This window comes from Zootoca vivipara, chromosome 7 (genome assembly GCF_963506605.1).
Source record: "Zootoca vivipara chromosome 7, rZooViv1.1, whole genome shotgun sequence".
NCBI classification, from domain to species: domain Eukaryota; kingdom Metazoa; phylum Chordata; class Lepidosauria; order Squamata; family Lacertidae; genus Zootoca; species Zootoca vivipara.
Window position 1 is genome coordinate 78,437,476 of NC_083282.1, and position 251,841 is coordinate 78,689,316.

Here is a 251,841-nt window from a genome sequence, read left to right on the forward strand (position 1 = left end):
ACATAAACAAATAGGATTTGGAAATGGGAAGTCAAAATTACAAGAAATTTTAATCGAAAATAATGTGAAACCATTATCAAAAATATATAAGTTCCTCCTAGAATGGGAATTAAAGGATGAAGAGATAAAAGGGGTGATGACGAAATGGGCCCAAGATTTGGGGAGACCAATTGATAAAGTACAATGGGAAAATCTGTGGAAAGTATCAATGAGATTCACGGCTAGCATGGGAATAAAAGAGAACATGTTGAAACTTGTTTATAGGTGGCATTTGACCCCTGATAAATTAGCAAAAATATATAAGAAAGAATCAGATAATTGTTGGAAATGCGATGATAAAGGAGGGAATTATTTTCATTGTTGGTGGGGTTGTAGGAAAGTATACAAATTCTGGGGAGAGATATATGAAGAAATGGAAAAAGATGCTGAGGGTTACTTTTGGGGGAAAACCGGAATATCTTTTACTAAGTATAATCCCAGATAATATGCCAGACAATAGAAAGAATATCTTCCTGTATGCGTGCGCAGCAGCAAGACTGTTGATAGCCCAGAAACGGAGAAAAGAGGAATTACCCCCAATCCAGGATTGGCAACTAAAATTAATAGAATTTATGAACCTGGAGAGAATGACGGCAGCAATTAGAAACATCTCAAAACAAAAATCCAAAATGGAATGGGGGTTGGTGGGAGAGTATTTTAAGAAAAAGGATATAAAAACTGAACGGATGGTCTGTTTAAACTAGGCAGTCATGGGGGGGAAATGGAGAAAAGAGGGGGAAATCAAGTATAAAGTGTATCAGAGTTGTTTTATAATTGGAAAAAAGTAACACAAGTCAAAGAGAATGGGAAAGTTAAGCGATGTGTTGTGATTTGGAAGTTAATTTTTTTTAATGGTATATGAATTAGTTGTATACAATTTATTATCTATTTAGGTGATTTATTTCTTCTGTATTGAATTTTAACAAATTAAATAAAGATTTGTTATTAAAAAGAGAGAGAGAGAGAGACTCATCAGCTACCCTACTAATAGTCAAAGCCATTCCCGGGGTGTCACATGCTGACATCTAGGAGCCACAAGTGAGAGCTGAGTGCAGGGTGGGACCAAAGGTGGACAAGCTATCCCAGAAGGAGCCTGATGTGTCCCCCACCAGAGGGACTACTCTCTCCCCTAATACGCCACACACCCTGTAAAAAAAGAACAGGTGGACACCCACACCCACACAGGTGGGAACCATTTTGCACATGTTCAATTGGCACACAACTGCCCACGTGTGTGCCATTTTTTGCCCTAGAAGGGGGCAGAATGGGGTGGTGTGGGCTTATGCACACTCCACTGACACGGGTGATGACCCAGAATGCAACCCCTGAACAACCGGGGAGTTGTATGTACTGCAAACAAACTTTCTCCAGTCACACCCTTCTCGTTGCCAGCTGCCTTAAAATGCTTGCATAGAGAAATCTGCCTTGCTGCGGGAAGATCTTCAGGCTTTAAGGAAGTTCAAGGGGGAGAGAACTATGGAGCCGAGAACAGCCACCAGTAAAGAAAACATGTCTTGCTAAAAACTATGAAATGCCCTTTTCAGTGTCAATCGTTTAGTTCTCTATTTTTCAGTCCTAGATACTAAAAGCTGCATACATGCCTGATGTGAAGTTTGATTTGGTTTTATCTTCATGTACATCTTTCAACCTCACTGTTATGTACTGAGCTGAATCCTAGAACAATAGGATTCAGAATCAGCGGGAGCTACCCAATCCAACTCCAGGTGGAAGTGAATCCGCAACCTGATTGGCCTGCTGGAGCAGCCAATCAGGCGGCTGGCAGAAGTGAATCTGCTACCTGATTGGCCTGTAGGAGCAGCCAATCAGGCTGCAGGCAGAAGTCAATCCACAATATAATTGGCCCACAGGTGTAGCCCTGAAGTAGCCAATCACGCAAGGCCCATTGTGTAAATAATGTATATAAGCAGATGGTTTTGGGAAAAGAGCCATTCTTCTTCTCCTCTTCTCCTTGATGACTATGAGCTGAATAAAGAGCATGAAATTCACTCTCGACTCCGAGTACATTTCACTCACCCAGATTTCTAAGAGTTGTTTTTGATCCTTTATTTTAGAGGGTTGAGCAGCATATATATATTTAAATCACTAGGTCAGTGCTGATTTAAGCTTACCCAATCAATGTTTAATGGATTCCTTTCACTCATATTGTATTGCATGCCCGTACAGTGAATGGAAGGTGAGGGGACCAGTCTACATTGGCATTCAGATGTGGTATTATTATTAATAATAGTGCTTTCATTCAAAATAAAAAAAATTCCTTCAGTAGCACCTTAAAGACCAACTAAGTTTTTATTTTGGTATGAGCTTTCATGTGCATGCACACTTCATCAGATACAGTGCTTTCATTCATTACACACACACACACCCAGGGCAGGTTACAACAACTTAAAAGACAACGTTAAAAACAATGAAAAGCAACTTACAATTGCAATTGGTGCATCTCAGGTGTCAAAGGCCTGGGTAAAGAGAGGTGCATATTCAGTATTCACTGAAAAATGTATAATAAAGATGCTAGACGCACATCTGTGGGGTGGAGAATACCACAACTTGGTGGTTGTCACAGAGAATTCCCTCTATTGGGCCACACACACACCCAAACTTTCTGTGGGCAGCAGAACTACCAGGAAGGCCCCCTCTGCTGACCTTAACTCCCAAGAGGGTCTGTAGGGGAGGAGCTGATCTTTCAGATATTTGAGGCCTAAATCTCTAACATGAATACCAACCACGAGAACTACTGAGCGTCTGACAGCGATGACAACAACTCCTGCAAAGATGTGGCCTTGAAGTCAAGAAGACAGCAGTTGCCACCCCTGCTGTTATGTTTGTGAACAAACTAGCAACTGATCCATCTGTTTTAAAACAGGGATAATATGAGAGCTAAATGGAACCCAAGCCAGTAATCTGGCTGCTGCCTTTTGGACCAATGGAAGTTTCCAGGTCTTCTTCAAGGGTGCCCCCTGTTGAAGATTCATTCCCCGTGTCTGCTGTCATGGGATTGTTGTTTATCATATGATGGTGTATGTTTTCATTCCACAGTGGGAAGTGACAAAGACAGGATGATTGTGTTACTGAGTTTCCTGAAGTGGGACTATTGTCCTTTGTTCTTTTTCTTTGTTGCCTGATGCGAGAGAGGGAGAGAGAGGGAGCCATGTTGCAGTGTTCCATGTGTGTTTATATGTAAATAAAAGTAGATTAGCCAAAATGCTGAGTTCTGTTACGCAACTGCTCAAACTCTGTGGCTCCGTAAGTGTGCTGATGTTTCTGGGCATCAGTCGTTGTGATGTTCGGGCTGAAGAAAGCTTTTGAAGCTCCCAAATGATCAACCAGGAGGGAGGGAACATTGCAATAATCTAATCAGGATGTTAGCAGAGCATGGAATACTATGGCCAAGTCATTTATAGCCAAAAGGGGTCATAGCTGGCAAACCAGCCAGAGCTGGAAAAGGGCATTCCTAGCCACCAAGAGCACTTGAGCTTTGCACCCATAGACTGTGGGCGAGCTCAAGCCAGAACAGGCAATCTCCCCATCTCCTATACTTGAGAACTCAGGACATGTTAACACCTCTTGTCTTTTCAGGATTCCAGGCCATCACCGCCTCCAAGAAACTGATTTACTGTAGTATCACCACCTCTTCCAATTCAGATGGAACAGAGAGATAGAGCTGGGTGTTGTCCACTTCATGTTGCTTGATGACAGCTTCCAGCAGCTTCATATAGATGTTAAAGATGGGAAATGAGATGGAACCTTGTAGAGCACTGCAGGACAGTGCCAAACAGTTGCCTTCCATAACTACTTTCTGGAAGCAGCTCTGGAGACATTGTGTAATCAGGCCCTGATACTGTCTTCTCCTCCACCACCACCACCCCATCCTCCCTTCTTCCTTCCTACAGGGCAGGTGGTGTCCACTACGGAACCTACCACCCGTTCCCTTTCCCCAGTCATCAATAACCAACCTGCCTTGAAATATAATGGCAGCCATAACAGCAACAGAAGCAGCAATTAATATTCTGCGTTGCATTCCGAGTGTTTGCCTCAGATCCTGCAAATGATAAAAACGATAGAACAGATTCACTGTTGTTGTCGTTATGGGTTATTATGTTCGGCGGCAGTTCAGCGCTCAGCAGAATTCATAGTCATTTCGCTTTTGTAATGTGTTGCTATCCAGTAGCAGTTACATTCGTAAGGTGAATACCAAGTGTTACTCACCCATGCCAAGCATTATCTGTAACCGAGAGTTTACCCCTACGCTGGCTTGCTCACTTCCATGGAATGGAAGGTGGCAGGATCCCCAAGGACATGCTCTATGGAGATTGGCTTCAAAGATGTCTGCAAATGATGCACGAAGGCTGGTGGTGTTAACCCCATTCTGTGGGAATCCATTGCAGACAACCTGGAGACAGACAGACAGGTTGTACATCTATAGCAGTAACCAGACACACAGAGAGAAGAAATGCCATGGTGTATCTCCACCAGCAATACCACACACCTCTAAACAGGGCCGGATTTAGGTTTGATGATGCCCTAAGCTACTAAAGGTTGTTGTTGTTTAGTCGTTTGGTCGTGTCCGACTCTTCATGACACCATGGACCAGAGCACACCAGGCACTTCTGTCTTCCACTGCCTCCCGCAGTTTGGTCAGACTCATGTTGGTAGCTTCGAGAACACTGTCCAACCATCTCATCCTCTGTCCCCCTTCTCCTTGTGCCCTCCATCTTTCCCAACATCAGGGTCTTTTCCAGGGAGTCTTCTCTTCTCATGAGGTGGCCAAAGTATTGGAGCCTCAGCTTCATGATCTGTCCTTCCAGTGAGCACTCAGGGCTGATTTCCTTCAGAATGGATAGGTTTGATCTTCTTGCAGTCCATGGGACTCTCAAGAGTCTCCTCCAACACCATAATTGAAAAGCATCAATTCTTCGGCGATCAGCCTTCTTTATGGCCCAGCTCTCACTTCCATACGTCACCACTGTGAAAACCCATAGCTTTAACTATACGGACCTTTGTCGGCAAGGTGATGTCTCTGCTTTTTAAGATGCTGTCTAGGTTTGTCATTGCTTTTCTCCCAAGAAGCAGGCGTCTTTTAATTTCGTGACTGCTGTCACCATCTGCAGTGATCAAGGAGCCCAAGAAAGTAAAATCTCTCACTGCCTCCCTTTCTTCCCCTTCTATTTGCCAGGAGGTGATGGGACCAGTGGCCATGATCTTGGTTTTTTTGATATTGAGCTTCAGACCATATTTTGCGCTCTCCTCTTTCACCCTCATTAAAAGGTTCTTTAATTCCTTCTCACTTTCTGCCATCAAGGTTGTGTCATCAGCATATCTGAGGTTGTTGATATTTCTTCCGGCAATCTTAATTATGGCTTGGGATTCATCCAATCCAGCCTTTCACATGATGAATTCTGCATATAATTTAAGTAAGCAGGGAGACAATATACAGACTTGTTGTACTCCTTTCCCAATTTTGAACCAATCAGTTGTTCCATATCCAGTTCTAACTGTAGCTTCTTGTCCCACATAGAGATTTCTCAGGAGACAGATGAGGTGATCAGGCACTCCCATTTCTTTAAGAACTTGCCATAGTTTGCTGTGGTCGACACAGTCAAATGCTTTTGCATAGTCAATGAAGCAGAAGTAGATGTGGACCGAGAACTCACAGAAGTGCAAGCCAGATTTCGAAGGGCCAGAGGAACCAGAGACCAAATTGCAAACATGCACTGGATTATGGAGAAAGCTAGAAAGTTCCAGAAAAACATCAAAAAACATCTACTAAAGGTAGCTGTCCTTTATATGTCCAGCTGTCCTTTGTTAACAACAAATTGTTGCTGTTTTGTGTGTTGAATATATGCTCATACCCTGAGTGTATGCTGCCTGATCATCAGTCTACAAGCAGTCTTTAATATTAGATAACAGGTACAACAGCTTGATGGGACACAGGTGGCGCAGTGGGTTAAACCACAGAGCCTAGGGCTTGCCAATCAGAAGGTCGGCAGTTCAAATCCCCACAACGGGGTGAGCTCCCATTATTCGGTCCCTGCTCCTGCCAACCTAGCAGTTCGAAAGCACATCAAAAGTGCAAGTAGATAAATAGGTACCGCTCCTGCAGGAAGGTAAACGGCTTTTCCGTGTGCTGCTCTGGTTCACCAGAAGTGGCTTAGTCATGCTGTCCACATGACTCGGAAGCTGTACGCTGGCTCCCTTGGCTAGTAAAGCAAGATGAGTGCCGCAACCCCAGAGTCGTCCACGACTGGACCTAATGGTCAGGGGTCCCTTTACCTTTACAACAGCTTGACCTACATTCAATTGTGCTGCACTGCAACCAGTCCATGCAGAATGTAGGCATCCTATATATGGAAATGAGCAAACCAGTGATATTTTAGGGAGCAGGCTAGCAGGCGGGGCCCATTACTTACATCATAGGAGCCTATGCAACACAAAACACTGTTGCTGCATGTAGGTTTTATTTTATTTGTTTTTTATCTTATATTTTGGAAATGTACATCCAGGTTTCTTTTCTTTAACTTTTTGGCAGGCCCCAAGAGAGTGGGGCCCTAAGTTATAGCCTGTTTAGCTCATACGTAAATCCAGCACTGCCTCCAACTGCCCTAGCTGCAATGAAACATGTCTCTTCCATATCCAGTCTCTACAACCACAGCAGGCGCTGTAACTCTCCAATAGTATGACTTCGCCCTCAAAGGCACACTTCTCCATTGTCTCCTTCGACAGATGGGTGCCAACCAACACCTCAGTAAACTAGTGTGATTGCACTGGGGACAATACAACTATATCACATTGACTAACAGGTCACAAGTGTGTATCACTAAGAACATACAGTATTTATTAACACAAACAGGTTAACACATTGAACTGAAGAACTTCCAGAGAAAAAGGAAAGCTTGCTCTATAGGTACCTGGAGCGATGAGATTGCATGCCACAGCCTAGGTTACATATTAATGCCTTTAGATGCTTGTCACTACCGTGATGTCTGAAGCAAGTACTCTTGTCATAATCTCATTCATGGGTGAAAGTTGCATATGTTATTGGAAAGAGTCTAGGAAGAGCCACAAGGTGGCAGTAATTGTCCTTTAAAGGGACAATGCATGAAGCATACCTAGGAAATGTCAGGGCGGGGTTTTCTACCTTGGCCAGGTGCACTGAACACACTCTCAAGTTCCATATTAAAGGGGTAGAGACTGAAATACATCCATAACGCCATTTGGACAAACTGTTATCTCACCTGAGCAAAGGCTACTTGTGTAAATAAGGGCCCACATGCTAACTAGGGGGTGAGGATTATTGGTTTTGGTTTTTACTATGTTATGTACTTTTGTGTTTTCATATTGTAAGCTGCCCTGTGATCCTAGGATGAAGGGAGGTATAGAAATTTAATAAATAATAATGATTTTATCCATCCTGCACCCCTGCACAGCACTCCAATTGGAATTAACTGTCTCAGAATTTTGTCAGGAATTTTGTTAGGAATGCATATCTTCAGCAATCCAAGCAGGCTAAACTTCCTTCTGCTCTTTCTTTCTTTCTTTCTTTCTTTCTCACCCCTTCCATGCTCTCTTTCCTCCTTTCCCTCTTTCTGGTCTTGTAATTTATCCCCAGCTGCACACACGCCATACATTTAAAGTACATGCTAAAGAAATCCTGGGGACTGGGAACTTGTTCGGGGTGCTGAGAATAGCAGCTCAGTTCCCATGGTTCTTGGGAAGGGCAAGAGCAGGGGAAAGGCATCTCAAATGTAGGGTGCACATACAGACTCGCACTCCTATACTGTAATACCTTTATACTAGAGCCAGCTCTGATTTTATCACACAAGTCCTAGTTTGTTTGTTTTTTAAGTGTTGGGGATCCATTTTTGGGGATACCTTAAGAGAAAGAGAAGGTGCTGGTTTTGATCTTTATGGCCTAGGACCCTCGTACTTATGGGACCGTCTCTCCCGGTATGCCCCGCGGAGGACACCTTAAGGTCCATAAACAGTAATACCTTAGAGGTCCCGGGCCCAAAGGAAATCAGATTAGCCTCTACTAGAACCAGGGCCTTCTCAACACTGGCCCCGACCTGGTGGAACGCTCTGTCTCCTGAGACCAGGGCCCTGCGGAACCTGATTTCTTTCCGCAGGGCCTGGCATTTGGCCTGGAACCAACCTGATTCCCTCCCCCATTTTCCCTTCCTTTCCCCCTTTTACATGAGGCTGCATTTTTAATTTTTAATTTAATTTTGATGTATGTAGTCTTGTTGTTGAGTTGTATTTTAATCAGTTGTTTTATATTTGGTGTTAGCCGCTCTGAGCCCGGCTTTGGCTGGGGAGGGCGGGGTATAAATGAAAAATTTATTATTATTATTATTATTATTATTATTATTATTATTATTATTATTAAATATTTTAACGAGAGTGTTTCAAACCTTCAGATTTTGGCTGCCGGAAGTTAAATATCTGAATTGGGATGGATGCCTTGGGTCTCCTACACACCCATAATACACTTGCCTGCTTTCCTCTTCCCTTTTCCTGTATCTTTTTTTGTTGTTGTTGTTTTAGATTGTCTGCAAGTAGGGATGGTCATGTTTTGATTGCATGTAAGCTGCTCTGGAGGCCTTTTTGGCTGAGGAGCAGAGAATCATAGAATTGTCGCAGTCAGAATGGACCCTGGGGATCACCCAGTCCAAGTGAATATGCAGCTGTCTCACATGAGGATCGAACCTGCAACCTTGTTGTTATCAGCACCAGCGCTCTTAGCGATTGAGCTATCTAGGCTGACACAAATGCTCTAAGCAAAGGAGATAAACAGCACTGCCGTCCCTGAAAGACACAATGAATCCCCAGGTGGCCAATAATAGCCTCTCCACCCAAGATGGAGAGAGGTGCTGGATCCAATGGCAAAGAAGCCCGTGGTGTGAAACGAGAACACTTTGTGAGGTAGAAACCCCTTGGAAACCTCTGTCTCCTGTCTGTGTGATATCACAGATGACACGGTCTGAACTTTGCACAGATCATGCGTCCAAGTCTGGCCTTGTGAGGGAGTTAAGGGACGCAAGCAGATAAGGCCATATCTTTCATTAGACGGACTTCTGTGCGTGTCAGGACACAGAGACTGCAGGCTTTCAAGTTGCAGAGAGCTCATCGATTAGGCACGTCAAATGCCATACAGCATGCCACAACAACCGTCTCTGGGGGAAAAAAACATATCTGAAACTGTTTTTTTAAATGTGTGTGTGTGTACACCACAACCAAGAGGTAAGTGCTATTATTAACTGGAAAATTATGTTCTGCCTCAACCTGTCCAATCACTTTTGGTGACATAATAACAAAACATCCCAGGACCTTGATCACTATGAGTGAGAGGGTGATTTGGCTTCTGCTACAGATCCCTATCGGTGAGGGCTTAGGATGGGCATATCCATCGATTTTAGCAGTTTCCAAACTTTTACAGACTACACATTTCCATATCAGTGTACACACAAACACAAACACAGAGAGAGAGGGGGGGAGGGGGAGGGAGGGAGGGAGGGGGGTAATTCACTGGCAAATTTAGTGTAATTTTCTCCTAATAAACACATTTTTAATGTGATTTTTAACGCCCAATATACATACATACTGGATGTTTGTGTGTTATTTTCACCACTGGATGCATCCCAATGCATGTTTTAGCCCAATATATGCATTTTTGTACATATTACGCAGCTGAAGAACCGCATTGCACAATTCAGATAAGTGCGAATCATGAAGGTCGTCTGGATTTCGGTTTAGAATCATTGACTTGTAGAATTGTAGTGTTGGAAAGGACCCTGAGAATCATCTAATCCAACCCTTTCAATGCAGGAAAATGCAACCTTGACATTATCAGCACCATGCTCTAACCATGGTTGGTTTGTTCACTTGTTTGTTTTTGGAGAGTGTGAATTAAGCAGGATCACCTGTAAATGCAAGATAAATGGATTTTCTCCCCCATCCCTACCCACGCCATCAACTGCTTGGGGCTAAGTTGAGGTTGCCCTGAGCAAGGTACACAGGATGCAGCAGGTGCAAGGTAGGTTGGGCTAAGAGATGGTGACTGGCCCAAGTTCACCCAGTCAGTGCCATGAGCCAGGGCCGTGAGCCATGAGCCAGCAACCAGAGCCAGGGCCTTTTCAATACTGGCTCCCACCTGGTGGAACGCTCTGCCTCATGAGACCAGGGCCCTGCAGGATCTGATTTCTTTCCACAGGGCCTGTAAGACAGAGTTGTTCCGCCTGGCCTTCAGCCTGGAATCAACTTGATCCCCTCCCCCTCTTTCCTTTTTCCTTCTGTGACGGAACTCATATTTGGGGACTTCCCTGACTTTTTTGTGGCCCATGTAGGACCAGTCTGGATGGTTGCCCTAGTGAAGAGTTGGCATTTTCTTCCCCAAACAGTTTTTGATTTGAGTTTCTATTGAAATGAGGCTGCATTTTAATGTTGTACTTAATCTTGTTTTTAAGCTGTATTTTAATCAATTGTTTTATATCCGGTGTTAGCCGCCCTTGGCTGGGGAGGGCGGGGTATAAATAATAATAATAATACTGTAACAATAATTCTGGCAGAGTGGGGATTCGAACTCTGCTCTCCCCTGGCCATAGCTCATCACGCTAACCAAGTACACCACACTGTCTCTCTTCAAGATGAAGCTGTTGACAAAATCCACCCTACCCACTTCCTCCCCTCCACCAAATATTGTGTGTGTGTGTGTTGACTGCGTGAAAAGGTGATTCAACTCCATGCGTTCATGCCCAGATATACAGACTCTGCCCTCTCCACGAGTTGCACTGATGGATAGGCTATTGAGGAGGCTGGTGAGGCAACATCTGATTCACAACTCTCTTTCTGACATGCAACTGATGATATCAGCTGCTGGAGGGCTCGCCTCTCTGGACCCCGAAGCATTTTTGCCATTTGGCCTGAACTTCCCTCACTTCTAATGTCGCCACACCAACCAGTTACATCATCAGCCAATGGCTCTGTTGCTGCTTGCAAGCCTAGGCAGAGCAAAAGGACATTGTCCTCCTACCACACACTCAACCTCTCGCTAGTAGCATGTCCTCCTCCTACCCACAATCCTCCATGCTCTTCCTCTGAAATTAATTGTTTTGCTTTCAAGGCCCTGGGCAGAATTTAGGTTGGCTTCTTCTTTCATGGTGACCTCAGGATAAAGTCACTACATTAAAATTAAAAAACAACAACACAAAAGTGACTAGTAACAATTGCCGCAGTCTTCTGACCATCTCACCAGCAGTACTCTTCCCTCTATTACAGGAATCCCCAACTTTCAGCCCTCCAGATTTTTGGACTACAATTCCCATCATGCCTGACCACCGGTCCTGTTAGCTAGGGATCATGGGAGTTGCAGGCCAAAACATCTGGAGGGCCGCAGGTCGGGGATGCCTGGTCTATTACATGTTGCGGGAAGTGTACAATACAACAGGGTTTTCCAAACTTGGGTCTCAGCCTGTTGGCAGGACAAGCAGGGCCCTCCCTGCTGGTCTCGGGGCCCAAGTCATCCTATAGTGGCAGAAGGACTCCATCAAACAAAACGGAAAGAGATGGATGTCGAAGAAAGAGAAGAACAAAGCACCTCCATCGATAAGATTTCATAGTCTGTTGGTGGAATGGAGCCAACATCTGGTAGCAATGGATGCATAGGTGGGATGCAAAAGTTGCACTGGGTTTAAATCTCTCTGTTCCCCAAAGCAAGCTGGAGCATGCCCGTACATAACAGGTAGACCCTTAATCCATATTCCATAGCTAAGAATATGGACTAGGATGGCAGCAAGGATCGTTATTCAGAATCCCCAGATTTTGAAGCATGGGAAGTCAATTTTTTAATGATTTGGCATAATATTTGGTTTAATTGATATGTATTTGTATAATTTGGAATGATTGATACGATTATGATTGGTTTGTAATTGGAAAATTTAATAAAAATTGTTTTTTTTAAAAAAGAATATGCTGGGGTGGCACTTATGTTAGAATGAAATATTTTGTATCTGCAAAATCAGGTGTTAAGACACACACACACACACACACACACACACACACACACACATCCCTGCTCATCCTCTAATTTTTCTTCAACTATTTCCAGCATCCTACTGACAGCACAAGTTGCACCAGGGATTACCCCCCCCCCCCAAAAAAATGTGCCATTATCTCAGGTTACCTAGAATTCAAATGGTGTAGGAGAGCAAAAGCCTTTAACGTGAGCTGAATAATACAGCGGTTACATGGACTGCAGTGACACCTATTGGCAAAGTGTTGTTTCACAGCTCTCCTGCTTCCCATAAATTCCGAACTATCAGCTACAGTTAGACAAGGATGCATCCTGCACAATCCATTTCCAGAAAAAAAATAAAAATAAAAATCAGAGTTACCATTTAGGGAGGGCAGAGGGAACAGACACCCTTCCCTGTTGTGCAGACCACATGCGTTACTTTTAAGAGTTACCCATATTTAAAAACCCCTAACACCAAATTGCTTAGAGACTTATAGTGTGATGTCTAGCAACAATCTTGAGTTTTGTAGTAATATTTATCTTTCCTCCAGGGCTGGGAAAATCATTATCTGTTCCTACCCCAACAGGTCAACTGGTTAAGGACCAAACTACGCATGTCTTTTACCCCACCCCTTTGCACTGCCATAAAATAGATATTCGATTGGTTCCACTGGGCTCTTTTTCCCTAAAGCTAATAGCAACGTTGCAAATCGGAGGGTGGATGTGATTTTCATGAGAATTGTGGTTGACAAGGGAGGAGTTAAACTTCCTATTCCCATGTACAGGAACCTTATGAAAATCAGAGGAGACCCTTATGTGTATTTTTTATTAAAAACTCTAACTTTAGGCTGAAAGCTGCCCTGATCCTAGAAGAGCAAAGCTGGCAGATGGAATAATCTGGGACCCAGGAAAAGAAAAGAGGCGTTTTTGTTTACAAAGCCTTCCCCTGAACTGTGACCCCGTCATTTTACGGAATACTATTTGCACAACTGTAGTAACTGTTTTATTGCTTCTTAGAATGGCATGTTTTGTATTTCTTGTCTCATTCTGTCTTGTTGCACATGGCTTTGATTGTGTTGGCTACGAAGCGGTTCACATATCTGCTTGATAAAAGAAGTAATCAATCAATCAATCAAGTAAAAGAAGAAATCAATGTAATTGAAAGATATGGCAGTACAATGGACAGCCACAACAGTACATAAGAAAATATGCAGTCTCGTGGTGTAACATTTAGTGAAACAGATTCGCATTGGAGCCAAAAAAACCAAATAAACTGAAAATGTAAAATTCCCTGTGAAGCTGAACCTACGCAGAATGTATTGCAGCATTGCTGCTGATGAGATCTCTGGACTGTATCTCACTTCATTGCTTCATTAAAATCAACTTGGATAGTTCTCATGGTTGGCAGCTGAAAATAGCCTTCTAGCCTCTTATGCATCTCTCTCTCTCTCTCTCTCTCTCTTTTAAAAGAATGATCTGATGTAAATAATCCAAAGTAATGTAACCAGTTTCCCCAAATAGGGGTTTATTGTTCCCAGATTGCTTCAATACTAGAATCAATTCCCAAAATTAGGAAGTGGCAAACAGCTGTTGCCATTGATTACTCCTTATATTGTTTGCATATCCCATTGGCTTTGTCTGTGGGTTTTGTGCAATTTAGGGACCCCCTCCTCTGTGTTTGTGTACAATTGTTTGAAGGCGAGTGGAAGCAATGCGGGAAAGGAGGGTTGGAAGCAAGAATGATCCAAAACGAAGCAATACTGCTTTTACGGCTTCAATGTGCCGAAAACAAACCCCTGTGTTGCAATGAGAACCAACCACAGAAATAGAGACACAACACGTAGGCTAATAACTGTTAGAGCAACAACCAATGAATGATAACAGAATTGAGCTACCCGAATACACATTGTATAATAAAACAGAATATACAAAACAAAGTGTATAAAGAAAGGTATGTACCCAATATTTTTCACAAGAATATGTGAGATTCATGCTACAGATCAGTCCTCACTAGTAGTGTAGCTGCTGATACTTGCAACTCAATTGTGTAGGATATATCAAGTAAGCCACAGGTGCGTCTAATGGCGATATGCTTAAAGAGACAGTATAGCATATGAATACAAAGTAGACCCATAAGAAGCAGTTACACGGGACAAATATATACGGTGGTACCTTGACTTATGAAGGCGATCCGTTCCGTGGCGCTCTTCGTAAGTCGAATTCTTCGGTTGTCAAAGTGCCTGTTTTTTTTGTTTTTTAATTGATTTTTATTTTAAAAAAATTAATTGATTTTTATTATTTTTTGCATATTAACAAAACAAAAACACATACACAATTAAGTACATAATTTCCATCTTCTTCTAACCCACCCTCCACGAGGCACCTCCTGCCACAAGGTATTCCCATGAACAGTGCGCAGTCGAAGATGGTGCATTTTGTAATTGGGCTTATCTCCACCCCTCCCTCCTCCCCCCGGGAACCCCCCCTGCCACCGAGGGGTCCCAGGGTAGTGAGAAGAGAATAGGTGAGTGTCCACCCAACCGTTTAAACTTTGCCAAAAATCCTCAAAAAGAAAAAGAAAAAAGAAAAACACAAGAAAAAGAAAAAGCGACAAAAAAAGATGAAAAAATAATAATAGAATAAATCTTTTTTCCAAAACATTGTATTATGGGCTTCCCCTACCTCCCCCTTTTCTGATTTTCATTTTCAACACCATTTGAGCAGTTTTCTTGTCATATTCCCCATTCTATTTTCAAAATTCTCCAATCAATACCATCCTTATTTTCTATTAAATTTTCTTCTAGCATCATTTCTCATTCTCTCCCCCCCATCCCCCCAGCACTCCCTCTGCCACAGAGAGTTTCTAGGGGGAAGAAGGGGGGAGACAATGGTTCTTTTTCCAATTGAGTCTTCCCTCCCTCCCCGCCCTTCCCGCCCCAGGAGCCCCCCCTGCCACCAAGAGCTCCCTGCGCGCAGAGGGCCGACAGGAGGAATGGAACCCCCAATCGTCCCCTGGATTATTCCTCAATCTCTTATGTGATACTTCTAAATAACTCCTAAATCTTGTTTCTATCTCATCATCATATTTTTTCTTCCCATGCCCCAATTTCCCCCCAAAAAACTTCCATATTCTTAACACCTTTTTACATTTCCAATTCTAAATTTTCTCCTTATCCCCAATTCTTCCCCCCCTCCCCTGATCTCGACCTTCCCCTTTCAGTCCAGCAAGTACCAAAGTCCATAATCCAGTTTTCAGTCCTTATTTTGTCCATCCTGTTAAACAAAATACTTTCCTCCTTCATCCCACCCCCTTCCTGACAAATTTTTCAGTCCAGGCTTCTCTGATCTCCTCCCCCCAGAAGTCCCTTGTTCTTTGCAGAGTGCTTTTCTTGTGGATTTTCTGTCTCATCAAAAATTCTTGCTTCTCCCCCTCGAAAGGAGGGGTTTTCCAACTCTCGGCTATTTCTTTGCTCTTTGGCGGATCCTGTGTCCCATCCCCATTTTCTTCGGTTCTGTTGTAGTTCGAATCATCAGTCTTTTTATCCTCTTGCACCATTTCTTGAGAAGTCTCGCCTTTCTGTACATCTTGGTTTATTCCTTCAAATTGTTGTTGAGTCTTATGCATGCTAATTTTTATTTCCCACAAGAGTCTGAAGACTTTCTCCTGGAAGCCAGGTGTGTAATCTCTTGTTGACATTTTTCTAGCTTTCAAGGTCAGAGCAAAACTTGGGAAACAGGAAGTGGTTACAAGTTATAATTATTCCATATAGTCCAAACTGGATTCATTATATTCCATATATTTTATCTTCAACTTTTTAATTATTTCCAAAAGGCCCTCAAATATCCAAACAAAAGTCTTTAAAAATCAGTTCCTTCCTTTCCCTCACCCCATTATTTTCCACTCGCTGTTCTGTTCGGGGTGCCGATTTCCAGGGTATGGAGAGGGTCTATTCTTCAATTACATATACGTGCAGGGTTCTTACAGTCTAAAACCTTTCTCCCCCTTTACCCTGCCTCCGGGGGAGAATCTTAAATCCGCTTTTGGGTATATTCAAGCGGAGAAATTCTATGCCCCGGCACCGGGAGTCTTCCTTAAGCTGCTTCCTCTTTAAATCAGTAGGGGGGAGATCGGCTTCCGTTTTTTAAATCTCACCCCCGTTCCGAATTTCAAGTTTTTAAATCTTTTTTCTTTCTTTCTTTACTCACGGTCTCTCGATTTGCCAAATCCTTCTTTGGAAAAATCCAGCGCTCTCCGCCTCCGGCACGGAGCTTCTCCCTGCAAGGGTAGCGATGGCGCTCCAAAATGGCCCCCGCGACTTCGACCCTTCTCGCTCCGGAGCTCTTATTAGAGCCTACCAGAGAGTTGGGGAGTCGGGATTGGGGCGCTACTGGGCTAATTCTGCCCCCAAAACGCTTGATTTGGGGTTCTATGGGGTGCAGCGGCGCTCCCGCTGCTCCCCCCCTTGCTCGAGACGAACCCCGCCAGACGGCGCTGGCGCTGAACCGGAAGCCCCCAAAGTGCCTGTTTTGCGCATGCATGAAGTGCTATTTTGCACTTCTGCGCAGGCGCCGACCGCGCACACCACTTCTGCGAGGGCGCAGAACGCACACGCGGCAAAAAGACTTCCGGGTTTGCCAACTTGGTAAGTCTAAACCTTCGGAAGTCGAGTCATTCGGATGTCGAGGTACTACTGTAACAAGAATGCGTACAGCAATATTTAAGCAAAGCAATTAAAATCAAGTTCAGAATTTACCCCCCCCCCCGGATGAATAGATTTAAACAGAAAAATGAAATGGGTTTCTTGTTGACATAACCACCATTCAAAATCTTGCCTAATGCCAAATTTCTTTTGATTTACCCATAATACAGTACTGTAAATAATAAATCTGTGTCCAAATTTCATTGGTTGTATGCTTTGTATTGTATTTTCAGCTGATGAAGTCTATTATGAAACAGTAGTATCATTCCAGAAACACTGTCCTTGAGACTTTTGGGACGTCTTCCATTGAAACTTTTGAAAAACTATTGAGAAAACTTTTACTTTTTAGACTTTTGAGAAGTCTTCTGTTGAAACCTTTGAATAACCATTGTGAGACTGAATTTTGACCCCTATCTTGAACACATGGCTTGACGCTCTGTGCCACTAGTCTGTTACATTGTATATATGAACTCTAATAGATTTATTTCTACTTTTTGAATGATAAAGGGTAAAGGGCCCCTGACCATCAGGTCCAGTCGTGTCCGACTCTGGGGTTGCGACGCTCATCTCGCTCTATTGGCCGAGGGAGCCAGCGTTTGTCCGCAGACAGCTTTCGGGTCATGTGGCCAGCATGACAACACTGCTTCTGGCGAACCAGAGCAGTGCACAGAAACGCCGTTTACCTTCCTACCGGAGTGGTCCCTATTTATCTACTTGCACTTTGATGTGCTTTCGAACTGCTAGGTGGGCAGGAGCTGGGACCGAGCAACGGGAGCTCACCCCGTTGCAGGGATTCGAACCGACCTTCTGATCAGCAAGCCCTAGACTCTGTGCTTTAACCCACAGCGCCACCTGGGTCCCTTTTGAATATCATTATTCTATTATATATGCTCTACTGCTTCAATGGCTTTCAAAGACTGACATCAAGGGAATGTCTCCAGTTTTGCCCTGTTTTTACCCTGCACCATCCAGTTGCATTTATCTGTTACAAATGTTTCTCCCCTTTAATGCCAAGTTAAATTGCCAGGTTCTGAAAAGTGGTTGAAATAGTACCATAATTTAGGGAAAGCCAGGAAGCAGTTATAGACGATCAAATTTAATATCCATTTTTTTAAAAAAAAATCCTAAGCACTGAGAGTCATTTTGTGGGATCCCAAAGCTGTGCTTCCAACCCCCAAATGTTCACTAGGTGCTGAAATGATCCATGGACACGAACAACGCAATGTAACCACAGAAGCATCAGCTAAACCAAAATTACGTGGCAGGAGCGATGGAATTCCAGATCCGTAACTGTGGGTGCCGACTAAAGCAATTTGCTTACCCTTTCAGTTCGCAGGACTAGACCAGGACTTTTGAATGGCATTTGGCCTGCTTAGTGGCTCATACAAGCCAAATCATCGTGGAAACAGTTGCTACTTTATCCTTTCTGCTGCAAAGAACCACAAAGGGGTTTTGTTAATTTGATTCTTTCTTGGTTTGCTGTTCTCCGTACTTTATGTAAGTACTATGCACAGTATGTTGGAAATTTATGGTTTTATTGTTTTAAGAACTTTCCCCCACCCTCCTCCCCAGTTTCCCATCATTGCCTACTATCTTTTCTGCATCTTTATATCTTTATCTAATTTACTCATCTCCCTTGTTTCAAAATTTACCCTAATTATATCACTGTCTAGGTTTGTCATTGAGAAAAGCAATGACAAACCTAGGCAGCATCTTAAAAAGCAGAGACATCACCTTGCCAACAAAGGTCCGTATAGTTAAAGCTATGGTTTTCCCAGTAGTGATGTATGGAAGTGAGAGCTGGACCATAAAGAAGGCTGATCGCCGAAGAATTGATGCTTTTGAATTATGGTGCTGGAGGAGACTCACAAGAGTTCCATGGACTGCAAGAAGATCACACCTATCCATTCTGAAGGAAATCAGCTCTGAGTGCTCACTGGAAGGACAGATCGTGAAGCTGAGGCTCCAATACTTTGGCCACCTCATGAGAAGAGAAGACTCCCTGGAAAAGACCCTGGTGTTGGGAAAGATTGAGGGCACTAGGAGAAGGGGATGACAGAGGATGAGATGGTTGTTCTCGAAGCCACCAATATGAGTCTGACCAAAGTGCAGGAGGCAGTGGAAGACAGGAGTGCCTGGCGTGCTCTGGTCCATGGGGTCATGAAGAGTCGGACACGACTAAACGACTAAACAACAACAACAACAACAACAACAACAACAACAACATATCACTGTTGCTATTCTAAGCCTCCTAATGTTTTTAAGTGTTTGCAGTGCTCCTTCAGGTATTCCACCAAATTAATCCATTCTTTTTAAAATCTTTTGTCTTCTTGGTGTCTGATCTTCCCTTTCATTTTCTCCATTTCAGCATAGTCCATCAGTTTCTTCTTTCATTGGGGTTCTTTCTTCCTTCCATCCCTGGCCATATAACATTCTTGCTGCTTTTGTCGCATACATGAATAGGGCCTTTTTCTCTTTTGTGATTTCTTCTCCTATTATAACTAATTAAAAAGCCTCTCTCTCTTTTTAAACTAAAAGCCATTTTAAACATTTTCCTTAATTCATTATATATCATTTACCAATATGCTTTTGCTAATTTATAGGTCCACCACATATGGAGAAATGTACCCTCATTATATTTGCATTTCCAACACATATTTGACTTTTTTGGGGTACATTTTTGCAAGTTTTACCGGCGTTAAATACCATCTATACATCATTTTCATGTGCTTTTCCTTTAACACACAGCATGCTGTAAACCTTAGATCAGGCATCCCCAAACTTCGGCCCTCCAGATGTTTTGGACTACAATTCCCATCATCCCTGACCACTGGTCCTGTTAGCTAGGGATCATGGGAGTTGTAGGCCAAAACATCTGGAGGGCCGCAGTTTGTGGATGCCTGCCTTAGATCAACCTTCCATAGCTTTCCCCATGTCTCAGATTTTTCTTCAAGGTTCACTCCTGAAGCCTTTTTCATGAATTGGTATAGCTGCCAGGTTTGTTGTTTGGTTTGTTCTGCAATGCACTCCTTGTTTGCCTGACTCCTACTCCATCCATAACCATGTCTCGTGACTGTGGTCCATTTCACACTTGCCTCCTGTCCAGGGGCTAACTCTTGTTGGGCAACTTGTTGAAGGCCCCTCCTCTCCCTTCTTAAGGTTTATTACCAGATTTGAGTCATATACTTTATTACCAGATTTGAGTCACACCCCCCCCCTATTAAAACAAAAAAAACAGGGGCCTGTTTCAGAATACTGTCCTCCAGCAAATGTTGGTGACTGATGACAGCTATTAAATAATTTGGATTGAAGTGATAGTGATCTGAGTATACGGCTGCCTTCTGATTTTTTTAATGAATTGTTGTGTTAATTTTCTCCTCTCTCCCCCCACCCCCCAACTTTGCCAGCCATGCTTGCATTGGTTTCCAGGAATTTGGTGGAACCAGGCAAAACAGGATGATGATGAGTGCCTCTTTCCAACCAATGAACGTAGAATGGCTGCATTTTTGCCGAGTTCCGTTGATGGTTGTTTGCAGATTCATTGTTTGCTTTCTGTGTGCAGAGATATGTGCGTGTATATGTGTGTGTGTGAGTTTATTTTAGAGTTCTGCCCACTTCCTGGCATTTGTCTGTTTATCTTTCTTTAGTTCGGGAAGAGCAAGGACAACAGAAAATTTGGACAAGGGAGGAACTAGGAATTTTTCTACAGCACTCATGCGATGACTGAGTTTCTAATGTGAATATATACAAGTCTGTTTATAGTAATGGTTTGGAATAAGTTGAGTTAGCAAAGTATTTTTTTTTAAAAAAATCAAGTATTAAACTAAACCAATATATCAATACTCATTAAAGTAAACCAATATTTCTTCTGCTAAACATAAAATAAAACCATGATTTTATGCAACTGATGTGCTACAATGAGATATGAAGTCCCAGAAGGCCTGATGAGATGGTCTGATGTCAGTTCCCCTTACTGGAGAGCAGGAAAATCAAAGCTGGAGCTCAAAGGAGGAGATGGATAGTGGGGAAATCCAATTCAGTTTGCATTTAAAACGTGAGTCTATTCAATTCGCACTTCAGTAATAGCCACTGGTACTGGAATTATAAAAGTGGAAGAAATTTTTTTTTCTGTATGCCATGCGTAATTTTATACACTTCTGTCATGTTGCCTCTTAATTGGCTTTTCTCTAAACTAAAAAAAAAAGGCCCAAATGCTGCAATCTTTCCTCATAGTGGAGTTCCTCCAACTTGGGCTGCTCTCCGGAAACAGGATCCACAGTGGTGCTGGAGGTCTTTGTGAAATCCTAGTCCACTTCCTTGGATGAGGCCCACCCCTGGGCTCCATCTGCCTGATACATTTAAAGCAGTATCAGGCACACCAAAATCCTTGGGGTGGAGGTGCCTTCTCTCCCCTCAAAATCTGCTGGCCCTCTCCATCTTGAGGGGGCGGAAGTGGCTGAGCATGGAGCAGTTCGGTGGCTGGCTCCTCCTGAGCGTGAGAGGGGAAGCCATGCCACACTGGGCTCCATCACACGTGTGACATCACACACGTGTCATGTGCATGACATTGCACGTGTGTGGTGTGTGACAGGCACATGATGTCACACATGTGCAACATGCAGCACACACCAGACGTCACACTCATGTGGCATGCACTGCCCGCCTCCCACCCTGGGTTCAAGACGGAGCCCCATACCACTTTAAACAGTCATTGCCATAGCTGCTAAGTCTCCCGTATTCCCTGGGAAACCCCCATTTTTCCAGCTGTTCCCAGCTGAAAAAAATGGATTTTTTTTGTTTTTCCCCAGTTTATTCTGGCGCGACGGCCATTTTGGAACTGGGCAAAGCAGCATCAAAAGTCGCTTCTGAGCATGCTCCGCCCAGTTCCAAAATGGCGACAGCGCTACTTCCGGTCTGCTACTTCCCGTCCAATCCCTTATTTCTCAGACAGGAACTTGGCAGGTATGGTCATTGCTTCCCCCAAAAATCCTGGGAACTGTCGTTTGTAAAGGGTGCTGAGTTGCTAGGAGACCCCCCCCCTAGCCCTCTCACAGAGCTACAATTCCCAGAATCCCCTGGGAAGACAGATTGATGGTTAAACCACACTGAGGTTCCAACTCCTACTGGCCCCAGCCAACATGACCCGGAACACCTGAAAGACTATTGGCTTCTCATCCAGTGAGAAAGAAACCCACCACTACCCAAACATCCTGTTTTACTGGAAGGTGAAACCATTTTTTATCCTGCACAGCCCTTCGAACAGAGGACCGTCTGGGGTAACTGACTCTTCCAGAAACATGATGGGGTGAGGGGAGCTCCTAAATCAGGCATCCCCAAACTTCGGCCCTCCAGATGTTTGGGACTACAATTCCCATCACCTCTGACCACTGGTCCTGTTAGCTAGGGATCATGGGAGTTGTAGGCCAAAACATCTGGAGGGCCGAAGTTTGGGGATGCCTGTCCTAAATTTTCTGCAATAGAAGCGTGCAGTATGCTCATTCTTCCCATTTTAATCCATATGTAGTGCACCTCAGCTATGAGAAGTTTGGGAATTACTAAGATGGCCCTTGCTTATTGTAACACATTGGCTACAAAAGCTTTTCTTGGAAATTATAGTGTTGCTGAATGAATGACTGAATCATGTTGGCTCCCGATACAAAACATTCTGAAAACTTAAATTACCATCAACAGCAAGAAAGGAAATAAGGAACATACTTGCGGCTCTCAATACCCAAAAGGCATTTCAACAGCTGCCAGAAAGTATCAGCCTTGTTTAATACAAGACCATCTTCCTGTTAAATAAAACAGAGATGTTAATGTGGAATAATGGAGCAATTATGTAGAATCTGATCGCAAGAGGCGAGCTGAATGGGAATGACAACTAACCTCCCCATTTGTAAATGGAGAACCAGTCTACTGGAACTGCTGCTTGTTAGCCAAACACAATTACAGAGTTGTATTCACAATGCCAGAGTGCAGGGACACTGCGGATCTCATTTACAGATAGATCTGACAAGAACTGAGCAGGGAAATGATGTCACTGTAGCTCATCTTCAAATCCGGAATACACTGATCACAGGTGAAATGCTTTGGCTTAGCAGAAAAATGAACCTCAGAGCCCCATTCCACAGGTTTCAAAATTGGTAGATCTGTAGGGTCCTTCTATTGTACAGTTTGCAAATGTGTGTTGCGCACCATAAAGGTAAAGGGACCCCTGACCATTAGGTCCAGTCGTGACCGACTCTGGGGTTGCACGCTCATCTCGCATTATTGGCCGAGGGAGCCGGCGTACAGCTTCCAGGTCATGTGGCCAGCATGGCAAAGCCACTTCTGGCGAACCAGAGCAGCACACAGAAACACCGTTTACCTTCCCGCTGTAGCGGTTCCTATTTATCTACTTGCATTTTGACGTGCTTTCGAACTGCTAGGTTGGCATGAGCTGGGACCGAAAAACGGGAGCTCACCCCATCGCAGGGATTCGAACCGCTGACCTTCTGATCAGCAAGCCCTAGGCTCAGTGGTTTAACCCACAGCGCCACCTGGGTCCCAGGTTGCGCACCATAGTCTATATAATAATTGCAAATGTGAGTTTTTAATGACTGCTTCATAATTTGCACATGGTTTTTTTAAAAAAACAAAACAAAAACAAACAGCTAAGCCTTAAAAATTTATAATGACATTTTTTCAGGAAATTAATACTCATAATCCCTACTTAAATTTATAACTATATGCTGGATAAGACATAAGCAGAATAATCCTGTATTCATATCACGGCAGGAGTAGAGGTAGCTCTACTTGGCCCTGGCACATCTGTACCAACTAAGAGGAGCATTACATACTGGACCAATAACCTGAGTCAACAAACTCTTTTGCCCCTCCTCTCTTCCCTGCAACCCATGTGACACCCTTTATGTTGCTTGATAGGTCAAGCCGGCCAAGTACAATCCTAGCAGGACTCGATGCCCTCTCCAGTCATCAGGGGTGACCTTGGTAATATGTGTGTGTGTGAGACCAACATTTGACGCCCTCCCCACAGGCGCTGGCTTAAGCCAGACTCTGGGAAGGCGCATGATTAATATTAAAATGTATCGGGGGGATTACTGGTTTGTTTTCCTTCTGTTTTTATTTTACTACGTGTTTTGATTTTGTATTTTTGTGTTGTGAACCATACTGCGATCTTCAGATGAAGGGTGATATACAAATTTAATAAAGAATAATAAGGACAATCCCAATCTTCCATTCCCCAGCAACACAGAAACAGTAGATGATTGATCGGCATCCAAGAGAGAGTGGGTCTTGAACAGGAAAGATACAGCAAAGATACGTTTTATTTGTGTGTGTGCGCACACACACGTGTGCTTTACTGTAACATATTATAGATAACCAGTGCTTTTTTCTTAAAAAATGTTTAGGGGTACTCTCATTTTCCTACTCATTGAAATACTGCTCCTCAATGAGGCCAAAACTTAGATTCACCAAATGTTTAGGGGTATGCGTCCCCCCAGAAGAAAAAGCACTGTGCTTGTTTAAATGTCCACCGCCTTACGAGTAAATTTGCAAAAGGCAAGGAATTCATTTATAAAATAAAAACAAAGTAAACTCGAATCTAATATAAAAAGGGTCTCGTATGGGGTTGACCATCAGTCACTCCAGTAAAGCTCTTGAGAGTGGCTTGACAGACAGCAGAATAGCAGGTGCAGGGTTGTTTATGACACACGCTCCATGCTACAGACACCTCCACCTGTTGCACAACTGTCTGTCATGGAACTTGCACCTGGAGCAAGCAGCTTAACAGCCCCGCCCCCAGAGGAGCAGCTGCTTTTAGCAGCATCACTGTTACTGTTTATGGGGCAAGACCTACTCATGGTTTGCATGTAACAGGATGTAGGGTGGATGCCGTCCTAGTGGGAAAGCAACCCGTGGAGAGCAAAGGGAGCCATTGGCCTGGTTCACACCTAACACGAAGCCATAGTTAATGTTAATGATAGTTAATATACTTAATAGTTAAGTACATTAAGTATATTAAGTAATATACTTAATAGTTGTCTTTGTCCATGGAGTTTTCTTGGCAGGGATACTGGAGTGGCTTGCCAGTTCCTTCTCCAGGTGGATCACGTTTAGTCAAAACTCTCCACTATGACCTGTCCATCTTGGGTGGCCCTGCATGGCATAGCTCATAGCTTCTCTGAGTTATTCAAGCCCCTTCGCCACGACAAGGCATTGATCCATGAAGGGGCATATATATTGTCTCCCTGCTTATTTAACTTATATGCAGAATTCATCATGCGAAAGGCTGGACTAGATGAATCCCAAGCCGGAATTAAGATTGCCGGAAGAAATATCAACAACCTCAGATATGCAGATGACACAACCTTGATGGCAGAAAGCGAGGAGGAATTAAAGAACCTTTTAATGAGGGTGAAAGAGGAGAGCGCAAAATATGGTCTGAAGCTCAACATCAAAAAAACCAAGATCATGGCCACTGGTCCCATCACCTCCTGGCAAATAGAAGGGGAAGAAATGGAGGCAGTGAGAGATTTTACTTTCTTGGGCTCCTTGATCACTGCAGATGGTGACAGCAGTCACGAAATTAAAAGACGCCTGCTTCTTGGGAGAAAAGCAATGACAAACCTAGACAGCATCTTAAAAAGCAGAGACATCACCTTGCCGACAAAGGTCCGTATAGTTAAAGCTATGGTTTTCCCAGTAGTGATGTATGGAAGTGAGAGCTGGACCATAAAGAAGGCTGATCGCCGAAGAATTGATGCTTTTGAATTATGGTGCTGGAGGAGACTCTTGAGAGTCCCATGGACTGCAAGAAGATCAAACCTATCCATTCTTAAGGAAATCAGCCCTGAGTGCTCCCTGGAAGGACAGATCGTGAAGCTGAGGCTCCAATACTTTGGCCACCTCATGAGAAGAGAAGAATCCTTGGAAAAGACCCTGATGTTGGGAAAGATGGAGGGCACAAGGAGAAGGGGACGACAGAGGACGAGATGGTTGGACAGTGTTCTCGAAGCTACGAACATGAGTTTGACCAAACTGCGGGAGGCAGTGCAAGACAGGAGTGCCTGGCGTGCTATGGTCCATGGGGTCACGAAGAGTCGGACACGACTAAACGACCAAACAACAACAACATACTTAATAGTTAAGTATAGTTGAAGCTGTGGTGCCTGGCAGATGGCTACCTAAACCTTATGCCACAAAGCAGCCAAGCCTAGAATGCTGTTGGAATTTTTTTTGCTACTCTTCACTCATGGCTCCATCAGTGGTGGAGGAAGAGGAGTGCAGGGGGAGCACACCGCCCCTGGCAGTGCGATCCCGATGGGGTGTCATTACAGCTGTCCCCCTGCCCGCGCTGGGTGTCACGCCCCTGCAGGCGGCGTGCCACGCCCCCAGGACTGTGTGTCACGCCCCCAGGACACGCACCAGCCCCCCAGTGCCAGGGCACGAAGCTCCGCCACTGGGCTCCATAGCTTTTGGTCAGGGATGGCTCATCAATCATGATTAAGGAGGAGGTTTGGGTTTGCACATAATGCTAAGCTATGGTTAACGTTCAAGGAGGTTTCTACACCAAACCTTGGTTAATGAGAGAACTTTAACCATAGTTAATAAGCCATAGTCCAGTTGCCCATCTGGGTTCATCCATAAACCATGGTTTAATAAACCATAGTATAATAATAAAGCATTGGACCTTGCAATCATAATCCGAGGCCCCTTTTCCCCTTTTTCATGTGGTCCCTCCCCTCCACAAGAGGCCGCCGTGGGGGCGGGGACGGGTAGCAACACAGGCATTTTTCTGCTGTGGCTCCCCTCTCGTGGATTGCTCTCCTTAGAGAGCGTGCCATTTTTATAGATATTTAGGCACCAGGCAAAAAACATTCTTCTATAACCAGGGCTTTGACCTTAAACTATCTGGTTTTTTAGAAGTGGGTCAGATGTTTCTAATGTATTTTTTCCCCCACCTTGGATTTATGTATTTCTTTTTTCCCACCTTGGATTTAATGTATATCAATGTGGGTAGTCAATCTATTTGCTTGGTTGTAAATTGCTTGGGGTTGCCTGGACAAGAAAAAGCGATTGATAAATTCAAATAATAGTAAGTTTCTGAACCAGGCCAGAGAGAGTGATGAGTTGCATACAGCAGTCCCTGAGCATGGATGCAACATAGGCGTGTTAGTGTGTGAATGGTCCGGGTTAATGTAATCATCACTTTTTGTATTTTCTACACTTTGTCTCTTTGTGACCCGACTATTTACAATTCCCTTCTCCCCAGTTATATGTATATGCACCTCCAAGGTAGGGCAAAGTGGGAAGTAGGCCCATGAAAGCTTATGCCTTACTAAATTGGTTGTTCTTTAAGGTTCACAAGACTCTTTCGTAATTGTTATTGCAGCAGATTAACATGCCCATCCCGCTAGAAACCATACTGTAAAAGAAATAGGTTTTAATATGGCGTTCATCTGACGAAGTGGTCTCTCGTCTACCCGGTACCCAACGTGGAGAACCCTTAAAAAAAAGTTGGGACTACAACTTCCATAAATGCCCGAGCATTATGGCTATACCTACTGGCTGGGGCTGATGGGAGCTGTAGTCCACAATATTGGATGGCACCACATTGGCTACGCCGCGGCTTATGAAGTCGCGATGGTGCCACAAAACCCACGAATGATGTCTTTTTTTTCTTCTAAGATCTAGATTCTAGATCCTCTGCTTTCCCAGAACGGGAGCAGCGAGCTCATGCCCGGGAGCGCCGGCAGTAAAGGGGTCGCGGGCGGGGGGAAACCTGCGAAAATAAACGCAACGCAACAAAAATCGCCCACCTCTTAGAATAAAAGGAGCGGGCGGTGTGGAGGCGGGGGAGCCCTTTGCAATTCTACGTCTTTTCTTTCTTTTTTCCCTTATCTTTTGCAAGGAGGAGCCTGGATAAGCACGGGAATCTCTTGCACTGGGGCCCAACCCTTTTCCAAAACGAGAAACGCCGCAGAGCTCAAGCGCAACATGCACTGGCTAGCCTACGCCTCCGTCTTGCGCAACTTCCCCCTCCCCAGCCATTCCAGGAAGCGAGCTATTGGAGGGTGCTCTGCACACGCTCAGAGGCTCTCTTGGCTTCTTTCCCCCGCCCCTTTGCCCTGGGTGGCCCAGCTCACCAGAGCTCTTTGCTCCACCCCGGGCAGAGGAGCCTTTCGCCGCGGACTCCTTCCTGCGCGCCCTGCCCTCTCCCCTCCTCGCTCGGAGGCCGGCCTTGCGTCCTCCTTCCTCGGCCTCGCCTCTTGGGGAGGCGGGGAGCGGCGAGGAGGCCGTCCCGGAAGGCTCGGGGGCCGGGCCGCTTGCGTCGCTTCCCGTGGGCTGGCGAAGGGAAGGGGAGAAGCGGAGGGAAGGGAAGGGGAGGCGCTGCCCATGCAGAGCAGGCAGCAAGAGCCGCCGCGGCGCTCCGGGGAGCAGCCGGAGCTGGAGCAGCCCAGGGCATCGGGAGGCGCCGTGGAGGAGCCGGAGGAGGAAGAGGCGGAGGAGCCCGGCCGGGCCCGGGCCCCCTACGCCATGGAGATCGAGAAGGAGTTCCGCCGGCTCGACCAGGCCGACAGCTGGGCCGCCATCTACCAGGTGAGCCGGGGCCGGGCGCGGAGAAGAAGCCAGGCGGGGAGCGCCGGCGCCCGGGAGCGCGACCGAGCCAGCTCGGGCTCCTCCGTCCTCCTCTGCCGCCGCCCCATTGTCCGCCCTTCCCCACCTCTCCACCCCAACTCCTTTTTTTGCTGCCCTAGAGACTCGCCCTTTGCCTCGGGCTCCTTGCCCCAGCTCCTTCCTCTCGCTCATAATAAGAGTTTTGTGTTACTTTTTAAAGAAACTGCATTTCTCCTCAGCCTTAATTTTGGGTCGTGTGTGTGTGTGTGGTGAGCCCCCTCCCCTCCTCCTGCCCCACTTTCTGACCCCCTTTCCCTTGTTGCTTGGCTAGCATGGAAGACATAGAAGGGAGCGCATTGTGTGCGCTCTCCGGTTTTGGTCAGCTTCCCTTTTGAGGCATCTCCCTGTCATGTTCTGTCGAGCCCTTTAGAGATCGTGCCGCTAAAATTGTGGGACTCGTTGATGTATTATTTTTATCTCATTTGTAACACATATGCTTGAGAGAGGCTCCGTTGTTTTTATCCTTGTTCTACCCCTCTAAGCAATGCTCTTTCTTTCCAAACCCCTCCAGCGTCTCTGCCCCCTTGTACAAGGTTCCTTGGGGGCTGGGGAGCTGACTCTTGGCATGCCCTTCCAGACATGTCTGTGCGCAATCTGCTTAGGGTAACTCTTTCTCCGTTCGTTATTCCCTAATTAACAGCTTTCTACAACAGGAATAGTCGAGCCCATCGTTCTGCCCTGCCAAGAAATAATTCTAGTAATCCCTTTTCCCCTTGTGAAGAAGTGTGTTACTCTACTTGTCTTCCAGTAGTCTAGGTTTAGAGTTAAATAACCTCTTTTACATCCTTCCCCGGCTAAGGACATTAAGAATTGTTTGCCTCTGAACATCTCAATCCCACAAGCATATTTTGCTTTATCGTCCTATATATCCTTGTACTAATAAGGGTAGCCTACCTGGAACCTGAATAACCTTAATATCTTCTTGTGTGTGGATATTTTGTGATACGTGCATATATATTACCTTGAAAATGATTTTTTTTAATCCCTTTTTTGTCAGTCTTTATAATACTGACTTTAATTTTGAAAATGTTCCCTAACGCTATTGCATAACAGTGGTCTGAAGCTTGGAGTCATGCTCATATATTTAACAAGTTTTTTGGAACAATTCTCTCCTCGAGTAAGTTGCATTAGGATGGAAGTAACAGGCAAGAATAGCCACTGAAATCAGTTGCCATTATTATAAAAAATGATTGTATATATTTTAATAACCGTGCACAAATACTTGTACAAATATTTTGCCGCCTCTGGGTTTTTGGTGAATCAACGGTGTTGTTGAGAGGAGGGCTTTCTCCCCAGTTCTTTAATGAGCATCTGTTTTGGCATGGCGTTTTGTAAGATGTGTTTTAATGGATATTGATGGGGTTTTAGTTCATACGCTGCCAGGCTAAATCAATATGCGAGATTGGGCTTTGCTACGACTCCCTTTGCAGGGGAGGTGAATGTATTTATACCTTGCCCCGGGGCTTTTGGAGAATGGAAAGGTTGCAAAATCAATTCCTTTCCTTCCGGTTGTGTTATGAAGGATTGAGGGAAATATTTTGCATAACTTGGAAGGTGAGCAATGATGTTTGCACCACTGAACTAGAAATCAAGGCTGCAGGCCTATGCAGAGTTAGGCCCATACATTTCAGCTGGTTTCAACACACCTAGCTGCAAGTAGGATTGGGGTGCACAATTGATTTAGGTTTGGGTAAGGGGTTGCTCTCTTTCCTGCATTGTAGGGGGTTGGACTAGATGACCCCTGGGGGGTCCCTTTCAATGCTACAATTCTGTGATTCTTGTGGCATTTATGTTCTTCAGTGTGTTATGAAAGTGAGAATAATTTATTTTGTTACCCCCTCCCCCCGCCGCCCAAATGTCCTTGGAACAGACAATACTGTACCGTGAAGGCACAACACTCAGAAAGGACTTTGCAAAATGCATTAGACTAGTGTAGCTGTTACTCTTGCTTTAATCTAATTTTGTCCTTTCCTCGTAGCTTTGTTGTATAGTATCACTCGGATGGTAAATTATGTCAGCCAAAGTAAGGAAATTAGGTCAAGGTGGCTGCTCCTCTCTCTCTCTACTCTTACACCATGTGCTTTGCATAAAATCACTCCTTAATGTGGTAGCAGCACTTCTCCGCTAAAAGCACAGTAGGCACATTTAAGAGATTACTGCAGAACTTACTGCTAATTCTTAGAAAAAATGTCTATACTTGTTCCAGGATCGCAGCTTCAAGTTCAGTTCAGGTCAGAAATGAACACTGGCGTCTTTTGGCCTTGGAGAAACACGTCTAAATGTTTTCTCTAGTGCACTTGTCACTGAAGAACACTTAAATTCTCACCTGTGCTGGGATCAGTAGAGCTGTCAGGTATTGAATAGACCATGGAGCTGAATTGCCTAACCTCCCCCCCACCCCACCCCCGCTTCAGCCTTACATTGAGTCATCCAGTTCCTGAATAAACCAGCAAACTTCACAGCAGTTTGAAATATTTAGGTTCACCAAGTCCTTCAGTTGACATGTGGGCGGGTTGCTCAGTTTTGACACAAAGGTACATGCTGCATGTGGGATCATTGCCACGTTCTTTTATCAAGCCAGCTTGCTTTTGCAGTAAATTGTTCTCAAAAGAATGCTTCGTTTTCAAAGACTTTCCTCAGTCGCCTGTTCCGCACCCGAAAAGCAACCTTTGCCGCAGCGGTCTTCCCTTGGCTATTTCTTATTTAGCCAAATCCATTCGCTTCATCTCTGTGGTGCTGGCCTTTGGGGGCTTCTAGGTGGGCTTCCAAGTGTGTAACACCCATAAAACAAACAGACCTGTGACCTGTGGTATATAGTCCATGTGGCAGAAGGAAGTTATGAATTGGTGGGGATGGCATCTTGCCCCACGTTAGCTGTGCTCCTTTCTCTCCGCTTCTGGTTTAACAATAAGGTTTGCAGCTAACCCTGGGAAAAGATGCTTGTTGGAATAATAATAATGATAATAATTTATTATTTGTACCCCGCCCATCTGCCTGGGTTTCCCCAGCCACCCTGGGCGGCTTCCAGCAAAAACTTAAAATACATTAAAATGTCACACATTAAAAACTTCCCTGAACAGGGCTGCCTTCAGATGTCTTCTAAATGTCAGGTAGTTATTTATCTCTTTGACATACAATGGGAGGGTGTTCCACAGGGTGGGTGCCACTACCGAGAAGGCCCTCTGCCTGGTTCCCTGTATCATAACTCCACCTCTTCATATACACCTGACAGATGGGCTTAGAAAATGTAGAATGAGCCATGATATGGTGAATAATAATAATAATAATAATAATAATATATCATTTAATAATAATAATATATCATTAATATATCATTTTCTCCTTCCAGAGGTTTACGTAAGGGAGGAAGAGTAACCTAATTCTCCACTGAGGGTGATGTGGCCCTGGGCTATGGTCCTCAAGTAGCGAGAGAAACAAGCCATTGTCTTATATTGTCTCCGATTGCTGATGTGATGCATCAAATGTGTCGTGTCAGAAACATAAAGAACTATAATAATAATAATAATAATAATAATAATAATAATAATTTATTATTTATACCCGCCCATCTGGCTGGGTTTCCCCAGCCACTCTGGGCGGCTTCCAACCGAATGTTAAAAACAATACAGCATCAAACATTAAAAACTTCCCTAAACAGGGCCGCCTTCAGATGTCTTTTAAAAGTAAAATAGTTACTTATTGCCTTGACATCTGCTGGGAGGGCGTTCCACAGGGTGGGTGCCACTACTGAGAAGGCCCTCTGTCTGGTTCCCTGTAACCTCACTTCTCGCAGTGAGGGAACCGCCAGAAGGCCCTTGGCGCTGGACCTCAGTGTCTGGGCAGAATGTTGGGGGGGGGGTGGAGACGCTCCTTCAGGTATACTGGGCCGAGGCCGTTTAGGGCTTTAAAGGTCAACAGCAACACTTTGAGTTGTGCTCGGAAACGTACTGGGAGCCAATGTAGGTCTTTCAGGACCGGTGTTATATAGTCTCGGCGGCCGCCCCCAGTCACCAGTCTAGCTGCCACATTCTGGATTAGTTGTAGTTTCCAGGTCACCAATAAGATACTGTTCAACCTAGAAGGCAGGAATGAAGCACTTGTGTCCCTCCACATGTTGCTAGATCAAGCCAATGGCCCGTTCATTCTAGCATCCCTATCTGAGCATGAGCGCAGTAGCAGTCTTCCCACTTACGGCTCCCAGCAGCTGGTATTCAGAGACATACTGCCTCCAGTGGTGGAGGCAGAGCATAGCCATCAACTCCCACCATCCCTGACGTTTGGCCATTCTGGTTGGCACAGGAACTGGAATCCAAAACACATTTGGAGAGGCGCAGGTCCTTTGTTTGAGAAACAGCTTCATCAGTTGCTTTTGGGTTTAGAATCCAGTTTAGTCCAGTGTTAGAAACTAGGATAGATAAGCTAGGAGCCAAATGGTTTCTGGGACCTGGGTTGTGGGCGCCAAAACAGAAATCTAGTCGCGGTTTTTTGGGGGGTGGGGGGCAACACTTTTTATTTATTATTTTGATCAGCATGAACTAATACGCAATTTGCATAAGTCACGCAGTGTAATATCACATTTTTAGCAGAAATTGTAAATACATTTTTAATTTGGTGTTTACAATAAAAATATTGGTACCATGCTTCAGTTTTCAAAACCCTCAACACTTTATTGTGAAACATATCGTCTATCTTTAACATACGGTATACCGTATTGGCCTGAATATAAGCCTCACTTTTCCCCCAATTCCAACCGTGAAAAGTTAAAGCTCAAGTTATATTCGTGACCTTACAGTATGCAGTCAGGAGCACAGGGCAAACAGCGCCAGGAGCATGGCAAAGCGGCGACTGCCCTGCACGTAGTCCCCCGTCCTCACTTCGGGAGGCGCTCGCAAATGGAGATCTTTAGGCATAAAATGTGCCTGGCACCCTGCTCATTTCGAGCCCAGGCTGGCACTAAATAAATATTAATGATGTGGTACAGGCAACTCCCAATTTACCCAGGAGTTACCTTTCACGGCACTGCGCTTTTAAGTGAAATTGTATATTTTTGAAACACTGTTGAAAATCCCTGCAAATGCCCCACCCACCCCGCCCCACTGCCCCGTTCCCCATATCAGATGCGCCTAAATTGGTCCCTACCTGCAGTAAACTCATTTTCCAATATTTGTGTGGGGTTCAAGAGGTCTAGGGTTGTTACGTCTTTCCTTACCTTGGTCATAAGACTGGAATAAAACAATATGCCTTCAATATTATAGTTTTATAGGCAGTTTTATAGGCGCTTGCCTTTAGAGTGCTTTTAGAGGCCTTTGGTCAGGGCTCAGCCTGATTCCCCTTCCCTTTTTGTATAAGAACTAGTACGAAATAGGCCTCTCAGCATTCTCACAGGGCCATATAAGATCAGCTTACACAGTTGGGCCTGATGAGCATTTACTGTTCCCAACCCAAATCCTGCGGAAAGCCATCTAATTCAAATTTTAATTCTATCCTGATTTGTTTTTAAGAGGTGATTTAATTATTTTTTGATTTTATATCAATGTTTATATTTGATGTTAGCCGCCCTGAGCCCAGTCTCGGCCGGGGAGGACGGGATACAAATAAAAGTTTATTACAGTCATACCTCGGGTTGCGCCCACTGCGGGTTGCGTTCTTTCAGGATACGGACGCACAGAAGCATTTTGCGTGCTTCGCGCATGCGCAGAAGCATTCTGCGCACATGTGCAGAAGTGCTGTATCGCACTTCTGCGCATGCGTGGACGCGCAGCTTGGGTTGTGGACTTTTCAGGGTATGAATGGCACCCCGGAACGGATCGGGTCTGCAACCCGAGGTACCACTGTATTATTTATTATCATTATACATGGACTTTTAATAAAAGAGTATGCTGTCTTTAGAACTTTGTAGTATGCATGCAGCTCCAGGCTATATGTTGAGTGTTACATTTCCCGATTATCCTTTTGCTCTCCTCCATTGGAAATAACTGTAATCACTGCAACTGGTTCCCGAGGTCTAGGAAGAATTAAAATAATTGTTAAACCTCCGCCTATGGTGAAGTTCTGCCTTGACTGGAGTTGTGCAGTGGAATGGTGGTCTATGTCCACCACATCTGTGGCTTTACATAAAAGTAAACGTGTGCTGAACACTGCAAGTAAGTCCACAGACATTTCAAGCTTACTCAGATGTTTACTTCCCACACATACCTGTGTGAAAACAATTTCTTGCACCCAGATAAATTGCAGCACAATCTGTTCTTCTTCCAGAAGCTTTTCTGCCTGGTGGTTGTGCTGATTTGCCAAAAGTTACTAGCTGAGCAACTATTTTCATGCCAGCACTAAAGGCCAGCTGTAATAATCTATGGAAGTGTCTGTCTATATATACCGGTATATATATATATTGTATGTATAGCTTGGGTGGCACTGGAAGAGTCTGGGGTGTTTAGTAGGGGCTTCAACAGGAGGGAGAAACCAGGAAAAATCAGTAGTCGGCAGCTTCTGTGATTTATTGAATGTGCTTTATTGATTTTTCCTCCCTAATCAAATATTTCAGTTCAACTACTTTTGGCTAATGAGGAAAAAACCCTTTTGATGGATTTATGTTGCATGAAAAATTAACACAACATACTTGTTTAGTGGACTAATACCAATCGGAGCCTAATCGCTATTTAGGGCACTGGGGGGGGGGAATCCATTTTTTTGTTTTTTTAATTAAAAAAATGGACATCACTGCCAGTTACCACCCCTGAATTTAAAGAGCTTGGTGGGTTTTTCTGGGAAGCCATTGCATAATAAAACTGAAAAGCCATGTACTTACCTGTCACACTTTTTGTTTGGGGGAAACTCAAAGCAACACTTAATGCTTAAGCAGAACGCATAGAAGGAGCTGGTCCTTAAAACACGTTGGGGATTATCAATCTCTGACATGTAACTCCAGCCTAGAGGTGAGCCTTCTGGCAGAAATGAGAATGTTTCATACAGTATCATATAATAATACCTATACTTTTATTAACTTGGCTGTTTTTATACCCCCCCCATGTGATTACTGGCATCACTTATAATTTCTGAGGTTTTATCTTCTCCCTGTTCCCATGGGGTGAACTACATTTGACCAATAGCAGTGATAATCCAAATGAAACAATGAAATGTGAGCATTTTGAGAAAGAACTGAAAGAAAGAAAGAAAGAAAGAAAGAAAGAAAGAAAGAAAGAAAGAAAGAAAGAAAGAAAGAAAGAAAGAAAGAAAGCCAAAGGGGGGGGGGGAAGACATTTCTTTCTGAAAAAGAATAAAATATCAGTTTCCTGTTCATATATTACACAATCTGACATGAATGAATATGGCACAGGGTTCTCACTGAAAGTACTTTGGCATTTCTGCGCCAGATGGTCTGCCACAAATTCTTCAGGGCATAAGAGTTTGGGAAGGATGCCCAGGACAAAGGCAAAGAATCCAATCTGTTTTCCAGCCTGTACCAATGTCTCAGAAAATACTCAAAATAGCTCGCCACTTTTCTTGAAGCAACAGTGGTCTAGTTCTCAGAAGCAGCTGATGAGGCAGCAAACTTGCATCTTAGTTGTATCCCTTCATAGTGCAGGTGAGCATTTCGCCACCTTTGGGGAAAGGAAATTCTACGCATAAAGAGAATGATGTGTAGAGAGGATGATGCTAAAACCCACCCTCCTTGACATCCAGTTTTCTATGTTTGAGAATTCCTATGGAGGGGAATTCCATCATATGAAAAACAAACCCATCTCATTCTGCTGTGTGCACAGACCAGACCTGATATGGTCGAACGGACTTCAGGTGTACTTTGGACTTTAGGCCAGGGATTGATGAATTTGCCAAATTCCACATGTGGTGGGACGACTGTGTTTAGCAACCATGATCATTGGGCTCAGGTTATCCATCTCTGTTTCATATGTTGAAACGCACTTTAATTGAATGCTCTCTTACGTTGGGACTGAAGTATCTGTGATGTTAATTAGTTGAATGCTAGAAATGTGCATGTTTAAAGCAAAACGTAAATAGGAGCCTGTGCAGCACCATGAGTGCAGAGGATGGTGCTAAGGAGATGCCCTTGGGAGGAAAAGTGGGATTTAAATTTTTAAATAAATAAATAAGAGTTTAACCTTACCGTTTCCTGTGGCCCCAACAAAATGTGCCTCTAAATGGGGGTGGGGTGTTGTTGGGTTGTTGTTTTTATTGTGATTATGTATATTTTGATTTTATCTTGAGACCTCCGGATTTAGGACGGTGTATAAATTCAATCAGTCGTTGGCTCCTATTTACACCAGGGCGGAAGCCTGCATTGGCACCAAGGGAGGTTTCTCTCTCCTTATGCAGAGAGGAGCTTTGTGGGAAAAGGGTTTCAACTCTTCTCTCCCAGCCTCTGTGATCTGGATGTGTCTGAAGATGTGTAGCAAAACAACATGCAGGTTAATTGCATCCATGCAATTATTGCCACATCAGCTTTGGTCTTGAGTCTCCTCCTTAAGTGGCGCAGTCTAGACGCATATTTATCACCTGATGAGAAAACTAGACTAGATATGGGTGATGTTGACATGGAGAATGAGACCATTAATGGCTACTAGCCACAACTGAGGCTATTGTGCTGCCTTCACAGTGGGAGGCAGTAAGGTTCCTGAATACCAGCTGCTGAAAACTGCAAGGCGGGGAGGCACAATTCCTTTTTCTCTTACATCTTGGTTGTTGGTTTCCCCCAGGCCTCTGGTTGGCTACTGTGAGAACAGGTTACTGGACGAGGTGGACCATTGGCCTGATTCAGCAAGGTGTCTTTGCGTTCATATAAATGTGGCATAAGTAGCTCGCAAGCTGAAAGAAACAGCCAGCTGCAATGCTAAACCAATCTATAAGCCCGTTGAAAGCTCTGGGACTTGCATGCAAACAAGCATGCCTAGGCTTACACTGTGTGTCAAAGAAAGGACAGGGGTGGCCAGCTAGATGTTGTTGCACTACAACTGGCATCATCCCTGGCCATTGACAATGCCACCTGATCCTGGCGGGAGTTGTAGTCCAATAACATCCGGTGAGCAGCATGGTGGCCAGGCCCAACTTGGTGTCAATGGCAAGTGCCAGATTAAAGGAGACTTCTAAGCAGTGTACGAAACTCCCGTTGTTTTAGGCGCATTTTGCGACAGGGGGTTTCATTAGTGCGAGCAGTTTCTGAGCTCGGCTCAGTACTGCGGCTAAGATTTCAGATTAAAACCGCAGAGTGGAAGGAAAGGAGGACTCCTTTCTGCCTCTCCACTACTCTCTCCAGCTACTTCTTAAGAATATTAGGGGAGGACTAGACCATGTGAAAAATGAACATAAGATTTTAGCTGCAGTTAATTCACTTTCAGCACTGTATTCTTATTTAAAAAGTGTGCCTAGACATTCCGTTGTGCCTATAATCTAGGTTTAAGGTGCCATTCAGGTCCTAGTTTTAATATCTCAGTGTCTAACACTGCTTCAAAGTAGGTGGTAGTCTTTCAGACAAAGCTAATGGTGTGCCTTTCAGAACATGTCATTTAGTACACTGATATCTCTGGCATATTTACTCTCAATGTGAAGGATATTGAGCAATAGCTGGCAGCCAAGGGAAGCAAGTTTTGGCAATTTCTTTATGAGCAAGAGGGTGGTATCTGAGGAGAATTTCCTGTTAAAGTAGCAATTAATATTACTGAAGTTCCTAAGAGTTGAAAATAGATGGATGCAAGGGAGCAGCTTGTGATCTACATTCAACCTGCAATACTCTCTTGTAGAGTCTGGTCTCTTAAAATCTTGAGCACCGGAGTAACATTTTTGCCCTCTGGGTTCCAAGGCCTCGTGCCTTCAAGGCAATGCTGAATTAAAACAGCATTTTCTTTTATTTAAAATGCCATGAGGTTTTCAGTTAAGTAATATTGCTCTCTGGTATAATCAAATCCTAAACAGTTTTGTAAAAAATAAATAAATCCAAAACTCTGATAGTGAACTCCACTTCAACATCAGGGAGCATTACGTGACTTCTGTGGATATAGTTTGGGCAGACCGTCCCAATCTACATGAGTTATTCAGGCACAGAAAGTTCTGTAATGGTAGAAATTGGCCTTTTTGAAAATAAGGTTGTATTCAGCAGAAGATTAAAGGCCTACAAATTGTACTACTGTAATCTTCTTTCTCGTGGTCATAATTTTCTACTTGCCTAGAGCGCTGGGTACTGGGGTGGATATATTTTTCAACTGGAAGCCAGCATTTTACAGACCATGTTCTTTGGAAACTTGCGTCTCGAAATCTTTGTGAAAATCTAGTGAAGGAGGAGGAGGAGGTGGTGGTGGTGGTGGTGGTTTGGGACCTATTAATTTTGAAAGCCAACCCTCTAATCTGTCTGCAACTTTTCCAGTGTGTTAATTTTAATGGGTTCTTACTTTTAAAATGAACTCATCATTTTCAAAGCTCGGGTGACTCATCCTCTCCGGACTAAAATGCCACATGCAAATTTGTTCCTAAATATTACAAAATGTGGAAAACTGAAATTAACCCAGTACCTCAGTCAGTTCTTTTGGGATGACAAAAGTTACTCTGTTTTTTAAGAAAATGAGTGACAGCTTAGAACAGACACTTCAGGGTAGGGGTCTCAACCTATGGCCCTGGTAGATGATGGACTACAAGTCCCACCATTAACCATGTTTGTTGCAAAGTACCAGATTGGGGAGAGGGTGTTTCACAGTATCGTTTATGCATGTGTATTGATTTTATCCGAGGCTCACTGTATTAGCACTGGATAAGCTGGAAGTTGCTGGCTTTTGTCACCTTGATTTAGTGCCTGGTTTGATATGCACAGAGACTTGTTTTGTTGTTGTCCCACCGAAGATACGGCAGGAAGAATGACCGGAGGCCTTCCTTTTACTATTCCTTGGACTGGACCGAGGCGAAGTTTTTGTTCTTACAGCCTATTAATTCTTTTGACTTACTGCTCAATTGGCAAAACTCATCTCATTCACGGAACTGTCACCCTTTTTTGCGATCAGTCGGTTGATATCCTGTTTTCTTCAGTAGGCCTGAAAGTCAAGAGAAACTACCCTATAACGAAAACTGCTAGGTTGCTGTGCTCCTGAACCCAGGAATATCCCCAAGCTATGCATAACCAATACTTCCGTTAGCATATTGCCAGCGGAGGTAACTTCTTATAGAAGCAAAACTTTCATGTATCTGTGTACCATCTATGTAAACAGGTTACCCCTTCGTATGGCATTAATAGCTGCCTGTGGTTAGATTGTACGCTGTGAATGGAATGAGGTTCATTCACATGACTAAATGTTGTTGGTGATAATCTGTTGCTATCTTGCGCAGTATTAGGTTGCTTAGAGTTGTCACAAAGGGCTGTGATGGACACAACACCTGTAGGCTGAAATGTTTTGAGATTTCAAAACCAACTTTAGTTTTTAGGTGTTCCAAGTAAGATACAATTGGGACAATAATTTAAGTGCTAACCTGAAAGTGACTACTTTCAGAGCTGTATGTGTTCTCTGTGTTTGCCAGCGAGCACAGAATCACGTGAGGACAAAACTTGGCATCCTGAAATTATTTATTGGATGTCTGACTTGCAGAGTATATATGTGGACATAGAGGTAACCTGTGATTTGATGGTAGTTTTAAGGGGGTGCCCTTGTTAAAAAAAGTTAATGAAATTTGACTATCTGTAACAATCCATGCCTGAGATGCAAACTTTTGTTCTATGGCTGCACTAAAGAGAACTGAATCTTTGCAGTCAATATAGATAGAGGTGGTGTGTGATTTTATGGTTCTTTTGTTGGGGAAGGGTGAATTATACAATTTCCAAAGGAGCCATTTTATGAAATCTGATATGTAAGCACATCTTTTCCATTTTCCTTCCACTGGGCTCCCAGATAATAATAATAATAAAATAAATAATTACCCCGCCCATCTGGCTGGGTTTCCCCAGCCACTCTGGGCAGCTTCCAACCATATATTAAAAACAATATAGCATCAAACACTAAAAACTTCCCTAAACAGGGCCACCTTCAGTTGTCTTTTAAAAGTAAAATAGTTGCTTATTGCCTTGACACCTGCTACCTCTTGCCCATTCAACTGCTTTACTTTCTGTTCAGCTGCTTAGGTACAATCTGAAAAGCATATAGAGATGAAAGAGGAAGTGAGATAGAGTATACCTCTTCCAACTTCCCCTTCAACTCTGTATGCTTTGCAGAGGGGATCATTGTAACTACCTTTGCCACCTCATGACAAAGAGGCAGTGATTGGGCCTTGGTAGATCCAGGCCAGGGGCTTTGTAGGCACCATGGGAGTTCCTCAGGAGTGCCACTGTGCCCATGGCACTGTAATCCCTGGCTCAGTTTAGAGCTACATGGATGGCCCTGGGCGAAGCTTTGTCCTCATGTCCTCCCTTGTCCCACTGGAGGAAGACTTAAACAAGCCAGTTTTATAAGCCATGGGTTGATCTTGGCTTGTACCGCGACTGTTGTTTTAAACCAGGACTCCTGTTTTCCACGTAATGTCAAGCCAAGGTTCTTTGAAACCGAATGCAAACTCCGCAGATGTCCTCTTCCTTCTGGCCAAGCAGGGAGGGCGAGTGCTTGGGACTAGTCCATGTGGCACTACACTGTGGTTTACTGTTGCATGTGAACCAGCCAATTAGCTTAAAAGGAGAACGGCATGAACATAGCACAAAAAGGGCAAGTACTCTGCTTAAAGCCTTCTTGAATAGCCAGCTTTGCTTCGCACATCTAAAAGCAGGCAATGCTTGAAGGATCTTGCCTGCCAGGCATCTCCCCGTAGTGGGTTCTTCACTTTGCAGCCAACAACCAAAGAATCTAGAGCAAGGCTTCGTGTACTGAATGGAGCATGCAGGGTAAGGAACATAATGGCCCGAAAGAGTGCCAATCAGTTTAGAAATCTCCGGTTTTATTTATTTGTTTTCAAAAGTAAAAGATCTGAAGGCTTCCGAGATGGGTCTGCATGTATGTGGGTAATATCTAAAAACATCTCAGACAGCAGCAGTCTGTCTGAACAGGCTGCCCTTGTCTATGATCAGCAGCCAGGGTAACACTGTGCACAGAATACATTGGACTTGGAGCAGGAATAAGTCTGTTCAAATCCCCTTGCACCTTTGACGCCCTTGGGGTCATCGTCTTTTTTGGTGATCACTCGTAGCCAAGTAAGATTGTCTTCCATAAACATGGTTTTAACAGCGAGTCCGTAAGTGATTGTGGAGGCCAATTCTGGATCCACACGTCCTTCCACAGTGGGGACATTGGTTTCCAGGTGGAAGTTGATCACGGTGAGGGTTTGCCAAGCATGCCTTCCTCTTAGCACATTTCTCCGTTGCGTCCTGAGTTTGAGTGTCTTCAAAGCCCATGACACCTTTGGTAAAGTCTGTTCCCCAACTGAAGCGCTCGCAGGCCAGTGTTTCCCAGTTGTCAGTGCTTATACTACATTTTTTTTGAATTTGCCTTGAGACAGTCTTTAAACCTCTTTTCTTGATCAGCATTACGCTTTCCATTTTTAAGTTGGGAATAGTGTAGTTGCTTTGGAAGACGATAATCAGGCATCCGCACAACATGACCAGTCCAACGAAGTTGATGTTGAAAACACTGGTGATCTTTCCTTCTTTCAATACACTGATATTTGTTTGCCTCTCTTCCCAAGTGATGCGTAAAAAATTTCTGAGACACCGTTCATAAGTGTTCATAAGTGGTCCATGTTTCACAAGCATATGCTGTAGTAAGTTTGGTAGTGCAATAGCTTTGTAACAAAGCTACAAAGCACTTGGGGTAAGACTGGACCAGTCACACACTCTCGGACTAGGCCATATTGTTGTTCTGAGATCAAACGGGTGTATAAATTATAACGCCTATTATAGAATACAGTATGATACCCCACAGGATCTGGTATTTTTTCTGTTGAATTTTATAGATGGCTCAGTTAAATGTGTAGCATAAAGAATTGGTTTCATGTGTGGTCATAACAGCAAGCGTTTTGCTGGCCCCAAAAAAGGGTGGGGGAGATTAAACCATTGCCATTTGTAAAACGGTGGATAGGAGAAAATGTGAAAATTTGCCAATTAGAATAAGAGAGGGAGAGAGATAGTGAGAGAGAGGAGATGACAGGTTAAGTTTATAATAAAGTGGATCTTCTTTACCGAACGTGGTAAAAACCTGTTCCTTCTTGATTATTATTATTATTTTTAATACCGTATATTGATTTCAGATCTCAGGTATATGTTAGGTATTTTGCAACTGTTCTAGTTGTGTTGCTGTTTTTGTTGTTATATGGTCAGTTTTGTACCCACCCTTACAGCAATTTAAAAATGCAGTATTAAGAACAGTTTAAAAGAAATTATAGTCCTAGGACTCTGCTTCTGCTCCTATTGTTTTAATATATGCATTAGAGGTGAATCATACTGATTTATAATGCTTACTTTATAGGAGAAATTATATATTAGGGAAGAAAATGCTGCAAGAGTATTCAACCTCCTGTTGACCGATTTATCTGTTTATTAATCTCTATTCTTTCCTCTCTCTTTTTAAAATAAATAAAACATTACACCAATGTATTTTTATTCTGTTAATTTTTTGCTTAATATATGTAGACTCTCTTAATGTGCATGGTCTGTACATCTTGGCATGATTCTTCTCTGGGCATATGTGGGGTGCCAACACAGAATTTTGATCCCCTCCTCTGCCCAGCACTCTGTATAAGCAGCCATGGCTATGTAAAGCCCTTCGGTTCTCTTGAGCTAGGCTTTGTCTCACCAGCCCTTCTGCTTCAAAACAGTTGTCCAGCATTTGTGGCCGTGATTAAAATACACGAGGATTTAGAGGTAGGATATACACAACAGGTGCACTCTAATGCGCATAAAAATAAGGAAAACTGATCCCGGCTCCTACCCCTATTTAAAGATGCACAAAGCTGTATATATTGCTGTAAATGGTTTGAAAAGCTGGTAAAGGAGTATTGAGAGCTTGCAGGTAATAGTCTGGTTTGGTTTTCTATGCTTTTTCCTCTCTGCTCTGGTTCACCTTTCGCTGTGAACCGCAATCAAGCATGTTGTTCAGTCGTGTCCGACTCTTCGTGACCCCATGGACCATAGCGCGCCAGACACTCCTGTCTTCCACTGCCTGCCACAGTTTGGTCAGATTCACGTTGGTAGCTTCGAGAACACTGTCCAACCATCTTGTGCTCTGTTGTCCCCTTCTCCTGTGCCCTCCATCTTTCCCAACATCAGGGTCTTTTCCAGGGAGTCTTCTCTTCTCATGAGGTGGTCAAAATATTGGAGCCTCAGCTTCACGATCTGACCTTCCAGTGAGCACTCAGGGCTGATTTCCTTAAGAATGGATAGGTTTGATCTTCTAGCAGTCCATGGGACTCTCAAGAGTCTCCTCCAGCACCATAATTCAAAAGCATCAATTCTTTGGCGATCAGCCTTCTTTATGGTCCAGCTCTCACTTCCATACATCACTACTGGGGAAACCATAGCTTTAACTATACGGATCTTTGTCGGCAAGGTGATATCTCTGCTTTTTAAGATGCTGTCTAGGTTTGTCATCGCTTTTCTCCCAAGAAAAGCATAGCTTTATTTTAAAACATAGCTTTGTTTTAAAGCTATAGCTTTATTTTAAAACATAGCTTTGTTTTAAAGGTGGATGTGCAGTGTTGCTAGTGCACAGGACTAAAATCTTGTTCCTCGCCTGCTGCAGCACCGCCGAGAGCCAAGCCATGGTTTGCCTTGGCCATTTCATCTGAATATGATGTAATGCATTGCAGGGGATTGAACTAGATCAGGCTTCCTCAACCTCGGCCCTCCAGATGTTTTGAGACTACAATTCCCATCATCCCTGACCACTGGTCCTGCTAGCTAGGGATCATGCGAGTTGCAGACCAAAAACACCTGGAGGGCCGAGGTTGAGGAAGCCTGAACTAGATGACCCTCCAGGTCCCTTCCAACTCTATAATTCTTAGAGGTCATTGTTTGGTTTCCCATGAGCAAATGACAAGTGGTAATCCAACATCAAAGCTTGGTTACAACTTATGCTTTGTTTGGAGAGCAAGACCATAATTTAGCAGGAGTGGGCTGTTCTTTTAGCCTTATGTACCACCATACTGTGTGTTCACCTTTAAACCATACTTAAATTTAACTGCGGTTTAAAATGGGATGTGAACCTGATCGCTGTTTAGCTTAGTAGTCTTGCAATTAATATTTCCTACTCATTTGTGCTTCTTAATTTGCCCCTGATCTATTTGTTTTTGGTGGAAGGGTTCCCCGCTTATGGAATGCTCTCCTGGTGCCTTTGCTACATATTGTTAGACGCCAGGCAAAAACATTCCTCTTCTCCCAGGCCTTTAGCTAATTAAATAATCTGTGGACTTTTAAACGGTGAGGAGAGAGGAGGAAGGTATTGCTTCTGTTTGTTATTATGTTAGGTATTTTTGTGTTTTTATATAGTAAACTGTGATCTTCGGGTGAAGGGTGATATGGAATAATGTTATTGTTTAGTCGTTTAGTCGTGTCTGACTCTTCGTGACCCCATGGACCATAGCACGCCAGACACTCCTGTCTTCCACTTCCTCCCGCAGTTTGGTCAGACTCATGTTGGTAGCTTCGGGAACACTGTCCAACCATCTTGTGCTCTGTTGTCCCCTTCTCCTTGTGCCCTCAATCTTTCCCAGCATCAGGGTTTTTTCCAGAGAGTCTTCTCTTCTCATGAGGTGGCCAAAGTATTGGAGCCTCAGCTTCAGGGTCTGTCCTTCCAGTGAGCACTCTGGGCTGATATCCTTAAGAATGGATAGGTTTGATCTTGCAGTTCATGGGACTCTCAAGAGTCTCCTCCAGCACCATAATTCAAAAGCATCAATTCTTCCGCGATCAGCCTTCTTTATGGTCCAGCTCTCACTTCCATACATCACTACTGGGAAAACCATAGCTTTAACTATACGGACCTTTGTCGGCAAGGTGATGTCTCTGCTTTTTAAGATGCTGTCTAGGTTTGTCATTGCTTTTCTCCCAAGAATCAGGCGTCTTTTAATTTCGTGACTGCTGTCACCATCTGCAGTGATCATGGAACCCAAGAAAGGAAAATCTCTCACTGCCTCCCTTTCTTCCCCTTCTATTTGCCAGGAGGTGACGGGACCAGTGGCCATGATATTGGTGTTTTTTTATGTTGAGCTTCAGACCATATTTTGCGCTCCCCTCTTTCACCCTCATTAAAAGGTTATTTAATTCCTCCTCACTTTCTCCCATCAAGGTTGTGTCATCAGTATATCTGAGGTTGTTGATATTTGTCTTAATTCCGGCTTGGGATTCATCCAGCCCAGCCTTTCACATGATGAATTCTGCATATAAGTTAAATAAGCAGGGAGACAATATACAGCCTTGTCATACTCCTTTCCCAATTTTGAACCAATCAGTTGTTCCATATCCAGTTCTAATTGTAGCTTCTTGTCCCACATAGAGATTTCTCAGGAGAGAAGTGAGGTGATCAGGCACTCCCATTTCTTTAAGAACTTGCCATAGTTTGCTGTGGTCGACACAGTCAAAGGCTTTTGCATAGTCAATGAAGCAGAAGTAGACGTTTTTCTGGAACTCTCTAGCTTTCTCCATAATCCAGCGCATGTTTGCAATTTGGTCTCTGGTTCCTCTGCCCCTTTGAAATCCAGCTTGCACTTCTGGGAGTTCTTGGTCCACATACTGCTTAAGCCTGCCTTGTAGAATTTTAAGCATAACCTTGCTAGCGTGTGAAATGAGTGCAATTGTGCGGTAGTTGGAGCATTCCATGGAGTCTTTTTGGGTGAAATACTGGAGTGGTTTGCCAGTTTCTTCTCCAGGTGGATCACATTTAGTCTAAACTCTCAGCTTTGACCTGTCCATCTTGGGTGGCCCTGCACGGCATAGCTCATAGCTTCTCTGGGTTATTCAAGCCCCTTCGCCACGACAAGGCAGTGAAGAAGATTGAATAATAATAACAACTAAAAATTATTATTAATAATAAATAAACGTAACTGGATTATAGGCAGAAAGTAGTTCATGTGGCTTACTTCTTGTTTTAGAGTAGACTTGGGGAAGTTTAGGGAATTGGTGGCCTTACCATCTAATTCTCATACATCTGAAATGGACATTATAACCAGTAATTACTTTATGGAGATTATAACATAAATTACGATGCAGAAGCTTAGTGGTGCTTAATCTCTTGCATGGGGAAAGAATTAAAGTCATATTTTTCTAGTCTTAGTCATCTTTTTCTAGTCTTGCAGGAAAAAATACATTAATGATTGCATCTAATGTATTTCCCCTGCAAGTCTAGCAAAGTACAGTATTACTGCATCATCACGGCTAGTGAACTTTACTACGGCTTTTCAGCAATCTGAAAACAAGCAATACATAAAGCACTTATGAGTAATGTTAATGAAGCCAAATATTGCACTGAACTTGTAGTAGCACCATATTAAGCACTCGTCCCCCTTTGCTCTGGGGACTTGGAACTGGCTTTGCAAAAGAACTTTCAGCGAACCGTGCATATAAAGGTGGCATAATAACTATTATGTTGGAGGTAAAAGTATGGGAACACACTTGCCGTGGAGCTTGAAATTGATAAGTACTTCAGTGCAAATCATATATAATTATATATATCCTTTTGTGATGTACTACACAAGGTACAGCTGTGCAGTCTTTGTGTGTGTGTGTGTGTGTGTGTGTGTGTGTGTGTGTGTGTGTTTTCTGCATTGCTCACTATGGTTAGACTGCTCTCATGACAGGGAAAGGGAATGAACTTGCACACAGCTATCCAGCGATTTCATGACTCCTCGTGAGCAAACGAAGCAAATAACATTTGGTCTGCAAATCCATTTTCTGCCCAATGTCGTTCATGCTAAAACATTTTTTTACGTTAAAATATTCATTTGGTGCATTTCAGTCACTGAGAAGCGGGCCATGCCCATCGGCTGCTTTAAAAACCTCCAGGCACCTCCTCCTTCATGCTGGTTCTGAAAAAAAAAACATTCTGCTTTACTTGATTGTATAAAAGAAAAGAAAAAACTTGATTATTTTTCAAATACTTTGCACCCACTCTTCATATAAATGATGAGAAGTGCAGTATAATGTCATCCATCACTTACAGGAATGCCGAGTAATTAGCCTAAACGTTTGCAAGGAGGGGGTGGAAATCACTTACCGAGATTAGAAGATGAAACCAGTGCTGAATAAATCTGTGCTTGCCTGGGGTGGGGGTGGGGAATGTAGTGGCCAGTTGCCTTGTTGGCAAGCGCAGTTCATGCTAGGTGAAGTGAAAATGCAAAGAGCTCAATGGTTGAGCACATCATTTGTTTGCAGAAGACCATAGGTTTGACCCCCGCATCTCCATGCAGAGCTGGGAATGTCCCCTCCTTGAAATCATGGAGAGCTGATGCCAGACCTCATGGACAATGCTGAGTATGCTGGACCCAATGATCTCTGTCCCTGCCTCTGAATCAGGGCTGTGCTTCCCTTATCTTTCAAAGTGAGGCTAACAGTGTGCCATCTTGGCAACTAACAATTTCCAGAGGGGTTGCCATGTTGGTTTGTTGCAGCAGACACAGCGACTAGTCTTGTGTGGCACCTTGCAGAATTTTAATATATACAATTGATTGGTGTTCAGGATGCCCCAAGTCACCTTATTGTGTTTGCTGCAAGTGGCTTACATGTGAGATAAGTCACTGTTCTTCTTACTTTTAAGGACTGTAAAACAGTATTTAGAAGTGAGAGATTGACCAAGAGCAAAAAGATTGCACGCACCCTGTCCCTTTCTCAGTTAAGGCCATCCATCAGGGTGAACATGGTCAATGCAGTCCTCACTGCTTTGTGGTAGGCATGCCTGTGTGCTCTTTGTTTCATCATCTTCACAGTAAGTTCTGTGTCATTTGAGCTCCGGCCATTGCCCAACTAATTTCAATCTCCACAATGCTGAGGAGCAATGCAGTATGCTGGAGAGGGCACTTGGGACTGATCTGTTGATGATCAGCTTCATCTGGCCCTTGTGTCATGAGACAGGGACCTAAACAGAATTATCAGGTGCCCCCCAGACCTTGAACTAAATCTTGCATCGATTCCAGCTAGCATGGCCAATGGTCAGGGTGGATGAGAGTTGTTCCCCCGCCCCAAGGTGGTTGGCCTAAACTCCCATCAGCAGTGTTCATTGTCCATGCTTGCCTGGGTTCATGGGAGTTGTAGTCCACAGCCTTCAGAGGTAACCTTAGTTACTCCTGTACTAGGTAATGTTGCCCCATATTTGGGGTTCATTTTCCAAGCCTTGGTGCCAAGTGAGTTCTTTATTTGACACGGGCTTTCGGAATGTTACCTGGTCTCAGCAACACATCTTACTGGCATTACTAGATTTTTGTTTGGAAAGCTTTAATCTTTTGTGCTGTGTTGATGATTCTGTGTAAATGCTCTTTAGGTGTTGGCGTGCTATCCATCGAGAAATGCAAGTCTGGGGCAGTGCAGCACTAGGAGCTAAAGCTATATTTCTCTTGGCCTAGGACTGGAGCTTGGCAGGCATATTGGAACAGAAAGCAACAAGAAGCACCTGGTTAGCAACTGATTATTTCAGCTGAGGAGGAGATGAAGGGTCACTGCTGACCATCTAACTCTGCCTTTCTCCAATGATCTCTGCTTGGGCATCAGTTTATGGTGTCTTGGCTTAAGGATTGGAGCTATTAGCTGCTGCAACTAAAAGGAGAGGCTGCTGCTGTCCACATTGAGGAGTGGGGCTCAGCCTTTTCCCTATTTCTTAGAGCTTACAGAGTACTCTGCAGAAGTTTCTGTTGCTGTTCATCCCGGAGACTATTTGGCAGTCCTTTGCTTGTGTATTGGCCAGTGTTAGAAACTGAGATATGAAAGCTAGGGGCGAAATGGCACCTTAAACCTAGGTCATGGAGCATCTAGGGATGCTTTTTTAATAGCAAAAATACAAAGCTGAAAATGAATGAACTATAGCTAAAATCTTATGTTCATTTTTCACATGGTTTAGTGCTCATCTGAAGACTGCTAAAAAACAAAGCCGTACTTCCCCTGCCCGCCCCCCCCCCAATATTCTTAAGACGGTACCTTCTCTAGTCTTCAGAGAGTAGCTAGAAGTGGGGAGGCAGAAAAAGGTCCTCTTTTCCTTCTACTCTGAAATCTTAGGCGCAGTACAGCACCCAGAGCTCAGAAACTGCTCGCATTAATGAAATTCCCTGTTGCAAAATGCGCCTAGAACAATGTGAGTTTCGGACGCTGGTACAGTGGTACCTCTACTTACAAATAACTCTACTTACAAATTTTTCTACTTGCAAATGGAGCTCCGTCCGCCATCTTGGATGCAGTTTAGATAGGATTTTTTCTACATACGAATTTTAAGATAGGGTTGCTTCAACTTAGGAATTTTTTCTCCCAATGCATTCCTATGGGATTCGACTTACAATTTTTTCGACTTACAAATGTGTGTTCGGAACGCATTAAATTTGTAAGTAGAGGTACCACTGTATTGGAATACAGTTGAGCATAATGTGGTTTGGATTGGGGAGTTCACACTAAGAACCAGATTGGCAAATCATGGCCAAGGGGCTTAATATCTCAACAATATGTGCACAAGCATGGATTTTCCTCTTTCAGCTGGCTAGACTGGCAAACGTGTGTGCCTGTTGGCACTGGAATGAGTAAAAACTTCCAAATTGATTCATCAGCTTATTTCCGTATTAATCACTCCAGTCTAAAAGCCCCATATATCTGTTTAATGTAATTAGATTGCTCAGACCATAGCATTAGCTGGCCCTGAATAGGTATTTAATCCATTTCTTTTGTATTGTGTTGCGTTGGTCACATAAACAGAAAATGCATATATTAATGCAAGCTTGTCATCATTCATTAAGGTCTCTCCTTTCAGAAGCATCAGGGGGAAAATTATTTGGCTTTTAAAAATTATTTGCAAACCTTCCTGTTTGCAATTCTAAAGAAAAGCTAGCATGGTGCAATACAATGACAGTTCCACATGGAATGTCACAAGATGTCAATATATATTTTTTAAACCACGTGAGAGGTTTGTGGAGCAGGGCAAGCTTAGGGTGCTTTAAAAAAAAAAGAGTTTATTCCAGGGTTTCAAATTTGTTTATTAGCATATACTTACAGTACGTGACATTCCTGTTTCTTATGCAAGCGGACAGGAAATGCATGTAAGCAGTCTCTTTGTGAACTATTTCAGGTTTATTTCTGAAAGTCCCCTTTTCATTTTTCAGGACGAGAGGGGAGAGAAGTGGGGGAGGGGGGTTGAAAGGAAGCGAAGATATGCAGATGTTGAGAAGTTTGCCTGCTCTTCTTTCGAGTGAAGCATAGTTCAGAAGTTTGTTGTCACCAGCCAGATAACTTTTCAAACCGTGGCTGTTGAGATACCGGAGTGAAAAAAACCAAGCAAATGTCATTTGGCTTGTGTCTTCAGACCAGTCCGAACTGATGTAAATTTTGCTGCTGACTTTTATTGGCAGCCTGGATGCTAGTCACATCCATGTATCCTCATATACACAGGCTGTGTTCCTCCTTCTATGCTAGTCAGCATTTCCTAGCAGGCCTTACCTCGACCGTTCACAGTTTGCTTCCTTCTTTACATGTGATTGAGTCTTTTCTGACCCACCATTTTGAAGGTTTGTTGCTGTTGCCCCACCTCCTCCTCCATACGTCAGCATCTCTTCTTGAAGAACTTTTTTTAATAAAGCGGGTGACTAGCCAGTAAGCTCCTCTGATCCACTGAGCTGGAAAAAAGCATGCCGTGTGCAGCAGCTGTTCCGCCCCTTTCATCTGTAACATGGGTGTTGTGCTGCTGTTTCCGGTCTTGTTTCTGTATCAGCTGAGTCAGCTCCTGCTGTGGGCTTTGCAGCCACTATGAGACAGAAGGAGAGACATTTTGATCCCGAGGTGCTCAAATAGCCGTGGAGATTAAAGGTTTCTCCTTCCAGAGGTTTACGTAAGGGAGGAAGAGTAACCTAATTCTCCACTGAGGGTGATGTGGCCCTGGGCTATGGTCCTCAAGTAGCGAGAGAAACAAGCCATTGTCTTATATTGGCTCCGATTGCTGATGTGATGCATCAAATGTGTCGTGTCAGAAACATAAAGAATAATAATAATAATAATAATAATAATAATAATAATAATAATAATAATAATATAATTTATTATTTATACTCGCCCATCTGGCTGGGTTTCCCCAGCCACTCTGGGCGGCTTCCAACAGAAAAAATAAAACACATTAATCTATTAAACGTTAAAAGCCTCCCTGAACAGGGCTGCCTTCAGATGTCTTCTAAAAGTCTGGTAGTTGTTTTCCTCCTTGACATCTGTTGGGAAGGCGTTCCACAGGGCAGGCGCCACCACCGAGAAGGCCCTATGCCTAGTTCCCTGCAACTTGGCATCTCGCAACAAGGGAACCGCCAGAAGGCCCTCGGTGCTGGACCTCAGTGTCCGGGCAGAATGATGGAGGTGGAGACGCTCGTTCAGGTATACTATGGATTCAAAAGTCAGAAGGAAAACCAAAACGGCAAGTGTGATCTATGCCGTTGTTTGGGAGTGGAGGGATTCAACAGTTGCCAACAAACATGCTGAATATTAACTTATCTAAATATTAGCAGTTCTTTGGTTTTGCATGTGCATTGTAGTCTGAATTTTTGTTTTGTGAGCTGCCCATGTTCTGTTTGGGGCAGCAATAGAAATAATAGTAATAATAATAATGTGGGCTATCTATTATATAGATGATGATGATTTATTTATACCCCACCCATCTGGCTGGGTTTCCCCAGCCACTCTGGGCGGCTTCCAACAGACATTAAAATACAATAATCTATTAAACATTAAAAGCTTTCCTAAACAGGGCTGCCTTCAGATGTCTCCTAACTATGCAACAAGATGAAACCACATTCAAACAGAAAGAAGCACATGGAATTTGGGAGGCAAGGTCTTGCAAGATGCACCAGGAATAATAGGGGGTCTCTCAGCTAATGGACATGCCATACTTTAAGCAGGAGCGGCAAAGCTGAAGAGATGTGGTCAAGACATACGTTTACAGCCTAATTACACTATATGTGAGAAACATTCTTCAACCCCCACCTCCCTGACTGTACTTCATGGTAGAGTTCCATAGCCGCAGGCCAAGGCATCAAAAGCAGCATGACCTTTTTGAGGGCAGAGGTAGAAGATGAGCAATCTATTTTAGAAACAAATCTTTGAAGAAGAGACTTTTGGCTTCCTGTTTTCTGTCAAAGGAACAGGCGTCGCTGCTGAAAGACCTCTATTCCACTGTATTTGTGACATGTGTGTGTACACACACACACACGGGTTCTACCCAGTGCAAGTCCTACTCAGAGTAGACCCATTGAAGTTAATGGACACGACTAACTGAAGTTTATGGATTTCAGTGGGTCCTACTCTGAGTAGAATTCAGCTGGCTGCAACCTCCTGGCTTTACAGCTTCAGAGCAGGAGGTGACCACAGAAGACATATAAATAAAGAAGTGGAGTGGGAGAAAAGCAGTGTTTGTGAGGAGGGATGAGTATATATGGTTGGGGTTTCTCGGGGTTTGATTTTATTCCCCGTGCTGGTTAACCTCTACATGAAACCGCTGAGTGGGGTCATCTGGCACATTGGAGTACATTGTCAGCAATATGCTGGTGACACACAGCCCTGCTTCTCCTTGACATTTGCAGGTGAGGCAATGGATGTGCTGGCCTTGCCTCAGTAGTGGACTGGATGAGAACCGACAAGTTGAAGCTAAATCCAGATAAGACGGAGGTGTTACTTGTGAATAGTTCCTCGACTGGATGGAAGAGAGATGGCCTGCTCTTGATGGGGTTGCACACTCTCCGAAGGAGTGGGGACGCAGCTTGGGGGGGGGGTTCTTCTAGATCAGGCATCCCCAAACTGCGGCCCTCCAGATGTTTTGGCCTACAGCTCCCATGATCCCTAGCCAACAGGACCAGTGGTTGGGGAAGATGGGAATTGTAGTCCAAAACATCTGGAGGGCCGAAGTTTGGGGGTGCCTGTTCTAGATCCATGGCTGTTGCTTGAGGCTCAGGTGGCATCGCTGGCATGGAGCACCTTCCATCAGCTTTGGAAGAGTGCAGCACACACTCGCCCTGGTGAGAACACATGAGTATCTACACCTATATGGTGGGAGGCCATGATATTTTCATGGGGTTAAAAGGTAAAGGGACCCCTGACCTTTAGGTCCAGTCACGGCCGACTCTGGGGTTGCGCCGCTCATCTCGCTTTACTGGCCGAGGGAGCCGGCGTACAGCTTCCAGGTCATGTGGCCAGCATGACAAAGCCACTTCTGGTGAACCAGAGCAGCACACGGAAACGCCGTTTACCTTCCTGCTGGAGCGGTACCTATTTATCTACTTGCACTTTGACGTGCTTTCAAACTGCTAGGTTGCCAGGTTACGTGGTCACATATCAACTTGCTTTTTAAATTGGGTTTGGGTCACCTATAGATGCCAGGTTTTTTGTATTTAGCTGGTTGAACAGACCTAGGGATGTCTACCAAAACAGTAGTATCTTTACCCTTCCCTTAAAACTATGAAAACTGTATATTCTACAAGATCAAAAAAGAGTCCTGTTTATTATATGAATATATGTACCATTCGTTTTCCTCTTACCTTGGCAAGTGGTTTCTCCGGCATGCTTTTCAAGTATAAATTGATGTAAATTATGTTTCTGTTTGCTTTTATACTATCCTCCTAGGCTTTTAGACTTGCTTCCTTCTACTAGACTAACAATTTTGCCGCTGGAAAGGTGGACGGTTCACTTTATCCACCCGGGTTATTAAATCTTCAGGCTGGTGGTTAGATGTGTTCTCGAGTTTCAGGGCCAACAGGGATTTGAGGTAATCTCTCAATCATTCTTTGGGATTTAGTAAGTGATAATGGTACATGCAGATGAAAAGTGAATTACGACGAGGGAACAAGCTTAGTTGCAGCGTACAGTGGTAAAGGTGTGTCGACATGGTCTGGAGGGTGAAATCTGCAGGGAGGAATTTCATGGGAGATGTGTGAGCTTCCAAAGAGGATTCTTCTATATTTAGAGATGCAAGTCCTTGCTAGTTGCTTGTACTTGGCTCTGCAAACAGGGTTGGAGTTCTGCAAACAAACACACTCTCATTTCACAAGCCTACCAACTGCGGGCTGTCTAACTTGTTTTGCCCACGAGTCTTAATTTTCTTGGTATGGGAAAAAAGAGGTGGGGAACTCTCTGCATTTCGGTCCAGTTTGTCTTAACGTTCTTGAGCCTTTAACACGTTGGTGTAAATCAAGGTTTCCCAAACTTGGGTCTCCAGCAGCTGTTTTTGGACTACAATTCCTATCATCCCTGACCGCTGGTCCTGCTAGCTAGGGATGATGGGAGTTGTAGTCCAAAAAACAGCTGGAGACCCAAGTTTGGGAAACCCTGGTGTAAATGATACAGCAGCAGTGCGGCAGGCATTACTGCAAGACACACCAAGGCCACCAGTGAAGGCATGGCTTTTCTTGGTCACTAAACTGAAAAGGTTCTCACTGCCTTGGGTTATCGCTGTGCCTGCTCTTCTGCCGCTTGTGGTGCAGCGAAGGTAAAGGGCATAAATGATAGGAAACTGCTTTCTATCATTGTTCTGGCTAGCTGAGTATTGTCTGCACTGACTCGCCGTGGCTCTCCAGGATTTCAGATTTGTGCTTTTGCAGCACAAATTTTCACTCTGTAAGTCAGTATGCAGCAGCATGTTAGGCGAATCCATGGGAAAAAAATAAGAATGCTTGACGGTTTAACAGTAGGTGGCCTTGTCTGAATTAGCCCTTGGAAAACCTTCAGTCTGGCAAAGCATGCTTCTTGAGAGGTGAATTTTGGACCCAGTAACAAATTCCTTATTTCTCATGGCATGCCAATGCTGCTTAAGCTGTCTTTCTAACCTTAAACTGAAAAGGCTTGGAATTGCAGGCAATGCTTCTTACTACCTCTAAAAATGTGATTATCTTCCTCCTTCTTGAAGAAGATATATTCAGTCCTCATTATTCGTTAATCATATCTGACTACTTCTTGGTGCCATTTGCTACCTGGGATTCTCAAACTGGTTTTGAAGATTTAAAAAATGAGCACTCCATTGTGTGGCTTTTGTTCCTTTCCAAAGAAAAGAAGTTGATTTTTTTTTCTTAGAACCATTTTCTTAGAACCATTTAGATCTATTCTGATAACTCATTTGAGAAAAGTACAGTGTGTGATTGTGCAGATTGCAATGTGCATCGGAGAGAACAGGCTAGAATAGCACTATGCTTCTGTGAAGCAAGGAGCAAGCTTAATAAAAACATACATGGTGTGTGTCTGAATCATCTGGGTAAGAAATCTGCAACCGAGATCCAGAATAAATAGCACCTTTAAGTAAGCACTCATGCTTATCTGAGTTGGACATTGTGTTCATGTGCATATAAGGCATTTTTTCATCAAATTTGTCTCTAGCCCTCATTGAATCTTTCAGGTCTTGGGTAACTTGCAACGTAACTGTCACGGGTCCTTTACCTTTAAGCCCGGTCTCAGACGACTCTGGGATTGCGGCGCTCATCTCGCTAGTAAAGCGAGATGAGCACTGCAACACCAGAGCCATTCGCAACTGGACTTAACTGTCAGGGGTCCCTTTACCTTTACAGGTTACTGTTTGGGAACTCAAGGGGGGAAGCAGCATGGCCAGGATAGGTGCGTTCACAGTTTACTGTGAGATGCAAAGTCAATGTATTTTAGAAAGACTGCTGCAGAATACAGTCAGTAGAAAACGTTATGTTTTTAATGTACAAATAAATGTGTGTGCTTTGTAACCTCTCCCTCAAAGTGAGACTTGAAACATTGACCTAGCTTTGAAAAATGAAATTTAGATCACAGCTCCGTTCTTGGAAGTTCCTGCAACTTTCTGACTTGTAGATTTTGGTACTTCCTCTGTTAGAGCATAACTTCATATGAAAGGAAGAGGGATATGTACTTTGGACTACTGCTGTGGCAAAGCAATCGAGAGAACCTGTACAAATGTGGAAGGTGCTAATGTTTTTCCACCATTTCAGAATGCACGGGGGTGAAATTATTGATTTAAATGTTTTTCCGTGTCTTTGGTTCTTTACGAATCGGAGAGTTAAGCTTTCTATATGGAAAAAGAACCTCTTAGACAATGAGGGCACTAGCTCTTAATTGCATGAAGCTTCAAGTGATTTATACAAAATGTGAAATATAGTTTGGTTTCTTAAAAGAATAATAATGATGATGATGATGAGAGAAACATCATGTTGTAAACTGAGATGCACTTTGAACATTGTGTCCCAGTCCAAGTTTTCACGGCACGAACACTGACTGTCCTCAGCAGGCCACCAAAGGAGACTTACTCTCTGACAAGGGAACAATGAAATATGTGCCAATGGCTCAGTCCCTACCCTTTTCCCATTTTGTGTCACTCTGGTTTTATTTTTGGATTATTCAAATTAGTGTGCTACAGGAATCTCTGCTACAGTATAAAAGTACCAAAATACATAATGGCTTTAGCAAAACAATAACCCCACCACCACTCCACACTCAGTTTAAAAGGCCATAGATTCTTTAATTGGCCAAAGGCCTGGGATTAATGTTTTTGCCTAGCCCCTAAGGAGATTTAACAAAGGCCTCAGGTGAGCCTCCCTGGGGAGAGCATTCCACAAACAGGGAGCCACCACTGAAAAGGCCCATTCTTGTGTTGCCACCCTCCGGACCTCTCGTGGAAGGGGCACACAAAAAAGGACCTCAGGTGATGATCACAGGGTCTAGGTTAGTTCATATGGGGAGAGGCGGTCCTTGAGGTATTGTGGTCCTGAGCCACTTAGACCTTTTCCAGTTCAAAACAAGTTAGGCTATCCTTGCACAGATAGGGCTGCAACTAAACCACCAGCCAAAACTAATGGAAGACCACCAGCCAAAACTGGTGGAAGTCACCACTGAGACCACTTGAGCCTCAAGTGAGAGTAAAGTTTCCCAGCTGTTTCCTTCAGAGGGCAATCCCCATCAAGAGCAGGTCACTTCCCATCCATTCTTATCCATCCAAATGAGGGGCTTGTGTCTCCATTTGGTTTTGCTGTACAGTGGTGCCTCGCTAGACGAATTTAATTCGTTCCACAGGTCTTTTCTTATAACGAAAAATTCGTCTAGCGAATCCCATAGGAATGCATTGAATCTTTTTTGAATTTTTTTTTTGCCCATAGGAACGCATTAATTGAATTTCAATGCATTTCTATGGGAAACCGCGATTCACTAGACAAATTTTTCGTAAAACGCATTCGTCTAGCGAGGCAACCTCCGCTAGAAAAAACCTTTCGTTAAGCGAAAATTTCGTTAAGCAGGGCATTCGTTAAGCGAGGCACCACTGTATTCCTACCCGCTACGGAAAAATAGTATGGGAGCAGCCCATGCCTTAGAAATTGCCTAAGACTTAGGTAGTCAGGCCATTGTTCCATCTTGATCTGTGTTGTGTACCTTGACTAGCAGCAGCTCTCCCAGTTTTCAGCCAGGGTCTAGTGTAGCCTTACCTGGAGATGCCAGAGATTGAACCTGGGACCTTCTGCATGCAAAGCAGATGTTCTACCACTGAACTAAGTCTCTTACCATTTCTTTGTGTTCGTCAGTAACCCATTTACACATTTACAAGGTGGGCAAAATTTTCTTCAACATGTTTCCAGGAATACACTTCCTCATTCTCCTTATCATTGCCAACAGTCATGTGAAACAGATCCCCGTCTATTTGTCAAAGGTCAAGTAAATCGTTAGTAGCCAGATCCAAGTCCAGGCCTCATTGAATTTCTCAAACTAAAAATCCAAGTTCTGTTTTCTGCAGAACACTTATGAGAAATGTTCTAGCTTTGCAAAAACGAGAATGCTTCTCCCTCTTTCATTAACCCAAGCTTATTTTCAGTTGCAAAACATTAAAAAAACAAAACAGAGTTTACAGTAGATGCAAAACTTATTTTAAAATCTTAGGATAAATATTTAAAATATAAGGTGAATATTTCATTGTGTCTTTTCTTTGAAAGAGAAATATAATCTGGAGATAAGTATTCATATTTCAAATGAATTTCATGTTAAGAGGTTGAAAGTATAGCTAAGATTACATCTACAAGAGGTTACACTTAGGTGTAATTAATATTGGATGCTTGGGTAATTAGAAATGATTACATTACACTATGCCATGTTACATTATATGTATTCTGCATGAAGACATCCTTAATGTATGAACTAAAAGCTTTAAAAATAAACTTTTGTTGTTGTTTTAAAAGTATTCCTGTATCTTCTTTTTTAATGTGCCGCCCATAGTTTATTGGTCAGAAAGGCACGATCACAGCAAACCATTAACAGTGGTTTACTGTGTCATTCAAACAAGGCCTGTATGTGCAAACCAAGAATCCTTATTTGAAACAGACTTGTTGAATTATGATGCTAGTTTGTTTAACCAATGAGTTAATTTCAAACCACAGTTCCTGATTCATCTGCAACAAGTCAGAAATTGGGGGAAGTAAAACCGAACCGTGGTTTGTTACTCTTGACAGGAGTAGTACTGAAACTCAAGACTTTGCTTGGACTCACAGAGACTAATGCACTTGATGATATATCTTGGTTTAACATTATGGTACGGACCAGGGCAGTGTGCATTCAGATTATTTCCACTACATTTTAAATATCTGTACCTTCATTCAAAGTAATATTGACGCCCCAGAGCAGAAACAGGATTGCTCCCTCTAGGCTTAGAATAGAAACTTTGGATCCTGATATAAGGTCAGTAAAGACCACTCTTTACTGGAACGATAGATCATTTTTAGGTTCTTCTTCTTGCCAAAAAGAGAACTTAAAAGGAAATGCAGTACTTCCCATTTCTGATTCCCAGACATCCTTTTATTTGTTGATCTGGAGTGAAGCCACAATGTCAAATAATCCTGTTTAACTTTTAATGGTCAGGAAAATGTGAATGTAAGCATACAGCTTTCTTACACGATTTTCCCGAAAAGACTGATGAAAATTTATTTCTCATACCCCGCCCATCTGACTGGGTTGCCCCAGCCACTCTGGGCAGCTACTGAAGACAAAATAAATTTGGGGGTGACACAAAGTGTTTTGTAACTGTTCCGCTCAGTTGAAGGACACAACCATTTAACCACTCGACAGCAATAATAAACTGGCAGCAATAATTAACACAACTAACTTATTTTTTGCAATCCAGCTCTGTGCTGGTGTAGTGATAGTAATGTCCTCAAATGTCCCAATATAAAAGGTACTATTTCATTGCACAATCTGTGAGACTATCTTTTGGAATGATGGATATGCCCAGTGTCTTTTCCTTAGCAGGATTATACCTAGATAAATATTAGGAAGCTCATGCCTTTCCCGGTCATTGTGGAGAGATGGAACATGTGAATCCAAGGCTCACTACAGATCTCCAAGGGGTATTGTCCAGGAGAGGGGGAAATATTGGCAAAAAGAAACATTGAGTTTAATGTGGCAGAGGCTGCAGAACGGTGCTTTAAAAAAATAATCTCGAGACATTTAAGAGTGCAGTCCAATCGTAGTCTTGCAGTCTGTCTTTGGTTAAGGAAAATATGGTAAATTGTGCTGTCAGTAAACGGTGCCATGATGATGGTGATGATGATAAAATAAAGGAATATGCTATATGTGCATTGCTATTATTTTATTATTAATTTAGCTATACAGTTTAGTTTCTTAGTTTTAAGTCTATGTATTGATATACAGAACATCTTCTCTTGGCATGAAAAGGACAACGAAGTGCACACAACAGAAATGGTCCCATCTAGATACAGTTTTAGTCAGACAAGTTTAAGCCTGCGGTTCTCCTGAATAACATTTTTGTCGAATGAAGCAGTGAACTTCGGAAGTCAACATTGTCTGAAAGCACTAGTATAGATAAACACATTTCTGGGACCTGCATAATGAAACACGCCTGGCTTCCATTAGCTGATACCAAGGCATGAACATTTTACACATTTTCTTCTTTATGAGCCATTTCTTCTGGCTAAAATTACATTGAAATAAATAAGCACTCTGCCTCTCCCTTTCGAAAATTAAAATCTTTATCCTTTTTGTTTATACCTTTAAGAGCAGACTTTTCTCTCGGCATCCTGAAAGTGGATTGCAAAACTGGAAATTAAAAATATGACAGCATCATAAAATAGTAAGGTGCAATGAACACGGGGCTTTGGGTATACAATAGTTTAAAGCCAAAGAGCTATCGTTCTACGTAAATCAGCAACCAGCTATTAAAACGCCTGAATAAAAAGAGCATAAGTGCTGGCTTGCGGATCTCAGTTATTGTGTTGGTCATCACCACCCTGTCTTCTGACAATATTGCACAAGGCAGACTCCTTTGAGTAGGATTTCCCTGTTGTTCTTCCTATATACATAAGAAATACCAGTCCATTATGCTGACAGCACCTATCGCTGGAGGAAGCCATGCACCGATAGTACACTGCAAAAGTAAGGGGTACGAGGAAGGCCAGGTGGAGGTAGGAGCTTGTTGAGGCAGAAGTGAGAGTTTACTTGGTTATCCATTGGCTAGTTGCACTTCCAGTGCAATATCTTTGCAGAAGAGCATATGCAAGTTCAGATGCTTCCATCAAGTAAATATAGTGCCCATAACAACTGCTCCCATTGACATGCATGGAGCCAAGGGGTTGCATCCAACTAAGTCATGGCCTCCTCTGAGCAAATTTGGGGAGAGTAGAGGGAAGGGAGGTCCCATTGCACAAGTAAAAATAATTCTACTCCATTCAGTGACACAACACCAGAGCTTGCCACCCTTGGTCTAGGAATTCGGATTGCATGTGACAAGTTGTGCGACACAAGGCCATATCCCTTTGTTCCCATGCCTAGAGAACGCACAGATGGTGCTGGAGACAGTGCAGAAGCAGCGTTTAGTTGTTTGTGTACCCAGCAGCCAGGGAGACGGAAGAACGAGTGAGTAATGTTATCTTCTCAGAACCCTTACAGATACCTTGCCTTGGGGCAGATGCCAACCAGAACCTCATCTCCATGATTGAAACTGGGTCTGCAAGGACAAGGCATGCACAAAGGGTAAGCAAACAGAGATGGGGGGGCATGCTTCAAAGAAGGCCACCTGTCTTTACTCCTAGGTCACAAAGGGTCTCCCCCCCTCCCCCCCCGCAAGACCCCATGTAGTTTGGGGTAATGGCATGAGCTGGCATAATGGTGGGTGGGATTGTTTATGAATGGGTGTGTACACTATACAGAGAGAGAGTCTCTTGGGCTCCTAAACCCCCAAATGTATGCACGATCTTGCGATACACCAGTGTAGGCATAACCACCTTTGTTGGGAGAATAATTCAGGACTTGTTTTTCTTTTCAGGTTATGAGCTGAAGCACATGGAACAGGGCAAGTGTTAAGTTGCATGCAGAGTTCCAGTGCAGTACTCTGTGTTGGATAGGTGGGTATTGTTATGATGACTACATTATCTCCCCATAGTGAACCCCCAGGCATAGATGTCAGGGGCTAATGATTTGCACTTGGAACTAGTCAACTGGCAGTGGAATAGCACCTGAATAATAACACACTTTCTCACCAATCCAGAATAAACATTTGATCATCTTATTTGCTGCAGCTGTTGCTCATTATATCCCCATATCTGTCTCATCTCCCCTCAGGCAACCATTTAACATGCATCAAGGCAAAGTGTTTTCCTACCATCCCATTCCACACGACATGCAGAGTCCTACTGCAACAGCAGAATTTAGCAGGAGGGAAGCAAGCTATTATTTGGGATTGCTACCTTTTCCATCAAGCAGGGCTCCTGTGCCTTTCCCAGGATACTGGACAGACAGCGTGATGTGGTGGATAATGGAAACAGCTGTCCCCTGCTGATTTTCTGTGGGTTTCGAAGGCACAGCAGGTCTGCATAAACCAAAGAGTGGGCAACCCCGCTCATCTGAGTTGACTTCAGAACTCCTTCGGCAACTGATGCTGCTCAATAAAAGTTGTGACTATTTCATCTGTGTGTCTGTTCTCGTGGTGGCTTGCAGATAGGAAATCAAAACTACTCTTAGTTATTCATCCTGGATGGCTTCATGATAAGGCAGTGGGTTTTCTACCAACAAACCCCACCAGGGTTGACAGTCTCCATCACCTTGTCCTTGGTCCACGGTCCATGTTACTCATCGTGGATGGCTTCATGATGGACCAGTGGATTTTCTACCATCGTACCCCATCAATACTGAGAATCTGCATGTTCCCCATGACCTTGCCGCTGGCTACCACGCTCTATGGGTCTGTCTTTCCAGCCCTTTTTTCTGGCAATCTACCCAGATTGAACCTGGGATGTCACATAGTCTAAGCCTGTGCTTTTTCACTGAGATACAGTGTTCCATACGGTCTCTAGGGTCCCTGGATATGATGTTTGGGATAGAGGGGGGAGGGAAGGGTGTGTGTTGGCTCTTGGGAGACTACAGAGTTCCCATTATAGGTCTTGCATGTCTTTTATTTGCTTCTGTGACTATATGGTTAGGCTGTTGCCCTGTGACGTGGAAGGCCAGCCTATCCACAATTATTGCCGTAGAATGTAAGCATTGCCACATTGCATGCCCCAAAGGTGGGAACTCGAAACACACATCCCTTGCATTTCTTTTGTGTTGCCTTGTATCTGGCAGCTCGTGGGTGCTGCTCCTGGTGAGTTAAACGTCAGTTCTTCCTCATGTGGTTCCCTACCCCATGGGGAAGTAAAACTTTAGTTTCCCCTTCCACAGCCACCCATAGATGTGTACAGTATTCCTAGCTTAGAGTGTGCAGAATCGTTTCGGCGGGTGGGACTTGTAATCCTTTTCCTCAGTATCCTCAGAATTCGAAACACGTGCTTCCTGAATGCTGTTGTGACGATCAGTCTCTGATGGGGAAGGTGCTGTTGTCCATTCCTGCAGGTGTGCCTGAGTGGGTGATACAATGCACTGAATAGGGAAATATCATTGTGGTGTTTCTACTCTCTCTGCATTTGTCGATTGCTGTCGTTCCTGCTTGGTACCATGGGGGTGGGTTTTTTAAGTGCACTGTGGTTTCTGGTGACACTGTGGGGGTGCTGGTTGGTGTTGGCAGGTTAGCTGTTGTATTGGTAGCTGTTCCCTTTTGACTCTGCTCTTAGTTTCCAGGGGTGCAAACATTTTCCAGCAATGTTTTAAGTCCTTGTGGAGCAGCAGGCAGCATAACGGGGACTTAGGATTTTGACCTGGAGACAAGCTCTCAATTTCCCCTAAACGGTGCTCCTTGATTTAGAATGATGTTACTTATTGCCTGTCGTTGACTCTGCTAGCCAGGGTTTGAATCGTCGTCTGTGTCCTGATGTTTCACCCTTGATACCACCTGAGATTGATCTCCATTGTTCTGGAAGGATATTAATTTCCTAATTGGCTCCATCTCTTCCCTTGCCTCTCTGCGTAAAGGTAAAGGGACCCCTGACCATTAGGTCCAGTCGTGACCGACTCTGAGGTTGCGGCGCTCATCTCGCGTTATTGGCCGAGGGAGCCAGCATACAGCTTCCAGGTCATGTGGCCAGCATGACAAAGCCGCTTCTGGCGAACCAGAGCAGCACACGGAAACGCCGTTTACCTTCCCGCTGTAGCGGTACCTATTTATCTACTTGCACTTTGACATGCTTTCGAACTGCTAGGTGGGCAGGAGCTGGGACCGAGCAACGGGAGCTCACCCCGTCGCGGGGATTCGAACCCCCGACCTTCTGATCGGCAAGCCCTAGGCTCTGTGGTTTAACCCACAGCGCCACCCGCGTCCCATTGCCTCTCTGCATACTGGTACCTAAAACCTGGCAAGCTACCTCTTCACTCTTCCCCACTTCTGTCTTTCCATTATCACCCAATTACAACAGTTTTCAAACTTCCTCAATGAATCCCTCCCAAGAATGAAGGAGACAGGGGAGGGATGGGTTTTGGTTTGCAAAAATTTGCTCTTTCCCAGGCAGTGCTCTGGCAGTTGATCAAACGAGGTAGGGCTTGCTCACACCTCTGCAGGGACACTTGGCTCATTCTTCCAAATCCCTGTTCCTAAATCATTCACAAATTGTTTATGTGCTTCCTGTGTTTCCACTAGCTCCAGCCCACTCACTGCATTCCTCAGGTTTTGACCTTGTATCTTGTTCTCACGACTTCTAACCGGGGCTGATGCTATATGCTTAAAACCGGATTTCCAAACTACAGAAGCCTCATTGTCGCTCGCATTGTAATGCACTTGTGTCAGTGAAACCTGGGCAGGAACAGCATCGTTCTTGACGGGGGTGGAGTAAGGAGACAGCACACGGTCTGGGAGGAAGGTGGGGGCGTGTGGATCCGGGTGGGGGAAGGTGTCCATTGGGGCCCTGAGATTAAAAACAGATTCCTGGATGGAGCCCTGGCACAGTGTAGCCCTGATTTTGGAAGCAAAGAATGGAGAATTGTCCTGGGGTGGCGATGGCAAAGAATTGGAGTGGGTGGCTGAGGTAAGGTTGGGAGGAAAATCTAGAGTATATTTTTGCGATCCCAGGCCTCAGTTCTCTGTGCTTTGTGCTGACAAATAGGTAGGGTCATTTTTTAATTTCTAAAAAGAGGGATCTGCTGGGGTAGCCATGCTTGACAGTCATCATTATTTATTACATTTGTATACCATCCTTCATCCTGCTTGACATGTTGCAACTGGTCTCCTCGTTGTTACTGAAAAGAGATCTCAGTCCCGTCCCCCCCAGTAAACCACAGCATAAATGAAGACCTATGCAGGGCACCATTTTGTCTATGGTCCTGGCAGGTGGCTGTTGCTGCTACTGCTGTTAGTGATGAACCCCATGTGCATGAATGCCATTTTTCCTTGGAGAAAACAAAGGGAAATATCTCTTGGGGGGGGAGGAACACCAGCAGCAACAAGGTTTGATGGCCATGGAGGGAAGGGAGGTTGAAGGAAAATGTTTTGCATAGCCTTGGGCTAGGGAGGGCAAAGAAATTGCCTGGGGCGTGGATGTGGCAGTTGAATGTTTGCGCATGGATTGGAATTTAGCCAAAAACATTTGCCTGTCATGCAGTCTCCGTCAAAGTTGCTATCAGCATTTCCTTCTCCTTGTAATTCCCTTCTCCTTCCTCACCTTCCAGCCCAATATTTATACATATACTGTAGAATTGTACCTGGGAGAATAATGCAATTAGACAAAGCTCTCTTGTTTTTGGTTTGAAAGGTTTCTGCAGTGATTTCAATACCAAATGGGTTTGCATTTATGTGGTGCCGTTCCAACTCAAAACTCTGAATGTTCCCTTACTGAATGCAAGCTGTCCAAACACTAGAGATCTGCTTTTTGCTTTGGTTTTATAAAGGTCTGGAAGTACTTTTTTGAAGGTTGATGTATTTATTGTGTAGGTTGTGCTTGAGTGAAATATCTTCAAATTTTGGCTGTTACGTGGTGTTGCTACTTGTTGTTTAAAAGCCAAATGTACTTTATAGGCCATAGGTGGAAGATCACACATCCCACAAACAAATTTCATTTGCTGTTCTCTGAACTCAAAGCAAATGCTCCAGTGTAAAAGTGTGAGCTATTTGCTGTTTGCCTTGGAAAAGCAGTGAAACAGTGCAATTATCTAATTCTAAGTTTACATGCTTTCAAAGAGCACACTTTTCAGGGCAGAAGAACATAGGACTCCTGTGGACTTGACACATCTGAGTGCCTTTGGACACTTCAATTTTGGCTTCTCCTCTTTGCATGATATTCGAAGGTCCATGTTACATCTGCCACTTGTTAAAAGAGCATTGAAGCTGTCAGTTTCCTTCAAAGCCCTGGTGAATGTGTTTGATGGAAATATTCATCCATGGAAACTCTCTATACTTGGCATACGACTTGCAGTTACAAACTAAGGAAAGAACATGCCTGTTCAATTGGGACGCTTTTGAACATCTATATAGAGCCATTCTGCCACATCCAAATTTGATGGGGGAAGTGAAATGATGCTCCTGGCAATTTTGCTTTGGCCCAAGACCGAGCTCTCTCTTTTCCAGCCTGGTTTTGGCAGTCTCTAGTGTGCCTGGATCTCAAGAGTCTTCAGCTGTTTTTAAAACCTTTTTTTGGGGGGGGGGGGTGTATTTTTAATCCTGGCAACTAACAACTTCTGAAGAGCTTCAGCAGGTTCCTCAGGCCCACTTTAGAACCAGAAGTCGCCCTATATATCCTGTTAATGCTTTGTCTTGGGGTATTAACATGCATTTGTTTATGCAGATGGGGTGGACAACGTATGTTCCCTGAAACTCTTTCATTCGTACAGCGAAAACTCTTTTTAAAAATGAGGTTAGGGAGGAGTTTCTGTTCCTCATGGTTACAGAGGGATGGGATGACAAAAATGCGTGAAGATTTGAAACAGGGAAGCTGCCTCATCTTGTATTATTTTTGTGCCTCATCTTGTATTATTTCCCCTGGCTTGCTTTAACTTTAAGCAGCTGTAAATTGCAATTTCAAAAGGAGAAAAGGCTAAGCAGGCCAAGTTGAATATGTAGGCCAGCTTGAAATTTACTGGTTATGCAAAGAGCACATAACCCAAAACTACAACTGTGGCACCTTGATGCTAAACAAAGTGAGTCTGGTTATAGTAAAGGCAAATAGTATATGAGAAGCTCCTAAATGCAGCCAGCATTTTTAAAACTTCCTTGAAACTATCAAGTGAAAATCTGCAACAAGAGCACCTTGTGGGGTTAATACAATGATGGCTAAAATTCAGCCTGCAGGCATGACCAGCTCGTCCAATCCTTCAGGTACCATCCAATTCCTTGCCCAGTTTTGTGTTGCTCTTGTTCTTCACATAGTGAAAAGAGCCTGCCACAGGAGCTCTGGTAGTATCAAGAGCAAATGTACAAAATTAGCCGCATGCTGTTTCTGACTAGTTGCCTCCCCCCCTTCATAAATGCCCTAGAGAATTCTAATAAGGCTGTCACTCTGTATGGGACACCTGTCAGAAATTCATTTTCATTTATTTAAAATAATTGGAGCCTGCCCTTTATCCTAAGATTTTAGGGCGCATAATATTAAAAGTATATATACCGTAATGCATAACCCATTTGCAAAAGAAACAGATGGCATTGATGTAAAATTGAAACAATCAAAAACTTCATAATATCTAAAGGCTTAAGCTTGAGAAATCAGGTTTTTAGCTGGGTACCAGTAGAGAGTTCCCTAATTGGGGTGCCACTACAGAGAAGGCCCTGCTATATATCACTGTGGAAAACCCTGGTGGGACACTGAGAAGAGCCTCAACATCAGATAGTAGCATATGTGCAGGGCTCTGTAGGGAGAGGCACTCCCAAAGTGTTTAGGTCACATGACTTTGATGGCTTTGTAAGTCATTCACAATAACTAGAAACAAGCTGGCAGCCAGTACAAGCCCCCGAGAACTGTTGAAATATGGTTTCAACTGGATGATCTACTCCAGTAATTGAGAAGTCACGTTTTGGACTATCTCAAGTTCCCATTCAGTCCTCAAGAGCAGCCCTAAATAGAACGCATTACTGTAACCCAAGCTTCATGCCCTGGATTTTTTGACCAGGCTCTGCAGAATTGCACCATGACCCAAAAGCATGTCCTTAGTCCGTCTGTGGAAAGGCTGTAGCTCAGTGGTAGAGATCTGCTTTGCATGTAGAAGGTTTCAAGATCAGCCCCCAATATATCCAGGTACGGCAAGGAGAGTACGTTGCTTGAGCCACTGCCAGTCAGTGTAGACATTACTGAGCTAGCTCGACTAATGGCCTGTGTTCTGTGCCCTTCCTTCTTGCTGACAACACCCATGTTTCTAAGTTGTACAGCGATACAGATCTTCTATGAAGAGCTCACCTCTTCTAATAAGCTGGACATTACTGGATTAATGGGACCATTTCCATCATTTGGGAAAGTCGTCATTTAAAGATCTTCAAAGATATTTTTTGAACACAAAGCTGGAGAGCTAGTTCTATTAACTTTCCAGAAAGAACAGAATGTTGTACCGTAAATAAGTTCATAGCTTTGAAAGGAAGAACGAAGCCGGAGGAGTGCAGTAAGGTTTCAGAACATTTCTGAATGATCAGCAGCTGTGCACTCCCATCACAGTATGTTGCTATAAAAGGGAAATAAAGAACACACTAATTGAACCTTCACGAACTGAGCTACCCCCAAATGCCTAATCTCTACAGGGGAGGTGGGAAATGTAACGATATCAAGAGAAATGAAAAATCTTCAAATCGGTGACTAACGAAGCGCTCCACTTTTTTGCTCTACCTTAGATGCCCTACATCACATACGAAATGGTGCAAGCGCTGTAACCCCCTCATATCAGTGGGAGGAAAGGCACATCTTCTCAGCCACCACCAGCATTGCTCACAGAGAGAAGATCTTTGCACCTCTCCTACGTGCAGATCAGAAAAGAGGATTGGTGTCCACTCCTAGCGTCCAAGTAAATGTGGGCATGTCTTAGGGTGTGTGTTCAATGCAAAAGAGGCCAAGCCATTGCAAATAGGAACTGAGCAGAGCAACAGACTCTGGGGCCTTGTGAGTGTTTGAGGGTATGTTTACTGATACCTCTCATGGGCATCGTAGGTGGTACTTCCAAGGCATACTGGGACCGGTGGGTGCCATGTTAAAGGTAAAGGTAAATGTACCCCTAACAATTAAGTCCAGTCACGAACGACTGGGGTTGCGGTGCTCATCTCGCTCTACAGGCCGAGGGAGCCAGCGTTTGTCCGCTTCCACAGACAGTTTTTCCAGGTCATGTGGCCAGCATGACCAAGCCGCTTCTGGTGAAGCCAGAGCAGCGCAAGGAAACACTGTTTCCCTTCCCGCCAGAGCGGTACCTATTTATCTACTTGCACTTTGATGTGCTTTTGAACTGCTAGGTTGCCAGGAGCTGGGACCGAGCAACGGGAGCTCACCCCGTCGCGGGGATTCGAACTGCCGATCTTCTGATCAGCAAGTCCAAGCGGCACAGTGGTTTAAACCACAGCGCCACCCGCGTCCCTACAGGGTGCCATATTAGCAACCCCTGAATGTGTAAAACTGTTTATGAAGGGGGAAAGAATGACTGAAAAACTGTTTCTCTTGACCGTGCAATCCGGAAGTGCGCCGTATGTTTGTGTTAGTTTATGCTCTTTCGCAACAAAAGTCTTGTGACACCTTAGATGTAGTTTTTGTGGACTCAAATCTACTCATCAGTTACGTCTGAACAAATGGCTTCTACTCCTCAGAGGTTTATGCTACAAAATATCTGCTAAATCCTCAATGTGTCACAAGACAGTGTGTTGTGTTTGCTGTGGCAAATGCAGGTGCCCTCTGCAAGCTGCTGTGATGGACAGCTTACGGTAGTCCTGTGCAAGTTTAATCAGAAGTAAGCCCCATTGATCTCAGGTAAGCACACATACACAATTGGAGCCTGAACTTGCCATCTGTCACTCTATTCTGAGGTTTCCAGATTTATTTACAAGAACAACGTGATTCAGTGCATCTTATTCTATTGTTTTTCTGCTGGAAATCAATTATGAAGGTCAGACTTAATTTATTTTGTGAATCTTGATTCTTTTAAACGATGAACCTTGCAGCTTTTAACAATGCCACCAGATTTGCACTTTTTTATTTTGTTTTTGAACAGTCAGTGGCAAGGCTTTATCAAGCACCTGCTTTTTCTCCTCCTTCTCTTCACAACTTGTTAAACTGTGGATTGGTACAGTCGTGAATAACTTTAAGTACATTGATTTCAGTGCCTCAAATGCCACCCGTAGTAATCATTAAAACATGAACAAAGAAAAATCGTTCATGCTGCTTATGTAGAGAGGGAAAGAGGTTTGGGGATCAATGGGATTCTAATTTTTACAGAATGCAAACATGTACTCAGCACTCAGCTCGCTACAGACTGCTTGCATCTGCCATGTGGAGGTGATACTGATCTACTGTTGAGGGTTACTGCAAGGCTTATAACAAGATAATTTATGTGAAATGCTTTGAATACTCTTAAGTGTTGTTGATAGCAATGAGTACCCACAGTGTTGATATAATATGAATGTTATTTATGAACACAGACAAACCTGCAGACCTATAAGAGGTTTGAACATAACGTTATGAACACAACAGGCGAACAACAACATCTTGCTAGTCATTATCGTGGTTTGTTTCTGCCACAAATGTGCTGTGTAAACAAGATGCTTTCCCCCCAATCTTGCATCCAAATAACAGTGGAAGTTCTCTGCAGCATGAGCTTTTGTGCAGATGTTTTGTGGGTTAAATTCCCCCTGATTGTCCCTGATGGGCTATTCCGGTTAGAATAAATCAATGGAGAGAAATCTGCGTTTTGTCACTTGGGAATGTGTGGGTTGCAGTTACAGTTCATATTGCAAACCCATAATGGTAGCCAAAGGGGTGGGGGTGGGGCAGGACTGGATCTGGCAAGCCAGATCAGGATTTGGCCCACCTTCTGCAGATCATGTCTGACAAGCGTTTAGGGCTTCCCACAGTAATCTAATATCAGATTATTTTCTTACTTTGCCCACCCTGTGACTGTGAAGGCAGGGATTGAAGAAGAGTTTGGATTTGACATCCCGCATTATCACTACACAGACCACAGCCGCTGAGGCATAAAGGTTTATGGTGAAAATCTGCAAAAGGAAATTTAATTCTTCTCAGAGGCTGGAGAAGAAAAGGGGCATGTTCTACTGAACTGAAGGGAGCTTGCTTCCAAGGGCATGCTGTCTGAGAGGAGGTCGTACTCCATTGAATAATAAGTGCATTAATCTCTTGCAGCCATGGAAGCTCTTTTCTCCTTGTTCCTGTTAAGGGTTTTCTGCCAGCTGATTAGGGCTTTCTTGGTGCTGCTCTTGCTCTGGAATGGCTTCTGAAGGAAAACTGATTGGATTGCCACTCCACTACTTGGCGCCTTACTTGTGCACCTTACAGTGCTTTTATTTACTTGGGTAAAATTAGAATTAGCCCAATAGGTGACATGAGGGTTGCACCTCCTCCAGCTGCCTCTTTTATTTTGCTTTTGCAATTGTTATGCACTGCCTGGAGTGTTTTCGTTGCAGAAATGTGATTTAGTGAACTTTAATTTTCATTTGATCTCTATATATTTCAACTGTGCAGCGATAAGTATGAAATGCGTCAGCTGTTCTTGGTGCGAAACAGGCAGCATTCCTCGTGCTCGGATACTCTTCGTTGCAGAAGCTTATACTGGCGGACGGAAGAATATGATCTGTGAAAGACACAATTGTCCTGCTCTCATCTTAACAGTTTCACAGACTCCTTTGTTAATAGACAGTTGCAGTCCAGCTGCCTTCGCTTCTACAGACATACATTAATCTCCCTTTGACGTGCCCCGCATTTCATGATGCTGCTCGGTGTATTTGTCTGAAAAACTTTAGCAGTGCTTTAAATGAATCCATCTCTAAGGTACAAGCTAAATGAAGTTTAGAATTGCCTACAGTGATTGGCAGGTTTCAGAGAGGAGTTTCCCCCAGCCCTACCTAGCAATGCCAAGGGTTAAAGCTTTGTTCTTCTGCAGACAAAGCATGAGCTCTACCCCTGAGCTGTGAACTTAATGGTGATTGTGGAAAAAGCTGCATTGAGCTAAAGTACTACTGTTACATTCTGCTTCTATGCATGTCAAGAAGCATGTTTAATGTCTTGTGCCACACAGGCATGGTGTATGTGTGCCCCCCCCCCTTGCTCCCTGCCAATCCTGATAATGGTTTTGACTGTTTTGGCTCTTCCTCTTATGAAGCTGTTTCCATCCGTACGGTGAGTTTGTAATTTTAACAATTGGTTCATGAGTTTCCTATTTGCCTCATCCCTCCTCCTCCTCCTTTTTTCATTTTGTGCTGTCTCTCTTAGATGGCAAGTCTGGAAGGCACTCTGGAAGGCTTCTCAGCTTAGGAATGGAGTTACAAATACAATTATGTGGCCAAATTATACCTGACCACACAAGACCTATATTAATCGTCATGTAATGGAAACCAGAAGTTCTGTTGAAACATGCCTAGCTGTTCTTTGCTATTGATGCCTTACCAAAATGTCAACTTCATTGGGATACAATGGGAAGCTTTTATTGTTATTTTTTTATTTTAAAAAATAGTTTATTTTCTTCAGTGTTCTGCCGCAGTTGTTCGCTGAAACTGTTGCATTTGGCTTTGCATTGGAAGGGTTTTTAGCACCGTGCAAGAGTACATACAGTGTGTGTCACAAGAGAATGATTATTTGTAGGTACGCAATTCTAAAATGGCTATAGATCTCTGCATCCAGAAATTTTAATAGCTTTTATGGCACAAATTGCATAAATAAAATGTTGAAGCAATTCCTTGTTATCCCTCTCTTTTATTACCCCTCCCACTCCCCTGTCAAATGCTGTGTTCTTTCTTGGACAGCAGTTTTATACATTTCTAAAAATTGAGCTTTTCTTATGAGGACGTAGCCAACTTTCAGAATCCTTGGATACTTCTTTCCTCTCGGCTTTTCAGTTTATCTGCATATATAATCGTGTGCATAGAACGGAATGCAAGAATCTGCATCAGTTTTTGGGAACTTGACTCTCCCTTCTAAATTCTATAGTACCTTTATTTGCACTTAGTGAGCAATCCTATGCACAAGAAGCTGTCATAGAATCATAAGAGGTGGAAGGGATCCCAAGGGTCACCTAGTCCAACCCCCGGCATAGAGCAAGCCGGTGTAAGTTAAGCTGGTGTAAAGTTACACCAGATCCACCCCCTGTTCAGCCGTGGGGCTGCTGCTCTGCCTAAGCCCTTGCAGTGAGAAAGCAAGCCTTAACATTCGTGTCCAATGCTGGCTTGCCAGGTCACATGACTGAGCTGAATGGGTTTGGGATTCAGCCTAAATCTCACCCCAGAATACCCCTTTTGGAGAACTTGCCCCACCCTTGGCACCGCGAGTGTCAGCTGACACTGAGAATTTGTGTCGGCTTAACTGAGCAAAGGAGGAACTCTATGGATTGAAAATGGACACACTATATGTACTTTTTTTTGGTTTTGTTGTTGTTTCACAAGAAACTGTTGAATAAAAACTAATTATTATTTTTTTAAAAAAAAAAACCTTGGCTGAGCTGGGGTATGGCACTTAATGCCAGGAATCAGCTAGCTGAACCAGAGATCCTAAGCTGCTCATCCCAGCGGATATCGCCATAGGATTAGTTTTTAAGTCTGTTAGTCCTGAAGGTGTAATAATACTATCTGTGCTTATGTTTTCTGCTGCAAAATAACACTGCTGCCTCCTAGGGATTTGTTACCGTAGTAGAGAAGGAGAAACTCTAGAGCAGGGTTTCCCAAACTTGGGTCTTCACCTGTTTGTTTGTTTGTTTGTTTGTTTGTTTGTTTGTTTGTTTGTTTGTTTGTTTGTTTTAGACTACAACTCCCATCCTTATCTGGCTGGACAAGTGGTCAGGGATGATGGGAATTGTAGTCCGAAAACAGCTGGAGACCCAAGTGTGGATGTGACATAGCTCTAGAGCAGGGTTTCCCAAACTTGTTGTTTTTGGACTACAGTTCCCATCATCCCTCACCACTTGTCCAGCTAGCTAGGGATGATGGGAGTTGTAGTCTAAAAAAAACAGGTGAAGGCTCAAGTTTGGGAAACCCTGCTCTAGAGCTATGTGACATGCACACTATACATTTAGGTTGTATCACTTCTCCCAAAGTATCCTAGGAAGAGCTATAATTCCCAGCATGCTTTAAAACTACGGTTCCCAGGATTCTTTAAGAGAAGCTACAGTATATGCTTTGTGTGTAGGCGACTTGATTCTGGAAGGAGAAACCCTTAAACCAGGGGTGGGGGACCCTCCTCACCCAGAGAGGGCCACATTTTCTCATGGGCAGCTTTCTAGGGGCCACATGCTGTCAGCCAGGGTGGGTTTGGAGGCCAGATGCCAAAGCGAGCAGAGCACACAGATGTGATGTTCACCTTCGTACCATAGGCTACATTTCACCCACACTGGTTTCCCCTCCCCTTTCCCTGGCTCTTCAGTCTCAGAAGGTGAACTTGTGCAGACTTGCCTGAGGCTATCTGAATTCAGGCAGACTTGCCTGGGGATATATTTCTTGAGACTCAAGGAGCCAAATGGAGACAGGGGTTCTCAGATACAGGCTGTAACTGAATAGACATAAATTTGAACAGGCAGTTTCAGCTCTGGTTCTGGACTTCATTAGTCTATCTGGAGCTGAACTGAATAGTCGAATTAGTTATTTAATCTTGATGCTATAACGAGCTGATAGTTGGTTTCCCCCCCCTTCTTCTGGCACGGTTTTCTGCTTGATGTTGCAAATAGCAACACATGCAGTTTTCATTTGCACAAAATATTTTAGTCCTTGTGTGAGTGACTTGGGAATTTTAGTTACATTGACTTAGAGATATCCTGTGTTCTCCTCTTCACCTCCATCGCATGCTTTCTGAGCTGTGTTTTGGGGAAGGGCTGGGGTGTGGAGTTAAGGCAGATAAAAATCAATGGGGCGTGTTAGCATTTTTTTTATGTAAGAAAAAGCCCTCCCCGTTTTTAAAAGGAAAGGGTTTTAATGGGGATTAATTGAATACAGACAAGTTAAACTTGTGCACACAATTGATTCTAACAAGCACATCGTTCAGTGACAGTCCCCCCCCCCTCATAATTGGAGAATGGTGCAAATAATTTGATTTTGTAAACTCAAGAATGTTATAAGGCAGAGATGAGCAATTTGTCGCTTTCCATATGTTGTTGGACTTCAACTCCCATCACCATGCATTGGCCATGCTGGCTGGGATTGATGGCAGTGTTAGAAGCTCAGATATACTGCATAAGCTAGGCACCAAATGGCTCCTAAAACCAGAGTTACAGTCGCCAGAACAGAATGCAAAGTCATTTGGGGGGGGGCAGGCAGCTTGAAAGTTGTACTTTCCCCCTACGACTTTTTGGTTCCTGAAATCCATGGGAATTTGGGCGGATAAAATATAACAGATAGATCATAGAATTCTAGAGGATGTGTTGCCGGAATGTGAAAACAGTCAAGGTCCAAGGATTCCCCAGGCATGCACATCCAGATGGTGCTATTCTGGCGCTCAGGACTCCTCACTGGGTCGCAAGTGGCTGATAGCTGGGTGCAAAAATGTGCAAACAAACAAACCACTGACTACAAAACTTGTTTCTCTAGCTTGGGTGAAGGGTAAGCCCATAGTCAGAGGAGTAATGCTTCTGAATCCCAGTTGCTGGGACCCAATAGGAGTGGAGAGTGCCATAGAGCTGGGATCCTGCTGATGGGCTTTCCCACAGGCATCTGGTTAGCTTCTCTGAGAACAGGATGCTGGACTAGATGGGCCAGTGGCCTGATCCAGCAGAAGCAGCTGCATGAATGTGCGGGAGAGTTTGTTAATCTCTCATTGGTTAAGTTAAGCCAAGAGTTGATTGTCCAAACATGGACTTCGTGTTGCTAGTTTCCTGCCTGCTCACATCTGACTTGTAGGCGCTTAGAAGGGCTGTTGGGTTTGAGCGTCAGATGCTGTTTCTTCACTTTTCTTTCATCACTCCTGGGTATTTTGGAATGTTCTAACGAAGCGCTCGTTCTTGTTCTTTCAAGACCACCGCCGTTCTTACCCTTCCCCATTCAGCTGAAGTTGAGAAATCCCTGGAAATGTAAGGTTGTCGTAACACAAGATGTAAGATCCGAACCGTTTTTTGTGTTTTCAAAAAGGTACATGTAAAGCCGAATGAGCCAGAATATATGTGTTGCTGTTTAAATAAAGCCCTGGCCCTTCACCAACAAATGCAAATTGAGGAGCTTTTGTAATGGCGGCCCCTGAACAGAAGAAATATAGCTGTTGCCAGGGTAGTTTGGGTCTGGAGGCAATTCACACATTTAGATGGCATTTCTGTAATTGGAATTGTACACATTACCATGGTAGACAACAAACACCTAATGGTGGGTCGTGTTTTGATTATTTTGTGGCATTCGTTCATAGCTAATCGCAGTGGTATGCGCCGTTGTGGATGATGATTCATTGGGCGAAATTTAGTTAAACTGTAGCAGTGAACATGTTTGGAGATCTGCAAACCAACTTGAGCAAGCTAATATTCTCTCTTCCATTCACCTATCAGCTTTTCTGAACTGTGACTTAGAGGCAACAGTGGTGAGCTTTCCTAAGAAAACAAAACTAAACTTCAGTTAGCAACCACCCCACACAGATTTGACACAGGGATCTCTCTCCTCCCCCCCCCAAAAAAAACCCCCCACACCTTTCTGTTATACAGGAAACTTGCATTTCATTTATCTCGTAATCCCTCTAGGAAGCCCAGATATACCGGTATGCTTCCACACCAAACCGTGTTACTGAGGGCCAGAACAAAGAGGACAATAATTACCTAATTAGTAATTGCAGCGGCAGGAACCCCTTCCCACTACTACTGCTGCTTGCTGCTGTGTGTGTTTAAATAAACACACCATGGTCAAAGAATTGTAGAGTTGGAAAGGGATCCCAAGGGTCATTTAGTCCAACCCCCTGCAATGCAGGGAACTTGCGCACAAGGTAGGGCTCGAACCTATGGCCCTGGGCTTAAGAATCTCATGCTCTACCAACTGAGCTACCCCAGCAAGTTGCATGATTATTGCTGTGCATGGTTTGATTCTAAGTCTGCATTGGAAAAGGGAGTGGTGGTGTAGTGGTTAGAGTTCTGGACTAGGCACCTGGGAGATCAGGGTTCAAATCCCCACACAGCCACCAGTCACTGCCTCTCATCCTAACCTGCCTCTCTTGCACAGAGCCACTTCATTTTGCCATTACTATTTGTCTTGATCTCTTTCTCAGCCCCTTCACATGAGATCCTTTCAAGCTGAAGATGCCAGGGACCAAGCGAAGCATGGGCTTTTCGTTGAACAATGGCCATTGTTTTGCTGGAGTAGATTTCTTCTCTTCAGCTTGCAGCCGGAATCAGGAAGTGTGATAGCTTTTGTTCTAGCTGATTATTTCGTGACTCTGTGCCCTGACCAGCTTTTGTGTCCTTTTGTTTCTCTGTGTTTGCGCAGTAAATAATCTATTGTGATTACCTTGGTATTTTTTGGGGGGGGGGGCAGTCTTCCATGTCAGCCAAAAGAACTAGTTGTGCTAGTTGTGGGAATAATGGCAATGGCACTAACAAGCTGAGTTGGCACATTTTAGTTTATCTGAAATAATTTGTAGGCTACTCTTCATCATAATGATCCCAATATGGGGTGCAACCATAAAAATACCAATAACACCGTACCATAAAAGCAATAAAACACATTTAAAACAGCAAGCTCTACACCACTAGAGCAAACTACAAAACTCCTGTATGACTAAAGCTAGTAGTATCTTATTCAGAGATACTGTGTGTTACAGAAGGCAGTTGAATTGCATATGCACCCAGATGTTTGGAATGGTTCCTTTGCCTGTCCTTGTTTATTGTGTGGATTAACTTGCATTTACAAGGGTTGGACAGAATATTTGAAATCTGATTGATTGGTTGATTGATTGATTGATTGATTGGTTGGTTGATTTAAGCATCTTTTGTTTGCATCCCAAAAGTTGTGCAATGAAGAGCAATATATTACCATTTCGAACGAACAGGATGCTTGTAACGCCGTATTATTTTATTAAAACTCGGCAGTCGTATCACCTTATCTCCAGCCTCCTGAAGCTGCCTAAAATAAGATTTGCAAAGCTTCCAGGCAATGCTCATGTGGCTTTGGAAAGTTCCCAGCACTGGGCCATTTCACAATAAAAAGGGCAGGGGTGCTGACAGGCTGTCTGTATGCCCTTACCGTCATAAGCTGGCAAAGATGGCAGACTTGAGGATGAGCCCTGGCTTCTCCGGTTTCAACATGGTGTGGACTAGGAAAGGAGCAAAGGCTTCTGCATTAACCTCTTTCCAAGTGCTGACATGATTTAATGGTTCCACCTAGTTTGCATACTGAGGGTTGGGTGTTTCAGCGCTTAGGCCTGCTGAATGTGGTCCCTGAATGGCTGCTCACATTAATTCGCATGCATGCGTCAAATTACTTCTCTAGGACTTGAAGCAGCAAGGGGCTTTCTAGGAATGCCACATTGCAAGGGTACCGTTGTAGGGGTAAGGTCACAGTTACTTGTTTACTAGTGCTATGTAGTCAAGCAAATGTGAAGCAGTGTGATAAAATAATTGCAAGAATCAAAACTCTCGGTATCCATTGTTCATTGTAAGAGTTTATCTCTCTCTCCCAAGAACTTCACACAAAACTTTTATCTGATCAGCAGTCTTGCTAATCATGTGCTTGTGTGGATGTTTGTTGGTGTGTGTGTGGGGGGGGAGAGAGTTAGCTCCTTCTCCTGCTTGCCAAATAATTCTTTCATTCTGACTACTTACTGGGGTTAACGGTTATTGTGTGATTTCACACCCCCTCCCCTCCCCTGGCTGCAATTTCACCACTTTAGATAGTAATTTTACCTGAATATGTATCGTTATTAGTCTCAGTAATTTTAGTACAATGGATTACAGTGGTACCTCTACTTACGAATAACTCTACTTACGAATGTTTCTACTTACGAACGGAGCTCCGTCCGCCATCTTGGATGCGGTTTAGATAGGATTTTTACTTACGAATTTTTAGATAGGGTTGCTTCGACTTACGAATTTTTTCTCCCAATGCATTCCTATGGGATTCGACTTACAAATTTTTTCGACTTACAAATGTGCATTCGGAACGCATTAAATTCGTAAGTAGAGGTACCACTGTATTTTGAATTAAGTGCTGTGTTGATACTTGCCTTTGCTTTTGATTTATCAGTTTTTGTAATGAACTGAATCATTAAGTTGCAACGTCTATTATCTGTTGCAACCCCACTTCGAGTGTAATAATTGCAGAAAAGGTGTACAATACATGAAATAAGCTTGACTTCACTACCTTCCAGTGCTTTATGATTGATGTCCTCTCAGCACAAATAAAGTCAGCCAGGATAAATGTGAAACCTTTGACAGCTGCACCAATATGAGAGGCTGGTACTGCCTGCATTAACATTTAGCACTAAACCATGGTTTGTCCAACAAACCATTAGATATCCAAAAGACAAGGAAACAAGGCATGACCTTCCAGCTGTTCTTGCCTCAGGTAGCACCTAGAGTTGCTTTGCTAAGCAAGGCTTTCTGTTTGGACAGAACACAAAGTCACTGTTCATAAGCTAACAGCAAAAGGTGGCCTCAAGTTGTGGTCTGTTGGCAAAAAGCAAACCATGGTTAATCTGCAGGGGTGGGCTTGCTCATCATGACTTAGTCTTAGTGTTTTATGCAAACTAGGCTTTTTTATATAAAGAAAACTTTTAAAGATACAGTGGTACCTCAGGTTAAGAACTTAATTCGTTCTGGAGGTCCGTTCTTAACCTGAAACTATTCTTAACCTGAAGCACCACTTTAGCTAATGGGGCCTCTCGCTGCCGCCGTGCGATTTCTGTTCTCATCCTGAAGCAAAGTTCTTAACCTGAGCTACTACGTATTTCTGGGTTAGCGGAGCCTGTAACCTGAAGCGTCTGTAACCCAAAGTACCACTGTAGCTTCATATTGGGAAATATTTGGAGGGGCAGAGGTTCCCAAGTAGAAGGTGCAACAAAGCTGTAGCAGAACATTCCAAATAATGGTTTTCCTTGTTCTGTACAGTATATTCTCTCACAGATCCAGGTTAATTAGCAAGCAACATTGTTTCTACTTTTCCTCTGCAAGAGCTTTTTATTTTAAAGGGATTTAAATTCCACAAGGAGTTAGAAACAAAGGTCTCTTTTCAGTTTTCAAGAGCTCTGCAGCATGTAGCCCATGGATAACATTGCCTGAGTGTTGCAATCCTTGCATTAAGGTTTGATGGAAATAACTGTTGCGTTGGTGCTGCAGGGGTCAGCAAACTTTTTCAGCAGGAGGCCGGTCCACTATCCCTCAGACCTTGTGGGGGGATGAACGAATTCTTATGCCCCACAAATATCCCAGAGATCCATATATATATATATATATATATATATATATATATATATATATATATATATGTATGTATGTAGAGGGTGCTTTTTGTTCCAAAGAACCTTTCCCTCTACCGCTTACCCGATCGTCCTCAAATTTGCCCACAACATCGGGACCCCATGTGAGAGTGTCTTTATCCACTTACATTGTCCATACACACACCTAGGACAGGTAGAAACCTAGATTTGTATACCCAAAAATTGCCCCCTCCAGTGGACATCCTACGAACAACATCCAACATACTGCCAAAATCCCGCCCACTCCCCATCCACCCCACCAATCAAAATCCAACGTACACCCAATCCCGCCCACTCCCCACCCACCCCACCCACCAAACAAAATCAAACATACACCCGAACTCCCACCCACTCCCCACCCACCCCAACTAAAAAAATAAACATACACCCCAAATCCCTCCCACTGGCAAAATAACGGCCACTCTCCATCCACCACACCACACAGCTCACCCTGGAGAACAGACCTCTGCCAGGGACCAGGCCACCCCAACAGTAGCCCCTCCCCAAGGACCCCCTCCCGCCACAGAGGTACCTACCCCAGAGATCCCCCCACTCCCCAGAGATCCCCCCATAGGTCTCAGTCTTCACCATCCTACCCAATCCACAATCCATGCTCTCCGCTCATATGTCGCACGATCCACGATCGCCACCCCAACACAAAACAGCCCACTCCATAGCCACAATCGTCCCCCCCATCCGTCCACCCCCCAACTCGCGACTGGCAGGGAACAACCACCAGGCTGCGATCTGCAGATATCTCCCCACCAACAAGCCCCGTAGGCACAAGGCTGCTACACAATCCGCCCCCCCCCCATCTCAGTCCCACCAGGGAGAAACCACCAGGCCCCTACAAGGAGAAGGCCTCCCGGAGTATCCACAAACCCTCTACAAACTGCACCCCCCATCCGCCCCCACTCACGCGTTTCCCCACCACGACGGAACAACCACCAGCCCCGATACCCATCCTCCGCGGATATCTCCCCACCGGAACAAAACAGACTTCAAAACGTTAACTAACTTCTTCCTTTCGTCCTAACTTCACAATCAATGCCACAGCAACGCGTGGCAGGGCCAGCTAGTTTTAAATAAAAGGACACATTCTACTCATGTAAAAACATGCTGATTCCCGGACTTAGAAAGCGATTGGGCCGGATCCAGCCCCCAGGCCTTAGTTTGCCTACCCATGGTGCAGAGGGTCCTGACGCTCACCTCTTTACTTTGGTGTTGCAGTTGCAGTTGCTTCTCTCGGCCACCTTGCAATTTTCAAGCACCTACTTGTAGCCACTCCCTGCTTTGAGTCTACGGTGATATGGCAAACTGCTCTCCTCTTTTTCACCTCCCGCCAGAAGGTGGGTGGGTGTGTTAATAATGCACAAGCATTCATGGACATCTCTGTATGAAGCATTCTGAATGAAATAGACAATATTTACAGTTATAGAGGCCTAGGATATTGTCAAATCCTGTGGTCTGGAAATAGTTGGAGTCTCATGATCAGATGGACTTAATAAAAAGGGTGTCTGGCCAACAAAATAAAATAAAATAAAATAAAGGCTCTAACATCATTGCTGGGTCCAGGAGCATTGCCACCTGAACTGCCAGAGAAATATAATCATTTTATAAAACCCAAACTATAAGGCATTCCATCTTGTTGGAGTTCATTTACAATTAGTGCTCCCTTTTCTACAGGAGGCCATGACTACCAAACCACTACAGGGTCCCTGTTTGTATGCCTCCCCATACGGCTGATTAGTATGGCAGGCACAAGAGGCAGAGTCTTTTCGGTGATGTCCCCATACCTAAGGAACTCCCTTTCCTGAGAGGTACAATTAGCTCACTCACCGATTTCATCTCGGAGTAAGTTTTTATATCAGCCTGCTTTTAATTAAAGAGTGTAGGTGGACATTTTGGTCCCTGTGTGTTGTTTGCAGTGGTTGTAGGTTAGGGTTTTAGATCTTACAGTGAGGATGGTTGGCTTGAAATGAAATAGATTAATGTTCTTTCTGGGGGGTTTTAATCGTGAATCTTGGTAATTGTGTTTAAATGTTTTCACTTAAAATGATTTATGTTTATCATATTTGGAAAGGTATTTAGGCTTTTGAAGACTATGCTTAAGCCTCCTTCATAAATAGAAGTGGCATTTGTGTGGTCCTCCCCACTCCCCTCCATTTCACCCTCCATTTCACCCTCACGACAACCCTGTGAGGTAGGTTAGATTGAGAGACTGACTTGCCCCAGGGTCAACCATCCAGTTTCATGGCCCAGTGGGGATTTGAACACTGAATCTCCCAGATTCTGATAGATGCAAACGACTGAGTCTGCTCACCTTCTACATAATCTGTTCAGTGGCTTAATGCAAAGGAACGGAGGAGATGGAAGTGAGCACCGCCGTGCGCCGTGGGAGGAGCAATTTCCAAACAGAACAACCCATTTTAGCATCAATATACTTTGTACAATACCTAATCATTTTATGAGGATTTGGTATAGCGACTCTAGCAAGACAAAGACATGCCTGTCCCCCTAAGGTTCATGTAGACCAGGGATGACTGTTCATCCTCATGTGTAGCTGTAATCAGGCTTCTTATTCATGAAAGAAACGGGAAGCTATTCAGTTGAGATTTTCTGGAAAGGTGGGGGGGGGGGGTAGTGATCTGTCACCTCCTTCCCCCCATTCACAAGCTGCACTTTGCTGCCATGTCTGTTTTTTCCTCCCTGAGCTATTCAAGCACATGAGATTATTGGTGTCCTGTGACTCATGCTTAAAGCACATTAAGTATTTAACATTGGAAATCTTGTGTTGTTGAGGTTCTTCCTCTCAAGTCGTCTTCTTTTTTCTTTTGCTACGTGGGGTTTACTCGAAATGCCACCTATTTCTTGGAATGACGGGGCTGTTTCCAGTGGGAGTAAGTGATGAACCTGCGTCTGGGCTGCTCTAGGCTGAAAGTGGGGGCTCGTAGCGTTTCAGTGCTCCTCCGTACGGAAATCAAAATGAAAAATCCATCTGCCAGGGGGTGGAACTAGGCTAGGTTTCCCCTGGCATCCAGTTTTCTATGTGATATATATTCCTCTATGAAGGAGCACTCAATCATGTGAGGACCCCCCCCCCCCCCCGAAGACTTGGGAGTGGTACTACCCAGGCAAAAAGTTGCCACTTCAGCAAGCCCTAAACTCTATTTTTGTTCCCTGCATGTCCATTCAGTTACATCAGTGTCTGCTTATCTCAGATCTCTTTTAACAGCACGATTCTGTGATGTTTGACGGCTGCAACTTTTACAGTAGGGCTGAAGAAGTATTCTGACAGGGTGGGATATCGGACAGCGAACAAGTGTCTACACTCTGCACTAAAACATTTGAACCGAAGTAACCCAAATCCGGTTGTCATATTTAGTATTATTATTATTTTTGCTCTAGTGTAAGTTTTGTCCTTAATATTCTGCACAACAGGAGTGGGGATTCTCAGACCGGGGAGCCAAATGTGTACACACACACACACACACACAGAATGCTCTTCTCAGTCTGGCTCTCAGCAACACTGTCTCTTCCCAGGCCACAATCCTCACCATTTTCTTTCTAGGCTGGAATGCGTTCTTTAACCCCGATAATGTGTCTTGCTTCTCTGGGTGGAGGTTAAGTGTGTGCAGGTGTGTGTCCACTGTACAGAGGTAATATTTGCACCTGTTGCTACACATACTTCTGTCTCTCGCCATACCCGCTACTACAATGTGCCGCCTCTCTCCCGGGTCCTAGCCTGGCACCAAAACCACTAGGCCACCACAGTCTTAACCTTGTCTTCTGGGCAATTCACAGACATAAAAATGATAAAATGCAGTTAAAATGGGTAGACTTATGTGGTGCCCTCTAGATGTTGTTGGGAGAAAAAGAGAGTCTTCGCCAGGTTCCAGGACAACCCTAAAGAAGGTACCAGGCAAGAATCTCTGGGGAGGGAATTCCACAGCCAGGTTGGTGCCTGCACCAAGATGGCATTCTCTGTAGCGGCCACCTGCCTCACTTCACCTGGTGGGAGCACCTGGAGCAGGGCTTTCTCCATACTTGAATCAAGAAGGTGTTTTTTTATCACAGTAAAAGTGTATCTAGAAGAAGCAATGAATCATCCTGCACGCTCTGTATAAATGTCGGTCATGCTCATTCTTGGAAGGAAGTGAGTTGATGCCAATCTGTCTCTTGAGATCTCTCGGAAAACACATTCATTCCACAGCCTCCTCCCCTTTCATTGATGTCAGAGTATGTGCACAGGCTTTCTTTCAGTCTCACTGCATTGGGGGGGGGGTGTTTTCCAGCTCCCCAAGGGTGCCGAAGTTGGCCATTTGTGACTAGAACTTTGCTTAATGAGCTCAGTGCCATTGAGATGTCTCATAAGAACACAAGAACAGAAAACTCAACGTACGGTTTTGGTTCCCCTGCCTGTCACAAAGGGTGTAGCTAGATGTCCTTCTCAAGAGGAACAGCAGTAGTTTCACCTCTCAAAGCATCTGTACCGACAGTACCAAGATGAAGTATTTTATTGCAGAAGTTGATGCGGAAGTAGACTATTGTGGTTGGGGAGAAAGACAGGTGTGGCTCCATAGACATTCGTATGGCTGGGGAATTGGAAATTCCATGCTCTGGTTTTTGTTTCATTTTGCAGTATTTATAGGCTACCTTGGTTTTAAAAAAAGTTCGGGAGCCAAAACGTACGAGTGCCAAGGCGTTTGGCTTTCAAGGTACAACTGTAGAATGCTGTGGGATCCCAGAGTATAAATGTTGAGGAGTCGAAGGAGAAATCCCATCTTCTTGAGTTAGCCATCCCCAGGACCCAACATGATCAGCCTCTCTAAAAACGTACTATAGCTGATGACATAAAAAGCCACAGAGAGGTCCAGGAGAATCAACGGTGTTGTACTGCCCATGTCTCTCTTCCAACGGAGTTCATCTAGACCAGGCATCCCCAAACTTCGGCCCTCCAGATATTTTTGACTACAATTCCCATCATCCCTGACCACTGGTCCTCTTAGCTAGGGATCATGGGAGTTGTAGGTCAAAAGATCTGGAGGGCCGCAGTTTGGGGATGCCTGATCTAGACAAAGGAGTTTTTCTTCCCAAAATAGATCTAGAAACAGATCTATAAACCTAGAAGTCTAGAAGTTGACTGGCTACTCTGCATCCAGAAAGGGAATGTTAGCCTCCATTGGACATCTGTTCACATCTTCTGGGCCCAAGGAAAGTTTCTTCAGAAACAATTCCACCGTAGTCTCTTTAGTTCAGCAATAGTTCTAACACTGGAGGACTTATTTTACCATGTGCTGGGATATGTTATAAAAAGTCAGAATACACTCAGAATGCAAGAGGGTTTACGAGGCCACTTGCAAGTTTAGTAGTTGGCAGAACTGTGTATATTTTGCCAGTGGTGTGTGTGTGTGTTCCTGGAAAAAAAAAACAAGGAAAAAACACAATTTCGCTAGGATCTGGCACTAACTCTCTATTATGTCTAAATTGAGTACAGAAAACAAAGTGAACTTGCATGGTGTTCATGTAAGTCTTATGTTTATTTAGTTAACAAAATAAATATAAAAAATGGCTTCACTCCAAGCCTAGTCAAAAATGATACATTTGGCCCAGCATCTTGTTTAATTTTCTTGGATGACCATTTAAGCTGAGCTTTACTATTCATTTTGCATATGCAAGGAAGATCCATCTCCTGGAATTTCTTAGGTTTTCTTATGCCAGCTTGTTTTTTCATACTGCTTCAAGTTAAAACCCAGCAATTTGCATTTCAGTTTCTGAATCTATAACTGGTCTTCCGCATTTTTCTAATGCTGTGTGTTTCCTGTACCGAGTCCTTGTCATTTTTTTTTAATGGTTGATTTATTTAATATTTTTAATCCACACTTCATTGCTACACAGTGCAATCCAATTTCAGACAAGTTTGGTTTTATAATAAGGCAACACAAAAATCTTTTTAAGTTTGTTGCTTCTAAAGTGTACTGCTGACTTGGTGCACAGAACACACAGCATATAAAGGATTCTTTTGACATCTATGGTTCCACCCCTTGGCGCTGATGACTCAAGAAAACTTGGGTTCTTATCTTAACCAGACACGTGCAGCCCTTAGCTATTAATACGTATTTACGAAATGGTGGCATGTAGGATACCAAAGGACAAATGTGTTCTGGCAGAGATATCCCTGCCTGGCTACTTATTTTGCAATTAATGCAAGACCCACTATTGGCAGTTGTGGTCTGGAAGTGAAATTGTGCTTTCTCCTGTATGTCACACAAATGAAATCTGGCAAATAACATGGTCTCTATCCTAAAATCCTTACTGTGCAAAATCATTTTTCGGTGACGTCGTATATGTATATTGCTCAGCCTCTAATGTAAGATTGAACATGGCAAGGATTCTCCTTGGGTGATTCAATCTAAAAACTGGAAGCAATGTTTTTAATGGTTTCTTTGCAGACTCCACAAAACAGAATCAAGCGCTGTGATAAGCCATCAGCTTTCAGTGTTTGGTTTTTTTCCTGAACCAACCAAAAGAAAGCAATGATGATGATGATGATGATGATGATGTACAGTGAACTAACTGTGAGACCGCCATGTAGATTTGCAGCACAACTAAATTTCTTAATTTATTTCCTTCTAGGACATAAGGCATGAAGCCAGTGACTTTCCATGTAAAGTGGCCAAACTTCCCAGAAACAAAAATCGCAACAGATACAGAGATGTCAGCCCATGTAAGTACTGTATCCCTCTCAATTCGTTCAAGGAGTCTTTACAAAAGGGTGGAGTAGTGCAGATGCAATGCCAAACAATTAAAGGTAAAACTGTATTGTTTCCGATGTACGTGCAACTTTAAAAAAACAACAAACAACACCCTGCTGTTGCTTTAAATAACAGTTCCAAAATAGGTTGTTCTGTGCTATTTTGATAATATACCAAAATATTACCATTGGTCCTCCAGCATTGTAATTGGGCACAGACATGCAAAGCAGAGAAATTCGCAACTGAGGCAAGCAAAGATGGAGTCCAGTTTATCCAAAGCTGTAGAGAACTTGCAGTATGTCCACCTTGCTGCTCTTCCCCCCCCCCTTTCAAATGCCCAGCTTTCTCTACATGCCGGTGATAAACTTTGCTAGGGTTCAACCTTGGAAGGGCGTTTTCCAATATCAGACTTTCGTCCTGGACTTTCTGGAGTAGTGGTAATAAAGAGAAGTGCCTGTGAGCTTGTGAAGGTTGCGTTTTCTTTTCCTTGTTGAGTAAGCTCAGCCTGTTTCCATGCACTAGGCAAAGGCTTCCAGAATGGATTGGTGGGTTTGGGTTCCGAGGCAAGCAATGAGCACAGACACGTGGCTTTTTAGAAGTTAAGTGAAGAACTGCCGTTGCTCAGTCTCTCTCATTTTTAATGGCTAGTTTAAAAGCTGAGTGATTTCCTTTTTAATCATGTAAAAACTCTTTGCCGGAGCCAAGCAAATGCCTTCTCGTCCAGCATTCTGTTTCGCAGAGTAACTAACCAGTGCCTGCAGGATGCCCACAAGCACTGGAAGCAGACAGAAGCGCCATCTTGCTGTTCTACCCCACCAACTGGTGTTAAGAGGAATCTTGCATCTAGACCTGGCTGTATCATGTAACCATGAATAGCCTTGTCCTACATGAATTTGTCTAATTGGCTTTAGAGCCATCTAAGCCAGTGGCTGTTGCCACAATTCATAGCAGTGAATTCCATTTGTTACCCACCTCTTCTCAAGAAAGCCCAGGACTAGGTGCATTGGGCTATCTCAGTTGATCATTGCAACAACCCTATGGGGCATAAGAGGCATGCAAGTGGGGATTTGCAATTAAGTCTCCCTGGTCCAAATCCAGGATGGTCTCCATGTTGACTGCACTGGCTCTCAAACAAGCTGTGGTGAACTTTTCTAGCTGTTCAACTCCTAAGTGTGTCATTATGACCACCTGCATCTCATGAGGATTTTTTTTTAAAAGTCATGTGCATTCAGTCACAGATCTCCTATCTACATTAATGTTGAAGATACGGTATCACCATGTACTGGAAAATCACTACCATCACTTAATAGACTAAAAAATCAGCTGAGTCTTCCAGGAAAACTCAATAGAAGCTATAATGTTACACATAATTTTGCTTACTGATCAGTTTTAGGGGTTCTTTTTGTGGTAACCACCATTGATTTTTGTTTGTTTTAGATGAAACGGCTTCCAGTCAGTTTGGTTTTCCTGTAAAATGTAGGGATTCTTCTATATCTGGGTAGGCTAAATAGAGCAAACTTCAGATCTTTTGAAACGAAGTGCAGTTACTGTCAAAGTGGCTTGACTATTGATAATAACTGGGTGAAACATTAATTGAATAAAAGATACACAACAGTGCAGGTGAAGGTTTTTTTTGGAATTATTGAGATTCCGATCTCTTCTGAAAATATGTGACAACTAAAAAAAAAAAGTTTTGAAAAATAAGCATACCGCTAACAGCAGCTTAGTTTGCACATCATGTTAACCCATAGTTGTTGTTAGTAACACATCTTATTAAGCATCAGTAACACACTCTTTTCAGAAGAGTTCTTGAGAATCATATATAATGGGTGCTGTTTCATACTTCATTATTTTGAAATGAAAGATGTTAGCCCTTGCTTTGCATAAAATGAATAGCACACAGGTATTCAACAGTGATTTTCTAACTGTGCATTCTACAGTTGACCACAGTCGAATTAAGCTGCAGCAGGATGATAATGACTACATCAATGCCAGTTTGATAAAAGTGGAAGAGGCGCACAGGAGCTACATCCTCACACAGGTAAGTGCTTGAGAGAGGAGGAAGGATGGAGAACCCATTTCATAGTCTTCCTTACCTCTTGTTCGGTCTTTGAATCTTATACAGTGGTACCTCGACATACGAATGCTTCAACTTCCAAAGGTTTCGACTTACGAAGTCGACAACCCTGGAAGTCTTTTCACCGCATGTGCGTTCTGCGCAGAAGCGGCACACGCGGTTTGCACATGCGCAAAATTGCGCTTTGCGCATGCACATAACGGGCACTTCAACAACCAAAGACCTCAACTTATGAAGAGCGTCGTGGAACGGATCGCCTTCGTAAGTCGAGGCACCACTGTAAACCCATAGCTTGTGTGTGGCATGAGAAAGAATTGGTTAAAGGCATTCGTTTCCCCTGTTATGCAACATTTCACTGCTGTAGAAATGCCCATAAGAGATGTTTGCCATAGATAGCCTTTTCCTTAATGAATTAGTCTAATCCTATTTTAAAGCCATTAAGAGTTGGTGGCCACCCCTGACACTATAGTAGGCATAGGCCAGGGGTAGGTAACCTAAGGCCTGGGGGCCTGTTGCGGCCCAATCGCCTTCTCTATCCGGCATGCAGACTGTCTGGGAATCGGCGTGTTTTTACATGAGTAGAATGTGTCCTTTTATTTAAAATGCATCTCTGGGTTATTTCTGGGGCATAGGAATTTGTTCATTTATTAATTAATGTATTTATTTCGAAATACAGTCCAGCCCACCACATGGTCTGAGGGACGGTGGACCCGGCCCCCTGCTGAAAAAGCTTGCTGACTCCTGGCATAGGCAAACTCAGCCCTCCAGATGTTTTGGGACTACAACTTCCATGATCCCCAACTAACAGGACCAATGGTCAGGGATGATGGGAATTGTAGTCCCAAAACCGCTGGAGGTTCGAGTTTGCCTATGCCTGTTCTATAGTGCAGTGTTTCCCAACCTTGTGCCTCCAGATGTTTTGGGACTACAACTCCCATCATCCCTAGCTAGCAAGACCAGTGGTCAGGAATGATGGGAAATGTAGTCCGAAAACAGCTGGAGGGCACAAGGTTGGGAAACACTGCTATAGTTTAACTATGCACCGCGTGAAGAATTGCTTTCTTCACATATGAGAACTGGGGAAAGTCAGTAGAGTGACAATCTAGAAAAGAGGGCCTACCAATGTTTTGTTAATGCTGGACCCTGAAGTACTTACTGACGTGAAATATGACTTCCAAAGACCTGGGACCCCCTTTGGAAGAATGTATTTATAAGGCCTCCTTCTGTTTGTATTACACGGCTTCATTACGTGGAATAAGAATGGGGGGGGGGAGTATATAAATTCTTATACACAAAGGATTTTCTTTTTGTCACTTGTATGCCTAGAATTATGAATTGCATATTGTGATTTAAGCATTCTGAAATCCATTCAAGTTAAACAAGGGATTGCTCCTTCAGCATCTCTTACTGCATAATATATCCATGCTTTTGTGATCTAAGTAACTTTGATGCTGCCTAGTCAAGTCCTCCCTCCTCCTAACGTAACAGTGGGTTGTCTATGTAAAAGGCCGTGGAGCTGCTGTTTTGTTTTTTCTTCTTCAGTGACTCTCAAAAATAGATATCCTTAGAGAGGAGGCATGGGTAATTTCCAGCAGAGCTTTGCATCCCTCCTTGGCTCCTCCCAGATTTATGTCTTTGTTGTTATTGAACTGAAATCATTTGCTCCCCCCCCAAAGCAGAGGGCAGGAAGCTGTGCACCCAGTCCCCTTCCTGTTGATGGTCGGTTTTGTGATCAGTCGTGCCCTTTTCTCTTTCTGAAGCTGTTTCCTTTGATAGAATCTTCACTCTGCCTCCTCCCTCTCTCATTGGCCCAGGCACCTTAAATTACTCCAAACCTTTTCCATTGATTGGTTTAGGCTCAATCCATCTTGGTTTCTCGTGTCTGTCTGTCTCAGTTTTGTACGAGGAGTCGTGAGAAATGCCAGTGCTGACTCGAGATCAAGTCCCCATGGACAAGTTGAAGAGCCTTTCTTTAGCTTTAAATCTTATTAAAACAAAGGGTGGTGGCAGCCGACTAGGAACAAGTAACCTGTATTCAAAAATTATACAAATTAATAATGCAAACTCAGTGTTTGAAACTCCCATTGTTCAAGGTGCATTTTGCAACAGGGAATTTCATTAGCGCGAGCAGTTTTTGAGCTTTTGGCGCTGTAGTACTGCACCTAAGATTTCAGTTTAAAACCGCGGAGTGGAAGGAAAGGAGGTCCTTTTTCTGCCTCTCCATTTCCAGCTACTCTCTGAAGACTGGAGCAGAGACCCTCTTAAGAATATGGGGGGGGGGCAGGGGAAGGACTAGACCATGTGAAAAATGAACACAAGATTTTAGCTGTAGTTCATTCACCTATGCATTCCGTTGCACCTATGCATTCCGTTGTTGCGCCCATAACCTAGGTTTGAGGTGCCATTTAGCTCCTGGCTTTCATATCTCAGTTTCTAACACTGTGCATACTCCACGAATAGTGAAGATAATTTGGCTGAACTGTCAGAATCAGTAAAGTATCAAGCCTCCAGGTGCCTGTGTTGTGCATCGAGAATGTCTTTTCAATTTACTTTGGGCCTTCCATGTGTAGGTGTCCTAAATAATGATCATATCACATAGGGTGCATTCACCCTATTCCACAGCATGGGAAATTGAGGGCGAAGTCTCACCCATATAGAAAAACAGTCACGTGAAATGAGACCTACAAGGCTCAAGGTGTTGTACCAGTGCTGGATTTACATATAAGCTAAACAAGCTTGGGCCCCTCTCTTGGCCCCCCCCCAAAAAAAAAATTAAAGGAAAACACCTGGATGTACATTTCCAAAATATAAGATAAAAAACAGATAAAATAAAACCTACATACAGCAAAAGTGGCAGATTGGTTTAGATACTATTAGGCCCATAAATTACTGCATAGTATATATTCCACACACAAAACAGTGACAATTTGTTGTTGACAAAGAACAGCTGGACATATAAAGGGCCCCATTACCTTCAGTAGCTTAGGGCCTAAATCCGGCCCTGGGTTGTACCAAAGCGGTTATCCAACAAACACAGTACAGTGGTACCTCTACTTACGAATAACTCTACTTACGAATGTTTCTACTTATGAATGGAGCTCCGTCCGCCATCTTGGATGCAGTTTAGATAGGATTTTTTTCTACTTACGAATTTTTAGATAGGGTTGCTTCGACTTACGGGTTTTTTTCTCCCAATGCATTCCTATGGGATTCGACTTACAATTTTTTTCGACTTACAAATGTGCCTTCGGAACGCATTAAATTCGTAAGTAGAGGTACCACTGTATTCAAGTGTGGTTTTTTTTAGTAAACGAGGTGGCGAAGTGCCACCTAAATTTAACGAATTTTTGCATAAACTGCTCCTGAGCAACCAGTCTCTCTATTGAGCCAGGGCGAATACAGTATCACAGAGTCAAGTAAACAGGCAACATCTGCTCAAAGGTACAAGTCAAGAGTCTGGGTTCAAGGATGCAAAATGCTGTGGGTGGGCAGAGATGTGCACAAGGCAGAGGAAATGCAAGGATGAGAAGTTAAATGTGGTGTGACCACATTCATAGTGGTGAAGCAGCCCTTAGTTTGCTCTGAGCATCTCCCCATGAGCTTTGTAATACTTAAGGCTCAATCATGTACCTATGTGCAGCTAATCAGAAGTTAAGGGACTAGGAAGTCTTTGTTCCTGACCGCCTAAACTTGGATAGACCGAGTAGTCCAAATCCCTTTGGCTCCCAATTCCTAGCAATATCTATTCTGAATTATTAACTTTAATAGCAACAGGATATGGCATGCATTCGGGTGATATTAAATGCCAGTGGTGGGCTAATGGAATTTACTTTTAGCCACTCGGCCATCAGTCACTTTCTTATCCAAGGGGCTAGCTTGCTGCACTTGCAGGCTTTGTGAGTGCAGGGTTCCCATTTTGGCCAGCCTAATATCATTAGTAAGTCTTTTGTAGATACATTTTAATACATTGGACATCATGGGTTGATATGTGAGAGACTGGTGGGAAAGGAAGAACCTTTGACCTGGAAGAGAGGTTACTTTGAAAGTGGATCGGGTAAACATATAGCAGGAATAGTAAACTCTTCCTGACCTTGCGTGTCAATGCTATGCCAAGACTTTTCATGAAGCGATAAAGATGGCTGAATTTCCTAGCAGTTGGCTTTTATTGTCTCTCGTTTCTGTGAATTGTAAGTTCCATTGATTGAACAAACGTCTTAAATTTATCATGCAGAGTGGCGTTTTCATTTTTTTTCTTGACAAGCTTCCTTAGAACTGTTCTTTACTGTTCCTATCTAGCAAATAATTAAATAAGGACATGGTTCTCGTATCTATAAAACTTTCAAGTTCTGCATCCTTAAAGATTAGTATTTGGCAACTTTACAATATGAAGGGGGCCGGAAATCACTTAAAACTTCACATTTTATGTATCTGAAAAGAGGAGCCACTCCCTGTGTTGAGTTTAGAAATAGAGAATTGTTGCTAGGCTGCTGTTCTCTGAACTTGTACCACATTAAGGCTTTGTATCTTTGCAGGGGCCTCTGCCAAATACTTGTGGTCACTTTTGGGAGATGATTTGGGAACAGAAAAGCCGTGGCGTTGTCATGCTCAACAGAGTGATGGAAAAGGGATCAGTGAGTAACTAAATCATTCCCCCACCCCCAAATGTTTGTTTTGGGATCCTGAGCACATGGTGCATGCACAATTTAAAAACCTGATGAAAATGGTCCTGTAGAAAAAAATATATATGGAATAATGCACATGCCTGAAGTGAAGAAAAATAAGTATTGGTTAAACAACATAGAACTATAATGGAACCTACTATGCTCAGAACCAATTGTGCACACATATGAGTGCAATATATGACCAGGCTGCAACCCAGTGCGATGAATTTTTTTTTTTACTTTCCTCCTTTGCAGTATCAACATTTGGGTGTAATGAGGGCTGAGCATATTTATTTATTTGTATTTCATTTCTCTCTCAGTCCCAAGTTAGTTCATAGAGATGTGGTAGCCAGTGTCAAGTACAGAAGCTAGCACTGAGCTTCACCAGGAGAACGAGTTGCATGGACTTTTTATTCCGTACCCCAATTTTTTGGTGGCTCTTTTATTGTTGGGCCACGTGAAAAGGTGTGAAAAATTCCTGGGACATTCCTCAGTTACTACTATTTTCAATTCAGGTGTTTTTGTGCATCAGCAGAGCCCTCATCCTGTAGTTAACCAGGGTCAGTGATGTCATTGCATTCACCATTCACCATGTGATCCCTGAATGGCTGGGATCACACAGTGAAGAAGTCTGTTCAGGATTTTTAAAGTGGCTCTGAAGCAGCAGTGTATTGATGACTGGTGACTGCAAACAGGTATGGAAAAAAATGCATGTAAGTGTTTAAAGCAGGGAGACTTTGGAGACATTTTTGTACCCTTTGAAACTGCAACTTTCGTGTTGAAAATTGAACAGCTTGAAAACTTGGTACAGCAGTAACAGCTGTGTCAACTCCTAGCCATTAGAAGCCCTCCAGATCAGACCTTTTAGCAACCGAAACTTTCAGCTGACATTGCTGTTGCTTTTTGAAGCCTTTGCACGTGTCCAAAGAAGAACCACACTGTGCCACTATTTCGCTTGTTTTCGGTTGTGTATGTCCTTCATTCTGTTGTGGAACCCAAGCCAGTGTCCATGTGGTTCTCAGGCAGTCCTGGGACTTCTGTGGCTGCTGTAGCTATAATGATGCTCCCTTTCCTCACTGTTTTCCCTTTACTTTCTTCTCCTCCTGCTCCCCCTCTGGTCTTCACATTCTCTTACTACTCCCGAAACCATACTGCTGCTGCTGCTGCGTGTGTGTTTTTGAAAGCTCTTCAAACGCTTTAATAAGCACATTTGATATGCATATTTTTCTTGCTTCGGGGTTTTTGCATAATGCATTTTTGGGTCTTCTCACAAACAGCCCCGGGTGTGGGTGCTGAAAAGCAGATGGTGCACTCACTGATGAATAAATCGCTTTATAAATAGTTAGGCAATTCATTCCCATACCTTAGGGCAGAGGTGGGGTGCTGTTCTAACCCCAAGGACTGCCTTACTTCGTCCCACGGACCACATTTCGGGGCCAAAGACAAAAGTGGACACAACAATTGATGTAACTCTTCACATGGCCCTGTGCAACCTCCCCTACCCCCAAATGCAACTGTCCATCTACCATCCATGCATGCAAGAGGTACTATTCAAGGGCAGTTCAAGGACATATTCCCGTTCAAGCATCTGAGGAGGCTGTGGAGAGCCTGAGGATTAGATAAGAAAGGACTGGGGAGCATTCAGCCCCTGGGCTTGAGGTTCCTCACCTTAGGCTCCATCACTTATTCAGTGGTACCCCGCAAAGACAAACGCCTCGCGCAACGAAAAAAACGCAAAACGAAAGCGCTTTGCAATTTTTTCGAAGACTCGCAAAACGAAGCCGTCTATGGCCATGCTTCGCAAGACGAAGCAGCCTCGGGAAGGGAAGCTGCCGCCGCTTACCTTTAGGACTCCGCCGGTAATGTCCATGGCTGCCGCTTCTGCCTCCTGCGGCGGCGCGGCGCTCATGGCGGCCTCTGCGGCTCTGGCCTTGCCCTCCTCGGCAGCCATGGAGGCCTCCGTGGCTCCTCCCCCAATCCAGCAGGAGCAGCAGCAGGGCTCGCCTAGCGGCCCTTTGCAGGAACAGTGGCGGCGCCTGAAGGAGCAGAGGCTGCGGCGGGAGGAGACCCCTGGCCCTCCTCCTGCTTCCCCCTCCCCAGAGCCTTAAAGACTTCCGGCGGGTGAGTTGGCACCTCTTTTTTTGCGCTTCTTTTTCCCGCATAGGAACGCATGAATTAAATTTCAATGCATTCCTATGGGAATCCGCGCTTCGCAAGACGAAATTATCGCAATACGAAACAACTCGTGGAACGAATTCATTTCGTCTTGTGAGGTACCAGCGTACAGGTTAATCTGGAAATGGTTCGTGGAGCTGGTTAGTTGACTTCTGAATTTATCATCGCAGACATCCAGATCATTCCCTTTAAGTTAAAGTGGTGGAACACATGGGTGTCCATATGCCACGTGGCCTGTGTGTGAGAGATTGACAGCTGAACCATCCTCCATTGAGTTGGTATTCAGGCCTCTCATTTCATTTGTGAAGCTCACCCAACTGTTAAGTAACATGTGATTAAAGGAGTTGTCAACATGATGCCTTCCAGATTGTTGTTGGACTCCAACTCCTATCAGCCTCAGGGATGATGTGAGTTGGAGTTCAAGGACATCTGAATGGCACCACGTTGACTACTCCTGTGTTACGAGCTCTCTTCTTCTGTCTTCCTTCAAGTCTCCAGCCTTGAAGGAGTTGCCAAGCTCGCCTGCCCATGCTTCTCTTTCCAAACAACAGTCAGCCGACCACTTGCCATAAATAACCTCGCAGGCGTTTTTCAAAAGTCCTTGGAGTGAAGAGCGAATTGTATTCCTTATAGGATATAGGAAAGATTTATGGAGAAGTCGTCTGCAGTAATCACTGTCTTGTTGAGTGGAGGTTTCCAGTTCCCCAGTAATATGCGTAGTGAAACAAATCTAAAACGAGAAGTACAGTAACCACAGACTCAACCATTCCTTCCTCTCCCACTCACCCCCCACTCATTCTTTCTCCACTGCCAGTAAGCTTGAACAAAGCACAGAATTATTGAGATCCCCTGAGGGAAGGATGCTAATGCTTCTCGACAAACGGTTGAGGGGGGATTCTCAGTGGGAACTTGGCAAAACATTATTTGCCAAACCATTTAGTGCAAAAAAAAAAAAGTTACATGGAGCAGATTCTCTTGCAAGCTGTGATTAAAAATAAATTTGGAGAAGATTAAAAATTCTTTCTGTCTCCAACTGAGTCGTATTGTTCAGGAGTTAAATGGAAAAAGACGTTAGTGCCTTCTATGATAGGCTATCCTACACAGAATTCCTTCATTTTTTCCCCCTCTGGATAAAACATTTTGTGGGTTGGTAAACTATTTCCTCAAATACTTCTTTTGTGTAATACTCCCTAGTGGATTGTACCAGTTTCCGTTCTATAAAAGGTCTCCAGTATTACCATTCCATGTAAATAGCATAATTAAATAGCATAATAGCATAATTAAATAGCATAATTACCCATTTCTTTGTCATATGGTAGAAAAAGCAGAAAGAATAAGGCTATTGCACTGAAAACGAAACACTAAAAATCCATGAACAGTAAATATTTCCCTCATCAAATGTTACTGAAGTTGTATCGAATTCTGCAGGAACCCAATTCCATGAACCCAAGTTCTTGGTGTCTACAATTGTAGGTTTGATAGTTGTCTCAACCACTGGACACCATCAACTTTGTGGCATATAAACATTCGAGCGATGCAAATCTTGGATTTCCTGGGAAATTATTATTGAGAAAATTACTATGATCAGTCAAGAACTTAGGTAATTGAAATGTCCAGACTCCATTTTCAGTGAGAACAAACCACTATAACCTTTAAACTATCCCATATGGCATCAAAATGATCTCATAAGACTGGGATTTGGGGGGGAAAGGGTTGAACTGAACTGAACAACTCAATTGCATCTGTGTCTCTTGATTCCTAATTAAAAGCTACAGTTGTGTACATGTAGCTGCTGTTCTAGCTGTTCTCCTAAATAGAGTCCCATAAATCGTTAAGGCAATTTTGTTGGCTCGTCGTAGTTGTCAATTTTGCCCAAATGAGGTTTTTCCTAGCTGCCATGTTCTGTAACCCCAGATCAGTTCCAGAAACCCGGTGCCTAGCGCCAGTCCATAGCACTTGAAAATATGTTTTGTTCACTCAGTGGTTTCAGTGGTAATCACAGGGGTTTATCCTGTTGTTAGCGGTTGAGACTTTCAGCGTAAATTCTTAGGGGTGGATGAACACACACAGGCACTGGAAGCTGCGGCCTATCTAGAGTACACTCCATTCCAGCCAAAGGTCTTTCCACATCCTGCCACCTTTCAGTACCAAACTGAGACCTGCATGCAAACTCATGTGCTATACCACTGGCACACTTCTAACCCCAAAACTGAAGCACACTGCGTTCCATCACTGCACCTTTGCAAGTGATCTCTTCCAACATCACCCGTGCTTCATCTGTCATCTTCAAGGAGCATTTAAAGGAGGGTTAGGGGTCCTGCGACCTTCCAGGTGTCGACTTTCCATCAGCCGCAGCCAGCATGACCAATAGTCAGTTACAGTGGAAGCCAAACATAGGTTCACAACCACTGATTTTAAAGATTCTTCTCTTTGCTCAAGTCCTTCCCTGTGCAATTTCCTTCCTCTTCTTATTGACTGGAAGCCTGTGGGAAACGACAGGCCCCCACCCCTTTTTTTTCATTTCTGCAAGTCTGCTTTTAAATATTCATTAAACTGTGTGTGTGCGTGTGCGTGTGTGCCACATGTGCACAGATAATGCGAAGGGGCTGTCTCAGTTGCCTACAAGTGCCACACGTGCTGATAATTTGTAAATAATGCTTGCCATTCTGGGTGACTCGTTGTTAAGCAGCTTGAACACAAGTCTTGCTCATTTCCTCCTCTAGATAAAATGTGCACAGTACTGGCCACAAAAAGAGGAGAAGGTGATGCTCTTTGAGGATACAAACTTGACGTTAACCTTGATATCGGAAGATATAAAATCCTACTATACAGTACGACAGTTAGAATTGGAAAACCTCACAGTAAGTATGGGGAAGCTCAGCGTTAACTATTTCTCTCTTTCTCTCTCTCTCTCTCTCTCTCTCTCACACACACACACACACACACACACACACACACACTTTTTACAAACCGCGTTTTGCTATATTAGTCCCCTGCATTAAGAAGATGGATACTTGATGACTCTTTGCTAGAGCTTCAAGATCTGCTTAATGCTGATGTAGCAGAATCTCAGTTGCGTCGAAGGTATTTTGTTCTAACATTTGAGAAGTTGCCGCACTGGCTCTTAGGATTCTAGTTCCTAGGTATGGGCAGCACATTCAACACAGATAAGCACATCAGGTTGTGGGGTTTTCTGGTTTTTGTTTGCTATCATACCTTCAAACATCTTTGCAGCCATGGGGGCTAGAAATACCGCAGGAATTCTCAGAGTTTCCTGTCTCTACATTCTTGGCAGTTGTATGGAAATAGAAGTGGGGAAAGCAGTGTGTTTTCCATATTTCCCCCTTTTTCCCTTTTTTTAGCTTTTTTAATGGGAAGAGCAATTAGGTCATGTCCCATAGTAAAGTACTTCCTAGACCTAGGGTGGAAAACTGTATTGGTCTAGTGGGGCAGATTTCTACCTCCCGCACCTGACACAGTTATGCTTGGTGAGCCTTTTTCGCCAGCACGGGTTTTGCAAAACGCTTTGCAAGGGACCCAACAATCAGCTTATAGTTGAGTCTTGCTGAGACCCTTGGAAAACACTCAACAAGGTAGCGCTTTGCAAGCGTCTCAGTCAGACCCTCTTGCCGAGTCCCTTGCCACAAAAAAAGCTGCCTTGCAGACAATCAACTGATATCCAGGCCTCGTGGATCGCTTTGCACGGGGCTTTGCAAACTCTCCTTCAACTGAGCAGGTTCCCATGAACTTTCTCCTAGATCTTGTGCCAATAGCTGATGGCAAACCGCAGAATCAGACTGCATTTGAATCAAGAGGCAAACCTTGTTTAGCAGTTCTAGTAGTAAACAGCTACCATGTAATGATCATATAGGATCTTCGAACAGATATGGGGAACAGTTCCCAGCCAGCAGAAGAGATGCTTTGGTACCCAAGCGCACAAAGCCATAGAATTGTAGAGTTGGAAGTGATCCCCAACAATTTTGACAGGTGCGCTAGACCACAATCTCCAATCACCTAATGGCACCATGACATCATCTGATGGATTTTCCTTTGCCTGTGCGGTTGGAATCAAACGGGGCTTTGCAAGTGCCGACAATCAGCAGTGCCCGCAAAGCCCACTTTCAGCAGGAAACTCCATCAGGGCAGGTGGACTTGGCCTGGCCACAAAACGGTCTCACATGCCAGATTTGAGGCCTAGCCAGTGTGATGAGGCCCCTGGGCTGGAGAATCCACAGCCTTGCCCTAGAATATCATGAATTACAGTGTTCCTACTGCCTTGCCCTAGAATATCATGAATTACAGTGTTCCTACTGCCTTGCCCTAGAATATCATGAATTACAGTGTTCCTACTGTGGAATTTAAGAGACTCTGTGTATCTTTTTTTAAAGGTAAAGTTAAAGGGACCCCTGACCATTAGGTCCAGTCGTGACCGACTCTGGGGTTGCGCGCTCATCTCGCATTATTGGCCGAGGGAGCCGGCGTATAGCTTCCAGGTCATGTGGCCAGCATGACAAAGCCGCTTCTGGCAAACCAGAGCAGCACATGGAAACGCCGTTTACCTTCCTGCTGTAGCGGTTCCTATTTATCTACTTCCATTTTGACATGCTTTCGAACTGCTAGGTTGGCAGGAGCTGGGACCAAGCAACGGGAGCTCACCCCGTCACAGGGATTCGAACCACCGACCTTCTGATCAGCAAGCCCTAGGCTCAGTGGTTTAACCACAGTGCCACCTGGGTCCCTGTATCTTTTTTTACATGTCAGTAAACCTTTTGTGGCACCTCATGAAGTAAATGCCTGTTCAAATGCAGCCTTGAAATCAACTTTCTGAAGTTTGGCCAGGGCAGGTGTGGGGAGTTGTCGGGTGTTAGGTTCCATGCACATGTAATTTTTTTAAAAGAAGAAATATGAAAATAAACTAGATGTCAGTTTCCTAATCACTGAAGCGTTGTTGCAGGCCATAACGAGTATCGCTGCGTACTTTCATTTTCTTGAAACCTTGGGTGCAAACGGTTTTTGTCTTTTGCAGACACATGAAACTCGAGAAATCCTGCACTTTCATTATACAACGTGGCCTGACTTTGGAGTCCCCGAGTCTCCAGCTTCATTCCTCAACTTCCTGGTCAAAGTGAGAGAGTCGGGGTCACTGAGCCCCGAACATGGACCCATTGTAGTACACTGCAGTGCAGGGATTGGAAGATCAGGAACTTTCTGCTTGGTTGACACTTGTCTCCTTTTGGTAAGAGAAGCTTGCTTGTAAGGTGGAAGGGAGTGTTGGCAACCATTTTGTTTAGTGCCTTTCAACTCCATAATTCTATGATTCTAAGCAGAGCAGAGCGAAATAGGCTTCATAAACTTCGGCAAACCCTTTGTAGCAGTGACTGTGTGGGACATCTGTCTGAATTCTGCTTTAACCTAATTCCATTTCAGACTGATCTTTGTCATGGAGGAACCGGCGCACACCTCTCAGTACCACCAGTGCACAGTTAAACTGTGGCATGGTATAGAGGCCCACACATAGGAGGACCTGATACTTCTGAATCTTCACCCTGAAAAAGAAAAGGGTTTTGGGGAGAAAGACAACTCCCATCCTAGAGTAATCTATTTCCACTTCAAAGTTTAAAATCAAGCCTAGCTTTCAATGAGGCCTGCCTTTGGTTAGCCAGTTGTTAGCACCCTCTCTTTCCACACCCTTGCTGTGTCTTGTTTCAGCAAATGTGCTTTTGGCAGGAAAACTACGAAAACTCTTATGTTCTATCCACTTCATTCTGAAAACTTGTTGCCTTAATTTTCACATTTATCGCCATGATTTTTGAGTAGCTTGGGCCGCTCCAAATTTTATGTTGACATGATCCTTGGCCCTGCAGCTAGAGAAGCTGGGGAGAATCCCATTTCTGCTCTCCTTCCTCTGGCATTCCAGTCCTAAGCACGTGTTGGAAATGAGTCCTGCCGCTTTTGAATAAATGTGCAGAGAACGACAGCCCCTCAACAAAATCTTATGAATGCCCATTGCATTCATGGGAGTTTACTTAAGTTCAGTGTGTGTCTTCATCCCAGTTTTAGCTTCATCCAATAATAGCTTGTTGTCTGGGGTTCTTAAAAAATATTGGATCTGGTGAATTTTAACTGGGCATCAATTCTATAAGGCCTGAGTAGACATGGGTTAGGACTGCAACCTTGATAAAGACGTCTTCCAGATATTCCACAAATGAGAAGCTGTACTGTTGCTTTGGAGGTAATTCAAAAACGATCTGAATTTTCACCTTTCTCTATTTAGATGGACAAAAGAAAAGACCCTTCTTCCGTCGACATTAAGCAGGTTCTTTTAGAAATGAGGAAATACCGCATGGGGCTTATACAGACTGCAGACCAGCTTCGCTTCTCATATTTGGCTGTTCTAGAAGGATCAAAATTCATTATGGGAGACTCATCTGTGCAGGTGAGCAGCATTAGCAGAATTCGACCGGCATAGGTTGTCTTCATTTGTTAAAGCTGTGTGTGAACAGGCCAAGATTTTTATGGAACAGCAATGCGTAGAATCAAGTGGCAATTAGATGCGCTAAAACAAAGTGGTTCACAAATGCACCTTTGACACACATATATACTTACACACACACACACACACACACACACACACACACACACACACACAAAACAAACACACTTGTGTATAAACCAGGTTATAGGATGTTGCATGTGTTTTTGCCATTGCAATAGGCGATTCTTACTGCTTTACAGTTCTGGGGAATAGCAGGTTCTGCCCTGGCACTGCAGCACTGCAGTTCATTTTCCAACCCATGTCTTCCTATGTCTTGTAGATGTGAAGACTAGCAGGACAAGGGTATCCACTGAGCCGAGGGTTGTTGCTTAAGGCGCATCATGCCATTGTCACTTAAACGTTATTTGAATAGGCGGTGGAATAGTTGAGGGGGGGGGGTGCAGCTCTGGGAAGAAGAAACAATTCTGATGGTTTCATGTGCCCAAGCACCAGGGTGGCTGATGCACTCTCCTTGCTCCGGAAAGGGAATGAGGTGATAACAAGACTGCAAAGAGGAAATCAGAGAATGAGGAAGGGAATTAAGCAGAGGCTAGATCCCTCTCCCTCTTTTGATGGGGTCCTTGAATATTATTATTAGTACTTCCATTTATGAATTGTTTCCAGTGAGGCGTTTCAAAGTGACTCGGAGTACAATAAAAATTGGGGTGACAATAAAGCACCTGAATCTCAGGGTTGTGGGTTCGAGCCCCACACAGGGCAAAAGCTTCCTGCATTGCAGGGGGTTGGACTAGATGGCATTCGTGGTTTCTTCCAACTATACAAAACTGTGATGTTATGATTCTGTATTGCTTGCATTTATAATTAAAAGCCAAAGGTTGCATTTCAGCTACCTGAAGACCTTTCAGTGAAGGTCAGTGAGTTTTGTTCAACATTGTTCCGTCTGTGCAAGCGTTGCAGCTTGCCAGCTGGACCAATTCCCCCCCCCCCATCATGCTATTCTGGGAGCTCACCTGACACACGTAACCCCAAACCCACTTTCAGGGAATGAAAGGTGGTGGGCAGGGGGAAAGCCCCAGAGTGCAAGCAGAAATCTTTGCTGGAAGCTGCCTTTAGTAGCTGGAGCAACCCAGTCGGATGGGCCAGCGTATAAATAATAAAGTGATGGTGATGCAGGCGTTCCTCTGTTGGGACTGGTCAGGTGAATTGTGCCCTTCCAATGCGTTTCACAACTTGCAGCCAAGTCAGAAGTAAGTACCAATGAGTTCCGTGGAGCTTACTGCCAGGTGACTGCGCATAGGATTACAGTCACATCACGAGGAATTTAGTAAATCTTGTTATTTTGTCTTTGGTCTAGCTAGGAGCCTAAGGGAATGCACAGTCTCGTGGCTATAGGGGCTGTCATGATGAGCTCCAGCACTTCAGATTTTCCCACTGACCATAGGTACAACAAACTGCACAGTAACATTTCTTTTAAAAAAATGGATAAATGGGGACGCCTTAATGGTGCGTCCTGGGCATGTACAGAAAAAGTGTTGTGTGCATTTTCCTTGCTGTTTTTTAAGGTTTAATGAGTCTCCTGCTTCTGTTGAAGGAGCAATGGAAAGAGCTCTCTAAAGAAGACTTGGACCCCCCGCCGGAACATATTCCCCCACCACCAAGACCACCAAAACGAACCTCGGAAATGAATAACGGAAGGGTGCACGACCACATGGAAAATTCTTCAAAGCATCGGGTGACGGAGGAGGAAGTTGAGTGTGCCGTGAGCGCTCTGGTGGCAAAGGTTCCTGATGGCAGAGATCACCCCTCTGAGCATCTAGACATGGAGAGGTAATGTTGGCGAGGATTTCTTTGGGGGAACACGGGCATCAGATTGCCATCAGCCTTGCAGCCAGCAAGCGGCCTGTCTCTTTTGTTTCCCAGTGTTTTTGCTAAAGCAGAGTGAGGACCCCATTACATTTTATACGTTGGTGTAGTAAATAGGAATCGAGAGGCAAAGATTGAGGGGGAAGGAACAAAAGCGTTTGAGGAAGTTCCCTTTTGATGTATATTTTTTTTCCTTACTCCTGTTACTCCTTACTCCTCTACTATAAGGAAGAAAAAAAATGCCAGGAGAGAGGGGGATCTGTCTCTAGAATAAACAAGTAAAATAATTTGTGATGGAGAATGAAATGTGGTCATTTCCAAGCTGTACACAGGCTTCTTAGTAAACCAAAGATGCAACTGAGCTTTATTACTTAAATATAGCAGGAAGTATTCTTTATAGTGTAATCGTTTTGTGAATTTATTAAAAGAAGCCAAAGGGGGTAGTTCTGAAAGCAGCTACACTGATTTTGCATGCTTTCAAAATCTTCTGAAAAGGATAAATGTTCGAAATTTCTTCAGAAACTAGGTCAGTTCAAATAAGACGTTGCAGGGGCGCAAGGTGGTTTGTTTGCAGTCTGCTTGTGCTAAAGAGCCTTTTAAATCTTTGCACTAGATAAGAATGAACGAGGTCACTTATTTAGCAAATTCCCCATTTCTCAGTAGGACTAAAATATTTCCATTGGAACAAAAACATTGTCAGGGTGGAAGCCAACTTTCATTTTGTTGGGAGAAAGAAAATTGTTTAGACTTAATTATGGATCTAACCAAAATATAACTTAAAGGCTGTTGCAAAATATCAGACAGTTTAAAATGAATTAAGAGATGGTCGAAGTTTTTCCTACTCTAGTAGAAGAGCTTAAAATCTGAGATTTTATCTTTTTGGCAAGGGGCTTGCTCACCTGTCATTCCAGACAGCTGAAATGAAAAACTCTAGGAACAGCCAGCAAAAGTTATCAAAAGCTGGGAGGGGGGGGGAATGCACCCCTTGAACACTAGATGTCACTACTGCTCCATGTGTAATAATGTCAGGATGTTTCCTTTTCCTGGTTCAGCAATTCTGGAGTCTGACTTGGCCACTTTTATCTAGAACGGAGCCAAAACCTATTTAACCTGCTTCAAGTTCGCCTGCAGGTGTGCTGAAAAGCAACCTCCCATTTTTGCCAGTTTTGCTCAATCTGTTCCCACCTCCCAATAACTCAGTTGGTAGGGCTTTGGACTCTCAACCTCAGGGTTGTGGGTTTGAGCCCCACATTGGCCAAAAGATTCCTGCGTTGCAGGGAGAGTGGACTCGATAGCCCAACTCTGCAAATTCTATGATAAATAAAACCTGGCTCCTTGGCTTTCCACCATGCTGTCTTCCAAGCCCAAAGCATTGCTGCTCCTTTTCTGTCCCATCACTCTCCTCCACAAAATAAGCACCTGCCAAACACATTTGCAGTTCCTTTTCTCAGATGGCAAGGAACTCTTTTGAGTTGTAGCCTGTGCTGTGCTGGCAGGAGGCTGGTAGCGAAACAGGACTTCTGCTTCCTCTCCTCCTCCTGTGGGTCTCCCCCCACCCCAAATAAATATGCCCCGGGGGTCTCCCAAGTCCCAACCCTTCAGAGCTGATGTTGAGGATGTTCTGGAGGCTGGAGGAGACAGAAGAGGAAACTGCCCCACACATGGGAGCCAGTAGAGCTGCAGTGTTGAATGTGGCTGCTACTGGTTTTAAATGGATATGCTCTTCCTGGGGCGGAGGTTCCAAAGAAGCGGAGTAATCTTTTTATGTATGCAGCAACCTCAGCCAGAACCTTATATGCGCCAAAATGGAAAAAGGAAAAGATTCCAATCAAGAAGAATGGCTTTAAAATAAATGGCAAAATTGCTGAAATAGCGAGATCGACTGTAAAACCAAGAGATCAAAATGATGAACTGCTAATAATAATAATAATAATAATAATAATAATAATAATAATAATAATAATTTATTTGTATCCCGCCCTCCCCGGCCAAAGCCGGGCTCACAGCGGCTAACAACGGGTAAAAATAGCACAGTGCACATAAAATCACACAGTCAATTAATTAAAATACACTCTAGAATCAATTCAGAATCAAATTAATGGCAACCATCAGGTTAGAGTTCTATGAAGATTACAGAAGGAGAGAGGGGGTCAGACTGTGCCTTGGCCAAAGGCCTGGCGGAACAGCTCCGTCTTGCAGGCCATGCGGAAAGATGTCAAGTCCCATGGCGCCCCAGTCTCTTGTGACAGAGCGTTTTTTGAAGACCGTAAGCTCCTCCGTGGGACATAGCCGGAGAGACAGTCCCATAGGCACGATATGGAGAACCAGAGGCCCTTTTTTGTTTTTACTACTACTATCAAAGTATCTTAGCGATCCCAAAGTATCTTAGCAGGCATCCCCAAACTTCGGCCCTCCAGATGTTTTGGACTACAATTCCCATCGTCCCCTACCACTGGTCCTGTTAGCTAGGGATCATGGGAGTTGTAGGCCAAAACATCTAGGGGGCCGCAGTTTGGGGATGCCTGGGGTTTAGGAACACAGCAATTAAGGATAAGGATGGGAAACATCAGGGCGGGAAGTCAGAAAGAAAAATAGATGTGAAGTCAGTTTGTTAAGACCTTTGAAAAATCTTAATAAAAATGAATGTTGAATATATATGCTCTTTCTTGTTCCTCAGCACTAGTCAAGACACTGAGCTTAGGAAGAGAACTGTCGATGCCTCGCCACAAAGTGAAGAGATGGTCAAGTCGGAAGAAGAAGACGATGAGAGCATGGTGTCAACTTGGAAACCATTTCTGGTCAACATTTGCATGTTCACTGTCCTGACAGCAGGAGCATACCTCTGCTACAGGGTATGTTTCCATTGATAGACATGCCAGCGATGGTATCGAGAACGCCAGTAGCTTCGCCGGCGTTTTAACTTTGTTACAATAAAAGAAAGCTAAAGCGGGGCATCCAAGCCTTTGCCCCAGTGGAAGTATATCTTAAGTTTGAGATGCTGGAACTTTGGTTAGGGCTTAAAGAGAAAATTGATGCACTAGGGTTTAATATTAGCCCTATGGTCCCAAGAACATAATATTCTAATCTCAGGGCCTTAAGATATTCAGGAGTAAGCAGAGAATATGCCAAATAAGTCTTGTGGGTTTTTTTTTCTCTTTCATTATTTTTTCCTTATTTTTTAAAATGGAATAATAAGAGTTTACAACACATTGCTTTTTAGAAGTCTTTTAAAGCCAGTTTTCGTTCTTTTGGTTGTTGTTTTTCAGGAGAAATAAAAGCTAGGGACAAGTGAAAATTTGCTTGTATTCTCCAAGTGTTTGTAACCAAATACATGATTGGGTTTCTTAAATCACCACTATTGGGTTCCTTAAATCACCCACACATGCACACACCCCTGAAGAATGTACAACTTTTTATTTTACTTTATTTGAGAGGGGGGAGCTCTTTACTGCATGCCTTTTAAAGACTGAGGACTCTCTAAAGAACCACTTTTTTGTAAGTTCTGTTGCTTAAATTGGCTGCTGCTCAGGAGCCCCAGTAAATGAATGGAGATTACATAATACATGCCCCCGCAAGTTGAATTTCACCCTGAAGTGTGGGGTTTTCTGGCAGTGCAGGTAGTAACATGGATAGGTTTTATCTTAAACAGATTCTTGCTTTCAGCGCAATTGTAATGGGCACCTGCTGTTGCTCAGGGCATCCCAGCAGGTCAAACGCTACTCTTTTCTTCTTCCTTTAAGACAAAATCTCCCACTCGCCACCAACACCAAATGCAAGTCTTCTGTCGCACTCCTTATTATTAACCTGTACATCCCCATTGCATAGCACCGTCCCATCTCTCTCGCTCTCTCGCTCACTCTTTCTTTCTCCCTGTCCTTTAGGGAGAGGGGAAGGAAAATACAACCAAAATCTAATCCACTAGCATTTGCAGAATTGTTTTGGAAAGGACCGGTGTTCTTAAGCATCGGTATCATAATTTTGAATGTAAAATGCAATTTCACTCTAGACCTGCCATGTGAAAAGAATACGCTTTGTGTACAAAATGGAACAAGAAGAGTTTAAAATAATTCTTAGAGCTCCTTTACACTGCAGAAAAATGTATCTCAAGGAATCCCAAGTAGCTATCGCTGGACAGGGGGTGGGGGAGAGGGGGGGACTTCCTTTTGGAGAAAAACTGAGCAAATGAACTGGCTCTCCAAATCAACAAGTCGTTTTGCGAGATGCAAGTCACTGTTGGTGGCTTTTAGTTTTATTGCCTCTCCCCCCCCCCTTGAACAAAGATTTCAAGTTTGGCTTTTATTTGGCTTAAGATCATGCTGTTCAGTAGCCAGGCTTAAGTGTCTGCCTCTGCAGAAAAGTGTTCAGCCTAACTCGGAACAGATCCAGGTTCTGCTCTGCTCCATCTGAAGATGAAGATTTGAGTTTTTTTGTTTTTGGTATAGTGTAGCTTAACTGACCATAGCTGCTAAAAGGAGGGTAAAAGTTTAGACCAATCATGTTTTTTGTCTCTTTGTTGGATGATATGATCGGGGGGGGGGGGTGTAGTAAGCTGACTTTGTCAACTGTTCTTACTGCATTCGACTGAAATGATAATCACATGGAAGAATCCTTTGTCCATGCTGCAGAGAGCAAGGCAAATGCAATCATTAGAATTGTAGCCTGTTTCAAAGTAAAACCATGGCAATTGACCTACAAGTGTAACTGATCAATGCTTTAAAAATTCTGCAAAATTCTAATTGGGTATATAGCACTTAAGTACCATCTACCTTAAAAAAAAAACCATAGTAGACTTCTCACTCCATATTTATTTTGGTTCGCTGCGATGCTCACAAACTTTAGCTCTTTGGGTTTTCCCCCCTTGAACCACAGGGTCTTGGGGAAGGAAGGAGTGGTTGGATCAAAAATAAATGAAGTCAAGCTTTGCATCAAGGGCTTTTCAAATGTACAATAATAATCCTCAGGTAGTAATGGGAAACTTACGCATGCAGACAGACAGAAAGTTACCCGTGAGATTGCTGTTTAGACCAGAATTTGAAAGGAGGAATACTCAAGCAGCCAATCTTCAGTAGTACAGTAATAGGGCAAGCGTGAAAAATACTGATTATGAGTATAGAAAATGGTATAACTATATAATGCTCACCTGTGTATTTTTCCTATACAGTATGTGATTGCTTTGTCCCCATCACTTTCTCTCATTCAGTAGTAGGCTCTAGTTGAGAACCAACATTAGTTAGCACATTTTTATTCAGATGCATGTATAAAGTCTCCCCTCCCCCCCCAAAAAAAGAGAGAGTTCTGGTCAAAATCCATGTGCTTGAAAGTTGAAAAAGAGTTTAAAAGATATATATATATATATATTTCTGCTTACCGATGTACCCAGATTGTATTTGCATGATCTGATTGTTTAAATGGCCGTGGTTCCAAGAGTGTTGCTGAAGTGTCTTCGTTCAGCCAATAGATTGGTAGGTGTGCTCTTTTTTAAAAAAAAATACAACAACAAACCAACACACATCAGGTTACCTGTATCTTGCCTAATGACTTGGCATGACTTTCTATTCAGTTTTATACGTCTGCCGTGCAACCCAGTTGTATACCACTCTCTTAAGCTGAGTAAATCTAGTACAAACATTCCAGAGTGTGTACAAAGCCATATTCACACCTCTCCCATGTGCGCACGCATGCACACACACACATTCCCTGCAGCAAACAGGCGCCCAGATCCATTGAGCTGCTGTATGAAACCCCGAAAGGAGCAGCTTTTCTCTCTTTCTTTCTTTCTCTCTCTTTCTCTCTCTCTCTCTCTCTCGCATAGGCCATCAGAACCAAAGTGAGATTTGAAATCTGCGCTTTGTTGTTATATAGAAGATGTGAAAATCAAAGCTCTTGAACTTAGCAGCAGGTGATAAACGAATGGTAATATTATTCCTTGGGTGGTTGTTTTCTTGGCGGGGGGGGGGGATGGTTGAATTCAGAATGTCTCTCCTTAAAATCCACAGTGACTTGATTGTACTGTTACGTATATCCCCTTCAGCGAGGAAGAAACTAAAGATCTCCCTTGCTAGCCAGAGGTGCCGGGAGGGTGGACTGGCTACCACATTCTCTCCTGGGTCTGCCAGTATTAGTAATTTGCCTTTTTATCCTATTTGAACTCGAGAAGGACTCGTACTGTAGTGAAAACATGCAGTGGAGTTGCCCTAGTCAAAAGCCCAGTGAGGTGTGTATAAGGCTTATAATGCTGAACTTGTAAGCATTTTGTTTTGGTGTCCTGTCTATGTATGTAGTAGTTTGGGTGTGTAAATACAAGTAGCATTTCAAAGTGGATGTATTGGTTAACCTATTCTTGGGATGGGGGCAGGGGTGGGGTGGGAAGGGGAGGGGAGGGGCCGGAAAAAAATATCCATGTTTAAACTTGTTAGAAAGTTAGTGAGCTGCTCTGCTATATGCCTTAAGCAAATATATACTCATCAGGTCTTTCTTTTTTACAGATTGCCATAGAAAAGTTTTTTTTAAGAAAAATTAAAATCTTTTAAAAAAATACACGAACAAGCGCTAAATGTTTTGGTATAATACGTTTTCAGGTATATTGTCTTTTGTGTAAGGCGCTGCAATGACCTCACAGTTTCAGTAAAAAACTGTACAGTTTTTCAATTTCCCATAAAGATTTTCAGTTCTCATTTTAGCTGCAACAATAAAATTCTTTTGTAAAGAAGCATGTCTCTTGGAGTGTCTTCCACTTCCTCTAGCTATCATTTATTAAGGTCATGGCTTCAAAGGCATCTTTCTAGTCCTGAACTTCTAAACTTAATATTGCTGCTGAAGCCATCTCCTTTGTGTGCTTCCCTACCCTGAAAGGACAACATTAAAAACATCAGCTTCACCTAACTTGATTCACGGCAACCGTGCATTAGCAAGAGAACCAGGACCAGCACCTGTCTGATATTTTCCCTGTCAAATTGCTGAATACTTTCGTTCCTCCAAAGCATCTCTCTTCTGACGCTGGACTCTCTGTTTTGCATTGCATTTTAAATTACAACTGGAAGAAGAATGCAATAGACTTTTCAAACGTTTTATTAAACTTTAAAAAAGAACAATATGTAAACTAACCCCAGCAATAAATACTGAAAAGTGTTTGTTTGTTTTCATAATAAAAAAGCACAAAGTTCTGTATAAAATATGTACATTAAAGCAAGGGGGTAGGGATCCAGTGATGGGGCAGCTGCATACACACTCAGGGATGGAAGCATTTCTGTTATCAGCAATAGGCAAAGCACACACACCCAATTGCGTTCAGCTCCTGCCAACACCATCGGTGGGGGAAAAAGATGGTAGGCATTGCTCATCAGCACCTGCTTACTCAAATGTGCCTCTCACCAAGTTCCGTAAAATATCAATGTAAATGTGCTTAGTATTGCGGTCAACTTAAAAACAGCTCAGTTAAGATTATAAACCCAGAATTAAGCATTCGTGGGAAAAGCCGGCTTCTCAGTTTTTCCTGGCACTAGATTCTGGTGTGTCTACACCAGGCATCCCCAAACTGCGGCCCTCCAGATGTTTTGGCCTACAACTCCCATGATCCCTAGCTGAGAGGACCAGTGGTCAGGAATTATGGGAATTGTAGTCCAAAACATCTGGAGGGCCGAAGTTTGGGGGTGCCTGGTCTACAAGAATAATGGTTTAGGGGCTTAATGGTGGGAAGCGACCAACAAGAGGTGAGGGTTCTTTAGCTGTTAATTCTTGCATTGCAGGGGGTTGGACTAGATGACCCTTGGTCCCCTTCCAACTCTGCAATGCTCTAGGGTCACAGACCCCATGTTTTTCAGTCTTAAGACCCCAACACATCCGCTTCCAGAACAAGGTGCCCTTGAAAGAAGATTTCAGGTTAATTTACTGTCGCTAATTACTTTAGAGATTGTGTGGAAGTCCTTGTCCACAATATTAAGCAAATAAATATACAAGTTATTTTCCTATGGCCTAAAAAAAAGGGTGCCGGTTGGACTGAAGTTTTAGAGGGCCGCATCTTCACTAATGCCACTCACTACAATCCCCGTGTGGTCCATCCTCGCGGTTTTCTTTTTCTCTCCTGCTTGAAACACCTTGGTTATTCCTAAGAAAACATCTCACAGTCAAAAAAGAAGCTCCTTCTGTCTCCTTTCCTCCCTTGAGAACTGCAAATGGAGAACTTCAGTGCAAGATTTTCGGATGCCGCCTTAGTTCAAGATGAATGTTTCCTGTGATACCGAAGACAGGGGGATGCTGATATTTAATGTTTTACACAGTACCTTTCTGGTTATGAGATCAGTCACCCAAAGAGATTTTGCACCGTGCAGAAACGCTGCTCGTTCTCAAGATAATTTGTTTTTAAATCCAGCCGAGACAGATTTAACATTTGTGTGCTTTCCCCTCTGCACTCTTGTAGCCAAATTGCAGATGGTGCAAGATTATCTGGCCTCCCCCTCGAAGGCACTGCTTAAAATACTGTGATTTCTATTTCAGCTTCTTGGTACATGGTGTCCCTCAGCTCACAACAGATCTTGTCCATTTTCTCAAAAGCCAGCCTTCCTTTGTCACCTGTGAAGAAAGGGACAAATCAGGAGGTTGACTGCCGCTGTTGGATAAACAAAGTTTTCCTTGCACACGACTCTCCCTCTTTTACAATTTTGCGACCAATTTTTCACAACCACATGGAAAGAATTAATTATGAAGAAAATGTTTAGGGCCTGCCTTAGCAATATCCAAAAGTTTTTTTTAAAGGATATTGTTGACCTGGAACAGGTACGGAAAAGGGCAAGCAAGGGCAGAGCCATGGCTTACATTGAGGGAACATTCACTGCACATTTCAAGCTGATGACTTCCCCCAGAGAATTCTGGGAGCTCTAGTTTGCTAAGGGTGCTGAGAATTGTAGGAGGGAAACTATAGTTCTCGGGATTTGGGGGAGGGAAGTTGTTTGCTTTACGTGTGGTGTGGATCTGCCCCCACCAAGTAGCTAGAGCAAAACTCCATCGATGAAACCTTGGGGGCTTTTCAGTTTAGAAAAAAAAAAGTACGAGAACAGAGAGAGAAAAGTTTCTCTGTTTCTGCCTCCCCCATAGTGTTAGAACCTGGCCCACCCAATGAAGCTAATATCCAATAAGATTCAGGGCAGACAAAAGGAAATATTACTTTACATAACACATAGTCACATCAGCACATAAGTTATTAGCCACAATGGCTGTATTGTTCCACCTTCGCTATAGGTCTCTCGAGGCCACAAGAGTGTTCCAAGTCCTCCTTTGGGGATTCCCATGGGCCACAGAACTGAATGCTGGGCCAGATGGGTCAGTGGCCTGGTCCAGCAGGCTCACCTTATGTTCTTATAGTTACTGTGGAGCCTGCTCCTGCAGGATTCTGTGATAGCCATCAACTTCACGGGCTTTAGAAGAAGACTTGGGCCTATTCATGGAGGACAGGTCTACCCATGGCAACAAGGCACTATGGATATGTTCTGTCATCTACCTCCACTGTTGGAGGCAGTATGGGAAGTAGTGGCTGGGAACCCCAAGTGGGAAGAGTGCTCAAGTGGGAAGAGTGCTTTTCTACTCGGGTCCTGCTTGGGGCTTCCTGGGCATCTAGTTGGTCGCTGTGGCAACAGGATGCTGGAATAGATGGACCATTGGTCTGATGCAGCAGAACCAAACTTGAGTTTTTTAAGCAGTATATAATGCCTAGAGCAATTTACAAAGCTGAATAAGGATGGACAGGGAGCTGAAATGATTTAACAAGACTTCAGGGTGCAAGCCAAAGTCAATTCTCATGAGGAAAAAAAGGGCAGAGACGGTTGGCGCTGCAGGAACAAGGCACAGAGTTTCATAGGAACGGGGTGGAAAGGTTTCTTTTGGTGCGTCCTTCCCTTGCAACAGCCATTCGTGCGGTGCTCTTTCCCCAGAAATCTGTCACAAAAACAGTGCTGGGAATTGATGGCAAAAGAAGATCTGCTGCAGGGGCAACCAAAACCGACACCACTTCCTCAGAGCAAGCGGCAATGCCTCTCTAAGCCAAGGCCGACTAGCTGTTGCTTCTGCTTTTCAACTCACTATTCGCTCATCCAAAATCCACCCGCAGGGAATCGTTATAAGTACTTACCAAATGAAAGAGTTGTTTCTCTGGCAGCGTTCCGCACTTCCTCTGATTCTGATAGACACAGTCTGGCAATTTGCTCTATGCTTTCCACACCCTGTTATATAAAAGAAGCAGCGCAGGAGCAGCTGTTAAATTATTTCAGAATGCTTCCTAACTCTTGGCATCAATGTGCTGACTCATATGGATGGATAGCCAGTGGCACTGGAGATCTAATAAATTGGAGATTTAATCAATAATCATCAATAATATGTAGCTATTATTATTATTATTATTATTTATTAAATTTGTGTACCACCCTTTATCCATACATCTCAAGGTGGTTTTTCAACTAGGTTCACCCTTTAACAACACTCATTTTCGTCTTTGTGTGTGTCTTATGCCCTCTCTGTGTTCCAGTTTCCAATACAATTATCATGTTTTTTGGTGACTCTCGTGCCCTCTCTTGGCTACCTGTGACTCTGCTCATGCACCTCTTTTAACAACCCCACTAAACAATAATTAAAAAATACTCACTCTGAGGTTTTTGAGGGCCAGACATGCAGCTTGCTGTAATTTCGCATCGTCGTTACTTAAGGCATCTGTGTAAAAAAGCAGAGCCTGCAAAAGACAATGGAGCATTCAATGACATTGATAACATTCCCTCCTCCTCTGCTCCAAAGTGCCCTAACATAAGATATTGGGGCCTCCTAATTCTTTAGCTTGCAGATATTTCTGGGAGATACCAGGAAAGGATGGGAAGAGGAGAACAGGCTAGCTAGCAAGCAGCAATTACAGTGTTGAGGAGCAGGGCCGTAGTTAATGGGGTGGGGGTGGGTGCTTGCCAGGGTCTCAGCCCTGGGTGAAGCCTCTAGCTAGGACTAGGTCCTTATTGTCTTGAGCTGCTGAGCACCAGAGGGATGCTAATTTGCAAAGGGAAGCAGGAAAACCTGGGAAATGATCCTCCTTCCCCTTTCCCCCTGTCTGTTTTGGGAATTCAGTTACAGGTAGGTAGCCGTCTTGGTCTGCCGTAGTCGAAACAAAATAAAATTCCTTCCAGTAGCACCTTAGGGAGCCACTTAAGTTTGTTATTGATATGAGCTTTCGTGGAAGTGTGCATGCACACAAAAGCTCATACCGGTAACAAACTTAGTTGGTCTGTAAGGTGCTACTGGAAGGAATTTGTTTTGTTTTGTTTTGGGAATTGTGTGCAAAAGAGAGATCCTGGAGAAGGTTGCTCTCCAAGCAAAATTGAAAAAGGGAAGTTTTGTTGCTTTTTTCTTCTTCCCCCAAAGTCTCAGAGATCAATTAAAAGTGGCAAAGAGATAAGAACACCCCCCCCCTGCCCTTTTTGGGAACAGAAGCTTTTGCCATGATTAAACAATTTAAATGTCAAGTTGACACTCTGGAGCAGGGGTCAGCAAACTTTTTCAGCAGGGGGCCGGTCCACTGTCCCTCAGACCTTGTGGGGGGCCGGACTATATTTTTTTTTTGGGGGGGGGGAAATATGAATGAATTCCTATGCCCCACAAATAACCCAGAGATGCATTTTAAATAAAAGGACACATTCTACTCATGTAAAAACATGCTGATTCCGTCTGCGGGCTGGATTTAGAAGGCGATTGGGCCGCATCCGGCCCCTGGGCCTTAGTTTGGGGACCCTGCTCTGGAGTATTGCTTGCTTATGTGTGTTCTCTCTCTCTCTCTCTCTCTCTCTCTCTCTGTATCTAAAGGACAACATACATGTTTACACCATGTGAATACACAAAGAGGGCACTGCTGCATACAATCAGCTACAAAAACTGAATCCTCTTTATATCGAAAATAAAACACCTGCAATGAAAAAAATGGGATGGAATATTTATTCTTTAGAGCCTTAAACTGGAAGCCTTCACTACTCAGAAGTAAGACCCACTGAATTCAATGGAGCTTACTCCCAGGTAACTGTGTGAAGATTCTGCAGTCTTATACTGCAATCTTAAGCATTTTTACTCAGAGGTACCGTAAGTCCCACTGAGTTCAATAGGACGTACTTGCTGGTAAGTGTCCTGATCATTATCACAGTTTCCATTATTTATTTATTTATTTATTTATTATTATTATTATTATTATTATTATTATTATTATATCATACAGTCATAATACTAGTTACAGGTAGGTAGCCGTGTTGGTCTGAGTCGAAGCAAAATAAAAAAATTCCTTCAGTAGCATGCTGAAGTGTATCTGAAGAAGTGTGCATGCACACGAAAGCTCATACCAAAATAAAAACTTAGTTGGTCTTTAAGGTGCTACTGAAGGAATTTAGTCATAATACTGTATTTCATAGAATTCCTCAAATGATCTGTTACTCTCTGAGGAGATCCACTTAAGGCTGAATGAAAGTTAGAGACATACAACAGACAATTTTACTATTTGGAGAGACACTCTCTTCTCCAGCCTCTTTCAAACTACTGTACTTTTTATGCCCTTTATGAACAACTGTGTGTGTGTGTGCATGTACACAAACATCTGGTGTGTGTGTGTGTGTGTGTGTGTGACAAACTAGATCTTTGCCCCAGGTGATGGAAAGCCTAGTTTCAGCCCTGGTGAGGAGGACTGCACAACTTTTTGGTATTTCACTGCCTCAAAGCAACATCTGAGGGCCATGGAACAGCCAAGATTTTTGGTTGACCCCAGTGAGAACACGATGCTAGACTAGCTGGGCCTTTGGCCTGGTCCTGCAGAACTCTTCTTATGCATGCAAACCAATGCCCCTACCACTCAGCTATGGCCCCTTCCCATACATAGGCATATATTATCTGAATGCAGCAAACGAGGGAATGCCAAGCGAAGTGGAAAGCCAGTACCTTTTCCCTGAAATTCCTGTCAGCTGCCGCTCGAGAGAGACACGACATGGCTGCCTTGCCCACACGAAGGTTTTCATCAAGCTGCAGAACGGCAAGGAGCTGTAAGGTCTGTGGAAGGGGCTGCAATCGGCTGAGTCGCTTCCCTTTCAGTTTCTTTATTTTCTTCATTCTCCCAGGACGCTGCAGGTCCTCAGTCAGCATCACTGCGGAGGAGAAACCCAAACATTTTGGCTCTGAAAGGCTATTTCCGATTTATTCTCTCTTCCCTCCACTGTATAATGTCAAGGCAACTTATTCTACAACAGTTTGCATGCTGTGCAGTCGTCGCATTTACACACAAGGACTTTTCTGCACCAACAGGATTTCCTCTCCCCACGGGCTCCCTTGGCCACCCCCCAAAGAGTTGAAGGAACATCTCAACAATTTTTTTTGGGGGGGGGGGGGTATGTAGGGAGAGGAAGTCCCATCACATAGGCAGAAGCCCTTGTACTAAAACAAATTCATTTCTCAAATTTGGGTCTTCAGCTGTTTTGGGACTACAACTCCCATCATCCCTGACCACTGGTCCTGCTAGCTAGGGTGATAGGAGTTGTAGTCCAACAACAGCTGGGGACCCAGGCTTGAGAAACATTGTACAAAAAGGATAACTTCATTGGACGCAACCCCAATATCTTTTTTTTTAAGGTCTACAACTGCAGGTACAAATTAACATTTAAGGCTGTTAAATCAGACACTGGTCCACCCAATGCGCTAGAAACTTTGACTAGGTCACAGGTAGAGAAATATCTTTTTGATCAACCCAACAGCTCAGTTGGAAGATTGTTAGACTCTTAATCTCAGAGTTCGTGCCCAACGTTGTGCTAAAAATTCCTGCATTGCACGGGTTTGGACTAGATGACCCTCGGGGTCCCTTACAACTCTAAAATCCTATGGTTTAATGGGAAATTCTGGGGATTGAACATAGCAAGACTACTGCAGGATCAGATCAAAGGTCCATCTGCCACAGCACCCTGTTTTCTCCAGCAGATGCATTCAGCCACAGGCATGGTAGCAACACTCCCTCTCATTGTTGCTCCCCGGTGGCTGCTAATCAGGGCCTGCTGCCCATGACCCTAACTAGGAGCCACTGATAGACTGGCAGACTTTCCTTCATTGGACGTTTTGAAACAGAGGTTGGATGGCCCTCTGCCCAGGGATTATTTAGCCATCATTCTTGCATTGCAGGGGTTTGGACTAGATGATCCTTTGGGGGTCCCTTCCACTTCTACTCTTCTATGATCATAACGCTCACCCTCCCTAAATTTGTTTAATCACCCTCTGAAGTCACCTAGGCAAGCGCCAGGACCAGTCAGTGGTGGCAATTAATTGTGGATATTATTTAACGCACAATACAGTGACGGTGAAGAAGTTTGGATGACACTGAGGACCAGCATCGTGAGAGGAGGAGAAAATCCCCTCTCTCTATCCACTTCGACCACCCTGGGCATAATTGAATAAACCTCTACCATGTCCCCCTGCCCCATAATCTCGTTTTTGCCTAAACTAAAAAGCTCCATATTTGCATTCACTTGATTCCTTCCATTCCTAGCTAAAGGTCAAGGACCCCTGGATGGTTAAGTCCAGCCAAAGGAGACTATGGGTGTGGCACTCATCTCGCTTTTCAGGCCGAGGGAGCCGGCGTTTGTCCACAGACAGCTTTCCAGGTCATATGGCCAGCATGACTAAACCGCTTCTGGTGCACGGAGGACTGCGACAAGTGCCAGAGTGCATGGAAACGCCGTTTACCTTCCCACCGCAGCGGTGCCTATTTATCTACTCACACTGGTGTGCTTTAGAACTGCTAGGTTGGCAGGAGCTGGGACAGAGCTAGGTTGGCAGGAGCTGGGACAGTGCTCACCCCTTGTGTGAATTCGAACAGCTGACCTTCCGATTGGCAAACCCAAGAGGCTCAGTGGTTTAGACCACAGCACCACCCATGTCCCACTAAGAGTTATCTGCAAGGCTACCAATTTGAATGAGCGCTTGGTAAAGTGCCCCCTGGTAGGCCCTGAAGGAATTGCCTACCAGTGGCAGACAGCAACAGCAGCACTCATATAACTGTGTTGCTCTAGGTCAGCCGTCCTCAGCTGAGTGCCCTCCAGAGGTTTTGGACTACAACTCCTATCAGTCCCAAACAATGGTCAGAAATGATGGGAGTTGTAGTACAAAATATTCAGAGGGCACGAGGTTGGGGAAGAATGTGTTGTGAGAAATCAAAATGGTGGCACCTAGAACAATCTTCAGTTGTTTCCAATGCTTATCCTATGAACCCTGCTGAACAGGGGCCACCACACCAAAGGCCCTGCTCCAAGTTGCCCTGAAGCAGCTTCTGACAGTCTTGGACTTGAAATAATAATAATAATAATAATAATAATAATAATAATAATAATAATAATAATTTATTATTTATACCCCGCCCATCTGGCCGGGTTCCCCCAGCCACTCTGGGCGGCTTCCAACAAAACATTAAAATACAGAAATCCATCAAACATTAAAAGCTTCCCTAAACAGGGCTGCATTGAGATGCCTTCTAAAGGTCTGGTAATTGTTGTTCTCTTTGACCTCTGGTGGGAGGGCATTCCACAGGGTGGGTGCCACTACCGAGAAGGCCCTCTGCCTAGTTCCCTGTAACTTGGTTTCTCGTAGCGAGGGAACCGCCAGAAGACCCTCGGCGCTGGACCTCAGTGCCCGGGCAGAACGATGGGGGTGGAGACGCTCCTTCAGGTATACTGGACCGAGGCCGTTTAGGGCTTTAAAGGTCAACACCAACACTTTGAATTGTGCTCGGAAATGTACTGGGAGCCAATGTAGGTCTTTCAGGACCAGTGTTATGTGGTCTCAGCGGCTGCTCCCAGTCACCAGTCTAGCTGCCGCATTCTGGGTTAGTTGTAGTTTCCGGGTCACCTTCAAAGGTAGCCCCATGTAGAGCGCATTGCAGTAGTCCAAGCGAGAGATAACTAGAGCATGCACCACTCTAGCGAGACAGTCCGCAGGCAGGTAGGGTCTCAGCCTGCGTACCAGATGGAGCTGATAAAGAGCTGCCCTGGACACAGAATTGACCTGTGCCTCCATGGACAGCTGTGAGTCCAAAATGAATCCCAGGCTGCGCACCTGGTCCTTCAGGGACACAGTTACCCCATTCAGGACCAGGGAGTCCTCCACACCCGCCTGGTTCCTGTCCCCCACAAACAGTACTTCTGTCTTGTCAGGATTCAATCTCAATCTGTTAGCCGCCATCCATCCTCCAACCGCCTCCAGGCACTCACACAGGACCTTCACCGCCTTCACCGGTTCTGATTTGAAAGAGAGGTAGAAACTCTCCTACAGTGAAACTCTCCTACAGAACGCAGTGACCTGCTGGGTACAGCTCAAGGAACGGGACAGTTTCTCAAGTAGCTATCATTTCAACATGCAACAGCCAGTGGTGGGCCTTGGAGATTCACCCTGTATAATAACTCCTAACCTGGCAGACACCTGACCAAATCTCAAATAGGGTCTCCCTCGCCAGCCATTTATTTACCTTCTTTAGCAAATCTGGCCAGGTGTTTTTCCAAATTGTTCACGTGGTGCTTCTCCAGGTAGCTGTAAAACTGGAATAATGTCACTGATTCAGCTGGGAGATCCCTCGAGGGAAAGAGCAGGCTACTTCCAACTATCTGCTCCAGAAACACCTGCAAAACTGAAAGGGGGTGCATAGAAATGAGGGGCGGGATGTTTTAAACAAAATAAACGTGAGGCAAGCAGTTCTATCTAGAGATGGTCAGGGCTTGGGTATTTGAATTTCCTCCTATACATTGAAGATACTCCAATACTTTGGCCACCTCATGAGAAGAGAAGACTCCCTGGAAAAGACCCTGAAGTTGGGAAAGATTGAGGGCACAAGGAGAAGGGGACAACAGAGGATGAGATGGTTGGACAGTGTTCTCGAAGCTACCAACATGAGTTTGACCAAACTGTGGGAGGCAGTGCAAGACAGGAGTGCCTGGCGTGCTATGGTCCATGGGGTCACAAAGAGTCGGACACAACTAAACGACTAAACAACAACAACATTGAAGATAAGAAGAGCCTTTCTGGATCAGAAGAAAGGTGCATCTAGATCAGGGGTCAGCAAACTTTTTCAGCTGGGGGCCGGTCCACTGTCCCTCAGACCTTGTGGGGGGCCGGACTATATTTTGAAGGGGAAAAAATGAACGAATTCCTATGCCTCACAAATAACCCAGAGATGCATTTTAAATAAAAGGACACATTCTACTCATGTAAAAACACCAGGCAGGCACCACAAATAACGCAGAGATGCATTTTAAACATAGCTGCCAAGTTTTCCCTTTTCTCGCAAGGAAGCCTATTCAGCATAAGGGAATTTCCCTTTAAAAAAGGGATAACTTGGCAGCTATGATTTTAAATAAAAGGACACATTCTACTCATGTAAAAACTTGCTGATTCCCGGACTGGGAGCGGGCCAGATTGAGAAGGCGATTGGGCCGCATCCGGCCCCCGGGCCTTAGTTTGGGAACCCCTGATCTAGATCAATATTTTGTCTGTAACCACTATTGCCTAAACACTTTCAAGCCCATCCTCACTGCATTCAGAGCTAAACAATAATGTTGTGTGGTTGTTGTTTTTTAAGGAAGCTGAAATTGTGAATATAGTAAACGCTGGGCCCAATATTCCTTTCTCCACTTGTGATCAGCACATCACACAATGCACAGCCTTATGCAAAGGCAGCAGGCCAAATAACGAAGGCCATTTTACTTAGAGAGCACAGTCTTAGCATGGCTGCTAGAATAACTGTACACAGGACAGGAGTCCCAGTTTAGTTCACAGAAGCATGCAGCAGCGGCGGCAGATGGTAATGGTGCTTAGTACCCACAGGGCACAACTACTCACCACCTAGGCCTGGGGGGGCATCTTTATGCATAAGTCAGAAGCTGCCAGATTTCAGCCTCAGGCAGAAATCCCAAGCTCATTCACTTGTATGCAAATGTTAAGCAAAAAGAATTAAAAGATTTTTTTAAAAAAACACCAGCCCTGCTTAGTTTGAAATATTTGAGCAGAAAACATAGGGTTAGGTAATTCTCAGGACTGGGAATCAGCATTGAGGTGCTTATTTCCTCTATGCAATCCTGAATTCACATACACAACTGCAAGAACAAGAAATACTATGGCATGAAATTGCAGAAGGAGAGCCTGTAACCATCGCTGCCATTCTTCAACCCACTATGTACAGTCAAATGGTTTTTTTGGATGTCACAGGAGGTGGAGGCTCTAATTCAGGGCTGGCTCACCATTCTAGTGAGCTCCAACCACTGGTCATGCTGGCTAGGACAGATGGGAACTGGAGTCCTGTTAAATCTGAAGGGCTGCAGATTCCCCACCTCTGCTCCAATGCTCCCTTGGCTACAGCAGGAATAGGGGAACCTGTCTCGCCCCAGTGTGTTGTTAAACTACCATCCCCATCATCCCTGGACATTGTCCTTGCTAGCAGGGGCTGATGGGAGTTGGAGTCTAATGACATCAGGAGGGTCACAGGTTAGCCAGCCTTTGCCTACAGGACGGCTCTAAGCTACATCATGCAACATTACTACCTAAGTGACTACTAGGGCCATGGATCAGAAAGTCCTGGGTTCAAATCTCCCCTCTGCCAGGAACTCTGCCAGGTAGCTTTTTATAGGTAACTCACCCAACAGCCAGAGTTCCACTATCTGCAATACTGAGGAATCTTGGAGACAGTAATACCAAGCAGGATTATTGTAAGGTTTGCTGAGCTAACGTACATCAAGTGCTTTGAACAGCTATGGGGCAAGCTATAAATGCTGAAGAATTATTATTACACAGACTGCATTTTTATAAATGGATACATTTTCCTTTTAACCAGTCAGTGGATATTTTAATCATTGCACCGCTTTGGACTAACTGAAATCCAAAACGGCTGCCAAGTTTTAAAAGTGATCAACACTGGGCAATCATTAGCAAAGGCACAAATACAATCGTATTACCTTTTTCTATGTGTCCTTGATAGTTCTCTTTCGTTTTAAACATCAGTATGTATTTCAAAGGGTTCCAAAATCTCTCCACCGGACAGAATAAAATGCTTCCTCGCTCAGTGCACTCACTCCAAATCTTCAGGCAGCGCTTCTGCTTTTTAGCTTTTTGAATGACTGCAAAAAATAATAATATGAATGTCAACAAGGGGGCCGGAAACTCATTTGCAAGCTAAAAGTGAAATACCAGGTGGTATGCCTTTTATGCAGTGGCTCCCCCACCTGTGGGATGCTCTCCCCAGGGAAGTTTACCTTCATTATACACCTTTTGGCATGAGGCAAAAACGTTCCTCTTTAACCAGACCTTTGGTTGATTTGATTGACATCCAATGCCCTTTTAAAATCTGGGGTGGGGGTTGTTATTGGGTTGTTGTTGTTGTTGTTGTTGTTGTTGTTGTTGTTGTTGTTGTTGTTGTTTTGAATATGTATTTTGTGGTTTTATAATTTGATTTTATCCTGTGAACTGCCCTGAGACCTACAGCTATAGGCTGTGTGTGTACATGTGTGTGTGTGTGTGTGTGTGTGTGTGTGTGTGTGTACATGTGTGTGTATAAAATAATAAGCCTAAATTGATCCTGTGCTAATCTGTATACATGCCAAAAGGAACATACGCACAGATAGGGATACAGTGGTGCCTCGCTAGACAAATTTAATTTGTTCCACGGGTCTTTTCTTATAATGAAAAATTCATCTAGCGAATCCCATAGGAATGCATTGAATTTTTTTTGAATTTTTTTTTTGCCCATAGGAACGCATTAATTGAATTTCAATGCATTCCTATGGGAAACTGCGATTCGCTAGACGAATTTTTCATAAAACGAATTCGTCTAGCGAGGCAACCTCCGCTCGAAAAATCCTTTCGTTAAGCGGAAATTTTGTTAAGCAGGGCATTCGTTAAGCGAGGCACCACTGTACGTAGATGGATGCATACGTCACCAAATCACTCCCCTAGCATTTTACTAATCTCAATAAAAGCTTGATCCCAAGCTCCCAGATCAATATCTGCCTTCTTGAGAGTCTGAATCACATATGGCGTGCAAAGGTATGTGGGGTGTGTGTGTGTGAGTGATATGTCCAATGAGGACTTTTGGTTTTGCGCGCAAGTGAGAGCTGGGAGGCCATTAGAAGTGGAAGATCTATTTAAAGGAGTGGCACTTGGTTAAGGAAAGAATTCGAGAACCTGTGGCTCTCCAGTTGTTGCTGGACTCCAACTCCCATGAGCCCTGTCAGCATGGCCAATGGCCTGGAATGATGGGAGCTGTGGTCCAACAGGGAGGTTGAGAGGGGGGGAATGAGAATGGGTGTGTGCTATATGTCTAAGAACAGATGCACAGATCATGTAGGAATGCATTTGTTGGTGTTGGTGTCCAGCTCTGCACAGGCGGGTATGTGAATTGGGATGTGTGTGAGAAACTGTGTGGGGTTATTCCACCCACTTTTGCTTTGATCCCACTGGGTCCTTGAACGTTCGCCACAAGTGAATGCAGCCCTTGGTCATAACAGGCCCTCCACCCCCACCCTCTACTAGGCAGCGGCTGGGGGAAAAAGGATGCTTGGGAGTGTCTGTTCCACACCTTAAAGTTTTGGACATCTCATAACTTACTCTCTTCCACAGAAGTCAGGTTCCGTGGTACAGGAGCAGCCAGAGCAGAGATTATCTCCAGAACGTGTTTCTGTTGTGACACCTGTTCTAAAAGGCTCTGCTGGACAATTGGAGCTAAGTCTGGCAGGACAAGTTTCTGGAAGCAAAAGAAGGGAGGATTGTAGAGGCTACTGCTCAGGGTTGTATATTAAGCAACGAAGCAGCCAAATTCATCTGCACATGGTCCAAAACTTCCCCAGGGCCACTGGGGAGAACACCTGCCTCCCATCTCTGCGGTGGGACACACATTGTCAAATGCAACCCAACAGCTGCGAGTTAATTGCACTCCGCTGAGCATGGATATGAATAAAGCCACTTCCTTTTGAAATTACTGTGTTGTTGTAGTGGTGCTGATAAGCAGCTGCCAATATTATGGACCACAAAGAAATGCGCAAAGAGGACTCTTGCAATACCGCAGCTCTTGGGCTGCAATTAAGGCTTTTCAGTTCATTTCGCATTTAAAGGTGAATCTGCGTTTTCCTAAACAGTATGAGAATTGAAACAAACACAGCTATCCTTCTAAAATTGCACTTATCCGAATTCTGCAATGCAATTTTACATCCAACCAATGTTTGCAAAAATGCATATACAGTATTAAGTGAAAGTGTGGATATAAAAATTGAACACGTAGGTGAAAATCATGCACAAGGATGCATTACGTTTGGGGAAATTGCTTGCAGAAATGTGGGTATATAACTCAAAGCTGCATATAAAAATGTGATTATCAGGAGAAAACAATTTGCAAACTGCTGTGCAAATGGAGGGAACTGAATCTTAAGACTGGAAAAATGAGAAACCGAGGGAACTGGAACTGGAACTGACAGATCACTCTATTCTCAGTTGCAATCCAAAGCTGGTCATAAAGGCCAGTGCAAACAAGATAGGTCCTCATGCGAACATTCCTGTAAAAAGGCCTGTGCGCAGCGGAAACTGACACAGAAACCCCAACGCTGGCAACAAACATCTTGGCAAATATGCAGACTATATAACCACACTCACTAGTGAGCTGAGATTGGCTCACTATTTGTTGTTGTTGTTTAGTCGTTTAGTCGTGTCCGACTCTTCGTGACCCCATGGACCATAGCACGCCAGGCACTCCTGCCTTGCACTGCCTCCCGCAGTTTGGTCAAACTCATGTTCGTAGCTTCGAGAACACTGTCCAACCATCTCGTCCTCTGTCGTCCCCTTCTCCTTCTCTTTCCCAACATCAGGGTCTTTTCCAAGGATTCTTCTCTTCTCATGAGGTGGCCAAAGTATTGGAGCCTCAGGGAGCACTCAGGGTTGATTTCCTTAAGAATGGATAGGTTTGATCTTCTTGCAGTCCATGGGACTCTCAAGAGTCTCCTCCAGCACCATAATTCAAAAGCATCAATTCTTCGGCGATCAGCCTTCTTTATGGTCCAGCTCTCACTTCCATACATCACTACTGGGAAAACCATAGCTTTAACTATACGGACCTTTGTCGGCAAGGTGATGTCTCTGCTTTTTAAGATGCTGTCTAGGTTTGTCATTGCTTTTCTCCCAAGAAGCAGGCGTCTTTTAATTTCGTGACTGCTGTCACCATCTGCAGTGATCAAGGAGCCCAAGAAAGTAAAATCTCTCACTGCCTCCATTTCTTCCCCTTCTATTTGCCAGGAGGTGATGGGTCCAGTGGCCATGATCTTGGTTTTTTTGATGTTGAGCTTCAGACCATATTAAGTTGACACAAATGAATAAATGGGTTTGCTATTGGAGCCTTAGTCTAACTTCCCACCCCCATACACATGTGATTAATAACTGAATGAGGATGGGGAGCAAGACTGTAACACTGGCCCTACCCCTGTCTGGGATGCTCTGCCCCCCAGATTTACAGCTTAAAAGAATGAGTTCTCACCAGAAGGCATTTCCTTGTAGTATCTCAACAGACATTGTATGAAGCATTGAACATCTGCTGACTGAGAATGGTTCTTAGCCAGAAGATCTGTTCACGAGTAAGCATTAATAGAACCTTTGGGAGTCTAAGGCTTCGTGGTGCTTCCAAAAATTGGTCTCTCTCTCTTTTCTGTGAATTGTGCTCTTCCCACTCCTGACGGCAACTACTGTATAAGGATCATCGCCATGAAAGAAGGAGCAGCTGGCTGCCCTGTTCTCAGATACAGCACGGCCAGCAATCAATGGAGCTGGGAGGGGCCTACATGCTGAGAGATGTAACCAGGAGTAGAGACCATAGCTGCCAAGTTATCCCTTTTTTACAGGGATTTTCCCTTATGCTGAATAGGCTTCCTCACGAGAAAAGGGAAAACTTGGCAGCTATGGTAGAGACTTTTTGGAGGTCAGCCTGTGCCAGAGTTACCCGGGACCTCAAAATCATCACAGTGCTTCCTTGTTCAGCTCACAGACATGTTTGTAACCTTGCAAGTGGCAAAAATTTTAACTTCTGTCCTGTCTTATAAGAGACGTAATGGTCTCCTATACAAAAACTGAAACTCTTTTATTATATCCTATCCCTGATTTTGTATATTTCTCAAATATTTTATTTCTATCCATATTTTATTTTATCAATTGTAACCCAATTACGAGTGCCTTGGTGGCTTCTGTATTTTTATGAGCTTAAAGCTGAAATAATCTGGTTTGACTTGTTCAGCTCTGCACTGGGTAGTCATGTCCCCAGGGAAGTCAACCTCTGGAAGTGCCTTCAAAGGCTTCCTGGGAATTTCTGCTCAGGCCCGGGAAACATAACTATCTGTTGCAAACAGTCTGATGAGCATGTATTAGGAAAGCAGATTTAAAAGAGGATGGATGTCTGTTTTGTTTTTCCCAGAGCACCAAATACGAGTTGGACCACCTTCCTGTGGGAACAGCTTCCCTGGCATGAGAAAACAGCCAGTCAAACCTTTCTTTAAATATTTGGATATTAGGGTGATGACTTTTTATTATTATTTTTCAAAAATTATTTCCTCTAGCACAAATGGATGAGCTTTTGCCTATTGATGACTAAAATGAGGTATATTTCATTGAAATATTAAAAAAAGGTTACGCACAAACCGTTTTTAATTTTTTTGTATGCCGTTTTACCATTTCATAAAATTGTATTAACAATTCTATATATATTTCGTATCAAATTTGGACACAACACCACATTCCACAATGGGGAGTGTTCTTAGCAACATAGGGTATACAAATGTCACACCTGCGCAAGGTAAAAGCCCCCTTTTGGGACCTCAAAACTCAGCCAGCAGACCCTGCCAGACATGCTGGGAAAAGAACCTACAGGAGAGGTAGGAAAACATCGCCCTCTACCGGCGTCTATATGTTACTGCACCTAAAAAAAGCTTCCTTGTGTGTTTGATGACCCTATATAATGTTGTATATATGTGACTCTAAAGCTTGGGTTCAATTTTATATCTGCTTACAGTGACTTCAAAAATGGTCAAAAAACTGATAAATAACATTTTTAAAAATCATTTTGTGCGTGAGGTTTTTTTTATCAAATCTCTTCGAAAGTAAGGTTTTATCTAATCTTTAATGAAAGCTCATCAAATTATGATACAGGGAAATGAGGTTGTAAAAAAGTCATCACCCTATTGGATATCCATTATTTGAATCAGTGTGGCACTCTCAGAAGCAAGGAGAAGGTCATAGCTCAGAGAAAGAAGCTCTGAAGGTCTCACGTTCAACCACCTGCATCTCCACTTAACAGAGTCAGGCAGCAGCAGCTGGGAAAGACCCCTCGTCTGAGACCCTGAAGAGCTGCTGCCAATGAGACTGGGCCACCCTTTAGCTGTGGTGATGCTCTTTAGAAGTTGTTGGACCCCAACCTTAATCACCCCAACCAACATGGTCAGCAGTCAGGAATGATGGCAGTTGTGGTCCATCATGCTGGCTACCCCTGGAATGGACAATACCAGGCTAGATGGACCAGTGGTCCAAACTAGCATAAAGGCTGCTTCATATGTTCAAAAAATGCAGGAATAGGGATGCCAGCCAACCTGAAAAATACCTAGGGTTGTCCGGCCCTGTTGTCATCAGATGAGAAAGGGGCGAGTCAGTGTTGCAATTACATTAAAAAAGTCAGATTTCCAAGGCATACACAAGACGGCTGTTAGGTTAGAGCCGATAACTAATGAGGCTCAGCTGTCGGACTTGGCTGATAGCCCGGAACTGGAAGGGAGGCTTGCTTTGATAAAGGAACTGGCTGGGAGGGGTGAGCAAATGGCAGAAATAACTCAAACCTCAGAAGAGAGTTTGTCCGAGTCTGGTCCTAGTTCTTTAAAGTTACAGGAACGTAGGAGGGGAGGGTTACAGGATAAGAGGAAATGGCAATTACAGAGAGAGAGGCAGAGGGCGTTGTTCGAGCGTAGGAATAAAAGGAGGTGGACTCACGCTAGAGAGCTAGATGAGTCATCATCTGATTAACTAGTGGTCTTGAGCAGGAAGTTGCAGTCTTTCTTGTGGTTACTTGCCTTTGTTTTGACTATTTGGAATAAAACTCACTATTTACACACAGACTGTGTGCTAGCCATTGCTGTTGCTCACAGCATGACTCATCTAACTTGCTGCTGAAGGGGAAGCATGTGGATTTAAGCAAGAATGGAAGAAAAGGGGAAGCAGCAACCGGCTGGGGATTTATCAGTCGGCGCAACAGCAATGGAGATGAAGTTAGAAGATAATACTGAAGCTCTCTGGGCAGAGAACCAAGAGTTGAAGGCAAGATTAGCACGGCTGGAAGGAGTGACCTCAGAACAAGCAAGACAACTCTCTGACTTATCTGGCAGGCAAGTGGCAAAGAATTTTGTTCCCCTTCCCCCACGTTTTAGTGGGAGCGGTGCAGAGTATGATTCATTTCGGGCTTCCTGCTTGTATTATTTAAGGCTTAAGGGAGAAGAATACAGAGATGATGATGCCAGAGTGGCCCTGGTGGTGGGGCTTTTAGAAGGGAAGGCGCGGCAGTGTATTGCCCCTTACCTAATGTCTAATGACCGAGTGCTCACCAACTTATCAGCCTTCTTGAAGCTTCTGGATAGCATGTTCAGGAATCCTGCACAAGAAGCAGAGTGGGAACAGGAGTTCTTGAGCCTTAAGCAAGGAAAGGGAACTGTAGCACAGTTCTGGTCCTCTTTTGTGAGACTTGCTAGACAACTAGGCTGGGAAGGAAAGGCCTTGGTTGGATTGTTTAAGGCGGGACTCAGTGAAGAGATTCGGGTGGAGTTGGCAAAAAATCCTGGGTTGAAGACCTTGGAAGAGGTGGCACAAGTCGCCTTGCAACTAGACCTGAGGTTCCAATCGCTGGACAGGTTGCGTAGGGGCCAAGGAAGGTCAGAGAGCCGCAGGACATTTGTGCCCTTAGAGCTGCCGGATTCACGAAGGGTGGAGGAAGAAGCACCCATGCAACGTAGTTCTATCAGAAGGGGTACAACACCTAGTATTACACACGCTGAGAGAGAGAGAAGGTGGAGAGATCGGTTGTGCCTTATCTGCGGCTCCCCCAATCACATGGCTCGTCAGTGTACTGTAGGAAGAAACCGAGGTGCGCTGTCTGGCACAAATGTAACAACATCTGGAGAGGGCATAGTGGAGCAGTCGGGAAACGAGATGACCCAGCCCGTTCTGGAGGCCTCGGGTTGGGGGAAAAGAGACCCAAAGGGCTTCCACCTGGACCGATCTTACCAGTAATTACAGCATTCGCAATGCTACGACTCCCAGATGGAAGGGGCGAGCGTGTGGAAGTTCTTATTGATTCTGGAGCCTCGACTGATTTTATAGACATGGACTTGGTGAGCAGGTTGGGAATAGAGACACAGTCATTGGAAGAACCTTTAGAAGTTAGAACAATTGATGGTAGAGTGTTGCTGTCTGGCTGTGTGTCAGAGGCCACAATGCCAATTGGTCTAGAACTGCCGGGACACCGAGAGGTCATTGCATTCCATATCACCAGGTTGAACTCCTACCCCGTGGTTTTGGGGATGAGTTGGCTATCCCGTCATGATCCGATGATCTCCTGGGGCCAGAGATCGATGACCTTTTCGTCAGTGTATTGCCGACTACATTGTTTGGGAATCAGGGCGGAGAAGAATGGTGAGGCCAATGGTACGCCAGACTGTGGTCCGCTCACTGGGGAAGAGAGACAAATACCCCCACAGTATAAGTCTTTTAGAGACGTATTCTGCGAGAAGGAGGCAGATCGGTTACCACCGCATCGCCAGTACGATTGCAAAATAGATCTGGTGCCAGGGGCTGAGATACCCGCCAGCCGTATCTACGCTATGTCAGAAGTGGAGTTGGCAGAACTGAGGGAGTTCCTGCGAAAAAATTTGGAACGGGGTTTCATACGGCCTACCAAGACTCCGGGAGGAGCTCCAATTTTCTTTGTGGATAAGAAGAACACTTCTGAGAAAAGACTTGTAGTTGATTACAGGAAGATCAACCAGCGCATGATTCCCAGTCGTTACCCGTTGCCACGAATTGGGGATTTGCTGGAAAGATTACGGTCGGCTAAAATTTTTACAAAACTGGACTTGAGGGGGGCATATAATTTGATACGAGTAAGAGAGGGAGATGAATGGAAGACGGCCTTTAACACCAGGTACGGCACATTTGAATATCTTGTCATGCCGTTTGGACTACAGTCGGGCACGGCCACCTTTCAGGCATTTATTAATTACGTGTTGTCCGACTTGTTGGATCGTTCGGTCCTTGCTTATTTAGATGATCTATTAATCTACTCGGAGAGTCTGGAAGAACACGTACAACATGTGAAGGAAGTGTTAGAGCGTCTAAGAGAACATCGATTGTACGCTAAGTTGGAGAAATGCCACTTTCACGTAACAGAAGTGGAGTTCTTAGGCTATAGAATCACCCCAGAGGGGGTGCACATGGATCCAGCAAAGGTTCAGGCAGTAGTGTCATGGCAAAGACCCAAGACTCGAAAAGATGTACAAAGATTCTTGGGGTTTGCCAATTACTATCGGAAGTTTATACCAATGTACTCAAGCCTTACAGCACCGATAACAGATTGTTTGAAAGGCAAAAAGGCGTTTAAATGGACTGAGGAAGCCCAAAGGGCGTTTGAGAGACTTAAGAACTTGTTTGTGGAGGAAAGATACTTGGCTCATCCAGACCCGTACAAGCCGATGGTCGTGGAAACCGATGCTTCGGACAAAGCCATTGGGGCGGTGCTTCTCCAGGAAGATGACAAAGGGGAACTGAGACCATGTGCCTTTCACTCAAGGAAATTAAACTCGTCAGAACAAAATTATACTATATGGGAGAGAGAGTTGTTGGCAATAAAGGATGCTCTACAAACTTGGCGGCATTTCTTGGAAGGGGCGCAGCATCAGGTGGAGGTACGCACTGATCATAAAAACCTAGAGTACTGGCAGACGGCTCGTCAATTGAACCAACGACAGATTAGGTGGGCGCAATTCTTTGCCAGGTTCAATTTCCGGATTAAGTATGTGTCTAGTGCTCAGAACCAGCGGGCGGACGCATTGTCCCGAAAACCGGAGTATTCCGAAATAGAGACCGGGTTAGAACGGAGATTGATCCTGAGCCCCGAACAACTGCAGCTAGCAACGATGACGGCATTAGAACGGTCAGACTTTCTCCAACAAACGCAGAAGGATGGGTTCGCTCAAGAGAAGAGGAAGGCAATACGTAAGGGGGAAGTCCAAGGGAAGGAGTTTACTGAGAGAGGAGGGCTGCTGTACAAGGGGGAAGCTCTCTATGTGCCAGAGGGAGAGCTTCGTGCGAGGGTGCTGAGACAATGCCATGACAGTCCAACAGCAGGACATTTTGGGCAGTGGAAGACAGAACGTCTGGTATCAAGGGATTTTTGGTGGCCACGGATGCAGGAGGAGGTCAAGGAGTATGTCCGGGCATGTGAAGTGTGCCAACGGTCCAAAAGACCTCGCGAAACACCAGCCGGGCTACTTCAACCACTGCCCACACCACAAGCACCGTGGGAAGGCATTGCTATGGACTTTATCACTGATTTGCCCGAGTCGCAGAAACAGACAGTGGTTTGGGTGGTAGTAGATCTGTTCTCCAAGATGGCACACTTTGTTCCTTGCAAGAAATTACCGTCGGCACAGGAGACCGCGCAACTCTTCATAGAACATGTGTTCAAATTGCATGGATTGCCGCAGAAGATTGTGTCTGATAGGGGAACGCAGTTTACCTCCCAGTTTTGGAGGAGACTGATGCAATTGCTGAAGGTGGAGGTGTGCCTCTCATCGGCTCGGCATCCTCAGACAAATGGAGAGGCCGAACGGACGAACGCGACGTTGCAACAGTACCTACGTTGTTACGTGAATTATCAACAGGATGACTGGGTTGGGAAACTAGCGTTGGCTGAGTTTGCTTATAATAATGCTGTGCACGCTTCTACACAGCAGACGCCATTTTTTGCCTGCCATGGGCGACATCCACGGGTGTTTCCAGGTCAGGGAGATGGACTGGCAGTGCCTGCAGCTGAACAGTTCGCAGAAGAAATGGAAGCGTTGCACAGTATTCTGCGAGAACAGCTAGAAAAAGCGAAGGCTCTGTATAAGGCAGAAGCTGATAAACACCGGCAAGTGGGCAAGGAGATAAGGGTAGGGGACCAAGTTTGGCTATCCACTAAAGATTGGCCGAGCAAGGGACGTTGTAAGAAGTTACTGCCGCAACGGGTAGGGCCATTCGAAGTGTTGGAACAAATAAATCCTGTTTCATATAAGTTACGTTTACCGACTTCAATGAAGATGTATCCGGTGTTCCATCGGTCACTCTTATCGCCAGTAACGCCAAGACACCGGTATCAGAAGAGGAAGGAGCCACCACCTTTGCCCATCTGGGTGGAGGGTGAACCGGAATATGAAGTGGTTCAGCTATTGGACTCTCGTAGAAGGGGCAGGGGGGTACAGTATTTGGTGGCTTGGAAAGGGTACGGACCAGAGGAGAACTCATGGGTGAATGCGAGTGATATACATGCATCTAGGCTGCAGAGAGAGTTTCACCATAGGTACCCTAATAAACCCAAACCCCGGGGTTGGGTAGAGGAGCAGGCAGAACAGGCAGACTGGGAAGCTGAAGTGAATGGTGGGTTTGAAGAGGAGGAAGAAGTAGAAGAGTCGCAACCGGGTTGCAGTTATTGGGGAAGTGAAGAGGGAGAATGGTGGGAGGTATCTCATAACGCCCCAAGTAAGGAAGTGCGGAGGCGGGAGGAAGGAGAGGAGGCCCCTAGAGGGGGGGATGATGTTAGGTTAGAGCCGATAACTAATGAGGCTCAGCTGTCGGACTTGGCTGATAGCCCGGAACTGGAAGGGAGGCTTGCTTTGATAAAGGAACTGGCTGGGAGGGGTGAGCAAATGGCAGAAATAACTCAAACCTCAGAAGAGAGTTTGTCCGAGTCTGGTCCTAGTTCTTTAAAGTTACAGGAACGTAGGAGGGGAGGGTTACAGGATAAGAGGAAATGGCAATTACAGAGAGAGAGGCAGAGGGCGTTGTTCGAGCGTAGGAATAAAAGGAGGTGGACTCACGCTAGAGAGCTAGATGAGTCATCATCTGATTAACTAGTGGTCTTGAGCAGGAAGTTGCAGTCTTTCTTGTGGTTACTTGCCTTTGTTTTGACTATTTGGAATAAAACTCACTATTTACACACAGACTGTGTGCTAGCCATTGCTGTTGCTCACAACGGCCATTACTTCCCTGTCTTGTTAGTGGGCTTCCCATCTTTTTGGGAAAGAGGATGCTGGCCTAGATAGATCTTTGATCTAATCTAGCAGAGCTTCTGCTTACACATGAGTCACAGGGATGCAGCAATCTCTCGATTTTGGTTTCTCCCAGTTTCTCTTTTCCCCAGCCTTAAGTTCAGTTCCCTACATTTCCACATCAGGTTGTGATTTTTCTTTTAAAAAAGTTCTCACGAAGATTCATCGGCATTTTCTTAAGTGAGAATTTCTCCTAATTCGTTTCCTAATTTCTCCTAATTTGTCTGCAACAATACACATTTTTGCAAAGTGGGTTTTCCCGTTTGTATGTGTTATCTTCCCCAATAGGAACATTTTCATACACACGTTGCCTTAGTATATGCATTCCTGAACACATGCCTTGGAGACCTACGAAGCAAAATTCAGAAAATTGGGAATTTCAAAGGATCGCTGTGTTTGGGTTTGCATATTGCTTCAGAAAGTTCAAATCAGGTAGGTTCGCCTTTGAATGAGAACTGTGTCCCCCCCCCCCAATACCTTCCAACTCCCGGTTAGAAAAATCAGGGATCAGCAGCGCCGGCACCGGAAGTTGCTTCCAGACATGCGTAGAAGCAACTTCCGGTGCCGACGCTGCCTGATTTCTGGTGCCCAGACATGGGCAGAGCACCCGAAATCGGTTCTGTGCATATCCAGACATGCGCAGAAGGAGCCTCTCTGGCAGGTACTGAAATCTGGGGGATTTACAGGATTTTTTCCAATCTGGACTGCCAGCAGGAAACGGTTTAAAATACGGGGGTTTCCCGCGGAAAACGGGCGACTTGGCAGCTATGTCCCCCCCCCATCCCAACTCATGACAAAGAGCTTTTTATGGTTCAAATGTTTGCTGATCGTGCAGATTAAAACAATACAATCTTCTCTCCAAAGACCGACTGCCCTTTGTCTCCCGTTCCATGAGATTAATCATAGTAATAAGACTCCAATTCCCCCATTTTTTTTAAAAGAGAGAGAGAGAGAGAGAGAGAGAGAGAGAGAGAGAGAGAGAGAGAAAGCAATCAAACACAATTCCCCACCTGCAGGAGAGCTCTGCAGAACTGCAGATGAACTTCCAGAAGTGTATCTAGGTCATCACTGCCTGTGGTTAACTCCTTCTTTTCTGTTTTGGTATCATAGCCCAGGGATGGAAGTGTCGCTTTGTTGTAGCTGCTGGTACTAAGGACAAGGATAAGGAAGCAAATAATTAATAGAATGAAAATAAAGCAGGGCGGCAGGGGGATGGGTGGTGAACCAAGCCCTATCTTACTGAGGCTTTGGAGAGGAAATATGGTCAATGCTTCCTCTGGGTTATGATCCGGGATCAGATTCCAGTGATACAAAGGAATTCAATGAAAGGAGCATAAGAACAGAACATCAGAAGAACCCTGAACCCTGGTGGATAATAATAATAAATAATAATAATTTATTTGCATGCTGCCCATCTGGCTGGGTTTCCCCAGCCGCTCTGGGTGGCTTCCAACAAAAGATTTAAAATACATTAAAATCTCAGACATTAAAAACTCCCCTATACAGGGCTGCCTTCAGGTGTCTTCTAAACATCAGATAGTTGTTTTTCTCTTTGACATCTGATAGGAGGGCATTCCACAGGGCAGGAATTCCTACAGAAGGCCCTCTGCCAGGTCCCCTGTAGCTTTGCTTCTCGCAGTGAGGGAACTGCCAGAAGGCCCTCGGCGCTGGACCTCTGTGTCCAGGCAGAATGATGGGGGTGGAGACGCTCCTTCAGGTATACTGGGCCGAGGCCGTTTAGATCAGTCCATCAATCCTTCCACTCCAGCACCTTGCTTGTCAAGAGCGGTCAACCAGAAGCTTCTGGGAAGCTACCAGAGTGGCACAGTTGGTAGATGAACGGTTGGTACAGCATGAAGGCTCCCTCGACTCAATACTATAGGCAGCATAATTATTTAATCTAGCCCTGTTGATCCATCACTCTTCTTTCTCATAGTCTTCTATAAAGCATTTCAGCAGACAGGGGAAAAAGGTTGCCCAATGTGGCAGGTATTTACAAATTTATATAGAAGGCCTTACCTGGTACTGCGGGTCCTTACACTCCCGAGGGATGACAGTTCATCTGCACTGCCATCAGCGTTGAGGAAGTCAAAGCTTTCCAGCACTGTCTCAACCATCAAGCTCTCCACGGAGGAGTGTTTCAGTTGGTACCTTTTGGGCTGTTGTCAAATGCAAAATTAGTTCCATTTCCTTTTAAGTAGAAACCCTTTTCATCCCAATGGGCACGGTGCCATCAGTAGCACAGATATCACCAGTGAATATTCCACCACCACCACCAGCCCGATTTCCCAAACTCCCACCATGGCCAATGGTCAGGGATGGTGGGATTTGTAGTCCAATAATATCTAGAAAGCCAGATTCCCCAAACCTGCTTTAGGCTGCATTTCTCTAGGAACATTTTCACCCCTGTGCATGGCTCGGGCACAATCCATATGTCTGCGCAAACATTCTTGCCATCTTTGGGAATCTAGGGGTGGAAAGGGTAAGTACCGAGAGCTAAAAATTGACAGCAATACTTTACCTTTAATTTGCCCCGGATGCAGAAAAGTTGGTACTCCAATGCTTCCAGTTGGGCAGGGCTCGGATGCTGGGATTTCAACAAAAGCAACACTTCCTGAAGCATCTTGTCAATCGACTTAGTCCTTCTACCACCTCTGGCATCAGAATTGCCTCTCGATCCTCTTCGACCAGCAGAGAGGAGCTTCCTTTGCTGTACTAAATGGTGACTCCTGTCCCAGACAGTGGACTTGCTCCCCCCTCTCTCCTGATCCAGCGGGCGCGGTGGTATGGCGAGAGCTGGGTCAGCATGGGTCGTCTCTTGTAGGATGTCTAGAGTCCTGCGGCTGGGAGTTTGGCACAGTAGAAGGTCCTGCTGCTCTCCTGCCACACAAGCATCTTGTAGGATAGTCAGTGGCATGGGCAGTGCCCTCTGATTCGAAGGTGGCGTCACATTCCTGCTTTCTGCCCCTTTCAGGTCCTCTGAGCTGAACGAGCTGCCTTCCGTCGTCTCCGTGAGGCTGTGGCTGGTGCTCCTCAGACTCATGTCGAAATCGCAGTCGGCCAAGTAGCTCAGGATGCAGGGATCTTGGGCCTTGTCCCCGATATCTGCTTGTTTTTTCCCTTGCTGCAAAACAGACTGAGGCAGAGAGAGAGAGAGAGAGAGAGAGAGAGAGAGAGAGAGAGAGAGAGAGAGAGAGAGAGAGAGGTGGAACTACGCAACCAGTGCCTTTCTATAGCACATAGTAAGCACATCTCCTAAAAGGAACCTGCTTTGATGAACCACAACTCCCATCATTCCTGAACAATGGCTACACTGAGCAAATCTGTCAACTTCATTTTCTCTGTTTCTCATTTTTCCAGTGTTAAGTTCAGTTCTCCTCTCTAGAGGCTGAGCTATCCCCCCCACCATGTCCCTCAATTGCAAAATTACCCATCCAGGGAGGGATTCAACGAACTTGTTATGCATGTGGAATGAGGTTCTCTTGTACAATGGGACTTCCCCCACCCTCTCCTCCTTCCCCCACATTCCCTAAATATGCTCTGGAGAATTGGGGGAGCATGGGCAGAGGACGGAGTGGGGTGGGGACATCTTATTGCTCCAGTGGCCCTCATCCCCTGTGCATATGCCCCACTTAGTGCTACAGGCAAAGTCCCATTTATACATGTTCAAGACATGCACAATCGCACTTGCATGCATTGCAGCAAACCTGGAAGCGGCACAGAAAAGGGCAGAAACAACCCTAAAAGAGCACAAAAATGGCGCAAAAACAGCACCCAGCAATCACACAAGCCTTTGTACAGATGTTTAAGGTCTGTGGAGAGTTGGAATTTGAGCAAGAAGGGAGTGGTTGTGGTGGAGTTTGGTGGGTTTTTTTCTCTCCCCCCCCAGGGTTTTGTTTTCCAAAGGGTTTCCAGAGGTTTAGAGGGTATTTGCAGGCTTTTGCAATGGTGTTCCCAATATACACCATTTCACTTAAAGGCGTGGTGCCTCGGAACGTAACCCCCACGTAAATGTACATTGAATTCCACCCCTAACCCATTGTTTTTCAGTCTTTCCGCCTCGCCAGAAGCTTCTTCAGCTCATTGAAGGCCCTTGGTGCTTTACATCTTCATTTCGTTAATTAGCAACAGTTCTAAACGGAACGACTCCTGTCTGAGAAGACTCAGAAAAGACTAGTATCAGAGGCTGCTGACTGAGCATGCTTTTGTTTTCCTTTGCCCAATACATTTCAGCAAGTGGGACAATTCCCTGGCCTGACACACCGCAAAAGTGGCTGGGAGGGTAAGCGCTTGAGCGCAGAAGCTCTTTACATCCCGCTCATACTTACAAGGTAATATTTCTCTCGGAAGCTGGGGGTGTTTGGTGGGGTCCAGCTGTATATGGAGTTTTTCCTGCTCCCCACAGAAAACTTGGAGGCAGATCCAGGAGACAAGACAAGGCTTTCAGTGTCAAAAGGGCTACGGGAGAGGGAGAGGGAGAGAGAGGATGAACTCGGAACTCAAAGGTTTCATGCGGCATACCCACTGAAGAAGTGTCATTCCTCTCCCCCATATGTTTGCACACCACCACTGTATAGGAAAATATGTAATTAAAATAAAATAACCATCATCATCATCATTTTCTACCCCGCCCATCTGGCTGGGTTTCCCCAGCCACACTGGGCGGCTTTCAACAGAACATTAAAAACAGAAAAACACTTCAAACATTAAAAACTTCCCTAAACAGATTGATTGTTAAGTGCTGTTGCCGGAGCTACAGACATCTTATTTGAAGTTATCAGTTCCGTTGCAGGAATATCTTGTTTCCTCAGCTAAAAGAAAAACACCAATGTCATGTACACTGGTGGGGGCGATGCAATTTTTCCACCCAGCTATCTCCTGCAATTGGGATCACAATACAGAATATGGTTTTGTGAGTGTTGAGAACACCTATTAGACTGCACCCATGGCATTGCTAGCATCATGGGCAATGAGCCCCCCCTACTGTGTGTTTAACTGCTAAATCAAAAGAGTTTTCTTTGCTCAAGCCCTTTTAACACAGCATATTTAATTTAAGCTGCTTTTATCCACTGGCTGTTTTTTTATTGATTTATTGCTGTTTAGTCCCTTGCTTTAATTTTATTTTCATTACTAGCCTATAGCATTGTTTTGCCTTTTTTTTTTTACTGTTTGAGATACTCTACTGCAAAAGCCCCCTTGAAAACGCTTTCATTAAAATGGGGGGTAAAATATATGATTGAAATAAAATAAACGAGGAGCAGCATGAATGCACATCCTGCCACTGGGATGCCGTCATGTGAACTTAAGCTTTGATTTGTTTTTAACTCTTCAGAAGCTGAACACTCCTGCAAAATAATTCTTCATCTAGCGCAGTGCAGCAGTTTTCAAACTTGACACTTTTAGGAAACAAGTGTGTTCTCACACACACACACACACACACACACACACTCCAAAAATAGCAGCATTCCTGCTATAGCTAAGTTCGTGTGTAGCATTAAAAAAAACAACCTACTAATGCAAATCCCAAAGCAAATGAATGTTTTTGTCCCCAAATTGCTGTTTGGAAGGGGCAGGAAGAGAATTACTGACACTGAATACAAGGAAGGTTCTGAGTAGCTTACAAGAGCCCTGCAGTGTTGTCCAGAGTGCGCATGTGCACAGAATGCGGCATGAGGTGAGGGTGGCAGAAAACTGAGGAAGGGAGCAAACTCCCCACTGCAACATTTTGTTGCAGGGCCCCTCAGGTACATCTTTATTTTTACATGCACATATCACTTTGCCACCTAAAAAGATGCTCAGAGCAGCATCCCAAAACACAGATATTCAAATATAATGGTGGACAACATCTACCAAGGGCACTGAACGGATAACAATCTTGCAGAGGTGGACATACCCTAGCAAAGACCAGTTACGAGATAATCTTCTGCCAGATGTGTTTCAGCTGTTTAGTCCCATGGGCTTCGTCCAGATTTTCTTCCAAGTTTGTGCGCTTCGGGGCTCCACTTTCTCTCAGCCCGAAGACAACCTGAGCACGGATAATAACTTCTTTACTCTGAAGGTGCTGCTGCGATACCACCGTGGAGGCAAGGCTCACACAGCATTAAGGCCAATGAAGTTTAATTGGCTAAGTTCGCCAGTGTCACACAGCTGGGCTTCGTCAAAGCAAGTCAGTGGCACACAGGAAGATTAGCAACTCATCTGCTTTTCCTCACTTTGTAGCAAAACAAGAGAAGATCTCTGAACGGCAGAGAATATTCCATCCAAAGCAGACGCTACAGTTACTTACAAGCCCATTTCACTGGCTTGTTTCAAATGTATACACTTCATCTGGCTACTGATATGCAGAAAAGATGAACTTTATGATTTTCAATGTTAAAACCTCATTATGTGGGACCACCAGCCTCATATGTATAGCCAAAATGCTTACGTCTAATTGAAGTAGTTAATATAAGCTCCAAACCCAGAAGTGAGTGTTCCGGTTTATGAAGGTTCTTTGGAACCCGAACGTCCAATGTGCAGCTTCCATGGCTTCCAATTGGCTGTAGGAGCTTCCTGCAGCCAATTGGAAGCCATGCCTTGGTTTCCAAATGTTTTGGAAGTCGAATGGAATGGATTGCATTTGACTTCTAAGGTACGATTGTAATGTATATTGTTTCCTCGGTCTGTCATGTGAACTCTAGTGTGTAACGCAGGGCCTTTTCTACAAAGCCATTCTTGTGTCCCTATACAAATAATCCCCATCGTTCTGCCCGGACACTGAGGTCCAGTGCCAAGGGCCTTCTGGCGGTTCCCTCGTTGCGAGAAGCCAAGTCACAGGGAACCAGGCAGAGGGCCTTCTCGGTAGTGGCGCCCGCCCTGTGGAACGCCCTCCCACCAGATGTCAAAGAGAAAAACAACCAGATTTTTAGAAGACATCTGAAGGCAGCCCTGTTTAGGGAGGCTTTTAATCTTTAATCAATTATTTTATTCTTCTGTTGGAAGCTGCCCAGAGTGGCTGGGGAAACTCAGCCAGATGGGCGTGGTATGTAGAATAACTTCTTCTTCTTCTTCTTCTTCTTCTTCTTCTTCTTCTTCTTCTTCTTCTTCTTCTTCTTCTTCTTCTTCTTCTTCCCAATCTGGATCTAATCTAAGTTTTGCTGTTTGTATTTTATTTCTTTTCTAGGGAAAAACATGCCAGGGAACTGGATCTGTGCCCATTTCCCTTCTATATTCCAATTCAGCTATTGCTTTGGAATGGGACCATGTCTGCTTTCTGCTTTCTTCTTCACAGCTCTACAAAAATGTAGAGCACATGGGATGATGCTGTGCTCAGGTTGTGTGTGTGAATAAAACCATCAACTAACCTTCATTCCATGAAAAACAAAAGCTGGGTAAGTGCTGGAACCCCTGGGGTCTCTTGTCGCTCAGGGATTAGGGTGGGCGCAACATCTGGGTATTGTTTTTGGGGAGTGTTGCTGCTTTTTTATCTTTTACTTGTCACTCCTACAATTCATGTGGAAATTGTTCAGTTGGGCTGAGTACTTTTTGATGAGCTCTGTTCATAGTTTATGGCTACTTTTGTTATGTTTGAATTTTTATTTTTTGCATTGTAAGCCGCCTTGAGCATGGGTTTAGTTATGGAAAGGGGGCATAAAAAAATAAAACGATGCATTTACACGCATGTTACACTGGTGAAATGTTTTGTACCAGAATGACATTGTTGCACAAGAGAAGGCGTTGCTGTGGTAACATCGTTGCACAATCAATTGTGCAAAACAAGTTTCCGCTAGCAAAGCTGTTGCACCGGATTCTGCTGGTACACAACATTAAAATTCACCCATCATGTAGGGCAAGAGCTCTCTGTACCAGTACTAGGTGCAGCAGAATTCAACCTTTTCAGATCCAGTATCTACTTCTAACGCAAACGTGCATTTGGGGACCCATTTCTTAATCTTTTAACGTATCTTTGCAAGGTGGTAATGCTCTTGTTGCGACCCACCTTCAATCAGGCCATGACCTACTCATGGGTCTCAATTCAACAGTTGAAGACCAGTGAACTAGTGGGCAGAGAATCATGGATACGGCCCTGGGGGTGTGGCATGGAGTGAACAATGCTCTGGCTCCGCCCACCACCAGTTGCAACCCCGGTGGGCTTTTTCCATGGGCCAATGGCCCTGCACAGAACATAAGGCTGTCTCTCCCTGCTCTTGAGATTTAAAGATTTTAAAAAAGCGCGCGCACACACACACACACACACACAGAGCAGCTGGTTTGTAAATAAGTCATTTTATAATGTAACAATATCCACTGAAAACGAGGAGGAAGTGTGTATTTTTTTTTAAAAAAAAAGTGGCTACTACAAGCAAACAAACAAGTCTGCTGGTTTGGGGGGTGGGTATCAACTTATTGGGGGTTTTTTTTTTGCACAAAGCCCCATGAGAATCCACTTGCTGAAAGACCAACATATTGAGCAAACTCAAAACACTGCAAAAATATTTTTAGATTTCCTACCAAGGATTATCTCACAAAATAAAGCATGCCCCCAATTAGAAGAGTTTCTCAGAATAAAATGTTTCTTTCTTGGAGGTAAAACAGTAAGGGTTGTTTGTGTGTTAGTTTCCCACTGCAAACAGCATTGCAGGAATCCCCCTAGAGTTTTCATTTACACGCAGATCCAGTATATCATCGGAATATATTTTCACACACACAATTTACCTAGGGCAGGCGTTAGCCTAACAGATCCGTATTTTGCTGGAACCCCATGGCACATGCCTCAAAAGAATTCCCAGCGCTTCTTAGGCAGAGTTGTAGCTGGGGGGGTGTCTAGCCAGGTTTTCTGCCCCAGGTGAAGCCCCCAAAGGGGCGCCATTGAGCCTCCCAGCCTCCCAGCATGTCTGAGCTTCAGCCAAAGAGAAAGAAGAAAAAGTGAACCCGAAATTTTTTATCCTCTGTGCAACTTCTGAATAGACATTCCCTCCATGCACAGCCTTACAGATACACTGGTGTGTTTGTACAAGGGATTGCCAAAGTTGCCACAAGAGGTCCCCATTTAAGTTTGGAGAGGAAACATTTCCCTGTTAGAAAAGAATTCAAGCCTTAGGAGAGCTGGCACACGCATTTCTGGATTTACAGATCTAGCAGCAGGCTAGCAGACTGGCAAACCCCAAGTGAGCCAGGAGTTGCTGCAAAGAGTGCCATGAAAACTTTTAGCACACAGAAAGGGAGAATAGGAATCAATTAAACCTGCTCTGCGTTTGGCTTCTCAAACGGCTCGCTCACTACAGTGCTCCAGCCAGGAAACAAAGAGGCTTCTCTGCACTGCGGCTTTGCAATATAGTCACCACCAAAGCTGGTTTAGCCAGAAAGAGACGTGCAAGATCTATACTGAAAACAAGAGATGGGACTTGAGCTGCAGGGAAGTCAAAGCAGAAAAGCCAAAGGACCCAGGTACAGTGGCCATGTTTGCATGTCACAGTAAGCCAGGAGTGGAGAACCTTTGGCCCTCCAGATGTTGCTGAACTTGGGGCATTAGGGGAGGGGCAGTATCTTTGGAGAAGGACGTATCATGCTCCTTCTGGGCAGTTTGTCCACCACTGGTTCTTTCCCCCTGCACACAGCTCTCATTTGTGGCTCCTAGAAGCTGTCAGCTTGCGACAGCAGCCACACCCTGGAAATGGCTTCAAAAGACTGGCAAAACTGGGTGAGGGTAGCCAATAGGTCTCAAACCCTCAATGAGTTAGGGTCTTGCCCTGCATGCAAAGACAGCCTCCAGTGGATTGAGTGGATGAGACCAATAGTGGGTCCAACAGTCAAGAAGGCAGTTTCTGCATGTGCTGTAGTGGGAAGTGAGGGGCAGATTTTTGTTGTTGTTTAGTTGTTTGGTCGTGTCTGACTCTTCGTGACCCCATGGACCAGAGCACGCCAGGCACTCCTGTCTTTCACTGCCTCCCGCAGTTTGGTCAGACTCATGTTGGTAGCTTCAAGAACACTGTCCAACCATCTCGTCCTCTGTCATCCCCTTCCCCTTGTGCCCTCAATCTTTCCCAACATCAGGGTCTTTTCCAGGGAGTCTTCTCTGAGGTGGCCAAAGTATTGGAGCCTCAGCTTCAGGATCTGTCCTTCCAGTGAGCACTCAGGGCTGATTTCCTTCACAATGGATAGGTTTGATCTCCTTGCAGTCCATGGGACTCTCAAGAGTCTCCTCCAGCACCATAATTCAAAAGCATCAATTCTTCGGAGATCGGCCTTCTTTATGGTCCAGCTCTCACTTCCATACATCACTACTGGGAAAACCATAGCTTTAACTACCATACAGACCTTTGCTGGCAAGGTGGTGTCTCTGCTTTATAAGATGCTGTTTAGGTTTGTCATTGCTTTTCTCCCAAGAAGCAGGCATCTTTTAATTTCGTGACTGCTGTCACCATCTGCAGTGATCATGGAACCCAATAAAGTTAAATCTCTCACTGCCTCCATGTCTTCCCCTTCTATTTGCCAGGAGGTGATGGGACCAGTGGCCATGGTCTTAGTTTTTTTGATGCTGAGCTTCAGACAATATTTTGTGCTCTCCTCTTTCACCCTCATTAAAAGGTTCCTTAATTCCTCCTCGCTTTCTGCCATCAAGGTTGTGTCATCTACACTTCCGGTGAGCCGCGGCCATCGGAAAGAAGCATGAGATAGCCCTCCGGGGAATCTCGAGTGACACGGTTTTTTTTAGAGGTCCAGTGAAGGCTACGCGGACCTCGGAACCTCAGGGGGATTACCTTCAGGGACGTGGTACCTGGTGGTGCCCTGGCATGCTCTCCTGCTCTCTGGATTTTTAACAATAAATTCGGGGACAGGATCGGAGGTCTGAGGTTGTTGATATTTCTTCCGGCAATCTTAATTCTGGCTTGGGATTCATCCAGTCCAGCCTTTCGCATGATGAATTCTGCATATAAGTTAAATAAGCAGGAAGACAATATACAGCCTTGGCGTACTACTTTCCCAATTTTGAACCAATCACTTGTTCCATATCCAGTTCTAACTGTAGCTTCTTGTCCCACATAGAGATTTCTCAGGAGACAGATGAGGTGAGGCGCAGATAGGGCTTGTCAATCTGGGGAGGTAGCCCAGCGGTTGGCAAGCTTTACCTGACGATGGGCCGGTCCACACTCCATCCGTTGGAGGATGGGCTGGAGTGTGTGCGCATGCGCACTCTTCCAGGTCGGAGAAGCGCCTGTGCGCATGCACGCACGCTGTTTCCAGGGCACATCCGGGTTGGAGGAGTGCCGGAAATAGCGTGTGTGCACACGCATGGGTGCTCCTCCGTCCCACACGCGTGCACACACACTATTTCCGGCACACATCCGGGTTGGAGGAGCACCCATGTGCATGTGCACAGGCGCCATCAACCTGGAAGTCGGTCCCTGTGCCGCGGGGGGAAGGCAGCAGCAGGGGTCACCATGGGCCGGTTAGACAAGCCTCATGGGCTGCTACTGGCCCATGGGCCTTAGGTTGCCGACCCCTGAGGTAGCCAACCTAGGAGAAGGAAAACTCTGATCACAAACCTTCACTGTCCTGTCCTGTGGCTAAACTCAATTGAGTGTAAACCCTCTGCCTTGTGGAACATCTTCAGGAGCAGAAAAGGCTAAGGAGTAAACCCTACACAAATCCAGAGTGCCTCCTTCCAGAAACTCCTGCAGCCAAGCTGGAGCCAAACGTATTGCTCTGCTTTCCTTGAGACAACATCAGCCGAGAGGGGAGGGTCTTGTCATCCTAGGCTTGCAGCCTTGGGAGATCACCTCAGTGCTGCTGATGCAGCAAACAAACAAACAAACAACCTAACTCCTATCAGCCCCAGGAAGCATGGCCAATGGCCAGGGATGATGGGAGTTGTAATTCAACAGCATCTGAAGGGCCAAAGGTTTCCAACACTTGCAATAAGCTACAAAACTATGGCTTACTATGCAGAAGAGATTGCTCTGGAAGGAAACAAACGATGGTCCCAATTGAGTGTTGCATCAAATCCAAGTTCATTTGCTCCAAACAAACCTCGGTTTGCGCGGTCAGGCGGAGTCCCCCAAAGCCCCAGGCAGAATGATGACACAAGACCACGTTCTATGGGTGTAAGGGGGTGGGCTTACAGGGAACAGCCACCCCTCATCAAATCCAGCTCTTCGAATGGCTCGGACCGGACAACAGTGGAGGGACAGGAGACAGGAAGGAGGAAAAAGGAAGTGAGCAGAGTGGGTCGGGGCTCAGGCAGCATACAAGAGCCCTACCTGCAGCCTGTGATATCAGCAAGGAAGGAGGGGCCAGCAGAGAGTTCCAGCGGGGAAACAGCAGAGGGGCGTCCTTTCAAATTCACCCCGGAACTGAGGCGATCAGCGGCTCGCAAACGCAGGGTGAGGAGATTTGGGGTCCCCAAACTACTCTGCTGGGGGAGGAGCCGAAAAGCGCCATTGGGAGAATCTGATAGTACTGAGTAGACATGTTTTCATGAAGCTCTTGCACTGTAAATAACTTTCACAATAAAAGTACTAAAGACAAGATGTTTTGGAGTGTCGAGGGTAGCCAGCAACCGCCCTGACAATGGGATTAAAATTGGCCACAACTTTATTAAGAATTCAGATGTAGGGAGACCTTGGCTCAGGCATTGGGCGTATACCCTTCCCAGCCCCCAGCCGGGGATCTGGGTAATTTCAGGCTTATCCAGCATGTGTGGGGGTGACTGCTTCCCAGGAATGACTCTGCTTCAGCCGTGTTCAAGGTAAGGTTACCTCCTCCTACCTGGCCAATTCCCCCCCTGGCAACCCCTCCCTGAGCTGGATTGGACAGGTAACTGCGTGGGCGGAGACCACCAGTATCCAGCCCGGGAAGGCAGCACCGGCCTCCGAACTTCCAGGGCTGCCCCAGGGACCCCACTGGGCTGCACGCAACCGCGCAAAATGCGCCTCCCCTTTTATGTGGGAAACAGTCATTCTGGAGGAAGCAAAACAAACCATAATTCCTGGTTTGGACACAATACTAAGTCAGTTTTCTCCCAGCTTAGTTTTTTCCCAGGGTGAGTGGGTAGCAGCAATCATGATCCTTCTGCACCATGCCAAAGGCCTGTCTAGGCCAGCATCCTGATTTCACAGTAGCCAACAAGATGCCTGTGAGGAAGCCACCAGCAGATCCCAAGTGCAACAGGAGCCTCCTCACTGGTGCTCCCCAGCAACAGTAAAGTGGGCGGCACTTACTTGCGCAAGGTAGAATTTGGTTTATGGTTTAACACAATGCGCAAACTCTGTCAAAACAAAGACATCTTAACCACATGGAAAAAGGAAACACTAAACAAGTCCAAGAACTAATAAATAACAGGAACTAATAAATAAAACTATTGCTTTCCAAAGTAGATTTTTTACAAAGATTAAGGCCATCTTTCTAGTCAAAAAGTGGGTTTTTTAACATCGGTTCACACGCCTCGCTCAGCAGCAAGCATCAGCCAACATTAGCATTTCAAGCCAATCTTTAATAGCAAATCATTTATCACACAAAAAAAGTTTACAAAAGGATGACCCTTAAAAAAGTTGTAAAAGCAAGACCACTGTTGGTGAATTTTTGAAGTGGAAGACAAGTGATTGTGCTGGAATGGCTAAGTAGGAACTTGACACAACACACATTTCAGGTCATTGTGTTAAGATCCAAACATGGGAAAGCTGATGAACGTATAAACATTTTGTTTCAGGTGGCCTCCTTCCCTTCCCCTTATTTTGGGTACCGGCCAAATGTTTATTGTACAGTCTTAAAGAGCTTTCGTTCTCAGCTGTGTTTCATCTTCAGATTCCATTCTTCATTATTTGTAGAGACATTACCAGTGAACTAGGGAAGTGTTCTACAAGTTCACTCAGAACAGTTCATTTTTAAGTGGAGGGCAGAACAAAGCCACTGGCAGAATTGCCACCAACAGAGGGTATCAAAAGTCTTTTTAAAAGAGAGAGAGAGAGAGAGAGAGAGAGAGAGAGAGAGAGAGAGAGAGAGAGAGAGAAGACAGCAATACAACTGGGGCAATATATTCTCCTCCCAAACATCCTTTCTTCCAGAAGAGGCATTTATAAAGCTGAAGGTGTTGTGGGGCGGCTGCTCCTACCTAAGCTGAGCTTGGCCTGCAGGCAAGAATAGAAAAAGAACTGCCAATATAATTCTATACCACCACCAACCTTCCTGGGCACCAGATTCACTAGACAGCAGAGGTGGCCACTTTCTGTGGGCTCAAGAAATGCCCTGCTTCCCAGTCAGCAGCCTGGTAGCTGGAAGTGCATGTTGAATCACAAACAGACCCCAGGCCCGAGGGAGATGCTATAATCCAACAGATACCATTTACGAGAAATGGCTTCACATGCATTCAGATACACACAGGATGTTACATAGCAAAAGTCCCAAACAGGTGTTGAGTCTGCACTGAAACATAGAGCTAATTCAAACACTATCTTGGTTTATTACACCGAGATATGCACAAGCCTTTTGTGTACACAATGGAGCACATTATCTGCTGCCTGTGCAAAATGCACAATTAAACCAGGAAGCCTCTAATAAACCATACTTTGCCATTTGGGGCATGTTAATCTGGAGCACACATCAACTTCAGTTGACTGTACAGCAGCCACTCCCTGATGGATTAAAATGGATGTTGAGAATGTAAATATTCTGTGTCACTTTTGTGTAAGGTGCTTGGGATTTTTTGCTGACTCTCGATGACAGTGGCAGGAGACCTCAGCATCTTGGAAAAACCTTGGTTAAAGGTGTAATGATTAAATGGGCAAAAGATTTAGGACATAATATACAAATGGAAGATTGGGAAAAACTATGGAAAGTGAATTTAAAATTTACTGGTTGTATACTGTTGAAAGAGAATTATATGAAAATGATGTATAGATGGTATATCACTCCTGTAAAATTAGCTAAAATGTACAGAACAGGCTCCAATAAGTTGGAAATGTAAAGAAAAAGAAGGCACATTTTTTCGACTTCCGGTCTGTCGCGGCGGAGAGAAGGACGCAGGGACCTCGCGCGCCGATGTCCCTGGCTTCGCGGAGGGGGGGGAAGTCCGCAGAGCGAGCGGATTCCCCGTAAAAACACCGGGTAGAGAGTCCCGGTGACTCACGCGCCCAGCGGCTGCTCCATTTTTTGCGGATCCCCCGCTGCCCGAGAGCTCAGTAGAGCGATCGAGAGCCGGTGGGGTGGAACCGCGGGAGCCATTTTGGGCTTGATCTTACCTCCGAGAAGTGAAGCTCCGAGTCCCGACCCGGCAAGCGGCAGATTCTTCCGAAATAAATTCGAACTTCCAAAAAAGTAAGTGGAATTGTGATTACGGACTTTAAATTCGCTAATTGGAAAAATAGGAGAGACTCTAAAGAAACGGAAGTCGGTCTCTTCCTAATGGAAAATTGAGAGGCGCTATAAATAACCTTAAGCTGAACGATAAAGGACTTTTGAGATTGTGGACCCGAGAGAAAGAAGACCTTTTTGAACCCTCTCAACTCCTGAGTCCGGCCCCCCTTGAGGTACAGCATCATTAAGGGGGAGAGCGCTTTGACAGCTGTCAAAAAGCTGTCAAGCTGTCAAAAGACCGGGTGGACTGCTTTTACTGTTAAAATCGGAAAAATTGGATGAAAATGTGCTAGAATTGTTTAATTTTGGATTTAAGAATGGACTTGTGATTGAGTTAAAAGACAAAGGAAAAGACCAGCCAAAATGGAGTCGACCGTCTGAGAAAGGAATTTTCCAGTACCTCTTTGTTCTCCACCTCCTGTTTGTCTGCGGTCAGGAGAAATATGAAAACAAAGTACTCTCAAGCCTTCCTGGAGGCTGTGCTAAACTATCTACAAACATGGGAGGATATCTACAAGGAACGGCAGCATCCCAATTTACCAGCAGATGAGGACGAAGTCCAAGCCCAGGATATAGAGGAAAATTTGACTTTAGAGACTGTGGAGATTGAATCTGGATGTCAGGAGGAACAATTGGATGAAAATTTTAAAGAGGACTTGGACTTTAAAAAATATGTTTGGGATGAAGCAAAGCATGGACCTCAAAAGGAAGAAAATCAAACAGAGCAAGACAATGAGAAGCAAAGGAATTTGAGGATTGATGGACTTGAAGATCCTGGAGGGGGTGAAATGTGGGATGATGTTAGGGAGGAGTGGAAAAGACAGGGGCAGGGGGGGACAAGGGCCTGGAAATGGACATGGGAAAGAATGGGTGTGGGGTGAATATTTTAGTTAAAAGACTTTGTCTTTAGTTTCTGAGAGACGGTTTTTCGAAATTTTGGCTTGCTTAACGGAAATGCTGATCCAATTGGGGGAAAAGATTTAGGGAGAGGAGATGGAGTCTAAAAATGAATGGAAAAAGTTGTGCTTTCTGGAGGGAATTATAAGAGCAGCTTAGGAAAGAATTTAAGTGAATGTAAATTTTTGTAAGATAAGTTAGGTCTAGGCAGAAGGCTGCCTACTCTCCTTTCCTTACTCCGAGATACTCAGTGGCAGGGGGTGCTCGGAGGGGTGAGGAGGGGATATAATGGAACCTTGGAAATGCTGTGCCCCACGGATTTCTCTTGTGGCAGGAGGGGGTCTGTGGGAGGGCAGCATGGAAAAGGAGGAGGGTTGAGTTAATATTATAAGAAAAGGATTTTAAACTGAAATAGAAAACCCGCCATCAATTTTAGATTTTGTTTTAAGGAAAACCAGGAGGAAGACCACCGAGGAAGTCACAAGTATAAGGTTAAGGTAATAAGAATTGGGGAGTTAAAACTCTCCCCTATTATGTTTATGTCTGTATTGTGTCAAGGTATATCTATGAAAGAGCTGGGGGAAACCAATCCTCAGAACTCCTCCACTCCTGTCCTCTCAGTGGCAGGGGGGGGGAAGAGGGGGGAGGAGGGAGGGGGAGGCTAAACCCAACTTACAATGGACCCCTTTGATGCTCAAAGCACACTGGTTTCACTGGTGGCAGAGGTGAACCAGTGGGTGGAGGGAGAACAAAGGGACAGTATTATATTGTATGTTTGTGTAGTTTGTGTAGTTTTGTTTGTAAAATCAATAAAAATCATTTTTTTAAAAAAAAGAAGGCACATTTTTTCATATGTGGTGGAACTGTAAAATAACCAAAACTTTTTGGGAAATGATTTATAATGAATTAAAAAAATGTTTAAGATAACATTTGTTAAAAGGCCAGAAGCTTTTTTTGTTAGGCATTACAGGTCAAGACTTGCCAAAAGAGCAGAAGAAGTTACTTATGCAAGCGACAACAGTGGCTAGGATTTTACTAGCCCAAAAATGGAAAGATGACAAGACACCAACTAAAGAAGAATGGCAAGAAAAATTGATGGAATATGCAGAAATGGTGAAACTAACTGGAAAACTTAGAAACAAGGACCATAGAGAATTTTAAACTGACTGGGAACCATTTATGCTATATTTACAGAAACACTGCAAAGAAGTGAACTCACTAGCAGGGTTTGAGTAAACACTTACAATTAATAACATAGAAATTAAGATGTAAAAATGGAGGAAATAAAAAGAAAATGTAAGAGGATATATAAAACAAGTACGGTATAAAAATGTTAATAACACAACAATATTTTAGTTAAAGAATGCAATATTAAGGTAGAATAAAACAACCAGGGGAAGCAAAGGAAGTTGAGGGAAGTCTGGGGGGGGGTGGCATTTATATGTTTTTTCTGAATAATGTTGATTGTGATAATTATAAAATTGTAAAACTTAATAAAATATATTTACAAAAAAGAGAGAAAAACTTCAGTGGGTGCCAGCTTTGGAAAGCCAGGATAATAAAGCAACGCCAACATCCTATATAATAAAGTGCAAGTGTTTCTGCGTCCAGATTCCCTGTGTTCCTGTGTCCGCGCTACTGCGCATGTGCCCCACAGACACCGGGATTGGATGCAGAGACTGCACGCACACACACACACACTCTCCCCACCCCACCCCACCTACTGTTTCCCTGCGGCCACCAACCGCTGCTCCCAGCCAGACTGAGCGTTGGCGGCGGGGGGTGGGGGTGGGGGAGAGAGAACACGTGTGTGTGCGTCCAGCAAGGACAGGTCCCTATCGGCGGCTGGGGGAGAGGGAGGAAGGAGGAGAAAGGGCTGCTTTCTCCTCCTTCGTTCCTGTCGCCCTGCCGCCGACAACAAGGACAGGTCCCGGGGTTCGGAGAAGCGCTGCGCAAGCGCTTCTCCAAACCCCGGGATGTCTCCTTCCTATCGGCGGCTGGGGGAGAGGAAGGAAGGAGGAGAAAGGGCTGCTTTCTCCTTCGTTCCTGTCCCCCTGCCGCCGACAACAAGGACAGGTCCCGGGGTTCGGGGGAAGCGCTGCGCAAGCGCTTCTCCAAACCCCGGGATGTTCTAGCGCCCGTTTATTCAACGGGCTGAATTACACTAGTAGATTAATATTCTGGCTTGTGCTGAAGCTGCTTTAGCCCAAAGAGAAAACTATAGTTTATCAGAGGCTTTGAAAGCCATTCAAACTTGCAGGGTGGCAGGGCAATCACTGCATCCAAAGCCCTGCCACACATGGTCAGGGTGGAAGATGGAGGAAGCAGGCAGGTTGATGTGCCAACATGAAAATGGCACATAGAGTAAGCCCAGTTTGGGTCTGATGCTGTCATATGGTGGCAGCAGGCCTGGTTTGCGATCCACTGGATGCCAGGCCATCTTAGCCCCATCCCTCCCTAGAAAGCCCCATTTGGGAGCTTTCTACTGGCCAGCAGTGCCAGTCTCACTGGTGGCACTTCCTCTCATTCACACTTGCAGCAGATAGAAGAGGGAGTTCAAGGGCATCTCTTCCCCCCCCCCCAAGTCCACCAGCACTGCAGCCTTGCACAAACATAGCCTGAATTGCTCTGCCCCTGGCTTAAGTTGTGCTTGTGGCGAAGAAGTGAGTGAAGGGTCTGCGTGCACCGAAAGGACATAAAGCTCACACATGCCTCAGGTGAATATGGTCGTCCAAACACAGTCACATTCTCTCTTTTACAAAGACGTAGAAACCATACAGCCTGTCTTTAGTAGTGAAATGGTGGCCATTCTACCATGTTCTGTTACCCAGGACCACATAAAACTGCTCTTCATGCTACCAGTTGGCACAGCACATGTTGTGACCTGAGCAAGCAAAATCAGCACACACTTACTTCCAGAGGACCTCCAGTTGCAGTTTGATGGTACCCAATTCAGTTATATCCACAATGATGGCTTGAGGCCGGGTTGTGAAGAAGTCCAAGCCGTCACATGTCACCATGCCAACCAACAGGGTGCTAAGTCCCCGCAGCTCTGTGACCTGGACAACAAAAACAACAAAGGATATTGTGCTATCAGTCAAGGGTAGCTATATACATACCAACCTCTGGGTGTGGAAACGGGTACAACATGCATTGGGTTACATGAACATGCAGTCTACATACAGCACAGTAGCAAAGTCTTCTACTCAAGGCATTTCGATTCTCATGCATCTCCCAGAGCACATTTGCACTGATCCTATCAAAAATGGATAAATGTGTGACGTAACAGCCCAAAATAAAAGCATCTCAACTTTCAGCAGAACAGAACTGTTGGATTCCAGGCAAACACTACCTGTTTACTGCATACCAGAAGGCTGTACCCACAGTGGCCTTGTTGGCACATAATGGTAAGCCATAGTGTGAACTAGGATGGCTCTCCAGAAGATGTTGGACTACAGCTTCCATCAGCCCCAGCCTCCATGGCCAATGGTCATGGATTATGAGAGTTGTAGTCCAGTGGCCTTTGGAAGGGAAGGACCACAGCTCAGTGGCATAGCATGCAGGTTCAATCTCATCATCTCCAGGTAGAATTGGGAGAGAACTCAATTGGCAATCCTGGAGAGCCGCCGTCAGTCAATGTAGACAAGACTTAGCTAAATCAATGAATCAATTGATTCGTGTGCATGCACACTTAAACTCATACCAATGACAAACTTAGTTGGCCTCTAAGGTGCTACTGGAAGAAAAGAAAAAATTATTTTGTTTCGACTATGCCAGACCAACATGGCTACCTACCTGTAACTAGATTTAGAACAGTTGGAGATTACACAGGATGTATCTATGCTACAGATTTCAAGCAAGTCACTTCCTCTCCCCAGGAGCCCCAAAGAACTGTAGTTCCATTAAGGGTGTAAGGGACTTCTAATGGATCTTATCACTTTCATCAAGGTAGAATATTCAGATTTCAAAATCTGAATATCCAGGAGAGATAAACTGATACAGAAGTTTGTAGTGCAAACTGGTCACTGCTGTATCCCCATACAGACTGCTGCCCTGGTACAAGGCATACACAACAAACAGTGCTGTGTTTTTATTACAAGCTTTCAACACTCAAGAGAGACTTCTCAGGCTCTTGGATGGTGCAATGAGTTCTTAATGTGCTTGGAATATGCTGTTCTCCTTCCTTTTAACATGAGCACCCAGTGCTACATTGTGTAAGCACAAGAACTGCCAGGTATCTCTGGGTGAGACATCAAGACACCCTTCGTAGAAGCGCCAAGATCAAGGGTTACAGGATATAATTATGACTTTCCACTGTTCCAGACTGACCAAGGCATCATAAGAACTTTCTGCTTTGATTATGGCAAAGCCACATTTATTTCTACTGGATGAGACCCGATGAAGGGTGGGGGGAGAGAAGGGCAGCATTGGAAAAGAAAGGATAAGAGACCCTTATTACTGCAGAAAAACAACAGGATGGGGTAGAAGAAGCACACTCACACAGACTTTGGAAAGTTGCACATTAGCTTTCCTCATGCTGCCAAAATACTAGCCCAGGGCCTGAGGGAAGGCAGGTCAGGGTAATTGCAATAGCCCAGGGCACAGAGCAAGGCAGGCAGGGTACAGTAGTTGCATTAGCAGTAGGCATAGCAATAAAACCACAATCACAGAACTTTGAATCATAGAACAATGCAAAGAAGCATTTAAGGCGGGTGCTTGAGGTTACTTTGTGCTTGCCCCTGTCTGGGTCAACAAGATGAGAGCAGAAGTGCAACCTAACCAACCTCAATAACTCTCTCTCATGGGCTCATTCTATGCGGCTTAGGTTTGAGCTATCTGAAAGACTGTATTCCCTCCATATGCTGTTGGGTTTCAATTCCGATCAGTCCCAGCCTGCATGGCCAATGGTCAGGGATGATGAAAACTGTACTTCAGCAACAAATGAAGGGCACCATATTGGCTCCTCTTCATATAATTCTAGAATTGCAAAGCTGGAAGGGTCATCTGGTCCAACCCCCTGCAATGCAACTAAAGCATCCATGACAGGTGGCCATCCAACCTCTGCTTGGAAACTTCCGATGAAGGAGAGTCCTCCACCATCCCAGGGAGTCCGTTCCACTAATGCAAGCTAACACCTGACCCGATGATCTTTTTAGAGAACGGATGAGAAAGCACATATGAATTGCACGCCAACATGGTTAAAATGTTATGGGCTAAAGAAAGCAAGAAAATCTTAAAACGTGTGGGACTGAGCTCTGCCAACGACACAAAAGCCAAGTCTATCACTTCTTCCTTGAATCTGGAGATGACTCATCTTCACTGGCAAAGTGCAAGACTCGCATGTTTTCTCACAGTGTTTGCACAGTGCATCTCAATTAACCTCTCAACACGGAGTGAGCGGGGTGGGGGGCAGCGAAGAAAGGAACATTTTAAACACATTTCCAAAAGCTCTGCTGGAGAGGGATCAGGAATTCCTCTCAATGAGGCTCTACCCATCTCCAGCATTCTCACTGCCAGCAAAAAAGGAGTGTTGCAACAGTTCTTTCAGAGAGTTTGAAAGCTCCAAGCAGACTGGCATTTCAGAGAACAGTGCATTTCAGGAAGAGTCAAATTCAGAGCTTTGACGTGCGGGAAGCTGGTTTCAAAACAACGTGACTAGGGTGAGTCCCCCACTCGGTTTGATTGGCACACAGTAACTCATCACAAAAGATAGATTCACTGCATGTTGGATAACTGGCAGGTGTGTTGACATGTAGCGGCTCTATGAACCTGCATGCAAGCTTGTCGGAAGTGCAGTTCTGGGCAGATGACTGGACCTCTTCCTGCCACTAGTTCCTACTCAACAATTCAAACTCGATTGACAAGAAGATCTGCCAGTTTACTCTGGTGCCATACACCCCTCAAAGTGCCATGTCATTGTGTCATTGACGGATCCAATGCTGGAGTCCCTCAGTCCTAGTTCAAATACTGATGTTCATTGCATCCCGGTCTTAAATACAGTCTCTCTAGTCCGTTCTTGAGCACTAAGCACCAGAATTTCAAGATTCGCATGTATCATAACCATGTTGCCTCACAGAAGAAATAAAATGTTGAAGAAAGGCAAGGAAGTGAAACTATGGCTGGTTCAAAGAAGCTAACATGTGGGCCTTCAGCAAACAGTTATGAAATTTGTTTCAGGAGCTTTAGGGAGAAACATGAAACAGGCAAGTGCCTTTGCTATCAAGAGTCAACACGTGCTATCACCTTGATTTCAAACTTCTCATGGAGGTTGGGTATGAAAACTTTTTCCTCCTCATCCCAAGTTTGACTGTCGTCGGTTAGAATCCGGCCTTTCAGTTTCCACTTTTGGCGCCCCAGCCGTACAAACACCTAAAAAAAAAAACAAACCCAAGGTTTTGGAGGAGCATGTATTTTGACTTAATTTGTGGGATCTCAAACGATTGATAAGAAGGGCCTGCTGGATCAGGCCAAAGGCTGAGGGTCACTTAGTCCAACCCCTGGACTAATGCAGGAATCTTTTGCCCGACGTGTGGCTCGAACCCCCAACCCTGAGATGAAGAGCCTCGTGCTCTACCAACTGAGCTATCCAAGTCACATAAATACATGCATACCTGTAAACATCCAAGTTTCATCAAACCATCATGAATTAGGTAAGTACACAGGAGGCAATTCCCAGCCATGTGAAGTGCTGAACGAGAAACCATTTAAACTATTATAATATGCAAATATGCTATGACTTATTTGCATATTATACAAGTTGGAATGCTTCCTTTCTCTTCTATCCAACCAGAGGCAACAACCTAATTCAGTATTCTGGAGGCTCAATCCATCTCCACAGCATCCTAGATTTCTTTTTATATGGACATAGAACCATAGAGTTGGAAGAGACCACAAGGGCCTTCCAGTCCAACCCCCTGGACATAGGAAGCTACTCTGTACCAACTCAGTTGAGGGGTCGTCTAGATCAGTCTCCCATGCACCATAAATAGGGGGGGCATGTGGCCCTCCAGATGTTGCTCAACTTCCAGCTCCCATCACCCTCCATCTGCATGGCTAATGGTCAGGGAGTCCAGCAAGACCTGGAGAGTTGCAGGATCCCATCCCTCATCTTCACCAATGGACAGAATCACTCCAGGATGTCAGGCTGGAGTTGACTGCCTTACATGGAGATGCTAAGGATGGAACGTGGGGCTGTTTGCAAACAAAGCATATGCCTTACTATGCAGGCAAGGGCTGTAGCAGAAGCTCCCCAGGTCCAATCCCTGGTATCTCCAGGTAGAACTGGGAGAGATGCTTGTCTGAATCCCAGGAAGGCCAGTGCCAATCAGTGTAGACAATACTGAATTCGATGGACCGATGGTCTGGCTTCCTGCTATTGAGCTGAAGCCCTTCTGCCACCTTCAAGCAACTTCTTCCAATCAGAATGCTAAATACTATACCTCATACTGGTCCCCTGGGCAGAGGCGTGCATATCCCACTAACCCTGGAAAGAAGCACAGAAGGAATTTGTTAACATTCGTCAACTCAGAGAACAGAAGCCATTAACATAAATTGTTAGAGATCTCAAAACAGTTCTGGTTACCGTCCCTTCAAGTAAATGCCACAAGGAAGATTTATGGGTGAGCAAATCTCTCGGGATGGGGAGGTGGCGGCAAGGTTTGTTTTTAAATAAACCATATCCAGCAGATAATTGCTATGGATGTAAATAACTCCAGGTCACAGCACAGACCAGCTGCTTGCTTATACGGGACAACCTCTTGAGAAAAAAAATGAGGGTCAGAAAACAGCACTACAGAGAGTGCTGCATATAAGTTCAAATGACATTTTATTTTAAATGAAAAGCAGCCACTGCCGGCTGCAGTGAAGACAAGAAGAAGAGTCTTTGGGGAGTATGTTCTTAACCCTTCTCCTGCCATCCCTTGGTGCATGCATCTCTCTGTAGCATGTAGCCTTCAGCTACTCACTTTCAATTGGTCCTTTACACAAAAGAAGGATAAGGATACAAGGGTGCTTTGAGTACTCTAAACTAACACTCGTAACCAGCTGACCACCAGCACTTGCAAAGCCATGCATTTCAAACCATGTGGGCAAAGAAATATGCTTCACTTGGCATCATGGTGCCCTCAAGTGATTGGCAGGTGGGCAGTGCAAATCATAGAAGCTGGAGGACCAAAGCATTCAGCCTACCAGCCAGAAACTGTTTCACATCTCTGCTCTAAACCACTATATATGATTATTACATGGTAGCAATTTACTACTAGAACCACCAAAAGTGGGTTGGCTTCTTGACTCAGAAGATGTCTGATGCTATTCAATTACTGGCAGAAGACTCAATGGAAGTTTCGTAAGAACCTGCCTCATCCCAAACTCCTTGGCAACACCTACAGTGAAAAACTAATGGCTGGTTTGAGAACCACACCGGTTTATTCTCAAGGGGGCAGTAGTGGAAAAGAGAAGCGATGCAACAATTCTGTTCTTGAATCCAGGATTTGTTCTTCATGCCCAGTGATGCCAAACCCCTAAGTAAAAAGTTCGGTTTACCTTTCATCTTCAGATGAAACTCTCCCAAATGCACTTCGAGGGTACCCTCTATCAGACACATATCCTGAAAGAAAGAAAGAAAATGGCACTGAACACAAGTGAGCATTTCAGAGCGATGGTCAAATATTTGCTCTAGGCACCAATTAGCACAAGCACAACAGGATCTCCCCCATTCTCTCCCTTCCCGTAACCCACTGTCCCCCAATCTTCTCCAGGTGGTTGGAAGAATTGTTGCACTGATGGAATGGTCTCCTGAATGCTCCGTTAAATGCAACCCAAAATGACCAACATACATTGATTTCTTTCTGCCTGTTAAGTTACTTGTTGGACTCATCCCAGCACAGACATGGATGTAAAAGGCAAGAGCTGGCAGATTTACAACCTACAAAGAAAATCTTTCCTGGAAGTAGTTAAGCAAGTTCATTACCATTTCACATACCGCAATGCAAGCCATGCAAAAAGGAATTGTAAAAAATAAATAAAATTGTAAAAATAAAATAAAAAGGAGGGGGGTCTTCTTCAGGTAAGCTTGCAACTCCTTTCTTATGGTTCCCCAGAGATGCTTCCTGTGTTTCATCTGCTTATGACAGACAGAATTTTGAAAAGGGTCCCAAATTCAGCTAAGAGGAGATTCACACCACAGATTCAAATCTGTTTAATAGTAATTATGTCTTCCCTGGGGGACCTTGCAAGCTGCAGTTCCACAGAGAAGGAGACTAGGGATCTCTGACACAATTTTTAGCCTGTTTACCAAAATACAGCTCCCATGATTCTGTGGGGAAGCCATGAAAATTAGACTGGTAGAAAAGAAACATACATTAGTACACCTTTATATTGTCCTTGGCTAAATTAATACTGATCACGTTGCAAACTCAACAGCATCAAGCCGATAAGAGTGATGTAATTACACATTTCAGAGCATCCTCATTAGGTGGCGCAGAATATAAATGTAATAATTGCTCTCCAGACAGATTTTACAAGGGTGACATTCAAGAACAGTCAATGTCAACATTTAAAAAACAAAACTGTGGATTACGAAGAACTGATAGATACAAAAGTAATTGTACCTCTGTGCATTCTTGAAGGTTTTTATAAAGTTCCACCAGGCTCTCTCTTGATGCTTTTGTGGACGGGGACAAGGAAAAGGCATGTTTCATATTTGAAGCACCATCTCGCAGCCGGCACTGGATGCTGTAAGCTTCATACAATTCATCTACCTTTTTAAAAAAGAGAGGGGAGAAAGGTAAAAAGATTGCAATTCATTCCAACAACAACAGCAAATCCCATTTATTTCAATAATGCTTGACGCCTTACAGTTATCATGCTTTTGAATGCAAAAAGTCCAAGACTCGGTCTCTGGTCTACCCAGATAAAGCTGTGAATGTCGCCTGCTTGGAACCCTACAGAAACCACTGCCAGGCAGCACAGCTTCTTATGATCCCACAGCTCATACATGGAAACATTGCAAGGAAAAACAAAGCCAATTGTTTTATAAGAATGGAGTTTTTCTTTAAAAGTTTACAATGCAACTTTTGAATTACACTGTTCAGCATGTGCTCTCTTCGACAAAAACCAAGAGGAACTGAAAGTACAGTATTGTCTTTGACTTGATCATACTCGGCAAAATCAAGTAGGAAAAGTCAAGATCAGGTCTTCTTGAATAGTTGAGGCTGATGGGTGTCCAATAACAATTGCAGGGGGGGGGCACAGGTTGACCACCCTTGATCCACTCCAGTGCTTCCCAAACTTGGGTCTCCAGCTGTTTTGGGACTACAGCTCCCATCATCCCTAGCTAGCAGGACCAGTGGTCAGGGATGATGAGAATTGTAGTCCAAAAACAGCTGGAGACCCAAGTTTGGGAAACACTGGTCTACTCCATCAGACAGTGTTACTAAGGTTTCAGGCAGAGACCCTACCCAAGGTCTTTAAAGCTGGAGATGCCACGGATTGAACCTAAGGCATTATGAATGTTTTGCAACTGAGCTGGGACATTTCTGCAATCTAACTACCCACTTTCTTGTGGCAGAAGAAATCTTTGGTTCATGCTATTCATTGGGACAACACCAAAGTCCAAGGTTCACTCCATCTTGCCAGGCATAGAGCAGCCTTCACCAAACTCCAATGTTTTGGGCTACAACTCCCATCAACCCTAGAAAGCACGCCAAGCTGGACAGACAGGAGCCGTAATCCACAGACACCTGGAGAACACCTGGTTGGTTGGGCAAGGCAGATCATGTGGAGGACAGGACAATGTGGGAACCAGCCTTTGATCCCACAAAAATCCTGGGAGGCTGGTTGACTGAGCAGAGGGCAATTTGCCTGAGGTAACCTGGCCTACTGTCCATATTCAAATCCAACTCAGGCAGCCACAAACAAAGCCTGTTTTCAGAGCTGTGGCAATAAGGAGGGATTAATCTGACATGTAACAGGATGCTATACCCACTGTAAAATTTGAGAGCATATGGCAGTAATGAAAATGCTTATGCCAAAGAGGAACAACTGTACCACTGTAATGTGCAACTTTAAAGCACAGTTTGCTCTAATTTTAAGGCCAATAAAATCCATAAACCCTTAATGAAGGCATACTCCTCACTCAAGCCAACAAAAGCACCAATGGGTTATTCTGAACAAATTATTTTAAAATCCTGTATTTGGCTTTCTAAAGTAGTCAGACAAAGGGGGTTTGCTGAGCACCATTTAAACCTACCGGGTCCTGTCTCTAAGATTTAAGGGCATTTGATTCCTCTTGATGTCAGGCACAATCCCGCTCATGACACGCAACAATTCTTTGCATGACAGATAAATTTGGCATGATGCCATGCTGCTTTTGCGCCTCTTTACAAGAATATTTAGTCTTGGCACCACCAAGTGGAAGCCATCAAAGTGCTGCAAAATGCAATGGTCAACAGTGTTATTGAAAGAGACCTTTTCTTCCTCAGATTGCTTCATCAGAGTCAATGCAGCGAGTATATCCAAAAGACAACGAAATGTTGACATGAAATCAGAGCAAGTCAAACCCAGATCTTGACAGAAAAGGTTTCTGCTGTTAACTGAGTAGTGGAGGATGGTACACTTTTAACATTTATTTTTGGCTGAATATAATAGGACAGGAGCGATCTCTTGGTCTTGAATTAGACTAGTCCTCATGAACTAGTCACGAATCCAGCAAAATAGATAAGAGGAATATATATATTTCTGTGGTTTGGGAATCTCCTGGCACAAGAGCGATGGGCCGCCTTCTTTTAGCTGTCATGCAGGTAATAATGGCTTCTTCCTTCCCTCCTCTCTGACCTCAAGCAGTTTTGCTTTCTTCCAAATATGCTGGCAGGGCATACAAACTGGTTCTACAGGCTAAACCTGGGCTGTGCTCAGTAATCACTCTGAATGGAGGCACCGCAAAAGAAAAGAAAAAGGTCTCCTCCTTTTGTAAAGAAAGCCATTGTGGCTTTAGAAAGCATCTAATGCAATTTCCCTTCCAACAGGCTATGGCAAAAAGTATTTCTTTCTGCCCTGCATTTGTTTATAATCATGGCATTAACCTTGCAGACAGAGAATATAAGCCCTTACCTTGCTTATATGGAATTCCAGTTTCCTGATATACCGTTCGACAGAGCGGATTTGCTTTTAAGGGAGGGACAAAAAGACGTGCAAGAGGTTATTTATACATCGCCAAACACGGCACTGCTGGGAAAGAATTTAACTCGTTACCATGAGACATTGCCTAAACATGTGTTGTTGTTTTAAGAAGACTACGATGAACCAGTATCGGCATACCGATGAGGAGATGAACCAGTATCGGCATACCGATGAGGACTAACTGCATCCACATTTTCGGTCACTACCACTGTCATCTGTACCAAGCGAGGTTAATTTTTTATTTTTTAAAAAATCTTTCTCGCCTTTCCACCACATAGCCGATCGACTCAGCTTGGACAACTAAAGCAACACCGTTTAAAAACTGATCTGCCGGAGAGAGATAGAAAAAGCTGCAGGTTGTTTCATTATTTGTAATTTATATGCCACCTTTGGCAGAAAAATGGCAGTGGCGGCTGGTGCTCATTGGGACTGGGAGGGAGGGAGACCAACAGGAAGAGGAGCCATAATTCAAGACAGGCAAATTCTACCAACGCTGGTTTTGTTAGCAACATCGTCCGTCCCAAGTTCTACAGGGGCAACACTGAGACTTAAGAGGAGGAAGAAGCTGAAGGCAAATGCTCCCCCACCCCACCCCGGACTGGTTGTAAAAGACAGGGGAACAGGGGGTGGCTAGTCTGGAGCTGGTAGGGTAGGGCCCCATTCACTTCAATGGACTGGCCTCCACTGTGTAGAAGAAATACAAGATTCTGAAATAATCATAGAATCATAGAATTGTACAGTTGGAAGGGACCATGAGGGTCATCTAGTCCAACCCCCTGCAATGCAGGAATATGCAGCTGTCCCACACGGGGATCAAACCTGCAAACTTGGCATTATCAGCGCCACACTCTAAGCAACTGAGCTATAAACAATGTGAATGAAGCAGTAGCATCAGTGTTTGAAACGCCCATTGTTCTAGGGCAGGCATCCCCAAACTTCGGCCCTCCAGATGTTTTGGACTACCATTCCCATCTTCCCCAACCACTAGTCCTGTTAGCTAGGGATCATGGGAGTTGTAGGCCAAAACATCTGGAGGGTCGCAGTTTGGGGATGCCTGTTCTAGGGGCATTTTGCGAGAGGGAATTTCATTAGTGCAAGCAGTTTCTGAGCTCTGCGCCTAAGATTTCAGATTAAAACTGCAGTGGAAGGAAAGGAGGACCTTTTTCTGCCTCCCCACTTCTGAAGTCTGGAGAAGAGACCCATCTTAAGAATATTAGGGGGTGGGTGAGCAGGGGAACCAGGGGTCAGCAAACATTTTCAGCAGGGGGCCAGTCCACTGTCCCTCAGACCTTATGGGGGGCCGGACTATATTTGGGGGGGGGGGGAATGAACAAATTCCTATGCCTCACAAATAACCCAGAGATGCATTTTAAATAAAAGGACACATTCTACTCATGTAAAAACATGCTGATTCCTGGACTGTCCACGGGCCGGATTTAGAAGATGATTGGGCCGTATCCGGCCCCCGGGCCTTGGTTTGCCTACCCATGAACTAGACCGTGGAAAAATGAATATAAGATTTTAGCTGCAGTTCATTCATTTTCAGCTTTGTATTCTTTTTATTAAAAAAAAAAACCTAGACATTTTGTTGTTTCACCCATAATCTAGGTTTAAGGTGCCATTGGCTCCCAGTACGTTTCTGAGCACAATACAAAGTGTTGGTGCTGACCTTTAAAGCCCTAAATGGCCTCGGCCCATCGTTCTCCCCAGACACTGAGGTCCAGCGCCAAGGGCCTTCTGGCGGTTCCCTCACTGCAAGAAGCAAAGCTACAGGCAACCAGGCAGAGGGCCTTCTCGGTAGTGGCACCTGCCCTGTGGAACGCCCTCCCATCAGATGTCAAAGAGATAAACAACTACCTGACATTTAGAAAATACCTAAAGGCAGCCCTGTTTAGGGAAGCTTTTAATCTGTGATATTTGATGTATTTTAATGTTTGTTGGAAGCCGCCCAGAGTGGCAGGGGAAGCCCAGCCAAATGCGCAGGGTATAAATAATAAATTATTTTAATTATTTATTTATTTATTATTGTTGTTGTTGTTGTTGTTGTGGTTGTTACTATTATTATTATTATTATTATTATTATTATTATTATTATTTAGCTCCTAGCTTTCATATCTCAGTTTCTAACACTGAGTAGCATTGACAATTATTAAAAGATGAAGCATTAACAGCTATAAAAGCTTAGCAAAGCAACTAACTCTTTTTTTGTAACAGATCTTTGGTGGGGGGGGGCGATACTTTGGGAAAGATGGATTTTTAAAGCCTGCTAAAAAAAATCCATAGCATATAGGTATGCTCTTCCACAGTTTGACTTTACCCTCAATGGCACATTCTTCCATTGCTCTCCAGACAAGACGGATGCCAACAACAATCTAGGCATGCACATTGCACGCCTCTGAGAGGAGAGAGCTCCACTGTCTGAGAGCCACCACAAAGAAGGCCCCGTCAGATCAGAATTACTGCCCCCTGCATACAGATAGGCTCCAGAAGTTGGTACTTTAGATGCAGGCTTGTGGCATCTGCTTTGTGTTTTTGGTCACACTCCCCAAGGAGGCGGAGCACCAACCAGAAACCCACACTCCCCAAGGCCCAGCCTTCATGCCACTAGAATTCTCCAATTTTCACAAGCATTCAAGCAAATATTTGGGGGTAGTCAGGTCCATCAATGGTTTTAAATATGGCTCTTTGACCTTGTGTTGCTTGCAGTACACACATGCTCAGTCACCTTAAGCCAATTTTCATAATCATTAATAATATTTTTATGCTACTAAGTATGCAAAAATCCATAAGTAGCTTACATAAAACACAATAAGCTGGATTTTTTATAAACAAAATAAAACAGAATTTCTTACCTTATCCAAATCATAGTAGAAAGCCTGAAACAGAAATGTTCTAAATTTTAGCATGCAAATTACTACATCCACAACCATACATTGCCCAAGTGCAGTGCTAGAAAAAAAGTTATATTCAGTGGGGGTTAAAAAAAAAGATGCTAGCGTTCACCTTGAAGTTATTACAGTAAATGCCACACTTTTAACATTTTGGGAGGGTAGTTGTTGCTGGTACTGCAAACCTTTGAGTACCCCCAGAAAAAAAGTTCTGGTTTTATTGTTTCAATATATTGTTTTTATGAAGAAGTCTGCTCCTCCTTCTTGTCTTCCAGAGTTCTTAATTGCAAGAGGGTGTTTGTGCTTTTATTAGCTGTGTGGTCCAGGTGGGCTTGAACGAAAGCTTTCACCGACACAGCAGTGAGAAACTTCTGGCCTCCATCCCAAGAGCCACATGGTGTGGAAGAACCCAGTTTATGCAGCCTGTCTGAGCTCAGTGGGTCCTTTGCGGGGAGCAGGCAGAAGTTCTTCTGTCCAAAGGGCTGTCATGTGCTCCCCCCTTTTTCTTCTTCTTCTTCTTCTTCTTCTTCTTCTTCTTCTTCTTCTTCTTCTTCTTCTTCTTCTTCTTCTTCTTCTTCTTCTTCTTCTTTGAAGGCAGGGTTATTGCAGCTCCACAAGCTATTTTTACTAGTAAGGTAAAGGTAAAGGGACACCTGACAGTTAAGTCCAGTCGCAAATGACTCTGGGGTTGCAGCGCTCATCTCGCTTTACAGGCCGAGGGAGCTGGCATTTGTCCGCTCCGCAGACAGTTCTTCCGGGTCATGTGGCCGCATGACTAAGCTGCTTCTGGCGCAATGGAACACTGACACCAGAGCAGCAGACGGAAACGCCGCTTACCTTCCCGCCGGAGCACTTTGACATGTTTTCAAACAGCTAGGTGGGCAGGAGCTGGGACCGAGCAACGGGAGCTCACCCTGTTGCAGGGATTTGAACCTCTGACCTTCTGATCGGCAAGCCCAAGGCTCAGTGGTTTAGACCACAGCAGGAGATAAAAGGACTGGGCTCTGCAGAAATATATTTTGTCCTTCCTATGATTTAGGACTATATTGGAGTGGGGCAACAGACGATCCTTTCTGTTAAGATGTCGGTTTGGCCCGGTCATGTATAAAGCATGAAGTTAAGGCTCAATGTTTGGAACAAGTGGTGCATACAGCTCTGTGCCACCACAGATGCCAAGAATGAGTCCTATAAAAATAAGGCAGGCCACAGGTTCCCAGTGTCTACCCACAGTGTCTACCCACAAATGATTGAAGTTAGAAAGAGAGAACAACTTACCAGCCTGGAGTTTCTTCTTGTATCTTTGTGGCATTCGGAGAGGTAATCCAGCTCGGCCTGATGCATTTCCAGATATTCGCTATAGGAAGAAAAGAATCAGACGTGATTATTAAGTACTATGTATAAATCAGAGGGGAATGTTTTAGGGGAGTGGGAGATATGCAGGACAGTATTGGGCATGGGAAGGTTACGTCTTCACACATACGTACATACTTGCCCCCAAGAGAAGCAAAACATTAGGATCAGCTTAGAACAGATGTTTATAGATGCAAAATATAATAATAATAATAATAATAATAATAATAATAATAATAATATACTAAGCTTTAAAAAAGATCTTCAACCAGCTGTATTGCAACATGTTCAGTTTTTATTTTAAAATGTCAATAATCCCGGAATGAAGTGTTCTAATTTAATTGGTTGACCTGAAGTAGGAACCCTATCAAAGAAAAGGAGGAAAGTACCCACCCTCTGCTTAATTACTCTCCTCATTCTCCTATTCCAACACATCTTCAAAGGAGGTTGATTGATGGCTACTTTAACAGGTATTAATCACCTGATATTATTATGGCATCCTGGTGATTGACAGGTGGGTAGTCTAGCCCACCTGTAAAAGTAGGCCTAGGAAGGATTGGGGGTGGAATCCAGATCCACTTCACCCACCACTGGAAAGATCCAGTTCCCCAACCTTGCTCTATGATAATCTTATCTAGCTATCTAGCTATCTAGCTATCGTTAACTTGAAAGCCTCCTTATTACTTCATTGACTTGCCAAAGCAAGGAGGGTTCCCTGGCACTCAACAGATGTTGTCACTGCAACGCTGAAGAAAGCCCTAGAACTTCACTCTCCCATTTTACCCCTCTTCTGCACCACTGCTCCCTGCTATTTTGGAGAGTCCGTGGAAATCAAGGGGATGAAATGGAGAATGCCTCTTGCCACTGAACACTTACCCTTCAGGGTTCTGGCCTCTTAGCTCCTGCTGGGTCCAGTGGGGACCCCCCCCCCCCCAACACACAAAAAGTAGAAGTAATAGTTACAGATTCAAAACTCCATGTGAGCTCCCAGGGGGGGCAAAAACCTCCTAGGCTCACATTCCACTAACTTTGTGAGTTAATTCAGACCAGACATGAATAACTCAATTTTCTCCTCTTGTATTTTAAAAAAGGATGCAGTCAGTACTTCTTTACAAGATGCAGAACCTAAACAGGTCAATGTGTTTATGTTAAGTAGCCTGCGCCTTTTCCAAGTTACTTTTGGGGGTATTTCCCCCCCCTCTAACCATTGCAAAGACCGTCCCACCCATCCACCCGAGACACATTGTTCCTCCAGAATCCAGCCATTTGATCATCTGCCAGTTAACACAAGAACAGTGGTCTCCAAAGCTAGTTTAAATATTTCTGCACTCCAACCTCTAAAATGCGGCAGCGTAGTAAACTTACTGGAGCGAAAGGTTTGCTTGCTCTTATTTCATAAATTCCCAAGCCAAGCAAAGATAACACAAAACAAGTAGATACCTGCATCAAAGAAAATTTATTAACCAAGAAAGCCATTCAGGAGCTGAACAGCTAGTTATTTATTTATGATTGCTAGCGATTTTGGCATATATATATATGGGGGGTGTCAGCGTTTGTCAAATTAAAAGTATAAGGCATGGGAAGCGCTACCTTTAATTTTACACAACAATCATTTCCCTCAATAGATATTGGTGGCAAGAAGTTGGTAGAGCATGAGGCTCTTAATCTCAGGGTTGTGAGTTCAAGCCCCACGTTGGACAAAAGATTCCTACATTGCAGGGGGTTGGACTAGAAGACCCTCATGGTCCTTTCCAACTCTAAAATTCTATGAAAATTCTATGATCTTGTTGACTGCTATCTGTTGAGCATTCTCCACATGGCTGAGTAATGGCCGTGAGTACATTTTCTTGGTTCCACTGAACTCCCCAAGGCTCTTTCTTTCCAGTAAGCAGGAACACCTCAAGGTGAGACCTTGGGCTAGTCACACTTCTCTGAAGTCTCTCAGCCCCACTCACCTCACAGGGTGTCTGTTGTGGGGGAGGAAGGGAAAGGAGATTGTTAGCCGCTTTGAGACTCCTTCGGGTAGTGATAAAGCGGGATATCAAATCCAAATCAAATTCAAATCTTCTTCTTCTACTACAGCAAAAGGCTGTAAGTGGGACTGCTTTGAAGGGTGGTTTAGAAACTGCAGCTGGTGCAGAATCCTGACCGCAAGACAGTCTGACCATGGCATGACTGCACTGGCTGCAAATTAGTTTCCAGGCCCAGTTCAAAATCTTGGATTTGATCTATAAAGTCTTCCACAGGACCACAATACCAACTCTACAAGTCTATGAATCTATTGTATGACCGTCTCTCCCCTCATGGATCAAACTGGACCTTGTATTTGTCATCTGAGGCCTTTCTCCCTGAGAAGAAGAAGAGGAGGAGTTTGGATTTGATTTCCCGCTTTATCACTACCCGAAGGAGTCTCAAAGCGGTTAACAATCTCCTTTCCCCTCCTCCCCCACAACAGACACCCTGTGAGGTGGGTGGGGCTGAGAGACTTCAGAGAAGTGTGACCAGCCCAAGGTCACCCAGCAGCTGCATGTGGAGGAGCGGAGACGTGAACCCGATTCCCCAGATTTTGAGTCTACCGCTCTTAGCCACTACACCACACTGGCTCACTGAGAGAGGTATTGAGGATGACAGCATAAGAACAGGCCTTCTCATTGGTGCCTCCACATTTGCAGAATGCTCTCCCTAGGGAGACATGCCTGGCACCATCACTATCTGTTTTTAGGTGCCATTTTTATTCACCCAGGCTTTTGGACCCTGATTTGAAGGGTAAATTATGTTTGCGGCCTTTTCTGCTGATCACCCTTTTTGTCGGGTGGGCTGAGCTACATCTGCCCTTTTATAAATGTAACCAAGGAGTATTTTAGGCTGCTTTTTACTTGCTTTTAATGTTTCTGTAAGTCTCTTTGAGTTACATTTGTGGAAAATATGACTAATAAATACAACAACGAACAACCTCCTCAAACTTTGTCTCTCTTGCTGACCAGGCCAACTGCAAACAGTTATTCTTCAGACCCATGTGTCATGTGATTAGCAGCTAGCATCCACCAGCCATGAATGTCCATTTAAGCAGACACGTTCCAGCTATCAATGCGGTTGAAGAACCATCTTCAGCTATTGCAAAAGTACCAAGAAAAGGCATCTCTCCCTGTAGGGCCCTGCACAGGGTGAGTTATTTCCTTATGCTATACAATACTTCGCAGCTGATGAATAAATGCTAACACAGAGAAGACAATGAATAAATCCAACACCCTTTTAGATACGCAACACCCTTTTAGAATGTGGCTTTGGGGGGTGGGTTATTGGGTTATTGCTTTTGACTTGATTTTATATGTTGTGGTATTGTTGTGGTCTTGTGGTCTTGTTGTGCCCTATGCACCAGTATAGGGCGGTGTATAAGTTGAATTAATAATAATAATAACAATAACAATAATGAATAAATGCACTTAGCAGCAGCTGAGTAAATGCTAACACAGAGAAGGCACAGCAAATCCCAACATACTAGTGTGATAAAAGGAATGGGCTGAGGTGGGGAGAGACAAGAAAGCCTTACTGGAGTCCTTTCTTCAAAGCTTCAAAAACTTTCTTCACTTGTTGTGGCTTGGGATCCCAGATGACCATCCCTTTCTGCAGAGAGGGATAGGTCTTGGCAGATTTCACTGACATTTTAGACCTCGTGGAACCTTTGCTGAGGGACTTCCTGCAGAAAGGGCAATTGAGAGAGAGAGAGGAGACCACAATGAATTTAAACAAGTACACAAATAGCTTGGCTTCATCGCCCATGATGAGGATGTAAGATTATAAAGACGAGCCTAATTCCAAAACCTAATCCTCTGCATGTTAAAAATTAAATACTACCCAGTCAAAGTATGTTCTGGTTAGGAAGAGAATAGTGCTACCTTAACAAACACATCTTCCAAAACCAACGCAGGGGAGAATCACATGCTGCTCATTGATTGCTTTTTACAGATACCCTCCTGATATTCCTGTACCCCTGGAACATTTAAACCTTCATATCCTTGCCAGTTCTCCCCCAGAATTTTATTTATTTATTTGATAGAATTTTACACCATCCCTCCACAAAGGTTTCCTAGCTGGTTACAATAAGACCTGCTGAAAGACAAAACAGCATTCAGGAGCAAGCAAGCAAGCAGCATTAAACAAAAACAAAAAACAAAAAAAAAGGCCTGAGATTTTTTATTTTACTTCATTTTTAAATAAATTGTTTCCCAGGAACAGAAGAGCTAACAGTATTGGTAGGGTAGCCATTTAAGCATTGCCAAAGAGAGAGAGAGAGAATGATTCATCTATTTTTAAAAAAAGACAAAGGGTATATCCAATATTAGCCCTACTTAGAGTAGACCCATTCAGATTCATGGGCATGGCTAACTTAAACCCAAGGGGTAGAGTTCAACATCACGCTATGACGAATGTTCCATCTTTGCAAACTTTACAGCCCACCAAATGGAACAACTGCCCAGCCCTGTTTCTCTCCCTGCCGTCCAGTATGCAGGTCTGGGGTTCACCAACCCACACCCCTAGCCAATTTTGGGGGGCATGGGAAAGAGGAGGGGGGAAGCCCTGTCGAGCAAGCGAAAATCTCCATATTTATTTATATACTTGCATCAGAATGGCTTCTAAACAGTATGCAAGTGTAAAACTAATTATAAGAGCATCCACACATAACCAAAATATACATATAATAAAAGCACCCATAATTAAAATGGACACTGGAACAAACTCATTGAAACAGGGTAGCCACTGAAACTGTTAAAACAGCCATTAGATCTGAAAGTTCAAATCAGGAGGATGCTTGCCTAAACATGTTGCTGAACTTCCATTGCCCATTACCGCCAACCATTGGCTATGCTGCCTGGGCCTGGCAGGTGACGGAGTCCCATCGACAAGTGAAGAGTAACACACAAGCCCTCAATCCATGTATTAAGCAGTGCCATTTGGTCTGTACCCTAACCAACTGCCACCTGGGAAGAATATACCAACCATATCTGCTCAGAAGGCAGTCCTACTGAATTCGATGGGGTTTATTCCCAAGTAGGTGAGGATCATGATTGCAGCCTAACCTACCGCGGCGTTTCACTGTAAGGTTAATGGATAACAATGTATGTTTCACTTACACAATGCATACTTTCTTGACAGTAAGCCCCACTGAAGTCATTGAGACTACGTTCAGTTAAACATAGTGCGTGGCACCCTACTAAGTCCTACTCAGAGCAGACCCAGCGGTGGAGCATATGCCCGCCTTGCCCAGGGCGAGCGTGCTCCCAAGGGGTGTGTGGTGCGGAAGGTGCCCTCCCAGGCCTTGCAGCTGGGGGCAGAGCAAGCCATGGCGGACATTTGGCGCGCCGCCCGCTCGTAACTCCCAAGCCTCCCCTAAGCTATCAAAATGAAGGGGGAAGGGGGACTGCTGCCGGCAAGGCGGCACAGCTCCCCCCCCTTTACCCCAACAGCTTGGGGTAGGCTTGGAAGTTGCGGGCAGTCGGTGCGCGAATGTCACACACACCCCTTCCTACATCCCTGAGCAGACTCACTGAAAGTAACGAACCTAATGGGGCGACTCTGAGTACGACCAGCATTGACTACCACTCAGAAGAATTAGATTGTATACTATTTGTCTAGAGAGAAATTCATGCGAAAAAATGAAAAGATTTTGGGAAATGATATATAATGAACTGAAAAAGATTTTTAAATACACCTTTCCCAAAAAAACCGGAGGCTTTTTTATTAGGACTTATAGGACAGGAGATAGTAAAAGGAGACCAAGTATTATTTATGTATGCGGCAACCGCGGCTAGGACTTTGTTAGCCCCGAAATGGAAAACTCAGGAGTTACCGACGATTGAAGAGTGGCAGACGAAAATGATGGACTATGAGGAACTAGCAAGACTGACTAGCAGGATCCGAAACCAGGGAGAATCAAAGTTCCAAAAGGATTGGAGTAAATTTGTGGACTATATGGAGAAGAACTGTAGAAGTCTAAAGACACTTGCAGGACTGAAATAAATCCTACGAATTGACTTTAAGTAGAAGGAATACAGGAACTGCGAGATAGGAGTGGACAAGAAAACCGAATGGTGGGAAGGAGGGAAGTCAAAGCTCGGCAGAGCAAAGTAAATTGTAATAATTGATTAGATGCTAAAAATAGGAAATTTTGTGTTTATTATGTGTTGTGTGTGTGGTTGAATGTTTTGTTTTTGTTTAATGTGTTTAATTGGAAAATTTAATAAATTGTCTTTAAAAAAAATAGAGAGAAATTCATTTAAAGAAAAGAAAAGAAAGAAAAGTCCCTATCATTCTCTCTACTTAAACACTGAGTCATCTTACCTCTCTGTAAGATAAAGAAAACTAAATCTTTAAACTTCTGCCCTCCTTGCTAAACCAACTTATTTTTTGTTCCTCCTTTGGAACACAGGACAGAACAAGTTGCATTAATTTAAGAGTCCCACTTGGAACAAAAAAACTCTGTATCTTTTACAGCATAATACTATGTAGCTGTGTAAATATAAAGAACCACTGAACCACGAGCATTGCTCACCTATCCAAGTAAAGGCAATCCAGGGAATCTCTGTTGACGGTGGTCTTTTTTCTGACAGATTCCTGGCTAGTATCTCCCTCTCTTGGAATACTTGATGATTTGTACCTGACTATTACTAACTCCATTGTCCTTTAATCATTTATTTACTTTCCAGAAAGTCAAGCTCAGTGAATTCTTGCCTCCTTTAACATCATCCATTCTCTCCTTGCAATCAACTGGATTTCCACCCCACCTGTTAATAAACAAACAAACAAAGGCTGCAGCAGACACACCTGGCTACTTCTATCAGCTGTTGTGAGAGTGGTGTCTTGGAGCTCAATCCTACCCATGCTTACTCAGAAGCAAGACCCACCATTTTCCAAGGAAGTACATTTACCATTGCAGCCTCAGGGCTCTTTCCAATGTCTGCTAGTGCAGGAGCTCTTGTGTTAGTGGATGGGTGAGTTTTAGTGTTGTGCAACAGAGAGATCCAGTGCAACAGCTGCACTAGGGGAAACTCGTTGTGTAAGCAATTACACAATCCATCAGGCAGCGAAGTTATCAGCAAACTGCTTGTGCCCTTCTCTTATGCGGCAGCATTCTGCTGGTGCAAAACATTTTGCCAGCAGCAAGATGCCACTTAGTGACTTTAATTTAGCACTAGGTCGGATAAAACCCTCTGTTATATGCAGCAATTGATGTGTACCTAGAATTTGCCCTCTCTAGGAATGAATGGTCCATGGGGTCACGAAGAGTCGGACACGACTAAACAACAACAACAACAACAGGAATGAATGAAGGTTATCTGACGAGATGGATTAATGTGATCCTATTAAAGCTTCCAGTCACTTACTTAAGAATCTCAGTGATGTATGCTTAGATCATACTGCAATTCTCTGCCAAGATCAGAGTAATGTCCATTGAACTCAGTGTGATTGTCTACTAAGTAAATATGCAGAGTCTGGACCTGCACAGTTCTAACCCCAGAAGACTGCTTTTGGCATAATCAGAAATGTTTTGGGGGGCAGCCAGTTGATCCTTCATTGTTTTGCATAACTATGTGGCAAAGCAAGGATCAGAAGTGGCTATGAGCTGACTCAACTGGCCTTAGTTTATACCAGCTGAAGTTCCTTCTTCTAAAGCAGTATTTCCCAAACTTGGGTCTCCAGCTATTTATGGACTACAACTCCCATCATCCCTGACCACTGGCCTCACAAGCTAAGGATTATGGGAGTTGTAGTCCAAAAAAAAAACCCCACAGCTGAAAACACTGTTCTAAAGGTTTGGGAGCCCTTTTTGGACCTGGCCACCCTGCACTGGAAACAACTCTCTAATCCAGCATTTGACTTTAATGCAACCCATGAAGGTGAGTTCACACTATGGGTGGAAAGCTCACAGGGTGCTCCATCTGTCTTCAACCTTATTATCAGAGCAGCAAATATCAACTTACTTATTATCTACCACCTGTCATGGGACCCGGAGTTCTAAATCAGTCACAGATCCAGTCACTGACCACACCCCAACCTGCTTAGCTTATGGGCCCTGGGACCTATTATCCTGACCTAGCAAAGATGATTCCTTATCAAAACACTCATCCAGGTGCATTATCCTTTGATTTTCAACTTAAGCTGAAACAAGGACAATTAAATGCAATAGAAGGGGGAATTCCTCCAAAAATTGTTGTGGTCAAGACCCAATGTACTGTCAAACCTTCTTAAGAATGTTGATGTCAATTGGCTTCAGTGCCTGAGAAAGACAGTGGTTGGATTGTGGCCTGTATTTCTTGCAATGCTCCAGCTCCAAACTCATCGTAGTTTGAGCGTCTGGCCATAAACATTGCCTACAAGTGGTGCAGAAATCATAAATAACAGCAGCATCTGTTTTCTGGAAGTCCTGAAGCCTACTCGTAGTGCAAGCCATGCTCCCTTCCTAGCTAAAATGGGAAATTCGGCTTTGCAATCTCTCCACCACCCTGCAAAAGTACATAAAGACCTGGTTGTTGTTGCTTTTAAAAATGCTTTACAACTGGATAGTAACCGGATAGCCTTTGGGGAAATGTAAACTCGCTTCTTTGGAGCATTCTTACTCTGCTGGAGGTGATCTGGTCCTGGAAACAGCTGTTCGACTCCTTTCCCTGCAAGAACTCCCACTATGTACTGCAGTCTCAAGTCTGTTTGTTCAAATGACTGCTTGGTTTTCTTCTTCCCCCCGCCCCCACAAATCCCTGCCTTTTGAAGTTTAGACAACCAGCACAATGCAGAAAGGACTTGCTGGAGCTTGATATTGTTCAGGTTTTATCATGGAAGTGGAAATCCATGTACATTTATGGATGCATGTTGGGGTGAGTGTAATAAACCGAAGAGTCTGTCACCTTCTTACGAATCTGCCAGATTGGTGAGATCATCTTCAGAGGCCCTAGCAAACGGTAGCCAACACTCTATATCAGGTATCCCCAAACTTCGGCCCTCCAGATGTTTTGGACTACAATTCCCATCATCCCTGACCACTGCTCCTGCTAGCTAGGGATCATGGGAGTTGTAGGCCAAAACATCTGGAGGGCCGCAGTTTGGGGGTGCCTGCTCTATATGTTGTTGGACTCACCACAGGCATCATGACCAATGGTTAGAGATTATGGGAGTTGATGTCCAAAAATATCTGGAAGGCACTATGCTGACTAGCCAGTCTATAGTATAGCCTCCCATCATTAAAAATCAGAGGTTATGAAACCCCTTCTCAAGGAATATTACTTTATTTTCTGTTTAGTGCTACATTAAAACTTTTAGATTTGCCCAAGCCTTTTAGTTATATGTCTATCCTAGGTGAGGTTGTTAACTCAGTTTTTACTGTGTTTGCTTTCACTATATTCTGATGATGATGATGGATTGATTATACACCTTTAGGCGCCAGGCAAAAACGTTCCTTTTTAACCAGGCCTTTAGTTGATTTGATTGACATCCTACGCCCCTTTTAAAATGTGGGTTTTGGGGGGGAGGGGAGTGTTATTGGGTTGCTGTTTTTATTTTGATTACCCAGTATATATATTGTGGTTTTATAGTTTGATTTTGTTCTGCGAACCGCCTTGAGACCTCCGGGTATAGGGCGGTATATAAATTCAATATACAGTATAAGCATAATAAATTATTAATAATAATATTTTAAATTTGTATACCGCCCCTCACATGCAGATCTCAGGGTGGTTCGTGACATAAAATGACAATATAAAAACCACAAAATAAGTACAGTGGCACCTTGGTTCTCAAACGTCTTGGTACGCAAACAACTTGGAACCCAAACACTGCAAACCCGGAAGTAAGTGTTCCGGTTTGCGAACTTTTTTCAGAAGCCGAATGTGCTCTGTTTTGAGTGTTACATTTTCGATTTGAGAGCCGCACTTCCGTTTTGAGTGTTACGCTGACGTCTGTCTGTTTTTGCTATTTATTTTGCATTTTTGTTTTTGCAGCTCTTTTTGTTTTGTTTTTGTGACTGTGTGGAACCCAGTTCAGCTACTGATTGATTGTGTGACTGCAGTACATTGTTTATTGCTTTCATTTTAAAAGGCACTGGGTGTCAATCTTGTAAGCCACTCTGAGAATCATGGCCAGAAAGCAGCTGAAAAATATTTTAAACCAATTAAGATAGTACCTTCTCTGTGTTCAAACCCCTTCGCTCTCCCGCACATGCACCCATGCCTGCTCCACATACATTTATTTGAGTACATGAGCGCAGTGGCATAGCAAGGGGGGGCAATTGGGGCGGTTCGCCCCGGGTGCCACCCTGGAGGGGGGGTGACACTCGGCGCCCCCCACTGGGGAACGTTTTTTTAAAAAATCTGTTGCATGAGATTTTTCAACTGTTCTTATATGTTCTTTCAATGCTGATTTCATATCTGAAGTTGGTTTTGTTCTGTAAGCTCTAATTTTTTTTGCAATTCATGTTTTTCACTTTTCGCCGCGTGGGGGGGGGGTGACAAAAAAAAATTCCGCACCGAGTACTACCTGGGCTTGCTACGCCTCTGCACGAGCATCAGCCACAACACTTTAACACAACATTCAAGCACATTGGCCTCATTCAGTAATTGCAATAAGACTGGGTTTCTGGTTTAGTGGTTGGATAGGATCAAGGAACATGTTCCTGCATGCTTCCTGGATAATCCCACTCCAGAGGCGTGGGCTGGAGAAATAAACCAGGAAGCCTTGGCATCCAGGTATATATCTGGGCCTGGGCATAGATGAATCTGTCACATTTAGTTTCTCTACGTTTGGCACCCTGAATGACTGTTAAGTACTCAGCTTGCATACCTGCAAGTATCTATGGGGGGAAACAGCAGGGGTTTTCACATGAAAATGAGACATGGGCAAGAACCAAAACCCCAGGAACATTGGAAGCTGCCCTGTACTGAGTCAGAACAGGTCACCCAAGCCCTTCATTGTCAACACTGGCTGGCAGCAGCTCTCCAGAATTTCAGTCAGGGGTCTCAGTCCTACCCAGAGATGCTGGGGATTGAACCGGAGACCTTCTGCATGCATAGCAGATGTTCTGCCACTGAGCTAGCCCTCCTTGCCCAGAGCTCTCAATCCAATTTGGAGAGCGGGGAAACGAGGAGCTAGTAAAACGAATGAGATGGGAGAGCAGCTTGTGGTTTTGAATGGCTAGGTTGAGCCAAAATAACAAGATGCAAATGAGCCGAGGAAAAGAAAAAGGAACTTGTTGCTTGTAACTGTGCGACTCACACTAATTTTCGGCTCTGCGCATTGCTGAACCCAGCAAAGGAGCAGCTCCTGCTGATCCTTCCCCCATCAGCAGGAGAGTCAAATGTGAGCTTCACCGACATGGTTCCTGTTTAGCGGGTCTGTTGCCTCTGGAAATAAAAGGAGAAACAGATGAAATTAGACAAGAAGTAGATTAAAAAACACTCAACTATTTGTACAGAACTAGGGGTTATTAAAACAAACAAAAAATCCTGCACTCAGGATAGCTCAGTTGGCAGAGCCTCTTAATCTCAGGGTCATAGGTTCAAGCCCCATATTGGGTGGAAGATACCTGCACTGCAGGGGGTTGGACTAGATGACCCTCATGGTCCCTTCCAGCTCTACGATTCTATTATTCTATGATACCACGTATTGGTTGATATCATGTATTGTCCTTAAAAGGAGAATTGCAGGAGTATTGTACAAAAGTTGGCTCGTGCATTGACTGCATTCCCATTGTCCCCCTACAGATCTGTCTGCTAAATGCATTTTCTACATTTCCCCGCCACAACAAACAACCCATTTAATACATCCACCATTGTATCAGCAGCTGCACTGGCTAATCTGTTTTGCAAGCTGTAATTGTGTTGTTCCTCTGCTGCTCCAAGGAAACACTGAAAGTGCTTGTAGTTGTGGATGATTTAGCAGTACAGTGGTACCTTGGTTTACGAACTTAATCCATTCCAGAGGTCCGTTCGTAAACCTAGGCGCGCTTTCCCTAATGAGGCCTCCCGCCGCCAGTGCCCTTCCACTGTTCAGATCCTGTTCTTAGACCGAGGTAAAGTTCTCAAACTGGGACACTACTTCCAGTTTTGCGGAGTTCGTAAACCAAATCGTTCATAAACAGGACTGTTCTTAAACCGAGGTACCACTGTAGTCAATTGTTGCTGTTCTGGGACGGTTGAGCGGTATGCAATTCGCACAGAAAATGGGTGATGTGGAGAGCGAGCACTGGTCCAACTAGCCCAGGATGGCCTATGATGACAGGCAGTGATTCTCTGGGGAGACTCAAGGACTGAACCTAGGACCTTCTCCATGCACATCATGTGCTCCACCACTGAGTTATGGCTTTTCTCCACATGCATGGTCTGGTTTGCACCACTTATTCTACGGCCCAACTCCTGTGCTGTACATTTGCTTGGAACAATGCAGCACCAAGCTACTGTTGTTGTTGTTGCTGCTGCTGTTGTTACTCCCAAAATACAGGCACATACATGAGATCTCATTTCTGGGCAACTGTTCAGCTGCTCCAAGCTAGCATCCCTAGCAAAACAGAAGTCCCTACCTCTCTTACAATTTCCAATCAATGGTCCAGCTGTCAAGGGAAGAAAGAGATGAAGTCAGACTATTCATCGGCACCAAAATACCCCTTCCCCCAGCATCAGCCTGGCAGCGCTTTGCATAATTCTGTAATTGGATCCACACTAACAGGCTTGCACAGGCTTCCACTGAAAGTTACACTGGACTCTTGTTTGTTTTTCCAGAAGTTGCCCAATATAGTTTTACCATGCTAGGATCAAAATCTTGGTCGCTGGCAGGCTTTCGCTCCCAAAGCACAACATTGCCTCTCATTAATTAATCTAACTCAGGTCATGTTGGCTTCTCCCAACTAACGTGGTTTCCTTTGGCTGCTGCTTCTGTTCCCATCATCACTCACTCCCTTTTGTTCCTTGGGGGAATCTGGGTTCCCAGTGTTGCATGTGCGTAGAATTTAGACCCATGTCCTTAAATGCAACATACATGTAAATTCAGTCCATGCGGTGAATGGATGACAATGAAGATCTCTCTCTCTCTCTCTCTCTCTCTCTCTCTCTCTCTCTCTCTCTCTCTCACACACACACACACACACACACACACACACACACACACAGCTGAGCTGCAAAGTAAACAACAAATCTAAATGTTTGCCTTTAAAAAACCCAGATCCTGCCACTCATTCCAAGCAAAGCTCCCATTCAAATCCGGAAGAGAACTTCTCTAACTTCCAGGCAAAATGCCTTTTTTGAATGCTATTAGCAATTGTGTGGATGGGCTTTAAAGGAGGAAACAGCATGTGCAGGGGGCCTGGACTGAATGGAGAGTTTGGGCAGTGGCCAGGGGTGGGCAGGGAAGAACTTTAACCTCCCTCCCACCCTGTTGCAGTCAAATGCCTGCTATTTAAACCTGGCCGGGGGGAGTGCCCATTGGCAACTGCTATAAAAATGAAACATTTGCATGAGTAGTCTAAATAAGGTACTGAAGTTTAAATGGTCCTGGACCCCCATATTGTACCATCCAGCTATCTTTATTCACCAGCCGTCCAATGTCAAGCTCTCAACAGAAAGTGAATGTGCTGATCTATATAGTGATCACAACCATTTTCACCCCAAGTCAGTGCTTTGTTGCACATATTTGTATAGAAAGTGTCATCCCCCCCCCAGGGGACTCAGTTGCTCCACCTGTGCAATGAGGGAAATTCTAATGATCTCCAGAGCTCAACATGATCAATAGACTATGGGATTGGTGATCTGCTGACCTGGTTTGGCTGGCAGGATAAAAGGTAAAGGACCCCTGGACAGTTAGGTCCAGTCAAGCTGACTATGGGTTTGCAGAGCTCATCTCGCTTTCAGGCCAAGGGAGCCAGCGTTTGTCCACAGACACCTTTCTGGGTCATGTGGCCAGCATGACTAAACCGCTTCTGGTGTAACGGGACTCCGTGACGGAAGCCAGAGCACACGGAAACACCATTTACCTTCCCACCACTGCGGTACCTATTTATCTACTTGCACTAGTTTGCTTTCAAGCTGCTAGGTTGGCAGGAGCTGGGACAGAGCAATGGGAGCTCACCCCGTTGCGGGGATTTGAACCACCGACTTTCCAATCGGCAAGCCCAAGAGGCTCAGTGGCAGGATATTCCCACGAGGCCTGCAAGCTGAGAAAAGTCATTCCATCATTGCAATCATTAGAGCTGAAGTAAATAAACCACTAGTTGTTGTTTTTTCTTTCTTTTTTTAAAAAAGACCTTGCATAACAAGCAATTAAAAGATGACATTTGCAGGCTTGACCTTGTGGTTATTTCCTGACCCTGCTCCCATGACACCAGATGTGCAGGGAATAAATAAATTCCTGAGGCCTCTGTTTTATTCTCTGGTGTGGAAATCCTTGCAATATCAACCCAAGAAAATTGCCATGGTGTGTGTTCCACCTCTGGAAGAGTGCAATGGAAGGGGAGGGGAGGGGGAAGGAGGGCATTGCTCTCTTGTTGACGTTCCAAAGAATGTTTTCAGGCCGCTTCTATTGCACCCAGAAAATCGGTTCATGTGCGCCCAGGACCATCATCTCCTGCCGATCCCAGACTTTGGCACCAAATCAGAAGTTGCAGCAGCCAAGAAAACAGAAGGTCCACCGGGCAAATGCCTGCCAGGTTCTATAAGGCTGGAAATGGCCCCCAGAACTGCTTCTTTTCTAAAAAGGTTGAAGAAAGTTTGAAACTGGGATCACAGCTTATGGTGCGTACACTCAGCCCGCTGTAACACAAGAGCATCAGAAGATGTCTAATGCTGAGTTGGATCATTGGCCTATCCAGCTCAGTGGTGCCTTCAAGATGATGGTGGACCACCGCTGCCACCACTCCCTGACCATTCGCCATGCTGGTTGGGAATGATGGGAGCTGCAGTTTAACATCTGGAGGACACAGTGCTGGCTACGCAGTTTAGAACACAGACTCTCTACTGGTTGGCTCTCCAGGGAGTTTCTCCATCCTTACCTGGAGATGCCAGAGATTGGACCTGGGACTTTCCGCATGCAAGCCTTGTACTCTGCCACTTGGGTATGGTGCTTCCCCTTAGGAAGGCTTCTGGAAAACCTGTTTGACCCACAAATTAATGCGTGTGTTTGCAGTAAGGTGGCTCCCCTAGCCACCTGTAAAAAATATTGCCTGATGCCTCGGCCTTATATAGTGTCATTCCAGCTCTCTAGACTGGTTCCCATTGGTGTCTTACAGTTGTGCTTCATGGATAATATAGTCAGCATCATAGCTACCATGCAACAGATCCTTTGGCTTCTGTTGCTGTTAAAGCTCAGCACAAGGCGCTTGCAAAGGAATAGGTGCTGCAGTGCACAACGTCACTAACTTTTCGTCCTCCACTGTGAACCCCAAGACCTTTGCACTGATCCTTCGTACAAAAGCCAGCTAGAAGACCCCACACATTGCTGGCTTCTTTGGTGCTCCTTCCCTTCCCCTGTTCCTTTAGATCCCAGTGCTAGCCATGGGGAAATTATGCTAGTGCAGTAGTGGGAAATTGGAGCTGAACCTAGGCATTTCTGAGGATCCCTATTGGCACGCGTGTGTGCCCACTCTGCTCTCTCTGTGTTACCTGTGTATGTGGAACATGTGAGCCTTACCATGAAGCTCTAATTCGGACCTGTTTGGGGATCTGATTTAAGGAAGGGCAGAAACATATTTACAACTGCTCCTAATTAAATAGAATCTGGCCTCCATTCAAATGTTTCTTTCCCTCCCAGGGAGGAGCTCGGAAGGAGACCTCCAAAGATGTATTGCTGAAATCCATCTGCAAAGTTCACTTGGCCCAGTCAGGCTGAGCTCAAGCCTCATAAGTATTTATCTTCCCTTGCCCTCCGCTTGGGGTATGTGCACAGTGAACTGAAAAACTGAAATGAAATGGGGGCTAGTCAGTTAGAATTGTAGAATTGAATCACAGAATTCTAGAGTTGGAAGGGAGCATCAGGGTCATCTAGTCCAACCCCGTGCAATGCAGAGGTGTTCAATTTTCATTCATTCCACAACAATTCATGCACAGAACAATCGAGGAGCACTCCGATTTGGGGTGGCCACCCAGATACCTGTGGGAAACCTACAAGCAAGATTCAAGCACAACAGTATGACCCACGCCCTGTGATTTCCAGCAACTAGTATTCAGAAGTAATATTGTCTCCGGCAGTGGAGGGAGAGCATGGCCATTATGCCTAATAGCCATCAATAACCCCCTCCTCCATGAATTTGTCTTACTCCCTTTTAAAGCAATCTAGGCTGCTGGTCCTCACTGCTTCCTGTGGGAGTGTGTGCCATAGTTAACTATGTGTGTTGTTGTCGTTTAGTCGTGTCTGACTCTTCGTGACCCCATGGACCATAGCACGCCAGGCACTCCTGTCTTGCACTGCCTCCCACAGTTTGGTCAAACTCATGTTCGTAGCTTCAAGAACACTGTCCAACCATCTTGTCCTCTGACGTCCCCTTCTCCTAGTGCCCTCAATCTTTCCCAACATCAGGGTCTTTTCCAAGGATTCTTCTCTTCTCATGAGGTGGCCAAAGTATTGGAGCCTCAGCTTCACGATCTGTCCTTCCAGGGAGCACTCAGGGCTGGTTTCCTTCAGAATGGATAGGTTTGATCTTCTTGCAGTCCATGGGACTCTCAAGAGTCTCCTCCAGCACTATGTGTACTGTGTGAATAATTACTTTCTTCCCCAAAGAAGTACTTTGTAAACCAGGCTTGCAGGTTCATCATGGTTTGTTGCAAATGAAAAGCCAGTGCATGCTGCCCAATCATTTCCACTTTGATCTTCAACCCGCGCAAGTGGGAGGAACAAACCAGGAAGCCGTGCTTAAGCTTGGGTCCTCACCATGTCTGAGCCCAGATTGTGGTTTGTTTCTTGCTTATAAGTCAGGATATGATGCTGCAGAGCCCAGGAAGTTCCTTGATTTTTTGTTTAGGGAGTTGCATGCGGTGCTGGCCTAATGACAACTTCAGCACCGGTGGCATATGTCTCAGAGTTAGCATGAATGGACAATTGTAGGGGTGCCTATTATGTGACAGCGAAGGAAGCAGAAAAAAGAGGGGGCTGCCTCCTCTATTGCATCTGCAAGAAATCATTCAGTTGTGCTTTTCTGAGTTGCTTCTAGCCTCCTAAATTCACCGATAGATCTATGGAAACCTTGGCATAGATAGCTGTGAGTCAGTTTGCAAGACACTTGGAGGATAAAATCACTCCTATCCTCTCAAGTCTTGTTACAGCTGATACAGCCACAGCACACACCACTGTATCTCCCTCCCTGTCTCCTGTCATCTTCACTGTGTCAATTTCTAGGCTGTAAGCCCCTTGGGGCAGAGACCTGTCCTCTTGTATTTTGCAATGCACACATTGCTGGCAATACTGATGATACAGTGAGATATAGTCTCCCCTCTAGTAATTATTTATGCTTTTGACTACTTTCCTTTAACACTGCCCCTTTGACTGGTTGGTTCTGGGCTCTGCCAGTTCAAAAGTTTTGCAAGGAAAAAATGACTCATTAGCTTTTTCTTTCTCCCTCCTAAAACCATTTTAGGTGATGTTTTTCTTTTCGTTATGGGCTCAAATAATATTTACTTAAGTTCAGTAAACTACCTCTGTGCAGGGTTGCCAGATGTCCAGGACTGACCTGGGCAGAACAGGAACTGCTTGAGGGCTGCCTTCATCCTGGGCATGGAAGCAGCAAAGTTATGCCTGATTACGTCTCATTGATTCCACTGGTCCCTAAGAGTTTATAACAACCCCTCCCTGGATTGCAGCCATCAACCACAGCAGGCATCGCCAGGGGGGAACAGGTAGACTTCCTATCTCTCCCCCTCTCTCTCCGAGACACATAGGCACATGTGCATTCGCGTGTTAACCTTGGGCCACATTAAAAATGCATATGTCTTGAGCTCCTGGCAGATTTTGCCCAGGGGCTTCTCACAACAGCATGGTAAGGGTTAAAGCTTATAAAATGTTAGGGAAACGGCAAGGACATTGCTGTTGTGCAAAAACATCAGAACTGGGTCGCTGTTACTATCAAAGTACTTAAATACCAGGGCTAATTAAGTTTCAGCTCTTAACTTTCACCGCAGTGTTAAATCTACTGGGAAAATAAACTCTGCATTTAACCTTTGCTCCCAGGCATTTTTTCAGAGAGACCATTGACCTCGGTAGCAGTGTCACCCTAACAAGATAGTTTGCTATGCAAACATTCCAAAACTATGATATTAAGAATCAGCATCCTCTATCTGTAAGATGACCCAATTGCTGGCACTGTAATGATGCCGTTGGTGCTATAATTAAATTGCATTTACTTATCTATGCTTTAGAAGCTGAGATGCCCATTATTTAAAAACCTTGGCACCACGAAAGTCCTTATGGAGGTTCCTTGAATAGTGGTGTTTTGTTTCATTTTTATTTCCATGCGAGCATCAACTATCGGTTACGGTAAATGTCCAGCATTAAGTACATGCCATGTGAATGCCAACGATGGTGGATGAGTTTGGTGAATACCTGGAAAGAGATATACAAGTGTGGGTGTCCTCAAATCTGGAACACAGATAAGGGAATGTGGGCAGTCATATTAGGCGACTGCTAATGTTCACCAGTGAATCTCTTGAGTTTCAGGCAATACTTCTCTGGGATTGTGTGCATTCCCATGTCAATGCTGATAAGCCACCAAATTTCTGACATTCACTGTAATGTATATGTGTCTGTTGCAAAATAAACACAAGTTCTAGTAATGTTTAAATTCCTAATCTGATTTGAGGCAGAGCCTCAGAAACTGTCCCACAGAGCGAAATGTCTAAGGGTGTGGGGGGTGCATTAAAGCACACACTCCCAAATGTTTCCCTGGGATATTTCCTGGATATAAGAAGCTGCCTTCTACTGAGTCAGACCATTAGTCCATTCACCTGTGTACAACCTGTATATTTGTGTTGCTGTTTTGTCGTTTAGTCGTGTCCGACTCTTTGTGACCCCCTGGACCAGAGCACGCCAGGCACTCCTGTCTTCCACTGCCTCCTGCAGTTTGGTCAAACTTCGTAGCTTCGAGAACACTGTCCAACCATCTCGTCCTCTGTCGTCCCCTTCTCCTTGTGCCCTCCATCTTTCCCAACATCAGGGTCTTTTCCAGGGAGTCTTCTCTTCTCATGAGGTGGCCAAAGTATTGGAGCCTCAGCTTCAGGATCTGTCCTTCCAGTGAGCACTCAGGGCTGATTTCCTTCAGAATGGATAGGTTTGATCTTCTTGCAGTCCATGGGACTCTCAAGAGTCTCCTCCAGCTCCAGTATATTTGTCAATAAATGCAAATATTGCAAAATGCCAGAAGCCTCCAGGAAACTCAACCCAAAGAAGACCAAACCCGCTGAGCTCTGCACCCCCTGGAATTTCTTAACACAGAAATGGAAACACATAATAGTATTATCTCCTGTGAGTGAGTGAGTGAGTGAGTGAGTGAGTGAGTGAATCATGGCCCAAAGTTTGCAAAACATCTATTTTTAATTTGTTTTGTTGGGGCTATGTTTTCACTCCCTCAAGGGCTGGCATAGACTCAGATGGGATTTTCCAAAGTGCTGTGCTCCAAGGTCAATGAGGAGGACTTTGGAAATCTTTTCCGTAATCTTTTCCCTAAATCTGAAAGGCTGGCTGCCCCACTGGCACTGGCCTTTATTCCTTTAAAGTGGCAACGCTGCAAAACTGTGAACAGCTGTGGGCTTGTCAGTAAGCAAGAGTCATCAGAAGGAACAGAGGTCTTCTTACTAGTGGTCTCCCCAAGGGTGCACATGGCATCCTTTTTACATCAGGAGATGGGGATTAGATAGATAGATAGATAGATAGATAGATAGATAGATAGATAGATGGTAGATAATCCCCCCAAGAGATGAGGATTCTTTTTCAGCAGGAGGGCCGCATTCCCTTCTGGACAAGCTTCCAGAGGCCAATTTGACCGAAATCAAAGGAAATGCGGGTAGATCAATTAATGTGAATTTAAGCTTTGAACACACAGCAATCTCAGGCAAGACAAGTAAGAAATATTCGAGTACAAGGACACAATCCAGCCAGACTAAAACACTCAAGGTTGAAAGCAGGGCCTGTAGAGAGGGGGTATGCCTTGTGGAAAGCTCCAAGGGCCGTATAGAGAGACTACAGAGGGCCACAGGGTCTGAGGCTCTCCACTCCAGTTTTACATCATAAGGGCAAAAGAGATGGCATACAAAATATGGGCTCTTTCTTGATTGGAGAAAGCGGTGCAGGACGCGGAGAGGGAGGTTAACCATTTACCTGCAGTACCGTTTTCCTATCTAAATTCCTCCCCGCCCCACATGCTATACGACCACTATGAGTATGATATTGGTACCTCTCTTTAGCTTGGGCGCTTGAGAGCACCACTTGAGAAAAGAAAATGAGGTCATGATGAGCAATGCTGTCACAGTTTGCCAAAGCGGTTAACTCTCGATACCTTTGTTTTCCTTATGCCCTGCCCTACTTGTCATTCTTAGCTCAACAAGGGTGACAAACAAGCAAAGAAGAAAAGATAGGTATGGTAATGGACTATGCAGAACTGGCAAAATTAACAGCAAAATTAAGAGGATCTAATGGTGTTTCATGGAAGAATGGAAGCCTTTTTCGGGACTAGTTAAAGAAATATTATAGTACAAAGGACTCGCAAGCAGGATTTGAGTTACGAGCAACAGAAGTAATTAGATTATAATGCTGTGGTTATGATTTAATAGATAGAAGATAGGGTGTGGCAGAAGGGGAGAGACAACAACTCCATGGAAGACGGGGTGGGAAATTGATAAAAACAAGAGAAAAGACGAAATTGTGTTTTGATTGCAAATGTTTAAAATGTTGAAACATAATAAAATATAACTAGGGGGAGGGGAGAGAAGAGGCAGGTGGAGAAAGGTCTAGGCATCTCTTCCCCCCACGGCTTCTTCCCTTTACATCATTCCCTCTCCACCCTGCTTTTCTGGGAGGGAAAATGCCATCTGGGGAAACTTGCACATAATTGCATGTAACATGTAGTTCAGCCCTAAGCCCTAAGGGCATATGGAAACCAGGCTCCCTGGGAGAGAAAGACACAGTATATTAAATACAGACAGCCTAAAAAGCTTGGAAACCACTGTGCTGGCATTCCGCAAGATGCTTTAACAGCCTTCTGTTACAAATAAGCGAATGGCACGGTTACGCAACTCCACAGTGTGAAGCATCCAATTTATCAGCAGCCATCAAGTCATGGAAAGAAATATGCTTGTTGGCTGGCCATGGACTGCATTACTATATTACAGTGTTACCTTGGTTCTTGGATGGTTTAGTTGTTGAGCAAATTGGCTCCCGAACACTGCAAACCTGGAAGTAAGTGTTCTGGTTTGCAAACGTTTTTCGGAAGCCGAACGTACGACACGGCTTCCGCTTGAGTGGGAACCTCCTGCAGCCAATCGGAAGCCACGCCTTGGTTTTCGAATGGTTTTGGGAGTCGAACAGACTCCCGGAATGGATTAAGTTTGAGAACCAAGGTACCACTGTACTTGTATTAACCAGGTACCGAAAATGTAAGTGCGGGTTTGCACCGCACCAATGTACACTGGTCACCAAACTGGACAAACCCAAATTCTTAATCATGGGATTCGCCATCCTCTATGCATACTCATCTGTACAAGTTAAGCAAGCAGACTTCCAGGAAATGTGTTGGTTAGCATCATGTATTTTGAACCTAAGGTTTGGGTTTGCACTGAAATTAGGCTTTTTGGTCAGGGCTGATGTGGTTAGGACAGATAGAAGAAATTCTGTATCCTGGGGGGGGAGAGCATTACACATCATCAAAAAGGAGGAAACGCATCACCAAACAAGGGAGAGAAAGAGGACATAGATGTGGATAATATTTACAAATGCTAATAGATATGTATAAATGTAAATTTAGAGACTGCCGTAATTTAAATAGAAAGACCACCATAATGGGAAAAGCTGTGGCCTGTTGGCCTGGGTGCCTGTTCAGTCTGCTCTCCAGGTGTTCACTATTAGGGACGCGGGTGGTGCTGTGGTCTAAACCACTGAGCCTCTTGGGCTTGCCGATCAGAAGATCGGAGGTTCGAATCCCCGCAACGGAGTGAGCTCCCTTTGCTCTGTCCCAGCTCCTGCCAATCTAGCAGTTCGAAAGCATGCCAGTATGACTAGTTACAGGTAGGTAGCCGTGTTGGTCTGACGTAGTCGAAACAATAAATAAATAAATAAAATAAAAAATTCCTTCCAGTAGCACCTTAGAGACCAACTAAGTTTGTCATTGGTATGAGCTTTCGTGTGCATGCACACTTCTTCAGATACCAAAGAAGAAGAGCAGGTGTGCATGCACACGGAAGCTCATACCAATGACAAACTTAGTTGGTCTCTAAGGTGCTACTGGAAGGAATTTTTTATTTATTTATTGTTTAGATAAATAGGCACCGCTGTGGCAGGAAGGTAAATGCCGTTTCCATGCACTCTGGCTTCTGTCACGGTGTCCCATTGCACCAGAAGTGGTTTAGTCATGCTGGCCACATGACCCGGAAACAGGGCCGGCCCTACGGTCAGTCTGGGTGGCGCATGGCGCCCCGGTGCCCGCCCGCCAGGGGGGGCGCCACGCAGCTGCGCCCGCCTGCCGCTCCGCCACGCAGCAGCGCCATCGGCAGCAGCGCTGCACGCTAAGCCCACCCGCCCATCGCACAGCAGCGCCCTCAGCAGCTGCGCTGCGTGCTGAGCCCACCTGCCCGCTGCGCTGGAAAACGGGGCAGTGGGGGGGCGCCAGAGGGTGCCGGAGGGATCCGTCGCACCACGGCGCCAGGGTGCCAAAGGTGCTTAAGACGGCCCTGCCTGGAAAGCTGTCTGTGGATAAATGCCGACTCCCTCGGCCTGAAAGCAAGATGAGCTCTGCAACCCTATAGTCACCTTTGACTGGACTTAACTGTCCACGGGTCCTATACCTTTACCTTCACTATTGAAGGATCCCCTCCTGCAATCCCTCCTTAGGATTCTTTACCTTTAAACCACGCATGGACTGAACAACCCTTCAAATAAAGAATAGTAGGGTGTACAGTCACCCTGTCTCTGGGGCACTATCCATGGCCCTTAAAACACCAGCTAAACAACACACATGTACTTTTATCCAAAGTAAACACACCATTTTCAACCATGTAGCATCTCACACCCATTTGCACGGTTTTAGCTTGGAATCATAGAGACTAGAAACTTGTGGCTTTTAAAATATGAGTAGTCAAGATTCCCAGGAATTTGTATTTCTGATGCCTGGCCTGCGGATCACCAATGCGGACAATTACAGAAAGTCAGAATCAACACATCCTCAACCATATGTTAAACAAGAGGATTGTTTTACTGCACAATAAAAAAAGTGCAGCTGTTACTCATTGGTTGTGAGGGGTCTGGGTTTCTTTCCCCAGATTGCTTCAGTTGTGAGGAAATCATGTTTTCCCAGCACAGAAACTGCAGAATTTCAATCACTTGGGGGATTTTTGGGGGTTTTTTTAGCCCTTCTAATCCCAGTTAGCACATTCATTGCAGTTTGGGGTGCTTTGTGGGACGTGATTGTTGAGCATCTTTGTCACCTTCTGGCTAATAATAAGAATAAGAAGAATAGCTTATTATTTATATGCCACCCACCTGACTGGGTTGCCCCAGCCACCACTCTGAGCGGCTTCCAACAAATTAAAACAAATTTTAGGGACCAAGACTGTAATGAAGACTTTTCTATCATCACCTGGAGACCATGTGTGCATTTTCCAGGGAAACAGGCTAGGCCTGTGACACCACTGGGGGCAAGAGACACACTCCTACTCCCCTGCCACAACAACACAAAATGGACATTTAAACACTCTTATTTTATTTCACAGCAGTTTGGGAGGACTTCCTTGGAAACAAGAATGTCCACAACTATAAAGCTCACGAATGGGAGAATTTCCCTTTCAAAATTAAGGAAAGAACGGCGAACATCTGCAGTACTGCCCATCTCTCCCATGGCAATGCCCTGATATTTTGTGAGTCCCTTTTTCTAGGCTGTGCGTTTTGCCTCCCTGGTTGCGGAAAACCTCTCTGCCCTGTTGCTATTCTTATTATTTTAAGCAGCAAACAAGCTATTCTCCAACAGAAAGTCTGTCCTCTCCACCTTAACGCCACCACCACGGAATCTTGCACTGTTTAAACTGGATACATGCTAATACAGTGCTTTTTTAAAAAAAAAAATTTATATTAAAAAAATCTTGGCTTTTGTCTTCTCGAAAGGCTTTGACTACACCCTCATCCTCTTTAGCCATCATGTAAGGATTTTAAATTTTACAGCTGGGGAGTTACATTTCTAGGATGTCCAGGAGACAGATCAAATTAAGGAGACAGAAATAACAGTGCGCCTCATGTGAAACACAGGAGGATTATTAACTGTAAGTCTGGCAGCTGTAGAATACACCCAGACAGACACGCTCACAAAGGACAGCGCAGCAGAGGAGGAACGCAGGCAGCGGAGGCTGGTCCACTAGAGCAATTGGCAAACTGCCCCACCAATCACAGTTGCCCCCCAATTGCCTGCCTTCTTACTTGCAACCAGTACAGGGGGGGTGTCAGCCTCCTTCCTCCTTCATCTTAGCACAGCATACCAGGGAAGAGGATGGGGACCAAACAGGAATCAGATGGTTCTGCTTGTCATAGGCACCACATACCCTTGGGAATGAATGGGGAACCATTGAAGAAAGGGCCTGGATAGCTCAGTTGGTTAGAGCGTGGTGCTGGTAACACCAAGGTGCCAGGTTTGATCCCTGTATGGGACAGCTGCCTATTCCTGCATTGCAGAGGGTTGGACTAGATGATCCTCAGGGTCCCTTCCAAATTCCAACTCTACAATTCTATGAATAAGGAACTTTTTGAACAGAACAGAAGCAATGTCATCATCTGCCAGAGCACCACAGCCCAGGGTGGTATGCATGGGTGCAGGGCACCCCACTTTGAAAGAAGGCTAGGCTCACATACTTAAGGACTCAGCTACATTGTTTTTCTAAAAGAAGTTATAAATGCATTCTAACTCTGTGGCACTAGATGGTGCTATAGAGCTGAAACCGGAACTCTGTGAAATTTTCCATTGTGAGCTTTAAAACGTTGTTGTTTTTTCATAACGTTCTCAGAGCATTTTTTTTTATAGCTGTGTAGACGCAGCCTCAGTGAACTTTGTGGCTGGTCAGGGAGGTGAACCCAGGTTTCCACAGCCAAGTGCAACACACTAACTTTTGCAACATCCTTTGCAAGCTCACCACTGTAGAATTGTCTGCTGATCCTAATAAATCATGCACTATGCTATGCACTGCTACTGATGTTGTGTGTGTGTGTGTGTGTGTGTGTGTGTGTGTGTGTGTGTGTGTGTGTGTGTGTGGATAGGCAGAGAGAAGCAGCTTACCAGGTGAAGCAGAGGCACTATGCTAGCCAACCAACAGGTGAGCTGCTTTTGCTTACTGGGTGGGGCGAGGCAGGGGAGGGTTGGTACAGTGCAAATGGCACTGGTTGAAACAATCCTGCCCTTCTGCCACTGCATTTGCACCACAACATTAAAGGAACCAATCAGCAAGCAGGAAAGGGGTTTTGGGATATTGGGGAAGAGAGAGAACTTTTTTGTTTCTTCTCTGGACTACCAACTTAGCTTCATCTCATTTTTATGCAAGCAGTTTTTTTCTTATGTCTTTTTGTGCTGTAAGATATATCTTGCTTGGAACACACAGAGAAAAAAAACTCTGTTTTTAGATTCTGTTCTTTCTGCTTGTAATAATTTTCCACTGGGTTAGGCGTTCCTGTGCTGAGTTTTCCAGATATTGAGCTGTGCAGCACTGATTTAATTTTTGTTCCTTGTTTTGGGAGGATTTTACCCTTGTATCAGAACTGTTCCTTGAGATTTTACACACAAACTAGTTGTGTTTTTTTCCTGAGCTTCAGTCTATGGACAGCTTTGAAAACAGATTACTGTACTTTAGTTCTCAGATTAGGTTTATTATTTTATTTGATTTTTACTAATTTTCTGTTGGATTTTCCTGTATTCTGTTTCTTGGACACCTGGTTGATATGTAGTAACATGCACCTAAGGAGCCTGCTTCCTGAAATTTGGCTTTCAATGGGTTGTTGTTGTTTAGTCGTTTAGTCGTGTCCGGCTCTTTGTGACCCCATGGACCAGGGCACGCCAGGCACTCCTGTCTTGCACTGCCTCCCGCAGTTTGGTCAGACTCATGTTCGTAGCTTTGAGAACTCTGTCCAACCATCTCGTCCTCTGTCGTCCCCTTCTCCTTGTGCCCTCCATCTTTCCCAACATCAGGGTCTTTTCCAGGGAGTCTTCTCTTCTCATGAGGTGGCCAAAGTATTGGAGCCTCAGCTTCATGATCTGTCCTTCTAGTGAGCTTTCAATGGGTAGCTACGTTTTTCTCTTAAACTAAAAGGCACAGTGTACACACTACCGGTATGCATGCAATAGTTACTTTGTATTTGGCATTTCCCAAGATTCGTTTGCTCACAATGTGCTGTTGCTTCCTCTTTGATATTATTCTGCTTATGTTTTTTTACAAACTGAAATGCATTCACTGGTCTTCTGCTGATGCATTTAAAATAAATCTTTTCAAACAAGAGTATGGCCTCCCGAGTCTTGTTTGGTCACCACCCTCTTGCCCCCTTGGACAAATTAAGAACCCAACATCCATCTAGCAACTTGCCCACCCACAAAACAAGTTAGACAACTTGTCCAGGTTTTCAGCCCATAAAGGGTGGTGCTTTCAATACAGAGGGAAACAGAGCAAACAATAGAAAACGCACATCAAAAACTGATTAGCAAAATAGAAAGCATGCATATATATTTTAAAAAAAAAACTGTAAAAAAACAAACCCAGACCCTAGACTGAAAGTCTATGGCTCACCCACAAAATTCAATTAAACCATCACCCAGCACTCAGCAAACCAAGCTGCAGCACAGCTAACAAGTTATATATAACCAGAGCCGTGTGCATTCTACAAATCTACAATGCGTGGATTCAAGCCTTCTAAATTCTTTCATGTGCATTCTTGGTTGCAAGGAAATTTATACTCTTAAAATTAATATTGCCAACATTCTTGGCAGAGCTTGCCACAGGCTCGTTTACATGTGTGGTTTGCACACATATTTGGCTCTGTCACTGTCTTGGGCATTGCAATCCAAAGACTGGCAGAAGCTTTGGTGCATGCACAAAACTTTGCAAGGCTCCCTGAGTTCCTTCTGTCTCACATACAGATCTGCAAAGCCCATTGATGGATGAGAGGAATCCCTGAGCATGCAGGAGGCTGGATTAGGGTATAAATAACATCCTTGCTGAACAAGGAAATTTACAAGGTTGCTCTGAAGATCCTTAGGAAACAGTGTTCCTGAGGCAGAGCAGTCTCGGTGCCAGCAAATCCACAAACCACAAGCAATGAAGCAGCCTCCAGTGGAGGCTGGATGTGAAAATTAATTAGCTGGCTTCTCCCAGAGCCTCGAAGGCTGAGACCAAAAACTGGAGCAGTCAGTTCATGTACCTTCGGGCTAACCCTTGTAGCCAAGCCAGCTTCTCCAGATACACTGATCCCTTCCTTCCGTATTACTTCCTTGAATATTTCAGAGTTTAAACATTTTGCAATAATAATAAAAATCCAGGGAGTTTGGACATTGGGACAAGAGGGAGATGAGGATTCGAGGAAGGGGCTTCTTGGTCTGTAAGGGCTATTGATGTTGTAGCAATGTTCTTCTGTGTTCTTCTGTGTTTCCTTTTACGCCCGATTCCAGGCTAAGCACCAAAGCGTTATTTTACAGGGTCATCCACTTGAATCCATTCCTGATACGTAGGTTAGTTTCAAGCAGTAGAGGCTGGTCAACCAGGATGAATGGGGTACTGGCTTATCTCAGCCTGCCCTCTCCAGCCCCTAGACTGCCTGCCGTCTTCCATACGTATCGTCCAAAGGCGGCTCTTGCCATCATCTTCCTCCTCCTCCATCTCTTGCCTATGTAGAAGTTTGCAGGGAGGAGAATGGGGACCAAACCTGAAATAGCTGGTGCCTTCATTATACACCTTTAGGTGCCAGGTGAAAACATTCCTCTTGAACCTGGCCTTGGGCTGGCTGATATCCGATGCCCTTTTAAATGTGTTGGGGGGGGGGAGATGATTGGATTGCCTTTGTTTTCGTTGTGTATTTTGTGCTTTGTGTATTGCAATTTTATGTTGTGAACTGCCTGCTTCACCAACTACTCTCTACCCTCTGCCTCACCAGCCCTCTCTATCTTCTGCCCTACCAGTTCCAGTGGGCACCAGTCTCCACTGGTGTCCACTAGCTACTTTCCTTGCTTCCCTCCAGTCCTCCAGTCAAGGTGTGGCCATCTGTCACGTAGGATTTAGTTGAGATTCCTGCATTGCAGGGGTTTGGACTAGACGAGTCCCTTCCAATTCTACAATTTTACAACGAAAGCTGTTTTCTGCCAAGTTTGGCCAATGGGTCCATCCAGCAGCAGCTCAGTATTATTTTCAGCAGCACTCTGGGATTTAAGGCACAAGTGTTTCCCCAGCCCTACCTGGAGATGCTAGGAATGGAACTCGTGACCTTGCGCCTGCTAAGCCTGTGATCTCCCACCAAGCTACATGCATTCCCCCTCGGTCTACAGGTATGTCATTGTCTGCACATTCACAAGATCAGCCGCATGTCACAATCTGGAGGGCTGTTCCACACTCTCCTTGAGCTCCACTCTGGTCAATAGCAAACTGAGATCTTGTCACTGTTCAGAAGACCTAGACGAGGTGCTTCAGTGCACTCCTGCAAGGTTTTCTTTCCACTCAGTCCAAAGGCCCAGAACAAGCCACTCACCGGAGCAGTCTGATTTATGAGCTCAGAGAGAGCCCGCTGTTGCCTCCGCTGGTTTCCATTTCAATCTGATGACAAATTCAAATGCCTGAATCGCAGATTCTGGAATGCAGCAAAATCTGGCTGGACAGTCTGCTCAGTCTTGGCAGGAACCAGAACTGCATTTGGCTGAATGCTAATAAGCCCTTTAAAAGTAAGGGCATACTTTCAGGAAACTATCGAGGGAGGGGGAGAAGCCTTAGGAAAGAACAAGGCCAGGAAATATATGTACATCTTTCAGGCTGCATGCAGCTCTCGAGACATTCTCCTTGCTATTAACCCTCTCTCCAGCGGCAATTGACACAAATTAATTGATTTATTTGGTATATTTAGATATAGACGCCACCCGTTAACCCAATGACGGTTTACAACACAATGCAAACAACAATAAAACCAGAGCAAAGCAAATCGTAATAAAACGACCAGTGGAGCAGCAGCAGTTAAAAAGAAGTGAAGGCAGAAAGTGGGGGAAGGACAAAAAGTGAGCCTCCTTGGAGAGAGAATGGCACGAGATTGGCACCACCACTGAAAAGGCCCTGTCCCAAAATGCCTCCTAGGTCAGTTGGATGCACTAAGAATGTGAGCTGTGTGGAGCTGTGCAAAGTCCAGCACCTGACATTTAGCAGAGGTGCTGTGGTTGTCCTGGAGCTGTCTTCCCCAACCTGGTGCCCTCTAGAAGTTGCTGGACTACAACAAGTAGCAGATGGTGTTACAAGAGGGCAGCACGCAACTGACCTCCTGACGGCTGAGTTGCTGTTGCTTACCAGCAGGTGGAGAAGCAAGGAGGTGGGTGAGGTGCAAGCACATCGGCGGAGGCAAAGAGATGCTCCTGCTGGTGTATTTGCACTGCGCCAACCTCCCCGCCACCTCAATCCTCCCCCTCTCAGGCCAGGTCAGGTGAGCGTGACTGTCCCCAAACACACCGCACACTCCTGACTACAATCCACGCTGGCTGGTGCTGAACACAGTTGTTGTCCAACAACATCCACAGAGCCGCAGGTTCCATACCACTGACTTAGGTTTACCCAGAATCAACACAGCTCCTGCGATTGCACATTTAGCCATGCTTTGATTTGACCGCTTGTGCCTCCCGTAATGGAAGGGGGAAATTGCTGCTGCTAAGATAATGGTAGAAATGGCACCATTCCTGCTTCTCCGGCCCAATCCTGATCCTAGCAAGTGCCCTGGGAGTTTTGCCATGGCTTCGGAGGGAGGAGGAGCAAGACTTCTATACTGTAATCACGATTTGGCTTGAATGGTGGAAAAACACATTAGTTATGGCCTTCTATAGGAAAGATACATCAGGGTTTTTCCTACTTCCAAGGTTTCATTTTAAAAAGAAAAAAGGAAGGAAGAAAAATATTTACTGACCTGCTCTCTTCTTCTACTTCTACTATGGGCTTAGTTAGATCATGGTGAGAAATATCATCTGCTCCCTCACAGCACAGGAACCAGAGAGTCCAATAGCACTTTAGCTCTTTAAAAACAAGCCACATGGATGGAGAACAGTGGAATAATATTGATGACGACCAGGTCTCCCAGCTCAACCTGAGCCTCAAGAAATACGTGCCTGTACTGTTCATTCTCCTTCCCTCCCATACTATTACAGGGTAAAATAAGCACTTATATCAGAAACTAGGGTAACACCCACCCAATATTGGAATGTGTGTGGAAATGTGGTCACAAATGGATTTGCAAGTGGGGCCTGCAACATAATGTTGCAGCGTGACATGCTCGAACAGGCAAAGGATACTTCCTTCCGTTTCTCCTCTTCCCCTGCCTTCTGGGTCTTCTGTTTTACAGTCCCACCTAAATGACACTCAGCATTATATGGCTACGAGATATACTTAGTTCTCATTGGTTGTTTGGGGTTTTCACCTCCTCTGGATCTGAGTAAGGACTTGGAAGAATACAGAATAATATGGAATGCCTGAATTTTAGTGCATATGGCAATATTAAAGATGCACACTTCACTGAGATCTCACAACATGCAAATCAGTTTACTAAACTCTAGTCATATGAATATCAGATCATTGATTAGAAATGCTTGAAATGTGCTGGGTTTCCTTTAAACGAAACAAGAACGCTTTAATGTTGAATTGGAGGGGATCAGGTTAGTAGATTCTGAATCGGCTGGCTTGACGGTTAGGGAAGGTGCTTTATATTTCTAAAAATCATCATGCGGCAGGATAAATTTAAGATAGTCATAATAAATTAAGAGAATGAAATTAAAGCTGCAATCCTAATCCCATTTAACAGAAAATAAGCCTCGCTGAATTCAGTAGGATTCACTCCTGAGTAAACATGCTTAGAATTTTACTTTATGGCTATAATTCTATACTCACCCAAAAATAAGCCCCACTGGACTCAATAGGACTGAGCAGAGGTTTGCACTGTAAATTTTTATGGGGTCTTATTTTTTCTGCAGGTAGGAATGGGATCAAAAGTCTACAGTTATAGCATTTGTGAGAGTATGCACTTATCAGTGTCTTTAAATAATCATAAAAAGCTGGCAGGAGGCATGCTGCAAAAATAGATAATAAATTCAGAGGAGCACTGCTCTCTTCTTTATTTATGAGAACAAATTATGCATGACACCATTTAAAGGGAAAAATGTAAACACAAGGGATGGCTCGAGGGAAAGGGCCATAAATTAAAGTAACTCTGAAGCACTGTGCAGAGAGTTCCATGCAGAGCCTTTTGGTGGGCGTGGCAGCTGCTCAACCTGCCCAGACACAGCCATTAGTACTAGTAGCTCCTAAGCATGCTCCCGTCTGCACTATACATTCAAAGCAATATTATACCACTTCCCCCCCCCCCAAAGAGTTCTGGGAGCTGCACCGACATAGCCTGCCAAAGCGCCAAAAAAAAACCAGCACAGAAAGGGTTAAAAAACCAATCTCTGGCTACCAGCAGCAACAACAAAAAAGATCGGGTTTTAACAGCAGAGACAAGCTGTAGGAGGAGTGGGGGAACAAATGGGGGGGGACAACAAGAACAGCGCGAATGGGCTGATGGGGTGCGTGCCAGCAGTGAGGGCTCTGCGTGTCACATCTGACACGCGTGTCATAGGTTCGCCATCACTGCCCTACAGTTAAAACAGCCCCATACCATTTAACAGTTACCCCAAATAATCCTGAGAACTGTTGTTCATTAAGGATGTTGAGAGTTTTAAAGAGTCTGCTATTCCCCACACAGAGTTACGATGTCCAGAGTTCCCTGATTGTTAAACCACTCTGGATTTTCCATAAGGAAAATCTACGCGTAAATCTCCTTGACGGGGTCAGATTCTTTTCCACAGTTACCTTGACTTTTGCCTGCAAGGTTACTATTACTGCTCTTGAGTCTGGGCATGCAGCAACTGGAGCAGGTTCAGAGACTTTGCACCCAGATCAACCAACAGCAGATATGGAGATCAAATCAAATACATGCTATGTAGCGAATGCCTTCCCCGCCACCACTGCAAAAGTGTGCCAAGGGAGTCACCTCACCGTCCATCTTTCAACAAGAACTGCTCGTCCCCAACCACAATCTAGGACCACAAACCAGGAAGATTGTAGGTGTGTTATTAGTTCAGTGACACAGCATCTGCTTTGTGTGCTGAAGGTCCCAGGTTCTGTCCCCAGCATCTCCAAGAGGCCTTGGAGAGCCACTGCCAGCCAATGTCAACAGCACTGGTCTAGATGGGCCATCGGCCTGACTTTATAAGGAAGCTTCCTATTTTCCTGTATCACCATCATGCGCAGTAGCTTGTTGGTCAAGGACATTGTTGTTGTTTAGTCGTTTAGTCGTGTCCGACTCTTTGTGACCCCATGGACCAGAGCATGCCAGGCACTCCTGTCTTCCACTGCCTCCCGCAGTTTGGTCAGACTCATGTTCGTAGCTTTGAGAACACTGTCCAACCATCTCGTCCTCTGTCCCTTCTCCTTGTGCCCTCAATCTTTCCCAGCATCAGGGTCTTTTCCAGGGAGTCTTCTCTTCTCATGAGGTGGCCAAAGTATTGGAGCCTCAGCTTCACGATCTGTCCTTCCAGTTAGCACTCAGGGCTGATTTCCTTCAGAATGGATAGGTTTGATCTTCTCGCAGTCCATGGGACTCTCAAGAGTCTCCTCCAGCACCATAATTCAAAAGCATCAATTCTTCGGCGATCAGCCTTCTTTCTCGTCCAGCTCTCACCATCACTACTGGGAAAACCATAACTTTAACTATATGGACCTTTGTTGGCAAGGTGATGTCTCTGCTTTTTAAGATGCTGTCTAGGTTTGTCATCGCTTTTCTCCCAAGAAGCAGGCGTCTTTAGCATCAGATACCTGTAGAGCTGGAAGGGACCCCAGTGTTTCTCAACCTTGGGTCCCCAGCTGTTGTTGGACCTACATCTCCCATCATTCTTGACTACTGGTCTTGCTAGCTAGGGATGATGGGAATTGTAGTCCAGCAACAGCTGGGGACCCAAGGTTGAGAAACACTGAGCTAGCCCAATGCCCTACGATGCAGGAGTAGGCGCTGACTCCTAAAGGCAGTTTCAGGCCACCGAATATTTTTTAGAGGTGGCTGGGGCTCCCCCAAATGTTCATAGGACGTCGTGCGATGGCACATGGGCCTCTCCCCAATCGTCTGGAGAAGCTGGCCCCTCTAGTCAAGAGTCTTTCTCTCGATCAGAGCCACTGCTTGCTTGCAGCTGACACGAAAAGTAAGGCAATCTTTAGGCCCATACTGAATCGGAAAGTTCTTATGGAAAGGCACCAAGTTTATTCTTGTGGAAGGATCCCAAGAGACGTCTCTTTGAAGAACATCACAGCCTCTGCTGCCCTTGAGGAAGATTTTAAATTGAAACATCTTGGGCTTCTCGTGACTTCCACTCCACAAGAATGATCTTCCCACTTCAGTGCCAGTTTCAGGCGAGTCTCTGTTCTTGTGTTTTTCCCATGTTTTTCTTCCCGCCAAATGCCTCCCCACTGTGTTGTCCTACATCTGCACATCAAAGGGCCCATTTGCATCCAAGCACCTCCAGTGACAAAGGTCAAAATGGACATGGGTTCAGCTTTAAAAACTCAGGGGCGGTGGGGGGGAGTCAGCACCTAATATGCACAAAGGGAAGACCCACACAGCTCAAGCCTGCTAAGTGTGGGACATAGGCACAGCCAGGATTTTTGTTATGGGGGCAGGCCTTTTGTTAGGGAAGGGCAGAATCTCAGTTTGCTATGTATTTTTATTGAATTTTATTGATTTGGGGGGCAGCTGCCCCTCCGTGCCCCCCCTGGCTACGCCCATGGTCTGGAAGTCAAGTTTAAGGACTCACACTGCAATCAAATATATTCTCAAGACAATAATCTCTTTGGTATTTTGTTTCTTTCCGCTTTTCAAAAGCTCTATTATTGTTAGGGGCGTGGTCCAAACCAGTAGGCAGACTGAAAAGAGGTGTGTTGAATCTCTCAAAATTAATCCAGAAAGCTATCCTCTCCATGCGTCACAAAAGGGAGAAGGGCTGCTCCATTTATTACACAATTCAGTTTGGTTGAGACCGTAATTTTGATCGCTACCAGATTCCGGGTAGCATGTCTTAAGTGTGGTGGTTTTCATGCTGCGTTCCCTTGCACCGCAGGCGGGCAATTCTGCATTCCTCTGGCTAATTTGATTTTATGTGGCCCTTGGACTAATCTCGTGCAGCCCTTTTTCCTAATTTCAAACACCCTCTGCAAAGGATCAGTTTGGTTCAGAGCAAACCTGTTGCTCTCCCAGCCAGCAGACAAGAAGTGAAGATGGCAGCCAAAAGAGAGAGAGATTGGCAGAAACAGAGAGAGAAAGAGAATGATAGAAAGGAAAAGATAGAACAGATGTGGCTATAAGAGAGAGAGAGAGGGAAGGTGTGGATCTGCCTATTTTTTGCTCTAGTTCCTGTCCACTGTTGGATTTAGTCTCACACACAGTTGACATCCGTCCTCTAACAACTTAGCCCTAAGGGGGTGCAGGGGGGTGGCTAAGATTCCCACCCCTGCCTTAAACCATTGAGTAAAAGACTGGATAGCCTTTCAAGCAGAGGACTCTTTCAAATGGAGGGCTGTAGTGCAGGATGCTTGCCTGCCTGGGCATTGACTTGCTTCAGCTCAGAAGGAAAGCTGCTAAGTAGATCTGGCCTTGGCCTGAGGGACAACAGCCTACAGCTCACGGGGAGGCGTAAGGCCCCTGACCCCTTCCTGTTCTTGAGGAAGGCGTGCCCATTAATGATGGTTGCCTTAATGTGTGTTTAGAAACTGAAGGGAGGCTCTTGGCTGCATTGTTCTGAACTCTCGTTGTTCCGAAGCCAACACCAGCATTTAAGAAACAATTCCTTAAGCGAGTGGCTTACTCTCTTGCCAAGTTCACAAGATCTCAGGAAATGACTTGCTGGATCAGACCAAGGTCATTCTAGACAAGAACTGTAGACCAACAGTGGGCAGTTAAGTGCTTCTGGGAAGGTCACAACATCTAGTTATAAGGGCCAAGTGAGGTTAAACGGATCTCTAGCATGCACATTTCTTACAATGTAAGAATGTATAATTTAATGGCCTCCTGTTTGCATTCCAGGTCTATTCCACCAATAACATGATAAAAGCATATGATACTGTCTTAGAATGAATCAGCATACTGGCCTGACTAGACTGTGGCCTCAGGTAAGGTTTTCCCCTAGTCCTTGTGCCTGAAGTCAGGGCCGGCCGTACGGCCAGGCTGGGTGGCGCAGGGCGCCAGGGCGCCTGCCCGCCCGCTGCGCTCTGCGCCCACCCGCGCAGCTCTGGCCACGCAGCTCCGCCCGCCCGCCACGCTGGGAAACGGGGCAGGGCGGAGGCACCGGAGGGATCCATCGCACCACAGCACCAGGGCACCAAATATACTTAAGAAGGCCCTGCCTGAAGTATTTTAATTTGGGAAGCCAGAGACTAGATAAAAGACTTTCTGTACTACCACTGAGCCTTTTCCCTTTTCTGACTTTACCCCAGCCCACGATTTCCTGGTGAGGAAGACACCAAATCATGCAATTACCCTATTCAAATAGTTCGAAATCGCACTACGGGGTGAGCTCCCGTTGCTCTTTCCCAGCTTCTACCAACCTAGCAATTTGAAAGCACACCAGTGCAAGTAGATAAATAAGTACCACTGTGGTGGGAAGGTATACGGCGTTTTCGTGCGCTCTGGCTTCCACTAGGTGTCCCATTGCGCCAGAAACAGTTTAGTCATGCTGGCCACATGACCCGGAAAGCTGTCTGTGGACAAACGCCGGCTCCCTTGGCCTGAAAGCAAGATGAGCACTGCAACCCCATAGTCAAGTCCAACTGGACTTAATCATCCAGGGGTCCTTTACCTTTTTCACCCTATTTTGATCAGCAAGCAGTGATGCCGAAATGTAATCTTGTTATCAGTACCCCCTGCAAAAAAGCAACCAGATTCTTCAAATAAATACCCACATTTTGGAGAATTATTCAAATATAAACAGAGTTAACCCCCCCCCCCAAAAAAAAATTACGTTATGTATTGTTTTCTTTTCTGCTTGAAAAAATTAGATGTTCTTTAAAAGGGATTTAGTGGGGACAACTGCCTAGGCAGAGTTACTTTGTCTGTGCCCACAGCCTAACACTGTAAAGCAAATTTAGTCACAATATATTGTCAGCGGGGAAGGAGAAAACTGAAGACTCGGAGTTCTTTCAAGATTTTACCAAAAAAAGGTACTCCAGCAGGAGCCAACGTAGTCATTCAAAGGCAGGGCTACAGTACTGTACTGCAAAGTAAACGTAAAAGATTCTCATGCATCAAGGACAAGATATTTCTTTATCTTTTTTTATTCATTAAAAATATACTTTATTTAGAATTTCACAATAACAAAAGTAATAGTTACCATAATACGAAAAGAATAACATTCACTACTACTTTTCTTCGTTGTGATTGACCCGCTTAACATCAGCTAAGTAATACAGTGGAACCTCGGTTTATGAACACCTCGGTTTATGAATTTTCGGTTTATGAACATCGCGGACCCATCTGGAACAGATTAATTCATTTTCCATTACTTTCAATGGGAAAGGTCGCTTCAGTTTATGAACGCTTCAGTTTATGAACACACTTCTGGAACCAATTACACCTATGCTTCAGTTTATGAACGCTTCGATTTAAGTACTCTGCGGACCCATCTGGAACGGATTAATCCACTTTCCATTACTTTCAATGGGAAAGTTCGCTTCAGTTTAGGAACGCTTCAGTTTAAGTACCCCGCGGACCGTCTGGAACAGATTAATCCACTTTCCATTACTTTCAATGGGAAAGTTCGCTTCAGTTTATGAACGCTTCAGGTTATGAACAGACTTCCGGAACCAATTGTGTTCATAAACCGAGGTACCACTGTAGTATATTACTTCATTTTAGATTGTCCAGATACTGACATTCCACTTTTATCCCTTTGTCTCTTTCTTAGCAGGTCTAACACAAAGAACCCCACAAAAGAAAGAGAAAACTTCAAGAAAAAAGAAAAAGAGAAAAAACAACAAAAAAGAAAAAGGAAAGGAAAAAAGGAAGAAAAAGGAGAAGAAGACACAAAACAAAAATAAACACACTTGACTACTGATTACACTTGTTGTGTCATTTTTTCTTCCATTTTTCCACACACAGTTCCACATCATTATATTGCCTTTTTAATTTTATCCGCATATAACAACGTTATAATTCTTATCCAAAAGCTCTTGTCCTTCTTATTTTCATTGAGTCGCCTCTTTTATTCAGTCTCCTCCTGTGGTTTCCGGTTTCTTTGTTTCGTCCTCTAATTGGCCCACCCCTCCTCCGAACCACGCTGCGGCATCATCATCAAGACACAAATGCAAGAGCCAGCCAGCATGCAAGGACAAGATATTTCAGGGCTCCAGACTTGACTTCCCAACTGCTGGAGCACTGACAGTTCCCATTTTGGAAATTTAGCACTGGGTTACAGTCATCATGACCCAGTCCACAACTTATGTTCCAGATGGACATAAATAGATTGCTCCCTAGCAGAGAACAGATCACCCGCTGATTCTGCACCAACTTACTGATAAGCTACCCGTGTTTCTCATATTATAAGACACGTCTTATATTTATTTTTTCCTCAAAAAAACACACCATGGCTTATTTTCAAGGGATGTCTTATTTTTTAATTAAGTACCGTACTTTTGCATCAAGCAAAAGCACCGGGGGGGGAGCAATTGCATGCAATTAAATCTTGCACCAACCATGCATAAATATTGTACTTTTGCACCAAGCAAAAGCACACTGAGGGGGAGCAATTGCATGCAATTAAAGCGTGCATTAAATATGCATAAAGCTCAGTGTTTCCAGCCCAACAAGAGTTCTGTGCACTTACAGAACAGGCTTTGGAGAGCTGCACCTCTTGCTGGGTCCCGCTGGGTCGGAGCTTGCAGGGTCGGAGCTTGCTTCAGTTGCAGTCCCAGGGCTTCAAGCGCCGTGCGCTGAGGGTCCTGCCAGGTCCCAGGGCTTAGTTGCGGGTCCAGCCAGGTCCCGGGCTTTGCGCGCTGCGCACTAAAGCTCCAGCCGGGTGCCGGGGCTTAGCGCACCTTGAGCTGCAGGTCCAGCCAGGTCCCGGGCTTCGCGCGCTGCACGCTAAGGCTCCAGCAAGGTGCCGGGGCTTAGCGCGCCTTGAGCTGCGGGTCCAGCCGGGTCCCGCTCCTTCGATCTTTGCGCACAGTGGCTCCTGCCGGCTGCCGGGGCTTTGCGCAGCTTGAGCTGCGGGTCCAGCAGGGTCCCGGCGCCGCGCGCTGAGGCTCTAGCCGGGTGCCAGGGCTTCGCACAGCGGACACCGAGGCTCCTGCTGGGTCCCGGGACTTTGCCTCTCGCTCTTCAGGTCCTGCTGCAGCTCTTGCCGGCTCCCACTCGGACGGAGCTCCACGTGGCAGTCGCATCCGGTTCCGAGGAGGCATCTTCCTTTTCTTCTTCTTTTGCACAGACCTGCTCCCACCACAACCCAGTACCGGCACGGCTTAATTTCGGGGTATGCCTTATATTTTGCCAGGTCTTGAAAATCCTGCCATGCCTTATTTTGTAGGGATGTCTTAAAATATGAGAAACACGGTAAATACACACGTAAATAATACTCTACACATGTAGGTAGGTTTGGCTACACAAAAATGTTTTTAGCAGGCTCCTGCCTTATGTCAATAGGCAGGGAGTTCCAATGTGTGGGTGCCACACCACTAAAAGATGGATTTCTAACAAATGGGGGATGTGTATTATGTGGGACTTATAACAGAGCCAGTTCTGCAGATTGAAGCATATATATCTGGTAAGGTGATCTTGCAGATAAATTGGCCCCAAGTTGTTAAGGGCTGGTGGAAGGCAGAGGCTGAGAGTGGCATGCCAAAGTTTGTTATTATATATTGCCAGTTTGTTATTATATACCATTTCATATTTCAAAGAAAACTTTAAGCAGTTTACCACCACCTGAAAAATATCAAATACCAAAAAGTCAAATACCAAAAAAATAACCCCACTTCACATTTTAGGATAGCACATTGGATCAGATATGCTGTTAAACACCAATATGCACCAAAACGAGTAACTTATGGGGATCATAATAACTACTAGCAGGTCCAAAATGGAGACATCCAAGTCCTCCTTCCAATTATGCAAGCATGTACTTATGGACAGCAGCAGCACAATCGCTTCTGCAGTCTATGTAACTAGCATATTTTGAGGGATAATGGCATGCTCCCCACCCCTATAACTGCCTGCTAGCATGAGGGAGCACCCACAATCATTCTCCCTCTCCCCTAATACCCATCAAGACAAAAACAACAACAAGCAGGGGTGACAGTTTTGCCTTCGACGCTACCTGAAAGGGGTGCTACCCATTGGTGTCATCTCCTTCGAGGCCGCCTCATCTGGGACTGTAACAGCATGGGTTAAAAACTCCACGGGATGGGAGCGTTCCTAACAAGTTATCGCCTATCAGCTCCTCCAAGTTCTACCCTTGCTTGTTGTTGCTCAGCTGGTGGGGCAGCTGGTCTATGGGGTGGATATGTAGAATTAAGTGACCCCTATTCTATCCCCATGGGACGCGGGTGGCGCTGTGGGTTAAACCACTGAGCCTAGGGCTTGCCAATCAGAAGGTCGGCGGTTCGAATCCCCGCGACGGGGTGAGCTCCCGTTGCTCAGTCCCAGCTCCTGCCAACCTAGCAGTTCGAAAGCACATCAAAGTGCAAGTAGATAAATAGGTACCGCTCCGGCGGGAAGGTAAACGGCATTTCCGTGTGCTGCTCTGGTTTGCCAGAAGCGGCTTTGTCATGCTGGCCACATGACCTAGAAGCTCAGGGCAGTCTCGAGCAGGTCGGCCGCCCTGGCGCTGAGGGGTGGGGATCGCTCCAGCGCCCCCGCCCTCGCAGGGCTCAGCATGGCTTCCGTGCGGCTTCGCCGCGCAGTTCCCTGCCTACCGGCCCGGCGCCCTGGCGCCCCGGGCCACCGGGACTCTACCTAGAGCCGGCCCTGTGGAAGCTGTACGCCGGCTCCCTCGGCCAATAACGCGAGATGAGTGCCACAACACAAGCTGGTCACGACTGGACCTAATGGTCAGGGGTCCCTTTACCTTTACCTTTACTCTATCCCCACACTCCTTACCACCAGCAAACAAACAGCTCAAGTTCATTGCACCTTATCTTAGCTGCGGACGTCCTAGTTCATAACTCAGTTCTGTAACATATTACAAACCACTGGACAATGGGGAAGACACCACCAGAGGGGCATTTGCAATGGTGGGTGCTATTTTTAAAAGACAGCTTTTCCAATGAGAATGCAGCTTCAAGAGTCTGTTATACAACTAGCTGGAGATTATTTGTATTGTGTATCACCTGCAGGGATGGAACAATGCAAACAGCCTCACGAGAACACAAAAGGTATAGGCATATATACCCTTTAAGCACTACGCTGGAATCTACGCTGGAATCATAGCTGTCAAGTTTTCCCTTTTCTCGCGAGGAAGCCTATTCAGCATAAGGGAATTTCCCTTAAGAAAAGGGAGAATTTGACAGCTATGATCTGGCTGTGTCCATTTCTTAGTTCCATCTATCCAGGCTGGAGGAAGCATCTGTGAGATTGTGAAGTGTGTGATGATTCAACCAGTTAAATCAAAGAGGTTATATGAGTACAGAGAGAAATATGCTGGTGGAGAACCAGGCGGGGGGGGGGCTGCTGTTCATGGAAAACATCCATCTTAATGCACTCGAATAATCCAAAAATAGCATAGCGGGCCGCTTAAACTTTCAGCTGACACCGAGCCCAAGGCATTTTTAGCAATAAAACGATGGGGACATGGAATTAGCATCGGGCAATTTCAGAATGAAAACATTTCCTCATCCTTGAGGAACATCTGGGAGATTCGGAGAAAGGAAGGGCGCAATCAGCTCAATCTTAAATGCTTTAATTCCAACGGCAGGGCCGCAAAAGTGCGATCCCATAGTATGGAAGATAAATTAATGATATGACTGGGCAGGGGTGTAATTCAGCTCCAATACGGGTCCGGTTTATAGTTTGCCACTTTTTTCTTTTTTGCTTTTTATGAATCTTTTATTAGCAAGTGAAAGAAAGAGAGAGAGAGAGAGAGAGAGAAATTAACCATCACAACAATAAAAATAATAATACAAGAAACATCATCAGGTCACAGCGAGGATACAATACCCATGTTAAACATATAAATCAATATAAGCCCTCTAGATGTCCAAATAGGTATCCACATAAGATTATCATATATAGGAAACATAATTGAATGCAACCAGGACAGTGAGACCATCAGGCCATTACATCATAGATGGTGGATGTTTATCCTTCCAGGCTTGATGCACACATTTCTTAGTAAGGACTTACAAAATCCACTTCTGCCGTCTTGCTGCTAGCTCCCATACTATAGGAACATAATTTTAAAAATCCATGAACATCTGCAATTATCAAGGATTTCCAGCAGTACAATATTGATATGGACAACAACTACACTCCAAAAAGTAATACCGTAGGTCACAACACAAGCCCGTACCATATGCCTCAATGTGGTTTTTTCAGCATAACACCTCCAAGAACTATATGTATTATTATTATTCCACTTTTTCCCCAGATCAGGGCTCAAGGCGGCTTAAAAATAAAAAAGCAAAGGCCAAAAACAAAGAAAAGATAGTCATTTTTTAAAATAATTAAGCACTAATAGAATTAAAATAATATAAAAAGATCTTTCTAAAAACACAGATAACTGCAAGAAGGTAGAGAAAATCAGTGTGCCAGCCCTTTCCAGTCAGTTCCTAAAGGCCTGTTGGAATAAAAGGTCCTTGCCTGCCAGCAGAAGGAGGGAACCGGTCTAACTTCACTAGGAAAAGTCTGTGAGCAATATGACAATGCCAAGCAGAAGACAAGGCTACACAAAGAGGGAACCTATAGCTAGCATCTCCAGAACCTGTTGCCAGCACTGAGCAGAGGGCAGGTCTGGCCACCCAGGCAAACAGTGTCTCTCTGTGAGCAACCACTTTACTTACTGTACTCTCATAGGCATGAGTGGCAGTCATTCGGTAATATGGGAGAAAATAGAATGCTGTGCTTGGGAGACACAATTAAAAACCCAGCATCTAATTTGGCCCATGCCTCAGCAGCATAGTGCTTATCTCCCTGTTGTTGCTGTTTAGTCGTTTAGTCGTGTCCGACTCTTCGTGACCCCACAGACCAGAGCATGCCAGGCACTCCTGTCTTCCACTGCCTCCCGCAGTTTGGTCAGACTCATGTTGGTAGCTTCGAGAACACTGTCTAGCCATCTCGTCCTCTGTCGTCCCCTTCTCCTTGTGCCCTCAATCTTTCCCAACATCAGGGTCTTTTCCAGGGAGTCTTCTCATCTCATGAGGTGGCCAAAGTATTGGAGCCTCAGTTCAGGATCTGTCCTTCCAGTGAGCACTCAGGTCTGATTTCCTTCAGAATGGATAGGTTTGATCTTCTTGCAGTCCATGGGACTCTCAAGAGTCTCCTCCAGCACCATAATTCAAAAGCATCAATTCTTCGGCGATCAGCCTTCTTTATGGTCCAGCTCTCACTTCCATACATCACTACTGGGAAAACCATAGCTTTAACTATACGGACCTTTGTCGGCAAGGTGACGTCTCTGCTTTTTAAGATGCTGTCTAGGTTTGTCATCGCTTTTCTCCCAAGAAGCAGGCGTCTTTGAATTTCGTGACTGCTGTTACCATCTCACTGCCTCCATTTATTCAAGCCCCTTTGCCAGGACAAGGCAGTGATCCATGAAGGAGCTTATCTCTCTAGGGTTTGGTTATCTATGGCTCAATGCAGAGGGTCCTCCAAAACCACAGCAGCCAAAGGTTAGCACTTGATCTTCAAAGTGGAGTGGGAAACCCTCTCCAAACCATAGTTTTCAGTTCTGGGTTGAAGTGCTTTTTGTGGTTAGGAAAGTTACAGAGAAAAACACTGCAATGTAGGGAATGAGCAGGTGGTTATTGAGAAAACATATAAACACCCCACAGGTCAATCAGGATAAATTCTGGATGGACTCTCATTGTCATATAGCTGCCCCGCAAGCAAATCAGAAGAAATGCTCAATAAAGACCAGGAGTTGACCTCTGCATAAGCTTTGTGCAAGCAAATTAGGATATATGTTCAATAAACAGATCATGTGGAGGAGCCCAGTGTGTACTTAGGATTGCAAACTTCATTTATTTATTCCTCGTGTGGTCTACCAGCAGTTCTCTGGCAAACTCGGATGCCCAAGAATGGGAACTACTGGGTTAAAAAAGAGAGACTTCCCTTAATTCAATATACACTCACTTTATTTTACTAATAAGTTAAAATTTGTCAGCATCAGAATCTGTCACAGTTCAGAGTACTCAACTACTGTACTTCGTTTGCTTTCAAAGAGACAGCCTTTATCTGCCGTTGCCACTAAGCCTGTTGTGAGTGAGCTAGAATAAATCAGCTCTGAAGAAATGAACGGCTCTTTAGGAGAGAAAAAATGTTTCGAAAATCTCCTCAGGATTTTAATAAAACTGTCTCTGAGGCATATAAATCATGTTCCTAATACAGTATATTTCAATTTCCAGGACTGTATGGAGAACCTTAAAATGTTAACAGATGTAGGAAAGTATCGTCCTCCTACACTCTCTTTCTCAAACACACATATACAGAAAGCTGAAATATGTATGCAACATTTTTATTCGCCATTATTGGAGGGGTGGGTTGGAGCTGGAAAAAAAGCTTTACTGTTTAGATTGTTTCTGTGGTAACACATCTGGTTGTGCAATCTTGAGCCTGGATGCTAACTATCTTGGAAGGCAACAAATCATGTTGTTGTTGTTGTTGTCAGCGAGAAAAATGTGAAGCACAGAGTGGAGATGCGTCTGATCCGATAAGAGCTCTTCCACCATTGCCATCTCCACTCCACTCACAGCCACATGGAATATCTCTTCAGATACCCTTGCTTAGATTTTAAAAATAAAATAAAAAACCGTGCAAACATACATACAGCATCACAGCCTTTGGAATCTTTAAACACTATCTCTATTTTTAAAATGACACAAACTTGGTTGTCGCCGTTTCCACCTGGGTGTGAAATAAATTGAAGACAGAAGTGCTTACATGGCGTTATGACTGAGAAAACCCTGGATCTTCTCCTGATCGCGTGACGCCCTTAGCTGAAAACCAACCAACCGAAAACAACTAGCAATCACACTTATCTTCCTGGAAAGTCTGCATAAATATTTATGCTTATTTATACAAATGTAGTACAAGTTAGATTCACTTTAGCACTAAATGCAGCAACTATTAGCACAAAGGGGAGCTGGCTGCCAATATGTGCTCCTTGGCCAGCCCACCCCTAGCAAGGAGCCAATTAAAAGCCCTTCTCTGGGGACCCTTTCCGCCCAATCAGATCAGATCCAAAATTAACGTATTAAGTTTATTTCTTGTTTGTTGAGCAATTCTCTTCCATCAGAATTGCACTTCTGTTCCGGAGATATTTCCTTTTCCAAAGTTCTGAAACCACACTATTTGGTGGTACATGGCAATATTGGAGGTGGTCAGCCTCTATGGCCATGTGTCCTTGTGCAGCTGGCAATGGCTGACCTGCCTGGGGGTGAGGTTAGACTGTGTAGCCCCAAGGGACCCAGGATGGAGAAGATGTAGCAAGTGAGCAACTCCTAGGAGAAAAAATGAAGGCCCAGTTCCCTATCCACGGAAGGCTGCTGCACCTTGTGTCCTCGTTTCTCTAGTACAAAAGATGGTCCTTAACAATCCATCAGTCTTGAGGTAGGAGGATTCCCAAACGATGCACAAAACTCAGCACGCGCTCCATCACACTGTTCTGAAATCTTTGCGGTTTTAAAATATGTCCAACAGAAGTGTCAAAACAGAAGTGTTTGTAACCATCACTGAGTTCAAGGTCTCAATGGCTGAGGAGGAATTATTTTCTTCACTCTCCTCTCTAGAGTTACCATAGAAATTGTGACTGTAGACCTTCTGTCTTTAAAGCTGCACAGAAAGTTTCCAAAACAGAAATCTCTCCTTTTGCAGAACTTAGAGAACTTAGTTGGCAATGGAAACAGATTTTTTTTGGGGGGGGGGGGTGGCACATCAAAAATAGATCTGCCTGTCCTTGTGCTACTGAAGACTCCAAGCATAATCCAATCTCATGGGGAGAACAGCAAATTCTATTGCCCATCGCCTCGTTCATTTCAACCAAGCATGGTAGAATTAATGCCCAATGGGCTGTGCTCACCATCTCCAGAAATAGATTAAATCCTTCACGCCCTAAAAGATGCTTATTAAAAGAGCTGCTCCCTGAGGAACATTTGGCTGTTACCATCAGCTACTTTTCATTCCAAAGTTCAATGCGGGCCAAATTACAGCTTGATTAATTACATTCTGCCAGCTCATTTCCTCTTGGCCCTTGGTGAAAGTCATGTTTGTAATACATTAAACAGATGCAGCACAAATACTATGCCTACTACACAATTCTGTCCACAGGTCTTCTTTCCAGTCCTTCCTCAATCCCATTTCTCCAATAAGAGCATATGATTAATTGCCTTCTAGCTGTCATTTTTCTCTTCCCAGTTCCTTGCCGTACGTACACCAGTCCTTGAAGGACTGGCAAAGTTATGGTTCCCCAAAGAAGCAAACGATGAGATTACTGACAAGGGATGTTGAGAACCAAAGACCACTATATCTGAAAAACACATCTCTCAGTCTACTCCCAGTACTTCCAGCCATCAAATTCCTCTTTAAAATGATCTGCCTTTGTAATCCTTGTCTCATCTTAGGCCCATCACCCAGCAAGGATTCCCTTGGGGACCTGATTGTTTTAAGGCTGGTGGGAAACTCTTTCTCCTGAATGAACTCAGTAGCCATTCTTCAGGGCCAACATGACTGCCATCGTTGTCTTTGAAAATACCATGCCCCAACTGGGTCCTTTTAGCCATTTCCCACCACACTGCAGCCTGAGGTTATCAGGACGCTCAGAGCCTGGCTGGATGGCGCCATTTTGGATACCTAAACAATGGCACTCGCAACCTGAACATCATAATTAGGAGGAATAATAATTCAATCCAATCTTGAGGGGGGGTACACTCTGTCCTCTGGACAGTGGTTCAGTCCTCATTTATGTGTATTTGCAACACCCCACAATCCATTCACAGAGTTCAAGCTCTAGAATAAAGTTTGCGGCATCTAGTGCGGGAATTGAAAAGAATAGTGGGAACTGTAATTCGTTAAAGGTGCTGGGGATTGTAACTTTGTGAGGGCAGCACGCTTAGTGAATTACATCTCCCAGGATTCTTTGGGGGAAAACCATGACTATTAAAGTGGAATAAGAGTGCTGGAAATGTATGGGGTGGATCTGACCAAAGACTGCACAGGAAACATGAGATCATTCATATGGGTAAGACTGAGGAAAGGTCAAATGCGAAGTATTCGTCTGCCTTTCTGAATTATACATGGAAAAGCAACTAGCATTGCAAACATACCCAAGGGAGAAATGTGGCACGAAAATATGGGGCATCTGTCTATCCCAACCTTTTGAAAACAGCATTCTTTTCCTTGTGCATAATAATTGTGGACAGAATTTTTATCAAGGCTTTGATTGCATTGTGCCAGATAAAGTGGGTTCGTGGATTGGATGTAGCCTACAGGCCAGCAGTTGGTCTCCGTTTCCACCAGACTCCTCGCCAATCCTTTCTGGGAAGCTTCCTTGGGTGCGCATTGTTGCACAACCTCCCAAGCAGCTTGTTCCACTAAAGACACTCTTTCTGACATTTAGCACAGATTAATCTCTTCTGCAGTTCCAAACATTGTGTCATGTCCTCACTTGACTTGAAGGAATGGAGCTGCTGCGGAGGAAAGCTTTGGGGGAGCCAAGGACTTCCTTGGCCACTACAAGTGATGGAAGGAATTGCAACTCAAAAAGAAGGTAGATCTGGGAAGGGCCATGGCTCAGTGGTAGAGCAGCTGCTTTGCATGCAGAAGGTCCCAGGTTCAATCCCCAGCATCTCCAGGTAGGGTTGGGAAGATCCTCAGTCTGAAACCCTGGAGAGATGCTGCTACTCAGTGTGGACAATACCGAGCGGGATGGACCAAGTGTTTGACTCAGTATAAGGCACAGATGGCATAGGACACCCAAAACATTGCTTCAGTTTATGGCTTCTCAACACCTATCACTCCTCGTTGAACATACAGATCAAGAAGCAAATCAGACAAAGGGCATTCAGAAGTGCTCAAAGCTCAATAAAGAATGGGCAAAACTTATAATTTATCTAGGAGACCACTGTAAGCGGATGAAAACATTAGCAGGATTCTAATAACACTTGTAATGTAGCAAATATCATGGACAATAAATATGGAGAGATACAAAATATGGATTCTGAAATAATATGCAGTTGAAAAGGTTGACAATAGGACCACATGGAGGGGAGGGTGGGAAGCCTGGAGATTCAGAAGTGCTCAGCAGTCTGTTGTACTAAAACAACGCCTTTTTAAAAATTATTGCAAAAAAGAAACAATAAATAGATAATATCAATGTTTCTTTTTTAAAAAACAACAACAACAAAAACACCACTGTCGGCAATTACAGTAACAATAAGAATATTCCATTAGTCCTGATTTAAACATATAAATCAATGGAGGTGGTCCTTATAAGCCATGTGTTCAAACATATGTGTTTTAATGTACTAAAATAATGTTATAAATCATGTTTTTGATTAACATAAAGTAAAGAAAGGCACCTGACATCATCGTGGCATCAGATGACAGACAGGTGGTAGTCCCCACCCGCCTGCTGAAGTTGTCCTATGGGGTTGGGATAGGGGAGATAAAGATCCGGCCCACTGAGCCAAAAAGTCTCCCCACCCCTGCTGGAAATGGCACAAAGGCTTGCTTCTGATTTGGTGTGTTTAAGAAATAGCAGATAAACTTGCCAAGTCACCTTCAAAAATGAGACTTCCCACCCCACCCCAAAATCTTAGTTTCATCACTGAAATGAAAGCAGTTACACAAGGCTTCAGTGAAAACTAGGGACAGTGAAAATATATGGTTGGATCCACATTTTATTGCAAGCCTATCTGATTTGTACTTTCCAAAAGACTACGCCGGTTGAAATGCTCAAAACAAAAAACAAAAAAAAATTCCTTCCAGTAGCACCTTAGACACCAACTAAATTTGTCATAGGTATGAGCTTTCGTGTGCATGCACACTTCTTCAGATAAAATTAGTGCTTCTCTGCCATTTTCAAAGTAGTTCTCCGGCCAAAAAATGTTTACAAAAAGGTCTATGTTAGGGCACATGCATAAAAATGCAGTATGTTCATGAAAATATCATACAAAAATGCATAATGTTGGGGGGAATTGCTTGCAAAAACGACTATACTGGGCAAAATTGCACAAAAAATGTGTATGCAGACGTACCTTGGAAGTCGAACGGAATCCGTTCTGGAAGTCCGTTCGACTTACAAAACATTTGGAAACCAAAGCGCGGCTTATGATTGGCTGCAGGAAACCGCAGAAGCCCTGTCGGACATTTGACTTCCAAAAATAGTTCAAAAACCAGAACACTCACTTTTTAAAAAAAAAATTAAAAAGCAAACTGATGTGAAAATCTGCAAACAGAACATGAGATTGGAACAATTAGAAATTTCTGAGAAAATTAAATTGACAGATTCATCCATGCTAACTAAAAGCCAGATTCTTAAGAGAGAGAAATCTTGAAAATGCCTTCAAAACTGGAAACACCAAAAATCTTTAATCTTCAGGACAGCCACATGTGGAGTGAAAGTGAGGCAGGTCGACAACAGAATTTTCATGTGCAGAGTGAAGAATACGAGTAGAATTTTTTCAGTGCAACACATTTCTGTTTTGGCACAGAGTGGAGCTACACATGATAACTAGGCCTCTCACCCAATTAACAATATCATATTCAATTAACTGTGTCAGTTTTATACCACAAGCATATATATACATGTCTACTCAGTAGTACCTTTACTTTTGATGGGATTTACTCTGAGGTGAGTGTGTACTACTACTTTAGGTTTCCCTACGCCCGGAATTTCCTGGACATTGCCAGAATTTGGTCATGGGAAACAGTGTCCGGGCAGAAATCGCTGGAATATCTGGGGAAATCTGGCCATATGGCTGCTCAAACTGCGTTGGAGGGAATGCGGGCGGCGGCAACTGCAGCCCTGCCTGGGCCTTCCCTTGCATCACGGCTTGAGCAGCTGTTGGGGGCCGCTGCTGCTGCTGGAGAAGACAGGACCAGAGGCTGCGGAACGAGCCTCCCTGCCGGGCCCAATCCTGGGAGCCACCTTGTTGGTGGCCACTTGGAGGCTGAGGACCTGAAAGGGAAAGGTGGCACCATAGCAGAGCCCGCTCACCACCCCACAGTCATGGCACTGGCAAGCAGGAGCCTCACACAAACAGGGTTCTAGCAAGCCACGTGGCTGGAGCAGGCGCTGGAAATTATTTTTTTCTCTTGGCTGCGACCTCCACGTCAAGGGTAGGTCTGTCCGGGAAGGCCGCTTTTGAAATATGGCAGCCCTAGAGTCACTGTGCACAGGATAGCAGCCTTACCCTATTCAATCCGCTTGAATTTGCCAATGAATAAAAGCAAATCACTGAAGGGGAAAAACATGCTTTGTTTTAATATATGACACAAACACGTATCGCAACAGACACTATCCTAGAAGATCTATTCCCTCCTGCGTGAAAAAGAAAAGGGGCATACCTAAAATGACACAAACCACTTGCAAGTTTCCTCTCTGTCTAATTTCCAAATTTGACACCCTATTCAATTAATCAATGTGCATGTTTGGATCGCAAAGTAAGTAGCAATGTATTTTGGTAACAAGCAATGCACCTCACAAATCACCCACATTTCAAGTAGCATACTCTGATACAATTGTTGGTGGCATCTGTGACAATTCAATTTTTGGTGCCCTGTTCACTCTTTTGCATACTCCTGCATAAGAAACCCTTGAACAAGAGCCAGCTAAAAGTGTTGTTCTTGGTGAAGGAAAAATTGTATCTGAAACCCAGTTCAGACACGAAGCTCTTAAGATGACATTGGGCCAGTAATTCTGTCATGGTGCAATTTTAAACGTGTTTAACTCAGAAGGGTTTAATTTTAAACGTGTTTAACTCCAATGGGGCGTGTTCCTAATTAAATTGGTAGGGTAAATTGGGATAGTCTACAGATTTGCAGCCCTGACCTCCTTAAACATGCAAGTACTGTATATAGAAAGAATACCGGTAAATCATAATCTGAGAAGCCCAAGCATCAAAGAGATTTGGGACAAGGGGGACATCCTCTGTAGAGATAAAGGAAAGTGTTCATCACCACCTGAGGATCTTGCAGAGTGGTCAACACAGAGTTTGTTCACATGGCTGAGTCCTGGAAGACCTGCTCCCTGCCTTGCAGGCCATTTCCCACCTGGCCTGGGAGGGCAGGGCCTGGACCAGGCATAGGCAAACTCGGCCCTCCAGGTGTTTTTTGGCCTACAACTCCCATGATCCCTAGCTAGCAGGACCAGTGGTCAGGGATGATGGTAATTGTTGTCCCAAAGCATCTGGAGGGCTGAGCTTGCCTATGCCTGGCCTGGACTGACTCCAGCTACAAAAGCTGGGGCTGCAGAACAGACACTGAGGCTGGGGTACTGTTTAGGGGGATTGGGGTGTGAGTTGTTGCTGCTATTTATATTAATTTTGTGTATATTTTAGATCTTAATATGATTTATGTTGAAACTGTTGCAATTTGGTTGCACACTTTTTTATGTTTTATTTAATACTTAGAACTACTTTTGTTACGTTTGTAATTATGTAATTTTTCTCATGCTGCAAACCACCATGTGCATGGTTTTAACTATGGAAAAGCGGCATATAAATAAAATGTTGTATGTATGTCCGTACTTCACTTTTCACATAATGCAGGGCTTTATATATGGTCAATTCAGGTTTTATATGGGGCAGGGTTATCAAAAGCGCTATTTATAGAGAGACTTTGAAACAACACAACTCCAGTAAAACGTAGCTGGGCTGCGACCCAAAAACCACAAACAGCACTAAAAGCAAATAACGCACAATCATTACATAGTCCTAGAAAGCAAGTGTAACAAAAACAAAACGTAACTAAGGGAAATATAACTGTTATCTCCACAATGCAGTTTCAGGATAAGAAGATCAGGACCAGCTCTATCATTAGACAGAGTCATAGGTGTCATCTTGAACAAAATATTGTGGGGCCCACTAGCCCGCCCACACTTCTTCCCCCCCCATCCCAGAACTTCTATGAAGCACACCTTCCTCTGCCATGCACAACTGGACACAGGACTCCTCTCGCCCCTGCCACCTTTTCACCTCTCATCCTCCGCCCATGCTCCAGCTCAGACGCATTCAGAAATACAGCCAAACCTTGATTATCAAACGTAATTTGTCCTGGAAGCCCATTTGGCTTCTGAAATGTTCGACAAGCAAGGTGTGGCTTCTGATTGGTTGCAGGAGCTTCCTGTACAGAGGCGGAAGCCGCGTCAGACATTCGGCTTCCAAAAAGTGTTTGAAAACCGGAGCATTTACTTCCAGGTTTTTGGCATTCAGGAGCCGAAACTTTCCAAAACAGAGGCGTTTGGGAGCCGAGGTTTGACTGTAGCATCAAAAGTCAGAAGGCAAGCTAGGAAAAGAGGGCAGCGCCCAGCTGAGAGGTGCCCACTTCAAACGGTTGGTTTTGGATTTCATGGAAGGGCAGCAAATTGTTATTCGATTTATTATTTTTGCATTTCTATTCCCATGGAATGGAAGAGGTGCTTGTGGGATTTATTGCCTCAGGTACCAAAATAACTTGACTGGCCTTGAGTATTATTTGCAGCTCCCCCATGGGCCAGCCCTGGCAGGAATAGATAGGTTGCTGGATTACTTGCAATAGATTGGCAAGAGTTTCTATGGACTGTTTAATGAAAGCAACAAAATGGGATTCTTTTACCTAAACTGGGCTATTAGAATCTCTGATCTTTACTCGGTCCAACATATGTTAATATTTGTATGCCAGTCATCCTATTGGTGTTGTTCATTGGGTCCAGTAGGCAATTGGCTCCCTTGCCCCCCAGGGAGCATCTTGACATCCCAACATCTTTTTTGCATCTGGCCCTGTGACATCCTGAGCAGGGGGTTGTGTGGGGTAGAGTCTCAAAAGGTGCGCAGAAATGAAGATTTCAGAGCCCAAGGCAGTTTGAAGATCATTCTTCTTCAAGGACCCTTGAATGCACAACACTCCGCCTTCAAGCATCCTCTGGGAGCAGAGTTGAGGACATATCATTCGACATCTAAGTGCCTCAGAGAATTATCTTTGAAAAATGTTGGACCCTGAAGTCTTCATTCGCATGCACATACTGTACAAGACTCCATTTCTTAGAGTGGTGGGAGGCTTTCCAACATCCAGTACTCTCTACGTTTCAAATTTTATGCCTGCAGGAAAGATAACAGATAGCTCTCTAGCATTTTTGGTACCTATGCAATAAAACGGCTCCTCTCATTCTCTCACCAAGCAATGGTGTCCAATGAGTCTCTTCCCGCCCCCATCTGATATTGGCGCTTTCCCCTCCCTTTTCCCCATTGTCAATCAATCAATATACTTTATTCGACCGATAGTCAGAACAATTTTCCCCATTGTGTGGCATCCTTGCTGAGCCAGAATTTAGCAGCTTTGCTCCAGTTTGTAGATTAAAATGGAAAAGAAAATCTTTTCCCACACGGCTGGTTTTGGCCCATTGTCACTTCTTCCACAGAATTCTGTCAAACAGCTGTAAGTTAAGAACCTCTCTGACTCATCAGTTTCATCGAGGGACTTTTATCTGTGTGCTTTCCCTCCCCACCTTTCAGAATTCCAAAAACCACATGGCACATAGACAGCAGCTGAGACCAAGAGAGGGGCACAAGTCTGGGCAGTCCAGGACCTCCATACACACTGCCCGGGTTTGTGCCCCAGAGAGGTCACCTCCAACGCAGGAGGTGCAGTTAGGAATTAACGGTCTCTGCAGCCCCAGCAGGCACTGTGATTCTCCAGCGGTTTGACTTCACCCCGGAGGCGCACTCCATTGTCTCTTGATGAGACCAATAGTAGGTCCAGTCAAAGGAAGGCAGTTTCTGCACATGCTGTAGAGAGAAGTGAGGAGCAGATGGGGCTCGTCAACCTGGGAAGATAGCCCACCTACGAGCAGGAAAACTCTGATCCTAAATCTCCTTTGCCTTGCAGGATATCTTTGGGAGAAGAAAAGGCGAAGGAGAAAACCCGACACAAATCTGGAGTCCCCAAGACGGTTGGACAGCGCCTTGTATGCCTCCTTCCAGCAACTCCTGTAGCCAAGCCAGTGCCAAACATAGTGCTCTGCTTTCCTTTGGACCACATCAGTGAGGCCGAGAAGGGGGTCTTGTCATCTGGGCAACCTAGGAGCTCCTCCATGCACACTGCCCAGGCTTACATTCTGGAAAGGTCACTAAACACAGTGCTCTAAACACAGTGGTTTGGCTTCACCCCCAGAGGCACACTTCCTTGTCTCTTGAGACAGACTGATGCCAACAAATGTTCCTAAGTTGCTATCTGCCTCTGCCTGCTGCTGCTGCAGGATCTCTTGCCCCACGCTGAAAGTTTCCATCTCCTCTTCCAGATTCTTGTGCCTGACCCCACACTCCCCACTGTGGACATTCCCCACAGTTTGAGAACCTCTGCTATACAAGTATTATACAGTTAAGCCTGCACATCTGCTACTGTAGGTACTTGCTTCTCCTATGCCTCATTTAAGTGGATCTGTCTCTCTGGGCACTTGCAGTCTGTTTATGTTTTCGGTTGAATTTCAATCACTTGCCAGCAAACTCAGTTTGTGCAATTATGCTTGACAGGTTGGTCTTGCGCAACAAACCCACGCCCCCAGAAGATCAGGCTTTTTGCCATAAGGAAAGTGATGGGAAGCTGTACGTGAAAGTGTGGAGTAACACTTGCTTTGACACAATGTCATTATCAAACACAAACGAAACACAATGAATGCTCATTAAATAGCTAACATGGTCTAATCTCCCTGCAAACAAATCAGGATGAATGTTCAATGAACAGGTCATGTGGAAGCAGCCTCTGTTTTCAGTCTATCCCACGCATTCCTTCAAAGACAATGGATGTTAGATTATGCTGGAGGGCTCTATTTTCTAGGAGGAAGCTAAGATAGGTGATGATCATAGTAGAACCTGTGTTGTGTAGTAGTCCAGAATGTTGGACTTAGGGCCTGGGATGCCCAGGGTAGTTATCTACTGAGTCCTGTCAATGCAAGGGTTTCTGCTTTTGCAATGAGATGTTCCTCCTGCCAGAACCCACCTTGTGCATGCCTCACACCCTCCACAAATCTGCTCCAGGGGGTTGGAGGAGCTCTCGGTGCAGGGGGAGGAGATGGGGAGAACATCCCACTGCACAAGCAGAAATCCTTGCACTGCTAGTATGTTGACCTTAGTGCTACAATGGGCAATCCCCATACAGCAATAAAGTCGTGGACTAATCGCGTTTTTCTCAGTCTAGCCTACTACACAGCGTTTTTGCGAGGATAAGACATGGGAGTGGGACACTAGTTTGAGCTCCTTGCAGGAAATACAGGCTATGAAAGTAATCATAAATTCATAGACACGTAATACATTAATCCATTCCAGACAGGTCCGCGGAGTACTTAAACTGAAAATACTCAAACCGAGGCGTACTTAAACCGAGGTATGACTGTATAGGGTTGCCATATTTCAGGAAGTGAAAATCGGGACACAAAGGTTGAGCTTTTTTTTTTTTTAAGTTTTGCCCAAAGTTGTTGAGTATGGGAAATTCCAGACACATGGCAACGCTAATGTAATAGGAGGTTGGAAGTATCTCTGAAGGGCATCTTGTGCAGTCCCCTGGTTAATGCAGGAATCTGCGGTACCCCAGACTCTTTTTAAACACCTCCAATGAAGGACAGTCTACACCCTCCTGTTCTGTAGCTCAGTGGCAAGGCATCTGCCTTGCACCCAGAAGGCCACAGGTTCAATCCCAGCACAGAATCATAAAGTTGAAAGGGACCAAGAGCAGGCGTCCTCAAACTCAGCCCTCCAGATGTTTTGAGACTACAATTCCCATTATCCCTGACCACTGGCTCTGCTAGCTAGGGATTATGGGAGTTGTAGGCCAAAAACATCTGGAGGGGCGAGTTTGCCTATGCCTGACCAAGAGGGTCATTTAGTCCAACCTCCTGCAGTGCCGGAATCTCCAGGTAGGGCTGAGAGAGCCTCTGCCAGTCAGTGTAGACCAGGCATCCCCAAACTCCGGCCCTCCAGATGTTTTGGACTACAATTCCCATAATCCCTGACCACTGGTTCTCTTAGCTAGGGATCATGGGAGTTGTAGGCCAAAACATCTGGAGGGCCGCAGTTTGGGGATGCCTGGTGTAGACAATACTCAACTAGACTGGCTGACGGTCTGACTTGGTATAAGGCAGCCTCTTATGTTCCTATTGTTCTGACACATCTCTTGCCAGTGGTCCATCAGGGTGAAAGAGATGCTGCCACACAAGCCCCAGTTTGCCCCAGCCCCTACATGCCTGCCTTCTTACCTACAAGCAGTCCACAGAGGTTTTTGTTGTTGTTTAGTCGTTTAGTCGTGTCCGACTCTTCATGACCCCATGGACCAGAGCACGCCAGGCGTTCCTGTCTCCACTCCAGGGAAGTTTTACTGCCTGTCAACCTCTCCTTCCATCCCCTCCATCTCAGTGTTACCACTCTTCAGCAGGAAGGAGTAAGGGGGGGGGACAAAGCTAGGATTCTTGGCTCTGCCTACCATTGGCTCTGGTCCCACCTACTGTTCGGGCTCCCTGTCTTCCAGTCACAATGGGCACCAGCTACCCCTGACCCTTACCAATAGGAAGATACCAGCGATGCTTCGTCAAAATATGCGCCCTTGACATTTCCACCCATTCATTCTACTCCTGCTTTGTAGAGATCACCAGGCACACTCTGCTACATGGTAGCCTGGTCGACTCATGTTGGACTGACACCTAGATTTGATGATTTGAAGTGCCACAGATTCATTGTATGTCCTTGGGCAACTCACTTAGCTACTGTTCCCCATCCTTAAAATGGGGACGTGTTAATTACCGACCTGAGAGCAAACAGGATGAAGATTATAAAGTGCCCTGGGTACTTCCAGCATAATAATATGTATATTTGTTACGATTCCCATGAACCGGTACATTCCTTTTGGGTGCCTCAACACACCCAGGAAGTCAGGACACCTAGAGCTAAATAATGGGGAGAAGTGGGGGAGATGTGTGGCGAAATTATTTGCCTGGTTCCTGGGAAGCAAGTCCCAGGTGTTCAGCAGGACGAACCCTTTAGTCCTAAGGCAGAAGAGAGGCGTTTGCCGGACCAATCGCGAACTTCCGAGTTACACGGAACTCCTCGTCCGGGCGAAAAGAGCCCTCATAGCACGCCCTGGAAAAACCCCTTACCGGCTGCCTGCGGACCTCCTGCAAACGTTCTCCTACGCTGACCTCTAGCATGAAGAAGTGTGCATGCACACGAAAGCTCATACCAAAATATAAACTTAGTTGGTCTTTAAGGTGCTACTGAAGGAATTTTTTTATTTTGCTTCGACTCAGACCAACACGGCTACCTACCTGTACTCTAGCTCTCCAGACTCTACTACGGCACCTTTCTCCATACAGGTGCCTAGCCGGGTCTCCTCTAGGTGAGGGGCCAGTCTCCAAACACCAACACCCCCCCGACGTCTGTGCATTGATTGACGCCCCCCTTGACCGCCCACCCCCGTCCGCCACAGACCTTTGCTACATCTCCTCCAGGAATCGCACCTGATCGGCGGGTGGGCTTCTGCCGCGGCGTCCGCCCGTCCAGCCGAGCTTTCGAGCCTCCGGTGCGCGTCCAGCGCGACTTCGCGGGCGCCGGTGCCTTTACGCCGCCCGCGCTCCTTCTCTCCCTCTCGGCGTTAGGGATGTGCCCGCTGCTCGTCTCCCCGGCAGCTCCTCCTCGCCGTCGGCGTCTGTTGCTGCCTGCGAGGTCCCGATAGGGGCCGCCTTATCGCGGGCGCCACCTTCGCCGTCTGGGAGCGCGCGTGCCACCACCGGGAGCCTCTTCCAGGAAGACGCGCGCAGCAGCGGCGGCCTCCGAGGAGGATCGCCTCCCGCGTCCTCCCTCCCCCCCCCACTGCTGCCTGGCTGCTGCTCTTCTCTTCCCCTCCCTCTCTCCTTCCACCACGACCCTCCCTCCCGCCCGTGCCCGCAAGGGGGGGGGGGTTGAGGATTGGATATGGAGGGGCCTCCAACGCATGCTGCGATCGCCAGCCCTTCTTCTGCTCGTATTCACCGGGGAGCACCTCACACCGCCCGCCCCCTCCCTCCTGGCCGGCTACGAGCGAGCGAAAAAGGCCAAACACAACCTTGCAGGGGATGGTCCTGGGAGGAGGGGGTGAGGAGGGGCAGGCAAAGGAAGGTAAAGGGGAAGAGAGTAGAAACTGAAAGTTTTCTCCTCTCCAGCGCCCTAGGTTAGGGTAGTTCACACGTACACGTGGAGGGCGAGTGCGCAGAGGCGTATCCAGGCTCCCATGCGCCCTTATGCAAAGAGCTGGAGTGGCTCCCCCGCCCCCTCCGCGTCCCTAGCGCTCATCCACCAAAGCGCCCCAAGGAGCCTGCGCGCCTCGCCCGGCTACCCAGAACAGCAGAGAGTAGCCCGGGAGCGCGTGGACGAGCTTGGCGGGCCTAGTCGCTCCGAGCCGCAGTGGAGAGGCGCAATTTTTGCACCTCCTGGACCTGCACCCTTGGTGGGGGCCAACCTAGCCAACCCCTAGGTACACCCTTCAAGTGAGCGAAAGGGAAGTGGCCGCCTTTTATTTATAAAGACACTGCCTTATACAGAGTCGGTCCCTCTAGCTCAATATTGTCAGCACAACCAGGCAGTGGCTGTTTGGAAAGGGAGTTTCTCTCAGCCTTACCTAGAGATACTGACGTCTGAAGGTGGGGCCTTCTGCATGCAGAAGAGATTATGCATCATTGAGCCACAGACAGTCCTACCCTTGCCAGATGTCCACTCTGTTTTGGTAGTCTCCAATATTAGGAAACTCAAGAAGTTTGACCCATCCCTTATGCATTTAGTGAGCATTCAGTTCCACCGGTCATGTATGTATATCGTGTATCTGTATATATTCACGAGATACAAGTGGGGTTAACAATGCCTCCTTGTGATTTCTGCTCAACATTCTCAGCATTTGGATATTCGCTGCCTATTAAAACAGGCAGATCTTTAACCCCAACTCTTAATATGGAGAAGATTTCAGTGGTATGATTGTCTGGATCCATAATAATCATATTCATCGTTATCTAAACATATGTACTAAATAGTTTCACACAAATGTACAATAGGCTACAGAAACATCAGGAACTGGGAAGATGGGAAAATGTAGATCATTTTAACTATAAACTGACTTACCCCCCCCTCTCCTTTCTCATTTCTCTATTTCTGCAAGCCTTTCTTATCTTTCAAAGCTTTTGCTCTCCATTGATTACTCTCCCCATCTAAATATCTTAAATTTTAATCTCTCCCCCCCCCCCAAGAATCTTGTTCCCACCTGCATGAACTACACGTGTTGGTTCAACAGAACCCATTGCTGCCACCCATTGGTAGCAATAAGTAAGTATATTTTTGTTATTGGGACGGTAAAAAAAAATTAAGCACAGAAATTAGGGTCAACCAAAATGCATAGTGTAGCGTGCTTTCACGTTAAGCAAAACTCTTCTGCAAGCTGGATATTAAGAAAAATATTGTTCCCAAGGGTTTGGAATTACAACCCGATCTCGGTTTGTTTCAGTCTTGCAGGAGGAAGCTCTGTGCAGATTAATTAGGTTTTATCTGTACCTTGTGCAACAATAAATCTTCGATTACACAGAAGCTCCCTCTTTGGAAGAAAAGAAACCCCCATCAGAATCTGATTAACCTATCTAGTCTGCTGGTGACCACCTCCTGCTGAGCTCTTCTTCCAGTCCATCATAAGGTGTGTTTATCTGTGTTTTGTGTATAGGGCTGTCAACTTTTTTACAGCCCCCCCCCTGTTTAACACCAACTTGACCTGCAAGTTCATAGGGAACACGGGTGGCACTGTGGTCTCTAAACCACTGAGCCTCTTGGGCTTGACGATCAGAAGGTTGGTGGTTCGAATCCCTGCGACGGGGTGAGCTCTCATTGATCTGTCCCAGCTTCTGCCAACCTAGCAGTTCGAAAGCACGCCAGTGCAAGTAGATAAATAGGTACCACTGTGGCAGGAAGGTAACCGGCGTTTCCAAGCGTTCTGGCTTCCGTCACTGTTCTGTTGTGCCAGAAGCGGTTTAGTCATGCTGGCCACATGACCTGGAAAGCTGTCTGTGGACAAACGGCAGCTCCCTTGGCCCGAAAAGTGTGATGAGTGCCACACCCCATAGTTGCCTTTGACTGGACTTAACTGTCCAGGGGTCCTTTACCTCCCTAGAACATAGTGATAATGCAGCAAAAAGCTTTACCTGAAGATGTCTACAGATTAAGCTGTTAAAGGCACAAGGGCTCTTTGGGAGGAGTTGGAAACCCTCTTCGCATCTGCTCTGTTTGGCACAGCTCACCCAAATTGTGTTCCGCATGACACTAGGGGATGTGTTGTGTGTAGCACACCAGATCTCAGTCTGGAAGTGCATTGTGCGTGGCGTGCCAAACAAAGGAAGCTTCTGCATCTCCTTTCTCTAATAGAAAGGAAAGAAAAAAGATGCAGACCGGAATGTCATGACATTACACCAGGATGGAAACAAATCTTACAAAGTGGGTCCAAAGTGTACGCAGTGGTTTGAAGTCCTATGCAAAGGGCAGGGATTGCAGGCCAACAGGAGACCCGCAATCCAGCCCTAATCCTCAAAGGTGCTTTCCATAGCTCAACCAGATTGAATCAAGAAGGTGTAAACAATTAAACAAAATTGTGTAAACAATTTGCCAACAGTTTCGTTTGTTAAGCCCTCATCTGTCTTTGTCATTTGATATCAATCCTATTGTTCCACTCTTTTTTGTCACAGATGTCGCAATATTCCTCTTTGCGGAAAGCAAATTCATTTGCCTTCATCCATTATCTTAGCCTCCCCCAACCTGGGGTCTTCTGAATGTCTTGGACTACAACATCCATCAGGCCCAGCAGGGGGTCAGGCATGATAGGAGACGTAGTCATGTCTAGAGGGCACAAGTTAGGGAAAGCGGCATAACCAGTACTACCCAGGCTTATCTGTGTTCCATACCTGTTAAAGTCCTTTTCTCCTAAGGTGATGTCAGCTTTGATTAAAAAAAAAATATCTTAAAAGCCCACAAGGTCTGAATGGAGACAAAGGTTTCCTATCCAACTACAGATGCAAATTAACATAACAAAGCCAGGTTTAGTGTGTTATCGCCAATTACTGATATTGTCAGTAAATGCTCAGCTTATCTTGGACTCACTTAAGCTTTACTTGGAACGGTGCAGTGCATATGGTCACTGATACTTTTTGGAAAGATCTTAACATGGCTAGTTTAACATCTTGGTTCCAGGGGATGTGGCAAATACCGTGTTTCTCATATTTTAAGGCATCCCTACAAAATAAGGCATGGCAGGATTTTCCTGAGGTGGAAAAATATAAGGCATACCTCGATAATAAGCCGTGCCGGGTGGTGGGAGCAGGTCTGTGGCAAAGAAGGGTTGCTGCTGCCGCGTTAACCCCCGGGACCCGGCTGCAGCCTTTGCCTGCCGCGCACGCAGCCCCAGGACCCGGCTGCAGCCTTTGCCTGCCGCGCGCGCAGCCCCAGGACCCGGCTGCAGCCTTTGCTTGCCGCGCGCGCAGCCCCGGGACCCGGCTGCAGCCTTTGCTTGCCGCGCGCGCAGCCCCAGGACCCGGCTGCAGCCTTTGCTTGCCGCGTGCGAAGACCCGGGACCCGGCTGCAGCCTTTGCCTGCCGCGCGCGAAGACCCGGTGGGAGCAGGTCTGTGGTCTGTACAGATACCGGTACTTAATTAAAAAAATAAGACATCCCTTGAAAATAAGCCATGGTGTGTTTTTTTCAGGAAAAAATAAATATAAGACGTGTCTTATAATATGAGAAACACGGTAGCTGTCACTGAAAAGATAACACATAAGTTGAGAATGGCAAGAGAAACATATCCATACTTTCACAGGCGAATGATGGAGCTTTGTTATTTTCACAAACACACCAGAAAACCAAAGACCTGTCCCTAAGGTATATGCTGATTTGTCAATTTTATTTGCTGTACTGCCAACATTTCATGGGAACTGTTGTCTTCTATATTATAAGCAGGAGTGCCTCAAGTTGCTGAATTTCGTCGTTTCTGTTCGTCTCTAACGTTTATGTATTTAGTAGGATGTTATATCCTGGATATGCTGGGGGAAAGTTAATTCATTTTTTAAAAAGGGGGCACAGACTCAACCAGGGTGGAGAACCTAGTGGTTCTAGATGTTTCTGAACTGCAGCTCCCACCATCCCTAGCTATTGGCTCTGGTTCCTGGGGCTGATAGGAGTTTGTGTTCAACAGCCACAGGCAGCCAGAAGTTCCCTACCCCTTCTTGAGCCCCTTTCATATCCAAATGAAATCCAAGTGTTGGAAGGCCAATGTTCACACCCCAGCATTGTACAGCTTTCTCAGCCCTCACGCCTGACTTCCACACCTTGAGTGTGGATGACTGATCCAGAGAAGCCTGTACACATTGTGTGTGTGTGTGTGTGTGTGTGTGTGTGTGTGTGTGTGTGTGTGTGTACTTCCACAGAAACTGGGACCCAGCCACCCGGAGTTCCAGCTTCCACAGAAACAGACACCTCTATAGGTCTCTAGTCCTGTAGGCTTACCCTGCCCAGACATGCACGTCCAACAAATGGACATTGGGGATGGGGAAGCCACTCAATATTGCAGGTCTCACTGTTTGACCCTGCATTGGGTCATTTTAAGCAGGAGCAGTGTATTTATGAAGCATCTCCTTCCTGTTTCCAGAGCACCACTTCACAGCAGGGGCATAGCTTAGGGGGGGGCCCCACAGGGGCAGATGCCCCAGGTGCAAAAAATTTAGGGGTGCAAAATTTCAACTCCTGGTGATGCCTCAGCACAGCTGCGTGTCTCCATCGCTGGAGGTCACTGGAAAACAGCTTCTTCAGGCCAACCAGAAAGTGCATACCATGGAACCAACTCTTCTTTTCTTATCTCTGTGGCTACGATCTCCTGATGATGCAGACACTGGTAGGCAGTGGAATGAGCATGCCTACTCCATCTGTTTCCCTCCCTTCCAGCCACACTCTGCGCAGCCCCGGGTGGTGGCAACCCACCATGGTATGCCAGAGCTTCACAGTGCATCTCAGTAGTGGCTGTGGGGAGGGGACTGTTTTATTTCCAGTTGCACCGATGGTTGCCACCAGTAAACAGGGTTGAAGGAAGCTTGGCATATGGTGAGTTCGTGGTTTGTCACCCTTGCCTTAAGCAGCAGGGACTATTGATGCTTTGTTTGCTCCTTCATAGCATGTGCCTGAGTTCTCAGAACCTACAGATAGATATTTTACTGTGTGTATGTATGTATGTATGTATGTGAAGCTGGCTTTGGGTGGTGCTCTTGGACTCATCGCAACATCACTTTTTACAATGCACTGCTTGGAACCATATCTTCCTTTGGCATAGTTGCAATGCTTGTAGTTGGTTTGCATTATTTTAACAGTCTCCCCGTATTATTTGCTGGCGGGGGGCTTGTTCATTCCCCCACACTCATCCCCTCCCAGCAAACCCTTAATAATATACTAGGCTATAAATCTTCCAGATACAAACTGGTGTTCAGATCATTTAATTAGTTACTCAGATGGCATTCGAAAAGGAATTCCATGATCCAGTGAATACTTTGGAAAACAAAGGGCATGAGGCTGCAATTTATTGTTCCCGGCTGATTTTGCATATTTGGAATCTGCTTTCGAAAGCTGCACATGTCTAGTTTTCTTGAGTTGTGAACAAGCCCTGGACAATTCATCATGACAGCTCCTTATGAGCCTTACACTCAGAATAATCCTGAAATGTTTCAGGCTACACTTGCAATCTCTGTAGGACACGATTAAATATCTATCCAAGTATCAAAAGCTTTGCCAAGGTTAGCTAACTTTGCAAAACACACACCATGAAGCACTAATAAGCAAAAGATAGATAGATGATAGATTAGATAGATAGATAGATAGATAGATAGATAGATAGATAGATAGATAGATGATAGATTCGTAGAGTTGGAAGGGACTTATCTAGTCCAACCCCCTGCAATGCAGGAATCTCAACTATGGCAGATGGCCATCCAACTTCTGCTTAAAAACCAACAAGGAAAAATAATCCACAACCTCTCAAGGGAAGACCGTTCCACTAGTGGGTCATATTCAGTGTTGCTGTTCCACTTGCACAACAGACTTCCCCTTGAAGAGAACTTCCTCCTCCTCCATGCACTCTGCCACTCCCAGCCAAAGGTGCTCCAGAGGGTTGGAAGCAGATGGAGGCAGGGAGGATGAAAAAAGGAAGGGGAAATCCTACTAAGTGAGTGCAACACCAACTGGTAGGTTATAAAAGCATTATAAAATTTTATATGTGAGATATAAGAGGGCATCAAAAAATAAAATATGTGTGGCACATTCATCAACAAATACGACTGGAAAATTCCAAAATCCATATTAGGGCAATGATTAGGATAGCCAACTAGCACAAAGCTTTCAAGTTCTCCAGAACTCTTCATTCAGCAGTATTTTATATTTGCAAAAATGCAGGGGATCAACTATTCTTATCAGAAAAAAATGCTGTTACAGCAATGCTTTACTTAATGTCTTACTATTTGAAATTCCCAGTTTGAAAGCGTTACGTGTAACCTATTCTTGTCTCTTTATAAAATGTGCCAATAAGTTGTTGTTGTTAAAATGTCATGGATTTGAACTGGGGTTTTTTTTTTAATGAAAGATGTAAAACGCATCACCTTCTGCTTTATTACTCAGCAGTCGATGTGTATATCGGTAATTAGTGAACATTCAAAGACATTTGTGCAGTTGAATGCTATTCCTGCAAAGGAAACAAATGACATTAAACATCTGTCACAATAACTACTCACATAATCCAGAATTTAAGATTCATACTGAATTTATTACTTGAATGATTTCACCCTTGTAAATCTGTTCTTAATCCCGGAGGCCTGTGTAAATGGATAGTGCCCTCTTCTGGGTTATTGCTGTAATTTCCCATGCTGTTTCCTTACTTTGGTTTAATGAATGCATGCCAGGTTTCATCTGTAGCAAGGAGGACTTCCAAACTTTGCATTAAATCTCAAGGTAGTTTTCGAAGCAGAATTGTTCTGCCCAGAAAGTTCCTGGCTTTGCTGCACTTGCGAGGCATTTATATCACGAGCCTGTGGCTGACACGAGACAAAGCACATTCCATCTTTAACCGCTTGTGGAGGTTCACGTCGGATACACTGGCTAGGCACACAAGAGTTCAATTAAGGCGAGGTTGCCCTATTTTAATCTGACTACATTCATAACAATATGGAATAATGGAGATTCAGGCTGCATCTAGACACATCCCCCCAAAAAATTCAGAAAAAACACTTTGTGAACATAATGGGAAATCAAGTTGCCAAAAGACAAAACTCCACAGCGCCATCTGGTGTCACAGTGTTATAATGCATTTAAAATGCTTTTTCTTTACTAATGTAGCCAACTCCTGATCAGTACAGTACCCTGTTTCTCCGAAAATAAGACGTAGCCATAAAATAAGCCGTAACAGGATTTTTAAGCATTCAAGGAATATAAGCCATACCCCGAAAATGAGCCAAGACATCCCCTGAAAATAAGCCATAGTGTGTTCTTTTGAGGAAAAATAAATATAAGACGGTGTCTTATTTTCAGAGAAACATGGTATGTCATAAGCTGGGTGCAAAAGGTAAAAAAAGAGGTAAAGGACCCCTGGACAGTTAAGTCCAGTCAAAGGCAACTATGGGGTTGCGGCGCTCATCTCGCTTTCCAGCCGAGAGAGCCGGCATTTTTCCACAGAGAGCTTTCCAGGTCATGTGACCAGCATGACTAAACCCCTTCTGGCACAACGGAACATCATGATAGAAACCAGAATGCACGGAAATGTTGTTTACCTTCCCGCCACAGTGGTGCCTATTTATCTATTCATACTGGCATGCTTTCGAACTGCTAGATTGGCAGGAGCTGGGACAAAGCAACGGGAGCTCACCCCGTTGCGGGAATTAGAACCACCAACCTTCCGATCAGCAATCACAAGAGGCTCAGTGGTTTAGACCACAGTGCCACCCGTGTCCAGGTGCAGGCCTGGGTTGCATACAGCATCCCCTACAAGAGATGTGCAATGCCCCAAATATAGTAGGCTATATTGCTCTGTGTGCTTTAAAATCACCAGTAGTGATGTATGGAAGTGAGAGCTGGACCATAAAGAAGGCTGATCGCCAAAGAATTGCTGCTTTTGAATTATGGTGCTGGAGGAGACTCTTGACAGTCCCATGGACTGCAAGAAGATCAAACCCATCCATTCTTAAGGAAATCAGCCCTGAGTGCTCACTGGAAGGACAGATCCTTTGGCCACCTCATGAGAAGAGAAGACTCCCTAGGAAAGACACTGATGTTGGGAAAGATTGAGGGCACAAGGAGAAGGGGACCACAGAGGACGAGATGGTTGGACAGTGTTCTCGAAGCTACGAACATGAGTCTGACCAAACTGCGGGAGGCAGTGGAAGAAAGGAGTGCTTGGCGTGCTCTGGTCCGGGGGGTCACGAAGAGTCGGACATGACTAAACGACTAAACAACAACAACACTTAAAAAACCACAAAAACACTGAACCACTGTGCACTCTTCACTGTAGTCTGCATTTTGAGGTGCAAGCCATCTTGTGTTCTCCATTCACTACAATTGAAATAACATCACCATCGGCCAAAGTTTATGCAGTTTACAGGCAATCCAGAATGGATTCAACCTGTCAAATTGTGGACAAATCGGCCCAAGGAAATTTGGTGGGGAAAGTATAAAGGGTTCCCTTTCCTCGGGGTGGGGAGGGGGTGGGGAATGTTGTCTTAAACTCTGGGTGAGCTTAATATAGGATCACCTATTTGGAGGGGACCCAGGTGGCGCTGTGGTTAAACCACTGAGCCTAGGGCTTGCTGATCAGAAGGTCGGTGGTTCGAATCCCTGTGACGGGGTGAGCTCCCGTTGCTCAGTCCCAGCTCCTGCCAACCTAGCAGTTCGAAAGCACGTCAAAATGCAAGTAGATAAATAGGACTACCTTCCCTACAGCGGGAAGGTAAACGGCGTTTCCATGTGCTGCTCTGGTTTGCCAGAAGCGGCTTTGTCATGCTGGCCACATGACCTGGAAGCTATACGCCGGCTCCCTTGGCCAATAATGCGAGATGAGCGCGCAACCCCAGAGTCGGTCAGGGGTCCTTTACCTATTTGGAGCAAAAGGCCCTCTAGCCCAGTCTTCTGCTGCAAGATCTGAAGCAATCTCTTTCCAGCTCACACTTAACTTCTAGGCTGCACCCTTACCAGCACTAACAAATACCATGTAGTTCTGAACAGATCAAAAGTAGCTGTCGGACACAAAAAAGCCAGATGACAGAAATGCTGAAAGGTATGTTGAAAGGAATGCAAAGGCATTCTTTGTGCATGATGAGCAGAGACCTGCCCATTCTCAACCGTAACATGGGCCAAGATGCATGTGGGTAGCTTGCCAGTGAGAGCAGCATATCCAAAGCAGAAATTGTGGGCTGGATTGGGAGATAGATGGAAGGAATTACACCTTGCCTTGGGACTAAGGAAGCTGTGGGTTGTAGTCAGCCAATCTTTGCTCAGAGGAGACCCATGACCAAATTAGGCTCATTGGTTTCAATGGGTCTACGCAGAGTAAAAATTTGTTGAATACAAGCAGCCCAGGATCTGTGGGAATAACCAAGTCCTCCTACAATCTGCTGAACTGAAAGGTGGTTTGAGGAATTAGAAGAAGCAGGAAAGTATAGGGGAACAAGTGACTATTTTTTTAAAAAAAATATTTTTATTAATTTTTGGTAGAAAAGAGGAATACAACAGGTAAGTAACAAAAAAAACACCAAATGGATAGAAATCCAAAGTATATTCCAGCTCATCAGTAAATACAAAATTAATTAAGATGGATAGATAGATGATGATGCTAGATAGATGCTAGATAGATAGATGATAGATGATAGATAGATAGATAGATAGATAGATAGATAGATAGATAGATATGCTACAAAAAAAGATCCCAAGATTTTCAGCCACAGCAGAAAATCTTGGCGCTTTTATCACAAAAGAAACTTCAGGAGGTGTCTTTTTTATTTTAATGTGAGGAAAGGTTTTGTTCACAAGCAAAGTGCAAGAGTAAACAAAGAGTTAACTCTGAAGAGGAGGTATATTCTGGGAAAGTCCAGCTTCATACATCACTTCAGATGTCAAGAGCCAAGCCAGGGGAAAAAAATCTCTGTGGGGTGGCTAGCAAATCAGACCTAGGAGAACATTTCACCTTTCCATTTTTTGTTTTTAAAGTTAAACAGATGCAAAAGACTCAGCAAACCTCTGCTTATTGGGCATTTCTCCTTATTTGTGTTGTAAATTGCAGTGTACAAATGAGACACTAGATGGTGACAGTGAGCTATGCCAAATTCAATGTATTATTCAAAGCATTTTCACAGCATTTTTTATATATGTGTAAATTCCACATATATTGCAGCTGCCTGCCTGTGGCCAGCCAATCTCATTTGCAGACACACTGCTGCAAGCAAGTTTCAGCTTCCAGGACATGTTGACAAAATAGTAATTCACAGCTGCATATCAGTTTCTAAATGCTGCTTGTGGCAAGAGATGAACATGACCTACTGACCAAGTGCTAGCCTTAGAGGCCAGCATGGGCCGGACTGTCAAGCACTTTCTTCCAACTTTCACAGTGAATTCCCCATTGTTGTGTGAATCTGCAACCAGGAACTGACGTGGTTTTTTAAAAAAAAAAAAACTTTATTTGGAATTATTTAAAATACACACACTCACAAACATACACATACACGTATAACGTCAAAATAAAGAAAAACAAAACTAATATAATACAAAAAAAGAAAATAAAGAAAAACCTTATATTCGAAAACAATCACTTACACAAAGTAAGAATAAGACATAACAGAATCCAAATAATATTTGTAAAGTATCCAAATCATAATTATAACAAAAATTTTAACGTGAGAGTCTTAATCATCAAACAGAAGATTTAAAATAGAAGCAAATAATGAATAAACAAATAATGAAAAAAACAAATCAAATATCTCTTCATACAGTCATTCATACTCAACCCCCTAATTTATGGACTCTGGTCCAATTCATCTTAACCATTAAATCTGTTAAGAGAAACTTAAATACCCTCCCCATACCCTCCACCCTGGTGACTTCCAGTCATTCCTGTATGTTGATTTTCTTTCTTTGTTCTGATGCATGCTTAATACAATTTCCTCCTGCCCCTTAATTTCCTTGCCCTTCATATCTCTGCCTCAAGATTCGCTCATTTTACCTTATTTTTCATATATGATTCAAAAGATTCCCAATTTTTACCCGCTTTTTCCCTACCCAATCCTTTTGATATCCCATTTCGAATAGCCAAATTCTTATATCCCACTAATTTCATCAGCCAATCTTTAATATTTGGGATTTTGTCACTTTTCCAATTTTGTGCAATTAGAATTCTGGCGGCTATAGTGCTGTACATTACCAAACATCTATCTTTGGCCTTAATTTCTTCGCCTACCATGCTCAAAAGAAATATCTCCGGTTCTTTCTTAAATGATGTCTTAATTATCTTTTTTAACTCCTTATATACCTCATCCCCAAAATTTCTTATTTTCTTACACCACCACCAGACATGTATAAATGTTCCGATCTCCTCCCCACACCTCCAACAGGTATTGTTGTTTCCCTTGTATATCTTTGCCAGGTGCACCGGGGTTAGATACCACCTAAATTGCATTTTATAAATATTTTCCTTCAAATCATAACTAATAACCATTTTAATATCCCTTAACCACAATTTTTCCCAACTTTCATACATTATTGGTTTGCCCACATCCTGCGCCCATTTAACCATTACGTCTTTTGTTAATTCATCTTTAGTCTCCCACTCCAGAATCAATTCATACAATTTTTATATAAATTTATTTCCCCCTTCCAATATTATTTTCCCAAATTTAGACATTTCCTTTTCGAAACCAATTGTCTTATCTTTTTTAAATCTTTCGTTAATTTCAAAATATTGTAGCCACACATTACAATGTCTTCTAATTTCATTATAATCCTTTAATTTTAAATGTCCATCCCGCTCCTCTATTAATTCATTATATATCGGCCAATTACTTTCCATATTTACTCTTTTAACTGAAATTATTTCTTTAGGTGATATCCACCGTGGTGTCCTTGGTTCCAATATCCCCCTGTATTTTACCCATGTTTTATAAATTGACTTCCTGATAATATTATTCCATAAGGCATTATGTGCATTCAGTTTTTCTCTTAATAGGTGCCAATGCCAGCCGAACCCCAGTCCGGCACCCTCCAGGTCCAAAACTTCACTGTCTTTTAGCTCAATCCATTCTTTTAGCCAGAACAGGGCGGCCGCATCATGGTATAATTTAAGATCCGGTAAATTTAGTCCACCTCTTTCCTTTTTGTCAATTAATACTTTATATCTGATCCTCGGCTTCTTTCCATCCCAAATAAATTTACTTATATCTTTTTTCCAAATCTCGAAGCATTTAGACCCTGCCAAAATTGGTAGGTTTTGAAATAAAAACATCATCATCGGTAACACACTCATTTTAATGATGGAGATCCTACCTAACAGCGAAATTTTTAACTTAGTCCAGATTTCCATTTTCCTTTTGATCTCTTTCCAAGTTCTTTCGTAATTGTCTTGAATTAGATTTATATTATTTGCTGTCATGTGGATTCCTAAATATTTTATTTTTCTCTTAATTTCAATGCCAGTTACCTCTTGTAATTCTTTCTTTTCTGCTTCTTCCATATTTTTTGTTAAGATACCACTCTTGTTATAATTTATTTTAAATCCGGCTAATTTCCCAAATTCGTTAATCTTTTCCAATGTTTTAGGGATGCTTTTTAGGGGGTTTTCGGTGGTGACGATTAAATCGTCTGCATATGCCCTAACTTTATATCTTTTCGCTCCCAATCTGATCCCTTCTATTTCTTTTTCTTCTCTTATTTTCTTTAGCACAACTTCCAGAACTATGATGAATAATAAGGGGGACAGGGGGCACCCTTGCCTTGTGCCTTTATAGATTTTAACCTCTCCAGATGTTATCCCATTTATTACAATTCTTGCCCTTTGATCTTCATATTTGTCCCTATTGCTCTTCTCAGCCTTTCTCCGAGTCCTAGTTCCTCTAACACTTTCTTAAGAAATGCCCACGATACCTTGTCAAAGGCCTTTTCGGCGTCAAATGTTAATATTGCCGCTTGTTTCCCTCTATTACTCTCCAGATATTCAATAATATTAACAATATTTCTGATGTTATCCTTAATCTGTCTGCCTTTGACAAAACCGGCCTGGTTTTCATGTACGATTTCTTTTAGGACTAAATTTAGCCTATTGGCCAGGACTCCTGCGTAGATTTTATAATCATTGTTTAGAAGGGATATGGGCCTATAATTTGCTGGAGATTCCAAATCACTATTCTGCTTAGGTATTAGAGTTATAATTGCGTCTCTCCAGGAATCCGGTGTCTCACCTTTTTCTAAAATCTCATTAATTAATTTTTTCAGTGGTGTCATTAATATATCTTCTAATTTTTTATAATATTCTATTGGTAGGCCATCGGGCCCTGGGGACTTTCCAATTTTCATTTTTTGAATTACTTCTCTAATTTCCGACTCGTTTATACTTTCATTCATCTTCCCCATTTTTTCTTTCATAATTTTTGACAATTTGGCATTACTTATATACTCTTCTATTTCCTTTTCGTTTTCGTTTTCTTTTTCTTTCCTATATAAATCTGTATAGAAGTCCTCAAACACTTTCCTTATTTCTTTAGGTCTTTCTACCACCCTTCCCCTTATTTTTAATTTGTTAATTATCCTTTCGCTTTTCCTTTTCTTTATTTGCCAGGCAAGTAACTTGCCTGGTTTGTTGGCCCATTCAAAGTGTTTATACCTCCAGAATTGTGCTTCTTTTTCCATTTCTTGCTCTATTAGATTGATTGGGGCCCCAAGAACGCTACGGTAGGACAAATTTTATGCAAAGTGGGTGGATGTGGTATTGGGATTTATAGATTGAGTTATAGATTGGACTGCATGGTATATCAACCCAACAATCTCTTTACCCATAGTTTTAGTAGAGGGAGAATGCCGGGGAGGACAGTTCCAGGACTTTTTCCAGAGTAGAAGCAACCATCTGCTGGATTGCCAGGGTAATTGAGAGATTTTCCTTGCTCTGGCAAATTAATGAGGGGATAACAAGGTTTTCAAGTTTGTTTGTGGAAGATTCGCACACAGCAAGTCAGAGAATTAGCAAAATAATTAAGCAGAGGCTGGATACTTCTTTTTCTTTGATGGGGAACTACTTCATACTAGCAATTTAACTGGGCAATGCAAGATGGTTTGTATTTCTCATTAAAAGCTACATTTTGTGTTCTACCAGGCCGGATATATTTTGTCTAAGCTCAAGTCCGAAACTGTGCAGTCAGAATGAAGCACCGTTGACCGGCGAAGCTTACTTCAAGGTAACAATGAATAGGATTGCAGTCATATTTATCTCAGTAAGCTGGTATTCTGCTGTGTACTGCTGCATTTTTTGGAAGGAATGTGTGCAATAACAGATTTCTGCATTTTGGGGTTTTCTGTGGGTGTGTTTCAGAATTTAACGCTAAGTAAACTGTGCCCTATTTTATACACTTTCCTTCAACGAAAATGCCAGATTCACGGTAAGCCACACGTGATCCTGATGGGCATGAAACTCAGCAAAAACTATGACCCACACGCCTACAGATGGAGCTGTCTGTACCAGGAGGAAAAGAGGTTATACGTGAAGAGCCTTAAACACTGCTTTTCTCTCAGCGTCCAGGGCAGTAATACTGTGAGGCTTAAGTTAACTGTGGCCGAAAAGCACTTTTGAGAATGGAAAGTGTTAAATGCTCTATGTTGCCTGCAAACTTCAAACTAAAATCCCATGCCTGAAAAAGATAAGGCTGCTTAAGACATAAAGCAGGGTGAAAGGCAGGGCGTGATAAGCAAAGCTTCGAGGGCTTGATTATTTCCATTTTCAAGCAAATCTAGAGTTTTCCAGTGTCAATTGGGGTGGGGCCCCAAACCCATGTCGGGGGAGAGGAATGTTTTAAAAGGCCCAGCCTGGAATATTTCGCTGCAACACCGTGTCACTTTCAAATAAATATAATAGAAAAATCCCCTCCACCCTCAGCCGAGTAAATGGGAGTTTGGGGCTCACATAGGGTGGATTCTAATGGGTGACTTCTCTATTTATTCTTCCGTGACAAAAGGAAATATAAATATAGAGGACATAAAGCTAATAGACTGGGTTTTTTTGGTGTGTGTTTTTTAAATAAAGCCAATTGCTGCTGGGATAGGAATATGCAAGTTTTTAAGTTCTGTGGAACTATTCATTGTGCAGAATGGAAAGTTAGAAAATTTTCAGAGACTAAATTTTCAGACAGCTGAGAAAGAAAATTGATTATTATTCACTCCCTGCCTATTGATATGAGGCAGATGCCTTTACTGTGTTCTTTTTGGTGCCTGCTAAAGACATTTGTGTTTAGACAAGCCTACCCAAATACTTAGAATGCTGTTGTGTTTTTAGTTTTTTTCTGGTTTTAATTGTCTTGATTATTTTAATTGTTTTTTATTAATAATCCTATTGCTTTATTCATATTTTAAACTGCTTTGAATTATTCTACAGTCAAGCAGCATATAAATTTTATGAAACAGATAAAAGCTACTGTATTTTTATTCAAGCAAATATCATGGGGACAGATGGCTCAGTTGTTTAGAGCATGATGCTGATAACACCAAGGTTGCAGGTTCGATCCCCATATGGGACAGCTGCATTGCAGTAGGTTGGACTATAGATGACCCTCAGGGTCCCTTCCAACTCTATGATTCTATGACTGTATGCACAGGACAAAATGTTGGCTGAAGACTTCACTATATTGACTCAAAATAGAGTACAGTAGCTTTCATTTGCCTCAGCTCATCCCAAAATGGTCGCTAGGCATATTTGTGGGAATTAAACTCTAGTTCCCATTTGCACAGTATGTGGAAGACAGCCACTGGGGGTCATTTGATCCTTTAATTAGTTCTCTTTTCCCTCCTATAAAAACTTCACAAAATGCTCTCTTTTAAAGTTTAAAGAACAAATAACTTTGACTTAGTGCAGTGTTTCTCAACCTTTTTTTGGGCCACGGCACACTTGTTCCGTGAAAAAAATCACAAGGCACACCACCATTAAAAAAGTTAAAAAATTTAACTCTGTGCCGCCCTATATTATAATTATGACTGTAAGAAACACTTGCCAAATATTGCTTTCCGGCGGGTCAAGGAAGTGTATTGGCGGCCGCCAGGCTCGTTTGCACTGAGCTTTGGGAAAGAGGAGGAGAAATATTGCTTCCCGGCGGGTCAGAGTTGGTTATTGGCGGCCGCCAGGCACGTGACAATGCAAATCGCCCTTCTCGTTGCCGCACGTCGCGGCACACCAGCCAGCGTCTCGCGGCACACTAGTGTGCCGCGGAACAGCGGTTGAGAAACGCTGACTTAGTGTACTTGCAGTTGCAGATTAAAATATGCAATGCGGGTGGATGTTTCTTCAGTTGCTAATGCATCTTTCATAGGCATTAAACTACTGCAGACTAACTTTGAGGCAGACAGCAGCATAATAATAATAATAATAATAATAATAATAATAATAATACAAAAATTATAATTTATTATTTATACCCCGCCCATCTGGCTGGGTTTCCCCAGCCACTCTGGGCGGCTACCAACAGAAAAATGAAATAAAATAATCTATTAAACATTAAAAGCCTCCCTAAAGAGGGCTGCCTTCAGATGTCTTCTAAAAATCTGGTAGCTGTTTTTCTCTTCGACATCTGATGGGAGGGCGTTCCACAGGGCGGGTGCCACCACCGAGAAGGCCCTCTGCCTGTTTCCCTACAACTTGGCTTCTCACAACGAGGGAACTGCCAGAAGGCCCTCAGTACAAGACACAACATACCTGCTGCTCTAACCTGTTAAGACAGATCAACTAACTGCCATAATTGAACTAAATGAAATAAATGCCATAATCGCCACAGAGCGTACGAAACCACAGATTTCTACAGTACAGCTCTTTCAATTAACACTTTGCTAACACCCCACAATATTGAGGTTGGTACGTCATCTGTACACTAAGGCAGAAGTGGCTAAACTGTGACCCTTCAGCTGTTGTTAAGACGACGATGACTCCTTTCATCCCTGATCATTGGCCATGCTGACTGAGGCTGATGGAACATCATAAGGACCACAGGTCCCCCATCTTTGCTCTCAGGAGCTCAAAGCAGCATTTTGTCCCAGTCAGACAACAACCCTGCGAGGTAGGTTGGCTTGAGAGAGAGACTTAGTCAAATCAGTCAGTGAGTTTAGTGGTTGGATGGAGCCTAGGGTGGCAAGATGAAAAAGTGAACAAGGGATCTCTTCTGGTTGGGCAGAATTTCACCTGCTGAAACTCACTTGCTGTATGCTTCCTGATGGGATACTTGGGAATCCTAGTTTTTGACAGCAGAAGTCTGAATATTGGAAGCAGGCGCTTAGCATAGCTTTCATCAGCATCCTTTGCTTTCATCAGCATCCTTTGCTTTCATCGACATCAGTGAATTAGCTATGCCCTGTCCTTTGAAACACTTCCAGCCTCCACATTCCCCATTACAGCTCTTTCTTCCTTGGACCTGAGAAAAAGCCTTTTGAAGGTTTCTGCCAGGGAGCTGTGTAAAACCTTGTTAGACTGCAGTCCTGTGCATGCTTAACTGGGAGTAAGCAGCACTGAAAAACAGCTGAGGACTTAACTTCTGAGTAAACATACACAGGATTGCTGTGTTAATAAATACGTTACGTAATCAACCTGCATAGAACCTGAATTCTGTAGCCAAAGTTCACTTCAATAGACCACACATGGTGCTGGCAATGGGAGCAAACTGTACTAGATGGAAGGAGCTGGTTTTTGCAGGATCAGAATGAGATAAAGCGGCTTTCAGTCTCCAAAGCAGAAGCCTATTTCCTAGGATGCATTGATCTGGAGAGCAGTTGGGTCAGGGACATTTGCGGAACAGAGGTCTCCAGTGGGAAAGATTACAGAGGCAGAAAACGAAGCCTGTGTATGCACAGAATCGAGGAATCGATGAAGACCAAATACTTGCTTTTTTCACAGAGTTCCACGCACAATATGGATCCATTACATATTTTTTTTGCCCCAGAAAAATGGTTCTCAAGAAACTGATTTTGTTCAGAAAACAAGAGTTCATTGCAGAGTGATTCTGTACTACATTGCAGTGTGTCAATGCGAAAAGAAGTGTAGATGGTCCACAACTGCCGAAGGACACTGTGGGCGGCAGCCATGGCTTGTGCTCATTGGTACTGAGAAACCAGAAGGCAGGGAGCCCAAACAGTAGGCAGGACAAGAGCCATTGAAAGGCAGATCCTAATTTGTCCCCATCCTCCTCTCTGCTGAGGACCAAGACTGAGGCTGTGTAATATATCTGAAGCCCCCAGAATCCTGTGAACTGTAGTTTACCCCTCAGAGAGCTACAATACCTATCCCATGGGCATAGCCAGGATTTTTGTGGGCTTATACCAAGATCACAATTACGGCTTCTTCCTTCATTCACCTGGGGCATGGGTGAGGAGGAAAGGCATGGATAACCAAATCAAGGGGAAGTTTTCCAAATCAGGTAAACACACCCAACCTTGTGTATGGCAAAATGAATCTCGTATCAATTTCTAGAATGAAGGTCAGGGCTGGCTCTAGGTAGACCCCCGGTGGCGCGGTGCGCCAGGGCGCCGGGCTGGTAGGCAGGGTGCCGCGCGACGAAGCCGCGCGGAAACCATGTATCGCCCTGCGAGGGCAGGGGCGCCAGAGCGATCTCCGCCCCTCAGCGCCAGGGCGGCCAACCTGCTCGAGACTGCCCTGATGAAGGCAACATGCTGAGGATGATCGGGCATGATTCCTTATTGAGAAAAGTGACTTCTTCGCACATCAAATGGTTAAGTTGTGTTTACACAGTCACAAGCACTCTTCAGGTGTTACTAAACTGCTGGAGTCACGGGGCCCTGTGTACCATCCCTGCCCCCTTTAGCCCCAGTCCTGCCACAGTCAGAGGCAAGTTCTGAAGGAAGCTTGTAAATGTATTCACCTGAATGTGCTTGCAATCCCCCTCCCCCTGGGATGTGCAGTCATGGGGAGGTTTGTAAAAGCTTACAAGTCTCCACATCTTGCCACTCAATGCAGCAGTCTCCATTGGTTCTAGAATAAAATGCTGTGTGTACATAGCCCTAGATTCAACAGACAACAGAGGAAGTGTAGGGCCGGGGGCGGGGGGGACACACAGTGAAGCAGGCCCAATCCTCAAAGAACACATCTGGAACAAATTGCTTAAGGCTGTAGTCCAGCACTGGTGCTATCTGAGCACTGGTTATTTCTGGATTGCAACCTACCGTAAGATCCAGGACGTTCTCAGTTTTATGTTGAAATATCAGGAGTATCACTACAAAGGAATGAAGAACATTCAAATGGTTATGCGGGAGACTACATTTTTCACATTTATGAACGTCTTTCATAATCTTATCTGTCTCATCTCTGAGAACAAGTGATTCATAGAAGGTTCCTAAACATCTGTAATTAGTTAAAGTTTTGATTGCCAGTTTGTTCTGCCCTTTAAGAGCAGTGCATACGGTAATTTAATTTACAAGAGGAAAAGACAGGAAGATATTATAGAGGAAAAGATCTATATGTTAAAGACATAAATGGGTGTTATATATGTTGTAAAGAAATGTGCAAATGTCATAAACTTTTTATTGTTTCTATGATTCTATGTCGTTCTCTCTCCCTCTGTGTGTATATGTGAACTATATCCAATAATAGTCAGAGCACACCCACTGAAATTAATGGACTGGGCTTAGTTACGTTCATGGATTTTGGTAGGTATACTTAATAATAATAATAATAATAATAATAATAATAATAATAATAATGCCTTTATTCAGGGGCGTAGGGAGATAGGGGTGGTGGGGGTGGGGCGCCCCGAGTGGCGCGATCCCAGGGGTGCCATCGCGGCTGCCCGCCCCGCCCCAAAACATGTGCCCCGCCCCACCCCCAAAATGTGCTCCCCACCCCTGCGCACGGCACGTCCCGCCCCCAAAATGTGCGCCCTGCTGCCAGAACACGCGCCACGTCCCTGGGGGCAGCGCGCCTGCTCTCTGCCCCCGGTGGCGGAGCATGAAGCTCCACCGCTGCCTTTATTGCCAATGTACAACCTGTGTACAATGAAATTAACCGAGCCTCTCCCCCCCCCACAAACACTCAGTCTCATTGCACCCTGTGTGCTTGTCGCACAACCAGCGACAATACCAGCTTTATTAATCCTTTTTAGAGTCGCTTCACATGACCACTGGGCATGTTGTAGCATCTTGAAGTCTTGGCACGTGCAGCATCAGCATCACGAGTGAGGAGGTGGTGCTGGTTGTGCGAAGTGATCCATGGGTGGGATTAAGTTGTTTGCATGCCACTGCCGCAAATGTCATTTCTGCGTGTTTGCAACCGTGAGCAATCTGCTTCCAGGGGGATAGCTGTGTTGTCCTGTTGCAGCAAAAAAACAAACAAACCCCAACAACCAACACTCAAGGTGTAGACTCACCTTAAAAACATTTATTGTGACATAAGAGCTCATAATTTCAAAGTGAGACACCACCCCAAAATAGCTAAATTGGAATGAATAACAAAGTTTGATTCTCTTTGTTTGAGTCTGAACAGGAAGTTTGGTAACAAACCACTGGTTCTAGTTACAGGTAGGTAGCCGTGTTGGTCTGAGTCGAAACAAAATAAAAAAATTCCTTCAGTAGCACCTTAAAGACCAACTAAGTTTTTATTTTGGTATGAGCTTTCGTGTGTATCTGATGAAGTGTGCATGCACACGAAAGCTCATACCAAAATAAAAACTTAGTTGGTCTTTAAGAAACCACTGGTTCATCCAGCTCAGTATTGTTTATGATTGACAGCAACTCTCCAGGGGTTCAGACGGAGGGTCTTTCCTTTTTCATGTGTTTTGCTACTCTGTGAAATCCTTTCCCCAAAGAAGCAGTGGTCTCCTGCCCAACTACAAGTGTTATTTTATTTATTTTATTCAGCCAAAATATATCTATAGCTATTTTGTATATATCAATGCTGCTGTCCTATACACACGTACCTAGGAGTAAGTCCCATTCAATTCAGTAGGGCTTACTTATGAGTACACACCCACGGGACGACACCGTTAATCTCAAACTGCATTGTCACAGACAGTGCTTTTTGGATTTTATTACTGTATAGACCCACCTTTTTACCCTTCCTGCAAGCAACTGATGCAAGTGGACTTTAGACCACAAAAGCATAACCCATAATAAGTCCTCCAGGTGCCATAAGACTCTCTGTGTGATATTCAAATCAATGGGTGTGACTTAGTCAGCTACAATCCTTCCTTGTTACCAGCAATAACAGAATTGTCTTAGCATTACTGAGGAAATTACCACCTGTGTTGCTAAAGAAACAGTTGTCCCTATTCAGGCCAAATGAATAAAAAAGAAACTCAGCAACTCACAATGGCAAGATGATTGTGTTATCAGTATCACCGATTATTGCTTTTGTGAGCAGTCATTTTGCATACATTTAAACTCTAATTTAATTGTAAAAAAAACCACCAAACCCTGTACTTTTGCTTTCTATTGCCATTTAATTGTAGCCTTTACATTCCTTCCACCCATTATGCCCATGTGTATAGAAATCTGACAAGTGAGAATCACACTTCATGAATCTGAGGAATTTAAATAAATTTAATAAACGTGTTAGTCTTTAAGATGCTACAAGTGATCTTAATCTGGCAGGTGGAAAAGGCTGGTCATGTGTAGGATATTCTCAGTGCCCAAAATTTCTAGTTCTGAAAATTGAGGGGGCAAGCCTAAACACCCTACATGGGATTGAGAACTTTTTAATCCAACTGCAATTACTGTACTTCTGATTTTACCTGCATTGTAAACCCCCCCCCCAATGTATTTGACGCTTACAGCACAATCCTATGCAGAAGTCACACTGAGTTAAATGTAACTTGGGTTGTGTACACATAATACATTTAAAGTGCACCCCCCACTAGAATCCTGGAAACTGCAGTTTACCCCTCAATGAACTATAATTTCCAGCACATTTAACATATTATAGTTCCCATTATTTTTTTGGAGGGATGCCTTAAATGTATCTGTTTGCGTATGCAGCCATAGTCCCAGTTAAGTGGGTATAGGATTTCATGCTTGTTGAGTAAATGTTTAATATGCAGTCAGTACAACTTCTCTCCAATAAATTCTTATCAACTTTGGTAGTCGCAAATTGGATTTTAAGGTTGACCATGATAAATGTTAGCATTAGGGGAAGAAATCAAACCTCTCGCTCTGAACTAGTTGGTAGAAATAGAACATTCCTTTCTTTGGGGGAAGTAAAAAATAAAATAAAAATCACCACCTTCGAGTAAGTCTGACTCACAGGGTTTGCAGAGGGGTGACTAAAATAGCTCTCTAATCTTGTACTTTCTCTCGAGGAGCAGAAGACATGCCCATTTCTTTACTATTATCAGAAACTGAACTGTTATTTGGTTTGCTTCCTTGATTGGCTACCAAGTCATTCATGTGACGTAAGCAGCGATTAATATTTTGTGACTGGCTCTAAAGGTTTCATATGACTGTAACCTTGCTGACTTCAAGAAACCTTTTGCCACACCCTCCTTCTATAGCACTCCAACAATTCCAGGAATGCAGGGGGAGAAATAAACTTCCTTCATAGAAACCTAGTAAATCTTTAGCGATAAAACCAGCCACATGATGGGTTTAAGCACCCAGAGCTCAGCTTTTGCATCTCAGAAGCGGGCCGGTTCAACTGACACGCAAATCCTCAGTGTGACCTGTGATCTCTTCCATTTTCCATTGCACTGCTCAGCAGAAAGTTAGAGAGGAAAATTCATTTAAATAGCAACATGTGATATACTTCAAGTGCATGCCCAGAATGGCCAACCCACAAACCAGTTAAGCTAAAAAATATTTAAATTTTAAATACATTTGCAACGAAATCGTGTGCATGTTTTACACGGAAGTAAATTCCACTGAGTTCCTCAGGGCTTACTCCCAAGTATGTGAGTGTGACTAGGACTGTTTCTTCTTCTTCTTTGGCGATCACTCATAGCTGAGTAATATTGTCTTCCATAAACACGGTTTTAACAATGGGTCCATGACTGTGGAGGCCAATTCTGGATCCACACGTCCTTTCACAGTGGGGACATTGATTTCCAGGCAGGAGTTGATCACGGTGTGGATTTGCCAAGCGTGCCTTTCTCTTAGCACGTTTCTCCCTGGAGCACTCGCAGGCCAGTGTTTCCCAGTTGTCAGTGTTTATACTACATTTTTAAAGATTTGCCTTGAGAGAGTCTTTAAACCTCTTTTGTTGACCACCAGCATTACACTTTCCATTTTAAAGTTCGGAATAGAGTAGTTGCTTTGGAAGACAATCATCAGGCATCCGCACAACATGACCAGTCCAATGAAGTTGATGTTGAAGAATCATTGCTTCAACACTGATCTTTGCTTCTTCCAGTACACTGATATTAGTTCGCCTGTCTTCCCAAGTGATGTGTAAACCATTGATGGAATCTTTCGAGGAGTTGGAGATGTTGTTTGTAAGTGGTCCATGTTTCACAAGCATATAGTAAGGTTGGTAATACAATAGCTTTGTAAACAAGCATTTTGGTTTCCCTGCTAATGTCCCGGTCCTCAAACAGTCTGCACTTCAATCGGGAGAAAGCCGCACTCGCAGAGCTCAGGCGATGCAGGATTTCGGCATCAATGTTGGCCCTTGTGGAAAGGTAGGTAGGAGAAGTGATCAACATTTTCCAACGTTACACCACTGAGTGGGATTTGTGGAGTTGGGGAAGTGTTCCAGCTGACAATACTAAGTTAGATGGACCAATGGTCTGATTCAGTATACAGCAGTTTCCAATGTTTCTCTTGAACTGCAACCCAGTTAAAATGTTTTCTCTCTCCCCATTCTATGTATTTTTACCCCACTGTTCAAGTTAGTTCCCAATAATTTCACTTGTTTTACTTCACATAACACAAAATTTTTAAGTGTTTAAAAGTCATTGAAAAAACAAGATGAAAAAGCTGCTTTGTACAGTCCAGCAGACATGTTTGCATATATTACAGTAATTTCAAATCTTAACTTAACTTCTTCAGGCATGTGATGAATCGTGCTCTGGTCTATAATACCTGCCACAAGACATCTTTTAGTCAAGGATGCCACAATACATTTTCAAGAGGGGTAGCTATAGATTAGTCTGTTGCAGCAAAAAGAACAAGAAGTCTTGCAACACCTTAAAGAACTAGAGTACTGAATTTCAACTGTATGGAAGATAAGCACACGGACCATTCACTGCAATAATCAATTCCTTCTATAAAGGAAGTTTAGAACTGATTCTATCAGTTGGACTTCAAAAGAGACAATGGTTGCCTGACCCACTACAGGTGTTAATTAACATAGAAAATCTAGGGTGGTTGTGTTATCACGAAATTACTAAAAGCACTATCATCCTAGATTTGTTATGTTAATTGACATCTGTAGTGCAAAGGGAAACAAAAGTCTCTGTTAAAGTTTAACTGAATCAAACTCCTGAATAAGTTCTAATTCAACTATTGTACCCTGAAGTCTTCCTTTATTTTTATTTTTTTACTGAAGAACAGCAGTTTTTAGGTCAATTGTAGAATGCTCCAAGAGACTATCATGTTCTCCTACTGGTTTCTGAATGTTTCAAAATAATCTATTTTGTCAGATTTGTGTCCCTTTGTTATTATTTTTGTAGGAATTGTTATTTTTATCCTATGAAAAAAGCAGATGAGCTTTGCTGGGTTGGCAATGGCATAGATCAGGTCAGTGAATGAGTTGCTGATGTTGCAGCTTATGTTATCAGATCCTATAATGTGCCACCTGAGCGAAATGAGAAGACTTGTAATTGTTTTAACAACACTTACATTTGATCTATGTACATTACTTTAGAACACACTTCGTTACTATTTTTCCAGAGGACTTATTATAACAGACTTTTATCTTACATTCTAAGCAGCAGCAAGAGCAATAATTACAGCCCACTGTGAAAGTTCAGTGGACTGGACTGGGAGGGCACAATTTGCTAATGGAAATGTTTCCCCACCCCATGGCGGTTGTTAGAAGTCATGCAAAACCTGAAACATTTTATGCAACAAGATGCCTGTTTTTATGGTGCATCAGCCAGCATCACAAACCCAGCCTCCCTCCTTGTTGACCATTGCAAGTTTTTGCTGGCCTACTAGGAGAAAAAAATTCCCAGAGACATTTTGCTCATACACACAGATGCTACTTAAAATACAATCCCATTCTTCCAGTCTCCACCCACACAATGACAAGTCTAATTTTTTACTAATAATGAGTAAATGCCAAATGGTTTCTATTTTTATCACAACACTATACAGTTGATCTTAATCCCAATCCCAATCATGGACGATTTCCTATGTCCCTCTTGATCTTACTGTGTCTTCCTTTCTCTGCAGATTTCCAGACATTTCCATTCCCCTTTAAAAGCAATATTTCATTTCATAGAGTCTTAGGTTAGGCTCAAAGTTCTTGGTGCAAATCCCAGCTCACTGTGTGACCTTAGGGCAAGTTAATCACTATCTCTCAGACTAGCCCTATTTTGCAGGGCTGTTGTGAGGATGAAAACATACTCTTTTCCTTGGTCAATAGAGGGGCTATAAATGGAGTAAATAAATATAGCAGGTTCCATATTATCAACCCTTTCTGTTTCTGCTCCACACTCACAGACTATATTTGATGCCCCCCCCAATTACCCCATCCCTCCTCCCCTCTCCAGGAGTTTCACATTCCACAAATAATACTGAATTATTATTTTGGGTGGGTTGTGTTGCATTATTTGGTTGTAATTACTGTATTATTACTGGGTGGTGCAGAAGCGGGATAAATACACACACACACACACACACACACACACACACACGAGTGCTTTTTTCTGGGGGTACGCAGAGGTACGCACACCCCTAATCATTTTGTGAATCTAAGTTTGGCCTCTTTGAGGGGCAGTATTTCAATATGAGTAGGAAAAGGAGAGTACCCCTAAACATTTTTAAAGGGAAAAAAGCACTGTATATATTTATCCCTCATGGGGTGGGTAGGTGTCCTTCCACCCTGAGGCGGAAAAAAGCGCAAGGAAAGAGACGGCCGCTAAACACGCATGCGCCGCCCCCCGCCCCCCCCCCCCGCTCTCTGGAATCCAGCCCGGCAGGTATTTCCCTCCCGCGCGCGAACTGTGCGCACGCGCGTTCACGGACCACGGCCGCTTCTGCCACGAGCAGGTGCTTTTCCTCTTCCTCCTCCTGC

The 251,841-nt window shown here is 44.4% G+C and overlaps 2 protein-coding genes across 7 annotated transcripts; one reads left to right on the forward strand and one right to left on the reverse strand.

Moving 5' to 3' along the window:
• Window positions 1-28,117: 28,117 nt before the first annotated feature.
• On the forward strand, window positions 28,118-109,782 carry PTPN1 (protein tyrosine phosphatase non-receptor type 1). 2 transcript variants are annotated; one of them, XM_035122813.2, is made up of 9 exons: window positions 28,118-28,368; window positions 87,124-87,214; window positions 89,183-89,283; window positions 93,852-93,950; window positions 98,879-99,016; window positions 101,182-101,391; window positions 102,430-102,591; window positions 104,243-104,478; window positions 107,192-109,782. In XM_035122813.2, exons 1-9 carry the CDS (start codon window positions 28,165-28,167, stop codon window positions 107,379-107,381), a joined length of 1,431 nt encoding a protein of 476 aa, XP_034978704.2. In that variant the 5' UTR covers window positions 28,118-28,164; the 3' UTR covers window positions 107,382-109,782. The 2 variants fall into 2 exon arrangements, with proteins under 2 accessions (XP_034978704.2, XP_034978706.2); XM_035122815.2 differs by having other exon boundaries at window positions 104,246-104,478.
• A 1,202-nt stretch (window positions 109,783-110,984) lies between these two features.
• On the reverse strand, window positions 110,985-225,207 carry RIPOR3 (RIPOR family member 3). Of its 5 annotated transcripts, none has more exons than XM_060277302.1 (22): window positions 224,880-225,206; window positions 178,802-178,929; window positions 171,093-171,239; window positions 167,468-167,546; window positions 166,157-166,180; window positions 163,236-163,289; window positions 160,736-160,885; window positions 159,669-159,732; window positions 158,567-158,610; window positions 157,371-157,496; window positions 154,041-154,186; window positions 139,229-139,358; window positions 137,422-138,036; window positions 136,920-137,059; window positions 135,911-136,049; window positions 125,137-125,272; window positions 123,489-123,650; window positions 121,013-121,171; window positions 117,454-117,656; window positions 115,145-115,228; window positions 114,635-114,725; window positions 110,985-113,082 (listed from the first exon to the last, which is right to left on the reverse strand). In XM_060277302.1, the coding sequence occupies exons 2-22, from the start codon at window positions 178,900-178,902 to the stop codon at window positions 112,982-112,984; spliced, it is 2,895 nt and encodes a 964-aa protein (XP_060133285.1). In that variant the 5' UTR covers window positions 178,903-178,929; window positions 224,880-225,206; the 3' UTR covers window positions 110,985-112,981. The 5 variants fall into 5 exon arrangements, 4 of the variants coding, with proteins under 4 accessions (XP_060133285.1, XP_034978703.2, XP_060133286.1 ...); XM_035122812.2 differs by having other exon boundaries at window positions 224,851-225,206; XM_060277303.1 differs by lacking the exon at window positions 163,236-163,289 and having other exon boundaries at window positions 224,851-225,206.
• Window positions 225,208-251,841: the final 26,634 nt, after the last annotated feature.

Bases quoted from the DNA above. Each gene is read 5' to 3' on its own strand.
- PTPN1 (XM_035122813.2), top strand. From the start codon at position 28,165: ATGCAGAGCAGGCAGCAAGAGCCGCCGCGGCGCTCCGGGGAGCAGCCG. The intron at 89,284-93,851 runs GTAAGTGCTTGA...GTATCTTTGCAG, and splicing joins GGAGCTACATCCTCACACAG to GGGCCTCTGCCAAATACTTG. The intron at 101,392-102,429 runs GTAAGAGAAGCT...TTCTCTATTTAG, and splicing joins TTGACACTTGTCTCCTTTTG to ATGGACAAAAGAAAAGACCC.
- RIPOR3 (XM_060277302.1), bottom strand. From the start codon at position 178,902: ATGTCGGTGAAGCTCACATTTGACTCTCCTGCTGATGGGGGAAGGATC. The intron at 114,726-115,144 runs GTGAGTATTTTT...TTTATATAACAG, and splicing joins TGGCCCTCAAAAACCTCAGA to GGTGTGGAAAGCATAGAGCA. The intron at 113,083-114,634 runs GTAAGTACTTAT...CTTTCTTCACAG, and splicing joins AGAAACAACTCTTTCATTTG to GTGACAAAGGAAGGCTGGCT.